Source organism: Hippocampus guttulatus, chromosome 8, assembly GCF_054856545.1.
Source record: "Hippocampus guttulatus isolate MCC_2025c chromosome 8, RoL_Hgut_1.0, whole genome shotgun sequence".
Taxonomy (NCBI): domain Eukaryota; kingdom Metazoa; phylum Chordata; class Actinopteri; order Syngnathiformes; family Syngnathidae; genus Hippocampus; species Hippocampus guttulatus.
This window is the reverse complement of record NC_141268.1, coordinates 14655815-14921037: the sequence shown is the minus strand read 5'-3', so window position 1 is coordinate 14921037 and position 265223 is coordinate 14655815. Positions and strand designations below refer to the sequence as shown.

The window sequence follows — 265223 nt, the reverse complement described above, 5'->3', positions numbered from 1 at the left end:
AGGTCAGTGAGCTCACCCTGGTCGTGACCCCTCACACACAGGCAGTGTCCCCACTCTATTATACCTCTGATAGTAAATTTCAGGCTAGAATATTCCATGGTAGACTTCAAACTCCTGCGGAGGGCCAGAGCTGTCTTAGATAGGGCAGTCTAAAGGTACAGTCGCGGTAAACCTTTATTGACTCTTACATGTTTTTTCCCCCTTTGGGTTCTGCTGTAGCCTATTAGCAATGTCACACAGCTCCGCTAAGACTTACAGAAAAGCAGTTCTTGCTTTAGATAAAGTAATGTAGTTAGCTCCACCTTGCATTTCTGTTGAATACATGAAGTCACTTTGTGTTGAATCTTGAGATTCCATTTCGAGGAAACAGCAAGGTGCTGTCACATTCCATCTATGGAACACTGATGCAATCGCAGGAGTTTTACAAGTTCGGGTATAACTTAGAGTATTGATATTTTTTTCCCCTTAAGCTGAGTCATCAAAATGTTTCCTCCCTTGACACTGGTGCAAAATTCAATTTGCAAGTGAGTGGTAGTTTTGATCTCTTCCAAATCTGATTGCAATCAGAAACTTGCCATCGCAAGATGGTTCTGTGACAGAGCTTATATGATCACGTCGACACCCCCAAATTCTTCATCCGAGTCAGGCAGGAGCTCCAACTGGCTGCAACAGATGCCATACTGAGCCTGTATTTTCTCGAGAGACCATCACACCCACAGCAGACACAAATCTGCCTGCAAGAAAAGCTCACCAGGCCTTAAAATAACTCCAAATGGCCTATGCATTCTGGGCTCTGACAGCTAAATTACATACTGTATGCACTATACAGTATGCTTTATGATGTCATTGTTCTCAAATACCTGGGAGTGGTGTTGGGATGATATACATCCGATTTTAAATGATTGCCCTCTTAGAAATTTTTGGCAAAGGTGCTGATGGTAGTTTAGAGCATTTCCAGTGCATTCCTGCAAAAGAATTCAAGCACATTGATTTTATTTGTGTATGTGTGGCCTGTGATTGGCTGGCAACCAGTTCAGTGTGTACCCCACCTAGTAGCTGAAAACGGCCTCCAGCATGCTTGCAACCCTTATGAGGATAAGCGGATTAGATAATGGATGCGTGGATGGATGGATATATAAATATTAAGCATCGCAGATGCTATCCAGGAGGAAAAATAAGGCCCCCAAGAATACATCAAGTAGATGGTCCCCAGGGATGACCTACGAATTGAATGCCTCAGGCAATACAAGCCTAGTAAGGAGAAGGAGCCAGATGGGCTGTCATGGAAAGACAAATCCCTGCATGGCATGTCCAGTGTATCAAGTTAAAATGTGAAAGGTGTCACATTAAAAAAAGAAGCTTATTATGTAATAACGTGACACGTTTCATACATAACTGTTATACAAATGTAAGAAAAAGTACATTAAAGTAGACGATTACTATTGCCAAACACGTATACACTCCCTTTTTTACAAATTGTCTCAAAAATGATCTCAAATTCCATATTGATTGACAGGTGAACTGTTGGACTTCAGATGTTTCAATGTATTTTATTGTCAACTGTGAATTTCCTTTGGGGTGCATTCAATCATACACAAAAGCGAAATGGAGATGTTTTTCGACCAGAGGCCTTACATCACTCACCATATCTCGGTTTCTAAAGTACAGTGTCCTGTGTGATGATAGGCTTGTTCAAATTCAAAGCAGGCAGCTCATAGGTGCAGCGCTTCATGAACCAGCTCATCAGTCTGTCATGACTTTTATATGCGTGGCTGCCACTCTGCACTTCGTTAGGTGAAACATCTGGTTTGGGGTGATACTCTTTGGTCTTTAATAGTCTCAGTGAGAGGCCACATCAAGGGCAGGGATGATAAATCTGAACAAGGAGAGAACCAGTAAAGCAGCCAGGAGGGTTTCCGAGAGCCGGGGGACAGGAAGTGTGGCTCCTCTTGACCCCTTAGGCACCTGGGTGAATTGCGCCTTATGCCCACATGGTGTGAGCATATACTGTAATTATTAAAATTATGTAAACCCACATTAATTAGATGTACCCCCCAACCCCACCTCCACCCCGATGAACAATGTCATTAATGTGTGGATTTAATATGCAGTTTGTTGTCGTCGTTTGGAGTGGAGAGCTGTTTCCCATCATTTGGTTGCCTTATTTTTCTTGTGAGAAGGAAAATATAAAACAGTCTTCAGTACGATGCAGTGCAGTTTCACATCACGGCAAATGGTAACCACCATTGAGCACTACTTTAATTAAGTGAGCCAATCAATGCAATGCAGCTCTCACGTTTGCTAAATATCTAATGTTGTGGTACATTCACACTCTGTCCTGTTTATGGTAACCAGTGCTCATCTAAAGCCTGCCACTAAACAAAGCGGCCTTGTTAACACCAGTGAAAGAATTAGTTTTACAACAGCCTAGCACAATGAGAGCGACATTTGTACATGAAACTTCTCAATTAGTGCTGAGCAGATGTCACGGTAGTTGGGGTTAAGATCAATAAGGGTCAGCCGTGACAGAACACTCCTCTGTGGTTCTGTACAATGTGACCGTCGGGGCCTTGAGTTGCTAATAATTTCAGAGAGGAGTGTGACAATATTAAGAGTCCAAAAACAAAGGGGCTGTTATCAAGACAAAGGGGGGGATCCATGACTGCTAAAAGGTCCCTGCAGCCAGTGACCTCGTGCGCCTCCAGAGATGTCCTCTCTGATGAGTTCACCCACTGTCCACCCCCCCTGCAGGAAATGTGATGCTGCAGCCAAACAAAACGCACAATTTAAGGCTATATAAGGAGAAAGGCAGAGAGGCAATGGGAGCTGTTGACTTTAAACAGCACAGTTAATTTTGACTAGTCCTCCCTATGGGCAGACGTTTACAGCAACTTGTCCAAACAACTGCAAGGGAGACGCGGAAAGGCTTCACTTTCACGACAAGAGCCATATATGGTGCATGGCGACTTATCAGCTCTGGCTTATCAGGACATGTTGGACATAGGACATTTGAGTATCATTCAGCGGAGTACACGTACTAGTTTTTGAAATGTGAAAGCCCCCACACGTGAGGGGGAAAAAAAATCTCAGTGGGTGCTGACTGCTCTTAATGTGCGGCATACTCAAGATAAACAACACAACACAGCACACCACACGCATTTGTCTTCCTGACCTTTGAGAGGCAGCAGGGCATCCAGACTGCTGGAAAATACAAAGACAAAAAGAATAGTAGTAGAGCAAGAAAAACAAGAAACTCCCCTAACTGTAACCTGGCATAAGGACAATCAGACAAAATGTGTGCATTTTCTGTCCCTTATGATCAAAATGAGCAGAGTCTCTCTGAAATCTTGTTTTAACACACCCCACAACAAAAAATAATCACAAAGTGTACCGTAATCTTTAAGGCTGCGCAGGCCACATTGTAGTTTTGGTTTCCCTTGGAGGGCTGTTATGAATTTTGGGAAACCATATAAATGTTTAATCACCTCCACATACTACATGCACAGCACAGAATAAATTGATGGATAACTAGTTTTAAAATCTAAAGTGAAGAATAACGACTGTTATGGTGGATTACGTATGACAATTTTGGGTGAGACTTTAACAAGCATCATGAAAATCTCAAGTTTTTTTTTTTTTTTTTTTGCTTTCGTGGGCCATATAAAATGATGTGGCGGGCCAGATCTGGTCCCCGGGCCTTGACTTTGACACCTGTGTTTTAGACGTCTCAAAAATCAGGAATGCTTATCCTGTTTAAGAGACATTGAAAAGTTCATGCACACAGGCGGGAGGAAATGATTCTGCTCAGACTTAAATTAAATCTGGCCTGAATTTAATTAGAAGTGTGCTTGCTGCCTCCCCTCCACAAATTAGGCTCTTGATGAACAAGTACCGGTACATTCAGCATTCTTTGTAAAAACCCACTTTGGCACAATCATCTCGGAAGCACGCCTTTTTGAAGGATTCTACAAGAAAGCCTCGCTTCTAATTTTGTTGAGTGAATCACAGATGGACAACAACCCCTCTAAACAGTGTCCCGTTTCAGCATTTCCATGTGTTCTCACACCTAATGGTGTGAGCCTTTGGTGCCGGGAGGTAATCACCTTCACACTGCTGGCCCTGTCCAATCTAGATAATTGGCAGCAGACCGCTTGCTGCAGAGGAAGGGCTGAGCCTGTTTCCCCTCTCGCAGCTTCATTAGAGGATAGTCCGGGCCAAGACGGTGTAATGGCGTTTACTAAATCAACGTACAATGCTGCAGCTTTAGTGTCACTCAGAGAGTGAGGACATCTGCTGAAGCTGTAACATTTGTCAGAAATTGGCTCCTGACAGCCAAAAAGAGTGTACGGCTTCATTCAAGGGAACGTCATGTACGTAATGCCATCTTACATAAATGCTGCACATTACAAGCCCATCTGATCTGACTGATATACTGAGTCTGGATGACTCTCAGTTCGGCATTGCGGATTTCTGACAGGCATGTACATCCAGACTGTACACATTTCAGCGGAATCAGATTTGACGAAGAGAGACTGCTGTAAAATGGCAAAGAATCCGTGAAGTGAAATGGAGCGACTCGTGCTGTCAAGAGATTAAAAAAAGGTGACACATTAGAGAAATGCTGCTGCCTGTCGGCACGTTTGGCCTGTCTTTCCCCCTTGCCCTTTTAAATTCACGCTAGGCTCAAACTGCTAACCTTGTTGTCCTATTGTGGCCATACATCCACCTCTTGAGGGCCTAGAAATCAAAAAAGGCAATCACCCAATATCTCCCGGACATGACCCCAGGTGTAGGTGAACAACACTTCATTACAGGTGTTAACTAAAGGTGCTATAACGCACTGTGCAGCAGCCTCACCTCCCATGAAGTCCAGGTGCATCGAGAGATGCTTTTCAGCAGAAACCTATTGCATCATTCTATCAACTCGACGTACCGTCAGGTTTGCACAAGGCTGATGAGATTTGCGTCACGGAAAGATGGCTTGGTGGGATAAAGAGGGGGAATGAAAATAGGAAGTGAGTCGTGGTAGAGTTCTGCACTTCAGCTAAGGAGCATGTCTGTTTTTTCTGCTGATGTGCAATTTAGAGAAGAGAGAACATTCCGTGGCATGCGTCATCTATCTATGCCAAGGATGTATAGTGACAGACAGAACAATTCATTTCACTACAACACAATATTTCAGATGAGACATTTTGTGACATTTTTGTTTGTTGTGTCGTGAATTTTTTTTATGGAAAACATTGGTCTTAATAAGGTTGGAAAACACTGAGTCATTCTGGGCGGCTGGTCCTTGGATCATAGCAGCTAGTTAGATCATTTGGCAAATTAGATTCACACACCATTTTTGATTTATGTTGTTAACAAACAATCTTGCAGTGAAACTATTCAAGTTGGATGCCTTCAAAATGTCAGACTTCTAATCTCCATAGGGGGGACATAGCATGTCGACCTCACAGTGCGGAGGTACCGGGATCGATTCCAGCTCCGGCCTTCCTGTGTGGAGTTTTGCAGGTTCTCCCCGTGGGTTTTCTCCGGGTACTCCGATTTCCCCCCACATTCCAAAAACAGGCATGGCAGGCTGGTTGAACACTCTAAATTGTCCCTAGGTGTGAGTGTGTGCACGGATTGGTTGTTCGTCTCTGTGTGCCCTGCGATTGGCTGGCAAATCGGTTCCCTCGCCTACTGCCCGAAGACAGCTGGGATAGGCTCCAGAACGCCCAGCGACCCTTGTGAGGATAAAGCGGTTCAGAAAATGGATGGATGAATGGATAATCTCCATAGGCAAGGTCACGCAGTAACTGTCAAAATGTTCTCTCGAGAAGACAGCCATATCTCCTGTGTTAGCTGATCGCACGAATTTGCCACTCGTTCAGTATTTCACAAGGCACAGGTGTGACCAAGATTTGTTAAAATCAGTGCAAACAAACAATGAATCCATTAAAAAACAATCAATGAAAACAAAGCTCTTGGCGGAGGTAATGATGAATGCGCCACTGCACTGGACAATGAAACGTTGGACTACTGAGCTAATTCGAGAATCCATTGTGTTGTGTTCCTCTCGCCTGGTTACAAGTTTTTAATCAGCATGCTTTTGCCAAGACAAACTAAAGCGCCAGCGGAGCTAGGTTTTGATGCTCATATATAGACTTGGTGAGGCTCCAGGGACGCAAGGGAGGACATTCTCTCCCTGCATCGGGCCACAGCACATCCAGTGAAACTGACCAGAAATGTTCTTTGGCAGCGTCCTTCTCCGTGGAGTAAAACAACACGGGACATACATGGAAAACTTTTCTTTCCCCCTTTCGTAGCCTTCGGCGCATTTGCTCTGTCTGCGGTGGTTCCTTCCGTCCTCGGTGGCTTGTTGCACGTGCGGCGGCATGGGGATATCGTGCGAAGTGGGTTGAAAGAAAACATAGCGCAGTGAGAAAATCGGATGTTTATATTCATTTAAATGCAAATAAAGGCGGATGTTATGCGTACCCGCATCTGACAGCAGAAGCAGCTCATGCCAGGTTGCTAGGATACCACCACCTGGTAGGTAAGATGAGGGCTGGCCCAACAACACAGGAGGACAAAGGCACAGAGATTCAGGACCGAGAAGGATTAGTGATTTCGAAACCGAATACTTTGAGGCAAAGATGCGGACTACTCAATTAGCAAGCAATCCATCTCTCCATTTTCCAGGGCATTTGTCCTCATTAGGGTTACAGGTGAACCGGAGCCTATCCCAGCGGACTTTGGGTGAGGTGGCTGTCAATCAACCGCACGGCACTCACAGACAAACAACCATCCACGTTCTCATTCACACTGATGGACAGTTTCGAGCAGGGGTCAGCAAACTTTTGGAAGCTGAGAGCTACTGTACTTCTTATTACTTATTGCAAAGGGCTACCGGCTTGATAAACAATTCGGAGCAATAATTTAATCATGTAATTATTATTATTATTATATGCTTTTATTTGGGCTGGGGGTCAGGGGGTGGAGTGTATATCATTTTGCCCAATTTTAAAACAATTATCGGGAACCAAAAAAGCCTTCTTTTTCAAAAAAAGATGATCACGGATTATATTTGGGTACTTGGGGAGTGTTGGATACAGTCAATTCGGTCAACGATCACAGAAAATATGTCAAAATACATCAGAAAGTACAATGCATTTAAAATTCAAAGTACTGTATATTGCTCAGCCCCCCCAAAAAAGGAAAAATAATGGATCAGATTAAATCCAATATAATCCATTATAATATCACACGCAGCTCAGCAGTCGAGTGGTTAGCGCGTCGACTTCAGCGCAGAGGTCGTGGGTTCGATTCCGGCTCTTATCTTCTTCCCTAGGTGTGAGTGTGAGCGCAAATGGTTGTTCGTTTCTGTGTGCCCTGCGATTGGCTAGCAACAGGTTCAGTGTGTACCCCGCCTACTGCTCGAAGACAGCTGGGATAGGCTCCAGCAACCCCCGCCCCGCGACCCTTGTGAGGATAAAGTGGATCGGAAAATGGATGGATGGATGGATAATATCAGGCAAGGATGTTGAAAAAAACCTGAAATGGGTTGAGACGGTGAACTTTCAAATCTTTCATTGACTGCCAATTCCTATTTAGCCCAGAATACATTCAAAACACTTCAACACACACATCGCGCATGAACTCGATCCACACGGATGTCTAACATCACAACATATCGCAGCTCGCTTCATTTCCATGTGTTGCTTGCAGTGTGGGGGGTCCCGGCCCTGGCACACTTCCTTTGACCCGAGGGTTATCGCCATGGTAATCCCGGCTTTACAGCCCCTGTGAGGGATGATTGAGGCTACGGCCCTGATGTACCTGCTTCTCTCCGAAAACAGCCGCTCTGCTGTGCATGATGGTCAACGAGAGCTGTTTTAGTCTGAGTGACCCGCAAATGAGTGTTTCTTTCCGGCACGGCGATTAAAAATGCAGTGAGAACGCAAAGATGAGGTTTAGGAATGCACGCTCTCCTTGCGGTGAGTGAACCCCATCGGTCTGAACGATGCAAACAAAGAATGCATCCTTGTTCTTGCATGTGCAGATGCCCGACGTGTGTCTTTCCGCAAGCTGTGCTGGGCGCAAAAACCTGTTTGGGTTGAGTCCGGGGTCACCGGGCTTTCTCCTGACACTTTTATACACTCAACAGATGAGCGTCTGCTCGTCCTGCGACACGTAGACGATAACTTCCTCCCCTTGAGTGTTTAAAAGCGAGTGCGAGTGCGCGTGTCACACGCTGTATTTACGTTTGGGCCCCAGTTAGTCCGTCTCACCGGGACTCTGCTCGGGCCTTCGCCGTATACCAGCGTGGCTGGTGTAGACCTCCTCCGCACAGACATGGCTCCTGTGTGTTGACATTTGTAAAGCCAAACAGTGAAACGTGAACCCTAAGTTGAGAAGGAGGAGAAGGAGCAGGGGAGAAAATATGTACTTGTAAAACTGCACAAATAATGAAGGAAACAGCGTTTAAATCCAGAGGGGGACGAGTGTGCAGGCTGCTATCTCCCTCAAGGCCTTCCTCTGTTTGTGTGCGCAGGCTGCGCTCACTCGGACTTGGGCTTAAATCATGTGTTGGAGGAAATCTGTTTCCAATATGAGAGTTTCCTGCGAAAAGCAGGAAACGCTCCTCCGCTCAAAACAAGCATGCGAGGTATCGCTGTGCAGCTACTGCACCTCCCTTTCCCTGCAGAACCACTCGAAACCCACCACGAAGCATTACTCATCAACATGGTCTGCAGATTGAATTCGAGGTTGCCAACGTGGGGGGTGGGAGGGGGGGGGTTGCGGAATGTCTTATTTGTTTTTGTTTGTTCAATGGCACCACGGTTAGCAGCAGTTTCTGCAATCGGCAACATGTGCTCTGAACAAGGCAGTAGAATGTGAAAGACGAGAGTTATCCCCGCCCTCCCAACATCGAATAAATGTCGAAATTAGATGAGATGTTTTGGAGGACGAGTAATGTGAAAAGGGTGCGATGGCGCCTTTGAGACTGTGAAAAGTAAATGAAATTGCTTTATTGCATCCAACAGGTTTGAGCGGCACATGTTGCAGCCCCTCATAAACTGTCATGGGAGTCGGTAGTGCACTTGTGTCATTCTGACATCACAACTGAGCACCGATTTTGCAAAATGTCAAATATCAAAATGTAAATGATCATTTTAAATCTTTTGATAAACACGACGACGACTGTGAAGAACAAAGTTGGTGCAACTGAGATATGCGCTGTAAATTTCATGTCCAGGCAGGAAAGAGAGGACGGGAAATATCATCCAAATGTGACCTCAGTACTCGCCCTGCAAGCGGCTGGCTAATCCGCTGCTGATCCAAACCAACATTGCACCGCCGTATCCCCGAATCCCAGTTGTGATCTAAAAAGCAGCAGCTGTAACACAATATTTCCCAGGGGAGGCACTTTGCTCGTACCCACCGCATACCACAACATACTCAGCCGGAGGATGTGACGGGCTGCACTTTAAATCAGCCCCTCCAAATACTTCCACTCTCTAATTTGCCTCACTTGCCAGGATTTGACTTCAGATGTCGAGGTTGGATAATTTGACCAGTTTATCTTTGAAACTAGCCAGGACAATATACGACACTTTTATGGCAGTCCTGTTGATATGCGTTGTATTTTGACGCTTACTGAAGCGAACTCACTGAAGGAGTCATAACGCAAGATTTATAAATGCTGGTAATACTTCCTAATTGAACAGGCCACAAGTGGAAGATGGTAAGCTTCAAATATTAGCCGATCTAGCAGGGAGGAGGTGGAGGAATGGCGGTGGGGGGGGGGGGACTCCGTCTGCGCTTAGCGAGCATCATGGCAGTCCTTTCCAAACCATGCGCACATTTTCCCAACAATGGTCACTTTTATGTCACCTTTATGACATACAGCACTTTGCAAGGCTGTTAACCTTTTGAGTCAGGGCCCCCGAAGGGCCCGAATGACCTGCCTTCATCTGGGCCCCCCGCTTTCACATACATTCACTGCGTCACTAATGCGAGGGCTTCACATGTGACATCCTCTCTTCCTTTAGCATGAATGAGTAAATATGACCCAGTTTGGACAAAGGCGCTCACAGGCCACTTCATTAAGAACACCTAGTGGAGCTCGGCTGCTTTTACGTGGATAAGGATGCTTGATTTTTGAACAGATGGCAACACATACAGCCTAGAATTTGATTGGACAAAAAAAAAAACACATACTGGAAGCAGTTAAACCAAGAGAAATGACATGAAATTAAGATAACGGTTTATCGGGAGTAAATTACAATTACACCTCTCTCGACGATACACAGTTCCTACTTGCTCCAGAGGACTACGTGCAACACTAATGCTTCTAACGTCTGCTGTGTTTTTATTTTTACAGTGAATACCTTGAACCCACCATCATCCTTCATTCATTCGTTTGCGGCCGGTTGTCCTTGGTGGCTGCACTGTGTCTATCAGACGTAATTATATGCCACGCTGCAAGGTTCCACTTCCATGTTGACTTGTTTAAAACCGAGAGATCAAGGTTACACCGGGCAAAAGATTTTCAAGGCATGTTATATTGCCGGGGTGTAAACTTCGAGTCTTGTTTGAGTGTAATGGCCCTATTAAGACTGCTTCTGTCCTCCTTGGATCATTAGGCTTGTGGAGATCAGCCAGGCGTGCAAACTCTGGGAGCGGGAGCGCCCACTATTGCGGGGTGCTGCGTGGAATAACTTTACGCGGAGTGGAGGGTTAGAGTGGACATGCTTGATCACTCGCTATGAGGACTGATTTACATTTGGCTACTGTCATTGCCATAAAACGTGCTGCGAGCGCAGCGATTTCAACATTCAACATATGGGAAAATGAGCACTCGGGGAGGCTTCCAACCGCAGGCTTTTTCCATCAGAGCTGAGATGCTCTGTGCAGATTTGTGAATGTGTGTGTGTGTGTGTGTGTGTGTGTGTGTGTGTGTGTGTGTGTGTGTGTGTGTGTGTGTGTGTGTAACAGCAATCCTCATGATCATTCCTATTCATACAGGTCATGCGCCCATCTGGATGCTGCTCTGAACACATGTTAGGTAAGGCAACGTGGAGTAACAAAATACAGCAACAGATGAGGAGCTTTTAGAAAGACTGATCATTTGTCAGATTCAGGTAGAAGGGAGAGAAACCTAACGCACAAAATGTGCCGAGAGAATGAATCCAATCCAATCCAATCCATCCAAGAATTGTCTTTCTCAGAGCGCTGTGCAGTGTGTATGTGAATAAAGTCTCTTTTGCATGTTTTGGTACAAGCGGTGATGAAAACTAATATTGTCAAATATTTATTGAGTAGTAGTCTAAATGTGACCCCCCCTGCTGCTGACGCCAACTTCGGAGCCAGGCAGGGGAGTTTCATTCAATGCTGCCGGGTCAACAAATGCGCTTGAAAGCTGCCCAGTGTTCACGTTTCATTTGTAGAAAGACTTGACAGAATGTGAGAACCATAAGGGACTCCGTCAAAACAAGGCCGGGAGGGAACGTACTAGCATCCGTGGTAAACCGCAGGCTGAAACACAGTGCGCCTTTGAGCCTCCAGGAGTCAGCAGCCCCGTTCCCCCAGGGCCCGTTACAGATATAGTAATTGAAAACTTCACAAGCCTTCGACAGGGAGCAAAATTTGGCCAAATTCCCACAGCCCAAAATTGTGCAGAAGTTGACATTTACAAACTGCTAGCACTACTGGTAAAGCACCGGATGTAAACTAGTAGAATTCACTGTCCGTCGCAGTGCTAGCAGTATACAAATTGTCAACAAGTGTGCTATTTTGCTTCAATTGTAACATGTAGTGCAACTAGTATGTCTCACACACATTTGAGTAAGTGTGGTTTGTTAAAAAATGATCAGTAGTAAGTGCAACTGGGTGTCGATTCATTTTTATTTATCGCGCTGTCCTTGAAAAGTAGTCCGCTGACTAGTGGGGGCCTATCGGACACTCCTCGCAGATCCACTGAGTGGTTACACTCCTGAGTCGAGTGCCCTGGAAAAATGGTCAAGGCAGCTAGCTATTAGCCGCTAACGTCGGTAGTTGGTGATTGAGCCTACGAGACAATCGGTGGCACACCGGCAACCGAATGGTCATGCTCTCCTGTCAGGCGCCCTGGGCAAATGGACAACATCGCCACCTGTTAGCCACAATAAGCTAATACCGGTGACTGATGACTGATGTGAACGTATGTCCGACATTAGCTTGCAAGTTACGCGGAACTGACTGTGTAGCTTGTGTCGTGGTTGGATCTTCACCAGGTCCGTCTGGTTTTGTTGGCAAATAAGGTGGGCTGGAAGGACTGATAGAGTTAGACATGGACACATTGTCACAAAGTCAAACACATAATTTTGTAAAAATGGCCACCTACGTAGACGAGTAGATGCAGTGTTAAAATGTTTCTTTTTTAAAAAACAAACAACATCAGATTCAGAAGTTATGTACATATACAATATGACAGGAAGTGTTGACATCTTTGGTTGAATTTCCCTCGATATCAAATAATATTCTTCGACGGCTTATCCTATTGGAAGGATGTTACTGGTGAGTGACACATGGACTTCAACTTAGATGTCAAGGACAACTAAAAATGCTCAAATGACTTTCCGTACAGTCTTGCCTGACGCCGATGTGTGGAACGTGTTGATTGACAGCTAATGAAAACCAGGTGAATATCAATCAAGCGAGCCAGTCCCGACACAAGGGTCATCAGGGCTTGGCCAAAGAGGTCGCCCCCACCTCAGGGGGGGCCGATGGGGGCAGACAGGGCTGAAACTCCAGGAGTCGGTTTTCAATTAAGTCGCAGCTCCACGTGTCAGGGGGGATATATGAACAATCGGCTGCTCTTCCCTCACATGAAACTCCTCATCCATCTTTTCTTACAGAGCGCAGAAGAATCAAAGAAGCCTCGTGGCTCAATCAAACAAGACTGACTGACTGTCTCTCCCAAAACGTTTTTTTCCCCATCTATCCTTCTTTTATCAGCCGGGTGGACCCTGTCTTCTGTGTGTTGCTTTGTCTGTGAACCAAACTCCGCAGTCATATTTTTGTTTTGTAGGCAATTTAAAGGAAAGGTGATTTAAATACGAATAGCTTCATATTATTGGTGGCTTATCGGGGGCAGTGGCCAAGTGTACGTGGGCTAAAAAAGTAGAAATGATCCATCCATCCGTGTGTGTGTGTGTGTGTGAGAGAGAGAGAGAGAGAGAGATATGAAGCAGTTTATCATCTGTGCCGTGTGGCAAACAGCCACGCAGACCTCTTTTAGGATGCGACTGCGAGGAGGCGTGCAGGATGAAGGAGTGAGCGAGATGTGCACGAGGAGTTGAGGCACGGTTTCCTGTGTGCGCTGCACTTCCTGTGTGTTAAGCGCCAGGGCCTGTTTCCTGTGTGTGATGGGTGCCAGGCCCCAGCGACTCGACACATAGACAACACACACCAATGTGAGGAACAGACCAGGCAGATGGTTCAAACATCAGGACATTTTCACTGGCTTCTATATACACACTTGTATCCTATGTTACACTTCACAGGCACAACTATTTCTCCTCGTCTTTCTTCTTTTGCAAAGTCCCCTGCCAGGAGCGCTATAGACAGTTCAGAATGATCCGGTGTGCTGACGCTAAATGGACAAAAGGCTGCAGACACCTTTTTAACTCAATCAGGGGATGACTGCGCCCCAGCGCACAAGGCAACACATTCTTGAGTGCAGGCCACCAAACACTTTTGGGATCAATTAGAACCGAGATTGTGAAGCATCACTTACTTCTGATGTCACAAATGTGCATGTGTGAATGCCATTCATCAGGTGAGGGATCGTCGCAGGCCCAAAAATGATTGCCTACAAATAACGTATCTTCGTTTAGCTACAATGTCTATGCCAGCAACATAAAATAACACCCAGAACAGTGAAATGCTCTTCTACGATAGCAGAAGATACAATTAACCTGTGTATCCACAAAATAACTGCGTGGTGTTCACCTAACGGGCCCACATTTCAGACAGAGTCTGTAAATTTGTGATTATTCAGCGATTTACCCCGTGTCTCTCTCAATGTTGCAATATGGCGCTCGTGTATTTTTGGAGGAAAAAGTCAGTTTGGGCACATGTGTTGGACAAGCGTTTGGTTGCGCGTGTGAGGGTCAGGGCAGAAGTGTGACAGGGTGACGAAAAAAAAACGTCACTTAAGAAAACAGAGCTTGTTTGCCAAGTAAGCAGAGCGGATTTTGACACACAAGCTAGGCAAACAAGAGCAGATGGAAAGCCACGCATAGAGAAAAAGTTAGGAAGAAATACGCTGAACAAGATTGAGGTTGTTTATTCACCGCAGACAAGTACGGACAGACACTCTGAGACTGTGATGCATGAAATGGCTCCTCCTGGAATTCCCAAGCTGTGATCAGCGCATGCACAAAACGGGCTGTGCTTTGTAATCAGATGATCCTTAGCGATACAGCCCAAGGGCTTCACTCCAAAATTGCTTGTATGTGATTGTTGAAACACTGTCGCACTTGCCTTTCACCTCTACATGAATTTCAAAAGGGCATTCTGTACTCTGCAAGCACAGAAATATCATTATGTCGACTAAATGCACAATTATTAAGAAAAGTAAAGAGGCAAAGATAGACTTTGCAATACAAAATATGCACGTGAGGTGCAAGTTGGCTGATTGGTCGCCAGCCTCCCATTTGTATTTATGAGTTTAAATGTGTCTTTAAAGGGCAAACTGGGCCGGTGAGTGATGTGGGTGTCGGCGAATGAGAGCGTACATCTGGCTGTTGTGAGCGCAGATTAGCGGCTGCCTATTAACTGGCTAGACATTAGTTGAGTCACTTGCGGCCGGGCAACTCGTGTATGAGCGTGCTTATTACCTACCGTGTTTATTTTGTCACATGTTTGTTTACGTTTGACCATTTTCCGATTGCATTACGGTACGGTGTAACTCGGAGTGGGCGGCTATATTCAACTAGCTGCTGATGTTACCTTCACGCTAATTTCTTTATGTCTGCAGTAACAGCAGTCGTTGTGGAAATATGCTCACTGCCAAGCCTTGAGGCAGAGATTTTGTAACTGAATGAGCTTTTTAAATAATCATCGCGGCGTCTGAAGAAATTGCTCGATTCCCACATCACTTCATTTTGATCCACAAAAGCATTTTGATGCAATCCAGCAAGATAATGCAGCTTCATGGCACATGCGGTGAAATGAATCTGCATTCCCACTCACATTCGGCCCCGGTCATCCATCAATGTATATCTTCTGTCCAGTTCACCGGACGGAGAAGAGCAGATTCCATTGAAGCAAATGTCCATCATGTCCAATCCCTGCATGCATCGCATACAGCCCATCCAACAGAAGTGAAAGGCCTGCATGCAGGGCTTCTGTGTAATTATGTACTGAAAAGAGCAGGCTGGAGTCCATTCAGGGCATCCTTGAAGACAGAATAGCGCTCTCATCCCTGATGAGGAAAGCCCTTTAGTATTTGTTGCACTTCTTTCAGTGGAGCTTCTTTATCAGCACGTTGAAAGAAACGCATCTCAATGGCTGTGTATTTTGTCTATTCATCTGCTCTTCCCTTTCACTGATAAAAGCACAGCGGCTGCTCGGTTATCAGTTGTGTGTTTAAGCACTGTAAACATGCGGCATAACGATGCGTTAATAACCCGGACTGGGAGCTAGCAAGGGCGACCCATTAAGCCCCATTTATTTGTCGCGTCGCCAAACTGACAGGCCTGAACAAGGAGGTGAACACGAAGGGTGGAGGTTGAAAACACAGCAAAAGTATGCGGTAGTGGTTCAGCAGTGTAAAAACTGAGTGAATGACAGTGACCGAAAAACTCCATCAGATATCGATCACCTGATTCATCAATTGAATACATTTTTCGTTACGTTGCTCAACAGCAAATTTGAATCTGAGATGGCTTTTAGGTCATTTTTGACGCTTATTTTATAAATGCCTTTACTTTTTTCTAGCACATGGGGTTTTGGAGATATTTCTATTTTTGTTTATGTTGGGTTTTTTTTTTTTACACCCCTGACCCCCTCCCAAATAAAATACAGTATATACATACATAGATTTGTTGACCAGCATTATGTGTGAGTTGGATGCAAAACACTAAATACAGTATTTGTCTAATGACATTAGTTTTTTTTTTTCTCTAAAAGGTCATGAGACTGTGCTTTACCAATGAGTTACCAAAACTGTCCTTCCCTTTAAGTAGCTAATTCCTCTCTGACTAAACTGACCATTGACATTTACATCGTGACCCCTTCTGTTCAGTAATGATTTCTGTTCTTTGTGAGAATCTTCAAATAGTTTGAACGCTGATGAACATGAGGATACAATTGCAAAAGTTTGAGCCCACTCCCTTATTTAATTGTCGCTTCCTTTTGCTGCCTCAACAACGCCCCCAGATTCAAACTCATAAAGTAGTACTAGATCGTTGTCGTGTGGCTCCCTCTGCTGGTTAAACTGTAGAGCTCACGAGGAGCGAAACGCCATCGATGCATCCATCCATCTATTATCTAAACAGCATTATCCTCATCTGTTTGAGTTAAAAAAAAAATAATAATTGTATCTGTTGATTTTAATATAACTTGGAAAGATGTGGTTAACCAATAACGAGTGCAGTGGATACCAAGTATTGTTTACACGCTCTTGTGTTAAAATCAAGTGTCAGGTTTTTATATAGAGAAATGGGACGAAAAAAAAAGAAATCATTTAAAAAAAACGTTTCTACTATTAATGTGACTATAACATGTACAATACAAAGCAGGTGTACCATAAAGCCAAACGTAAGTGGAAAAAAGACAAGCTGCAGGTCGCTTATCAAAGGTGTAAAGAGGTGAAAGAAGCCAAAAGAGAACATTTATCAAGCCTAATGCAGGCTAACTGTCAAAACCCACGTGTACTGTTTAAAACTATTGATTCTGTACTCAAACCCCCGCAGCCTATTTGCTCAGACTCTTCACTCGAAATGTGCAACAGATTCCTTCAAGTTTTCATTGATAAGGTTTCTATAGCTCGGACTCTTGTTTCAAATCGCACATTTGACCCCCTCTGTCCATGTTCTGTGTTCAGCTGTGTTCAATTATTTTGAAGCTCTGTAGTTGGCGTTTTTAGAGGATGTGGTTTGCCAGACTAAGCCATCTGGCTCCCCTTTTGACTCTGTTCTTCCGCATTTGAACCAAGGAGGTTCTCCTGAGTTTTGGCACATTAGTTTTGGCCATTATCAACAGCTGTCTTGTTTGTTTGTTTTGTTTGTTTGTTTGTTTGTTTATTGAACATAAAACATATATACAGTAATAATTTGACAGAAAATAAGGTAGATAAAAAAAGTAAAAAGAAAGAAATCAATCTTCATTCAACACAGTTATGTTCAAGGGAGTAGGAAGAAGTAAAAAACGTATCTAGTCCTACCCCGTTATGTGATTGTATCTAATAAATCATTTTTATATCAATCAGAAAAGAAAAAAGTAAGAAGAAAGAAGTCTCCATTAAGGCTCATACTTTACCCTTAACCGTGATATTTTTACAACTTTTGGTTTGTATCGGGATTATATACTTCCACACCCTGACACTCTTGTGTCAATTTTCTCTTAAATTCATAACGGATATTTATATACCTTTCTCTATTTATCAACTTAGTTCTGATTTATCATTATATTTAATGTTTTGAATTTATCATTTTAACTCTGATTGATGTAGGTTGTTTGTACTATTTTTTTGAATTTGTTTTTTAACTCAGCAAGCGATTTACTCATTTTCAGGTCTGTTTCGAGATTATTCCACAGATTAACACCTTTGATAGATACACTTCTTTGCTTGATGTTTGTTCTTGTTTTGAGTTTTTTGAATAAGTTGGTACCTCTTAAATCATAGCTGCTTTCTCGAATTTCGAAAAACTTCTGAATGTTTTGGCAGAGCAGGTTGTCTTCTGGTATACTTCCTCAATCGTTTTAACATGCTGTGGTGCAACCCTTACTCAAGAAACCTGGCCTTGATCAAGTTGTACTGTCAAATTTCCAATTTCCAAGCTGCCTTTCATTGAAAAAATTCTGGAAAAAGTGCACATGCAGATAAAATTGTTCTTAGATGCCCCAACGCACCTGCCTCAGGTCAGCGGACCAGACACAATTAAAATTACCAAGAACTAAGTGGAGGCTCAGAGGTGATTGAGCCTTTTCCGTTGGTTGCCCCTCTCTTTGGAATGACGTCCCACTGAACAGTTCCCGATGAGTCATAAAAAGTGTTATAGATGATTAAAAAAAACATATGTTTTCAACTGAAAAAAAAAGAAGACATTTATGGACAGTGAGTGCTTTGAAGCACACTTAAGTGAGCTGTTGTGAAGTATACTGAGGTTTTATGTGAAATGCTCACATCCCTCATGACTGTATCATCCTTGGGAATGTATTGTGTCTGACTTTCAAAAATGCCCTCATGTAATGAAAAAAAGGTGTACTTCTACGGTACAACGCTAGAGGGCGTCTAGCAGTTTTGTTTATTTGCTGTCTCAGTCAAGTTAATAGGAGACAGATTAGAAAAGATGAAAGGATTAGTTCGATGACTAAAGTCTCAGTCATTTGTCTGAGACTTCACAAGATGATGAATCCGTCTCCGCTACACCACACTCTCCATCCATTCACAAATTCTTGCTACCAGGCATGTTTTAGGACTGCTTTTCAAGGTGGAACTGTCTTCCGAAATTGTGACTGTTAAAGACGAAGGAATAGCACGTCCAGCCAACTCTGGTGTGTGTCGTCCAACAGCTTTTTATTTGAACACGTTTATTCGTGAGCTGTTACTAAAAAAGGAAATATAAAGTTCATACATCCGGCGAGATAATTTAACTATTACAACATCGAATTGAAGAAAGTAGTACTTACTGCCCGGCTTTCTCTTTGTTTCTCCTTACTTGGCTTGCGAGTCACCCGGCGATGAATCGATGTCGGGCGCTCCGTCGCAATGCTTTGTGGGAACATTTATCCTCATCCCGCTATTAGTAGTACATGCTTGTCATGATTATTTTATTTATGGCTTTTATGTTTTCCTCCCATTTGATTTTATATTCTATTTTTGGATTTATTTATTTTTTTGTGCCCTCTAAACAAAGTCATTTGAGTGTGTCAAAATATGCCGCGCAAGTATGTGTGGACTCTGGTCGCTTCACTGACACTTGAAAAACTGGAGCTAATAATAAGATAATACGTATGGTAACTGAACTCATTTCAGCAGATTGTGAACATATTTTAAAGAGTTTGGTGATGTCCTTATGTGACTTGCGACCGGAAGGTAGCACACCTCTGTAACCCACGTGTGGAAATAGTGTGTGCCGATACAGTACTGTAGTGCATTATAATTGGCAATTTGTTTTTGCGCAGGCCTCTATGTCTACTGGGTGACATAGGTGACGATGAGTAAAACGGTATTTTGTGCCCACAAATTAGCATTTTGTGTGAACCTTTGAGATGTATCCTTGGCACAATTCTTTCAGCTGTACCTTATTTTTCCCCCAAAGCTTTGTGAATGTCCGAAAAACGCATATGTAACATCTGTAAAAAGAGCACCCCTGAATCTCAGTCATTGGGCTATTTGCAAGTCACCCGGCACGTGAAAGCCTTCAGAGGCAGTTGTCAGCGAGTTATGGGAGGACCGTAAAGGTAACTTGGTATTAGCCCGGATGGCCAAGATTCCAGTGCAAGCGTCGCCACACCAATGTGTGATATTCTTGGACATCTGTAAGCAATGTTGGCCATACTATACACACACATCTTGTCATTCTTAAATATTTTAGTCCTATTTATTTTGTCTTTGATCACTGTTGACACTTTACCAGCAGTGCTATTAGTGAGGAAAAGAACGGCCCTCCCCCAAGTGGTGAATCATCACCGACGCAGAGAGCCATACAACATCAGTGTGTTCAGACACGCTAGCTCTAGCACACTGTTTTTAGAAGCTCTCTATTAATGTCAGATGCTCCTTTCTCATTGTTTCCGCTGCAGGCCGATGCGGGCACAGTGCAGACACACACTTTAAACAAGTTCAAGTGCGGCAATAAATCATCATTTATGTACTTATCATCTTATCCGAAGTTATCCTTGGTGTGGAATGCCATTGCTGTCGAGGTATATATTTGTATTATCAAGCTGGCATGTTCAGACAGCAATTTGGGTCGAATGAATGAGAGCATGAATTCTGACAAGATAGAATAGCTTGTTAACATAATGCAAGAGTGTCTACATCGGAAAGCTACCAGGTGTGGGTATACCTTATCATGGGAACACACCCGATCCCTTTCCAAAGTCAAAGGTGCACCAAATGTGATTTAGACTGTTAAACGCAGTAACACAGAAACACAGAAAAACGTATGCTAATGAGGGAAACAATGGTAATATATTGCACATTTATTCAAATGACACACAAACGGATGGGTCGGATATAGAAATATGATTCAAATGGAATTGTATTCACAACAATACTGTTGAGCTGATAACTTAAAAAAAAATCCATCCATCCATCCATGTCCTTGGGTGTCTTGAAAGGCGCTTATAAATAAAATGTATTATTATTATTATTATCCATCCATTTTGTAATCTGTCTATCCCGGGGGTCGGCAACACGTGGCTCCAGAGCCGCATGCGGCTCTTCAGCGACATCTAGTGGCTTCCTGGAGCTTTATAAAAAATGTTTGAAAATGGAAAAAGATTTTGATAGTAGGCAAATATAGCTCAAATAGATATAGATACATGTTGCAGCTCCGAAAAAGTTTTTTTAAAGCGTCCACTTTATTTATGCTTTTTAACAGTCTCGACAAACGCAGACACATCTACGTCCGACTCCGTGCCTTCTCTCTTCTCGTTCGACTCGAGAGGCGTTCGAAGACAGCCTCCGAAAAACGGAAATTAATGATCACTTCACTGACACTAAGAAAAGCGCAAATAATGCACCAAAACAAAAAATCAAACGAGGAAATCACAAAATAAATTCTATGGGGGGCGTTTGTGAACACACAACAAAGGAATGAATAACACAAACAATTCTGAGACAGTCCAGTCTCCTACATACATACAGCATGTGTTTCCTTCATTGTAAGTTTTATAGAAGGCTTTTATTTTTTTGCAGCTCCAGACATATTTGTTTCTTGTTTTTTTTTTTTGTCCTGTATGGCTCTTTCAACATTTTGGGTTGCCGACCCCTGGTCTATCCTCATGAGGGTCACAGGCGTGCTGGAACCTATCGGAGCTGTCTTTGGGCAGTAGGCGAGATACAGACTTTACAAAAAAAACTTTAAATCATGTTTGTGGCAGACAGCTATTTCCGCAATCACTAGTGTGTGCTCTAATAAGAACGAAGCAGTAAATGGCAATGAATTAATTTGAAAAATGTCTCATATTGGACGTGCAAGTGCATCACTGGGTGCTGTCTTAGCGACACCCCAAAAATCTGGAAAAAATTAAATGCTGAATAAGTTAAACACTTACAGTATAGTTGTCAGTCTTCTCACGTTTTCAGCAACTATCAAACATTTATACAGCGTATTGCCAAACAGATATGATTTCACTCGAAAGCAATGCAGTATGTTGTGAGATATGACATTTTGTTATGCATACGTGCTGTTTGGTTCTGGTGTGACTTTCGAGGTCTATCCCCCCAAAACGTTGGTCTCTTTCGCAATAGCCACCTTTTACTTTGTCCAAATGTCAACATTAACTTAACTATTAAAGGCTTCCCTTGTTTGTTGTCCACTCTCTTTCTACCCAGCTTCTGTCACAGAGGAAGTCACCTGTGCGCCTGCTGTTCTTCTTCAAGACAGACGGTATTTAGAGAACACAATAGAAAGCCTGGATGCACAACTGTCCAGCTGCACAAGAGAGAACCTGATGGGAAAACATCATCGCGGGGGCAGGAACATCAAAGGTCACTGCCCATTGTTTTTCTTTTTTTAGTATAACATGATTAACAACATTAGAAGCTGTGCGTCAAAAGAACATGAAGTCGCCGGTCTGTTTTTAATGACAAGAAAATCCACTCCCACAATAATGTGCTATCAAGTGGAAAAGAAAATGAGCCATTGACTGAAAATGCACCACATGGTGATGTGTAGCTTCACCGTAATGAGTACATGGTTTTCCTTACAGACTAATAGAATGCTCTCAAGATGCTCAACTGTGGTTTGAAGATGGAATGTTGTGTGCAAAGTGAAGATGGAAGCAGACCCTCCCATGTGCTTGACTATCCCGATACAAGCTCATAAAGACTCGTCTGGTGAACATGAGGGCTGCAACATGGCTTTTATAAGAGCGCCATCCACATCTGCCGCGCACTGATTTCTTCAGGCCCTTCTCAGTCTGCCTGTGTAGCTGTTTACTCCCTTGGAGGATTATAACCGCACAGTTTTATTGAATCCGTTTGAAAGGTGCTGATTTATGTTGACGATCGCTTTGTAGGCTGTCATTTGTGGTGCCAATTTTGAATTATAGCCCGTGAGAAGGTGAGCACGAGCGATGCCTGGTTCTTGCCAATTTTGAGTAATTGGACAAAGTTCTGATCAAAACGTTGTCACATAGGTCCACAAAAATACATTGTTCTAAATGACCTTAGTCTATTGATTGAAATGTAAGTGACGTAAATGTTCCAGGTTCAGCTCCCCTGTGGGACAGTGATACACTGTCCACCCTGTCATTATTTGTGTCTGCATAGCCCTCAATGTACAATGCACATAAATTGATCTCATATGGTTATTGTTTGCACCAAGGGTTAAAAGTGTACAACCAGCACATCTTGGTTTTCCACCCAATTGGGAATACCCCAAAAAGCTATTTATTTACCACAGTGTATCTACATTGCATGGCAGTAAGCGCCTTGAACCGATTCGAATGGAGATAGGCATTTTGTTCCAGTTTCATCTATTCCAGATCTCCTGCACATGGGGCAGGGAGGGACAAGAGGCAAAACGAAAGAGGCTGACTCGAGATATAGGAGGAAAATCAGTCGTCCCCTTTAGGCATCTGAACAAGTCTGAACTGTTCTTCTACCGCCCCTGATGTTGCTGCTTGTGTTGAGGCCACACCAGGCAAAGCTGTCCCAGTAACCAAAAAACCCCTTTGCAGTTTTGACACTCTCCTGTAGGGATGCAGGACGCCAACTGCTGAGCTCCAAACGTGTCGTAAGATACGTTGTGACGCACAGCAGCCCAAAGCCGTGGAGCGCTACAGAAACTGAGTTGGGAGCGTTGGTTGGATATGCTACAGGTGGAGAGGCACAGAGCAGCAGGCTGTAGCCCGGTACACGGAGCAAAGAACCTCAGGTGAGACTTTATCATGTTATTTCCGACCATATTGATCTGAGGAGGAGGTATACCACATGATTAATGAACTGTTTAGGATGTCATTTAAAACTCCCTGTTTAATTCTTCTCAGGCATTGCTCTGCATGCACATGCTTGCGCACTCTTGATCTTCATATAGAACAATTTGAAATGTAGCCAAAGAAGCACCACTCCTTAACGTATTGCACTCCTGCAGTAAGCGGGATTGTGGACGTCTACATTTTCTTCTGAAAAAAAATAAAACAGAAATAATTGTGGCCTCTTAATGCGTCTCACATGCTTAACGTTTAACATCGTCGGGTTGGAGGTGTTTAAAAAGCTTGATAAAATCTGTAAGTTCTCGTGAGCAACCTCCGTTTCATTGTTAAGAGTTGCGCTGGAAAATGAGGAATGTTCAAATGTAACACAGCTGAAGTCATTTAGTGCAAGAGAAGAGCACTTTGGTCCTTTGCACACTATGGTGCAGACCGGGGAAAATGAATATCATCCCTTCGCTTCCTTCGTCGCTTTTGTTTTGTGTGTTCGCCATCTGACAGCATTCACGTCTTTCTTGTGGCCTGGCACATACTAGACAGAGAAATCCCCCCCTCCGCACATGTCTGGGGTGTCTAAACAATGTCTCTCAAAGATTTTAAGTGCAGTGATGACACTTAATCCTCATCTTCCCTGTCTCACCTTCACTCATCTTTCTTCATCACTCCTCTTTTTTTTTTTGTTCTCTACATTGCCGTGGACGTATTCGGTGTACGTTTTGGTCTGTGGAACCCTCTGGACTCATCCCAAATGTGTTATTGATGAAGGCATTTGATATAGTTAAGAGCTGCTGGGACTATTTAGCACTTTGGTGGACATACTTGAAAGCATTTGAATGGATGCGTGGGTGAGTACATTCATTCCTTTTCGGGCTTGAGAAGGAAACACATTTAAGGTTGTATCAGTCCATCTGGCTTTTTAAATCGTGTTGTGCAACAGTTCTGGTAATAGGAGACTACAGGCAAGCAGATTTGGGGTTGCAAGAGGATGTTTAGTTTGGATTAGGAACTGACTAATTTATGCAGGATGTGATCCTTTCATTAGGGGGCTCTGTTTTTGCTGCATATGTTCATCTTAGAATTTTTACAGGGGAATTTATTGTGTACATGCACAGAAAGTTCAGCGTACATTCTGCAAAAAATATTTAAATGTGTTGATGTTTCTTGAAATAGTTGACTTTTTACACCAGAGTGAAGAACAAGATGTTGGGCTTGTTTGGGATAGTTATGACACTAAATGTTTCCAAAATATGTGGATATACAGTATTTTAATACAATGTAAAAAAAAAAAGTATTTTGGGGCCTGAAATAGTCATTTACGTTATTTTGCAACACATCAAGCAAACTGTTTTAACGTCGAGCTCCAAATCGGGGCTCCATAAAAATGGCAACTTCTTTCTTTGTTGTGAAATGCAGGAAAGCTGAAAACATTTCGTTGAACTGCTCAACTGAAAATGTTATTGAAGCTTGCGGCCTTGAAATTTTCAGTTCACCCAACATTTTTTTGCAGTCTACCATCAAAGCAAAACTCATAGACATGAGTGATGTAGAAATGATTTCATGGAACCAGCAGGGGATTATAGCACTTAACACAAAATCAAATGTTTATGCCGCTCAACGCCCACAGGAAGGCATTTCACGCTGCTAAGGGATTGTTATGATATGCTGCGATGTATCAACCACAGTTCTATTCTTTCCATGGCATGTTGGCTGAGTGACAGCATCTCCCACCATTTGCACGCTATATCTGAGGGGAATTGCCATTTCTGGTTTCTGTGATGGTTCCGACTTGCCCCTAAATCACCACTTTGTGATGTTGTCGGCGTTAAGCTTCTGGAACTCGCTTGCGGGTTGGGCTTCCGCCATAAACTTTGCAATGAGACTTCATCTCTTTCTCTGTCATCTTGAATTGAGGTGGAATTTATATTCAAGGCTTTTATACTCATTTGCAATGTTCCATTCTCAGGTGGTCTCGTGTGGGTTTGGTCAACTTTTGAAAGAATCCAGGTGTGGACTATAATGAGATTTGCGGCACTTTTAAATATGCTGTCATTATATATATATATATATATATATATAAAAAGTTGGCTTCTGAGATGGGACATTGGGGAGTGACAGGAGCAGGAACAAAGGCAGAGGAAATTGTTCCGGTGTATCCTTTCAACATCTCCCGCTCATTTGTTTTGTATAATTACAACTGGTCCGCCCTTCCTGTTCTCCACTGTTGGAAAGTCATAGAAGAGGCACGACCACATAGCGGTATTTTACATTCAATTCAATTTTAAACAAAGATCGCTAACTCGATCATGGACTGACATTGTCTTTGAATGGAAATGGACTTTCATGATTAAGTCTGCGACTTCCACCCTCCGGTGCTTTGCAGATGACTGCGGGGAAAAATTCTGTCTTGATGCCAAAACAATGTAGAGTGAAATTACTGGTAAGCTGTTGTGCTCGGGTTCTCCCTGTGATGAGAGAGGACAACGTGGGAAACCTTTTTTAAAGCATTCTTTGTGTCATTAAAGCTGTCAGGATGAATGAAGTACAGTTTTCTTTCATGAGTACCGGTTCTGACGGACGCACTCTGACACTCTGATGTGGGTCATGCAGGCCCCGCAATGAAAATGACCAAGTTCCAAATGCTGAATAGTTGTTTTGTTTTGTTTTTGCATTCCTTTGTGATGTTAAAAAAAATCACTCTGCTGTTTTTCTCTGCATAGTTGCAGTATTTATGGCGTTTTGATTATTATTACAGTAGCTGCCAGATACTGTATAGGCGAGTGAAGATTCTGGAATTAGACCGACATCTGTGAGCCGTTTGTCAAAAACAATTTTTCTTTTTCTTGATTTTGCTGAGCTTGTGCATATGTAAAGGCAAGACGCGATCCATAATGTTTGTCGTAAAGTTGGCGGTATTTATATTGAAAATGGTGTAGTCAGTGGCTCACTTGCCTGACTACCAACCAGCCAACGTGGGTTCAATTCACACTCAGTGAAAATGTTCATGTCAAAGGTTGTCTGTCCAAATGTGCCTTGAGATTGATGGATGACCAAGTCAGGGTGTTGTCTTTGTGCATAGGCTCTAGCTCCCTGCAACCGAGAACAAGTTCGGCGATACATATACATGGGGAGTTTGTTTTGATTGTGCCTTAGAATATGGTGAAATCAATTCACTGACAAATCTGTATGTGGCTATACTCAACTCATTCAGTACCAGCCAATTCTGGACCAAGTCTGAAAAGACGTTTAAAAACGTCTTTGGGAGTCAATGAGTTAAGCAACGAACTGTTGCTAGAGTTACGATACCATGTTATCAACATTTCAACACACAATTTGTAACATAATGCTTCCTCTGTGCCCCCCAGGTTGTAAAGATGAGCCGCTGGATTTTCACCGTATCGTTGCTGCTGCTGCTGTCATTCATGACACACGCTGAAGCTCAGGGTGACAATTTGCTCTTTGAATGAACTATAAAAGCCTCCATCTCTCATATTGGGCATCTGAATATTTTCATCCCTGTGTCTCTTTATGCATTCTCCATTTTACAGGCAGATGTGATCATGTGCAAGCGGCAGACATTGTTTTTCTGGTGGACGGATCTTCCAGTATTGGCAAAGCTAACTTCCTGCAGGTGAAGGGCTTTATAGCCGGAATCATCAAACCCTTTGCAGGCTCTGTCAGCGAGACAGGAATTCGCTTTGGGGCTGTACAGTACAGTGACACTGCCAGGTAACTGATGATGACACTGAAGTTGACTTCTTTACCGCAAATCAGTCAGGTTTGAATGGATTCCTCTGTAAATCCAGGGTCGAGTTCCCCTTGACAACATACCTGAATGGAACGGAGCTAATCAAGGCTGTGCAGAATATGAACTACAAGGGCGGAAATACGCGCAGCGGTGCTGGTCTCAAGTTTGTCGCTGATAATTTCTTCAACCCCACATACAGCCGAAACGTCCCGAAGGTGTGGGAGGCAGCCAGGTCACTGAAATTTTACTGCTATTATTCAGCCCTCTAATGCTCCTTTGAATTGTCAGATCACCATCTTGATCACGGACGGGAAGTCCCAGGACAGCGTGCAGGAACCAGCGCAGAAGCTGCGTAGTCAAGGGGTACACATCTTTGCAGTTGGTAGGCATCGCAGGTGCAGTTTGCTCGCTGTCAAAAACCAGCTCTGATTCCTTCCGCATCTTTTTGCCAGGCGTCAAGAGCGCAGATAGTGAGGAACTGTCTGAGATTTCCTCCAAGCCAAGCAGTGATTTCATCTCCTTTGTCGGCGACTTCAAACTGCTCGGCACTCTTCTTCCGCTTGTGAGCCCCCGGGTGTGCTCCGAAGTAGGCGGAGTCTATGCGAGCGATGGTACATAACGGAACAAAAACAAATTTATGGGTGGAACAAAAGTGTTGGGACACGGCATACTATACAAGGAAAGCAAAAGCAAACAGATGAAGCTATGGAATGGGTCGTTTCAAGCAACTTCCACTCTTCACGGAAGACTTTCCACGACATTTTTGGGCCCAAAAGTGCCTAATGGAGTTAAGTGTCGGAACTTCAGTTTTCCTCACCAAACTCATCCAAAGGATGCCTGCATCCTCGTTATGTACGAGTCTTGTCTCAAAGGCCTTAGTTCTTAAGTGTGTCTCAATACTTTCATCCACACAGCGCATGACGGCCAAGTGTGTTGGTTGTCCAGGTCTGCTCCGTGTAAAACAGCTTCTCTTCTCTTCTTAGAAGCGTATTCCAGTCCAGCCAACATTCAGTTCACAGGCGTGACGTCTGATTCACTAAGGTTCCGCTGGAATTCAGCAGGTGGGCCCTTGAGGGGCTATGTGGTCCAGTATGTGCCCCTCTCTGGCCAGGGTCAACCTATCACAGCGGAACTGCGGCAGGTGAGTGCAGGTCATTTGAGATAGATGGAGTATTTATTATGGGCAGGTGGCTGGCTATTGCTTTGGTATGACTGAGATTGAAGAAGCTAATTATAGCTTAAGTCAATTGTGCTCTATGGGGAACTCAGGCTAAGTATCAACATGCCTTGTGCTTATTATACAGATACTGTTGATGTTTTCATTTTAAAATCCCCTTTGCTCCTTGTGTCTGAACACACTTCTTCCTGCAGGAGACACTGGCTGCTAGTCAGAGAAGCTTTACTGCACGAGCTCTAAGGTCGGGAACAGACTACCTTGTGACTGTCATTGCTCAATACCCCAACAGTGTTGGAGAATCGGTTTCCGCTAATCAACAAACCAGTAAGTAACACTCAGGTACCGCAGATGATCCAAATGTCTACAGTGAGACCTCTACTTATAAAATTAATTGGTTATGGAAGAAATTTCTTAACTAGAAAACTTTGTAAGTTGAGACGTGTTTTCCATGTAAATGCCCTAATGCGTTCTAAGCACCCCAAAATTCAGACATAAATGTTTTCTCAAGCATAAAAATGCATCAAAATATGTAACAAATGCATGTTACAATTAGATCATTGCACAATAAATTGTGCATTGTGCATAATGTAAAAAACAAAGAATAGAGTAAAGAATAAAAATGATGGTCATTTAACTTTTAACTGCATCCTCATCGTTTTTTGCCCTTTCATCCAAGTTCGCTCTCAGGCGAGATTTTTGCCTGGCGTTTTGTAAAGAACTTTGCTTTTGTCGGCTTTTAACAATCTTTCGAAAATATCAAAACACGGAGGACAAGCAGTATGTGTGTTGGGCGGAGACGCGATGAGTATTTCAGCAGCACAACAGCAATATTGTTGTTGATGTTGCTGACACTCAAAAACACACACACAGTCAAGTGTACATTTAGTGCTCTGCTAATATGACCAAAAACATTGTGTTACTTATCAATTTTAAGCCTGCATAATCACTCTGATATACGCATATTATAGATATGCTTTTCAAAATACCATTTTGGATCAAACCTGTGTGTTGTGTTTCTTTAAAAAACAACATTGCCAATGACTGACATGTTCGTCATTTTACAATAAATTCATGGAGGCTGAAAACAGATTTTTACTTCTCTACACATATAAACATGTCCTAATATGCAAAACGAATGTCTCCTCCATGTAGGGTCATTTCCTGGGATCTCAGGTCTTCGTTTAATCCAAGCAGGGTTCTTCAGTCTGTCACTTGGCTGGGATCAGCCTTCATCTCCTGTCCAGGGCTACCAACTTACCTACGGACCACGAGGTCGGGCACACACACCTCTGCCTTCCTCTTTATCTTTCTATTTTCTTAATAGAGAATATTCAAAGTTCTAAACTGCAGCATCTCCGCTTTATTGAATTGCCCTTTACGTGGTGCTACTTAGGATATTGATTATATTGATTTTCTCCAAGGCCTGCCAAAGGAGAATGAAATAGTGAAGTCGAAACGAACAGGAAAAGACGCAACAGTATTGAATAACTTGCTGGCGGCAGCGTTTGAAACAACTTGAAAATGTACTGTAGTCAAAGCCGAGCAAGAACATCAGTTCACTTAACAACTTGCTGCCTTGAGGCATTAGCTGTCAGGTACACCTTTACTGCTGAAACATGACCCAAAATATCAGACAGATTTGTATCACTCTTTAGCCTGAATATACAGTGTAAATGAAGTCATACTCTCGCGGATTGTCAGTTCTTTTTCATGAAATTCCTGGGCGTGTCATAGTTCGTAACGGTGTCAATATCTGGCTGTGTGTATCATGATTGAAGCGAGCGAGGCGTGGCCCCCGAGGGCTAATATAAAGTGTTTCTTAACCTGAACGTGTGGCAGGAGTGCCAGTCTCACGTGGAGCGCCGCTACTCGAATAGCTCAGCTGCTGTTTGTGTGAGTCAGTTGTCAGTGATGCTGTTTACTTTTACAGATGAGGATTTGGCATTACTTAAGAGACTGATTGTAATCTGCACACCGCCATCACATTAGGAACATTTGACAAATTCAGTATGAGCATATAACTTCTTTCATCATGTGTTCATGATGAGATTTACACGTTCCGATGCAGTCATCTGTATCAAAAATGTCTGACTCGTGACTTTATACAGTGTATACAAACAACACACGGTATGTGTGGATGTAATTAGCTCCAACTTGTTTATTCTGTTTCTTTGCCTTGCTTCTCTTCCGTAAGAGTAGGTCTGCCATCTGGTCAGCAATTGGTGGAGTCTTTGTCTGCGGACTCCACATCTGTCAAGCTGGAATCACTTCAACCCGACACGGAGTACGTCTTTAGCCTCTACCCGCTATTCCCCCGGAACTCTGCATCTCCAGCTACGCTCACTGCCCGCACTTGTGAGTAGCCTCCATGACCACGTACTGACAAGCGATGACCATGTACACCCACGCAAGAGATTCATCAAAACATTGTCAGACATGCTGAATTTACTCAGATGGTAATAGTAGATTTCGTTGGGTTGACTGTGCAGTAGAACTGAGGTTGTTTCCCATATTTACTTTTCAGTTTCATACAACAGCCGATACATACTTATTGGTCCCGGTAGTTACATATTTTACTGTTTGACACATTTAATGTTTAGCCTTGTATTAGACTTTATTTATTGTGCTGCTTGGGCTAATGTTAGTTGCATGTTTTGTGTTCGTCAAAAGTAAATATATCTATATCTTGTGTGGCACTCTAAATCTGTACTCGGTTTGTGTGCTGATACCAGAACAATGATATAATTTTTCCAGCCGGACATAATTCTTTTCGGGTAGAGCAGGAGCTATAAAAGCCTTGTGGAGAGATTGAAGGTAAAATGAATGTCTACATTTTGTTAGCCGACTTTGCAAAAATGGACGAATCCCTCCACTCGGGTGGCCATCTGGCAAGCGCAGATATTCTCATGCTCACTTACCAAGTCCGTTCCACTTGCCAAACAAACAAGCCAGCCGCACTTTCGTCACGAAACCATGACAGATCATATGCTGTAGAGTGACACTTCTACTCTGCCTGAAAAAAAAAAAAAAGGTGGTATCGGACCATCACAAATGTATAGTAAATTAACTATACAGTCTAGGATGTGGCCATTCTTGTTTTGTTGCTGTATTGTAACATATAATACACTATAAATATATCTATATATATTTGTGTGTGTGCGTGTGTGTGTTTTCGTTCGTCTGTACATGTCAGTGCGCCTGGAGGCAGTGCGGCAGTTATCAGTGGAGACAGAGTCAGAGAGCAGCGTTCGTGTGCTGTGGAGAGGCGTCAGCGGTGCGGTTGCCTACCGTCTGGCGTGGGGAGCAGTCACAGGTCAGGACAGCAACCGGGGCATCGCCATTGAAATGCTCCAACTTTGACTTGGACTTTTTTTCCTCGCACCAGGTCTAGATATTGAAACTGCCGAGGTTGCAGGAGACAGCGAGACATACAGTATATCTCCACTTCAGCCAGACACAGAGTACATCCTCACTGTGATTCCACTCTATCAGGGCAATGTTGAGGGACTCAGGGAAACAGCCAGATTCACCATCGGTAAGTTGAAGTACTTTTAACCTCAACACCAAATGGGAAAGGCTTCCTGTGTTATGCAAAGCTCAAATATACCGTAGAGCGTCATGCTGCATTAAGAAGGAAACCGAAGGGCACAGACACCATTGATGGGAAACCTCCTCAATGTTTGTTGGCTTGCTTCAGAAAAGCTACATGTTACGCATTCATTCCGTTTCGCAAAAAGTTCTACACCTGCGGTCGTTACGCACGCACACCATCTGCTTCTGGTGACCAATGTCCATGTGGTATCCTTTTAATTTTGTCTGAAGGCTGAGTCATTGACTGTCCTTGTTCCTGCTTTCAGAGATGGGAATTGTGAACAATACGCTACGGGCATGATCTCCATCTCTATCCCAGTTTGTGCATTGGTTGGAAAAGTGGGAAGCCACTATGCTAAATAAAGCAATAACTGGAAATATTTTGGGCATTGATCTTTTAGAGCTCCACAGATGAGTGGACAGTCCTTTAGGATTGATATTTTGACAAAAAGTAATCCAGTGTCATGATTTAATTATTGCTTTAATGTGCTTCACACTTGATTTTTAAAGAATTTTGGATGAGCTGCTGCGGCCCAATTGTAATCTTTCACTTGAGCCACAGAAGGGCGCTGCCTTTCACTTCATTCATCATTGTCCATTACGTTTGATAATAATGTCTGCAATGTGATGTGGTAACCTGCACATAATCACTTCAATAACTGCTGTTTTCCTCAGAGCGCCAGTTGCAGCAGGTCCTCAATGCAGCGATCACCAGTCCCTCCTCCATCCGACTCACATGGAGAATCATTCCGTCTTCTCAAGGCTACCGCCTGGAGTGGCGGGCGGGAGAAGGTGATTTGTCAAATGCGACCACACGCATCAATTGGTTATAAGTAAATCCTTTCTGATCAACTCAAGGGACATTTTATTTGGTACATGTTCATATTCTAATCCAGATGTATGTGTGTGTGTGTGTGTGTGTGTGCGTGCGTGCATCAACTTCAGATTTATATATACAGTGTGTGTATATATATATATATATATATATATATATATATATATATATATATATATATATATATATATATATCTGAGGTTTCAGAATAATAATGTTATTAAAGGTAGAGTGCACAACTTAGTGCCACCTTGTGGTAAACTAATAGAATGCAATGACATACGCTCGAAGCGCACGTAATTAACAGTGCCTCACAGAGCCCAGGCTTGGCAAGCTGACCACCATAATATGCAGCAGAGATGCAAGCAAAATGTTATTCCAAAAACTTAAACTTCTCGTATCCGTGTTAAGTGACGCAGTAAGTGCATGGCGTTTGTTACACACGCTGTGAACATCACGCTGAGGAACTACGTTCGCTAAATTGATCTCATTCAAGTATCTGTAGCAGAAATATGGCGGTGAAACACGACAGCCTTCTGTCGGGTAGGCGCGCCTTATGCAGTATAATGAGCGATGACTTCACCGACAATTACATAAAACGAATAAATGTTGATGTAACAGAAAATAGTTTGGGCATATTATTGAAATGATTTGCCAACAGGTGGCGGTCCCCAGACATTGTCTTTACCCAGGAGCACCAGCAAATATGAGCTGACTGGGCTTCGGCCCAACACAGAATACCTCATCACTCTGTACACACTGTTTGAGGGTCGTGAGGAGGCCACGCCCGTCTCTACCACATATAGAGGTTGGTGAAGATCATGTTGTCACTTGTTTAGCTCTGAGATAACTTGGTATTTGTGGGCTAAATTCCACAAACTACTTAATGGGGTTTTATTAATGTTGATATAAATCTGCAATTACAGAAGTACAGCCAGTCGGGAGGGTGTCCAACCTGCGAGTGTTGGAGTCTTTGGGCACTAGGGTCCGGCTTGGCTGGACTGGTGTAGCTCGGGCCACACAGTACCGCATCATTATCCAAAGTCCTGAGGGTACACTGATTTATCTTGTGAATTAAAAAAAACAAACTGTTGTTTCGTGTATGAATGATCCGTTTTAAAGATCTACTGTTTCATGCCAGTGGGAGTACAAAATGTTCAGATTGTCCCTGGGAACCAGACGACTTTTGACCTCCGAGACCTGATTGTGGGTGTGTCCTATGATGTCAGTGTAATACCGCTGGTCGGAGACAATGAAGGCGAGCCGGCCAGTGTCTTTGTCAGACCAGGTGTGTCATGTTGTCACACATTTTTTTGTTTAGCTCTTTCGTATGAATCTTACCCTTTCTTCCAGGGAACAAAAAATTAACTTAGTGGTTCCTGAACCTTTTCTTTTCGCCTGGTGGGCATTTCATTCTAGAGCAAGACATTGGCAGAGTGTCGAATCTCAGAGTGGCGCAAGCAAACAGCCGGAGAATTCGAATAGCTTGGACAGGTGTCAATGGAGCAACAGGTTACAGGATTACATGGAGACAAGGCAATAGTAAGTCAATGTACACTGCCTCGCGATTGCCGAATGTGGCTTGCCTTCATTCATGGCTTGGATTGTAGATGGGAGAATTATTTTGAGTGTACTGGGTATTTGACGTGATGGTGTATTCTCATCATTCCGTCTGACCTTTTTTCATTTCTCTAGAGTCCAGTTGTTTTGTGAGCAAGAAAATGCAAGCCTTTTGACTAAAATGTACCTCATCTGAAAACAGTGTGACAAACTCGTTACATTTCTCGTACATTATTTTTTAAGGCACATTTTCAACATATCAGTAATAAAAATACAGTAATCCCTCGTTTATCGCGGTTAATGGGTACCAAAACCACAACACGATAAACGAAAATCCGCGAAGTAGCGACCAATTAACATATACAGGTATATATATATATACAGTATATATATATACAGTATATATTTTTTTTAATTGCCCCACGTTGGCCTTTGCGCTTGAGCAGAGCGCACTAACACACACACACACACACACACACACACACACACACACACACACACACACACACACAGGCCAGCAGGTGTGCAGCAAGAGTGTTTATGATTAATAAATTAAGATTGTTTAGACAATTAAGGATGGAGAGACCTGGTTTTGTTCTGATAAGTGTCTCTCTCTCTCTCTCTCTCTCTCTCTCTCTCTTTTTCTCAGCGACACACGTACACTCACCTGCACGCCCATGCGTGCACGCCCACACACGTGCCCCACGTGGACCTTCCGCGCTTGAGCAGAGTGCGCACACCACTTAGACACAGATTTTTGTGGACTTCAAAAAAAAGAAAAAAGTTATGAATGTTTGAAAAAATCCGAGATGCACCGAAGCCGCGATAAACGAACCGCGATATAGCGAGGGATCACTGTAATGCAACGCCTGCCACCTGGAAATTATTTACACTGCGAAAAACAGGGGTCCACTGTATCACAATGTCATAAGTGTTACTTACGCTTTAAATACTTGGAAGTTGTATTTTCCTTCATAACAGGTGCTTTGCTTTTTATGTGTTTGACTTCTATTTTCTCATTTTACTTTTCAGGTGGAGAGCAGTCTCGTGACGTGGGGGCAGAAAGCTCAGGCTTTACCATCGAAGGCCTGCAACCCGATGAGGCCTTGGTGTTTGGCGTGGCGGCCATCATCAACGACCGCGTCGGGGAGGCGTTGACGCTGGCCTCTCGGACCAACCCGCACAGTGGGACGGTTTATGGCCTTCGCATCGTTGACGTCACACCTCAAAGGATACGAATAGAATGGTTACCGACCTTAAGGGCAACTGGCTACAAGATCAGATGGCGCAATGATGTTGATGGTTAGCGACAGCTTGAATGAAACGTGCAGCGCTCCAAATAAATGCATCATGTGTTTGTTGGTTGTGATTTGATGCAGGAGTGGAAACAACCCGAAACGTGGCAGCCGATGTCTCTTCCTTCACCATCGACGGACTCCAGTCAGATACTATTTATAGCGTGTTTGTTTCTGCGCTGAGTGGCTCTCGAGAGGGAAGTCCCGGCTCCCTCAATATCAGAACAGGTACTGAACTGAGTTGAAATACAATGTACAGCATGTTGCTCTGAAAACGACAGGAGCGTTGCGCATATGAATACGTTTTTGACAAATAATTGAAATACGTTTACTGTGTGGCACCCCAGAACCATATCAGTCCTCTGTCGGCACGGTGACATCGCTCCAAGTCCAGGAGAACCCAGGAGAGGTTGTTCGATTATCTTGGGTTGGCGTCCAAGGAGCAACAGCTTATCGGGTGTCGTGGAAAAGAACAGATGGTTGGTCTTGCACGGAGCTCACCGTCCTTTTTTTTTTTTTTTTTAATACATCAAAGCTCTGTGACTATTATTTAGGTGTCCAATATCTAACTTGTTGACTGTTTGGCCATAGGTGGCGAGGAGACAAGTCAGTTGGTGGGTGGAGACGTGACCGCCGTGGAACTAGACCGACTGGATCCCGGAGCCCAGTATGTGGTGAAGGTCATGGCTTTATTTCAGAACCGCGAAGGAACGCCGGTGTCTGTCCGAATCACCACACGTAAGTTCGGTTTCCAGTTTATCCGTCATATACGAGTTTCATGTTGATCCTTACCTTTCCTAATGTGCTGAATTTCTGCATGAAGCTGGTGGTACTTCCCTCCCGGCCACACTTTTAAGAGTAGCAGAGGTAACGCAGGATTCTGTACGGCTGAGCTGGCAGCCATTACCAGGTGTCCAAGGTTATGTTCTGCGCTGGAGAAAGGAAAATGGTAAAGCATGTTGTTTGGCATCGCTGATTCAGTCTATTTACAGATACACTCACTTTTGCAGTCCACTGATTGTCGTCCAACATTTCTTAGACCGAGGTCCAGGCTTATCCGTCACACTGCCCAATTCATCAAGTTCTTACCAGGTGACTGGGCTTCGGCTGGGTCATCGGTACCGCTTCAGCATACAACCCACTTTTGAAAGTGGACTGGGAAGAGAGAGCTTTGCCAACGAACGTACCGGTAAGGCTTAAACATGAATTTTTTTTTTTGTTCCATGTGGACAATGCATTGAGATAGAATGAAAGAGCAGTACACAAACATATATCTATTTATATCTCTCTCTCTCTATATATATATATATATTTATTTTTCCCCGATATTTTTGGTATTATTGAAAATGTTCCCACTCCAGCTACCAAAATCCTGTCGCCATTTTCCCATCCCTCTGTCAGTGATACAGTTGCTAAAGGGCGCAGTTTGACACAATTCTGTCTGTTTACTGGTGAACAGAGAACTGACATTTCTGTCAGGCAATTGCACATCACACCAAAATGTGTCTTCTTGCCCTAAAACTAATCCCCACCACCCCTTCGGAATCAAGAGAATTGATATGAAAACGTCTTTACCCCCAGTGTGTCTCGGTGGACGTCTGGATGTGGTCTTCCTCGTGCCAGCATCTACTGATCGGATTAACCTTGTCGCACCTCTGCGCGCTCTTCTCACAAGTGCAGTGGGTTCATTCAAAACGATTGGAGTGCGTGACTCACAGGTAAAAAAAACAACAATTAAAAACACTTGCATTAAACAGGTTGAGTGTTTCTTTTGGTGTCTTTATTTTCTGATGTTGACCTGCTCATATTTTGTTTTCTGCTCGTGCCAGGTGGGGGCTGTCATCTATGGTTATAGACCCAAAATCTGGTTCCAACTCAATCGTCACAGCAGTTCAAACACGTTGCTCCAAGAAATTCAGTCGACACCGTTTGGTGAAAGTCCTGGAAACAACATCGGTCAGTGTTGAAAAACAAAATCCACAAGAAGATTTTCAAAGTGTTGTTGGTCACTTGGATGTGGTCTATTTGGCTTCGCAGGCCAGGCAGTGAGTTTCGCCACACAATATCTTCTCACCACCTCCGCTGGAAGAAGGCCAGGGATCCCTGGGGTTGTTGTCATCATTGCTGACAAAAAATCCGCCGACAGCCTCACGCTCGCAGCCTCCAACCTCCGAGGGACAGGTGAGAAATACTACATAGTTGAGGCAGGCTGAGCAAATCCATTTCTAAGGTGGTCTGACGTATTGTTTGACTGCGTTGGAAACATGAACATGTGGCGTAGATGCAACTTTCCTTTGAGATTGGTTTCCACTCATTAAAATCTTATACTATGGGCGGGTGTTCTCCAGGTGTGAACGTGTTGGCAGTCGGAGTAGATCAGGCAGATACCGAGGAACTGCGGCGGGCAGTGACGCAAGGCCGCACTCAGAACGTTCTGTATGTGCGCGATGCCTCCCAGTTGGACGCGATACACACTGATCTGGCGGACTTGCTCTGTGGTGTTGCCAGAATATCAACGGTGGGAATTGCTCTTCATTCCGCTTAGTTGTGTGTATTTCATCTCACCTTTTCTTCCTCGTGGCGCTTGTGTGTTTAGGAAGCGCCAGGTCCAGAACCGTGTGCTGTTCAGTGTCCGCGGGTGAGTCATATTAAGTTTGACGTTTTATGACAGCATTTGTCATTACAATCATAAGCTCGGATTACTTTGATTAAGCACTGAGCAAACAGGGCATCGTAGGACTTTCAGACACACCCTACGGGATTTTGTTCCTTCTCTTTGCTCCTCATGACGAAATTCCTCTTTTTTTTTTTTTCATTAAACAGGGAGACAAGGGAGATCGTGGAGAGAGGGTGCAGTGCAAGTTTTTCTTTCTTCTGCATCTTGTTGTACTTTTGGTTTTCTCCTCTTGATGCATCATTGTTATATTTTTCAGGGTGAGAGAGGCAGAGACGGCGTCGATGGCCGCAAAGGAGAACCTGTAAGTCCTTCGTGTTACATTGATATGGCACCACATGAAGTTGTGTTGCTCCCCAAAATGCCGTGTAAACCAAAATGCTTTGCATTAGAAACACCTCGAAGTATGATGATGCAAAAGCATGAACGGAAGTCATATTTTTGACCTTTTAAATCACCCTATACAGTGATCCCTCGCTATTTCGCGGTTCGTTTATCGCGGCTTCAATGCATCGTGGATTTTTTCAAACATATTCATTAAAAAAAAAAACATCCATATCCATGAAGTACAGTGCTGTATATGTTGCTCTATGTGACTCGCTGTTGTTTTGCAGCTTCTCACAGACCATTTGCGGAATCTTCGCGGACTTTAAAAAAAAAAAATTATATATATATATATATATAATTTTTTTTTTTTACCTGTATATGTTTATTGGTCGCTACTTCGCGGATTTTCGTTTATTGCGGGTGGTTTTGGTCCCCATTAACCGCGATCAACGAGGGAGTACTGTATTAATATCAAAGTGAACCACAACGGTGGGTACACCACAACAACAAATTTCAACATCTCAATCGCTCATTAAATAAATACACAGTACAAAAATGTCGTTTTTTGGGGGGGATTGCTGGAATGGATTCATGGCATTTCCTTTTATTTCAATGAGGAAAGATGATCTTATTGAGATATATTTTTTGTAGTGCATGGTCACAGAACTTGACGCACCACATGGCCTGTTTATTATTATTGTTTTTTTGTAATTTTTTTTCCCAACAACAAATTGCCCTTGTGTGTTTTGCATGCATGTACGTAATATAGGGTCGCGACGGGTTTCCCGGAAGAGATGGTCCAAGGGGTCCTGAAGGGCGTCAAGGTCCACCTGGGCCTTCTGTTCCTATTGATCCCTCAGCGGGGTCAAAAGGGGAGAAGGGGGAGAGAGTGAGTAAAACTCAAACCTCACCAATATCATGCCTGTCTGGGCGTATCTAACCAGTGAATGTTCGTAGGGGTTCCCTGGTATTGATGGAAATCCAGGTTTACCAGGGCGGCCAGGTTCCCCGGGAAACACGGGACTTCCTGTAAGCAGCGAAAACCTGAATCAAAAATGTATTAATTGAGCACATGATGTTCTAGCAAAGCGATAATGAGTTGACATGTTGTGTAGGGTTCACAGGGTCTACCTGGTGTCAGAGGAAGCCAAGTAAGTCATCCTCAACTCAAAGATGCCTTCTAATATCACAAAGCATTGTTCCAATATTGTATTTTCTGTCACTTCAGGGTGAACCCGGTGTGACAGGCGCACAAGGACCAAAGGGAGAGAGAGGTGAAAGGGTGAGCTGAGCTATGATCTCTCCTCATGATCTACAAGAGATGGTACACGCGAGAGCTCTGTGTGAGAATGGGTTCCTGGTAACCTTACGAATGCTTCAGGGGGAGCCAGGATCCACATCGGGAGGTGGCTTTCCAGGGAGGAAGGGAGAACCAGGCATCCCTGGAATACCCGTAAGAAGAACTCACACAAATTGAGGATGGTTTACTAGCTTACAAAACTAGCTGAATTGATATTAATCGCAATTTTGCCCCACTTAACCTTATAATGCCATTTGTATCATATTTGATACATGCATTTTCATTATGTAACTCATTCTTTATATTACATGAAATCATCTGTATCAAATTTGGTACTGCAGGTTTAAAATGTGATTTCCCCCAAATGTTCGTTTTTCGATGTAATCTACATGATGCTTATAAATGTGATACGACTAAAACAACATGATAGGGCAAAAATATTTTTGTGGATTTTGTTATAAGGGTTAATGAACATCTCAGTTCCCAAAAATCTGATTTTTCTGGCTATTCCTTGATGGGTCAGGCATTACAGGGTTAAATTATCCTGCGGGTGGCAGAATTTGTAAATCTGAATTATGAATTCATTTTTGGTTCAGCAATGGTCGAATATCAAGCTAAGGAACATTAATTATGTCATTTCAGGGGACCCCTGGTCGGGCAGGCAGCGACGGTGCAAAAGGTAGCTTGGGAATACCTGGTATACCGGGGCAGGATGGTCGCCCGGGGGTACCAGGAACGCCAGGACTCTCCATTAAGGTGGCGACCCTAGCCTTCTTTCTATTCTGTTCACCGCTCACAAGTTATAAAATGTTTTTGTGAATTTTGTATCAACTTTTAAAAACACACGAGCCACAACGACAAAATCTAGAAATGAGACCAAGAACAAGAGCTGTATGAAAAACTGCATCATACCACAGAGTTAGTATTTCCTTCATTGTATTTAGATACATTACAGTAAAAAAAAAAAAATTGAAAATCCCCTTTCACTACAATTATTTTTTAGACTGTTGGAATCCAGAGTAGCCACAGAGAACCTAGAAAAGACGGAAACCAATGCTTACTCTTGCCATAAATGAACAGTGATGCATCATTTGTTTTGTTATTCATTACACGGTGGCTTGGGGATTTTTAAAAAATCTAAATACATTGTCATGTATTGCTGCGGATGGAAAAACAACACTTTTTTTCCTCTTAACCTGATGAGATTTATCATTTGTCATACTTAAGATTATTAATTGAGAGTATTAAAGAAACAGACAGACTTGAATCTACAACAACCAACACGTGACATCTGAGCATCAACCTCCAAATAAATTGGACGTTGTTATTTTACAATAGCACACATGGTGGTAGCATTGAGCCATAATATGGTTTAGTGGCGCCGCTGATAATTGAGGTTATCTCAGCCCCAGAAAGTCATTACATCTATTGAGAGCTCTCTTTTTTTCCATTTACTGTATTTACGTTATCTAAGCATTAAATAATCATCAATACTTCACGAGGCATTCAACCGAGTTCTCATTCATTTAACTCCAGCCAGCCAACATTAAAGCTTCACCTTTTATATTTTGATATGGAGAACTATGTTGATGGTTTTGTGTTGGACTTGTCAAAGTCTTATCTGGATTTATCGCTTCTGTTTGGACTAGATGGTTAGGGTATGCAAATGAACCATAACCTTTCTGAGAGCAAGTTCATTCTGGAAACAATGTTCGAGCTTTCTTCTCTCTCTCTCTCTCTCTCTCTCTCCCTCTGCAGGGAGACAAGGGCAGCCCCGGAGAGAGGGTGAGTCACCCCATTGCCATCTTGTCTTCCGTTTGCAGAAATATCCTGAGGAACCTGCATGCATAATGACTCTCAACTCTTATCTATGTGCTACTAGGGACCTCCAGGATTCGGCAGCGGGGTACCCATAGCTGGCGAGAAAGGCTCCCCAGTAAGCACATCCCAATCAACATGCTGACACACTTCGTTGGCAAATGAATTCTGTGTGCACGTGGCGGTTCGTACTTTACTAATGAGCTTTTTATAATCAGGGTTCTCCAGGGCCTCCAGGAGTGCAAGGTCCTAGAGGGCTGACCGGCTCACAGGGGGCCAAAGGAGACAAGGCAGGTTGATTTGCTGTTTTAGTCACCGACGTGCAGGTGGAAAAAATAAATAAAATTAAACACATTTGAATATGAAGTTGTTATCATCTTGCATTGGCCCGGTGCTGCTATAGAAGCTCTCTGTTTTGGGGTACTCTGTGAAATACTGCACTTGGAAAAAGTAAACTGCTGTAAGTTAAAGTAAGCTGCTTGAAAATGTGGTAACCACTGAATCTTTTCCTCGATCATGTTTTGATTGTACCCTTTATGTCCGAATGGCATTCATTTTGATGTCCAGTACGTTAAAAAAACAAAAACAAAAAAAACTAGCGTAGCAATTGCACTGTTGATAATACTGCACTTCAATGTGAAAATTCCCTTTGACAGCCTTGAAGCTGATATGAGTGTCTGTTGATGTGAAATGATTGGAGCAATCAGTGACTAGAGCAGGAACAGAGAGCAAGGCCAATTATTTGACTCTGCACTCATAATAATAATAATAATAATAATAATAATAATAATGTTAAAAAATAGAATATTGAAGTGTTTCATTTTTTTGTCATGTGAATTGGCTCAATGAAACAGATATTATTTTCATGTTTGTATTGTATATTGTATGCATTTTACGAAAGGACATTCGGTTCTCTCTCTCGATGTGTCCATGCACCTCTCTGTGAAGCCTTCCTTTTTAAAAGTTAATATTTCCTTCGTTCTTCTTCAGCGACTACCCTCCACAAATTAGTCATTAAAAAAGTGTTCCCTTGTTCTCGTTTTACAGGGTGACAGTGCAGTTAGCCAGCCCGGACTACCAGGCAGGCAGGGCGATCCTGGTGACAGGGTGGGTCAGCCGAGCAAACAACGAGCTCGGTATTGGTGTCATGTGGCTACGTCTACATTTGAACAATTTACAGAGGAAGAAGACATGGGGGAGCGCTCAAGCTCTTTGTAGTTGAACTTAGTTCATCTTTGGATACATGAGGGTGAACACCCTTTGTCGGCGCTTGCCTGTACACATTAAGACTCTTGTTATGTTCTTCAGGGTCCTCGTGGGCCCCCAGGAGAAATTGGCAGTAAGGTACGATAAAGGTATGAAAAATGAGATGCGCTGTAACATCTTATTAGAAGACTTGACCTCTATCGTGCTCTGTTTCAAAAGGGTGATCGAGGTCAGCCGGGTGAGCCGGGATCGCAAGGAGACCGGGTAAGAGGAGAGATAAGCAGGAATAAATCCAGTGTGTACTGGCTTATATCATGCATGCAGTGCATGCTGTTTTTTTTTAAAATAATCAACAGACAACTACATGTCAAAACCCACTTTTGGTACTCCAAAGACCTGAGAAAAGAAGTGGAATTTATCCACGCAGTGTATTGTGTTTGTTTGCATGAGCGCAGTTTGGAGACATTGGCCACAAAAAAGAAGTAGAAGCTAATTATGAACATAATACCGACTCCCTCTGGCCAGACTATGGACCACATAAATTAAATCTCTTTTTGTCACCGCGTGAAGGTCTATCTCAGTGAAATGATATTCAAAGCTGTCCGAAAAAACTGAAGAGGAGCGCTTTTGTGTGACGGGAAATGTAAGCCTCTTTTGCGCTCCAGAAAAATGCGGTTGCATTAAATTGAAATGATGAGATTTTTATGCAACATAGAGGCATTGGGTGACACTATTTCAGAACATTGTCCTGACTGCGCATTTGTTTCTTTGCAGGGGGAAAGGGGACTTGTCGGTGAAACAGGACAGAGAGTAAGCATAATGTCGTTTTACTGGATGGTAGATGAGTGTTCAGATCCTTTAATTTTTCTCATGTCTTCATAGGGGGATCCAGGAAAGCCAGGCACCCCAGGACCACCAGGGTTGAGGGTGAATATAAAGCCTTCGCCTGGCCCTTTTTGTTTCATAACCCGACTTTTACCGGGAGTCTCACGTCTAAGTTTTTCCAATTGTTCTCAGGGTTCCCCAGGGCCCATCGGAGCGGCGGGAGAAAAGGTGAGACGGATTCAATTAGGAGTAATCGTACGAGATGGGTCAGGTCAGCTGCAGCGTGATTCGACTGCAGAACCTTTCATAATGGCATGTAATGAGTATCCCAGCAAAGGATTAAATAAGTCGTGTCTTCTCAGGGAAGTGAAGGTGCACGAGGGGAACCAGGACGCAGTGTGAGTTGTCTGTCAAATAATGGGTAGAAAAATGAACCGTTTTGTACATCCTTGACTTTACTGTGTCTTCAAATCCTCCAGATTCAAGGTCCCATAGGGAAGAAAGGGGAGCAGGTAAGTCATATCATCTCATACAATCCATGAATTTTACCATAATAGCCTGACATGTCTTCTTTGGTCGTCTGCCCCAGGGGGAACCGGGTCTGCCGGGTTTTGAAGGCTCCAAAGGAACAAAGGGAGACACAGGACAGAGAGGAGAGAAAGTCAGTAATCATGCAGTACTAATACCCGGAGTGAAGAAAATAAGCACTCCGAAGGGAGGGAAGTGTCCAAATGACACCTCTTTTTGTTCTAACCTTGAAAGGGATCTCCAGGGTCAGGCTTCGGCTCGATTGGATCTAAAGGAGAGCGAGGGGAAGCAGTGAGTGATGTGGAGATTTCGGTTTTATCTACTCGCGTTTCTGCCTGCATCGCCATTATAGTGCCTGTGAAATATTTCTGACAATATCTTCTATTATTCATCCCGATTTTCCTTGCGCCCCGTTTCGGTTTGCCCCAAACTCCAAATGCATAAAACATGTACGCTCTCCCTCTCCACAGGGAACTCCAGGTATCAGTGGTAGGCCGGGCGCTAAGGTAAGGAGCTTATTGTGCTTCATTTGGCTTTTCTGCGTTGTTTGTATTTATCCGTCCATCCAGCCATCCGTTTTCTACCGCTGGATGGATGTTTGTATTTATCTCCTTGCCAAATTGCTCTTGGAACTGCCCCACAGGGAGACCCGGGTGAGGCGGGAGAGCGGGGAGAGGACGGGCGGCCGGGAATCCCAGGGAAGCTCGGTCCTCCCGGGAAACAGGTGACTTTTCAAGTCATAGGCCTGCCCGCATACCCAAGCGAAACGGCCGAACGCAACCGAATGGGAAAATCACGACCTAATTACAGTCGGTTGCTCACTCCCGCAAACCTGCAGAGTGAGCCGACTACAAAACGGAAAAAGCGTGACATCGGGCGCATCGCTGTTCACCTGGCGGTCGACGGCTGGCCGGTGACAACGCTTGCACAACCTCACATACCGCGTGACCATTTGGTTGTGTTTGTGATTCGAACGTTGCTACGGGCTTCTCTCAACATTTGCATCCCGAAGCAGAGCCAGACAATTGCGATGTAAATCCAAATTAGTTTGGGGAAAAGAGAGATCTGTCTTGACAAATAGGTAATTCCTGTTTACCTCCTGAATGTGAGATGTTGTTCTCTTCCTTCCCCCATGCATCTTTCTCATAAGGATACTATTGTAGGTAATACATCATCCCCGAAGGTTTTGTGAGAGAAATACGCCAGTGTGTGTGTATATGCGTCTTGCACTCCCTTAAGGGATTTTTGTTTTCTTCAATATTTTACATTATTCGTACTTGTTTTCCAGGGAGAACGAGGGGACAAAGGGGATGAAGGCACCCCTGTAAGTCTGATCTCTGATTCTCTCTTTATACCTTTTGTCGTCCTATTTTTTTTCTTCTCGAATGTAAAGGATTTCTAGTTTGAACTGAGGCAGACTTTTTGTGTCCCCGAACACATCCGTAGCATAACCTGCAACGGCACTTCATTTGATTATAATTTGGACCAATGAATGCTGATTACTTAAGTGACCTCCATTCTCATCATTCTCAGCATGGCTGAGTTATTTCAGTGTTGTTTGTTGTTGTATCTTCCTTCAGGGGGAGTCAGGACTTCCTGGCAAGCCCGGAGAACGAGGAGTGAGGGTATGATCAGTTTCTTGGACTCAAGGTTATGAATTTAGGCTGAAAATATTCCGAATTTCGCATTGCTGCATGGGTACATTTTGTTTTTGGATGGTTTCGCCCTTAGGGACTCTCCGGTCAGCCGGGGCGGCCTGGGGAGAAGGGAGATGTCGGAGACCCGGGAGAGCAGGGACGAAATGTGAGGGCTACGTTTGTGGATCTTCAGACAGACAGCTTTTCAATAAGTTGGCACGCCTTTCCACAGGCGCAAGGTCACTTGCTTAACATCTTTATTGATCTGTATTTATTCACAGGGCAGCCCTGGACTCGCAGGCCCCAGAGGAGAAAAGGGAGTGCAGGTTTGTCTTCATAAAGCTTCATGTCATATGCTTACACTGACATATGCAGTTGAATAAAAAAATATATTTTTTTCCTCCATTATCTTTCATTAGGGAAATCAAGGACCTCCAGGTCCACCGGGAAAATTGGTATGTCACATTCCAGAATCTGTGTTGATCAATCAAAAAAAAAAATCTGTCATCTTATGTGAAATCAATTGCAATTGCATATTTGCATATTTGAATGATTTTTATCGATGACCCCACATTCCGCAAATTGTCATAATAGGCGCTTCTATAACTTCACGTTAAGGTCTTTGTTCCTCCTCAAACAGACTGACATCCAAGGCCAGTTGAAAGGAGACCACGGGGAGAAGGTGTGTAAAACTATCATACTGCATTTCAATTGCAATTACAGTTGCATTGCACATTTACCAGTAATAGTTCAACAAAAAAGATGGTAAATAAATAAAAAAAACACATATAAAGTCACTGTGTTGTGAGTATTGAAGATTTGGTTCAAACCAGTGGCGTGCGGTGAGGTTCATGGTTGGTGAGGCACTGACTCCTTTAGTGTCACATTTACAAATACATAAAGCAAAAAGGGTAGCTTATTCAATTGGCTAAACATTATATTTGCGACATGCAGTTATACAGCAAGCAGCACGAGCCAGTTGCATGTATCAACCCAGTTTGTGATGATTGTGCAATGCAATGCGCATTCAGAGGTGAGGCTCTGCCTCACCTGCCTCCCCTGACCGCACGTCCCTGGTTCAAACCGATTTAGAACTTTTAGAAGCAATAAGGAGGCCAAGGAATCCAGCAGGGCAGAGTCGCCATGGTAACACTGTAAAGACCTACCGTATAATGGTATCCATCTATGTCGCAAGTTATGTGTTGTTGTCTGGAAGACCATTAACTCAGCTGGATGTTGGTTTTTAAGAGTCTCAATTTGACCCTGACCTGATTCAAACAGGACCCATGTGGCTTGCTCGCATGTCTACCCCACGGTCACGTTTTGCCTTGAAAAATGTTATCTTGCTCACGTGACCAAAGACATCGTTCAGGTCAGGATTATACTTTATAATGCCATAATTTATCGTTGTGCAACATCACCACCACAACACAATCCCAAATCATTTACCTTTGACAAAGCCATAGTACCCGTTCCTACAGAAGCGTTTCAGCTCTCCGTTTTTTACAATTTCGGGCTTACTCAAATGTATTCCAAGCAAATCTCTTCTGGCACTTCTTCATCGTCACCTATGGTCTGCAGCTGATGCAATATGAATCAGACTACCATGTTTTGACTAGTGCTGCCACATACAATGTATTTTTGCTTTAATTTTTCTTTTTTGGGGGGCGGGCGGGTACTATTCTCCTTTTAGCTATAGACCCCAAGGTGGCTTTTGCTGTGAATGTTAGAGTGTGTGGTTGTTTGTCGACATAGGCCCTATAATTGACTTGCGATCAGTCCAGGACGTACCCCGCCTCTCGCCCACAGACAGCTGGCTCCAGCTCACTCGGAACAAAATAAGTGGTAGAAAATGCAAGGATGGATGGATGGATGGATGGATGATTTAAACAAGCTGCCTTCTGGTTTGGACTCAGACCACCGCAGGGTCTTCACTGTGAAGAAAATACAGCCAAGTTGACAGTTGCTGTGATTCACATTCAATTGGTCAATGTGTCAGGCAAAAGCACCATTTTGAAGGATTCTTAATATACACTATGCGGCTAAGTGGGTGAAACTGACAGCATCATTTTCAACTTGACCATATGGAATTGTTCACCTGCTGCCAGCTGCTCATGCAGATCCGAAAAGTAATTCTAATCCATCTGACTAGTACCGCATGCTTTCATCAGAAATGCTTTTCAAGCAACCCACCTGCACCACCACGTCCGGGGTGGGGGGGGAGAATGAATCGAATGCTAATAAAACTTTGCTGCGTAGCCCAACGAAATGCTTTTGTTGTCTTTGTCAGGGAGACAGAGGAAACCCTGGAGCGAATGGAAGCAATGGTCAGAAAGGTGAAGCCGGAACTCCTGGAGCTATTGGCCCAAGAGTGAGTCTTCCTCCCACTTGGTAGTTTTTTTGATGCTTCCATGAGCTCCTGATAAGCGTTGGCGTATGCATCAGTATGCACAAGTGACCCCTTTCCCTGTTGATTTGTTATGCATGGATGGTAAACCTGTGTGACTTGTTGTTCTTTCCCTGCTCTCTCCAAAGGGTCCTGAGGGACAACGCGGGCTCGCCGGCTCCAGAGTGAGTTTGCTTTCTGTCACTGCCCCTCTACTTATAAGTGTATTTGTACGGAAATATCGTTCTTGTTGTGTTTGACTGATGTTTACCACCCATAATGTACTTTTTCAGGGTGACATTGGAGAAAGAGGAACGCCTGGAGAGAAGGTTTGAAATACCGCAATCTAACAGAACCGCATTCTCTCTCCACGAACCCTCAATTTTGTTCAATGAGATAATGTATGAAAAATAGGAATGCACCAATGCAGTGTGCATGTATGTAGTTTCCCATATACTGTATCTTAGCTCTATTTTTTTTGTAAACTTTATCAAATTAAATTCCCTCAGTTCAGTTCGTAAGGTTAGATGCAACTATTAACTGCATTAAACTAATATGCCATAACGGATTAAAAAAAAAAGTTATGCAGTTTGAACATAATTCAGTGGCTTTTTGCATAACACTAGTGGTATTCATATCATTTAGAAAGCTCCAACGGGTTAAACGCATCACAGAGGAATAGCAGCCAGTTGTTAGGTCAATATTGAAATGCATCGTCAAGCAGATGGACCGGTTTTGTCTTCTGCTATTTTGCTTTAAATCAATGCCTCCCCAATTTAAAAAAAAAAAAAGAATCCTAAATGAGGCTTTAACATCCAGTTTTATGAATTATATTGTTTGGAGCGATATTGTGAGTGTTGGCAGCAGGTTGGTTTATACAATGGACCCAGCCTGGTCCCATTTCAATCTCATCGGTGTAAATCCAGTGAATTAGCTTTTCTAGGTTGGCAGCCAAAAAATGCCACAGAAACTTGGGTAATCCAAACCAACCAGCATCTCTTGGTATATTTTTCACCCTAGAATTAGAATAAATAAATTCAAATAAATGAGGAGATTAAATTGAATGTAACTCTTTGAATATTTTCACAGGGGATTATTTGAGACGCAAAGAACTGTCAAATCATGTACAGTGTATGAATGTGATCTGCTCATGAAATCCGTCATTTTAATCCCTAAACACCCTTTGCAAAAATAATCCTAAATATCTAAACATATTATATTTGCTTTCTATTTTGAAATGAAAGTTGTCATCATATTTTTTGTGTGGTAAAATGGAAGAGGCAGGCTTCATAAATACAATGCAGCAAACAGGTCCTGCCATGTCCTGTCACAAGATGCGCAGTATCAGTGCTCCCCTATTAGCAAATTCCTCAGATATGTCTTTATTGACAACCTGTGAGGTCTTGCCGCCCCGCATCGATTTAATTGCCTACATCACTTCTTTCCTGTAATCTCTTTATATATCCGTCCTCTGGGGTGATTGTTGGAATGGTTAGCCTGTCCAAGAACGCGATAATATGCGACAGGTCGTCTGGCGGCTCCGAGCTTCAACGAGTTATATACTTGGCTCTCATTTTAACTCGTCTGTGTAATCAGGGAGAAAGGGGAGCCTCCGGGTTGGATGGACGTCCTGGTCTGGATGGTAAACCAGGTGTTGCCGGACCACCTGGTCAGAGGGTACTGGAGCTCCAAACCCAACAAACATGCTGTATGTTGAACATTTTCCAATGTAGAACATGTCTAGCGCTAATACTTTTTTTGTGTGCTTCTTGTCTATAAATTGCAGGGTGATCCTGGGAAATCAGGCGATCCTGGAAGAGATGTGAGTTCACCTTCATTTAAAGCCCATGTTGTTGTCTACACAAACAGAAGGAAACGGTTCTGATCTCTTGAACATTCAGATCTTTAGTTCAATTCTTTCCCCGCTGTGTTTTGGAGGAAAGCTGCATGGCATGTACTTCACAGTGCATCCTACAGAGGGCACTGTGGAAATGTTAGCAACTGTTCCTTCACTTTCTGTTCTGCTGTCAAGGACGAAATCTCCAACCCACTTTTCTTTGATGAGAGACTGTCACATTAAAATGGCCATTTTCATAATTACTCTTCGAGTACACAGTGACTCATCTTATAGTTATGAGATTTATTTGATTCTACAAATAGATGCTTTCAATCGTGAAGTTCAGCTGCAGGTTTTTTTTTTCCTTACACACAAACATTTAAGTTCTTTTAACGTTTAGATTATGAGCCTGACATTTGAAAAAGTAAATAATTCAATTTGTCTTGCTATATACTGTTACAGCAGTGGTCATACCATCCATGAGTTAGACCTGAATTCATTAGCCTGATGCAATCCAATTCAAGAGCTGTCCTGTAGTCATTCATTCCGATTGTAGTGTATTGCTACTCATGTTGATATTTGGTTCTATGACACACACTTACACACACACACACACACCTTGTAATTTGTATTAAAACTCGCCTTTTGATTAAAAGGGCATTGGATTGATGAAATGTGCCCTAAAATGGCAAAACTGTTCCCAGGGTTTAGCAGGACTTCGTGGTGAACAGGGTCCCCAAGGGCCTGCGGGTGCGCCAGGTACTCCAGGGACACCTGTGAGTGCACACCCACACTTACAGGCACTACAGACACAGATATATGCTCCACGTTTGTTGACTGGTAAATTCCTGCGCTTTTGTGTGTTGTTTCAGGGCAAAGCAGGAGACGATGGTAAACCTGGGCTTCCTGGCAAAATGGTAATACATAGGATTCCAACTCGCAAACGTGTGCGGTTTCCATCATTTTCAAAGTCAACAGTCAGAAAAACTGTATTAAATAAGCAGAAATTCACTTATCTCAGTATTGTTGAGTTGGTAATAGCCTTGAACTGCTCCCCCCTGGAAAGAATGCCTGCTGGTCAGAAACAGTGCAGACGTTTATTTCAGGCTCGACTGCATAATGGCTGTCCTGAATGAGTCTGTAAAGTGGTGCCACTGAATTATCTGAGTGCTCCTACTGCAAGACTGGCCATCATTCCATTTTCTTCCTGTGGAGTCGTTAATGCAGTTTGTTTTGATTACACAGGGCGAGGACGGTGTGCCGGGAGAGGATGGCCGAAAGGTACGCGTTCCAGTCAATGATCATTTCACACAGATTGTATTTCTTTTATTATTGTTGAGTTTTATTTTTTAACCTGGTTAGTATTATAGTTTTTAAAAAAAGTATTTGAGGAATGGCCAGTTTAAGCATACAATCTTTGACAAAAAGCACAGTGCACTTGTTGCTTTAAAATATTAGAAACAAAACCTTTGCAACACTCCGGTTTCCCCTTTTTAGTTTGCTTTCCAGTTTCATACTCCGCACATTTGTTGAAGGTGTTAAAGTTAGGCAAGATGGTGTTTACGTGAGATTCTTTCGGTTGCTGACACGTCTTTCTTCAATCGACAGGGTGATAGAGGAGACGCTGGAGCTGCTGGTCGAGATGTCAGTTTTGCCAAATCTCAATTCCATCATCATTCTTCTCAACTGTTTGGGCTGTCACTTTGATTTACATTGTGTCCCCTGTGCCTCTCAACCCCCCCCCCCCCCACCCTCCCCCACTTCTTTCATTGATTTCGCTTCACTTGACTTCATTGTGTACCACCTCAACTTTGGCTGAGTGCTGTATCACCTGCTGTCACAGCATCAGCTACCACTGGTCTCATCCTATCTTCTTATGATCAAACTTGTAAAACCTCTAAGAGGAAGACACTTCTGAGAGGAATCCAAAGCAGAGCCAAATGGCAGACTTTAGTTTTCATGTGCAAATTCAGGTTAATAATCTATAGAACATCAGAGTAGGGGTGGCAGTGGCCACCTGCTTTGACGGTATAGTTCATTTCTTCACTATAGACTGGGAGGAAGGAAGCCTGTGGGGAGAGGCTTAGTCGTGTCATGATTTCTTTTTCAGGGCCGTGACGGGCAAAAAGGAGAGCGGGGTCCGACTGGACCTTCAGGCCCAGCTGGCCCCGCGGGACCTCCTGGACTACCTGGCAGCATTGGCCCTCCTGGACAGGTGCGACTGAGAAACATATTTTTACTCAATATTTAGAGTGAACACAATCATGCTTGGCATCATCATGTTAATGCTCAGAGTCAAACAATTCCACTAACGGTATTCTGAAATGAACAAGATCCTAATTATACTGGGCTGGAATAGCATTGCTTTGTCCAAGAATAATATGTGCATCTCATGCAAGACAGATGGAGTGTTATTTCTCGCTCCAAACACTATTTACTTCCTTTCAGCGGTGCTTTGAGATAAAAGCGGCACGATCGAAGAGTTTTTTTGGGAGGTACAAGGCGTTATTTGACTGATTTATTGTTGTTGTTTGTGTGTTTGTTTTTTCTTTGACTTGAAAGCAAAAATCTCAGTTGCTGCTTGGTGACAGTGAACTGAACTCACTTAACAGCAAGCACCAGTTAGGACATAGTGAACACATCTTTAAAAAAACAAAACAAAAAAAATAAAGAAAGAGAGAGACCCCAAGCTGTTCAATGCTACTCAGAGTTAAAAAAAAAAAATGCCAGCATGTTTTTGGAATGTGGGAGAAAACCGGACTACCTGTGGAAAAGCCACGCAGGCTTGACATGCAAACACGACACAGGGTGGCCAGAGCTGGAATTGAACCCTGCACCTTTGCACTGTGAAGCGGATATGCTAACCAGTCGACCACCATGCTGCCCGAAAATAATTCTGATGCAAATTACAGAGTCACCAGGAGTAGTTGAACGAAACATCATTTATTTGCTTGACTGCATTATACTCCTGCCCGGGGAAAATGTCGAGCACATTCGAAGGAGCCGTAAATTAATTCATAATGATGCACAAATTATGTAATTCTTTATGTTCGATTTATTTGATGAATATGTTTTAATACTAATTTCCTTATTAAAAGCATTACAATATTTTTATTGTGTTTTTTGGGGGGGAGGCTGGAATGGAATAGTGGCATTTCCATTCATTTTGAATAGGGTAAGGTGATTTGACTGTTTTGCGTTACACCTGTGACCACGGCATAGACTGAATTTAAATGTCGAGGTATCACACGATTGGACTTTTTCAGAAAGAAGATGAAAGGCAAGATTATTGGTTAAAAAGGCAATGATTTCATCATGGCATTGTTGGAAGGTCTTAGCACTTGGTGTTGACTAAATGTGATATCAACCCCTCTATTCAGTGACTAACATTCTGTGAGACTCACCAAACAGAGTCCTGAATTCATTACTTTCTTTGGCATTTCAATTTGGCAACATCAACTGTCATTATTTGCATACAATATGTAAGTCAATTTTTAGTTTGCGATATCATGACTAATCTGGACACTGCACATCTATCTCACTCAGGTCATGTACGTCAAAGGAGCTGAGGCAGCGCCGATCCAAGGCCCCCAAGGGCCCCCAGGAACACCTGTGAGTTGGAACAAATTTGCATTTTGCCATCAACACTCTTAAAATGTATACGGCAGATGAACACACACCGCTGCTCCTACTGCAGTGTGGTGTGCTAGGAATAATGTGGACCTCTAAGGGCTACTTGGGCAGACTGTGATTATGTGCTAAACAATTGTTCTCTTTCACCTTAATCTTTTGTTGAACACATACAGTACATGCAGGGTGCAGGTTTGCACGAGCGTTTCTCTCTTCTATATTCAGCTCTTGTGTGGCCGCGTTATCCCCAGCCGCATCGCCCTCCCACATGTAGCTGCAGTGATGTGTATTTTATCTAATCTCTCTCTGTATGAGCCTGCTTCCTTCCCACAGTCTTATCTGCTCGTGTTCTTTTGCCTCCCCGCTGGAGACAGCCGTGGCCGGGGGAGTTCGATTATTCTGTCCTATTCTCAGGGAACACCTCCAGGGAACTTTGTAACAAATAAATAAATAAAAGCATCAGTGTTCAAATTTTTTTTTTCTCAAGGGCGAACCGTTTAGATTTGGTGACCAAAAGTCACTGCGACCTCACATCCCATCTTTATTGTATTTTTTTTTTCTGGAATGTAATACCTCAGGAATACCTAAGAGGCATTTCATGAAATATGGCACAAATATCCACTTGAGTGACTTTGGTCGTCAAAGATCATTTTGAACTCACAAAGTTCCTTTTGGATTTATTTCTGGAATTCACCCGCTGATTAGAAGAGAATTTCACCGAAGCAGTAAAGCGTGAGCATTATGAAATGATGAAGCAATATCATGAGTTGAAGTCGAAGTGATATTGTGACTTTTTTTTTTTTTTTTTGCATAACCCTCTTCTAGCCAGTATCAAAGTAATATCCTCTGTAGGAGTACAAGGGCCACAATCATTCGACTTTATTAAATTTCCTCAGAGTCCCAAAATGCATTCCAGAGCCCACACCGACTTCGACGTCAAGTGCAGTAATCACAAACCAACAATTGTCATTTTTCTCCTGTCCTTTAGGGTATACCGGGAATTCCCGGAGCTGCTGGTGCTCGTGTAAGTTGTCCTTATTTGCCTCGAATCAGTGAACACCTCAGTCTTCTTTTGACATGAACTTTGTTGTTCCAGGGTGAAAGAGGTCCTCCTGGTTTTAAAGGCGAAACTGTAAGCTCGGATTATTTGTTTGATGAACTCAACATGTGATGTTGGTGATCTTGTGTTGACGCCCGGATGCTTCTCTTTCAAGGGGGACCCAGGAGAGGACGGAGCGCCTGGAAAACCAGGAACTGCAGTGGTAACACATTTGCATTTGTATTTCAATTAGTCTGCAGTGTGCCTGCTTTTTTGGGGGGGGGTAAATATTTCTTTCTTTCAATTACCAGGATGTACAGAAGGCACTGGCCAACCTTGGAATTCAGGTATGTCAGCTAATTGTTATCGAGGGCTATTTTGAATCTGGTTTTCTTCTCCAATCCAAAATCATGTATGACTGCTCAAAGCAATCTTGTGTACCGACCTCCAAGTCAGCAAAGTTAGCACTTAGATTCTATTGATTGAATTGTATTGTACTGCGTTATAAAGGAGATAAAAGGCAAGGCAGTAAGTCAGCCAGCAACATTCAATTGAATCTTTCCCATTTCTATCCATCCATCCGCTACCGGTAATCCTGTTGCGCGTGGGCTTGAGTCCAGCTGACTTTTGTCATGAGGCGAGGTTACACGGTGGGGTGGTCGACGGTCAATCCCAGGGAACATTGATACAAACAACCATTCACTCTCACATTCACAGCTACGGACAATTTAGAGTCTTATCGTAATTAACCCAGTGTGTGTTTTTGGAACGTTGGGTGGAAATCAGAGAGGCTGAAGAAAATCCATGCCAGCACCAGGCAATCTCTGTACCAGGAGAAGTTTACTTTTTTTTTTTTTTTTTTTAATCTCCAGTCATGCTGCAGAATAGATTTTGAAAATTCTGCTACTGGTCTCCAAATCACTGAATGTTTTAGGTGCTCAATATACCAATGGAGCCCAGAGTTCAAAGCAAATGTGGTGCATCAGCATTTTGCTGTTATGCTGCATGCAAATAAGCTGCCGACAGAATTGAAGTGGAAATGCTTTTAAATTAAGGTTTAAAACAATGTTGTCCTCATACCTACAATAAAGGGTTTTTTTTAGAGCGTTTCTACATTTGATCTTTGCAAAATCATGTTCTTGCGCTGTATGTTGTTCCAATATTTTTTATCGACTGCTTTATATTTCTCTACTTGTAAATGTCTTAATTCTTTTGTTTTTTTTAAATGTCTTAAATTCGTTTCGCTTTAAAGGTTGTTTTGTAACTATGTGAAGCATATGAAGTCATCATGTGCTTGAAATGTGCTACACTGTAAAAAAAAAAAAATAAAAATAAAAAAAAGATGCCTTGCCTTAGTTTAAAACTGAGACAAGATTCCAACCCAGAAACTTTTACTGAGACGGACATAGTAATCAAAAACACCATCAAACTGTCAATTTACAAAATAATTAAGAGGCTTCACTTGCAGCAACTTTAAAATATTGCAATTTAATCAATTTATCGGTAAAAATCAATTAGATTTCTAGGGTGACGTTTGTTGAGCAGTGCTTTGTCTTGTCGAAACAAATTATGTGCATAAAAAGCTCTTCAAACCCATTAAATTGGGTTGGCTGATCTTAAAGGGTCAAAAGAGAAAATGAAGAATGTGATGCACGGGTTGTGCGGTGATTGGATTAAGCTTGGTGACTTGGACCAAAATTGGTCATTGATGAGCATCATAACTCTGTACTGTACCGTTCCGATGATGAACCATAACGTCGGCTGCTCTGACTCTTAACATCACATAACATCAGTTTCTGTGAGCAAAATTGTATTATTCTGAGCTTCTGCCCCAATTCTCTCCTCAAAATTTGCTTTTAACTTACTCCGCCGCCTTAAATTGTTTCTCAACTCAACAGCAGACAAGTCGCACAAAGGAGACTGATTACAAGCAATTTTCAAGCTGCCGGAATTGAATGCAGTGGCTGAAATCACAATTTCGGCACAATTTGCAGACGATCTCATCGCCTTTTGTGATACTGTCGATACAGGTGTCTGACCTGAAGGCAGTTGTGGACAGCAAGGACACCGCTGTGACCGCTCCAATAGTGAAGGCAGAGAGAGGTGAAAAAGGAAACAAGGGTGAGGCCGGTCTGAGAGGAGCATCTGGCTCAGATGTAAGTACAACTTGGATAATGATCAAGAACCAAGGGGGATTGTCGCAAATGCATATTTTTTTTATTCACCTGACACCAGGGGTCACGTGGCTTTCCGGGAGACAGGGGAGCAAAGGGGGATCAAGGAGAGAGAGGTCCGGTGGGAATACCTGGGCCCCCCGGAAGAGCCATTGGAGAGCTTGGGCCGATAGGACCCCCAGGGCCAGCCGGAGAGCCAGGAAAGCCGGGAATTCCTGGCGTTCCGGGGCGAGCTGGCGAGCTCGGAGAGGTTGGGAGACCAGGGGACAAGGTAAGGCAGAACATTATGGAAAAGGGCGTTTGCATTGGACGCAAGATGTTTTTGCTAATAATGTGCACATCTGTGTGTCAGGGTGAGAGAGGAGAGAAGGGAGATAGAGGCGATACCGTAAGTGAAATCAATTGATGGGTTTAACTTGTATATACATTACACTCCAGTGGTGGAAAGTGGTGTGTTTGCAATACAATAACCCCCCTCCCTCACAAAAAAAAATCGCTTTTTCATATTTTTGAAAAACAGACATTGTGACTTGGTAGGAGTACAAGGGTTTCTTATAGATCAAATAAGAAGCCCATCACAATTTATATTTTTATAGGTCATATTTATCATGTATTAATATCAAGTCATAGTGACTGTTTAAATAAATATGATAAAAAAGTGGATTTCTTTTTTTTTTTTTTAATTGCAAACGACCCCATTAAGATCGAACTCTAAAAATATGTTTCCTTCATCAGGGTAAACTGGGGCTTACAGGCCTGCCTGGTCCACCTGGTCAAAAGGTGAATTCATTGTTGTTGCACTTTAACCCCGGAGATTCAACATTGATTATGCATGAAAAACATACGCTACACAGCCACCATTTTTTTTTTTTTTAACAACAGGGTGCATCTGCGGACTCGGTACTAATTGGGACACCTGGCACCCGAGGCCCTCCTGGACTTGCAGGACCGAAAGGAGACCCTGGTGAGCCTGGGCCACCGGGAGCTAAAGGCGACCGGGTAAGATTTACGTGCAATAGAATTAAATGCCTTGTCCGGCTGTGCCACATTTCATCTTGGCACGTCTCTAAATGCTGTGTCATCGGGATTCACAGGGATTTGAAGGACCTCGTGGTGATAAAGGAGGACGAGGCGAGTCTGGAGAGAAAGGAAATAATGGCTCACAGGTGAGCTGCCATTTCTAATTCGCGTTTGAGAAGTATTTTGGTCAAACATTCAATCTAATGTCTGTTGTGCCCTTTTGTGAATGAAAATATCTTGGTGGGGTTTTCGGAGTAATATGTGTGTTTTCATTTCAGGGACTTGCAGGAGAACCTGGGAAACCTGGTCAGGATGGGAAACCGGTAAGTACTGGAAAGTTGGAGGAGTACTGATTGAAATAACTTAACGTTTTGGGTTTTTTTTTTCTTTAAACAAGAGAGCATAAATGTATTTTTGACCGCTTCTCCTTAATAAAGCACATCGATTATCATGATAACATGGAAAATGCTCACTGCCATATTGTTGTATTTTCTTCTTTTTTAACGTAAACACACAGAAAAAGACATTGTACAAGTAACGGTACTTTTCTTGCTGCCATTCTAAAATCAATGGACACTTTAATGTCTCGAGCGATGACTGCAAGTCCATCTTTGTTTGCCAAGCCGTGAAAATCACTCCTTGACAATCTTTTATTATTTTTCCATCTATGTGGGAGCAGGGTCTAACGGGGCTGGCTGGACCTCGAGGAGTACCGGTGAGTAAACCAAGGAAAGGGACTGAGGCGAAGACTGCCCCTTGACACCGGAAATAAACACTAAACGCAAGAATGTACTCAAATGTTTTGTCGATTTCCTATATTAAATTTCAATAATTAATTGAATTGTAAAAATTGTCTGTGGTACATATTAACATTTCTAGAACAAGATTAATAGGGTTAACAAAAATTAAAGAAATAACTAAAACTAGAAAAAACATTTTCCAAGAATAAATAAAAATGAAAATGATTTAAAAAAAAAACAATAACTGAGTGAAATGACATTTTATATTCATAAAACGAACGATAATTAGAATGAAAATGTCCTTCTTTTTCATCTCTATTAATAGTTTAATATCACACATGAGCTTTGACGGTCCGACTTTTTTCTTTATCTTGCACTCGACAAGTACTCCATATATATAAAAGTAAAACACACACACACAAAAACCCCAATGTTACATCCGATAAGATTTATTTTTGACCTTGCTGTCTATATTTTATTCCATACAGATGTGATGTAGACATGATGCCAATATTCAAGCTTCCAAGGATTTTTAGTCAGTCAGGATTTGCATTCAGTTTTCAGCGGCCACTCGAGTTGAGCTCTCTTTTTTTTCTCTTTTCTTTAATTCCTTACTGTCAATTCCGCAGTTTTAGCACTTGCACGATTGGGTGCAAATGAGTTGCAAGATTTTCCATCCAAGAAATGTGACTTTGTAGCCTCCCTGGGCAATCTAGACATGGTTATTATTGAGCCGCGCACATCATGTTCCTCGCAGACAGATTTCACCTCTTTAATCTTTCCATTTGTATTGGAAGGAGCTCCGAAAGTGACAGGTTCTTCTTGAAATATTAATGTCGACCGCACTTGTCCCCAAGGCATTGGTGTCCAACTCACTTATTTTGAAGTTTGACTGATTTTGTGTGTGCGTTTTTAAATATGTAAAGCATCACAGACTTAACGAGATGACAATCATAGTCGGCTCACATTCAGACTTTGCTAAGCTTATCTCCATGATGTAGTATTTCTTTCTGTGTTTGGGGGATGTTGCTTCCATTTGGGCGCAGTCCAAATATGTCTTGTTGTTGTTGCTTAGCTCTGCTAATTGGGCATGCTGAGCTTGCTCTTGGCTTTTCCCCTCTTGCAATACTGCAAAGCTTATCTCAAAGTGTTTGTTTGTTTGTTGACATTCTTCCTCCTCTATGCTGACCTGCCTGTTGTAAGTCAGATATTTGTATGACTTTAAGTTATGAGATTATTTTCTTCCAGTCATGGAAGTGTATTACCGTATTTTTCGGATTATACGTCGCTCTGGATTGTAAATCGCACCAGCCAAAACTGCATAATTAAGAAGGAAAAAACATATATAAGTCGCACTGGAGTATAAGTCGCATTTTTGGGGGAAATTTATTTGATAAAATCCAACACCAAAAACATACAGTACATGTCATCTTGAAAGACAATTTAAAATAAAAATAAAATAGAGAACAACAGGGTGAATAAGTGTACGGTATACAGTACTAACGTTACATGACTGACATGCCTGGTAATGTCAGTAACATATTAAGAGTAACGTAACATATTAAGAGTTATTCAGATAGGTCGACGATACGCCGCTTCCTCTTCTACGTCGCTCACGTCGGACTCATCGTCGATTTATCAACACAGGCCTAGAGCGCCCTCTTGTGGTTTAATGTGAAAATAGCATGTGAAATGACATAATCACGTGTTTATAATTTCGCACATAAATCGTTCCAGAGTATTAGTCGCACCCCCGGCCAAACTATGAAAAAAACTGCGACTTATAGTCCGGAAAATACGGTACTTGTTTTACCAAGTCATCTTCCAGATTCTTTTAACATATATAGATAGCTCTGTTCTAATTTGATTACCCATTTTAGTGAGTCAGTTATTGTTCATCTTTTTTTTTCTTTTTTTTTTTTAGTATTTTGTAATAGTCATACAATAATGTGCTCTTTATTTGTATTTCATTCTTAGGGAAATCCAGGAGAGCCTGGCATCAGGGGGTTAACTGTAAGTCCACCACACACATTCGCGCGCACACACGGGTATTCAAATAAGCAACAACCAACGTCAAAATACAGGACTCTGTTTTCGTAGACAGCGTTAAAACTGACACATCTTAATTTTTGTACCGGTACAAGCTTTGTGTCTTTAGGGAATTTGGCAAACTGTGCTACGCCATGCTGTGCATTGCAGCGGACCAAGGGCCTTTTCATTTACCGGTCCCTGGTGCACCTGCATCGTGGTGGCTGAAAGTACACATCGAAACATCTGAAAGCTGGTCTGAGGTGGTTTTAACGCAATTTTGGTGAATTTGTATCTGTAAAAATACCAAAAGAGAGAAAACTCCACCCATACGCACAATTTAGAAAAATAATTATAGTTGATTCTGATTCTGATTCTGGAGCAGCTTTTCGGAGGAATGGTGCAAGTTGTTCAACAATCCGGAAGAACACACTTGCCCTGGTTCCACCTTTGCAAACCAACTTTTCATGTGTTTACAATTGATCTTCCTTTCAGGGCTCCTTAGGTCCAAATGGACTTCCCGGTCCACCGGGTGTGAAGGTGAGATCCCTCAGTTTTCAAATACTCGGCTGCATGGCAAAGAATATTTGTGCTCTAAAATGATATCGCCATTATTTACCACTGAGTGAAGTCATAAAATGATGTGAAATGTGTTCCACAGGGTAGTCAAGGCGAACCAGGCGTAGGGGTTCAGGTAGGACATCTGGTGTTTTTCTTATTGGCGGATTTTATTTCCGTATTCCTGGAGCATCCACATAACAATTGAGAGTTCAAGTGAGTTTATCAGCTTCTTTGCAGGGTCCTCCCGGTGCCCAAGGCAGCACTGGCCTGCCAGGAAACCCGGGTCCTCCAGGAGCTGTGGTAAGTGTTTCCTAACAGCGACCTTGTCACTCTAAGCAAAATGCTCAATGTTTCCTCATGAAATTCTCCGAAAGTCTCATGTGTTGGTGTATTTTGTCATACTGCTGTATTTATTTCCTCCCGCAGGGTCCACAGGGGCCTCCAGGCTTATCGGGGCAGGTGGTAAGTACGCAGCGTTGAGCATGCTGCGACTGCATTGTGGTATTTAGTGATGAACTCATGTACGGTTTTTAACTCTGTAATTAATTACACATAACAGCCAGGAATAGTGTTGCAGCTTGTTTGGTTTAATTTCCCAGTTAATCTCGCAGCGAGAATTATGTTTGCTAATAGAGTCCTCACTGACATTTGCAATAATAATACTTATTTACAATGTCGGACTGCTATGATGTACTTTTGAATTAGTGGGTTGCACAGCGAAACAAAATAAATAAGTTGGTTCATAAAATAAATGCACTTTGTTCTGCAAACCAAAATCAAAGCACATTTGACTTCATGAATATTCTCTCTCTCTCAAACCAAGGAACAAACAAAGCACTCTCTGTGCCATGGTAGCACATGTTGATTTTCGTATCGGTGCAAAGGTCGCTGCCCGTGTTGGCCAATTTAGCAGACCGGTCACCACCAAACTGGGTGGACTGTCATCTTGGAGATAACAATTTGGTGACGGTAAATCGATCGAAATCTCACACCTGCTCAGACGATGCCTTAAAATGGCCCATGGTGGACAGCTCCTCCAAGGCAGCGTATTTCATTCATAAACAGCAGGTATCAAACCCTCTGAGTTATTGGATTTTGAATCATCTTATTGGACAGCACAGCTAGTGGGTGTTTTGGGCGGTAGCGCACATGAACAATTTGGGTGGGATCTGCAAGGGGCCCCTTCACAGTGCGGCTGTGCTTTCGCTGTGTTGGGACTCTAAGGCACAACCAGCTGCTTTGATTGGCCATGACTAAAGTCAGCTCTGACTACTCCCACTGTGGCGCAGCCCTCCCTTTCATAGATCTGCTAGCTCACGCTCATCTGCGAAAGGACCACGACACGAGATTAGAGCCTAAGTGCGTATCAATTTTTAGTTTTTTTTTTTCCGTCGGTTCCTGTAATGAGATCAGAATTATTATTCTTATTTTTTTTTACTTCCAAAATGACTGAATCAGAATCATCTTTATTGGATATGTAAAAAAACAAAGAAAGAATTTGTCTCACAGTCGTATTGCAATGACAAACATTTTCGGACATGACACATAAATACAGAGAGCCTTTACATAATGTAAGGGTACCATTAGTGCTGTCGGACCAAACAATGACAGCTGTACAAATGATACAGAGAGTTATCGAGCAAAAAATAAAATAAACATTTGGCACTTCATAGGGTGAAGCAGGGAAGCCTGGTATACCCGGAAGAGATGGAGTGCCTGGGAAAGATGGATTGCCTGGATTGCCAGGGAAGCAGGTTTGTGTGTGTGCATGTGTGTGTGTTCATGTGTGGCACTGTGCCTGTGTGCTTGTGTCATTTCTGTAACTTTTACTCACTTAACTATTTCTAATCCTCACAGGGCATCGTTGGCCCTCCAGGTCAGCCAGGCTTCAAGGGGGAGCAGGGAGACAGCGGTCCTCCGGGGAAGGTGAGAATATGTTGCAGGAGTTTTTGCGGCTAGGTTATATTGGGCAAGATCCAAGCGGCATGATGATTTACCGCCCGAAGTCACAAAATGGCACCTCTGCGGTGCTATTATTAGGATCCTGCGGAGATCGTTTTGATTTGATGCACAGCACTTCATGGCCTTCCTTCAGGGGGCCATTGGCCTGGCTGCTGCTGCTGTTTGTCCAATTGATGTTGATGATGATGATGATGAGTCAACCTTCTATGTTTTGTTGAAGTTCTTAAGTTGGCCCGGAGCCCAACAGTTCGCTGTGCTGTGCTGGGCTGTGCACAAAGTACCGGTACTGGCCTTGACATTAGGTTTTCAAATGATCAGAGCACAGGGCCTCATTGGGTGTATTAATGTATTGCATATTGATGCGCATGAAAGTTTGACTTCAGTCAGACAGACACATCATTATTTTAATACGTGCGGGACTTGACTTTGTCTTTTTTCTTATTGTATTACTTATTCTCCACTGAAATCTGTAAGTCTACTTCTCAGATTTTTTTTGACTCAAAAGACCATCTGTTTGCCAAAAGTGTACAAAGCTTACATAAAAATAAAAAAACACATTTTTTTTTGGTTAGGTTGTAATATGTTTCAAATGATTAGTTTCAGCTTTTATGTGTTCCAACCAGTATTTAATTTAAGTTTTCAAGTAAATAGTTTAATTGTAGTTAGAATTTGGTTGTAATAGAGGTCCTGTATATAGTTATCATTACTTTGTAGCACCAATGGCCAGTTTATTACTTCACACTGCTTAGTGAGCCAAAGTCACATGCTGCCAAAATGAAATTACACCCGAGCACTGTGACCACAATCAAATTACTGTCCCAGTGATGTGTTGTTACCTCTATAAACGGCCGTGTTTTTCTCCCACCCAGAGCCGAGCACGATGTGGTCCATACTTGTCCGAGCTCCTGCTGCCCTCCAACAGGGCACTGGTTACGAATGAGAAATAAACCTTTTGAACGGACACACAGCAGAATATCCGCTTACATCTCAGCAGGCTGTAGTGTTTGCATATGACAAATTAAACTGTTTAATTATTCCGTAGCTTCAGAGCCCAAACAATTCCCACCAGTGTACTGTATTGTGCATTCAGCTGCTTTGTTTGTGCTTCATTTACTTGCTGCATCCAAATATAAACAGATGAGCCATGAATGTGCAGTTCAGCTTCAGCCATGCATCACTCCCTGGACAATTTGCCCTGCCACTAATGAGAATTTCTAGATGGCCTATGGAAAGTTGGCCAGTGTCACAAGCTGCCTTGCATTGTGTTGCCAAAACACAATTCCGAGCTTGGATGACACACAAACAACACATCTGGTGGCTCGGAATGTCTTTGTCCTGACAAATAACATGTAAATCTCTGTCTCCCACCTGGCCTGCTGTTGTCGTATGTTCGACGCTTCGGTATTCATTTAACCTGCAAAGCACATTACACACCACCTTCACTCGGCCACAATTCTTCACACTGTTACGCCTCTGAAATTGAAAGCTGACTCTGGAGAATGGTGGCCTTGCTCAGTTTTTGACATCCTGCATTTAAATGGCTGCTGACATCTTTTTTATTTGGGGGGGGGGTAGGCCTGGACTTGTTCTAATTCTGTCATTGGACCTCAAAATTCAACTCGAGCAGAGTAAGAATGACAGTCGAGGTCAGAAACATTGATAGACGGAATTGTCATGTTTCGGTTTGTGACCAACAGGTGGCACTGTGGGGCTTTTCCCTGCAGCTGCACACCTGTTGGTCGTTAACCGAAACATGACAGTCCTCACAACGTGACAGGAATATTGGACAGGAATATACTTATGCATTCTTGTATTTATAAAATGAATCAACCTGAAATCAGAACCACGCCCCTGGCATTTTTCCACCAGGAAGTGTGTTAGCTGCATACGTCTGGTTGTAAAATGACTCATACCAAAGTACTACATAGTCATCATTTTCTCTAAGGCTGGAGCAATTGATTCCCCTCTGCCTGAGCCACAAGCCATCAAAAACATCAGAGCCTGCCTGCAGCATTGCCGTGCGCACACACACACACACACACACACACACGAGCCATTTTGAGAGCACACTCTGGCCAACTTTGCGATGCATGCAGAGGCATACAATTGATGTTGATTGACAACTGCGAGCCTTCAGTATGAAATTGGTTGGTTGGTTGCTAAAACGTTTGTCGCGCATCCATTTCTACCCCTGATTACGATGCAAATCAGTAGGCGATGGAATTGTTTTGCGTTTCCATTGTCACAAGTTGTAAAGGCAACCGTGTTTTCCTTATCACATTTCGACACCCCTTTCTTTTGAGTACCACTCTGTGGTACTCTGTGGTGGTTGCTATTTTTTAACACAGGCGAGTGAGACTGGTGTTGGTAATTTTGTGAGATGAGCATGCAATAGGCACTCTTTATTGTCTTTAGTGGTCCACATAAAATGATGCCCCGGGTTAGATCTGTCCCCGGGGTCCTTGAGTTTGACACCTGTGCCCTAGCTTCAATGCTAGACACTCACCAGCCACAGGATTAGAAACACAGGCTCACCATTATACCGAGAGGTGTCAAATTTTGGGTAATTATCTATTCCCAAATGCTCGAAACACATCAAACCCCAATCACAAAAATGAATATTGTAAAACGAATCCGTACAGTGTCAATAAATCCCTTCCATTAGATGTCATTCGCCGCACAAGTACCTTATTAAGTTGCCGGCGAGTGAATGTGAATTGTCAGGCGGTAATTTCTATTCCAGTTGAATGTGGTATCAGTCTTTCCTCTTGTTTGTGCTGCCGACGTGACCCGTGACGAGTGTGTTGAGTGGCCTCCTCACAGATGAGCACCTCAGGCTCAGCACCTTGGACAGAGCCACCGAAACGCTGTCAGGCAGTTCAACAGTTTGATAAATTACCTGCGACACCCATTTCACTGCCGTGGACCTCCACTTCATTCCCCCAAACACACCGCAGATAATATTCCGAGAGCATACAGCTGGGAGGATCCTGGTCCACCCTTGGGTTTTGCAACTTTTTTTTTTCATGTGAAAAAGCTCTACCATGATATTAGCCAAACTTGAAATTCCCATAATCATAAAATAGCAATGGCAGGTTGATTCTTGGAAGTGAGGCATCAAAGCCTTCCAACGATGAACATGTAAAACTGAATAATTGTATTCACACATGCACGCACGCACACACACACACGCACACACACACACACACACAAACTGGAGTGGCTGCAACAATTATCACCTCCGGAGTAGAATAAGAAGAAAAGAATGCTCAAATAATCTCCCACAGCTATATTGAAAAAGCTTTTATTCATTAAAAAAAAGTACCGCACTGTGCTTCTCAGGTAATTATTACCATATTATTTCACTTTTTTTCTCTCTCTCTACCAGGCTACAGCAGGACCCCCTGGTGTCAAAGGAGAGAAGGTGAGCAACGTCTGCTTAACTGTTATTGAAACTTAAAATTGTCGCTTGATTTGGTCCACATTGAGATTCTTGCCTCAATGTAACTCTTCCTTGCAATTCAGGGTCTCCCGGGGCAAACGCTGCCAGGAATGCCAGGAGAGCGAGGTCTACCTGGTGAAAAGGTGAGTGTGAGCACCTCATCCTTGCCAGAGACTGTAGACACTCTGAACAAATATCCTTTTCTAAACTGGTCACTTGTGTCACTCAGGGTGGCCGGGGAGACCGAGGTGTCGCTGGCATCAGAGGCGAACGGGTGAGTGACATCACATGCAGGGTATGTTATAATTGACATTGTTCACTGCCATATTTTATAATTATTATTAGGGTGAGGTTGGTGAAGCAGGTCAGCCGGGAGAAAATGTGAGTATCCTTTTTCCTTCTAGTTGCTCACACGTGTTTGTTTTTTTGTTTCTCATACGAGTAACCCGGCTTATGAGTTTTTCAAGAAATGAATGTCACTTGATGTGTGGTGGCGGTGAACTCACCTCACTTCCCAATGAGCAACACTTTGGCAAAATGTGAACTTTTCTTCAGTAAGTTGAAGTTTGCTGTCAAACTAAACATAAAACAAACAGATTTACATATTGTGTATTTAAAACGACCACGTCGTTACTTACTTTACCTTAAAGTCTGCTAGCTTCATGCTAATACATAAATGGGAAACACCAGTGATGGGCTAACAAATAGCATCGGCGTTTGTGGTGTCATATTCTTTCAAGCAACATATATTTGAACACAATGTAACACATGTAGACCAATAGTATGACAGCGATCATAAGCATACATTATTTATCCTCTGTGAAGAATGACTACTATTGCTGCAGTTTACTGACATGTCGTTGTATATCCATGTCTATATTATACTGCCCCCATGTGGCCAAGGCATAGATGCCAGAAGAAGCATCACATTGTCTATACATTTCTTTGCATTCAATTTAATTATGTCATTACTCTTTGTTTTTATTAAGTATAAAAAGTTTTTCCCTCCCTTGGAACAATTTAAACTTGAATTTCAAGTCATTACATTACACTACAAAAGGGTACCCCTGTCTTGCCACTACAGCTGGATTTGTTATGCTAAATATTATTCCAAGATAAAGAAAATCTATTGATATTTTATTTATAGTATTTGCAGCTTTTTTCTAATTTATTTTCCTAAAGACTTGATGTTGGTATTCACGTTCACATATTCTACTTTGCTTGTCCCTCAGGGGAAACAAGGTCCTCCTGGGCCAAAAGGAGATAAGGTGTGTTGTTTATTTATTTATTTTTCCTTCAAATTGTCATATCATCTGAGTGGAAGTAGTGACACATTTGTGCTGCAGGGAGAAAGGGGCATAGGAATGTTAGGTCCTGCAGGTAACGCTGGACCGCAAGGTTTAAAGGTGAGTAAATGCATCTAATATTATTAGCGCTATAAACACCAATCTTTCGGTTTAAGTAGCAACTCGCAACACTGGCACTGTCTGTTAACTACAAGGGAGATTCAGGTCTTCCTGGTCCAGTGGGTCCTCCAGGGCTGCAGGGGAAGTCCGGCGATCGAGGGCTTCCTGGGCTGAGAGGAGAAAACGGTGATCCCGGACCACCTGGGCAATCCGGAGAGAGGGTGAGTGGAGTTTTATTTTAATTATTTTTTTTTCTTTTTTACTTTATCAATATCTTTGGTATTGCTGTGAAATAGCAAGTTGTCATTTCAAGGGTCTCCAAGGATTTCCGGGACGGGTGGGAAATGCTGGACCTCCTGGTCCTGTTGGGCCTCCTGGGCAAGCTGTGAGTTCAGATCCCATTTAAAGTTAACTCGGTTTAACTTAAAAAAAGAAAAAAAGAAAAGAAAAGAAAAGCTCAGCCTAAAAAATGTTTTCCAGGGTTCAGCTGGTATAAACGGGCTCAAAGGAGACAAGGTAAAAATGATCCAACACACTGTTGTAACTCTATAATATACCAGTGAGATTTTTTTTTTTTAGAACTTGCATGTCATTTATTTGATCAGGGTGAAACTGGACTCGGTTTGACGGGTCCAAGAGGCGAGAGGGGAGACGCAGGAACCAGAGTAAGACCTCAGCTATCCAAGTAGAATAACGTAGAACTACCTCACACTCATACGCACTGATGTGCCTGTGTATTTTTATTTTTATTTTTTGGCCATGTTTTAGGGGGAAGAGGGACGCCCGGGTTTGGATGGCGAGAGGGGGCTTGCTGTGAGTACATCAATTGTTTCTCTTCTTGACAACAATGAGAATTGCTGCCATGACTTTAGTGGTAGCTCTAATACAGGATGAAAGTACAAGGAAACCTGCGGGGTTGAAAGGGCGCTGGTCCGATTGCAATGGAAATGTGAGTTAGTGCTCAAGAAAAAAAATAAGGTTTGAGTTTACTTGCGAACAAGCATCGGGGAAAACATCACGCATGATGAAATAGTGCAACGTTGCAAATCCAGACAGAGCAGCCCCTCCAGTGCTTCCTATCACTTTACAAGTAGGCGTGAATGTCACTACGTCTGCATGAGTTCTGTGCGCACCTTGAGTTATTATTCTTATTCTCATTATATTTCCAGATGCTTTTATTTATTTGGTTGCATCCAGTCTCCGGTGTTTCTTTACTGCAAATTGCAGACAGCAAAACAGCACTTCAGTTGCATTCCTTTGAGTGAGCATACAGTACATATGTTGTGTGAGCGAAGGGGTATGTGTGTGTCTGTGTGAGTGTGTGTGTGCGCGCATGTGTTTTTGTCGGTAGGTCGTAATGTGTTTTGGGTTGGTTAATAATAATAATAATATTATGGTATGATATAAGTAATAAAGACGTGTTTCAACAAATACTGTTGCTGCATGAGTCTATCTTCTGACATAGTGAACAAAAGCCATTAAGTGATTTTACTTTTTCAAATGTTGGCATTGACAAATCATCGTAGCATGCGTTTGTTCATTTCAATATTCGCAATTGGAGTCATTCAGTATTAGAGAACAGCAAGTGTCTCTCTGCCACCTTGTTATACTTCCTAGTTTAAAATAAACAAATTAGTCTGATGTCACGAATTCGCTGTCAAGTTATGATTCATTTGCAAACTCCTTTTTACCAGTCACGTGAGTGGAAAAAGTACTGCTATCAGTTCATGTATCGCCGATATCAGCTTGAATTTTACACTGGATTGGATCGGGAAGCAAATTGGTGTTATTGAGCATCAGTACCGCAAACAAGGCAGACTTGTTGCTATGAAAAAGCTTTGATGTATTTTGCTTTCAAAAAATGCCGTATATCACAATCATTTCAAATCAGTAATCTTTTATAAGCGGCAGAAGAATCGAAATGATGCTTTTTATTGTGAAGCTCTGAATAATTGTTTGTGTGTGCGTGTGCGTCTGCATCCCCATCCATCAGGGTCCACCAGGGGTGCGCGGTGTTCGGGGAGAGAAGGTGAATACTAATGACAGTCGACCCCTTTTTCCCATTTGTTCATGTCACCATGCGAGCATCACCCCATAAGCATTCTGCTCATGTGAATTAAATCCCCCTCGACGTGACAGGATGAAATGTTTTGCTCTTTTTTGTTGTTATTGTTGTTTGCTTTCAGGGAGACGCTGGCCTGCAAGGGGACAAAGGAGAGAAGGTGCGTGCACGTTAATGTCTAATAAGCGGCCAATGCGGCGGTTTGCCCGTCGCTCTCCTGCAGTGTTTCATATGCATAAATCCAATCAAACACTCTGGAAAAAAAAATTGAATGTTAGGACGTAAGACATATAGACTGCTTCAGGAGATTAAAAAAAAAATCCTTGAAGTGCATAAAGAGTTTATGAATACTTAATGCTAATGTAGCGGGGGGGGGGTTCACTTGTGAAAGATTGCAAATATTTAGCAACATCTTGATGATTTGGGTGCGCATCTGATGTTTACTGCATTATCGTACGTCATAGGGGGACACCATGCTGGTTGGGGGACCTCCTGGATTAAAGGGCAGCGGAGGAGAACAAGTCAGTGAATCACACTCTGTCACATTACTGACCAAAATAATTTCCTATTGTTCAGTTCAACTCTATAAAATGATTTCCCCGTCTTTCTATTTTAGGGTGACAGAGGGCCCAAAGGTCTGCAAGGAGAAAAAGGAGCCAAAGGTCAAGAGGGACCGCCAGGGGAACAGGTGAGCTTGTCAACGACGTGCAATAAAACCGCCAGATATTTTTGACTTTTATCAGATCATCCATTCGGAACTAAACTTGAAGTGTGGACATCAGTCAAAATATTCCCCACTCTAATATTCAAGGGTGGTGTGGGAAAAAAAATCCGGCGTGTACGTTATTGTGAGGCATGAAACGCTGGCGCATCGGTTAATCTTGACAGATAAGAATTCTCAATTCATTTGAATATTTTGAAAGGCGTTAGGTGGGGTGAGGATAATTAGGTTCAATGATTATTCCCAAATGGATGTAATGGTTACGGACAAAGTAATAAAATGTAGATGGGTGTCAAAGGTAACTCTCAGTGAAAGACGTCAGGAGATTTTAGTTTGGGGCAAATATAAAAAAGATTTGTCTTCTTCTCATGGCTCTTTTCCAGTGTTGATTCCAAAGTTATTCTCTTTCTGTGATTCATTTTTCTATTGTGCGCTCTACTTGCATGCAAGCAACACAACATTATAATTGGAATTTTTGATCAACTCGATGAACACCCCTCACCCCCTCGTCAATAAAAGCTGAATCAAAGTGGCCCACATTGCATTTAATCTTTGTCATCTGACTCTCCATCAATGCGCTGCTGATCAGGGACTGAGGGGAGAGCCTGGGGAAAGAGGATCCACTGGATTCCCTGGTGCTCGCGGTCCTGGTGGACAGAAGGCAAGTACCGGCGCTCTGCACGGATGATCGTTATAATGGAACTGCGGTGGAATTAATAGCGGAGCCTGATAGTTCTTGGTACAGATCATCATCTCCTTGCTCTAATTGCTGTAATTTTCCTCTGCAGGGAGAAGCAGGACCGCCCGGCGTGCCCGGTGAAGCGGTAGGTTTCCTTACGTGCAAGTAGATTTCCAATTCTGCCTTGTCACTGTTGTGTCGTGGGCTCTGCAAAGCGAGCAGAACAATGGAAGAGCGTGCCCGTTGTTACTTCTTGCAGGGGTTGGCCGGCAAAGACGGGCTACTCGGGCGCAAGGGCGACAAAGGAGAGATCGGTATCGTTGGAATGAGAGGAATCAAGGTACTTTCACTGAGTTTGTGGCATGCGGTTCCAAGCGTAAAATATCTGTCAGGGGTGGATGATGCCATTAATAACGGCATAACAGCATGAAATTGATCAGACTGAAAAAGTTCCCCACAAAGTGTTTGGGCCCAGAATAGGCTAAGAAGGAATTCATTAAATGTTGTTTGTAATCAGTGCGGCTCCAGGGAATCCTTTTTCTTATTTTCCTCTTGAATAATACAAAATATGTCAAGTCTCTCAGCTGTAAACCAGAAGGTCCCATGGTGAGCACAAAAAGTGAATTACTGTCCACGTCCAAGTTGGCAAGGCAGCAAAGCACCTCCCTTCCCCTTTGACAAAACACCAGCTATCTGTGCCCCCCAGCAGTTTACATGCTCTGGATACGGTGTATCATGGGGCTCTGAGCTTCCTCGCCAACGTTAAATCTCTCACCCATCACTCTTCCTTGTATGAGCTTGTTGGATGGTCCTCCAGTTTTCAGACTGCTCTCCGCCAAGCTGAGTAGACCAGCACAACAGGAGTAGTGTCTTGGAGGTGCGCCCAACGGAGTGACAAATTGGTCCCGGAAAGTTGATCTAAACCTTATGCCTGTTCAGACCACGTTCAAATGGTTGGCGCAGGGCAGACGGAACGCCTATCACAATGTATTTCATTCATAAATATGTGAACAGCGGTCGTCAAACCCTCTCAATCAATCTATCGGGTTGGAGGCGGGGAGCTCACCAATGATCAGTGATGATGGCGGTGCAGTCTCCAAATGCCCACTTCACGGAGCAGATGTGCTTCAGCAATGCCAAGACTTTGGTGCGCTAACAGTGCGCCTCATTCACTCATTGAAAGGAACTGAAAGGAGCCGCTTTGATTGGCCCTGACTGAAGTCGGCTGCGACCAGCCCCTCAACAGCGCAGCCCTCCCTCTTGCTAGTCCACTGGCCTGTGCTTATCTGACAAATGAACAACATTGGCTCCAACCTGCCCACTCTGCAGAGATATGCCATTCACTGCACAGAATTTACCCCCAAATTAGAGCCTCGCAAGTTACTTCTGAACAACAGAACGATGAATTACGATGAAGTACAAGAAACTTCCCCAAATCAATGGTCGCTTGCTAGAATTATTTTCAGGAAAGTACAGGAAGCTCAAAAAATGCACTGAGGTCTTGCTTTCGTGATGTTATTTTTAAACCATCCATCGTGTGAAATGCAGTGTATCATCTGTACATTAAAGTATAATCTTATATAATAACTGGATGCCATTGTCAGGGGATTCGCTGCAAATTGTCTCTATCTCTCGGTCTGCTGCTGCTCTTTTGCGACTGTTTTGCCACTTTTATCTGTCCCCTCAATATCCATTATCATCTACAATTGTCATGTCCATTTGCTTTGTGGGACTTGCTACAGAGGCTCGTGTATATGTGTGTGCGCGTGTGTGTGAATACGGTCTAGTTGGCCGTTGAAAGGACTGATGGCCTGCGGCTGGACGGCCGAGGTGCATTTTTATCTCCTTTGTTGCTTAAAAGCCTCTCCACGTGTCTCTCACTATGATGAACTTTGGTGTTTCCAGGGCGACCGAGGATCCAAGGGGCTTTGCGGAAACGATGGGCCCAAAGGAGAGAAGGTGAAGGATGAGCAGCATCATAATAATAAAAAAGAAAAACAGAGCGATATTCCCTGTTCTCTCTTTATACATTAAATAGGTACAACTGATGAGAACTGAATTACTCACTGAACTATAAGTGATAAATTATGAGATGGGGGGGAAAAAACCCTTACAAATTTGCTCGATGTGAATAGACCGCCATTCAATCTGAAGAAGACACATTTTTATGTGCTTAAAAGGAGAGTGAAAAATGATGTATCACCGAAAAACAGATGGAATGAACATTCAAAGGGTAAAAGGAACCAAAACTTAGGAATCATGATTGATGAAGCTCTTAACTGGAAGTCACAGAAATTATACAAAAGTGCAAAAAGGTCACTATGGTGTTACTTATAGGAAAACTTGCACAAAATAAATGCGCAATGTTAACATTATACAATGTTATGATTGTTATGAAGTTAACTTACTGTATGGATCAATAAACACTAGCTATTGAAATTCATGAGTGATAGTTGCCGTAGACCTCTACCCCTCTGAGTCGCCCATTATTTTGAAACTATCAGGTGTTGAGACTATAATTTAGTTGATTATGAGTACATGGTTTGAAGTTAAGACGCAAACTTGTTAAAGTGACAAAAGCGTCAAGGTCATTTAAAAAAAAATCTAATTCAGTCAAAGGTATTTTAAAAAACTTACAACTTTATGGTAAATTTATGTAAATAGAGATGCCAAAAGGGACATTTCAATGTGAAATTTAAACATTTCCTGTCATAAAAAGGGGCAGCAAATAGAAGTTTATCCTTTCTGCCTCTTTTTTTTTCCCCCAGAATGTGTCTTTTCGTGTAAACACACATTATGTCCACTTTCTCTTTTATGAAATAATCTACATTGCACCAATAGAAGTGTGTGCGTGTGCTTGTAATCAGGGGGATAATGGCTTCCATGGGCGACCGGGCCTGCCAGGAAGAAAAGGTGATCAGGTATGGCGACTCGCAAAGCAGCTCTCACAGGTTTTATTGTCACTGATTGCGGCATCCTAAATGTGTTTTTGTTTTCAGGGTGATGTGGGCCCCTCCGGAGCCCCGGGGATCCCAGGAAAAGAGGGACTCGTCGGGCCCAAGGCGCGTTCACGGATCTGATACAAGTATGGAAGGGTTTTAAGAAATGTTCAATAACTCCACAATTGTCTTTGTAGGGGGACCGCGGCTTTGACGGGGTCGAAGGTCCCAAAGGGACTCAGGGCGACAAAGGCGAAAGGGTGAGGGAGAGCGTCCACCTCAAAGTTTTGTTCATCTAATGACAAGAAATACATGATGAAGTGGACCTGTAAAACCGTTGCAGGGCCCGCCTGGTGTCCCTGGCCCTCCCGGGCCCAGAGGAGCGGACGGGGCACCTGGACTGACAGGCCCCCAGGGAACGGCTGGTGCTAAAGGCCCCGAAGGGCTCCAAGGACAGAAGGTGATGAGTCACCATTTGATTATACTGAGATGCGTGTTAGATGTAGAGTGAGACCTGGAAGCATATGAGCGGATGAAAAAAAAAATAGCTGCCTGTATAGGAGTGTGCTAGTTTCAAAACAAAGTAATCATAACAAAGTCGTGTGTTTTGCTTGTGCTTTTGTTGTGGCACACATCCACCGCCTGGAGTGAGTTGCGCGTGTTGTCGCTCGTGCCGTGATTGACGGTTTGATGAGCACTGACTTTGACCCGCTTGTCTCCTTCATCGTCAAGCTCATAAATAAATAAAAAAAGCTCTTGACAGGAGAGCAATATCTCTCTTATCATTGCACTTACTTTCACAGTGAGATGCGAGGTGTTTTTTAAAATTTTTATTTTAGGTGACCCTGAAAGTTGAGCATGTAGAAAATTGATTGAGCTCACTAAACCTCGAGAGCACTTTTAAGTGTAATCGTTTATTATACGGGTACAATACATGGGTAATTGTGTCATGTACAGACCAATATGAGGATGATTGAGCATATTATGTAAATTTAATGTATTTATGGATGGCACAGCTCCTGCTTCTGGATAATGAGTCATCTGCTTGGAGGCTTGACTTGAAGAACTATCTGCTCCGTCGTGTCAATCGTTTTTTTCTATTTTTATTTTGTGTTAGGGAGAAAGAGGGCCTGCCGGTCCCGCCGTGGTGGGTCCACGTGGGGTTCCCGGCATCCATGGGGAACGCGGAGAGTCGGTTTGTGCTTTCTCCTTTTTGTCTCTTTACGGTTTTCCTCAATTATAACTTTGTAATCTAAAATCTAAATCCAAGAGGCTGGGTCAACCAATCTCTGCTGTCGGATTCATGTGCGCCTGCTGCATTTGTGTGCCTCTAAGCCGGTTTATAGTCAATGACATATTATTATATCAGCACTGTTTCAAATTCTGAAGAGGGTTTATGCTGAATTAACCTTTCAGTCTGACTTTGCATCGAGTTGAGCATCTAATGAATTATTGCGCTGCAGGCCACTCTGCGGGTTGTGCACGTCCTAATACCTGTCCATGTTGTAGGGGGAGATGGGCCCAGATGGAGCCAAGGGAGAGAGAGGAGAGCCAGGCATGACGGTCAGTATTTGAGCCCGCGGCTCATTCCGAAGAGACTGGCACGGCGAACGCCATCGCGCCAAATGGTTGTGACGCCTTGTTTTTCACTGTTTAATTGTTTCCCCTTCCAATTTGTGATTCAGGAGGCCGAGGTCAGAGAGTACGTACGCACGGAAATGAGTCAGCACTGTGGTAAGTCCCGGATGCGGTTTGCATTGCTAATTCATAGGTGCGCCGTCCCCAAATTGAACTTCAGCTAAGATGACTCAACGGTCACAACTCAGCTCTGTGAAAAAGTCTCAGTGAACGGCGGCAATGTCACAAATCTTTTTGAGCTGACCTTATTTTTTGTTTTGCCGTCTTTTGGTTGTCTGTCCTGTCCATCTGTCTGCTGCGCAGCATGTGGAGGTGAGTGAGCCGTCTGACCGCAGCACAAGAGGAAGGGGGAGATGCGCGTGCTGTGATTCAGCATGTGTCACGGTGCACATACTGGATGTATGCTGCGGCAGGCTCCGCATTAACAGCCGCGCAGTGTAGTGTAATGTGCGTGCATCTGAACTGCTCCAAAAAGTGGTTAATAAGGATACTGCTTTAGTTCAGTATTTAAGCTTTCTTGAAATAACAGTTTGGGCCCATTCCGGGATATCAAATACTCCTAATGACTGTCAATGTGAGACTAAATCAATTTAAGTACAACACCCATCCATCCATTTTCTACTGGTTGACCTTATTAGGGTCACATGTGAAGGGTAAGAACAGCGATGGGCAACTGAGCGGCCAGAATTTTTCATCAGTGCTACTTGAAGGGGCCACATCGAGCCACGGACTTCCTAACCAGACGTATGACAAAAGTAAAATTTGGACAAAATATGCGAGCAAATGACCTCCTCTTAATATATTTCATATCCTAAACCACCAACAAAAGGTTTGAAGCAACAACAAAATAACCACATAGTGCTAACTTTTTTTTCCCCAGTGCGAAGGGCTCTCTTCCATAAAAATTACCATTCAAGGACGCCACAAAACTATTGAACAAGAAACCAACATGAGGTGCAAAATCAATTTTTTCCCCACACAAATAAACATACTCAAAATGATAATATAACTAAAGTATTATGTTTGTCCTGTATATAATTCCAAATCGACAAAACTATTTTAGGCCAACTCGCGTTGTAATATAGGGCCTAATTAGACCCATTGTAAGGGCAACTAAGACATCTAGTGGTGATTAGTAATATTACAACTTAAAACTACAGTCGACAGCAGCATATTCGCAGTTCGGCACCTGCACTTTTTTTTTTCCTCTTACCTTTTCATATTTTGGATTTTTCACTTTTTTTCTAGTTTTTTTTTGTTTTTCCACACCTATTTCCCTTCGAAGATTTTTGAGGGATTTATGTTAAAAGAAAAAAAGAAATGATTTAATCATTTAATCAATGTGTGGTTGTGGACCGCCAATTGCCAATCCCTAGGTTAAAACGTATTACAAATAAATTACACAAAAATCAGACTGAGGTCAGTAAAGGGTGTTAAATCCCGATGTGTTGCAGGCCCAATCTCATCTACTGTAATTAGATCATCCAATTTTCATCAACCATCATCGACGTTATGTGGCCATTTTATTTTACAAAAAGCAATTCCATTCAACAGGGTGCCTGAAATGCATAAATCTAAAAACTTCAAAAACTACTCACGACGTTGACGAAATGTAATCAATATATTGCATGAATTGCTTTTGAAATGAGGCGATGTGGACATCTTTCTGAAAGAGTTTCTGAAAGAGTTCATATCGAATCAGTCCCAGTAAACGGACATAAGCAAATTTTTTTCATGATGTTTTTGATTGACGAGCATAGAGAACTATTAATTTAAGAGTAACTTCATTGTTGATTCGTGTCTAACTGTCTGGCATAATGCCGTCCACAAAATGAATGAAACCCTTTTGTGGTTAAAAATAACTTGCATTCATAATTAATTCAGACAATATGTATAATTAGCCAACTCCTTCGCAGGGAAAGAGATGCATGCTTCAAAATGGCTAATCAATATGCATTATGACTTGAGAATGAGACCAAATCAATCATTTCAGCCCTGATTTAGTTATTGCCACGCACAGACTGACAGCGTGCCCCGTTATTAACAACGAGCGTTTTACACAGCTTGCACAATGCACGGCAAAGCGCTTGCATGTCATGGTCACATGGACGCCTCACAATGTTGCATGACCCCTTGTGTCTGTTTCACGTGTCGGAACGGCCGAATGACTTTTGTGGTGACTTTGGGTTCTTTTTTTTTGGGCGGGGGGGCTTCTGTCCTTTTCTTTGTGCCCTCCTGGGTGGAAATGCTTCCCGGCTCACTCTCTCCACTCTGTCTGCACTCCTTTCGGTGACCCCCCCCCCCCTTTTCGTCCTCCGCGTCCTGTGTATCTCTCTCGGCGTCAGGTCCCGTCACTCGCTCCCAGCCCGTAGCAGCGGAGCAACTCGCGGCTCACAGGGCTGCGCAGGGTGAGTGCGTCCGTCCGTCAACACGGTCTGTTGGCTTCTGTGTCTGTTTGTCCCGTGCGTGTGCCTGCCCCTCACTGTTGGACCGACTCATTGGTGTGTTTTGAAGAAAACTCAGGATTCCCTTTGTGGACTTGTGCTTTGTGAATATTAGCGTCTATTTATTTCCAGGCGTGCACAGACAGTCTCTTTGCGACATTTGGATGTGTAGCATGTTGCCGCTGGTCTTTCAGGGCGTGAGCTGCACGTGGTGATGAACACCAACGACCCCGACTACGAGCACATCTACTCCATCGAGAACTACGACGACCCCTTAGATGAGCTGCTGTATTTCCCTCCTGCTGTCAATCTCACTGACGGTATTGGACTTGGCCTGGAGAACTTCCATGTCAGAAGTAGTGGGGGCGGGGGCCGGTGGAATCAACTTTTACAAGCAAATTATCATCTTCTCATATTCAACTGTCAACGTCTGGTTGAGTGACATGCAACGATAGTAAAGTACAGTATAAGTCGGCAGGTTGTTACATGTCCAAAGGCAACACTGAATTTAAAAAAAAATGTCATTCGTGCCAGGAAGCTAACGCCATGCCTAATGAAAAAGATGTAACAAGTTTTGGAGTCATTTTTGTTTTGATTTTAAAAAGTGTAACTTCTCTTCTTTCACCCTTTCAAAATGGGAGTTTGTTTTGTTTTGAGAAAAGACATTCATGGATATCCAAACAACTTTGTCCATCCAATATCTACAGGGCTTGTCCTCATTAAAATAAAAAATCAAATTAGACATTATAGTCACTCAGTGGCAGTGTGACTGAACTGACATCGCTCGTTTAGAAAAAAGATTAGCATGTTTTCACCAGTATAAGTTTCATATGCTGTCGGAAACCATCCATGTCTGCCAGGGCCCCTCGGAAAAACACGTAACGGCTTGTTTGAATGGAATTGAAATGTTTAAATGGCTGTAAAATTGTGGCAGTTTCTCCCGTCGACCAGCAACCGCTCCTTGATCCCCGCTGCAACCTGTGTTTCCACAGATAAGCCTGACCAACTGAAAACGGTCAAAGTTGAAGCCAAAAAGGCACCCAACGTCGTGAAAGTTGGTGGAGAAAGACGCGGCAAAGTTCCACCTCTCAAACAAGCCAAGCCCAGAACAATCAGGTCCACCAAAAGAGCCCACGGCAAAGGTAGGGAAGGTCGCAACCTGTTTTGGGGTATCATAACGCTGCGGTTAGAGCTTTTCAGTCATATCTCAGCTTGTTTTCGATCCAGCAAAACTCAAGGTACGAACAAAGTCTTGACACATCCGTCAGTTAATATACCAAAAATTAGCAGGAGGCGGCCGCCACGCAAATTTGAACGCAGGAAAAATACTGTATAAATGCATATTTGGAGTGAGCCAAAGGAAGAACATGGACTCGACCCTGCCAAACATCTTTTTAGATTCATGGAAATGAGGGGCCAAGCCCACTTCTAAGTCCATATATTTTAAAATTCCTACAAAGTCAACATCTTGCTGAAAGTCTTTCCCAAAGAATGCAAGTTGTTCCACTGTAGCTGCAAAAGGATGCCAATCTTCATATTTCCGTCTTTTTTATGAATGGCATTCTTTACCTTGACTTCTTTGGAAGTGTTAGTTAGAAATTGTCACTTTGTTGAAAAAAAAAACCTAAACGAATTGTAAACTTTGATAGAAATAAAAACTGCAACGTGAATAGAAAAGACAGTTTTATGAAGTCATTGCCGTGCGTACAGTCGTATTTGTGTGTTGGAAGTGTGCCTTGAACAGGGTTCCCACTCTTCCACTTGCTTTTTATTTATGGACCTTTTAAGGACTTTTGAGGGCTAATTTAGCCATTTTTAAGGACCTTTTCTCCCTTCAGCGGGGGATTCACGGTGGAGTTAATGCCCGCTCAGCAATATGCGGGCTGAATAGAAAGCCACATATCACTGAGCTGGTGTTCATTGCTGCCAAAGGAAGGGCACATCTTTATTTTTAGGGGCAATCAGCTAACCCTTCATTTGACATACTGTATGTCAGATTTTCATTTTCCTACCTGTTACAGGTAGGAAAATGAGAAAAACTTGAGTTCATTCTCAAATAAAGTACACCAAGAAAAAAATTTAGTTTGGAAAATATAAAACTTCAATTTATTTTTGAATAAAAATGAAATTTTATGGATTCTTATTGATTTTAGAAGCTTTCCCTGAAAATTAAGATCATCATTTTACAACTTTTTTAATGGGTTTTTATTACCTTTCGTGGTGCTTGTTTTATGTTCGTCTCCATCTTTTACAACACCCTCTCCCCTTCTTTCTTCATGTCCACGCTGCACTGCAGCTCCGGCGGAAGCATGCCTCGTGCCGATGGAGGAGGGCACCTGCGCACGCTTCACTTTGCGCTGGTACTTTAACAGCCATGTCCAGGCATGCAGGCCCTTCATCTACAGCGGCTGCGGAGGAAACGACAACCGATTCGTCCACTTGGAGGAGTGTGAGGAGGTGTGCCTTGGCAAGGCTCAAGGTAGACACGCACACACGCTCACTCGCGCACAGAAACACACACCCACACACACGCACGTGCATGTGCATTGTTGCTGCGCAAAGGGTATTGAACGTTTCAACTGTTCTTCAGGGTCTCCCTTGCTGCAAACAACCCGGTGATGTTGACCAAGTCCTACTCTACACAGGAACATCGGCCTCTCTATCGATTTTAAATCATTCTCTTTGTCACATATCAACGATAAATATTTGTTTTTCTTTATTTATTATTTTTTTCCACCCCCCCCCCCCCCCACCCCCACCCCCGACACCAAAACACAGTTTTTCTTTGTCCTTCTGAACACATGCACAAAACCAAAAACAATTGGCAAAAGCGTTTATGAAGAGAATATTCATTACCGAAGATAAGCTTAGCTTTTTTTTTTTTTTTTGGTGAGTATAACTTTGCAATAACTGTTTCGCAAGTACTGTATGGCAGTAATTCGCAGCCACTGTGCTGCACCACATTGGACATACATTTGACTGGATTGGTCCTATAATTATTTGAGTCCGACCAATAAAATGTATCTTTTGCTCTTTGGTCTTGAGCGGTGACATATAGTGACAGGCAGAATGCTCTTCCCCGAGATGGAAGAAAGTGTATCCAGCTGTTGCCATTCATATAACAGAAGAACAGCTTTGTGGCCAAGATTTCCCACCGAGTAAGAACAGTTGTCAATAAATGGAGATGATTTTCAGTATGTATATTTTTGTGATTTTTTTTTTTTAATTGTTTGGTGGCGTGCCATATTCCCAATGTAAAATCTAAGCGCATTGGCTCAATGGTTAGGGAACACTGAAATCAGGTACTATCACTCAGGAATTTGTATCTTCAATTACAATTCAAGTTGCCGTCAGGAAATAACACAATTCTGAGTATTTGCCACTTTTATGATTTCTGAACTCCATAAAATGGTTTGTTGAGGGGAACAGAAACTCACCAAAGGAGTCTCAGCTTCAATATCCCTCAGTAAGATACCACTAAAAAAGCCCACCACTATATGATCACAGCAAAGACTTATAATTGTAGCCTCGGGCATCTTACTTTGTATGTTTCTCTTTTTGGGGGAAAATGTGTTTCTGCACGTGGATGCATGTTTACTCAACAGAAAATAGTTATCCAAAATCTGCAAATACTGTATTGTTTTTTATTATTATTATTATTATGATTATTATTGCATTTTGAATAAACTAAACGTAAACTGCTAATGTGTGAGCATGTCAACATTAATTCTATGATCATATCTTAATGTCATCTGTTGCCACACAAGACAAATCATTTTAGACAAATCAATTTATACGTTTGTGTACGCGCGTGTGTGTGTGTGTGTGTGTCTGTGTGTGTGTGTCTGTGTGTGTGTGTCTGTGTGTGTGTGTCTGTGTGTGTGTGTCTGTGTGTGTGCGCGCGTGCGAGACCAATCAGGATGTTCCATTTCCATCAGCATATTTCATTAATGAAAGAATTTGCCGCTTGTTGGTCCCGGCCGCTTGTGCCTTTGCATGCCGTCTGCCCTCAGTTGATTTCCCCTGATGGGAGCATTCAGTGACTCGGCATCCACTTGAGCACACTTCTTCACCTGGCATCATTTCTAAAAGTCAGCACACTATCAAAAGTCAGCAGTGTGACAGCTGGGGAAAAAAGGCTAACAGAGTGGAAAATACCTGCTGCCAGTTGTTCATTGTCAGAAGTTAATGTTGTCGTTGAGCTGAGAAATGAGAAGTGGCGAGGATCCAAATGGCCCGCTTACAAATAAAATGCAACATTAAGTGTTTTATAACTTTAAGATGTGGTGGAGTATTGCTGTGAAACCTGAAAAAAAAGTTCAGTATATCTTATAACAAAGTATTATTTTGTTTTGACGTGACAATTTTTAATGTGAGAAAAATGTCATCAGGGGCATCAATTTGGTTAATTTCTTTGACTCAACCTTACTAAAATAATCACGTATCGCCATTACCTTGACAAATACAGTATACAAGCTAATAATAAAATTGCGCAATTGACTACAATATATTGTTCAGTCCTAACCCTACATTTTGCTCAATTCAAACAGATTTTCAGGCAATCAATAATTTGGACAATTTGGCATCTCCAATTCCAGCACGACCTGGACAGGCAGGACACTTCTCATTGTTGTTTCAGCAGTAGCGTTACTGCTAACGAAGACACGATGACCATCACCTTTATTTCAGTGGCTTGAATGTAAAGTACACCAAAAAAATAAAAATACCTTTGCACCATTGTGTCTTCATGCACACTAATACAATTTGGATTTATAACATTACAAATGCTGTTTGTTTGTTTTTTTGTCATAACACCCCCTCCCCCCCCCCCCATTTTGCTGCTGTAGACTGCAAATTTCCCCAGTGTGGGACAAACAAAGCTTATCTTTTATCTTATAAAACTCAATTCACAGAGTGTGGAGCTCAGTGACTTCAAAATAGCAGCAATCGTGGATGTCAGGAGAGCTTAAGCAAGTTGAAAATCACAAGTGGCTTGTGTGAATGGAGCAACTTTGACTCGTGCGGCTGGAATAACATCAATTGCAAAACCTGGCTCTCTTTCATTTCGAGTTTTTAGGTGAGTCAAGGTTATCCCCAAGCACAGTGAAATTGTGCAAATGTTGGCGACTGAATTCTAATGTCATTCAGACGATTGAAGTGACCGCCCCCGCTTCATTTTCGAAACCCATTGATGCTATTGTCCTGGTAATTCTCAATGAAAGTCAAAGACAGACCTTAATATGGAGATGCTGGACCTCTGCATAGAAAATAGAAATCACGTTCAGCCCTGCGCCTATTTACACTTTTCAGCAGAAGTGGCAAAAGTCCACACACGGCATACTCTAGAAGTGAATTTTTCAGGTTACAATCTGTTCTTTGACAGGTCCCAAATTTAATTTTTTTTCTTGGAATTGCAACTGCGGACTTGAGATCAGAACCCTTTATGGTGGCTGTGAACTCAACACATGATACATAACAGCAATTTGGCAGATAGTGAGTAATTCATCAAAAAAGAAAAAAAAGATGCTTTAATCCAGGCGTGTCAAACTAATTTTTATCGCAGGCCACATTTTTCCCTTGGAGGGCTGTGATGACTGAAACTATATAAAAAAGTCAAGAGTAACATTTTTTTCAACTATTGTTCCAGTAACTGTCATGAGGTGTTTGGTAACAATGAAATGCTTACAATATGTCACTGATTCATTAACGTATTTTCACGACCATTCGGCGCACCGTATTGTTGGGCGCAGTCTCATTAACGGGTGCTATTTCTGTATTTGACACATAGACAAAACGCACTGTATTATTGGGCGCAGTTTTACAGTGGTAAAACATACGTCAGCTTAAACACACGGCATGCCTGCGCGCACGCTAAAAACACGTTAGCTTGAAGCATACGGTAGCATGCCAAGACATACGGATACACGCTAAAAACACGTTTTTAAAAAGGCAACGGAAGCAAAACTGAGTTCGGTTGTATTTTATTTAGCCATCGTACAATGTACTCACGTTTTTCGATCAATCATCACCCAGAAATCCATCAAAGTCCTCATCTTCTGTATCAGAATTGAACAATTGTGCAAGTACCGGTAATCCATCAAAAACGCCAGGTTCCCTCTCGTTGTCAGAGTCACTCTCATTGCCATGTGGCTCCACAGAAATGATGCCGGCTTTGCCAAAAGCTCGAACAACAGTGCAAGCAGACACGTTTGTCCAAGCAGCCACAATCCATTCGCAAATTGTGGCGTAACTCGCCCGGCGCTGCCTCTCACTCTTTGTAAAGTTGTTTGCCATCGATCATCCATTGTTCCCATGCCGCTCGCAACTTTACCTTGAACGCCCGGTCGCAACTTTACTTTGAACGCCCGGTTGATGCCGATGTCCAGCGGTTGGAGTTCTTTAGTCAAGCCTCCGGGAACCACAGCAAGCTCAGAGTTCATTTGCTTGACTTGGTTTTTCACCGCTGCTGTGAGATGGGCACGCATGCCAAAAGCATAACCGATGGCTTGAAGTTTGAACTGAGCTTCGTAGGCGTGTCTCTTTGTAGAATTTATTTTCGGGGGTTCTTAGAAACCAAAACCGAAGTTGTTTTGCAATAATGCACATAGCCAGACTTTATACAGGTGTTGGTACCTGCTAGGGGCGTCCCTTTAGCGTCCACTTACACGCCCACCCTTCACTCATTGGCGGACTTCTTCACCGCATGCCTGTCCTCACTCACGTCCGCCTTTTCTCTCTCTCTCCATATATGTATATATACACGCCCACCCTTCACTGATTGGCCGACTTCTTTGCCGCATGCCTGTCCACACTCACTTCCGCCTTTTCTCTATATAAACAGCGTGTCGGCTGTCAGTCAGGTTTTGGAACTCAGCGCATACACAAGAGGCTCCGCATTATAAGGCGTCCTGTCCATTTTGGAGAAAATTTAAGACTTTTAATGGTGCCTTATAGTCGTGAAAATACGGTACATATGAAATTTTGGTCCACATTTTAGCAAGTATCATGGAAGTTGTCATCATTGATTTGCTTTTGCGGGCCACTTAAATTAGTGATGGGAATTCCGGCTCCTTTTAGAGAGCCGGTTCTTTTGGCTCGGCTCCCTAAAAAGAACCGGCTCTTTCGGCTCCCAAATGGCTCCTCAGTTTCTTTGTTGCTTAAATAAATTTAATACCAAAAATAACGTAATATTATGTGTAAAATGAATTAGTAATGCAAAAAAATAGACACATTATATCAAATATTTATTATTTATATGGCTTTATTTATATTCTTCTAAACATACTCAACATGGAGTACAACATGGAGTGCTACAAAAATAAAAACAAAGTACAAAGACCCATCTCAAAACAAGGTCATCAAAAAGTTCCAATCTCTGAATGTGTATATTTATAAGCTTTTAACGATTTACAGTAAAACAACATAAGTAAGCGTTGAATACCACACAACACATTATAAATTAAAATTTGTAAAACAGCGAAGATTGGCATGAAGAAAAACCAAGTACCTCAGCTTTGAGGGGTTGATCCTGTTTCTCCTCTCTGTTAATATTTGCCCTGTTTTGGAGAAGATTCTCTCTTGAGGGGACAGATGTTGCGACAACACACAGCCAACACAAAATGGCTGAAAATCCCTTGCAATCATTTTACCCAGTTCCTCGTCAATTGTGTTCTGTTTTGCTGGTTTTATAGCTTTTTGCATAAAGTGGCTCATAGAGCTCTGGGTTGTACATCTAGGCAGTTGTGACATTGCAGCAGCAGCAACAGTTGCAGACACACTAGCACCTTCATTAATAGCTGGTTCCCTTGCTTGTCTTTTCTCTTCAAATTGTACTAATGGGTGGACTTTTCTGATGTGCCTGTGCAGGTTATTTGTGGAGCCTGATCTATGGGATATTTTAACCTTGCACAGTCTACACGCTGCCTTTGAACTATCAATTAAATTGAAATGAGTCCATATTTCACTGCGTTTCCTATCCATTTTCTCACCTTCCCGCTTTCCACCGTGTTGTTTTTTTTCACTAACTAGCTCTCTCGTCTCCTCGTCTGTCTTGTTCGCGTGCTGCTCAGTGTGCTGCTGTGTGTGTCTCTTCTCTAACCCCTCCCCCTTCTCTAAACTGCAGCGTGTGTGTGTGTGTGTGTGTGTGTGTGTAACCCTCCCCTTCCTCTTCTACCACGGATCTTGACCAATCACGTGCGGCTTTAACCGAAGGGGGGGGGGGGACAGGAGGAAAAAAAAAGTCGGCTCCTATTCGGACCGGCTCCCAATGAGGAGCCGGCTCCCATCGTTCACTTCAAAGAGCCGGCTCGTTCGCGAACGACACATCACTAACTTAAATGATATGGCGGGCCACATCTGGCCCCCGGGCCTTGAGTGAGATTGACACCTGCTTTAAGCTGTTTAATGCCACTCAGTTGTGGTTTCCTGTCAAATTAATCAAACAAAGAGAATTGCACTTTTTAAAGCAGGGGTGAAACACAAATGCTTCAGCAACAACATAGCAACTATAAACAATTGATTTTAGTGCTGTACTGATGACCTCGGAGAGGAGTTAAGACATTATTATGAATCGTATTTGAGTTGGCAAAAATGATAACAAGACCCTTTTATGCAACCTGACCCACTTGTTACGAAATGCACTTTTGCAGGTCTCAAAGGTTAGTGGATCTTGTCTACGAGGAACATGCGTGGCAGAAGCTGGTGGCATCCTTTGGATGTGTAAAGAGAGACCTTGTATTGTTGCATGTGCGCTTGTGCAGGAGTTGCTCAATTTTCCTCCTCGCTGACCTTGACAGTCGAACGCCTCAAGGTGATTGGTTGGCAGAAGCTACATGACGAGAAAGCTCACCAAGAGGCCAGCCAAAGTCTCTCTCTCTCTCTCTCTCTCTCTCTCTCCGCTCTCTTCCCTCCCCAGATTTTTTTTCCTCCCACACGCTACCCACTTGCCTTCCACAAGTATAAAGGCTGTTGCTATAGCGATGAAATGTGCTCTGTTTCACTTTTAGCCTCTCACTTCTATTAGCATACGATCCGCCTCAATTCCATTTTTCTTGCCACCCCGCTCTTCAAGTCACTTGGGCGTCTTGTCGACGCTCGTATGCGCTCATGGCTACATCTTGCATGCGGGTGTATCTCGGGAGAGATGGGATTATAAAGCTCATCTGTGCTGGCAGCACATTGTCCGAAGAGGCCCCCCATGTTATGTTTGATCTCCCATATAGCATTTGCGTATGAGTGTGTGAATCCTTCACTCGTGCGCCAAGCTCAGCATTTATACATCCTATTGATCCCAGCAGCTGCGCTAACCTCTGTCGCTCCTGGAGGAACTTTTAACAGCTTCCCCACGCTGTTATTTGCTATGTAACGCAAGCAGAGCGAGTGCACGTCCGAGTTGTACTATAGAAGTGTTTATGAGGCACTCGAGAGGGATCAGACTTCCGCAAAGGCTAAACAAACCTAATTTGCATGAGTAGAACAAGAGCACTTTGGGTAGATAATGATACTCTTACGTACTTATATTTACTATTCACTCTCAGAAAAGACTTTCCCGACATGCTTCTATCATGTAATACAAAATCCGTACTCGAGAGAGACCATTTGGCGGAGAGTGAACAATTCTTCAAAACAAAAGGCTTCAAACGGTTTAATGTGTCTCCCCGTCCCACTTTATTGTCAGTGAACAAAGCAAAAACAACTACACAATGTGTATTTAAAACAACCGCATAGCTTTACTTTTGATCAGTCCAAGTTGGCTAACGCTAACAAACAATACAAAAAGGCAAAAACGGGCTGATAGCATTTGTGTAGGGGTGTTGTTACCTTTCAAATAATATTTCAACACAAACAGAAGGAGCATGTCGGCAGACTAAAAACAACACTCTTGGGCATATATTCTTTATCCTCAGTAAAAACTCACCAATATCACTTTGGCTTGCTGAGGAGTTTTGACCGTCTCCATGTCTGTATTATAATTTGCCCACATTAACATTGATGTTATGGTAATCGTAAACATCGGCTACATAAAACACGCAAGGAGCAGCAAAACAAAGCACACAACTTCTCAAAGTACATTTTCTCTGGTCTGTGGGAATAAGGAGTTTAGTTTGGGACCATCTCTGCCTCTCCATATCTATTAATACACTGAATGTTTTCCAATAGACCTCAGTGTTGCCCGGCATGTTGCAACAGAACATTGTACTACCGAAGGTGTGCAACTATAAATTATTTCCTTTAGACTGTAAAGACATTTTTTGGAAAAAAAACAAACAAACTAGTGCTTCAAAATATACATTGCAGCGGAAGTTAAAAAACTTACCAAGAGACCAATGGAATTTCATGTTAGAATAGGAAAGCAGCATATGTCATATTAGGCTATTAGTACTTCACATTTATCTAAGGTGGGCAGGTGTGCTGTTTCAGAAAGTAGCAAAAAAGAAAACGTCTTATCCAGACACTCAATTTGTAAGATGCAGAAGTGGAAAGAAAAAAACCTCCCCAAATATTCATGCCTATTCTCCAGTGATTTCATCTTTTGTGTTCGGCAGGATACGGGATTTAAATACTGCACATGTGCAATTGAAATGAAAGGTCTCATGAGATTTTTTTTTTCTTTGATAAATCTATGGCATGCTTTGAGGTAAAAACATGTACCTGCTACTTAAAATGCATACGGGTTGGCAGCTCTGGGTTAACATCTCCCTAGCAATCAGTGCCGATTTGTATGCTTAGTTTGCACCGATCCTTCCTGTAATGTTAACAAAATCTTGCTGTGTTATCACGAAATTAAAGCCTACATGCAGTATCTTTATTGCTACTTTTGCACGATGGTGATTGCTTTGCCAAGCCCAGTTTTAAACATGAATCTTTCTCCGAATGTAAACAGGATCTTCCTTCATATTCTTCTGACTTTTCCTATTTTTGCTCATCCAGAATGTTGTTGAGTGAACCATTTTATTTATTTTTTTCAGCTTTTTTTTTTCACTGCAAGTCAGTAATTGCCTCCCAGGGAATCCAATGCATTGAGCGAAAAAAACTTTGCATTTGTTCTGCATTGAAAAGAAGTCTTTATTTATATGTAGACGAACGTTGCCCCCCACACCCCTTCCTCCCTCCCTTTTCCCACCCAGCCAACTTCCCCATCCGTGTTCTCATTCAACCTCATCTGTTGTCCATCTCCCCTTCAAGATAGGCAAGTAGCCGATGTGTTGTTTGGTTTGTGTGTGTGTTTTTTTTCTCCCCTGCCCGGAATGAGTCAGCTATTAGCATATTATCTTCATTATGGCGGTGATGAGATGGCTGTCACAATGCTTCAGTATTATTAAAAAGCTCTCATGGGATATTTTAAGTGCGTCAAGCAAAATTAGCATATGTCATTTCTCATCTGCCCTCTTAAACTGTATTTCCATTCTGAGATGTTTTTCTTATTTTGGCCCAACGCATTCCTCTCCGGTCTGCGCTCCTTCCATCTTCCCCCCCTCTCTGCCGCCTATAAGAAAATCTGTAATCTGTAATTTAGCAGCTGGCTAGGAAGCAGAGATTGCTGGAAATAAATCGTTTTTGGAAGGAGCGGAAGCTGGAACGTCACGCTTGTCGGGAGCAGATGCAAGACCTTGATGTCGGCTCCAGTTTGACCCTTCTGATAACTTTTCATATCAACCACTTGAAGCATCAAATGGGAAAGGAACAGCCATTCACACACAAATACCTCAATAATGATTGCCATTTGGCAATGAAAGAAACTTGAGTGAAGTACATCGGGAAATCAAAAGTGCATCTGTTATCTTTAGAACAGCTATTTTAACTGTACCTTTGATTTTTTTAAAATCCTTATTACCTTACCTTATTAACTTTCACACAACTTCCATTTACCATTTGATAGTTTGTTAAACATATCTACAAAATTGATTAAGTCAACCTGCACATAAAACTACAGGGAATCAATTTTTGAGCCTCCATAGATATTGAAGCCATTTTAAAAAAGTGAGTTAAAGTAATCTGAAATTAAGCATTTTCAAAAAGTGGGTCAATACTTACAAGATTGAGAATTTCCCATTTCACCTCCTTGTTTGGGCCTGGGAGTTTTTTTTAATTCCTGCCCATCAATCAGAGTAGGGCAGGGGTCTGCAGAGGGCGGGGCCAATGGGCATCCTCCTCGGGGGCATCCACACTGCCCCCGCTCCATGCATACTGTCACGGCAGGGTATACACTATTGCTCAAGTAGACATAAAAAAAAAAAAAAAAACGCTTTCATCCGCAAACACCCCACCCAAATATACAATGGATGTGCTGTGGATGCCCTCGCCTCAGGTGGGTGCCTGGGGCCCCCGCCCCATTGGCCCCAATCCTCTGCACGCCCCTGCTCCTGTGACCATCACGCACTGTAAGTTCGCCATAAGTGATTGGCTATTCAAATTGGAGTCCCGCAATGTTTCCCAGGTGAAAATATATAGCGACACATAGTCCAAAGTCTTTTAGTGCAGAAAGGAGGCAAGGCTGATTTAAGTAGCACATATCGCACCCAGAGGCAACCTCAAGTGTTTTGGCAGAACCCAGCAGAACATAAAAGCAAAGCGAGTGCAATAGAAGTACAGCACGCAAACAAATCTCTCAAAAGCACACGTTTTATGAAGATTACAAAAAAAAAAACTTAGTTCAGTGCAGTGTCACTATGTGATTATGCTAGGGCAAAAGTACTGGGGCACCTGGTCAGAAAACCCATAGCATGTGCAGATGAATGGAAATAAGCAGCTTCCTTTCACCCTTCTGGGTAGACAGCTCCACAAGAGGTTGGTGTGCCACTATTGGGAAATCGTTGTTCATTCATCCGCAACATTTGTGTGCAGTCACACATGCCCACGATTGCTGCTGTAGTTCATCCCAAAGGGATTTTGTGTCAACCCCCATAGATTTGTCTCAAGTTCTTCCACATCAAACTTGCCAAGCTTGCCCTCCTGGAAAAAGAGACTTTCCCTAAACACTCTGCACAGAATTGTCCAAATATGTATATATATATTAATTCTAATGATGTCATCCTCCTACACCGCTACATTAGTAGAAAGCAAGATTTAAATATTTTCCGTTTTAAACCTTGAGGGTGATGTCCAGTTGGAATTCAGAACTTTAACACCAATTTATGTAACTACACTTGCTATGGTGGATCGGAAAAGTAAATTGTTAAGAAAAAACAATATTAATAATAATAAAGCAAAAGGGAATGGTTTTCAGTCATTTAATTGTCGCAAACCTTCTGTTGTGTTACATGGATTGTTGTAAGAGTTTTATAACAGCTGAGTGTCTTTGAGACCCTGAAAGTATCTATGAGTCGGGGCTACGTGTCTTAGTGCTAATGCTAGTTAGCAGACGGCTAGAGAAACGCCAATTGACTGGTTCTTTTACACACATTTACTGTTTATTTTTAAAATAAAAACATTATTGATCCAGCATGGCTTGTCTGTGTTTCACTGTGTAAGCAGACGCTTTAAAAGTAACATTTCTACCTGTAGACTTTTATACAATTTGCTGACGTGGTTGCTAGTCATGTAGCATTAGCTATCACAGAGTACGTGGGTTGGGTGAACTCAGTGTTGACCACACATACGGATTCACAATCCTAAATATTGATTGGGTTTATCTTTTATGATTGTCGGCTGCAAACAATAAACTGCCTGGTTAAAACTAGTTTTTTTTTTAACTCATTGGGTTCTTTTTACAAATTCGTCATAAAAGGAGAAAGGGAAAATGCCCAAAATTAGCCCAGTTGTGGGTAAGTATGTCACTCACATTTGTTTTCGTAATGAGTCATTTGTTTTGTTGTCATTGTCGATGACACTTGTAATCATCAACACAAAATGTCCATTAGTCTTTGTCTTTCCACAGTTGTGTCGTGCATGTTTGCGGCTGTCTCTGTGATCCAGGCTGTGACAGATGCAAACAACCTTGTCTTCTCACACTTGATCCCTTCATCTCGCCTCTTCCTCACTCATGACCTTGACATGAACTCGTTGGAGGTTGGTCACGTCTTTTTCTTCTTTCTCTTTCAAAATCCTCCTTTGCCAGTCTTGCTGCAGGTATTCCGTCAATGGGGGGGTGGGGTGGGGGGGTTAAAATCCTACATACCCATATTATTAGGGAGAGAGATTTGCCAAAAATCACATCTTTTGAGGTAATGTGACACGAGAAGTGCTCTCGGAGTGACAGTTAATGAGTTGTGAGCAGGGTTATCTCTTTTGGATGGATCGCTTGGCGTCACGCCACCTCGGGGCATCATCTCAATTATTCAGCATATCATCCCCAACAGGCCTCACCCAGATATGCGTCCCCAGCATGAAATGACACCCTGGTACTGGTCTCGCAAAAGAAAATGCGAACACCCTTCTACAGATGTTTGGGGAGCTGATGACCACATACTGTTGGAAAGCTTCCATGCAGGTTGGAGAACATGTAGGCAGCAGAAGCTGCTGCGCCAGTTGCGTATGGTTGAGTGGACAAGGCAAAGTGACGACAGGTTGAGTGGTTGGAGGAGGGAGTGGACCCAGAGAGAAAGCCGAGAGCCCAAGACAAGGGTCAGGAAGAACTTGCCGGAAATGGAAACGGGCAGCATTGAAGTGACAGGTCAGTGAAGGTCTCATCTTTGATCCATCACACAGTTCCTTCGAGTTTGGTGAACGGAGTCGCAAATATCTGTCCGTCAATTCACTCGGATACGATGTCCACGCGTCTGTCCAGTCACATGTACATAATAGAAACATTACTACGAGAAGAAATAATTTCTTTTTTTTTCAACCATTAGTGTGACCTTAAACTTGAACAACTCAAAAATAACCAACTTAGATAATGTGGTTGTACAAGTGTGCACACCATCTTATAACGCAGCTCTAAGGAGATCAGATGTTCTAGTCGGCTTTTCCTGACAGCCCCCCCTCCCCTCTTTTAAAGTAGTAGAGGCCTGAATGTTTTGTACCGACATTGACTGCTATTTGGAACTGTTGATAATTCCATAAAACAAAATTTTGTTTCAAAAAACAAATCCGACTCTTGAGCACATGAGCAATTTGCCTAAGCCTGCAATACAGGGACACTACTTTCTCCTCAGTTGGTCAAGTTGCCGCGTAGTTTTTAAAGGATGCATCTAATTCCACGTGACATATATTTGTAAATCAGGAGCCAATAAACTTGCAGATGTTGCGTGCACATCTGCAGGACAATTATGGCTTCCGGTTGCACCTGAACAGACGCTAATAGTGCATAGGTGGGCCTCAGCGGGTCGTGCGATCATATGGATAAAGTCCACATTGAAGTGCCTGTGAAGGAGGAAGGTTTCCTGGGTGCACTAATGAGAGGGTGAAGGCAGCTGCCAACCTTTTTAGAAACCCTTTCAGAGAGGCGCTTTAGTCAAATGTCTCCCGGTGCCCTTCATTGCCGTCTTGAAGCTGGCAAAAGGTAAATGCGAGCTCATTTATGTTGCCGCATTTTAATTGGCTTGGAACCATTTTAATCATCCACTGCGGATGTTCTTGTCTTTTGTGTCTCCCGCTTATACCGCCACCCTCTTAATCTATTTGGCTCCAGATTTTGCTGGCCATCAAACTTAGCCGCAATGCTGTCCGCCTGCACTCTGTCCCTGGCTGAGCGTCTTTCAAACATCTGCCCAAGGTCATTTTGTGAGGCCACAAATGGCCACCTTTCTCGCCGCCATCACCTTGGTAAAACGATGTTCTCTGTGCGCAGACACGATTGTGTATTATTTATTGGCGGTCTAAAACTCTCCTCTCATCGGACTTGCTCTCGGGTCTATGTGATCAATCTCTCCTCATATAGTCAAGTGCTTCCCAGTTGGAGCAGAGAGTGGCGCTGAGTCAGTGGCTGACACGGGAAGCATCGTGACATTTTCATTTGCGCTCCAGCCGGCGGTCTTTCGTTGCCGTGACTGTAATGAGGTCAGCTGTGAGGCTGCGTCTACAGGACGCTGCTCTCAAGGGCATTCATAAATGATGGTGGCTATACATCAGTCCCAAAACGTATCCCAAGTACAGAAGTGCCTTGAGATCCGAGTTTTTTTCGAGACACGAGTAGGCATTGCGAGCAAAAACAGATAGGACACACCGTATGCTGACAGTCACTTCAAGTCACTTCTTAACAAGAAGCAGTTTGGCAAAATAGACTTCAAGCTATTTATTTGCACTCCCATATGAAGTCTACTCTCAAACTAAACACAAAACAAAGAGCTGCATGTGTCAAACAACCAAATATCATTACTCGCTGAGGAAAGTCTGGTTAGCTTAATGCTAATAAACAATGCAAAAATGCCGTAGATGGACGAACGAAGAGCATCAGTGGTTGTCGTTTTGCAACCCTTCAAGCAATGGCTATTTGCACACAAACGGTGGAGCAACATATATAGACTGACAAAATGCTCACAGGCATAGACTCTTTGATATAAACTGATATTTTCTGAGGCTTACCGAAGAGTTGTAGCTCTCTCCTCTGTTTCCATGAATATTTGTATGTCTGTATTTTACTGCCTCCAGGTGACCGAGGCACGCACGCCAGCAGGAGTTACGCAGTCACTCATGAATTCGTCATGCTGCACAAGCTCATTATTTACCATATAATAACAATGAGCAATACCAAAACAAACAAGAATAAACATCAGAGTTTTATATTACACTGGGGAACAATTTTTTAAAAAACTGTTGATGTCATATTTTTATGCTGATTAAAACTAGAATTGGCATATTGATTCCAAAATTGCAGTCAGTTTTTTTTTCTTTTTGGCCAGCATGCACAGCATGCTTTGTGCTCACACAAAAATGCGCGCTGTTTACGAAAAATATCGATCCCCGAATTCTTTAATCGTTTGGAGGATCTGTTTTGAAAAGCCGGTATGACGGGGCCTGTTCATCGCTGCTTTCATCTTTTCATTAAGCACATTAAAACGTTAGATTGTCTGGACACTTTAAATAAGATTTTATGACGGTGGATTTTTTTTTTCTACTCCCAGTATTTCCCTTGGGGGAACTTCATAGAGGTCGCTCAGCATCCTAAATTAGATTGCGTATGACCTTTCAGGCTCTATTTTACCATGCAGCTATGCCCCCTAGAAGTATCATGATGACATCCAAACAATCTAATTGCACACTTAGTTCGCGCAATACCAGGGTTTCGTTGCCACATGATTGCTTTTCAGACTTCTTTGATCTGCAATATTTAGGAAGGTCGAAGGACAATGGTTAAAAAACGAAATTATAATGATCAGGCGTATTTAATTAAAAAAAAAAAGAGAGGAACGATAATAACGTACATCAAAGGTTAGATTCTGAGTATCAACATGCATGTCACTGCCAATCAACCAAAAAATAAACATTATTATACTGTACAGTCAACATGGAGATGTTGACTGTGCCATATTGGCTTCAGTGATGCTGAGAAAAGCCAAAATGTTTGCTGCAGATCTACATCATTTTCGACTGTACGTGCTGTGTAAGGTGTCGCATGCATTTGAGCAATAATGTGTGCATGCTGTGGTGTGATCTAATCTCAGTTTTGGGCGTGCTGCGAGGTTGAAGGCGGGCTGAGCCGCAGGGCTTGACTGTGGTCCAGGTTGACCAGAGGCTCCGCGGGGCTCTCTGATGCTGCCACAGACACACGAGCGTATGATCCATACCAAAGCGGGATGGGAAAAATCCGCAATCCCGCATGCATTATCACTTCAGTGAACGCTTCATCTCGACATCGATTTGAAAATGTGACCACGGACACTCTTGTGTAACCCGCAGGGAGCCAAATGTCATCATGCTTCAATGCTTGCTATTTACTTTTGAATGCGAAACTTCACACAGTAAATCTTCAAATATCAGGAGAAAAACAAAACAGACCTTTGTGTATTCCTGGATCGAAGAGCAAGGGTATTTTTTTATTATCTTTCTGGACTTTTAAGAACGATAAAGACAGATGTTTTTGTTTTTTTGTTCCTTTGGAAAAAAATAGACATTGAAGATTCTACAAAGGCATGACAGTCTTGATAAAATCAAATGTTAAGCTGCTCCTTGCTCTGAAGCTCCGAGAATGTCGTGTCATGTTGTTTCCTGATGCAGGAAATATAAAATGTGAAAAAAACCATGAATGCATCTAAATACATGTCATCTTTTCCCATTGAATTGAATAGAAATGCCATGTATCCATTTCAGCCTCCCGAAAAAAAACCCAACAAAAATGTCTCCAATGTCTTTTTGACCCCCCAAAAAAACACGTTTATAATATTGAACTTTATAAAACCATGCAGTAATAACATTATTAAATAGAATGTAAAACTAATTATAATTGATTGTGACTGTGCAACTCCTTCGGATATGCGTGCATGCCGTGGCCACCTGGAGGCAGTAAAATAATCACAACTGAATAAGTTGCAGTAATTTTCACAGAGGATCAAGAATATATGCTAATTGTCTGTCTACATGTGTTTCTCCACTGTTTGTGTTCAATTAACTGTCGATTAAGGAAGGGTTTGTGGGTTGTAACAAGGAGTGATGATATTCATTTGTTCGTCAATATAGTTTTTGCATTGTTTGTTGGGATCAAGCTAAGCGCACTTTCCAAAGGCAAAGCCATGTAACTGTCTTAAATGCACAAAATGTAATTCTCCTTTGTTTGATGTTTAGTTTGACAGTAAACCTCAATTAGGAGTGGCTTTAAACAGCTTGAAGCCTTTTTAGTAAATTATTCACTATCTACTCTATGCAGTGATGTCATGTCGGTAACATCCAATCAGAAAGGTGGAGAAACTTCAAAATGTAGATTCGTATAGGTTCATATATATGTTTGTGTGTGTGTGTGTGTGTGCGTGCCGCTGAGAGGCACAAGCATACGGCATGTGGGTGTTTGGCACATGCTCCTAATTGCTGGCCAGCGTTGTGACTGTTTTCACAAGAGATTCCGAATGGCAGCAAGCGCACATCTGTTTCTGCCCCCCCCCTCCCCACACACACATACAAAAAAGAAAAATGAATAAATAACCTTGTCTTTGCAGGCTCATAGGGGGTGTCTTGTTTGGTAAATGTGGTGTGAAAGAGGAAAGGTGGTCACTCGAGAAAACCTGGTGAGGTGCGACTGTGCGGTCCTAACACCTTTCAGCTGAGAGCATGAGAGATTTATGTCATGCTGTGTAATCATACTTGGGTCAAACATGGAAATTAAGACCATCATTTGACCTTATCAAACAGCAAGGAACCATATTTACACACATAAGCGATTAGGTCTTTGAATTCGACCCTGTATGGCTCCTTTCCTCAAACCCAATAATTAAATATGATTGAAAAGGGTGGCACAGTGAATCGGTAGTTAGCAAATCCGCCTCCCGGTTCCGAAGGTGGGATTTTGAACCCTGGTCCTAAGCGTTCACGCAAAATTCTCCTGAAGTCGAGAATATCATTGTGAATGGAAATTCGTCCGTGTCCATTATGATTTTGTGCTTTTGAACTTCATGCACTTGTGTGATGATTACGAATGATCCAAAAAAGGATGTGTGGGGTGGATTTACTGCATTAAGCCCTGCTATTTGTCATTCTTATTTGCAATTTTGCACACGCGCATGCATATTTAATCACCGTAAAATAATCAAATTGTATTTATTCTTCCCCGGTGACAGAAAAGATCAGTTCCAGCATGAGGCTTTTCTCTTTCAGACGTGTGAAGGGTGAACTGCTGACATCAGCTTTCCTCGTGCATCCCGCCCTAAGCAGGTGTTCTCACCTTACATTTAACCCCATCCCAGTCCTCATCCTTTTTCTCACACCGCTTCATGCCTGCTGTCGGTCCGCTAACAATTATGTGCACATCACCAGCAGGGGACGCGGACCTCGTATCTATGGCGTGACCAAGGTCACTGTGTAAACAGAGTGTGACCTTGCTCATTGCTCATTGTGACAAAGTGGCAGCTCACAGTTGAGGGGGATGCTCCCATCACCACAGCCCTCTCCGAAATATGGCTTCCCTGCACTTTGAGGTGCTCGGCATCCTCCTCCTTTCCCATCTTGTCCGTCTACCCATTTTGTGTGTGTGTGTGTAGGTGTGTGTGTGTGTGTGTGTGTGTGTGTGTGTGTGTGTGTGTGTGTGTGTGTGTGTGTGTGTGTGAGAAGGGGAATGCGGGGGTGCACGTAATTGGGGAAATCTGCTTGAATTGAGAGTGTTCACCCTTGAGGAATCTCATGTCGTCCTTGTGAAAAGCATCTCTGCCTCTCTCCCCGTCTTGTGCGCACACTCCTGTCCCTCATCCCCGTGCGCCCGCATCCCTGACTCCTCCCCCTTTCCAACAAACATGCTCCATCCTCCCTCCCTCCTTCCCTCTCCTCCCTCCATCCTCCTGCAGATCAACGTATCCGAGAGGCTGCTTGTGAGCAGATGTGTTCAACGGGTCCGTGTGTGGGATGCTGTGGAAAGTGTGCTGCGGTGCAGTGGAGAAGTGGAGTACGGAGCGTGGAAATTAAACCCGGAGACGGTGGGGTGATACCTGCGTGCTGCAGTGGTGGAAGTTCCCCCCCTCCGCCCCACCGCCACCACCAACAAGCCTCCTCAGAAGCGCACCTCCTGCCCATGTAATATTGATGAAAAAAGAGAGGCGAAATATTCTGGTCACGTTTTGGGGCTGTCAGCCGGCTGTCCTGAAGAGCACCGGAGTGGAACCTGGTCCAGTATCGGAGACGGACGCCCGCAGTAGGATGTAAACGGAGTTGCCGCTCTTCACACGGGTGAGTTGACTTGTTAGTATAAAACCATTCAAATTAAAAAAATATATAGAGCGAAAGATAACACATGAAGCATTTTTTTTCTTCATCACAATTGCAACTGAAAAATGTTGTCAAATGACACAATGGTGACATTTGGCCAAAGGCAAAAAAAATAGGGACTGTGAAATAATCGTCCTAATTCCAATTGAGTTCGTGTGTTCTATTCTGTAGTAGAAGAATCGTCTTAAAAGCAAACATGCACTTTGTAACCTGAAGTGTGTGAGTGTATTATTTTGCAGGGGTATACAGTGGTGGTGGTGGTGGCGGCGGCGGTGGTTGTTGTTGATGATGGGCTCCAGTCACATGGACGGGCCACGCTTAATGTGGTGCTCATTTTGAGGGCCACGCGCGTTACTTCCCCAACGGACGTCTGCAACTGCATTGTCTTCCGCAAATCGCTCTTAAATGGCGTTAACTCTTCCGGGACAGTCGGGTATCTTTGCACGTGACGTCGGATTCCTAATTGGCATATTTGAATTTGAAATGGGATCTCGCTGTGACATGATTTCAAAAGCATGCCACCAGTGTGTCACCTATGTGTTGATGAGATTGGTGAAATTGGCCCATGTGTGCACGGTGACACCAGCGCGGTGGGGTTTTGAGTCCAACGAAGGCTGGTGCAAAGTAGCATCTCATCTCATTAGGATGACACGTATGCTCGAGGTCCCAATTAGCCGCATACATAGCAAGTGTCACGCAATCGCTGATCACCACACCGCCAGCCCGGGACGGCAGGTTTCGCTTTTCTCAGCTGTCAACTGCACAAATGTTGACCTCACAGAGCCTCTGTTCAACTTTACATTCATTTCTTATGAAGACTTTTTGCTCTCATTATTTTCGCATGCACTCACAGGACACCGGCACAGTCAATGACGTTCTATACATAATGATCCTAAACCCATTTTTATGGTGGTTTGTTGAGTAGAATGGCTGTAGTTTGCCGTGGAAGAGCATGGTGAGCTAGTGTTTGGCATGTCTGCATCACAGTCAGAAGATCTGGGCTCAAATCTCCATTTTGACATCTTTGTGTGGACTTAGCATGTTCTCTCTGTGCTTGTGTGGGTTGTTTCTTAGTACTCTACTACGTTTTCAAATTTTTAAAAAAAAGCGTGGATGTTAGGTTCGGCGAAAACTCGAAAGGCTCAATCAGTGTTCATTTATCGATATGTGCACTGCAATTGATTGGCGGGCCAATCCAGGACACACTCCACCTCATACTCAGTCAGCCGCGATCCGTTCCAATTACCTGCGACTCTAATCAGGATAATTGGGATCGAAAATGAATGGATGGAGTTTGCAGTGGTGTAAAAATGCAATGCATCCCTCTGACAGCGAAGAGCTTACTAATTTAAAACTATATTACAAATCAAATTTTGTTATCATTATGACCACTTCATGATGAGACAAGAAGAAACCACCGCGCCGGATGAAAAACAACCTTTGGAGGTGTGCCTGCGATGCCCGCAAAGTGCACAAGAAATGACTGACACCTCATCAATCATGCCTTCTGTGTCTGTTTTGTTTTTCCTCGGGCTCGGTGGTTTCTTGGGGCCAGAGAGGGATAATTTTTTCTCTCTCTCTCTCTCTCTCTCTCTCTCTCTGTTCTTTTTACTCAAGTACTATTAGGTCACACAGACAGATTTAAAAAAATATTACAAAATATTTGTCAAAAATTGCAAACTTCTCTTTCATGTAGTTGGCATTTAATAAATGTGCCTTAATGTGTCTGTTTTATCAAATTATATTGTTAATTCAGTCATTATATCTATATTAGTAATACTTCATAATAAATAGTAAGTCGTTAATAAATGAAAAAAATGATGGTGTGGCTCATGCTAATGTGATCTGAAACAATGCAAGAATTAAAATTTACCACAATCTTCCTTTTGTTGCTTTTTTAAAAAATTGCCCCACCTTAATTTTCTGTTTCGGGTTCATTAACAACCGACCTCATCTCTTAAGACCAGTCACCACTAATTGAACTTTTTAGTAAATCAGAGTGATTCAAATATCCAGTGATTTCAAACGTCAACTAAAGCCCATTTCTCCTGCGCTGTTTACTTCTGCGGCATGCTTTGTGTATTTTTTTTAAACTCCAAAATGATTAGAAAGTATTTCCCATTAGCTCTCAGCTGATGTGTTTGCATTGCATGTGGGTCATTGGGAGTTTGTCTTGCGTGCGTGTATTTATAGAGCTGCTTTGATGCTGCTTATGAGGGAAATATTCCACCACCAGTCAGTCACTCGGCAGCCAGACGGTGCATTGCCGTTAAAGGCCGGCTGTCATCTTTACTTTCTCAGCACTGAGCAAAGTGATATGATTTGTCCACTTGTGCGCCTTTTCTACCTTTCACGCATGACATTGCTGAGTGGATGGCCAGACTCTTTCTGAGCCGATTAAAGGGTCGTCCCTAGTGTGCAGGATTTATGTAAGAGCTGCTCCGCTGTTGTACAAAGAAGTCCTCATAAAGCCACTTGACTGCATTGGATTCAATTTGGGTTTTACTTTAATCGTGGAGCATTTCATCTAATTGGCTGGACTTTTAATTATTCCGATTAAGGGCAATTTTGGGAAAGGAACAATGTTGTTTGATTGCGTGCGGAAAATACAAATATCTGAAAACAATCATCAAAGTGGAGCATTTTGTAAATGGTGGCGAATTTAAGGAATCTCCAAACGCAATGCAATGAATGTGTATAAAATCATTCAGATTTCCTGGAGGGGGGAAAAAGTCCGACTTGGTCATCTGTTCAGTCAGTGGGGGTGGCGCAAGGTAATTTGTTTTGTTTGTAGCTTCCACAAAACCAGTTAAACACGATATATTGCTTAAATCAATCCTTCTTGCAGTCTGCTATGAATAAATAAACATAGTTAACGCAGCCCTTTGTGTTTGTAAGAAATTGTTGAATGTCATGTCAAATTGGAGCACTTGGTAGCTGGCCACCAGGCACAGAGTGCTCAAAAATATATATACAGTATATTGTTTTTACCCTTGAATGGCTTCATTACCTTCATACTAAAATATTCAGTGAAAAACTGACATAAATGACGAATAGAAAGTTAACCCTGGATGGTGAACGATGGCCGTCGTGTTACACAGTTACTTTTGGAGTCCTGGTTGACACCAACAACTGGTCAGCGTGTGCTTTCCAAAATACGTCCTGCCTGCAGTTGAACCGTACACCTTTCAAATCTGACTCGCGCGCAAGAATACCCCAAGGAAATAGTGCCTTGAAACAACGCAAAACAATTCATCAATCTGTTTTATCGTACGTGCGTTACCAAGAAGAGTGGGCCCCACACTTGACAAATTGATCGTTGCAGGGGTAAAAAAAAAAACACAAACAAAACTTTTTTAGCATTTAAAAAATGTTAACATGGTATTTCGCAGGTAAAGAATGAAATAATTTCTGGTGGAAGAATACAGTACGTCGTCGATCGTCGGTGGCACCTTGTGGACACGAAGGAAACACACCTAATGTTTTGGGGGGTTTTTTCTGGTAACATATTATCATATCAGGGACAGCATGGGACGCGATTAAACCGCATTCTGTTGCATTTGAATTCTGCCAGTTTATTAATAACAACAGTTTTGGAAACTGTTGCAATTTGAGGGTGAAAAGAGCTCTTAATTCCTTCATTCCATCAGTTGTCGCGATAGCTATTTTTCACCACTCCAAATACATGCGCACTGCACAAATCGCAGTCATGTTTTAATTATCGTAGGTCTGCAGCCTTGTAAATCGTGAAATCTGGTGATTGATTGGGAAGGGAAGAAAATATTGACTCTCGAAGTGGGTCAGCATTTCAACATCCGGCTGGAACATAAATTCTGAAAACCGCCCATATACTTTATCCAGTATATCACCTGTGGCCCAAACAATGGCAATAAAACTGCATTGATGGGTGGAAATTTAACTGTAATTCCTGATGCGTGTTTGGACTACACGCAGTAGCATAGGGGATTTATACTGTACTGCTGTCATTGCTAAAATGTCCACTTTGATACTGTTTGCGTTTTTGCGTTTCAAAATGCCATTAAAAAAAAAAAGATTACTTAGCCCTTCACATTTCCGCAACTGAACAAAATAGTTTCCTCGCAAACACAATCAAGCTTCTTGTTGCAAAACAAACAAAAGCCAAAAAGTCCACCTATCCTCTTGTGTTTGCGATGTCCAATTAACAGCACTTTTATCACCTGTTTAGTAAACAGCAGGGCTCTCTGAAGAGTGCCTATGTGTGCAAATGAGAAGGTGAAAGAGATCTTAGCGCAGTGGGACAGAAACAGGTGGATTGTTGTGGAAGAAAAAACACCCGAAGAGGCAATCTATAGAGGAGGCAGAGCGATAAATCAGACGAGCACCGCGTGGTAAGCTGACTGAAACTGACTATCAAGAGCACGGAAAGTGTGCTCGTATGGACTACAGGGCACCCGTATGAACACTATATGGACTGAGCATGACCCATTTGCTGCATGTCTTCTTCAGGGATGGCAATTTTCCGCGGACACGCGGAAATCCGCCGTTTTATTTCTTAAATTGATCATTTTTGTGAATCGTCTAAATCCGTTGAGAAAATTTTAGGAGGGGTCAGGTACCTTATTGTCGAGTTTTCACGAGCTCTCCCGATCAGTCTTTCAATCTTCCGATTGTAAACAGCCCTGCGATTGGACGTGTATGATGTCTTACTTGTTGTGATTGGTCGCCGCGTCCAGGCCACGCCCCTTTCCGCTTTTTTCATCACTAGCCATTGCCATCCCTGCTTCTTGACAAATTGCATTTCAGAATACCAATGTGTGTTATTTTTACTTTGGACCGTTTCTTGAGATGGAAACTGACCGTGAGTTGGAACAATGTTTCATCAAGGTGCCACATTTACTTACACATAAAAAAACAAAAAACAAATGTCATCCTATTTTCCTGTTACTCTGAGTCAGCATGGAAATGTTGTCTGAAGACAATCATCCTAGATTTTACCGGAATTACTGTTACTTGTTTTTTTTTTCTTGAAGGCCGAAAGTAATGGGCTTATTTTCCAAAATCAGGAGTGATTTTCACCCAAAATGTGCATCTAAAAACACCGGGCACTCTCTGAGTACACAATGACTGACTTGATCGTCATTCATGTTCCTTGCTTCAAAAGATTTTATTTATTTTTATTTTTTTGTCGCGGATGAGATTAGATTTTCAAACACTGATGGAAAAATGGGTGAGGGGCTCTGGGTTCGATTCTTGGCTCCTTGCACGGATGATTCTGGCTATCTCCAACATCCAACAGGCATTCAGTTCACTCTTTCATTCACCCTGTAACCTCATAACATGATAAGTTGTGCGCTGTAGGTTGTCCCTGAAAGTGTTAGTTTTGCCATCAATTGGCTGATGACAGGATCTTGTCCTGAGTCAGCTGGCCTATAGGCTGTCATGATTCTCATGATAACAAGTGCGATATAAACCGGTGGGTGGACAATCAGCGACTTATTACACTCATGTATGTATTGTCAGTAATCGGCTCAAACCATCGCATTCGTCGTATAAGGTTGTTGAAACTTGATTCATGAACACAACATGGCTGCAACTGGCTTCCTCCTGTGAATGGCGGAACTCTGGTTTAAAGAGAATCTCCATCAGGATGGGCGACTTTAATGCTAAAGGGGGCTACAATAAAAATACCATTGAAGGACGGCACAAGACTACCGAACAGCAAACCAACTAATTTTGTGCATGTTTTCACAAAAACTCGAAATTTTAAAGCGAGGTACTGTGTTTGTCCTTCATGTCATTCCAAATCTGCAAAAAAATCGTTGGTCTTACTCAAGTCGTAGTTAGGAACAAAATAAGACCAAATAAGGCATTACAGTGATCCCTCGCTATTTCGCGGTTCGTTTATCGCGGCTTCAGTGCATCTTGGATTTTTTCAAACATATTCATATATATCAAGTCCGCAAAAGGTCTGCGAGAAGCAGCGAAAGTCAGCAAAACAACAGCAAGTCACATAGAGCAACATATACAGTACTACATGTATATGTTTGCTGTATTTTGTTATTCATAAACTAAACTAACTTATACTTGTTTAAATCTAGTAGTATATAGCATTAAGTGATAATAATAATAATAATACATTTTATTTATAAGCGCCTTTCAAGACACCCAAGGACACTTTACAATAACCAAAAACACAAAACAATACGGGTTGAGCAGCGGCAGCCAAAACGCGCCAGCGTTCACTCAACCCGGAAGTCAAAAAGAAACCACAAGGGAGGGAGAGGGGGAGAAAAAAACACGCTCGAACTATTGAAATATATACATACAATTATAAACAAATGTTGCAAAAATTTAAATAATTCATGAGCGGGCCTGAGGATTTCGGCTCTTTGAAGTGATGTTAATTACTTCAAAATTTACTTCTACATGCATGTATACCATTAAATTTGGCCTGATAAATATATTGTACAGTATATGTACATGTACCTGTATGGAGTGGGGGGTTAGGGGGTCGTTTATTACGGGTGGTTTTGGTCCCCATTAACCGCGATAAACGAGGGATTACTGAAACTCCTGTCACACACTGTCTGTGTGCCATCTAGTGGCAAATGGTAATATTACAATTTAAAATTACAATCGACCCCTGCATACTCACGGTTTGGCACCCACAGATTTGAAAATTCACAATTTTTTTTCTTTCTAGTTTTACACTCCCCCCCTTCGTCCCCCATTTCCTTCCTTTTTTCAACGGGGAACTCGTTCTTAATGCTTGTCAACGTTTTGGAAGAATTTGACGGAGCATCCCACTCTATTCAAAAGTCAAATTTGTCAGCAAGTGGAGACATGAGATTTTCATCAGAAAGCTCTCTCATGCTCACTCTGATAGAATCACCGCCATGACGACGTTTTTGTAGCATTTATGGATAATAATCTTGTCTTTTCATATATGGAACGAAGCAGCGTTATGCCGCGTTAAACCTCCATCTGTCATGAAGGGGCAATGGTAGGAAAGGAACACCTGCAGCATGCGATCACCCCTCGCACAATGTCCTGTCTGCAGCAGATAAATGTCAGTAATTGAGTGCTAATTGCCTCGACCAGTGAAACAAATGAATCGTTTTAACCTGCCTCATCAATTCCACGCACTCCTTTGTTGTCACATCTTTTCTCGTCGTGAGGTTTTCTGACCTCTTTTTCTTCTCCTCCTCCCTTCATATTCTTACTTAGCAGCGTTGCATAACATCGTGCCTAAATATAACGGCTCCAAAAATCAATTTTAGATGCAGAAATAGGGAGCGCTTCTGGTACTGGATGTTGGTGTGCAGTGCACTCTGCTACGGATCGAAACTTAAAGCTCAAGAACTCGATGTTGAAACGAGCGTGAAAAAGAAAGCGGAGGCAGTTGCACTTATACACAAACGATCCCTCAGTGGTGCACATAAAAAAAAAAGGTTTGCACGAAATTGCAACGCCAACTAGAACAGCTGAAATTTATTGAGGGTTATTTCGAGGCTCTGTAACTGATGGTGTGTGCTGGCTTTCATGAACATAAGTTTGAAAGTAATTCTGAACTCGGCACATTTGGGCAACCTCAATATTTCAGTTGTTTGACTTCCCCTCTCAAAAAGATTTTTTAAAAAAATCATATTTTTTCAAAGTTTAAAATGGATTTATCTTGGTCTCATTCATTTTTAATGTCCTAAAACCTGGCATTTGAACAGGAGCGTGTAGACTTTTTATATCCACCCCAGTAAATAATAGAAACAACATCCAAAATAGAAACATTCACACATGGCCACCTGCGACTTTTACACCGCAGCCATCCTGTGCACACAAGCTTATTGACGAGGCCTTAGAAAAGAGCAGCGTCGAGGCTCGTTATCACACCGATAGCTCGAGAGCAGCACCTATAGTGACAGATGACCTCGCGTGAAAAATTCTCATTTTATTCACAACAGCGCAGCTCAACAGAGTTGCATTGAACATTCCCGCCGCGTCCGCGTCCACGTCTAAAATGTTGCCGTAATGGAGCAGTAAATGGCCCTTCTGCAATCTATTCCCTAAGTGAGCAGAAGGAATGTAGGCGTCGTCGCCAGCATGAGAGATGTATAACGCACGCTTCCTCTTGATCATGGTCTTATTGTCTAAGTAAGTGTCATCATCATCACGGCCGTCGTTGGCTCGGGGGGGATGCTCGGGCTGACTCTGATTTCAGCATCTTTGCCCCTTTCTCTTGATTTCCTCCAGTTTTAAAGACGCGTGATTGCACGGCGGCTTTGATTAGAGCTTATTGATGGGCGGCAAGTGTAATGTCAAAATTATAGGCTCGGGGCGTCATCGCCCGCATAGAGCGTTGCGGAGCGCCGCTGCTAATGAATGGCGCAACTAAATGAAATCCATCGAACAAGCTGTCAAGTGGTAATGATGCCTCACACCCTGTGGACCGGCTGTCTTGAGACCAAGGTCTTTTCTTTACACACATCTCACTTTATGGATTACTGGTTGTGATAATTAACCGGACTTCTATTGCTTCTTTATCGATGTTATGGTAGATGCTGTCAGAGTTTTAGGATTTAATGAGGCAGGATCCCCCCCCCCCCCCAACCCCCGGTCCTTTCTTTGGCCTAAATGCAGTGAGTAAGGATCGCTCTCCTAATTGACACATTTGCTCATTTTCCACTGGGATATCTCAGGCAATTGTAATCCTCGTGACTACCCGTGGCGCCATTAGGCCTATTTTAGTTGGGCTCAAGCCTCCCTAGAATATTCCTAAACCCTAAATGATTTGTATTGCATCAGCTCAAAAAAAATAAATATAAAGTATCCAGAAAATGAAATTTAATAAATATTACCACAACTTGTGGTCGGTCCCACTGCGGCGAAGACCTCCCTCAGATCGTGTGAGTCCAAAAAAAAATAATTGACAAGGGACCATGTTTAACCGTCGCAATTTTTCGTGAAATATTTCCACACACTGTGTAAGCAGCACTGTGTCATGTGACAGTGTCGTAAAGCGACACAAATGTCGTGAAGTTGGTGAGCGCGAGATGAATCGTTATTGCATAGTACTCGTTATCACACAGTTGTTGTCCACCTATTATTGGACCAAATATTTCGACAACGATTGAGCTTCATGTCGCGACGCTTCTCCCATTCCTTGCCACAGGCCAGCACTACTGCCTGTAAGTATCTTCCAAGAATAGTAACGATCGGATAGCGATTAGTCGACTTCAAGCTTTAACCCTTTCAGGTACAGCGGTGACTACAGCGGACAGCTTATCATGTTATCAGGTTACAGGGTGCATGAAAGGGTTAAAGTAGTCAAGTCAATATCTCGACTAATCAGTTTAAACCCAAGCGGGTCATGTTTTGTTTTTCCCTTGTTCCAAAAAGCAAGTGGAGGACATCATAATTATTGTGTAATTGCTTTACCCCTTGGGGAGGCTGTTGAAATTCCTCCCGCCTGCACGCTCACGCTGATTGTAGCAGTTAGAGGTCAGGGTAGACGCCATCACTTTCAACAACTTCCACTTTGACATCCCCTTCTAAATATTCGGGCTCCATCTTCGATTGTGTCACTGATATGGGCAAAACAATACATTTGTAACAGCATCTGAATCCGGCCCCTTAACTGAATCAATGCCAAGGCCATTTTTTTTTGTTTTGTTTGTTTTGTTTTTTAAAGAATCCAGGCATTCAGTCTTTGTGCGCCTTTCTGTATTTTTTATTTTTTTTTCCAATGCTAGAGGAAAGAAGCGGCTGAAAATGGCTGGCAATGTTAATCATAATAACACGTGAGCAGGGTCACTGGCAACTTCCCCGGCTGAAACGTGAGGAAACACGGTGGCGTGCAACAAGCAGAAAAGCAGGCATGTGTAAAGTGTAAGACGGATGGTGTCAAGTAGGAACGGGGGGGCGGCAAGGTGGCCCGACTGGGAGATGGATGGAGGTTGCAAGCAGGGAGCAAACATTCCCTTCCAGCGATCACGCAAGTCCGCATCCATCTGCGGACCCTCCATCCATCATCCATTCTACGCACCTCACCTCCAGTTTTTATCTCTAGTCCAGTTCCCTCCCCCCTTCCCAACTTCTCTCACGTGCGGTTGAGATTCAGCATTTTTCTTGAAGCACACAGCGTGTCGTGCGCCTCGTATCGCGATCCGTCTTGTGCCACATCCGCAGCGAGCGTGCTGGCGGGGAGCATGTGCAGGGAGCCGTGTGGGCGCCTGTGGGCGTGCGGTGTAGGTGGCGGTGAGAAACCGCTTTGCACGATTACACTCGGAGTATGCTGCTGCCGAAGCTCACGTGGAGACACATCATTGTTTTTTGTAGGGGAAAAACGTGGCACATGAAACAACCTCGGAAAGCTACATGGCAGGAAAACTACTCTTCTCTCTCTTTGTTTTTTTTTCTCTTCTAATATGACAGCACCGATGTAAGTCACCAGAAGCAACTCTATTTTGGGGACACGAGGTGCGGTGCCCCACAATGTCCAGCAGGTGGTGCTGTTCTTTCCTATTAACATGTACTGAGAGATCCTCGGTCATGACGTACAAGGTTTCGAGGTTATGAACTAGGTTGCGCAGTAGGGTAAGAATATGTCACGGCGCGCACAGGCCTACCATTTTTGATTTTGATTTTCCTAACTGAGAAGTTTTTCATAAAACTGTTCACGATTATTGACTTGACTTCTGCCACCATGGGGAAAAGAAACAAGGACTACCTGTATTTTGCATCGAATACAGTGCAGTACGCAATTCAGTTGTGGAATGTGTTACAACTCGTCTCATTAGCCCTATTCAATGTTGTTTTTCTTGAAATGCCCATGTGAGTCAACATGACACTTTTTGTTCCCGTCAGCTCCCTATGCAGGGGCACAATGTAATCAGCCCCGAGTTTGCCATGCTAATAGCAAGCAGAGTGCGTCCTTCTGGCATATGAAAATATTTTGTATCCATTTATGGAACATTGAGCCTACATTCACCGAAGCAATCACTTTCTTCAATGCCTCGTTCTTTTTCCTTCTCTTTTTTTGATTCTGCCTAGCTACAAGTGACTACACAAACAATTGAAATGTATTGGTTGTTTTGATTTTTAAATTGCTGATAATTTAATTGTCTGTCATTCGGTACGGTATATGTAGCCTACCCACAGTAAGTTTGTTTCTTTATTTATCTATTTATTTCGCTTTATTTATACCATTAAGGCATTTGAGAACAGATTCTCGCTTGAATTTCTGACCTAGCTAAGTGTTATGTGCACCAACATTTTAAAAAATTCTAAATATGCACCAGTGTAAACAACATGGCAGACAATACATTTTCCCAGGTGTATTAATCAAAGATAAAATGTATATATTTACATTTAATAACTTGCTAAAACTACCCCATTGGCAAGTGAGCCTATTCTCATGCCGCCCCCTATACTGCTGGGTCAAGGGCAAGTAAATTAGTAAATTAGCATGATGAGGTAAGGGATGCCCACACTCGGAACGCCGAATCTTAGGTTAGGCTTAACCCTTGACTTGGTTATTTAAATTCACTCTTCATAGGGGTGGGCAGGCTTGTCTTTTGTTCAAAGAATGTAAGTTTATTTGTCGGCTACATGACATTGAAATGTTGAATCTCTATTGGTGCCGAAGGTTTCATCGCAACCACAGTGGAGCAGTAGCAATCACCGCGTTAGGGGTCCTGTCAGGGATGCTGCTGCCCACCTGCTGGGTGCGTGCCGTTTGCGCTCCGAGAAGAATTGAGTGAGATAATGAAGGCCCTGATCGATTGTCTCACTGCAGACATCGGGAATGCCTAAGACAGCCGTGAGTCAGCGTACCGCATGCGCTATCATCCTGTTGGCTTCTTTTCCTTCCTTTGTTAATGCCTCCCTTTTTCCCCATCTTGCCAAAATGTCAACTTCTGGTGTCGCGCGGAATCAAAGCTTTCTCCTCGCCTCCCCGTTTGTGGTGACATTTCACAGTTTAACAATGAAAAAATCCATAATAGAAGGAACAGATGACATGTTTCTCGAGCCTCAGTAAACCGTATTACACACGACAATGCCTTCCATCTTTTTGAGGGTGTAGTCGGTTGGCACGCTGACGATGTGACAATTATCCCCATCACTGGTTGCAACCAGGATTTCATATTGAATACTGAGTATTTCTTTCAAGAGTTGAATATGCACTTCAGCAGTAAAAAAAAAAAAAAGAAAGAAAAAAAAGGAAAATAGTAACAGGACCCCCTTTACCACAAAGTGCAAATGACATATTCAAATGTAACCTCAGGGAAATAAGATGCATACATGGCGATGGAGTGCGATACACTCTTATCGGTTCTTACACTGACAACTGACGGGAGGTTCAAAATAAGAGCTGAGGAACAGCGGATTGAGACCCCGACATGCAAGCAACATGATGAACAGCCTTCAAAACTTTCTCAAGTATGTGCACCAGATTGGACGTGTACTTTTTTTTTTTTAAATCTCAGATGGATCAAGTCTAGTCTAGTGTGTCTGGGACCGTGTTGCGCCTCTCTGGGCCTTTCGACACACGGAGTTGCATCTGCGCCAACTCATCCGACAATTTGGTCACAAAAAGGCGTCTGCACTTGTCATAAAAATACATACAGACGTACGATTGGGGGTGCAAGGCAGTTTCCAATTGCCCATTTCACATGCACGGCCGATTTCATCATTTGCCAGGGGAGAGCTTGCCGTTTACCCGTCAATGTCATGTAGCGACCCCATCGAGTCTATTTCTGTTACCGCACTGTCAAGAACAGCGCACTCGGGCGTAATGCACCCGGACCGCCCCTTATTGTGATACAAATGAGAAATGCCAGTCGGAATGGCCGCGGAAAGACGACTTCCATCCCACAACGGCACACAAAGGCACTAAAGCCCCGTTAGGCCCAATTTTACCAGCGCAAAGTCAAGCAAAAATACTTGAACTCATTTGCCAAATAACTTACAATGTATATTCATTTAGGTTTGTCCTCTAATGTGTCCAAGATCAATGGAAAAAGCTATTAGAGCACCTCAGAAAACCTGATTTCAACCACCGTGAAAGAATTAAGTTTGATTACATGTCTCTGCATGACACTTTTTCTGAAAGTAAAAAATAAATAAAAATAACCCTCCTGTGCCCACATACTTTTGTCCAGCTTTAGCGAGTGTTTCAGTGTTAAGATAATTGGAGATAATGGCAAGTTGCCATGCAGAAGAAGTGAGCAGAAGTGTAGCTTGTGTCAAGCCACATTTAGGACTGTTACTGGCGTTATTTTTGGTGCGTTGAGTTGACTTTAAATTTGGATCTTTTCAATTGGTGTGGTGCCTTTGAGTACCATTATCCCGTCTTCGACCCATGTTGGCATCACAACTTCTGGAATACGGTAAACAACAATGAAAACCCTGCATCCATTTGTTTTCTAGATTGCTTTTCCTGTTTGTGGTTGTGGGAGATGCGAGCCTCTCCCAGTTGATCTTGGGGCAAGAAGTGGGGTTCACCCTAGACTGGTCGTCAGCCAATTACAGGGCACATTCACATCTTCAATGACCATCACACGCATGTTTTTGGAATGCAGGAGGAGTTGGAGTGCAATTCATTAAGCAATGTGCAGTTTATTGCACACCCCATTATGTTAAAAAGGCAAAGACAATTTCCTTTGAGAAATACGATGCAAACACTGATATAAAGTCAAGTGAACACAAGAGAAGACCAAAATTGCGGATGTGTTGATAACAATCTTATTATCAACCACTCGATGATTGCTTTGATGAATCTGTTTTAATTTTGACCTTTCATCACACTTTCTACTCCTCTGCTCCTGAGTGAATAATTAGGTCCTCATCAGGCATCAGCAGAGCTTGCTGAGGACCCTTTAATTTCAGTCTAAACAGAAACATACGCATGCAGGCTCTAGTCCCCCGGGACCAAGATTGAGATGCACTTTGAAGACTCCTCTTTCAGTTGTATTCATGTGTCCAAGTGCACACATTCAATTTAGCTAACTGCAATCCACCTTGAAGAAGCAGTTCAAAAGAAGAAAGTCCTTTTCTCATTTTTTTTTTGACTCATGCCCAAATATCTATATGTGCCCTGTGATTGCCTCGACTTCACATGTCTGATATCACGTTGGTCTTCTTTATTTTGACAGCAAAATGGTTGAGACTGAATCCGTAGTGTCGATCGGTTGCACCCGCGCACACCATTTTGTTTGGCTTCACAACACAAATGATTGCTCAATGTCCATCCACTGTTGTCAACATACATGGTTCCTTACTTTATTCTCTGTGCCAAGAACAGAAACTGCAACATTTTGTCTTTATCTGTGCAGAAGCAATTGTATCTCTGGCACCAAACAGCACGCAACGCCGTGGATCGTGTGCACATGCCGCACATGCTGCATGGAGGTTTGCATGAGGACAGCATGAGGTAGGCCTTGACAGCCCTTAACAAGCTGACACCAATAACGAACCTGTCAGTAGGTCCCAGGAAGCTGCACATAATATTCAGTGTCCACACGCTAGGTCGGCAGAGTGGATATAACAAGGTGAGCAAACAGACAACCTTTCCTTTTTGAGGATCTTTATAATCATTAGTTGCCAGGTAGTGGCTTGCAAAGCGCCATGGAAGAATACCAGCGTGAATGTGAATGTGAAAGATTGTCCATCACTTTGTGCCTTGCGACTGACTGGCGATCAGTTCAGGGCGTAGTCGCCCTAAGTTACCGTGTTGGCCCGAATATAAGACGGTGTTTTTTTTTGCATTGAAATAAGACTGAAAAAGTGGGGGTCGTTTTATATTCGGGGTCTAGACATTATACCCATTCATGACACCTAAATGGCGCCAGATACCATTGACACGAATGCTGAACTTGACTCCCTCTCAGCAGTTTAAATAAAATGAGTTGATCCCTCTGAAAATCCATCCATCTACCCATCCATCCATTTTCTAATGGATGGATGGATGAGCGGGGTGTGCTGGAGCCTATCCCGGCCGTCTTCAGGCAGTAGGCGGGGTACACTCTAAACCAGTCGCCAGCCAATCGCAGGGCACACAGACGAACAACCATCCACGCTCATACTCACAGCTAGGGACAATTTAGAGTGTTCCATTAACCTGCCATGCATGTTTTTGGAATGTGGGAGGAAACCGGTGTCCCCGGAGAAAACCCACGTAGGCACGGGGAGAACATGCAAACTCCACACAGGGAGGCCGGAGCTAGAATTGAACCCGGTACCTCTGCACTGTGAGGTCTGCGCACCAACCACTGGCCCAACGGGCCGCCCTGAAAATTTCATTCTAATTTAAAAATATATATATGTTTATCAGAGTAAATGGTGCAGAAAAGACTTTCGCTGCCCTTGCAGCCTCTATGAGAACGTTGTACTGTATTTTCCCATCTGCAGGTTAGATCTTCATCTATTGCAGTGAAGGCTTTGACATTTTCTTTTGTCCGTGTCCCTTTGAGTCTCTTCCCAGCTCATCACACACTATCCAGCGTCCATTACCACAAAACCGGCGTCGTCATTGTTGCACTTAGTCCGGGAATGGCATCAATTACACTTGTTGAAAGCGTCCTTGCCTGCTCATTTAAACACTTCTCAATTAACCCCTTGTACTTACAAACTGCATCTAATGAGAACCCGATGACGGCCAGATGCGCGATACGACTGCGGAATGCCAGGCCTAACCTTCTTCTTGAGAACATTGTGTTGCTTTTACAAACAGGTAGTCCATTTGTGAACATAAACAGTTCAAACAAGTCAGTTACAAGTGGGAGCGGCGTGATTTGAGAGCTTGTTAGCAGCTTACAGGTGAAGTCGGATAAATGACAGTTTTGTCCGATGTCATTAACTTCGCTGCCTCCTTAGAGATTGATTGTGTTTGTGTTTATCTTGGTGTCAAGACGTATGACCTTTCAAAGCTATTTTTTTGCAGGTTTGGTCATCGATTTTTTTTTCTTTTCTTTTTATGACGGTTAAACTGAAACAGAGCGGTAAACTTCACAGCCGCAAACACTGTTTCAAAGTTAAACATTCTTGAGTTGGAATCATTGATGGTGTAGTGGTTAGGCTCCATTTCCCCGTGACCCTAAACAAGAAATAGATACAAAGTACAGTACAGACGGAAAATGGCTGAATATCTTTCTTAATTCTCATTTGCGGAGTGTTTTCCTGTCAGCAAGAATGATCTGAATCTACAGTTGTGTGTGTCATCCTTGTTGTTGACAAGTGGTCAGTCCAAGGTGTAAGCCAGTCTCTCGGCCAAAATTGCCTCCAACACACATGACCATGAAAAATATTCGCGAATATTAGCAGAAAATGGATGGATGAAGTACGTCTTGCGTAGGACTTACATGATTCTGGAATGACTACAAATAGAGAGGTTTGGGACTTTTCTGAATTTCCCGCAACGCATTGCTGTTAGCCATTTTGGTGGGCTAGTCTCGCTAACAAAGTGTCATTTGCCATTGGTCATGCCTTGTTTGTGGGTTATTGTTGGCTGTAATAGTCATGGGGGGAAAGGGCAGAAAAAGGTTCTTTAGACTGCCGAAAATCATTACCAACCGGGGGTTTGACGCTCACCAAAAAGAAAAACAAATGATAAAGAGACTTTGGCTGTCCACCCCTCCTTTTCACTGTAAGCTAAGATGTTGCTATGGCTGCAAGCCACAAACGTCGCCGTCAGTTAACATTCTGGAGAGAGCTCCACATAAAAGACATGCTGTTGTTTCCCGTGTCCTCGTTACAAGAAGGTAAATGTACAACACCCTGGGCTGCTGCTTGTACATTTTTTGAAAGTTTATAATTTACCGTAACATTGATGCTAATTTTGATTAGCATGTTTGCCTTTTACTGTATGATCTCATTTAGCTTTAATCAAATGTTGCAGAAGAAGCTTTACGGGCTGATAGAAGGTTGGTGCTTATTTGAAACCTCAATTGTATGCACAACACCCCTGTTGGAAGATGAGTCGAAAGTCCGCAGAATGTGTATGCATACACGTACTGATAAAAAAATAAATTTAAAAAAATCCGAGCCATCCAGATGAAAAAAAAAAACTGGCATCTTTTCCTCTTCCAATAAATGATATTGTGACCCACGTCACACTAAATTAACACTTACAAGTGTTGGTAGGCAACACTCCAAATGAGATCACAGGTTGCTGTGAGAGGGCGATAGGGAGTGTGCTTGTACGTACTCTTGCCCAAGCTCGTCAAATCGATGACGCTTTAAATCAATGTTCCAGCAACACTGCAAACCCCGTGGAACCCATTAGCGGATTAAGATGGACTACAGTTCCACTCGGAATTCCCCCCTTATGCCTGTAGGTCCCTCCCTCTTGACAAATGGGAGGGAACGTTGCGAAATAAAAGAGAAAAGGGCACACACGAGGGTGAGAACGGCAATTGTGCCAGAGAAAAGGTCAACAGCGGGGCGAGGCTCAACAACGCACCTGCAACTCTTCATTTACAGAGCAGAGGCAGGTCAGGTGTGGCCAAAAGGCTCTCTTAACCCAAATCAACACCTTACACAAACTCTATGTATTTGTCGGGTTTATGACAATTCTAAGAGCAGGTAACATAGTACGGTATTTTAATTTTACAGCATTCCCCCCCAGCCCATCAAGCCCTGAATCCTTAGTAATGAACAGTTATCATAACAGGCCCTTATGATTGAAACTATATATAGAAGTCAAGAATAATGTTTTATTGAACTATTGTTTTAGTAACTGTCTTGAGGGGTTTGGCAAAAAGAAAATGCTTACAATATGTCACTGATTTATTACCAATGAAAATTTGAAATTTGACACATTTTAGCAAGTATCATAGAAGTTGTCATCTTTGATTTGCCTTCGTGGGCCACTTAAAATAATGTGGCGGGCCACATCTGGCCCCCAGGCCTTGAGTTTGACACCTGTGGTATAGACTGTAGAAGAAGTCCAACTACCCCAACTACATTTTAATGCTATAAACTATTAGTGCTAAAATCATAAAATAAAATATAACGCCAAAATCAAAATTACAAAAAGTTACATGAAAAAAAATAAATTCCAATTATTATTGTTATCCATGGATTTTAAAAATTGAGCATTTTACAAAAAAAAGGGGGGGGCAATCACTTTGAAATGTATTCATCACCGTTGTCACGTTGCACTAAAGTTTTAAGAGTCTGCCTTAAAGGATTTTATAACGCGAGATGGTTTCTTCATGACAGGTGGTCTTAAGCCAGCATAAATGCCATATTCTTGACACAAAACAGACTGGCTCTTCTAGTCAACCAAAATGGGAGCAGAGCGAGATGGGCTTTGAGGGACGCAGGAAAGTGAAGGAGGGGGGCAAGAAGGTGCGTGTGAAGGGCTGCTTTTCTTTTTCTGATAGGCTTGTTTATGTGCCACTGTCTGTGGATCATTGATCCATTCGTCTTCATTACGACCCCCAGTGAGAACTATTAACTGCTGGCACCCTCAGTCGGGTGTCTGCGATGTTGACATTCAACGCACAGTCTCACAGCGACCCTGCAACCTCTTCGAAGGAAGGTTGAAGCTGACAGTTTTCTTCTGCTGGTGGTGTTGGACAGGATTTAAAATGGTAGTTTTATATTTGGCATATTCGTGGTTCCAATCAGCTTTCATCCTCATCACAGGCTGAGTTGTGTGTGGTATCCGAACCGAAGGTTGCCAAGCTAGTGATCCTGTGGGTCTTTGTACAATCTGCGGACCACACACACGCTTTCTGACCCATATCATGTACATTGCATAATCAAGCATCCGCCTACTCAGGTTCAGCAGAATGTTACATCATATTCAGCAAGCGATTGGAAGTATTTTCAGAAGAGAATTTCAAACTTGTGTGTCATTTGTAAATGCTCAATAACCCCCCCCCCCTTCCCCACACTAAAATCAAGATTCTCTGAGCAGTGTTTCCTAACCTTTAGTGAGCCAAGGTATATATATATAGATATTTATATCTATATATATATATATACATTATTGTTTTTGCATGAGGAAAATATAACGGCACATCACCAAACAAAAATGTCACATCAAGTCGTTATAATTCTGCAGTCTGCTTTCTAATGGAAGAGTGTTCGATTTTTTTTGACCTTTCAACATACATTGCTGCACAAAAATACACAGAATTTAAGAAATATACATTTCATGCCAAATCAACGAAATCTGATCATTCCTCATCGTGCACCTCTCACCCCACCCAATGATTGGGAATCATTGCTCTCGAGAGAGACTTCCTTCGCTGCCCCTATTTGTGCATCTGCAGCCTCTGGTCAGGTTTCACAGCTCCTCAAAAACAGCTTGAGTGCACCCCGTGACTCCAATCAACCGATGCGATCACTTTGACCGCACTACATCACCTCAGAGACTCTCTCCACTTGACAAGTTTGACTTGAACTGGAAATACGACACAAATGTAACGCCACTTATCGTTCTCCTCTTTGTTCGCAGAAGACCGTCCTGACCCCTCATGCCCCGCCGGCCCACTCTTCATCGACGACGATGAATTGGCGTGGTAGCAGCTGTTGCTATGTGTAAAGGAGTACCGTGGCACCAATGGAGACCGAAGGCTATCGTGACCTCCCGGAGACCAGCGATGGTCACGGGGTAGGCCTCCTGGATGGACGGGGTGGGGGTGGGGCAGAGGAGGACTGGAGCACCCCATATCCTCTTGGCTTCCAGGTGTCTTTGACCACAGTGCTGATCCTGGAGCTGGTACTGGGCTTCAGCAGCAACTTGACTGTACTTGTGCTATACTGCGCCCAGTCCAACCTGGTGGACTCGGTCAGTAACCTGGTCACCGTCAACCTCCACGTTCTGGACATACTGGTGTGTGTGCTGTGTCTGCCGCTGACGGTCGCCGTCATCTTGCTGCCAGCCAATGGAAGCGGCGTCGGGAGCTTGGCCACGTTGTGCTGTTTTCACGAAGCCTGCGTCACGTTCACGAGTGTGGCCACAGCTGTGAATGTCCTGGTGATCAGTTTAGACCGCTACGACATCTCTGTGCGTCCAGCGAGTCGCCTCTTGAACCCTCGCCGTGCTGGACTGCTCCTGGCAGCAGTGTGGGTCGTCTCTCTGGCCGTCTTCTTCCTGCCTTTCCTCGAAGGTGACTTCTTCTCCTCAACAACCGAGGACGGTGAGGATGCGGAGCCAGGGGGCCTGAACAATGACTTTGAGTCCATTACAGGAACCACAACCATTTTTTCTTCTCTCGCACCTTCGGTTTTACCCTCAACGCACCCTTCCTCCCCCTCGCACCACCTTTCTCCAAAATGGCAGAACAGAACACTGCTGTGCATTGGGGGGCAAGGCTACTACACAGGAATGGCGATGTATTACCACTTACTACTACAAGTGCCCTGCTTCTTCATCGCGGTGGTTGTCATGCTGTTCACCTACTCCCGCATCCTCCAGGCGCTCAACATTCGGATCGGTTCCCACATGATGAGGAGTAACCGTACCAAGGACTCGACCTGCAGGATACGCTGCAGGAGGACGAAGAAGAAGGACCTCACCTTGCCAACAGAGGTCGTGTCCTCCAATCAGAACCAGAATCGCTCTCATCCTCCCCTCATCCCGTCTCCCATCCCGACACCGACATCCCCGCCCCCGCTCTCCTCCATGCCCCAGGGGATATCCGACAGCGGCGCGACGGTCACGACCGTCAGTACGGCCGCCACCACCCCCATCGCCACCACACCCGCCACCCCTGCTTCTCCGACTCCCGCTTCAGGATCCGTGCAGACCCACGCCACCACCCCGCTACCGGCTTGCTCCATGGGTGTCCAGGCCTCGGTTTCTGCGATCATTGCCTTGAGACGGGCCGTTCGTAGACATAGGGACCGTCGGGAGCGCCAACGTCGTGTCCTTAAAATGTCTCTCATCATTATATCCACCTTCTTGGGCTGCTGGGCTCCATTGTCCGCAGTCAACATTCTGATCCTGTGTATGGGCCCCAGCGACGGTTTGGTGCGGATCCGTCTTTGCTTCCTGGCGATGGCTTACGGAACAACAATCTTTCACCCTCTGCTCTATGCTTTCACAAGGCAGAAACTGCGCCGGGCCCTGAAAACACGAGTCAAGAAAAGGGTCGTGTCTCTTCTGCAGGTGGACCCGGCTCCCATTGGAGGGACAGTCATTCATAACTCCTGGGTGGAGGGGGGTGGCCAGAGGAAGAGTCGCAAGCCCCGAGTGGAGGCCAGCGACGTCACTGATCGATGCCTCACCGAGGCAGTGAGGGAATGAGGCTGGTTTTCGGTGTGCGCCCGTCGCGCGTGTCAAGCGTGCGTTTGCGATTTGAGGGATCGTATGCCAGTGTCTGTTGAGGAATGCTGCGTATATCCTTGCATGTGTGTGAGAAGCTGTTAGTTTACAAAGGACAGATCCCAGGACCTCTGGAAGATAAGGAGCCCGGAGTCAGAGGGTCGAAACATGAGCCGCTGCACTCCCAACGTAAGCTAGACGATCACATTTCACTCTCTCCGTGGCAGCATATGAACTCCAGTGAACACATGATGGTGACACCACACCTGAAAATATCCCACAATCCAGCATAAGGCTTGGATGATCAGTTGAAAATTGCTCTTCCAAGCATGTGCACAGACAGACCCCACAACACTTCCCCATATAAACTTACACTGCACACTGCTCTGCGCTTAGTCATTAAAAAGCACACAAACATTTATAATAGCTACCTGCACACATATTCTCAATGAGAACAAATCTTGAGGTCTATCTTTCCCCTTAAATCCACCCTCGTCTTTTCATGCCTTAATTGAGTTCATGAAATATGCGTGTGGTGCTGAATGTCCTGTTGTACGTTTACAGAGTAGTGGTCATGGTGAGACTTCACGTTGGCGCAACATTCTGGTGAGTAAATGCAAAGGTTCAGAAGTTTACATTGTGAAATTACCAGCAAACTGGTCAAATAAAAGAAAGTACAATTAGAAATCATTTCAAAGGCATTACTGTAAAAAAATTAAATAAAATAAAATAATAATCTCAAGTAGTTTTGAAAGCAGTATTAGAGATCTGGTCCAGGTTGCGTGATACTGTTGTGACTGCGAGCGTGTGCTGAAATGAGCAAAGTATTGACCCGCTAAGATGTGAACAAAAGGAATGTGAACACACAATTGTTGCCTCTCGATTGACCGTCGAGATAACGCAGTTCAGCAAAGGGGCTTGACAGCAGGGGGTGCTGGGGTTGACTTTAATTATGTGGCTCATTAATTGCGTTTGTAGTATGTGTAAATGACGGGCCACTGTACAACCACTGCATCACATCAGATTTTCAGTGGAAATCAAAAGGGCAATATTTTTGTGAAATCCGTCTCTAGTACTTGTAAAACAGAGAACTGCTGAAATAGGAGAAAACCACATCCTGTTCAATTTTGAAACTCGATTTGGAATGAACTTTGAGACGGATGGGCCTTTGCCATCGACAGCACTGAGTCCTTGACGTATTTACACTGTACCTGTGTTTCTCTATTTCCTCAGGGCTCACATTTACGAACGTGCTGGACATGAAATGCCAAAACCAGCCCTCAATCAGCTATTCTATTGTGTGTGTTACCGTAAGTAAAGATTTATGTCACTCCTTAAGGTAGAGAAGACATCAAACTTTGTACAAACTCCTGAAGGCTTGGAAACCACCTCAGGTTTTGGGCTATCGTCATACTCTCACACCTTTTACATAAATGGTGAGCCAAACCGAAGTCAATAATACTTGTGTGCTCGTGTACATTTTTTCAGGGATGTAAATATTTGAAGTGTCAGATCTGGGTTTTAGTCAAAGAGATTTTTTTTTTCTTCCCCTCTTCTTTTTGGTCCAAAAAAATCATCTGCCGGACAGAAAGAGAGCCATGCATTGTGATGAAGTGAGTTACTGTAAAGAGAGAGGCTACATGTACTCAATCGTATTTGTGTTCATACTCTATGTGTGTAAACAGTATTGTACATTCATGACCCTGTGTATAGAGAAATATTAGTATTGTATAAAAATTTATATGACTGTGTTATTGTATAGAACAGAATCTGTATTAAAATGTAATCTATGAGTTGATCTATCTCGACTTTGTCACATTGATTTGTGAACATTTTCATCATTTTATTCATTATGATACAACCTGCAAGGTTGAACAAAATATATTCCAGGACTCTGGCTAAGCCCTTTCAATTGTTTAAAATAAATACATTGAACATTCGTCACTATCACACAGTAAAAATAAGCAACCCACTGCTAGTAGGAAAACATAAAAATAATAAAATACTAAACTTGAAGATGAACAACAAAGGTGTACTGTAATGCAAAAGTGATTCACGCTGCAGATGTGCCTCACAAATCTAAATGATATTTTTCTACTTAAAAGCAGAAAACTCCTTTCGACATTTGTAATTATTGGTCCCAATTTAAAAATACAAATACAACAATCTCAAATGAATGAGTATAATTAATGCACATTTCTGGTGTAACCCAAGTGAAACTCTTGCGTTTACGTGTTTTGTTTTCAAGAAGAGCTTTTGTGACTGTACAATTTCTTGGGAAAACAACAGTGGGTCACTTGGATTCATCCTAGTGGGGGGTGAGTCCCTCGACCTTAGCTGTCCCACCCTGTCAGTGTCTTCTCTTTGCTCTCCAGATGTATTTGATCCCTAAATTTAGAATCTCCGTCCCAGATACTTGTGGTATTTAACGATGACTGTCACGAACCCTCACTAGTAGCTGAGCTTGTAAAGTTCAGATGCACTTCTTTATGTTGACTTTTTTTTTCCTTCCACCGTACCAAACGAAACAAATCTCTCTGTGAGCTTTTGTCTGTTCGTTGATTTGCCGGGATCACACCATCCATGCCCTTCTTCTCATCCCCACTTTCCCCTCGTGCGTCTCCTCCTGCTTCCCCGGCGCACCGTTCTGCGTCTCTCTCATCTCTTATCCAAATTCGGGCCTTTCAAAACAAAGTAGGGAACAGCTGCAGTGTCTTGGAAGGAAGGAAAGTCACCTTGAGCGATGAAAGAGGAACAGAAAAAAAACACGAACGAGCGAGGTTGAGAGAGAGAGAGGGGGGGGGGCTCCTGTGCAAGATGACATCAGAACATTATATGACAAATATAGGGACAAGCGCTGCATTGCTGCAGATTAGTCATTGCACTCAGTCCACTGTACTATAGTGTCACATACTCTAGCCACCTTATAACAACGTTGTTTGTTGAACACTTGAGAATCGGCCAGACCAATTAGTCATGTTCTGAGTCCCCCGGTTACCACTGAAGTGAGAATTACCTCATAATAAAAATAGATAGCACATGTTTTTGACATGAAAACAGGCTGCTCCAAAAAGGGAACTAGAGTCCATGGTGGCCATATTGTGATTTCTCTGTGGTGTCACTGTATCGCGTATTTTTAAACTGTGAATAACTAATTTCATATTGTGGATTTCATTTTTCATTTCATTTTTTCTACTACATTTTTTCAGTACTTCAGTCTAACAGGAATAAGCTCGACTAAAAATCAGAGAATGTCAGAAGTTTGGGATCATTTGACACTTGAACAAAGGAGCACGTCTGCTGTTAGCTGATTTAGTATGGCCTAAGAATGCTACAGTTACAACAAATTGTAATACTTCCACAAGTGGTCACTCAAGGGGGAGCACAGCCAGTAACAAATTACACATAATAAGCATACCTACACTAGCTGCAGGACACAATTGACTCTCAGAGACACTCAAACATGTGGAATGACGAACGATTAAGCCACTAGACAGCTTGCCAATAACAGTCAATTCTGAATTTTCATTCACTGACTTCACCGTCATTCAATAAGCAAAGTCACACATTAAAGATCAGAATGTTTGGATGGTGACCCTGAGCGGACAAAAATAATACCTGCAGCTCACATCTGTATTTTGTATTGGTATTATGCATAAAGCTTTATAATGTGTGTAAATGGTCAAATAATGGTCACTAATTCACAGATATTTTCACTTGTGGGGATTCTGGAACATAACCCTGTGATAAGCAAGGGATTGTTGTCCTCCAAATGAAAGCAACAATGAGCAGGCCCTCAACCGCCCTTTTTCATTAACAATTTCACATTGTTTCGGATCGTTTTTGTAGTTTGGTTACAACAGACTGAAGCTGTTTCTAATAAGATCTTATTTAGCTACACAAGAGGGTCGATAGATTAGAACATCTCTCTCTGTCTCTCTTTTGCTGCACTGCAGACAACGTTCGATGCGATTACATTACACATTGCACAGCAGTACCTTCACGCCGTTATGGCTGAATGTGCTGCTCTAGCGTCTCCCTGTGTTCAAACATTAGAACGTCACCTGACCCAGTGGCAGAAACCCACGACGCAACAAACCTGAAGTGGTGGAGAAACGCAAAGAATGACGACCTACGTCCAAGGTAAGGCAATTAGTCTTCCTTTATGCTACGTTTTCTCTAAATTGGGGCTATGTTTCGGAAGTAACGTACAGCTCAACGTTTAAAATAGTTTAAATTATGTATTGTAAATGTTGAACGCATGCCGAAATAGCTCAGTTGGGAGAGCGTTAGACTGAAGATCTAAAGGTCCCTGGTTCGATCCCGGGTTTCGGCATAGGGAATTGTAAAGTAATTTTTATTGGGTGTTCTACCTGAAACAGACATCGACGGCACCATTTGTAAAATTGGTAAGGATGTTAATTCCAGGACTAATTAATATATTTACGTAGGAATATCACACGCACAACAAATTTCTTTCCTGAAATTAATGCATGGATAACTGTATTCTTTTAGTTTTATGCTATTAAGTTGTTTCTTGTATACATAAATATACATAAAGTAGTTTCTTCTAACATAAATATTCCGTCGTTTTCAATAGACGTGTGCAAAAGAAAAATACCATTGGTGCCCAAATCGTCAATAGTCATCTCCAGGGGGCGACCTTGTCCAATAAACCAGTGAAGAGTCTCCTCCTGAGTTTGTAAACAGGAAGTTCAAGTTGGGGGCAGCATGTTTACGTTCATGTAAGTTTAATATAAAGATCAGAAATCCAAAACACAAATATAAGTTAATTTTCTCGAGTAGTGCACGCAGCAATTGACACACGTTACTACCAGTCAAGGATTTTGTGTTAACCAATGGCGTCATGGAAGTATTCTTGTCATGCAATGTTTCCCAACCTCTGTTCAACCAATGCACCCATTTCACATGAGAAAAATCGCGCTTCCAAACTACATATTCAAAAAAGTGTCCTTGATTAAGATACCGAATCCCCAGTTGCTCCTGATGCTTGGTCAACATTAGTTAAAAAGAGGAGACAGTGTTAAAGCCGCTGCGACCTTGCTTATGAACAAAATGTACAGCGCGAATGTACAGCGCGGGAATTGCCTCCATTGCTGAGCAACACTACTGATCGACTTGTACATTGTTGTACTTCCGGAGGCACCGCACGGTTCTGAGCACATGGTCTGAAAACATACCAGGTAAACAGAAGCAAATCTCGCTGTCTGTGAATTGTCTCGCACTTTCTAAAGGGAGTCTCCCAGATGACGCTCAGCCTACGAATTGGCAAAGTTGACGATTTTGACAATCATTCGTAATGGCAACAAAATCATGGGTTCGAGGACAACAGATTGAAAGATGATCGTAATTGACATGTTTATACTGTATTACATGTTCATCTATATTACATCTATGTTACATCTATAAATGTTCACACTGCATTATACTGTACATCATAGTCGGCGGCCATTTTACTGGAAATGGTAACAACGAACTACCGTTATAACGTACAGATCCGTTATGTCCCTTGAGGTACGTTGTAACGATGTTGGACTGTATGTCAGTGACCAATTGTGACAGGTAGAACAATTAAATGCACTTCCACCAGATGGCAGTAAGTACAATTAACTAGTGGACCCTCCACCTGTTGCCATTCATACAACCGAAGTCATGGATTCTTGCATTTACATCAGGTTTGTGTTCCACTAAACAGGCCAGTTGTTGCACTTGCTAATCAAAATATGAGTAAATTGAGACAAGATCATCAGTATTTCAATATGTATTTATATACCGGTCTTTTTGTGACCTTTATGTTTGGTGCTGTCAACTCTTTCGAATGCAAAATATGTGCCTTGGAAAGGTATGCTTATAATTTGATATCCATAAGCCCTATCTTGTGGTTATATAACAGCTTTGCATCACATGCCAACAATGCACATCATGAACCTCAAGTATCCCCTTTCAGACACTGCGCTGAGATTTTACACCTGTGTCGCTCTCTATATGTTGATACTTGCCAGGCATAACATAAGTAAAGGGCGTTTGCCTCCAGCAGGCGCACCTGTGCCGCGTTTCCCCATCAAGCTTTGCTGTGTATTTAAGGACTGTCCTGCTGCCTGGTCATTGTCGGACTATTGACCGTGCTTGATGTTGTGCTTCAAGTGTTGCATTCTAGACCTTTCGATACTTTTCATAGTCACGCTCATTTTGTCATAGACCTTTTGTAAGTATTTTCATTATTCCTTCATTTGATCTTGGTCCTTGGTCTAGCATTATTGGACTTTTTGATATTTCATTTGTGTATTGTTGGTGTTGTATTTTACCTTGCCTTTGCAAGCGCTTTTTGTCTATGCATTGCTTTTTCCTGGCTCCTTGTGAACAGCGATTTCAGTTTGTACAAGGGTGACCCAAAAAGATGCGTACCCATATTTTATTCGATAAAAAATGTATATACCAGGGAAATCCACAAACAATTGAGGAACTGAAAACTGCCATCATGGCAAAAATAAGAGCCATCCCGAAAGAGGAGTGTGTAAAAGTGATTGACAACTTTGTCAGACGAGTACAGGTTTGCTTGCAACGGAACGGTGGACATTTGGAACACATCTTGGGAAAGCCATAAATTGACTAAAAATTGACAGAAATAGCTGAAACTCTGGTGAATGGTCTTCCATAAACTGAATAATGTGTGGTTGTAATTTGAAATAAATAGCTTTTTAATCAAACTCACAATTGAAATTTTCATGGGTACGCATCTGTTTGGGTCACCCTGTCGGTCCGATTTTTCTGTAATAAATATTTTTGTTATCACACTTAGTCTGAGCCTGCATTTTATTTTGTTTTTTATTTTTTGGAATCCAAAACATTATTCGGTTTGGTCCTGAACCTGACAATATCTCCACAATTCAGTTGTGCTCAGTTTCTGCATGGTTTCAGCAATCATCTTCAAACATGTAGAATATATTTAGACACAAACCTAACTGATTTCACTTGACAGGGGCTGTTAAGAGTAAAGTGAAACGGTCATTCGTGACTTTTTCATTCTTACTTGAAAAATCATAAAAGTGTGAAAGTACATTTACCAGTGTCAATAGTAAAACTGGAAACCTTTCCACCTTGTGAATCAACTTTACTAATTTCACTTTCAATGTACCTCCTTTTTCCTAGTGACTGGTTACAAAAAGCCAAGGAAAAAAAACAAGTTATAATCCCACGATGCTGGTTGAGCTTGGTCCCGTGAGGTAAGCAGTGATCTTGTGTGGGTCTTTTCTTGCGCTCTCTGCACACCCAGAATTCGGATTCAGAAAACTTTATTTATCCCTGTGGGGCAATTAGTCCTTCCCTGAGTCATGCAATGTACAACCTCAGAGGAAGTATTGCTGGTACTGCATATACAGTACTGTAGGTAATCTCAGGGGTGTTCAACATTAGTGGATAGTTTCTATCAAAACTGATATTATTGTTCGGTACTAGTGTAAATGTTTTACATCGGGAAGCACAGTGGTAAAACTTCAAACTTCTTGAATTCTGCGTGAGTGGCCTTGTCTTTACTCTTATCGCCACCTGTGGCACGTAAAGCTATACGATGTTCTATAAAGTATCTTTTATGTCTTCACCTTTGCCTCCGGCTGCTCTCACTTCTTTTTTTTTTTCTTCATGAATTTCTGCCAAGTCGCCACTCCTTAGTTTATTTATACACACCTTTCTCAGACAGATTGAACCCACTGCACCTTGAACATGACACGTGAGGAGTTTATTTTATGTTTCTGTTTGTCAAGTTGCCCCAACAAGGTGTTGATTAAAACATGTATCAAGAGTACAGTTACTTTGTATGAGTACTTGATGGGAAAGGATGGGACTCGGTCAAATACAAGATGAAAATGTTATAGCTTGGGCCTGTGTTGTTAATAGCTTATTTCAACAGTGACTGGGGATCTGTTCACACATTCAATACAGATATTCTGTGGAATCGTCAGGGTTACAAAAAAGTGGGCGTGGCAATTGAAAAAAAAAAGATTCGGTTTTGAGAAGTTTCTTATCACTTTGAGTTTATATACAGGAGATAAGACGATGACTGTGGTTTGTTATTGCAAGCCAGTCATCACAGAATGTCTGGCATCATGACTTCTTTCTCTTTTCGGCTGTGGTACCCCACCCCCGGTCCGTGGGTCATTTGGCCGCACAGAAAGAATAAATAACTTGCATTACTTCTGTTTTATTTCAGAATCTGAAAGATGTTTTATTTTCTGTTACAGCCGTCTACAGTGTGTCACTCTTCATGCAAGTTAAGGCGCGCTTCTTGGTCACATGATAGGTTACCGCTAAAATGAAACCCGGGAGATAGCAAAAAGGTGCAGGGGGAAAGGCCCAGCTAGGAGACAGAAGAGGAGCCAACGACTTTCAAGAAAAAGGTGACATTTAATCGACAATACCCGGAGTCCTACTTAAAATACGGATTTATCTCGACGGGAGATTCCCGAGAACCAAGCCCACCCTGTGTAATATGCAGCGGTGGTGAGTCGTATTTTTCGTGCACTTTGTATTTGCGGTGTATCTTATTTTGAAGGCACGTTTAAACATTACCATAGTGACCAGAGAGTGTTGCGGCCAGATAGGACGTTCCTCATGTCATGATTTGTGTGTATTATTGTTTAGAAAATACCACAGTTTTCATGCAGGTCATATCATATTATTTTATTGTATTTATCCGTCACACTTGAAAGGCCGGTCCTTGAAAATACTGCCTGATATTAAACCGGTCCGTGGGGCAAAAAAAGGTTGGGGACCGCTGCTTTTAGTAATTGTTTCTGACTCTCAAGCCCAATTCATTTTGAATGATAATGCATTGTAAGCAACTAGGTCATATTAATAGGTGCTCCTTTACATTTGAGGATGACAGCCAAAAATATAACATACTTGCTTAGTTGTTAGGTGACACTGTCAGAGATTATTTTCGGTATCCTTTTATTAATGTTTATGAATGTGATTGTAGTGTGCCATGACACTGAACTGCAAGCAGAGTGATCTTTGTGCTTTGTAGAATTTATGAGACAGGTATTGTATATATCTCATTGGATTGTGCGGGTTTACCTCGTGTTGTGGCCAACGCACCATGTGAAGCCAGGGGCTTCATCTCAACGGGGACACCCTGGACACAGATTAGACATTGGAGCAATTTATAGAATGTGACGCCACACCATGTACACAATGTAACAGTATATGTCATTTGTTCATGTGTGACAGATAAATAATCACGCTACACTGCCAATTGGCTATCATTTCTCACTGCCACAATTTTCCATTGCGGCATCTTTGGTTGTCAGCCAAATAGCAGCCTACATTTGATGTCATTCATAGCACCTGTTCTTTTCTCTCGTTGAAGCTTTGCTATGCAAAAGACACATTGTCTTTGTCTTTCTGTCAGCTGTTTCCACCCCCCCCCCTCTCTGCAGCTAAGTTTGTATGTCAGCAAGCGACAGAGCAGAGGGTAAGCTGTTTGTTTTGCAGTGCGCACACGTACGATATTCGCACTTCCTGTATTTAGCCAGACCCTCCCGAATCGACTTCCTCTATTCAGAAGCAAGTGTGACCGAATGTAAACTTGAGATTATGATGCTTGTGGCACGTGCTGCTTTTGAGGCCTGCTCTCTCACTTATTTCCTCTCACCGGCCCACTTCCTCACTGGCCCCAACATGTCACGTGAATCTTAGAATGAAGGCAGAAAAGAGGAGGAAGAGGAATAAGGCTAACTCTTCAGTTTTACTCAGAGAGATCACTGTTATGATGAGACAATCTCGGTTTTCTGTCTCAAACAGGATCTCTGTTTTGGTACCAAGACTGACCTTTGAAGCTTCTTTTCAATTATACCGGCTGCGACCCCAAACAGTTTTGTTCCGCCCTGTGCAGTCGCTTTTCTATTCTACCTTTTTGGGGCCAGGTGGTTACAATCGAAACAGTCGTCAGAATCTATTCCAACCTGGTTCTAGAACGCAGGCCGAAGAGGGCCGTGACGTCACTGTCATTTGATCGCTATACAGATGAAAAAGTTATTTTAAGTGATGTGGCAAGAAGCTAAATTGCACATGCCCAGACTGGCCCCCAAAATGCCTCTCCCCTAATTGTCAACCGTCAAAAGAAACTGAAGCATAAATAGAAGTAGTAGTTGTCAAGGAAACTAATGTGTGACATATTGCAATTTAAGAATACAACTGCTTTATGCGCGGCCCGGTAGTCCAGTGGTTAGCACGTCGGCTTCACAGTGCAGAGGTACCGGGTTTGATTCCAGCTCCGGCCTCCCTGTGTGGAGTTTGCATGTTCTCCCTGGGCCTGCGTGGGTTTTCTCCGGGTGCTCCGGTTTCCTCCCACATTCCAAAAACGTGCATGGCAGGCTGATTGGATGCTCTAAATTGTCCCTAGGTGTGAGTGTGGGCGTGGATGGTTGTTCGTCTCTGTGTGCCCTGCGATTGGCTGGCAACTGATTCAGGGTGTCCCCCGCCTACTGCCCGGAGACGGCTGGGATAGGCTCCAGCACCCCCCGCGACCCTAGTGAGGATCAAGCGGTTCGGAAAATGGATGGATGGATGGAACTGCTTTATGCCACAAAAGAATTTACAGCACCAAGAGGAGTATTAATTGGCCAGTATTGTACCACTGACGCCACTGCGATGTGGGATTCTCGTTAAGGTAATCGATTTTAAACTAAAAAGAAAAACAGTTTGGGAATTAGAAGTGGGTGTTACTCCAGCATGTACTCCTAATACATTTGTGAATGCAACCACTATTAGTGAACGGAGATTTCAGGTGTCCAAGCGCTACTGTTCTTGGTATTGGATTTTTATAAAACAAATTTTAAAAATGTAAATATTAAATAAATTCAATATTCCCCCCAACATACTCTTCTTCATGATGCATTCTTTTTGACTGGTGTGACTTATAGTCAGAAAAATATGGTGTAATTCGTTTTACAAAAATACCGAACCATATTTACAATTTCAAATGTACATGTGGATGACACGTGAAGCTCGTGGTGAAAAATTTAACGAGACATGCGTATGTTGCTGGGTTTATTACAATGAATGGACTGAATGTGAACAAGCCCCATCTTTCAAAATATCCGCTTTCCTCTTTTGGGTAGCTGCACACTGCATGGTGGCAGCCAAGGACCACACGGGTTGCTACAGATAGAGGATGTGGTCTACAATGAAGACAAAAGTGGGGATCTATTGAAAGACAGGACTTGCTCTCTCTGTGATCTCCAGGCCTCTAGCTACATTCCATTATGTAACAGACCATGAAATGGGGGGAAAGAAGTCAATATCAACCCTCAGAGCAGTAATAAAGGATGTGTTGGTGTGTAATTTTCTTGCTTAAGAGCATATTTTTGAACTTGGGATAATTGTATTTTTTTTTCCCAGCAGATCGCCCCAAAAGATCCACTAAACAAGCAAACGTGGAGGTTTAATCTTTGACGATGTTTGTCTAGAGCGATTACAGTATCTAGTAAATCAATAGCTTCTCTTCCAGGTTTGTAATTGGAACTCTACAAGGTTGTCTCATTGCCCCTCGTATGACCATGCGTCATGTCTCGCCTCAGTCCAGTTGCTGATAGACCCCAGCGTAATGTGATCCAGAGCAGGACTCAAAGTACTAGGCCTTCTTTATTAGGCTGAGAATGTCATTGACCAGTGCATCTTTTGGTTCTTATTATAGCCTGGGAATTAACCCTGACTGAGCGCTGACTTCCAAGGAGATTGGAGTGCTCCTTTTGTACCTGCTGTTCCACAACGGAAAACACAAGTATTCCGGTCCAGTCAGCTGTGCCCCATGCACATCATCTAAGGAGGGTGACGTCGGGTGTGTTTACATGCCAGTACGGCCGGTGTGATGGCATGAGAACACTGGCCTCTGTGTGGTCACGTTTACAAGATGAGGGCTCATACACCCACGAGCGATGGCGCGACCGCTGTTTGCTCCTTCACATTGTTTTGCTATAACACTTGGGATCCCGCTCTGGAATCAATCAAGTCTTGTCTTATCTAGCACACTCTTAACTGACAAATTGATTCAGAAGTTTGTATCAATAACATGAATTGAATCATTATAATTGTTTCTCAGCATATTTTTGCAAATGGGTCAGATGTGTCATCATAAAATAAGTAACTGGGTAAATAAAAAGATAAGAGTGCCCAACGTTTTCCATCCAACCATCCGATCCGCTTTATCTTCACAAGGGTTGTGGGGGGTGCTGGAGCCTATCCCAGCCGTCCTCGGGCAGTCGGCGGGGGACACCCTGAACCGGTTGTCGGAGACGAACAACCAGCCGCGCTCACACTCACACCTCGGGACTATTTACCAATAAATAAATTTATCATATATTTCATGCAGCATTGAGAACTGAATGGATTCCTCCTGTAGATACTGTATATGTACCAGTACTTGCACAATACACAGTAAAGTGCGGCACAGTGGCTAATTTCACGTTGTTGTGTTGCTATAGTAAGCAGCTAACTTATCTTCATATGTTTATAGTGTACTATCAACTTTATTTCTAGAATACTTCAAAAACAACAGCTGCATACAAAGTGCTAGAACAATGTAAAAGTTAGTCAGAGAAAAACAAAGAGTTCAAAAAATGAATTGATAAAATAAAAACAGGAAACCATAAAAGCACCTAAACAAGCAACTGTGATATAAAACATTTGAAGGGGCTTCGTTTGACTTAATCACCAAAACATCAGGTGGAACATTTCCAAGCGATCATTTCCGTCTTCCTTTATAGAAACACCATCATGTCTCATTCGTGGATCCAAGGAAACACCAGCCGAGTTGACTTGGTTCTGCGCAGCTGAAAATGTGCCGGCATTAGATCGGTTTCGCTAAAGCTTATGTAAGCCGAATGTTCCCGTTCGGGACGTCAACAGTGTCGATGACCCTTTGCCTTGGCTTCCTTTCACCCTTTGAGGTGGTGCTCGCAGGGGTTCCCGGTCGACTAAATATCTTGCTGACTCTGCGCTTGCCGCAAGAGATAAATGTCTGAGAAAGCCCTACTCGCGCATGCCACACATAACCACACACACATTTTCCGAGCAGGGATGAGTTTAGTCTTCCCTTTGTCGGGTAGTGATAGGCTATCTGACGAACGACGGAGTAAGGGTAGTTTTCTGTGGGCGATGGGGCTACAAGTAGTGGACATTCTGAAATTGCTGGGCTCACATCTGCCGTGTGCACACATTTTGACCTCTCAATTCCCACATGTGAAGTAAAACGCTTGCTGTATTTGGCAGGTGGCACCCAACTTATGACTGCCATCTATGGGACTGGAGTGGAACATTATCAGCTTGTACGGCAGTTTGAGTGAGACAGATTTGTTTTTCGACCTTTCCTTGTTGCTCTTATGGTGGTGTCCTCCTGTAAGGGAGCGGCAATGCCCTTCCGGAGCCAAATCGTTCTAATCGGATCACTGCGATATTGTATCAGACTGCTCTATGAACTGAGAACAATGGAGCAAATCTCTGCTCTATTAGATTTGGAATCTGTGGCTGTGGCCTGTGTTTTCCAATATCTGTGCCTCTCTGGATGAGGATGAGGGACTCTTGTTCACAATAAACCCCGCAGTGCGAGAAGAAAAAAAAAATCTGGAAAACAAAAACAATCATTGAGCAGAAACGCTCTGCGTCAGCATGAATTCAGATTGCAAATGAGCATGCGTCTTCATATTCTAGGGTGGCAGTGGATTATGGGAGGACCTTGAACATGTCTCAGGTCACCCTTGCAGTGTCCTCACTGCGGCTTTCACACCAATACATACGGCACATTTCGTATAGGTGACTCAGAGGTGTGAACGGAGGAGTGTTGAGGGCATGAAGGGCATGGCGGCTGCCAACCTTAATCCTTCAGATATGGGATCAATATAGCCTTTACTGTTATAGTCGATGCAACGGGACTTTATTTATACTCGGGGAAACCCTTTGTCTCATGAGCAACAGGTCTGTTGTTGTGATCCACTGGTGCATATTTGCTCACAAAGGGCATTTTAAGATGTTTTTGTCAGCAGTTGTTGGGGAAATACAGCCGGTTGTTTGTGGTGAGAAGTGATTGCCAACTCTGCACTCCCTCCCCCCCATCTTGCTATATTTAAACTTGTTCTTATTAAGAACAAACGTATCCTCTTAAGGTTTGGCTCGGGCTCTAATTCATTTTTTTCATTCCCAAGTCCTTCGAAAAGTCTCTGTAGGTTGCTTCTTCAATTTGTCTCAAATGACCCAGGGGGAATGTTATGGTTTGCTCTGTTAAAACTATTCCACCCCCCCCCCCTGTCTTTATTAAATGGTTCACCTCACGCTAACAGGGATGCGATGTCCCAGTTCCAAGACCTTGATGACTTTTTGGGGGCAAGACTTTCTTTCTAAAATTGAGGCTACGGCGGAATAGAGATTTGAACGCTTCCATTGTTTCATCTGCCACTTTGTATTATCTCATATCACAGCTTTTCTCTTCACACGCTTCCTTCCTCTTCCCGACAGCACAAACCAACTGGACATGTGCTGAAATGACTTTTCACAGTGTAAAGCTCACTCTATTACTGGCAAGGCCTGCGTCTGCCGCCTCAGCGTTCTCAGCGAGCCCGTGTTCTCAGAAACAAGGTCCCGATGTCCTCTTCCGCCAGCCAGCCCAGCGGCGTCCCACCCACAACCTGTTCTATTTTATCCCATCTTTGCATTGTTCTTACTGCCCTCCTTTATGTCTGATCCCTTTCTTGATCTCTGGGATTTTCCGCCGCTTGTCGTCGTGTTGGGCAGGAGGGTCAAGGTTACGCAACTCCAGGATTATTTCACTGGACAAATTGAGTCAGACAGGCTGAAACCAAAGAACATAGGCGCGGTTCAAACGCATTCCCACACAGTTGGTTAGAAGAGATCACACGCTTCGTCGTTGCGGCAGCAGCTGAAAGACGCAGGATGCGTCCAGTAGCTTTTGGACGCTAACATGATCATCTCCAGATTTGTGAATTTTAACCTTTTCATGCACCCTGTTACCTGATAACATGATAAGCTGTCGGCTGGAATAACCACTGTCCCTGAAAGGGTTAAAAAAGATTCTCGCGTCTCAAGTCACCGTCCACATCTTTTAACAGTTTTTTTTTTAATCTGCCAACTCTCACAGTTACAATGCCATATTTGGTATGTATAGCTTTCAATGGCAGAGAATGAGCTAAATTTTTAAAGATTTTATAATACACCCAAACTTCTTTCCTCCTTTTAGGTTGTGGGAACTATCACAATTTTACACCAAAATAAAATGTGCTCCATGTTTTGAAGTGCCTTGTTGCAGGATTTTGCACTTCTTGTGTACTGTAGTGTACTGGCACAGTGCCGCTCAAGTTTTGACCATGTATGACCATATCATGGTGCTTAGCCATTGGTAGCGTAGTGGTCCAAATACCGTAGCTGAGTTTTATACAGCTGGCGTGGGATCAATTCTCACTCATGCGTTCTTTATCATCACTCAGTGATTGACTGGCACAGATCATGGTGTTGCCCAGCTTTCGTCCTGAGTTAAGCAGGAAAAAGGTTCAGACCCCGGCCATGACCTTGAACAGAAAAAGCAATAGAGAAACTGCTTTTCGAGAAAACTCTTGTAAGAAACGTGTACACTCAATTGCTTGGGAGCTGATTTGCAAACGAGCATATTCTTACGCAGTTTCACCCTGCTTTAACACTGCTCATAGTCGAGGCACAGATGAATGGCACCGGCCCGCACCCCCTCTGGCCCAGATCCCAAGCCCCTCAGGATTCCCAATAAAGCCCCTCTGTCACGAAGGACTGCCGGGTCTAGTTTCTCTTGGCAGCATAATGTGACCGAATGAGAGCAACAAATGACGGGAGGGGATTGGCTAGTGATGAGTGACTAAGTTTTCTCGCATTTGCACACACGCATTCATTGCACAAGAAATGCATCCACTAAGTTAATGTCATATTGTTTCCTACAAAATCTTGTCAAAATCACGCCATCTTATGAACGCTTGGTTTATGCCCATCTGTTTGTGATGTAGCGTTTTGCTTCCTTTTATCATTGTCGGCATGAAATCATATTAAACAAAGTTGAGATGATAGGATGTCATGTGTCTTTGTGTTGCCAAGAGACACCAAAGAGTCACACACAAACAGACTGCAGAAAACATTTAAGATGGTGCCACAAACATGGTGCTAGAGGTGTGTAATATGGACCAAAATATACAGTATATCCCGCTGTAGTATTTTCCTTAAAATTGCATCCAATCAATGGCAACTTTCCGGGATCTTTTCCCTTTTTACTTACAAAAGCATATTTTATATTGATCACGGTGGGCAGCGGATTAAAATGAAATAAAACTCAAATATCCAGTAGCTAAATAAATACCATTGAAAATACCTGATCTTTTTATTCATAAACTTCGCTTGTAGGGCCAAACATATTCAATATTTTTATGTTGGCTAATTGCAGTGAAGGGTAGCATGGTCTTGAGCATGTCAACCCGCTTTTTTCCCAGCTTCTGTCCACATTTCAAAAACATGGATGGTAGCTTCAGTGGAAATTGTCTCATGGTGCAAAATGTGAGTATGAATGGTTGTTTGTTCAAAGGGTTGCCGACGAATGGCTGGCAACCGGTCCAGGGTGTACCCCACTTTTCACCCAATGTCCCTTCCAGCTCACTTGCAACCCTAATGAGGAGAAAAGTGGAGGAACTAGATGGATAGATGAATGGGTTATCAAACACTCTCAGTTCTCTGTTGGTGTGAAGGTCAGTTTGAATGGTTGTTTAGCTATTTGTACCCTGCAAATGACTGGCGATCAGTCTGGTGCTAAGCAGGGCTAAGGAAAGTCTTGATACTGTTTATAATAACTGCACTGCTCTGTCATTAGTTAAATGCACATCACATGATGAATTGATGTCATGTTTAGAATGTAGGCCCGTGGGAGCCTTGATCAGTTTAGGCCTATTTAAAGTGGATTTTTGGCCAAATTTTTGTTGTGCGGCTGAAGGCTTCAGATTTTTTTTTTTTTTGAAAAGGAGATGTGATGGCACCCAACAACTACAAACATTGGAGCAATGCTCGTAGTGAGTGGCTGCCTTTCCAGCAGCTCCTATATTTTGTTGTTTTACTTCTTCCTTTCATAATGTTGCTGCTGTGAATTGGGAATTTCTCCATTGCGAGACTAATAAAGGTTTTCTTATCTTAAACATGTAATGTAACAATGCTCACGGGCACACACACACACACATATATATATATACACACACTATTATCCTCCTTGATATTACTGCAGTTTATTGAGGGTATGAGACTGCATGTACAGTATACACATATACTGCCCCAAATGGTCAACTCACCAAAAGAAGTAGCACACAGTCTATTGAACTGAAGCAAGAATGTTACATTTTTTAACATTCTATTTGATTATGTAATTATTGTATGTTTGCACAAAGTACAATATTAAAGAGTGCAATTTGTTGTATTAAAACACATTACTATCATTTGGGGGGGTTTTCTTGGTAAACTGGAACGGATTAATAGCATTTCCATTTATCCGAATGGGGAAAGATGATCTGAGATGTTTTTTGCTGTGTCACTGAATGAATTGAACTCGTACCTGAAGGTGCCTCTGTATCGTGAGGTTCCTGTGGAAAGTATCACTGCCATTTTGGAAATAGTCAGTCGGGTCGTTGCATTGCATAGTGAGTGGAGTGAACTGCAGCAAAAGTCCTAGTCACATCCTCACCTAAATGACCTCTACTGCAGCCGCAACCACGCAGCAACAGAAGGCCATTGGAGCACAGTTGTCACACTCACAGATTGTCATTAACACTTTTCCTTTCACCTCCTCCACTTTCCCACCACAAATGTTGCAGTGCTTTTTTTTTTCTGTGAAGACATTGCAGCCACTAGACAACCAATAAACAGTACTTCTCAACCTTCTACTTGTAATGAACAAGCATCCTCTTAAAACATTATAAAGGAGGATGATAGAGGAGGTTTTAGGGTAGATTTGCTCCATATTTTTATTTTGGACATCAGATACAGCCTAGTTTTGCATCCACGCCTGTATCATTGCTCCTGTAAGTCAATGGCGACATTTAAACTAGATCTTTGTCAAGACCAACAAATTGTATACCTTCAAAGTGCACCTTTTTGTCATTAGGATTCATGCATTATTTACTGTGAAAGCAGAACAAAAGTAAAATATCAAAGCAATTTGCTCCTGGCAGGATGTTAATTTATCCTGCCTGGACATGCTGAAAAGCAATGTTAAATGAGCTGGGGGGGGCAGTCAAGATTGAACACATAAATGTGCAGCTGGGCCTTTCGACATCCACACCGTACATATGTGCTAGTATTTTTCGTCTAGATGTAAGGAGAAAGATGAGAGGCCATTCATAACTCTATTTGTTTTTCTTTTCTTTTTTTCAGCCTTCATCTTACTAGCTTCTCCCATCCTCGTCACCTTTCTTCATCACCATGAGCCCTAATACCGCAGCTTGGAAAATTCCACACTGCAGCAAAGAGACGGGTGGCAGAGGAGAGAGAGAGAGAGAGAGAGAGAGAAAGAGAGCGCAAGAGCAAAAAGAGAGACCGAGAGATGCAGGTAGGATGGGGGTGGGAGGGACAAGATGAGAATTTTTGAAAACGGTAAGCGATGATGTGAATGTATCGGCATGATGTAAAGAGAGAACTAGTGCGGTGCTGAATACGACCATATAAAGAGGATGAGGACAAAGTAAAACTTAAGCCAAATATGACCCTTGATTATATTTCAACATAAAATTCATTTAAATAGCCCACAGCCATGTGCTAAAACAGGCACAAAAAGTAGGATGGCAAATTGCTGCAGGAAATAACGTGCCCAGAACACAATGGACAGAGGGTGAGCTGCATTTTGAATTTGCACAAAATGGGATGGAGGGGGAGACCGAGAGTGAGGGAGGGTGGAGTGATGTGGCTCTCTGGACGCACTTAAGCTCTGCAGAAACGTGCATCAATCATCACGTGCGTTGAGATTAAACAGAAAAGCACTGCAGTGCCCCAATACTGCTGCACCCCCACAAACGCAACCTGTGACACTACAGCCTCATCCACACTGTGAATCATGCCACAGTGACCACAGCATCACGTAGTGTGCACCTGCACAGTTCAATACAACATGCTCACTTGTGCCGCTCAAAATATTGGAAACACCTCAGTGCATCTGTCGTGTTCTATATCGATGCAATGTAAATGTAACAGATTGTGACCATATAAGGGTGACAGTGGATATTATAAGTTTTCACCCCACTGTTCAACTGCCATGTTATTTGTAATATAAACAAATGAGACCAAGATCATTTCAAAAATTTTCCCACCACACTGTGACATGTCAAATAAGCTGAATAACATGGCTTTTAATCTTTCAAGAGTGGAAAAATAAACAACTGAAATGATCTAACTTGGATGTGGCTGTGTTCAGAATCAACCAACCACATTAAGACTCAAGTTAAATGGGAGTCAACACCTGTCACTATTTAAGAGGCTTCTGATTAACCCCAAATAAATGTCAGATGTTCGAGCACGCTTTTCGTTATTTGTTACGAGGGCCACAGTTTCAGCTGAAGAAAAACAATTCCAAAGCATGATGCTGCCACCACTATTCTTCATTTTAGGTCTGGTGGGCTTTTGGTTGTATTTGCGCAAAAAATACCTTTTGCAATTACGGCCAAAAAGTTCGACCTTGGTTACCTCGATCCATACCTAACACATTTTCATTTTTCACCTGAAATGTATTTGGGGTTAATCAGAGGCAATGGAAATGTCTTTTAACATGAGTTTAATTGTGATTGGTTAATGCTAAAAAAAATAATAAAAAATAAATACATTTTTAAAAAAGCCGCATCCCATTTATAAGAGAGTGTGCACACTTGTGCAACCACATTTTTTTCAGCTGTTTTCTTTTAGCCTCTCCTCTACAAAAAAATATATATATATTTGTTTGATTCTGTTATAAAAGTGAGAGATTACATTAATGGTGGAAAATATTTTCAAATGATCTAAAATTTGGCATTGGAGCAAGGGATGTGTAGACTTTTTATTATCCACTGTATGTATATGACCTATTTACACCAAGCATGGATAACATCGGACGTCACAACTAAAATCAATCAGCCTGCCTGCAAGTCATTTTCCACACACATTGATTCAAATGACAGGCTGTACTAATATGTTATTGAGTGTCAGCGTGTGCTGTCCTTTGCAAGTCCTTTGCATCTCCATTATATTCATGTTTACTTACTAAGACCTGTTCTTTTCATGATAATGTTAAGGTTAATGTAGATAATAGTGGTGCTTTTTTTCGAATTTGGAGATGATCAAACAAAATTGATGACTCAGGTCTTGAATGAAAAAGCAGCCCCAGAACATCAATCACACTACTTTATTCCGCACCTGTATTTGAATATTTTTGGATTGTGGCATTTTGTTGCAGATTTTTTTCGATCTTTTGGCAGACTTCAGTTTCTCAGACAGGTTATAGTTATATGACTTCTTGAGTGAACAGGACTGGAGGTAATCGGGTATGGCTCTGGTCAGTGGAAATGAATGAAGCCTTCCTAAAAATGTTATTAGCCGTGGTGAATGAATGATTTAGCAGGTGGCGCAAGTACTTTTTCAAATACAACAAGGTAGGTCTGAAAAGTTTTTTTTCACCCCCTTAAGAAATAAATCCAATCCATCCATCCATCCATTTTCCGATCCACTTTATCCTCACAAGGGTCGCGGGGGGTGCTGGAGCCTATCCCAGCTGTCTTCAGGCAGTAGGCGGGGGACACCCTGAACCGGCTGCCAGCCAATCGCAGGGCACCCAGAGACGAACGACCATCCGCGATCACACTCACACCTAGGATCAAGCTAGAGTGTTCAATCAGCCTGCCATGCATGTTTTTGGAATGTGGGAGGAAACCGGAGTACCTAAAGAAAACCCACGCAGGCCCAGGGAGAACATGCAAACTCCACTCCAGGATCGAACCCACGACCTCTGCACTGGACCACCGGGCCGCCTAAAATCCATCCATCCATTTTCAATACCACTTATCCTGAAGGTTAGGGGGATGGTTGCTGGAGCCTATCCCAGCTGACTTTGGGCAGAAGGCAGACTACACCCTAAACTGGTCGCCAGTCAGTCGCAGGGAAAATAGAGGGACAAACTCTGTCAATAAAAGGGAATCGAGCCCACACCAATGGATGGATGGATGGATGGAAGGAAAAGGGGCTGCTGACATCTGACAGGAAATGGTGCTGACAACAATCGGCGTTTTTTTTAAAAAACAATCAGCAACGTCAGTCAGTTTCCTCATTCTCCAACATTGTGCACATTATATCATTGCTTGTTGCATTGCATTTTATGGCCCTTCCATTTGCCTTCGTCTACCTTTGTGCTATTATCTTATTGGAAATGCTGCTGAACTGGCTAGTGAATTATTTACTCTTGGGTCATGGTTTGAAATGTCAACAGCCAAGCTCTTCTTACAATGCAACTTTACACGTGTCATTCTCTATACCATGCTAAACCTCGAAAGGAAACCATCATGCTTGCTACACAATTAGCGGCATTGTGTGTTCCTATTACCAGCAGTGTAACGTGTAGGGTTTCTCACGTTCCCTTCTATTTCGAATACAAAGAGAGAAGCACACTGATCCAGCAACGTGGATTAGTGTTTACACTCAGCTACTTCAACAAAAGTTCTGATCCCTCACAAACTCTGTGACTTGAAATGTGTAACTAATAAACATGCAGTTCGGAATTCTTTGTAAAGTACTTCCAGGAACTCCACCTCAGTTTTTGGATCAGAAATAGACATTTGGGGAACAGTTTATCACTCCCAGCCCTTCATCATAACTCTTTAACTGTCAGCAACACCAGTGAAGCAATTTCTATTTTCTCCAACACAACAACATCCACCCTTTCATTTTCTGTACCGTCTATCCTAACTCGGGGTGAGAAGCCCTGAACTCTTCTGCAGCAAATCTCGGTGCACGTATAGATAAATCATCATTCACAGTCGCATTAACACCTGTCGTGTGACGCCACAGACGTCTCCCCCTGTTCTGTAATCCAGCCCACCAAGCATTTACGTTCGGAACATATGACATGTTTACTGGATTAACTAAAATGTATTTATTTATTCATCCCATTAAATAATTGCGTTTATTAAAATAAATATACATGTATAGATATATGAATACATATTACCTTTGGCCCAACAACAATACAATTTGAATGAAATATGCGTTATTTTGCTGGCTACTTTTAAAACCCGGAAGTACGGCGGCGCCTGTTTCGCCAAAACTCCGCCTCTCACCGCGTGGTCGCCGCACCCCTTTCATGACGTCGTCCTAAAACCGGCAGCTGCGCGAACCGCTCACAAACCGTAAATAGTAATAAAGTTATATTGAGGAGCCGTATGTCCTCGACCCAGAGTCAAGTGGCAATCTTTATACAGCATTGATGTACTGTACTATTCATCCATGCGCACGGTAATGTGCGTCACAAATAAGTTTGTTTTTTAAACAACAAAATACATTTTTCATATCGTGCTTGATAACGGGGCTAACGTTCGTGCATTTATGTGAATATTATGTCACTATCTAGCTCGCGGTTTGGTTTACTTGCGGCTCTGGCCTCTTCTTGGATTGGGCGGGGCTGATGAGAGAGCAGGAATGCTCTGAGATGGTTGAGTGCAGAACACTCAACACACTCCAAAAACACCAAATTTGGGGGTGTTTTTGGTCAGGAATTAGCATTTTAACATACCTAAAAGCTCAAAACGGTTGATTTTGCATGATGCGGACACTCTTGCGACTTGACCAGAAAACGCAGCCATTTTTAAAATGTTCTTGTTCTTTTCTTAAAGCCTTAAAACTCAACAAAACAATATGGTAATTACCAGGAATATAATTTAGCGGTTGTTTTATTTTTAACAATAGTTATGATAATCCATCCATCCATCCATCTTCTACCGCTTATCCGGGGCCGGGTCGCGGGGGCAACAGCTTTAGCAGGGAAGCCCAGACTTCCCTCTCCCTAGCTACTTCTTCCAGCTCTCCCCGGGGGATCCCGAGGCGTTCCCAGGCCAGCTGGGTGACATAGTCACTCCAGCGTGTCCTGGGTCTTCCTCGGGGTCTCCTCCCGGTGGGACATGCCCGGAACACCTCACCAGGGAGGCGTTCAGGAGGCATCCGAATCAGATGCCCAAGCCACCTCATCTGGCTCCTCTCGATGTGGAGGAGAAGCGGCTCGACTCTGAGCCCCTCCCGGATGACCGAGCTTCTCACCTTATCTCTAAGGGAGAGCCCGGACACCCTGCGGAGAAAACTCATTTCGGCCGCTTGTATCCGGGATCTCGTTCTTTCGGTCACGACCCATAGCTCGTGACCATAGATCAGGGTTGGAACGTAGATCGACCGGTAAATTGAGAGCTTCGCCCTTTGGCTCAGCTCCTTCTTCACCACGACAGACCGATACAACGTCCGCATCACAGCAGACGCTGCACCGATCCGTCTGTCGATCTCTCGCTCCCTCCTGCCCTCACTCGTGAACAAGACCCCAAGATACTTAAACTCCTCCACTTGGGGCAAGATCTCTCCCCCGACCCGGAGGGGGCACTCCACCCTTTTCCGACTGAGGACCATGGTTTCAGATTTGGAGGTGCTGATTTTCATCCCAACCGCTTCACACTCAGCTGCGAAACGCTCCAGTGAGAGTTGGAGAGCCCCGTTTGAAGGAGCCAACACCACGACATCATCTGCAAAAAGCAGGGATGCAATACTGAGGCCACCAAAACGGACGCCCTCAACGCTTCGGCTGCGCCTAGAAATTCTGTCCATAAAGATTATGAACAGAATCGGCGACAAAGGGCAGCCTTGGCGGAGTCCTACCCTCACTGGAAACGATTCCGACTTACTGCCGGCAATGCGAACCAAACTCTGACATCGGTGGTATAGTGACCGAATAGCCCGTTAGTTATGATAATTGTAGCTAAAATCCATTCACACAAGTGCCGTGCCCTCTGATCTATCAGGCTTTTGTAAGTTTTCATGTAAGTTTGTTACCAGTCAAAAGACCTTTTCTTCATAGATGGTAATATTTAGAAAACTTGGAGTGATCGTCTATGTTTTTGCCAGTGTAATTGAATCTTTCATTTGAGAACAGTCTGTACTCTGTGTCAGCATACATCTGTTATGTGCATGCTCTTGTTACGTAAGTGCGTGAACGTATACTGCTCTCTTATTCGCACACACAAAAAGTATGCAAGCACAAGACCACACAGTCACACACTGAAAGCCACACACTTGGGAAATTCTGAAAAGCTGGACACAACAACACGAAGCCATGTGGAGGGAGGAGTCTGCACTTTAACAGCAGGCCTTGTTTACCCTCTTTTTTTCTTTTTTTCTCCCCTGATAAGACAAAAAATGAATTTGACAGTCAGCCAGCGGCGGTTACGGCATTCATGGCCATGACCTTTGTACATAAATAAAGATAATGTTTGCATTTTTTAGCTTGCCTGAGTCAGCATATTCTTTGTAATGAATATTTAATAGTTGTGTGAAGAATTGCAAAAAAAAAAAAAAAAACTTGTGAGGTGGACTGACAAGTTCCTGCAGCTTTGTAGAAGCTGAGTGTTTCCATATGACCTGTTAACTTCTTGGATGCCTTTCAATTTTAAATACCTACCTGTTTGTTTTGGAATCCTTAGCATGCATGTGTCCCAGCATGTGTGTATGTATGTGTGTTTGGGTGTGCATGAGAATCACAATATTATGGTTCTAGCTGCTGGCAATCCGAGGCGCCACGTGATGTCCTGTGCAGCACGTGGAGGCCGAGAGAAGACGATTGGCTTGTTTTGTTTTTTCCTTTTTTTTTGTGTCTAGTCCGTCTGCTTGTCATATGCAAGTACCGTATATCATAGACTAGCCTCAGGATGGAAATGCAGTGCTTACAGACGATCAGGATTGCTTTACATTGTTAAATGTGGCTTGACTTGACTGTTCTTTTGCAAACGCATCTTAAATCATGGCTTTAAGTTCATGGCAGGACTACATTCATGAGAACAACATGAAATCGACTGGGGCCAGCAAGAAGTCCTTTTAACACTTTATCCCTTTGAAAGAAAATTAAGTAGGTCATAAAGTTTGTTTTTCTTTTCCTATTCTCATCTCCACCCACCAAACTTTCCAGACATGCAGGATTCTTGTGTATATCGTGCCAGAATTGGACAAGGTCCAACTTCAGCCTTAAAGTGGCACACTATGCAAACAACTCCAGTCAAGTGGGATGGGTTGAATGCTGGAGGATGTTTTTTTTTTTTTTCTTTTCAGTTGTGCAGCGTGGAGGCTCACAATGACGGCCCGTCATTGGATGATTATCCAGAGTACTGAATGTCCTTGCATATTTTTGACGTGCAAAATGAGATGGTGATTCAGTCCGTTTCCGGAATATCCAGTCATTGCAGGACTAATATTTTGGATTGTGCTATGTTTGTGCAGTAAGATGGGGTCTTTAGTATTTACAGCTTTTTTGCACATGTGCTATTTGCAGGAAAAAAAAGAGTGATTCTAACATACTGACTGACTGGTTCTAACATACTGACATTTGTTTACATTTAGTGGAACTGAGGTTACGAGGCCGCTTGTGTGATTGATGAGAAGTTGACATACAGCCCATATTTTGCCCATGTTTCCGCTTGTCTTTCCAAGTTTGTGTTTTTCTGCAATGTTGTCATGAGCAGTTGGAGGTTCATGTAAGTGTGACCTTTTTGCATACGTCTCAGCTGAGAAAATAAACTGCAGTCTATCCTGTCTAACTTGGCCGTGCACACTCTGGGTTGCTTGCCACTTAACTGCAAGGCATACACTTTAAAATATCCACACTCACATTCACACCTATGGACACGCCTAGTCTTGATTTTAAACCAGCCTGCATTTTTACGGAATGCTGAAGATGATGTTGAATGTTTTCATCGTGAAAGCACATGAGCGGAAAACTGCCCTGTTAAAACAATGTTTCAAGATAATCACGCTTCCCGTTGGCAAAATTGTGATGAATAAGGATTTGAGAGCCTTAAACAGATTCAGGCATTTAGTGAATGAATGGAACATGTGTAACTGTGCACTTGTATTCAGTATGTTTGGTTGTCATGTGACAACAACAGTTCCTTCTGCCACACACTCCGGCCTTTGATTGTGACAGGATGTGTAGATGGGATGGTGAGCCAGACAGGATGTGGGGCAGATGCAGGGGACGCTGTCCAAGTTAAATATGACTTGGGCCAAAAGGTGCTAACAGAATGTAACCACCAAGAGTTTGAAGAAGCGGAATCTGGCCACACATCATACTGTAACAATCAGCAGATAGTGAGCTGTTGGAACTCATTTTTTGTGCCTCTTTTCAATTCTCCTCACTCGTATCAGTTTGGGGGAGTCGGTTTTGCACTTCATACCGCAACGTCAACCTTAGCCGATGTGTGATTATTTATTTATCTGTTTGTTGTCAAATCGTAATATCATCAAATGTTACAGTGGTGAATCTGCTTGACCAGTGAGTGACCGGTAGTAGTTATTCCAGATGGTATGTTATAGTGCTTTGTAGAATACAATATTAATTAAACGCAACTAGGTATTTAATGTCCAAAATGTTCAACATTTTGAAAATGTTCAAAATTTCTTGACCGTTAAAAACTCTTTGAGAATGTCTAGCGAATATCTTTGCGACCGTTTGCGATCTTGTGAACGAACCCCGGTGAAAAATCAACATTGGCTAGCTTAGAGAACCTTCGCCGCGCAGTGGAATATGGCCTTTTTGTGTGAACGCTTGACTCCCTCCGGTCAGATGAAATTAAGTGTTTCGACCTTTTTACTCCCGTTCAGACTTAACTTTTGCTTTCATTTCACGACACAAAGTACCAATTCATGCACATGAAGGCAAAGGAGAGACGGCGCTTAATTTCCCCAACCGGCCCGCATCTTGTCCTTACTTTACACAGCCGTTCAAATATTGACTAAATCGTACCACGCTGCTCTCATAGCTACATGCTGTCCTCTCGAGACAGTTCCCATGGTGACGTGCCCGTGAAGATCCTGCATTGATCCACTATGTGAGGAAAGTGGGCCATCACACTAAGGGAGTCACTGTTTACAAGTCGTTACACGTCTTTTTTACTTTAATACCAGCACGTGAGCGATGTTTCACATAAAAGCAAACTGTTCCACTCCCTGTGTGACTTTTTGGATTTTTTTTTCTTGTATGCAGCTATTCCTGTTGAAAATTATTACATGCAGGGAGTGTGACATGTCTTTACAAACACAACTCATAGGAGGGGTCCTCCTTGAACTGAGCTAAAATGGGTCAGGGTCTTGTTGGTAGTTCCTGATAGCGTAGCATTATCTCTCAACATCGCAATCATTTGTTGACAAGACATCAGTACAGTCATCTGTGGCTCTCGGAAGGGCCTTTTTTTTGTCATGGGGGGGCTAGTTTATGTTGGCGCTATGCCAAGGGCTGTTGCATGCTCTCGGCTTTCATCTCGAGTGATCTGCTGCACTTGTATTAAGTCGCCTATGTTGTTTCTTTCTGCGCTGTTACTGATTACAAAAAGGATGTTGCACGTCACTCATACAATATTTTCAGCTCACAGAAATGAACACATGTACAATGTGTCAATATCTGACCACATCGGGCAGCAGTTTCTGTTTCCGTGCATCATCACTGTGCAGAGACATGACTTAGTGGGTAATGGGCTAACGCCAAGCTTCCGGAATGCATGTGTGGAATGTGTCAGTGGACTTCAAGAATGTAATCTCAACGTGTGAGGCTGGTCAGGTGCTTTCCACCTCACCCACCAATGATGGCACGTGTAGGCTGAGTGCGACCTTGGAATGTGACTTGTGTGTACTAAATTTAAAAGTACTGTGACGTTTCTTGCAAAGTATTTACCGTACATTTACTAGATTGTCTAATGCTGTGATTGCATTGTGAGGATAAGGGCGGGTTACTTACTTTCCGTGACAACTACGGATGGGCATTTGACTAAATTTCATTGATCACATATGGAGAAAATGAGCAATCATCTATTAATTTGTTACTCTGTAGGACCTAGTGTGAAATAATCTGTTTCAAATGCCCCAAAACATCCATCCATCTAGCCCACAAATGCACATGGAATAAAACACAATTTGAATTTTTGTTTTGTTTTGTGTTGTTTTCGACCAATGAGCATGTTGACATGAACATTGTCATGTGACACTAAGTCCAGCAATTCTGTAGAAATACTGGAATGCTAGCTTGGCTAGCCTATGGGCTAACTGGCTAGCTTGGGCATTGAATGATAAAGATGTCGCGGTGTGTGTCTTATCGTTACTTAGGCACGGCAAAGGGGACGGATCATCATATTCATTGATTTATAGTTATTGGCAAGGCAGCTTTATTTATATAACGTTTCAAACACAAGGTGACACAATGTGCCTCACTTAATTAAACGTACCGGGTACAACAATTAAAAGCATTTACAAACAGACATTTAAAAGCAAAGTAAAGAGATAGAAAGTAGTTTACTAAAATTATTCAAAGAACATACGGTGCAAGAACGAGATTTTGGAAAATTGTAAAAAGGCTTTAACAGACCTTAATCATAGGTATTGGGAGGAAAAGCGGATTTAAAAGAATTTGCACTTGGGGCCGATCTGTCTCATTTTTACAGCTTATTCAATTTGAGTGCGGCATAACAGCTCAATGCTGCTTCACCGTGCTTGCTGCATTTTCAGGCATGTTTTATGTTTCTCGGGAATACCCATTGCCTTGTTGTGGCGTAACTGTATATGACCTTACTCACGTTTTATGATTCGCAATATTTACTCTTCAAACATCCTCATTCTTATCTGTCAAATGACAGCTCACTATGTTGTTGGACAGGGTGCACACATCTATTGTCAAAACACTGAATTGACTACTAACTGACCCATTTTGATACAAGAGCACCAGTCCAATTCTTGGGGTATTGCTTGAAAGTATATTTGATTAACAAAAGGCTCATGTGGGTAGTTTGGTGAGAGCAAAATAAAAGCATTCTTGAGTAAAAACGCAAATTCAAAGTTGTAAGGAAGTCTGCAGCGTGTGAATAGGGTGTTGATGATGCTGGCAGAGATACAGTATACACAGACAAGCTGGCGCTTTGATTGTACTGTTACCGCTCATACTCAATATCTTCGATGAATCAAATGAGTCTTATTTCCGTCATAGACTAAAGGAATGATAAGAGTGTGGGTGTTGGAGAACGTGGGAGTCAACAAGGCCGTCCTTGGCATGGCATTTTGTGTCACCACTCCTTTGACATTCACTTTTAACACGACGAGCGTGCTACAGTGGCACCTGGCCTCATTGGAATAGCGTATGGAACAATCCCTTTTCTCGAGCAAGCTATCATCACTCCGGGCCATGTTTCGCTTGCTCACGTGTTAGGGAGTGAGCATAGATCACAGAAAAATGGGATGTCCACTAAATGCAACAAAGCTGTGACTCCCCCACCCTTGAAATTCAATCCGTTGTTTGCGTAACTTGCACAGTTTCGCCTCTAAACTCTGTCCAATAAGTGTACTGTTTCTTTGGAGGAACAGAGGACAGCAACGAAAGCTTCAAGATGAAGTTGTAAAAAATGAAAATCGGTCCATTATGACCCATTTCAATAACTGAAGATTTAAGTCACAGCAAACATCAAATTTCATTGTATCTTTAAAAAGCAAAACTTTCTAAACAAATACTTTGGGGAACTGCAAAATTGTTGTAAGATGTCAGTGTTAGTCACCATAGTGTAAAAAGAAAGTGAAAGGAAAAAGTCCAAATTCAAAGGCCTCGGTTGTCATTACATTTAGAATTCAACCAACTTTATTTATTGATATATTTTTTAGAAAAGTATGCCCGAAATATCGCACATAAACATTGATGTCATCGGACATGATTGAACACATACTGTATTACTGGTTCAACCTATTATCACTTGGTTAAATTACATTTACACTTGCATGACGGATCTCTTTCAGCATTGAACATTGGTCAAAACCGACAGATTGTGCCTACAAAGTTCCATTTTGCTTCACCGTGATTTCATTCTGATAAATATTGATGATCATATTCACATGTCTGTTAATAGATAGCATTGGAATGCTCGCGTTGTTCTTCTTGTACTTTATGGAGTTATGTGACGATGAAGATGAAAATCCTGAAATCTTCTTCCAAGACCTACCGTGCTTGGAATTCCAAAATGTACAATGTGTGGGAAAAAGACTGTCTGAGATTGCATCACTGCCCTGAGTCACTGCTAGACTGAGGACTCTGTTGTATCGCTCGCGCTTATTGTCCATGTGCAGGGACCCATGAGGCCAAAAAGACATCAGTGGACATTTCTATGCAGCTAATTTTGTAGTTAGAGTTTGGGGAAGACCATTTTCTCTGGCCCACAAGCTCCAGAGATGCACGCTTGTGTTTGGAGTGGAAGAACATGATAGCCTCAACGGCATCAAACTCAGACTGCCGGAAAGCCCTTCCCAGGCAAAGCAAGAGAGTAAAGACTTGGCGTCCTGTTTAAGGGGCTGATCATTTAATCCCTTCTCTGTCTGGCTCTGGGATTCTTTCTTTCCATTCTTAATCCCAGTCCTGAACTGAAACATCAGAGATTAGTGTGATTAGACTGTAACCAGTGACGCACTATTCTGACCTATTTGGTTGCCTATCGCTCAAAAACAGCAGTTCAATTTGGTTCGTATTCCTGAAGCGCGGTGGGAGTGAATGCCATTTTACTTTCGACGAGTGAAGCAGTATATATCCTAATGTTACTATACCAGGAATGAGGGTACAAGCACTGTCTTCATTATTAATGTATTTTATTTTATCGTTTTTTTTTGTTGTATGATTTATTTTTGCTCCATGTACAGCACTTCGTATACAGCTGTGGCTGTTTTAAAACGCTCTATAAATAAAGTTGAGTGATCTTTAACAGGAATCCTTGTTATGTGGCAAATTGATGTGAAATTTGTCACATGTGTGATACTAACAGGATGACAAGTGCCGGCGGAATTCTTGGGAAGACCCAGCCCATGGTGTCGACGCGTTCAGAAGCGCTTCCAGGAAATGTCCCGGTTACATCACATCGGCTCCCCACATCTTAGCATCATGATGCTAAGTGGCTACATATTAGCATGTCGAACACCACATATTTGAAAATAAAATGTTCCCTACATCTTAGCATCATCATGCTAAGTGGCTAAATATTAGCATGTCGAACACCACATATTTGAAAATAAAATGTTCCCTACATATTAGCATCATCGTGCTAAGTGGCTACATATTAGCATGACAAACACCACTATTATTGTAAAATAAAATGTCATGTTATTTCAATTTTTACATTTTTTTTAGAACTGGTCCACAGTCCAAAAATTTTGGGGGTAAGCATCAGGTGGAGGCGACCCACAGTTGTCTGTGGAGGTTTTTTCGCCTCATGGTGTGTGGGGTCTCTCACATTTGAAAATTTGATGTGTTTAGCCACCTTTACATCTATGACAGTGAACTCAAATGTATAACATGGATTTCCACAGAGGCATTTGTCCTCAGCAACCATCATTTGCTGGTGGCTTGTGGCTAGTATAGTCAAGGTGCACTGAAGATGTTCAATACCTGACAAATCAATTCATGTTGTTTAACACATTCACATTTGAATTGTCTTATTCTGTATCTAGTAGACTGAAGTGACCTTCAGTGACTGACTACCTCAACCATGCAAGCCATGTTATGACTAAAGACAAAAAAACATTTAAAACACAGCCACTGTTACACGCACCACCACCTGACAGCCACTGACACCTGACTCGATATGCTGACAATAATGTCATCCACCAATGCATCGGTCAACAATTCCCACGCCCAGATGCAGAAATTCCCTTGCTTGGGAAGGTGTTGGGCAATGTGATGTTATTCGAAAGCCCCTATGTACAGGAGTGTCAAACTTGTTTTCAACGTGGACATCGTCATTAAGGTTGCCCTTGGGTACAATAGAAGTTTGCCTTTTGTCAAAAAGGCAAACGCAAACAAAACTGCTTATATTTTCTGTAAACAGGGATGGAAAAAGACAGGTGAATCTTTTTTAGGAAGGTCCATAATCAACCTTTTCTCATGCTGTATGTTGTGTGTTTAGGGGTAGCCCTAAATACTACTCCATAAAAATACATAATTGTCCCTGCATTACATTTTTATTATTTGATGGCTAGTTTTGAACAGAAGTCAAGTAGGCTTGTGGCAAGGTTTCGGTAGATCTGGCCCAGGGGCCATGAGTTTGACACTTCCTCATAGGGCCTATGAGGAAGTTTACATACTGAACAGCAGTCCACCAGCTTGTGACCACACAAGAGCGTTTGATCAGCATGTCTAGGGTGAAACGGTCAAACCAGCTGACGTGGTGAGCCGGTACGGTGGCACTCTAACGGGGTCGTCAATTTGGACATACAATTCCCATGAGATGTTGGAGTGTTACAATGTGTACATGCTCTACTCTTGTTAGTCCACCACAAGTGAGGGAGGGGGCTCTGTGGGAGGTAGCGGGTCATGTTTCCTGCTGGTGAGCTCAAGTGCAATGCACTGGGCAACATGCAAGCAAGCTAACATAATTACTGAAAATATGTCAAGTGGTCTGGATGTTTTGTTTTTTTACAAGCCGCTCCATTTGCCATTAAAATATGTATTTTTAGATCCAATATCCCTACTGCACTGGTGGGCAATCATGGTTATTATTATCAGAAGCACTGACCTACTTACAGCCTAAATTCTTAGATTTGAAATTGTATTACCGGTAATTTATCCCCAACAGTCTATTCTCTTCAATTTGTAGCATTTCCGGTAGCGTATGTAATGGAAGATTTTTTTGTCCTATCAGATTTCAGCTTCTTTCTATGCCAACTGGTGAAAGGACACTTTGATTTGATTCTCTCCTCTTTCATCTATAACTATTTTAAACAACAAAGCATGTGAAGGAAAAGTGGTTAGATTTGTACGACTGTCTGTGTTATATGTTATGTTCTTGGTTTTACTCTTTGGTGCTTTCTACCGCCTTTATTACCGATTTGTCTTACTGTTTATTGTGCATGTTAAATTGCTCCATGTACAGCACTTTGTATGCAGCGATGGCTGTTTGAAAGTGCTCTATAAATACAGGTGACTTGACTGGACTTATGTGTTGTGTTTATTATTTTGCTTATGTTAACTGATTTGTTAAGCGCTTTGTTACAACTGCAGCTGTTGTGAAAGCGCAATATAAATCAGGATGTATTGTATTGTATGTCATTTTAAATTCCTCCTTATCGGAGTTGGGTCCTAATGTGCTTCATTGACTGTTACCTTTACCTTAGTCGCAGTATGTGTAAATTGTGCTCGTCAGAGTAGTTTTAATGTAAACGGAGAAATCCTACTTTGATTGTGACATTTAGCCACATTCGGCTCACCACTTTTATTTTTGTCTAGAGTTTATTGTTCGCCCGATCCATTTGTTTTTGCTAGCCCGAAAAAATTCTGCCTTGGTGCTGTCACACAACTGTTTCACCAATCCACCATAACCAATAGTGATGTTTCACATCAATTTCACTGAGCAAATGGAGCCAGACAGTCATATGACCACACAAATTCTCCACAGCCCCACAGAAGCTAAGTTTTCAAAGTGACAAATTTTCGTTCAGAGTGGCACAAAGGAGACAATGGCATGAAACTTGTAGTCAGAAGAGGCAGAACGTTCCGGTCCTTACCTTCATGTTTACTTCACAGACTTGTAAAACAAGCAGCTATAGTATGTCATGCTGTCATCAGCTTCTGCCGAAAAATGGGAAAACAATGACGCTGAAATTAACTTGAAATTATTGATTTCACTGAAGTGACATTGTTAGACAAAATATGATTTTGCACATTTCTATCTTGTATTTCGTATCAATAAGAAGTTACCCACCGGTTACTTAAGTACAGTAGTTTCTGTTACTGAATATTTACATAGTTTTACTCAAGTAATTATTTGGAGGAAGGACTACTTGTAAATTTACCCAGTGGGGGAAAGATAAAGGATATCTTAATTTACTTGAAAATTATTCTAAAGTACCACTACTCCTACTTGAGCACAATTTATGGCTACTCTACCCACCTCTAGTCCTCCAAGGGCCAGCGAGCATTTTACCATCCTCTGATTGTTTGGTCAGAGCAAAACTTGTTACATAGACAACTCCAAGGCGAAAACACATCTGTAGCGATCTGCACATTAATAACATTATATCCTTTTTTTAGTTGGTTTTTGAATGGTTTCTTTTCATGTTTTTATGTTGATGAAAACTAGTTCTGAACAGCTCAAGATGATACATGTGCCACATTGGTGTTTTGCTCTAAATTGCATTTTTGTCTACAGTAATATATTATTGATGATATCTATAATTGTCAAGCACTAGTGCAAGTATTAAGTGGCTCAAGTCTGGTAAATCCCCAGTGAAGGCGTTGGTACCAAATGCACAGCTGGCCACTGATATTGTGATTGTGAAAATATCTGTACTGTATTAAATTAATGCAAACCTCGAAAATTACTGGGCATTTTACATGTTTATCCTGGGTTTGTTTTACTACTCATTGACATTTGAAGACTAAATGCAAACCTTATACGCAAGCTGCAGGTTATCACTGGGGCAATACGAGCGGAGAACCTGCAACCTAAGTAAACAGCAAGAAAAAAAAGACCTACAGTGTTGTGTTTTTGTCTTGTGTTTTTCTTGTTCTCCCCTCCCCCTGTTATTTTTCTCTTTCTCTCTCCCCTCCTTTGTTTGCGTGATCCTCTCCGAGACGCCTTGTCTCCTCCCAGCGACAACAACGCCTTTCTGATTGGCTGATCCTCGCTGGTGAGGCGGGGCTTGGGGGCGGGGATTCCTGATCTTAACCAGGCAGGGACTTGAACTAGTGCGTCAGTTGAGCCACAGTACCGCGACAGTAAACGTCCACGTCAAGCCAATACGTTTTTATCAGCCTTTAATGACGCACACGTAGCGTTTTGTGACACGAAATTAATCTCGGAGACTATATAGTTCTACAGAAGAGGGCTATACACTGTCCCAGGACAGGTGACTCGAAGGGTAGAAAGGATTTTCTTGCCTCCGTCCTTTCCGCTCAGCCTTTGTTTTTTTTTCCCTCCAACCCCAGCTCGGTTGAGCAGGGCACCGGCAGCGCCCCCTGTGGGCTATATAGCAAACAAGTCCAGGATAGGGAGCCAGGCGAGCGGCCGAGCCTCTCGTCTCGCGTGCAACGTGGGTCCACCACGGTCAGATGTCCGATGCGCAGTGAGGATGAGTCCCGCTCTGGAAGCCCTCATGCAGGCGGATGGGACTCCCTACTCGGGGAAGGGGGTGATGCTTGAACCCTTCGTGCACCAGGTTGGGGGACACTCCTGCGTGCTACGATTCGGCGAGCAGACCATCTGCAAGCCTCTCATTCCCCGCGAGCATCAGTTTTACAAGAGCCTCCCTGCCGAAATGAGGAAATTCACCCCTCAGTTTAAAGGTAAGACCGTTTCCGGGAACTGGGTGTTCAAAACGGAAGACGTCTGACATGGCGGTGACAAACTAGCTTCCATGTTTTTTATCTGGATGCTAAGTGTTACATAACGTGGTGTATGCGGGCTGCAATTGCACACGGACGTTCGCTTGAATAGTTTGCGGTAGGATTCGTCGGAAGAGGCCCAAAATAGAATGTGGCAACCAGCAAATATTCCAAAAATGTTCTCTCTAGATGATAAGACCTCCGTGGTGTTCGAGTTAGGGTGAGGGTAGGCCTTGTATTTGGCAGCTGGGGCTTCGGCGTGGTCTTATTACAAACCTCACCACTATCAAGTCACAAATATAGAAACCATTAATACAGGTGGAAAAAAAATCTAATGAAAAAAAAAACAGTGCCACATACAGTACATCATCTGGAGCAGTTCAGAATCCATATCCAATGCATCCCCGAGCACAATTTCTGAAGGCCCAGAGCAGATTATCCTTCCAGGCAGCACACAGGCTTTTAAATCTTGTGCAATTAATACAGTATCATGTAGCGATGTAAAATACATAAAGGCACACAGTTCCCAGGGTCAAAAGCATCACATAAACTTGACTGAAAATTTAAATGAATTGTTCCCAAACATACACGAATGTTTAGTTAGAGATGCATAAAGGCCTAGCTATAGATATAGTTAAATAGAGAGCTGCAAAGAGCATGTTGCTGACCCCTGGTCCACAGGATGATGTGGCTCTGTCAGGGCAAGGTAGCTTTATTTATATCGAGCAATACATACACAAGGTAAATCAATATGATTCTCACCATTAATACGCATGTCCAAGGGAATCTGTTAAGGAGGTAAAACATCCATGTTATTTGACTCCACCAAAATGCCGCATGGTCCTATAAAAAGATTGTGTGTGTGAGTGATGTCTGAACAGTTACGCAGCAGACCACCAGGATGAGCTGACACTAGACTCAAGAATGGTGGAACACTTTTGTAAAGCTTTTGAAACATTTGGGTGTACTTCAACACGTATAACTCAATTGTTTTCAAATGTATACTTGGCAACATAAAGGTCCCAAGGACAAACCGACAGTCATCAAGTTCCCACCTCTGCTGCCTTTATATTCATTTCATAAGAATACCGAGCAGTTGTGTCACAAGTTCCCACACTGGCCAGTGCTGGTGCGATGAGTGTGCAAGTCTCCATCAGGCCACGGTGGAGAGGAGGCGAAAGGGCCTCGGGATGCTGATGTCAGCATACATGACGTCAGACATGACTCAAGCTCGGGAAACGGTGTGGCTGCTGGGTCCTCAGGCCCGCGGTTTTAACACGCAGAGGCTCTCAGAAGCAGCGCACTCGCTGACAAAAGAGCTGCCTTGTCTTGTGAAAGTGTTTTGCCCTTTAAGATCAGAGACTACGTCAGTATTTCTGCCAGTGTACTGACCACATCCTGTCTGCTCCTTCTACATCAACAGCCATGATGTGTATGATGTGCGAGGTACCGCCAGCTACCGCAAAGCCCTTTATGCGTATGCGACTTAACATTCATGAATGTTAGGAAACACTTCTGTTTGGGTCACCTTCACCCCAGATCAAATGTTTGCACACACCTTCAACTCTTTTCAAGTATCAAGGCTATTCTGCTCGTTTGGGGTTGTGTAAAAGTTTGAGAATGCCTTGTCTAATAAATACATGAGTTGTGTTCACTCTTAGTCAGCAAATCTAGTCTGATTTGGAGTGTTTTCATAAATGTGCTTGAAATGACAAACTTCAGCCATGTCTGTCATCAGCCGAATATCAATTGTTTTCCTTTTGTGTATTCAAATAGAAATTTTGCATCAAGGGTGTGTGATCATTGCCGTGACTGTTCTTCCTGTTGTTGTTGTTTTTTAATGTGTTCATGTTTTTTTTCCTTGTTGAAGGAGGCCGTTTTATTTTAAAACAATCCTGTCTTCCTTTTTCACAGGTGTCGTGTCGGTCAGTTTCGAAGAGGACGAAGGAGGGAACCTGTGCCTCATTGCTTACCCCCTTCATAGCGAATCGGGCGACCTAGAAAACAAGGACCCCTCGACCGACTGCGAGCCCAAGAGCAAGATGTTAAAGTGGAGCAACAAAAAGCAAGCCCCTTTGCACTTAGAGAATGACAACTACAGCAAAGAAAGAGCTCGGCAGAGCCGTAAAGACGACAAGATCATGAGGTAAAGTTGCCGCTCTGCACATTTAAAGGGGAACACTTAGTGATACAAAACGCTGACCTTCTTGTCTGCGTGTCTTTTGCTAGCTACCGTGACGATGTCCAGGTGCAGCAGCAGGCCGAGGTCCTCTACTTAAGCCTAGAGAAGGGCAACATGGTGCCGCAGATCAAACACAATCCCTGGAGTCTCAAATGTCACCAGCAGCACTTACAGAGGATGAAGGACAATGCAAAGCACCGCAACCAATACAGTATCCTTCCATGTTGCTGTCATCACAGAACACGTGACACGTGTCTTTGTTCGTAGTAAGCACGTGTCGTTTTGGTCTCGTGTCGCTGTGCATTCCTTGACCCGCTTCCCCAGAGTTCATCCTTTTGGAGAACCTAACATGGCGTTACACAGTCCCGTGTGTCCTGGACTTGAAGATGGGGACCCGCCAACATGGCGATGACGCATCAGAAGAGAAGAAAGCCAATCAGATCCGCAAGTGTCAACAAAGCACATCGGCCTCCATCGGAGTGCGGCTCTGTGGCATGCAGGTGAAAACCAGTTTGTCCAGTTTGGGGCAAACATTTTGTGGAGGCCTATTTTGTCGTACGACTTAGTCCCTAATGTTTGATCTGACCAAATTGATTCTCGAACATGATCACGTAATGAATTCAACGCACGAGTCAAGGACCGTGTATTTGATGCTGGTATGCTCATTTTTCGATTTGATGTTCGCAGGTGTACCAGTCAGACTCTGGCCAGCTCATGTTCATGAATAAGTACCACGGCCGAAAGCTGACCTTCGCAGGCTTCGAGGAGGCCCTCTACCAGTTTTTCCACGATGGGCGTCGCCTGCGGCGCGAGCTGCTATCCCCGGTGCTGCAACGCCTCCGCGAGATGCAAGCTGCCCTGGAGTCCTGCGAGTCGTACCGATTCTACTCAAGCTCCTTGCTCATCATCTATGACGGGGACCCTCCCAGAACGCCCTCTCGACCTCGACACCGCGGTGGAGAGGAAGGGGATGAGGATGACTTGTCTGACGAGGAGGAGGAAGAAGGGGCTTTCGGGTTCCCTCGTTCGTCCTCGGCAGGCTGCAGCGCCGGCGGGGCCGCGGGGAGCGGCAACAGTGGCGGCGGTCGCTCCTCCCACAGCCCAACGGACTCCAGCAGCCCCGCCGTGGACGTGCGCATGATCGACTTTGCGCACACGACTTGCCGTCACTACGGCGAGGACAGCGTCGTGCACGAAGGACAGGATAGCGGGTTCATCTTTGGGCTACAGAACCTGATCTCCATCATCTCCCAGCTGGAGGATCACAGCACCGACTGAGGCTCGCGATGGGAGACCGCATGTTCTGAATTTCAAACCTGGGGTAATGAGCCCGACGAGCCGACACCCCGCTACTCCGAGGTCCACCGTCCTGGAGGTGCGACCCTCCCCGCCTGCTTGGAGGGAACCTCGGGGTCAAGAGGGTGAGCGCGCGGCGTGTCCTGCCGCTCGCCCTCACCTGCCAGAGGACGGCGCAGCCTGAGCCCTTAGTCGCACTTTCTCCCTCTTTGAGACTGCTCCTTTTCTTTTGCGCACAGTCGGAGGACCGAGATTGCGGTCTGGCAACAGACACAAAAGACTTGTAGCATCCGAGGACACTCCCCAGGTTCCTTTTATTGTGCATTCTCTCCGAGAGAGCAATGGTGATCTAGATGGTTGAAATTCAAGTGTACTGTAGTTCAATGAGTCTGACCTGGTGCTTTACCTGTGGCGTGAGTTTATTTGGTGTTTTCGGGGGAGTGCAGTTACCACTGCCAGTTCCGAAGAGAAAAGCACATTAATAGTGGGGGAGGGACTTAAAGGGCTGACCTTGGCTGGCTAGGTCAGCAGCCTTGTAGCAACCAGTAGTGAAAGCTCCTAATAAGGACTTTTTGTGTTTATGTTGGTGTTTGTCAGAAATGTGCTCTGTGTGTCCAATCAGGCACTTTGATGGACTCTTAATACAGGATGGACGAGATGGAGACAGAAGAAGGTGTTTGCCTTTTTCCATCAGTTGCCCTCTGTATTTTATTTCTTGCAAACAAAAGACATTGTAAGAAAAAGTTTTTGTTTTTTTAAAATTTTGTTACCAATGTGGTTTTTCTTGGACTTTCTCCTATTCATTCCTTAAATGTGGACTTCAAGAGCATTTACTGATTTGAAATCACTAGCTACCAAGAGACTATTTATTTGAAGGGGTTATTGAAAATGGGGGGGCGGGGGGGCAATCACATTCCAAATAACCACTCTTCTATGTTCTAATACTGAATTTATTTTGTTATTGAGAGAGCCGAAAAAGCTCGCTTGTATACCTGTGTGCTAGCGATGTCTTGAAAATAAAGACATTCTTTTGTGGTAAGAATTCTTTTGTGGTACTTTGAGGAAAAATGTCCCACAGTGTCGAAGCCGTGCACGACACCAGCCCGAACTGCACCCACAGTAATTAACTTCCATCCTGCAGCGATGTCGCAGACCAGATTGTGCAAGGTTACACGTTATATAATGTGGAAAACCTGAATGGCTGCATGCAGCTCAAGCAGGAAGCATTAGAAAGTGTTCGGCAGCCCACACACACGCTTTTAACCTAGAGGAACAACATGCTCAGCAAATAAATGACAGGTGTCTTCACTTTCTGAACTATGTCTTTCAGCACTGGAAGACGTACAAATGACGTGAAGGACGGGAATGCATTGTCCCTGGTGTCATATGTTCTTTCAATTGTTTCAGGTACAAACCTATTCTCATCAAACCCTATTCCATTCCACTGCATGACAAGTGAAATGACCTTTCAACCGAAAATAATCACAACTTGGCTTTTCACGGGTGTTTTATACAGCAACTGATAGGCAAATGCACTGCAAAAAAAAAAACAGGAATTTCACAAACCCAAAAGTGTACAATCCAACTGAAAAATGTGGCAACCATAGAAACCAAGTGGAAGCAAAAACTTGCAAAGCTGAAAGAAAATGAATGTGCAAACCAGAAGCACAAACACCAAAACAACTGCAAAAGGGAATCACAAAGCAAGTTGCCACAGGCCGCTGAGGGATGGACAAATCCAGTGAGACCGGACACTTTTGAGCAAACAGGAAGTAGACATTTTTGCTGCAGGGAATACCTCTCTGCATCATGGGCCTAAAAGGAGAGAAGCTCATCGTGTGCCCCGCCTCCCCCCTCCATTCTCCTCTTGACTCCAACCCTGTTGAGAACCTTTGTAGGCAGGCTACTCTGCAAGTTGAATGGATTCAAGATTTGAAAAGCTGCTAAGAAGGAGCTCAGTGTTCTAATGTAACTTGACACACACCTGCGACACTCGTGAGGATCAGCGGTTCAGATATTTGATGGATGGATAAAATGCTGGAGAGGCTTGACTGAGGTTCCACCTATTTTTTGATGAGGCTCGAGCCCCGGTGCAGCGCCATCCTTGGTTCAAATATGTTCAAATTAATCATTTAAAATTCATGACTTGAAATTTATGCTGTCATTTGCATCGGCTATTCAGAAAAAAAATCTATGAAAAACGTCATTTGCATAATGGACAGTTTATCTCTGCATGCTCCCCTCCACATCTGTCAACTGTCATCACTCGCGACTGATGTCCTGATGTTTATTAAGCTTTTATATGCTGTAATTAACTTTTTGATTTTTTTCTTTTTTTTTTTTAAACAAAGTTGCCCATTTTTACTTAAACCATTGCCTGTCCAGTCGCCATTTTCTGCACACTTGTCGTCCAAGTGGAGCCTGCCGTGAGTCATTTGGTGTTCCCTCTTATTTTGAAATCGTGGAAGTTCTGTTTCCTGTGATGGTCTTCATGTTTGGGCATAGTCCGGTATGCCTAGCCCCTCGCACACCTGTTCCCCATCACTCATCACACCCAGTATTTCGCTTCCGGCCAGACTTTCACTCCTAGCCAGAATCTCTTGTCAGTTCCTAGAAATTTCAGAGTATGGACTAGCAATTTTCTGTTAATAGCTTTGTGTATTTGACAGCGTTTTGAGAGCTCGGTTCTCCCAGCGCTTTACGTTGGGACTCATTTTTTCCTTGTTCTTTTACAACCTTGGCTGCTGTTGAGGGCTCTGCCACACCCGGTCCTCGGTTACTTTGTTAGTTTGTTTCTTTATTTCATAAAGTTTATTTGTTACTTTGATGTCAGTGTCCGCTTCTGGGTCTTAAGACCACCAGCCTCACCCGTCATAGGAGGGGCTCTGTGTTTTCATGTAATGTCTATTCAAGATGATTTTGAGCAAAGGGCTCAGAGCTGTACCGACTGGACTGGTCACCAGCCAGTCATCTGAAGTGCATGTTTGTTTATGAGAATGAGGCAACAGCTATCAAGACGTTCAGCCTCATAAACCCAAGTGGCATCTTGCTGTTGTAGTTTAGGAAATTTACTTAAATCAAAAACTACAGTACATGAATTCTATAATCTGACAGATTTCCTGGGATGTGATCAGATTTTGAGCCTCTGGATCTTGACTGTTATGCAACACACTGGAAGAACGAATAAACCCAGGCTGACCTCAATAGCACTGGATGGTGTGGAACATGGCGTAAGTGACTTTGTGATTACAGTAATATCGCTGAGTTTATGACGCATGAATCTAAACGTGGTAGTTTGCACACACGTATGCACAGTGGCTTCTTCATAAGGGGCACCGCTGGTTGTAGTTTGTAGGCCTCATTGGATGGCGCGACAACACGGGCACTATTTCTTTATTCACTGCAAAATGTCACAGATATGTCTGCTGTTTACTGAGTCACAAGTCCTGTTTGTTTCTTCAGGACTGTATTCTACAGTATTGCCCTACAGTGAAGTACCCCAGAAGGAGTCGCAATTAATTCATCATGATGCACAAATTGGTTAATACATTCTATTTGATTGGAAGTAAATGTTATGTCAAATCAAGTTTGTAGAGTGCAATTTTCCGAATTAAAAACACGAACATTTGGGTGAAGGCTGGAACGAATTAGTGGCATATCCATTCATTTCTATGCAAATGATAAATTGACATACAAATGTTTTGAGTTCCAAGCATTGTCACGGAATGAATTTGACTCATATCGCAAGGCACCATGCTGCATTACTGCTGTCACATTGACTGATGAAATTGTACAAGTGAGGGTCAAGTTTCATATCAGTGTATCTATTTTGTTTATCAGGGTGTCGTAGCAAACCTATTTTTAGGCAGAAAGATGATTGCATTGACCTGCCTGAACAAAAATATATCTTACTCGCTCTATTGAGGAGCCAATTTCAATACATATTGATTTCTACCTCTAAGAGTTGACCACTGACCTTTGCATTGATTCAACACAAATGCGAAAGGCTTTTTTCTCCGTGAAGGTTAAGTCTACTCTACAAATTATGTCAACGTTTTCACAAGGATCAAAGGTACCCGCATACCTGTCAATGTAAATGTGTACCGTGGGCGGGCCGGCAGTGCACACATAGTATTGTGTGCGTAAATGGCATGGCAGTCGTGACTGTTCAAAGGTTGTGGAAATACTTATCTAATTGTTGCTTAGCTATTGGAGGCTCGTAACCACGTTGATCTGGTGGACATCTAATCAGGTGCTCTCAGAAATTGTCAGAGCCTGACCCAACTCCAAAGTGACATACTCCAAAGGGAGTGATGTCATGGCCTGTCTAGAAACATTCCAATTGATGATGAAGCCGCCTCAACAAATGAATGCGTTCCAATCCCCACACAACAAAGTGATCAAAATGGTGAAAGACGCAATTTAGCATTTCCAGAATGTGACTTCTTTTTTTTTTTTATATCGGACACATGCATACACACTGTTGGTGTTTATCATCGTCAGTTTAAGACCGGCATGTCTTTTGATCGAGATCTGCCAAAGTATTTGTCAGTCAACACAATTAAATAATTGCTTATGATTAAAATATACGAAAAGCTGTCTGGTAATTGAAAAACGCAGAAAAGTTAAGCGATTCCGAAGACTCACAAATGGCAGCGTCCTCAACATTCCCCATTTTAGCATGTGTACATTGTGTTATTGCAACTTTATTCTCACAATAATATGCTATAATTCTTAAAATGACCTTTTCACTACATTACTGCTCAATGAACATAAACTTAATTTTCATAAATTCAATATTCATTTAAATAAAATAAATTAACATTTATTTTTATATTTGTTTTGCAAAATTAAGACTTTAGTCTCATATTTCCCTTTTTTTTTTGCAAATTTACAACTTCCCATTGTTGTGTACAAAAGAACATGTGACAGATTTCATAGCCAAATAAAAGAAGAATGAACATGATTTCACTCTTCAACCATATCTGGAATATCTGCACGGTCTTGACAGAACAAAAATAAGGCAATATAATACACTGAAATGTGTCATCATTTCCCACCAGTTGCTGGCCTACATTATCAGGTGCCACAGTATAAATGTGCACTAAACAAAGGTGTGTGTGGGTGTGTATGCATGTGAGATGATGATGATGATGAATGTGTGTTATAAAACAGAAACCACAGAAAAGGCTGTAGGGGAAATCCATGCAAGCACGTTCAATTGTCCCGCAGAATCCATCTGTGAGGAGGCGTTAAAAATAACCCAGGCCAAGACAGGGTGGGTGTGAATGAGAGAGCATCTGTAGTAATCTGGATTAAAGTCTGTGGCTAAATTCCATTTAAGGGTAGTTGACATGGGGGGGGGGGGGGGGTATATTTAGCTTTTTGCTCACAGAAATGTGATGTTTTTTTTGGGGGGGGGGGGTTGGTTCTGTGGTTGGTAAAAAAAACGGCTGCATGAAGTCCTCACACACTTTTTCTACTTAATGCATGCCGTGAGACCACGCTCCCTCCTGTGAAGTGCAACGTGAGTTTTGTTGGCAAGATGACTCGGTAAAAACCAAGCCTTTTTAATTACTGGAAGACTGGATAGGTGCCAGTACATCTCATGCAGCGTTATAGTGCTGTGTTTTTGTGAACGGTGTAAATCCTTCATGGCTCTGGTTGGCACATTAGTCTCACAATGCAGAGGTCGTGGGTTTAATTCCAGCTCCAGTCTTCTTGTGTGAAGTTGGCATGTTCTCACCGTGGCTGTGTGGGTTTTCTCCGGGTACTCTGGTTTCCTCCCACACTCCAAAAACAGGCCTGGCAGGCTGATTGAACACTCCAAATTGTCCCGAGGCGTGAGTGTGAGCGTGGATGGTTGTTTGGCTCTGTGTGCCCTGCGATTAGTTGGCAACCAGTTCAGGGTGGCCCCCGCCTACTGCACAAAGACAGAAACAGGAATTGTATTGGAACAAAATGCTACTTATTTGTGAACTTTAAAAAATAATAATGATACATTAAACCTGTATAAATGTATAAATCAATCAATTGCTGTGGGACTGAGGTTTCTAGACAGATTTCTATAGCTCCCCCTAGCCCCAGTGTATAGCCGTGCATGGAAGAAAGACAGGAGAGCCAGACAGGGAGTGACTCACAGAGCTCGAAATCATGGTCTTGTGACTTGCTCCCACTCAGTTTCTTTTTCATTTCATTACCACCACCATCCTCCCTGAAACTGCCTCCCATGGAAGTGTATCCATCGAATGTAACCACTCTCACACGCTCACGCCTGTCCTCATCTGCTTATTTGCGATGAAATACAGCACTATAACTTCAAATTCAGGCAGAAACACAAAACCTCGATATAAGGAGCATCAAGAAAGTAGGCAAACATTTGGAGCACTGTTTCCTGTTTATTAGATAAAACCTTTTCATCTTTAACTTTTAGTTTGTCCTCCACACTCTGATACCAGTATGTTCTCCAAAGATCAGGCCTTTGCCATCGTATTCCTGAATAATGAGAATCACACTTACTTTTTGGGGGGTGGGGGGGGGGGGGGGGGTTCAGTTGCTTACAGGTTTTCATGGTTAACAAATGTTCAAAATCTTAAATGTATCAATTTCAATGGGTGTGAGAGGAGTTCAAGTGAGATGATGTCATTGTAAATGAACACATTCATGTATTGACTGGTGTAGGAGAAACTGTGATAATGATCGCTTTAATAAGAAAATGTTGTATGAACTTGCCTTTGTGTGCAGTCTTGCATTTTTGCTGTTGGAAGTTGATAGATGGCAAAAAAAGGGGAGGTGTAATAGTTGATACAGTGCACCGCCAATTTTGTACTTGTCCTACTCCAGTGTGCCGTGAAAGATCATCAGGGGTGCACATTACTCTTAATTTGTCCAAAGATTAGTATTTATTAATGACATATAAATCTTCTAACTATGCCAGTGAAGTATAGTGACATGCAGAACAATTAAATCCTTGTTCTTTGGATTTCAGGGCTTGCAGTAAACTTGTATAGCCATACAACAGAGTAAGTCGGGGCTCCCTGCGATTTTCAGCTTTGTGTTCAATTAAACAGGCCTAGATTTCACATTGAGAAAGTAAATTTGACAATTAATTGGGATGACATCATCATATTTCAGTAATCATGCGTTTTGTAAGATTTTTGCCTCGTAGTGTAAAGTGACATTTGCCTCACGTAAAATGGATGCATTGGCTCAATAAAGGTTAGGGAAACGGTCGTTGTGACTGGAACCTGTGCAAGAATCATCGCTGAACATCTCTCGTACAGTTCTCTGCTGCCGTCTCCTGGCTCAGAGGAGACAACACACACTTTCCCGAGAAGTAGTAGCGTGTCTGTTGGGCTTCTCTTTCACAATAGTGATGGGAATTCCGGCTCCTTTTAGAGAGCCGGCTCTTTTGGCTCGGCTCCCTAAAAAGAGCCGGCTCTTTCGGCTCCCAAATGGCTCCTCAGATTTTTTGTTGCTTAAATTAATTTACTACCAAAAATAACGTAATATTATGCGTAAAATGAATTACTAATGCAAAAAATAGACAGTATATCAAATGTTTATTATTTATATGGCTTTATGTATATTCTTCTGAACATACTCAACATGGAGTACAACATGGAGTGCTACAAAAATAAAAACAAAGTACAAAGACCCATATCAAAACAAGGTCAACAAAAAGTTCCAATCTCTGAATGTGTATATTTATAAGCTTTTAACTATTTACAGTAAAACAACATAAGTAAGCTTTGAATACCACACAACAAATTATAAGTTAAAATTTGTAAAACAAAAAGAAGAAAGCAGCACCCAGGTAAAAGTTTTAACTTGTCTTTCGCGAAGATTGGCATGAAGAAAAACCAAGTGCCTCAGCTTTGAGGGGTTGATCCTGTTTCTCCTCTCTGTTAATATTTGCCCTGTTTTGGAGAAGATTCTCTCTGAGGGGACAGATGTTGCGACAACACACAGCCAACCAAAATGGCTGAAAATCACTTGCAATCATTTTACCCAGTTCCTCGTCAATTGTGTTCTGTTTTGCTGGTTTATAGCTTTTTGCATAAAGTGGCTCATAGAGCTCTGGGTTGTACATCTAGGCAGTTGTGACATTGCAGCAGCAGCAACAGTTGCAGACACACTAGCACGGTTCATTAATAGCTGGTTCCCTTGCTTGTCTTTTCTCTTCAAATTGTACTGATGGGTGGACTTTTCTGATGTGCCTGTGCAGGTTATTTGTGGAGCCTGATCGATGGGATATTTTAACCTTGCACAGTCTCCACGCTGCCTTTGAACAATCAATTAAATTGAAATGAGTCCAAATTTCACTGCGTTTCCTATCCATTTTCTCACCTTTCCGCTTTCCACCGTGTTGTTTTTTTCGCTAACTAACTCTCTCGTCTCCTCGTTTGTCTTGTTTGCGTGCTTCTCAGTGTGCTGCTGTTTGTCTCTTCTCTAACCCCTCCCCCTTCTCTAAACTGCAGCGTGTGTGCGTGTGTGCGTGTGTGCGTGTGTGCGTGTGTGTGTGTGTGTGCGTGTGTGTGTGTGTGTGTGTGTGTGTGTGTGTGTGTGTGTGTGTGTGTGTGTGTGTGTAAAACCCTCCCCTTCCTCTTCTACCACGGATCTTGACCAATCACGTGCGGCTTTAACCGAAGGGGGGAAAAAAACAGGAGAAAAAAAAGTCGGCTCCTATTCGGACCGGCTCCCAATGAGGAGCCGGCTCCCATCGTTCACTTCAAAGAGCCGGCTCTAAGAGCCGGCCCGTTCGCGAACGACACATCACTATTTCACAACACGCAAGCACAAGTACGAACGCACGCTCCCGGCGTTTCCCCAGATTGAGCACTGTGGTTGGCTGTCTGGTTGTCGTAACACAGGAGACATCAACTGGACGATCGGGACACCATGGGTAGTGAGTGTCCCTTTTGTTGCTTGATTTTTAACACCTTTTTTTTTTTGGTCCGTGATTTGTTAGTGAATGGTTGATTTCGTCAAATATCAGATAGTAGCGCTGCAAGTTAGCATGTTAGCTGGCGTTGCCATCTAGCTTCATAGAAGTGTTGCTCATTTCCACATATAGCGAGTGAATTTGTATAGTGAGTAAGCTTAACTGTTTGGGAAAACAACACATTTATTGTTTATGACGGATATTTACACTCGGGTGCTGTCCTTTGGGAGACTGCAATCGTTTTTGCTAACTTGTTAGCCACTCATTCAAATCCTTTAACATGGAAGTTAGGGATGACGACGCATAACACCGCCGACTTTCCATTGTCAATTTCTGATGTTAATCACCCGCTAGCTGCGGTAAACAAACATTTGTAATGTGTGTAACTATAAAAGCGATCTTATTAAGACATTATTGTTTTAATTTTCACGTTTATCGGCGTCGACTCTTCTCGCTGTGTAAAAGTCCGTCCCTCATTCATTGCCACGTCTCACGGATGAGCAGCTGAAATCATCTGAGAAGTGTTCTCTTTTTCTTCATTCCAGTCAAATTCTTGGAAGTGATCAAGCCATTCTGCGCAGTTTTGCCAGAAATCCAAAAACCTGAAAGAAAGGTGAGTGTTCAATTCACGACTGAAGGACAATAAACTGTAAATTCCCCTTGACACCGTGTATTGTAAAAGATGTTACGATGGTCTCGGTTCAGATCCAGTTCAGAGAGAAAGTTCTATGGACAGCCATCACTCTCTTCATCTTCCTCGTCTGCTGCCAAGTGAGTTTACTTTTTTTTGTAATTTAACCATTTGTGCCTTTTCGACACTTGTCACATGTTGCAAAAAGCCCACGACACGAGAAATATTTTTAGGCCACTGTAGAGCCATGGCAGTTGTTTCACATTCAAATGATATGTATGATACCTCCTGCCATCTAATTGAAGAACATAGTTTTGCCTGTCACTACATGTTACTGTTGTAATGACTAAATAATAATTTTCAGACAAATTGCAATTGAAAAAGTGACACCTGGGTCCCTCATCTAAGAATCACTTTGGTTAAGCAGCATAAGCAAGTTCTCAAGTGCAACTAACACTAACATCCTATTTAGATAGACAACAGTTTTACCGCCACTAAGATTGTAATGTTGTTAGCCCGAGAAGTGGTGTGCAGTTTTACCTTGCACTGCTATAACTGTTATCCCCTCTCTGGATTACTTTTTGTCACTAATAAGTTGCAAAAGTACAATTGTGCAGCAAATAAAACACACACGTTAGATTAGCGGCACGCTAATTTAGATATCATTTTGTGAACCTACAATTGAATTGTCTTTAACGATTGTTTGTTTGTATGTAGTAGCAGGCAAGTATAACAGAAATGTATACAACTTATCTTCTAGATCCCTCTCTTTGGCATCATGTCCTCAGACTCAGCAGATCCATTCTACTGGATGAGAGTTATTCTGGCCTCCAATCGAGGTGTGTGTCTTCAATGCGCATTTCATAAAATACGTGCTATTGTAGCATGGCACATGGCTGCTTCACTGTTTAACATGGGAATGTCCTCTCAGGCACACTGATGGAGCTGGGAATCTCCCCTATTGTCACTTCGGGCCTGATTATGCAACTTCTTGCTGGGGCTAAAATCATTGAAGTTGGAGACACGCCCAAAGACAGAGCCCTCTTCAATGGAGCGCAGAAATGTAAAAAAAAAAAAACGACTCTACTCTTCTTTTCACAGGGTGACTGAATTCAAGACGGGTGGCTGATGCGTTTCAATGTCTTTCAGTGTTTGGAATGATCATCACCATTGGGCAAGCTATTGTTTACGTGATGACTGGCATGTATGGTGACCCCTCAGAGATGGGAGCGGGAATTTGCCTGCTCATCATCATTCAGGTACGGCCAACTCGTAGATGAGGACAAAAGGACTGGAGAGACTTTTTGCAATTCAAATCCACGTTAATGCAATCCATTTTTCTTTTTTGCGTTTGTCATCCACTTGCATTTGCTCACAGGGCCCCCTTTTCCTTTTACTTTATTCAAGCTGATGTTTCAAATGTAATTCAGAGGAATATGCTGTGCTTTCATCATAATTAGACACATTTTGGTCAGTTTTTTTTTTTTTTTGCAGTAAACGAAACAATTTAGTACTTTATTTCCTCTGACAAAAGTTTCTCATCATTCCTCTATTGTTAAATTGGCCCTAGTTTCAGAAGGTGGATCTTTGCCTTTATGCTAGATTTAGAAAATGTGATGTAAATGCCTAAATAATGCTGCCCCTGCATGGATTTAAAAAAAATAGAGAAAAGTCACAACACTTACTCACTTTGCTTTTGACATGTTGTCATCTTCCGATTGAGCTCATCTGCCCACTCGTTAGCGATACTTCCTCTTACTGCCATCTTAACATCGAGTCAGACCGCAAGTCCTGATTGTGCCGTAATGCAATGTTTGTGAGCTGTCTTTTGTTTTCGCTCTCTCGTCTTTCTAAATAAGCTACCAAATATTAAAACCACATCTCGACAGAAATGAAAGCCACAACTTCAATGCCCAACATTGTTCAAGTCCCACTTTTTGACATATTCACAATACAGTCTCACACTTGTTTTTGGACCTCTGAACAAACAAGGTATGTTTTGATTTGCTGAGGGGGGAATGGACTGCTAACACCGCACATCTTTCCTCCATAGCTGTTTGTGGCCGGCCTCATTGTGCTGTTGCTGGATGAGTTGCTCCAAAAAGGCTACGGTCTTGGCTCGGGCATCTCATTGTTCATCGCGACCAACATCTGCGAGACAATCGTCTGGAAGGCTTTCAGCCCGACTACTGTGAATACAGGCAGAGGTAAAAACAAACCGCACAAAAAATAAATAAATACATAAAATGCAGATTACATGTGTTTTTCTTTGATTGTATCTCTAAAGTTCCTTGCTGTGGCAATGTCATCCGCAGGCACCGAATTTGAGGGCGCAATCATCGCTCTTTTCCATCTGCTGGCAACCAGGACGGACAAAGTGCGCGCCCTGAGAGAGGCCTTCTACAGACAGAACCTGCCTAACCTCATGAACCTCATTGCCACAGTCTTTGTTTTTGCTGTCGTCATATATTTTCAAGTGAGTTCATTTCCACGTGGGCACGTATTCCAAAGCCCCTTCGTAGTGTGGTCTGTCAAAAGATGTCTTGACCTCTCGCCTCCTGTCTCAGGGATTCCGAGTGGATCTGCCAATCAAGTCCGCTCGCTACCGTGGCCAGTACAACACCTACCCCATCAAGCTCTTCTACACCTCCAACATTCCCATCATCCTGCAGTCTGCGCTGGTCTCTAATTTGTACGTCATATCCCAGATGCTTTCCACGCGCTTCAGTGGGAACTTCTTGGTCAATCTGCTCGGAACCTGGTCTGTAAGTACGCTTCCAAATCTCTGGCTTTTGCATTCTGCACGAAACGGTCCAGTACTTCAGTCGCGTTTGACTTTTATGAATGCACAAATAATATGGACACCTCCGAAGTCAGAAAATGCCAAATAAGGGGACGTTTGTTAACAGCGATGTTTGTTGTGTTTGTAGGACGCTTCGAGTGGTGGTCCAGCTCGGGCGTATCCTGTCGGCGGTCTTTGTTACTACTTCTCCCCACCTGAGTCATTTGGATCAGTTCTAGAAGATCCAGTCCACGCACTTATCTATATTGCTTTCATGCTTGGATCATGTGCCTTCTTCTCCAAAACCTGGATCGATGTCTCAGGCTCCTCTGCAAAAGATGTAAGACCAAACTTCTCTGTCCATTTCAAGTTAATTCCACCGGCATGTTGTCGTTGTCTCACCCTGACTCACATCAATAATGACTTTTCTTTGTCGTGCAGGTGGCCAAACAGCTGAAAGAGCAGCAGATGGTGATGAGGGGACACAGAGAGACTTCTATGGTCCATGAACTAAACAGGTGAAATTTTCAGCTAGTGTGTAATATTTTTTTTCCTCCCTAAACAGATACAAGATAATAATAAAACTTTTAATGTTTAATGCACTTTACAAAAGAAAATAGAGGGTTAAATGACAAGATGTTTTTTTTTCCTCTCTCTCTTGCTGTCCTCCGCTTGTGCTTTTAGGTACATACCGACTGCAGCTGCATTCGGCGGACTGTGTATTGGCGGCTTATCCGTAATGGCTGACTTCCTCGGCGCGATTGGCTCAGGCACGGGAATCCTGCTGGCTGTCACCATCATTTATCAGTACTTTGAAATTTTTGTCAAAGAGCAAAGTGAAGTAGGCAGCCTGGGGGGATATTTCTTTTAGGAACTGCCAGCATCCTATGTATTTTTGACACCTTTTGTGAAGCACTCCCATCATCAGCTTCCCGTCTTCAGGATATTTTAGCGTCCAGGATTCTCATATCAAATGAGGTGTCATGAGATGAGATAACTTGTGCTACCGCCACGCATCTACAAACGCAATAGACTTGACAGTTGGATTTTTTTTTTAATCAATTTTGAAGCTCCCCAGTATTCACTTAAAGGCTGCCATTGTCTGAGCATTCAGCCTTTTTATTCCACCCCTGACTGACATGATAGAACTTCAGGATGTGGGCATACTCGGCTGGGATGATGATGGCCCAATTGCCCGCTGTGTGCAATGAAAGCACACAACTGTGTCACATTTCTTAGACATTCTTGTTCCACTTCACTTTTTTTCCCTAATGTGCTGCGAACATGAAGGAAGGTGCAGACTAGGAGCGGAACTGCGTCAAACGTGATGGAGTCAAGTACTGTCCTTTCTCAAATGGTGCTCCTGTGGCCATTTCTAATAGAACATCATATAAGTGAAGAACAAAAGGATGGGAGTCTTACTTTTTAATGAAAGGCAATCATGGGGAGCTGCAGTTTTAACTTTGTGGTCATATTAATGTTCATTTTTCTTTTGTTTTTATTGTCTGCTTTGAGAAACATTTCATCACCTGCCCCTCGACAGATAATTTGTTTTGTGTACATAGACCATGTGTTGGAATTTGTTTTAAGTGTAAGATAAAGTCTTTGGAATACTTTATAAAACATGAAAGCATTTCAGAATAACCTTATAGAACACGTTTTCAATAAAAGCAAATTTTGGAAGAACTCCCAGTTTTCAATTTGTATCTGCATTGCTGCACACGATGATCATTTATAATTTATGAAACTGAAGGCTTTAACTCGAAAAAGACGTGACATCAAACCCAGGTGACAATAGGGAACACTCAGTTTTATAGCAGTTGTATTATGTCTGTTTTTATTGAATCAATGCGGAATTAGGAAAAAGGAAAGATTCATCTTTTGAAAAAAGTTATATTCTTGTTCTAAATAGTTTAGAAATGTCGAGACTGTTCAGAAAAGAAGAAATATAAGATTATTGCAACATGGGAGCGAAGTAGATAGTAGGATATGAATGTTTTTTCTCTTCCTTTCTCCTCTTAGTACGAGTGAAAACATGTTCTCCACACTCCATACCCCATGGTGGCGGTAGTGCACCAGGAGGTGTTTGCTCAAGTTGTCCAAGAACCAACCAAAAACGAAGAAGACTTGTGCTAAAGCTAGTTATTAGCTCCTCTTCTTTCAATGGAAAATCTGTTAGCTCCCTGGACTCCACCAGTCGGGTCATCGCTCGTAGTTGTGAAACACTTGAGGATGCTCGACACGTTGTGACCTTGTCGTGTGACTGTGACATGTTTCTATGACACCCATTGGAACCGGCGATCTGCAGCTGCACAAAAGCGGGTTTCACATCTTCATTTTGTGAAGAAATGACGACTGTCAAACAAGAGGGTAAGTTGTACGGAGTGCTAGCTCGGCTACCTCATTCATACAGTTTATATATGGAAGTTATTTAATTATGACGCAAGTTTGAGTCAGTAAATAAAGGTGTCATTTTCTTGTCTTATAGCATGGAGACTTATGAAAATACGCTACATTAAATGAGAATTTTAGTATTTGTTTTCAATTGTTTACTTAACCTTGACTCGGTAGCATGTTAATGTTAAGTGATTTGTTCCTTCCTTTTCAACTACCATGAAATGAACCACGTGGTTTGTAATCGTTTCCACACAGGTAAAGACAAAATTATCTTTGTCACCAAAGAGGATCATGCAACACCCAGCAACGCCGAGCTTGTTGAGGAAGACCCCGATGATCCCTATGAGGAGCGAGGTGAGGAACCACACAAGTTTTGAAAGCAGTCGCCAATGCCACAAGATGGCGCCCAGCCCGGATAAATAGGAAACTAGTACTGTAATTAGTGTCAAGGAAGTATATTGAAATGAAGTAATCTTGGCTATTTTTTAATGTTTGAAATTATACTAAAACAAATCGTAAAGTGTGGTATATTTACAGTTGAAGCTGCTAAAATGTGTGATTCATTCTGAGCATCTCTGTTTATTAGGCTTGATTCTTCCCAATGGGGAGATTAACTGGAACTGCCCCTGCCTGGGCGGGATGGCCAGTGGTCCCTGTGGGACTGAATTTAAGGAGGCCTTCTCCTGTTTCCACTACAGTAAAGAGGAGGTGAAAGGCTCAGAGTGTCTGGATCAGTTCCGAGCAATGCAAGAGTGCATGCAACTCTATCCAGAACTCTATCCGCAAGAAGAGGACAAGGTATCGGAAGAAAATGCATCTCACACAGAGCAGACCTCAGAAGAAGCCACAGCTGTTGATTCCAAGTCCACATCGGACCCTGTGCAGGACTCAAATGGCACATAGGCCAGTGTGCTGGAAAGCTAATAAATGCCTTCTGTTTTGGGAAGACTTAAGGTGAACCTTGATGTACTAGTTATTCAGTCACATTTTGGTTTTGTGTACAAGTGTTTGATTCTAAGATACTAAACTGAGCACACAAACTGTTGATCACAGAACAAATGTCCATTCTTTGTAGCATATTATTCTCACTGCTGTGTCATTTGCATTTCATGTGTATAATGTATGTTACACGCATTTGTCTGTGCTGTGCTGCATAGAGTGGACTGATGAAGGCACTTAAGAATTGAGCGCAAGGGTGTTGTTACCTGAGGGGCCAAGTCTTCTGCAAAGCAGACGCAAAATATTTACCTCAACTCTTCCGATGGCGTGCAAATCACTCAAATTGTTAAAATAAATGCCGATGAACATTTTTTAATATGATTCGTCTTTGACTACATTTTTCCGAGTGTTTTGTGGTGTTGCTTGCCTGATTCAACAATTCAGCTTCAGTAGTTTTGTTTGTTTGGATGGCACATACTGACAAAGCGACCATTCGCACCGAAGGAAAATTTAAAGTTTTCAAGTAGGCTAACATGCGTGCTTTTGAAACGCGAGAGGAAGCCAGTGTACCTTGAGGAATCACGCAAGTATGGGAAAAATAGGCAAACTCCACACAGGAAGACAGGTGCGGTCTGAAACCCTAAACTTCCGAATTTGGCCATCAGAGGGTAGTATTATACCGTCGTGCAGTCAAATGACAGAGTCATTTTGTTATGAGTCATTTTTCATATCGGATAAAGGCTATCTGAGTATTGTTATGTCTGTCTGTCTATATGTGTTAGTGCACCATTGCTGTTTAAATAGCTGTTGCTGAAAGCGTCGTTGTACTGCTACAGATGCAAATCCTTAGCCTATCTCTCATGCCCGTTAGTTTTAGTGCTAAAATGGATTAATGCGCCTGTTAAATAATGTTTTATTCTCTTTGTTCCCAATTTAAATTTGGATTGGGAAAGATACTGGAGGTGAGTTTAATTATTATTTTGGGCTTGACTTCATGCTGAATAAACGCTTAATTTTCCTTGTTTGAATTATTATTGTTGTTTTACATTGTGTTCAGGGGCGAATTGGGACAACACAAAGCGCTGTTACTAATTCAAACTACTATGCAGCTTTTGAACTACATGTCAACAATTCTATGACGTAGCCTAAAATTAACTATTGCTCCTCATCCAACAGTTCTAATTTTATCAGAATAAGTTGCCGTGGCTGCCAGGTTTTGGAAAGTATGCCATGTTATTTGGTCACATAATCATTTATCAATTGCTATTGCTGAAAAACTCAAGAACTTCACTTCAGTCACTTTTTCTTTTTTGGTCGTTTTATATTCAACGTTACTTCCTGTTTGCTGGCTGTTACACTTTGTCCCCTAACCTGTTTCAAAAGCCTGCTTTTCAGGCAGCTCGTCTACCTCTTTGCTGCTGTAGGCTGGTGTCTTGCAAAACTAAAAAAGAGCCAGGGGGTTGGGGGACAACTGTAGTGTCGCGGCGTGCGTGTGCGTGTGTGTTGTACTGGTTCACCGAGTTTCAAGCCAGAAGCGCAAATCATGCTGTCACATCGACCGACATTGGAGTGGACCCCCGAGTATTCGCGACCAGTCCTCACATAGCGAAAATCCGTGTGTGTGTGCGTGTGCGTGTGCGTGTGTGTGTGTGTGTGTGTGTGTGTGTGTGTGTGTGTGTGTGTGTGTGTGTGTGTGTGTGTGTGTGTGTGTGTGTGTGTGTGTGTGTGTCACATCGACGTCCATCGAAATGCACTGGGGGGGGAAATTTGACCCAAAAAATGCTGATTAACATTCACTGTACATTTTCTAGAACGCGCGGGGCGCCGTGGCTCAGTGATAGAGTAGTTGTGATTATTTCGAAGCATCCTTGAGCAACATCTTAACTCTAATTCAGGGGTGTCAAACTCCGGTCCTGGAGGGCAGCTGTCCTGCATGTTTTCCAAGTCTCCCTGTTGCAACACACCTGATTCAAATGATCAGATCATCAGCAAGCTCTGCGGAAGCCTGACATTGAACCGGGATTTTTTTTTTTGAGTGTGTTTGTTTGTTTTTTAACCTAATTACCCCTTTCTCCAAAAAGCAGGGATGGGGGCGGGGGGCGTCCGAAAATACAAATCGGCAGGTGCAGAATTGCAAGTATGCGGCGGGACGACTATAATAGTTCCCTTGTTCAAATGTTTTGGCATTCACTTTTGTGTAAGCAAGTCGCACAGGGGTCAGAGTTAAGTTTGACCACTGAAACACGTGCCGCTTCAATCTCCCTTTGCGATCAATAATTGCCAAACATCCTATTCTGTCATTGGTGGATGTTCAGGGGGCAAAGATGATCAGAAAGCCAAATCGGACCACTCGGTCGCGAGTACTCTCCTTCAACTATTCAGCAGCAGTCGTTCCTCACTGTTTTTAAGTTGAGGACTTGACAGAATGGCCACCGTCAAGGAGATATGCAGCGGCTTACCTTTGGACCCTTTGCCCCCGAACCGAGGAAGAGACCCCAATGTGCCCCATGCACCAGTTCGGACCCCAAATCTCACAGTCCAAGAGGAGCGGGTAAGTTGATTCAGTCAGAAATACTGTACATCGCAAATTGAGAGTGCAAAATCTTGCTTTTCTGTGGTGCTTGTCCTTACTTGGGTCATGCTGCCTGACTTCAGGCATTTTTTTTGTTTGTTTTTAAGTTGGACAAAAAAAAGCTTCTGCAATACGAATTTTAACATGCGTTGTAAATTATAGCGAGCTATGACGTCCCCCCCCACACAAAAAAAATCCATCCTAATACTACAAAATACATTGATAGATGACATATTGTATTTTTATGAAAACTGAAAAAAGTTATGACAAAACAATGGCAGATTTGGAATCAACGCAAAAAAAAATTAATCAAGAAAAATTGACCTGCAAAAACATTGAGTAAAAATATGTTGTCCAGTGTAATGAAAGATACAGTATCCAACAATGTGAAGACACTGATCATGAATATGATCGCTCACCTTCATCCTGATCAACAACAATTGAACAAGGTAGGAAACAGGGAAACGGAAATCTGCAGCACTGTATATCGAGAAATTTCGGACATTCTCAAATTATTTTGAGGAAATCACAATGTCCCATCACAGGTGAGGTATTCTTAGACCAGGCCTGCGGGATGCTCGTGTGATCCTTGCGTGCTACGTGGTTACGCCGCTCTTCATCAGAGCATTTGTTTTTTTTCATGAATGTCATCTTGGTTCAATATTAAAATTTCATTCAAATGTTTTTATTTCATTTGATTGTGCGTGGCATCTCAAAACATTACCATTTTTAACACTGAACAAATTTTACAGTGTCATTTTTGAAACTATTTTTAACATTTACCAATTATATAAAAATAGCAAGTTTTCTTTTTTTAAATTCATTGCCGTGCTTTCTTGGAATATTACATTTTTGGAATTCATTAAAAATATGTGTTGACCCGAAGTATGTGTGTTTTTCCAGAAGTATGTGTAAATTTATCGCCCTTTGGATTGGTGGTGTACTTATTGCAACATCGCTGTTGATGGCTGCGCTGCGCGACAATATTGATTATTCTCCAAGGTCCTTCACTGATTGGCCAAAAGTGAAGCAAAAGCTCCAGTCAATAATTAAGAGAAGCTAGTGACCTCTATCTTTTGACCTACGTAGCATACTGTACTTCCCTGTGTGTTTATGATACAAAGGCTTTGATTCTCGCACCCCCCCCCTTTTCACCCCCCCCCCCCCCCCCCATTCAGCTGGCACTGAGAAACGCTCTGCGCTATTTCCCCCCGGCCCATCATGCAACCCTCGCCCCAGAATTTGCGCAAGAGCTGCGCCAGTATGGACACATTTACATGTATCGCTTCTGTCCCGTGTTACGTCTGAGGTACGACACTAACGTGATTGGCGGAGACTTCAATGACATTTTAGTTGCGCATATTGACAGCTTTGGGGCTTGCTCACTTTCTCAGAGCGTACCCCATACACGAGTACCCGTGCCGTACGCGCCAAGCGGCCTCCATCATGCTGATGATCATGAACAACTTAGATCCGGCAGTGGCCCAGGTAAGCTTCTTCCACGACTTTGTTTATTTTGATTTCTTACCACCCGAACAATCTAACTGGCCTTCACGTTTTAGTTTCCCCAGGAGCTCGTCACCTATGGAGGAAATGGGCAGGTTTTCAATAACTGGGCTCAGGTACAGTAATGTCTTCTTTTATTTTGAACAAATCTTTGTCGTTGATGCACGCTACCTTGGGTACATTTGCCTTCTGCACAAAATCATTCTCTCATGATTAAGGATCAGTTTTGACTGGCAATAACAGAAAGGTATTCGTGGGCGGGTGGGGGGGGTCTTTCCATTGAGCGATACTGGTTGACCTCCAATTTTTAACCCTGGCGAACCCACAGGGTCTAATTTGGCCCCTGTAAATTCTGCTACTTAAATACTACCCTTAAATCCTAAAGGGTCAAATTTGGGCCCTAATCCTAAATTAGGATTAAAGCATTAAATATTTGAATAAACATATATTTTGGTGTTGAGTGAACATATAGCAGTCATTTAATGTATAATTCATCATTTTCCAAAGAAGAAAAGGATTCTTGGGTTTTCCAGGGTTAAATTCCATTTATTTATTTTTTTTGTTGTCGTTGCAAATTTGCGAAATGGAGCATCCTTTATCTATGCAGGCAATTGTAACATTCTTCATGGGCCTACAAGTGTCCCAAAAGTTAATGAATATTAACAACTAAAAACTTTGAAAAATTCCGGTGTCTCAGCTTCTTCTTTCAATACCACTCAAAGAAAACAGAAAACATTTACGGAGTGAATCCCTTGATTAATGACAGTGATACATACAGTACAAAATTTTGGGGTCCTTCGAGAGAGTTTTAAAAGAAATATTATTTTCAAATGTTACCACGTTAGGTATCCATTTGCTTTTAAATGTTTTTGGGCCATGTCCAAATCTGCTTTACTATTTAGTGTAAAATGTGAACTGTGTTCTGGCATCCCCCCACACCCCCGCAAAAGCTCTCTCATCCGAGCAAGAAAAAGCAAAACATTAAACTACCATGAAACTTCAACTCAAGTTTAGCATTCTTCTTTCTCGTTCAAATTTGACCTCATTTGAGAAATCTTATTGGCCTACAAAGTGATACCACGCATTTGCATATGCTCTACTTTTCAAATAGTTAACGTATTTACGTATGTGTTTTTGCATTTGTGCAGTTCCGTCTCGTGATGAATTACCTGAGTGAGATGACGGAGGAGCAGACTTTGGTCATGTACAGTGGTCACCCCATGGGACTGTTCCCCAGCTTGCCCTCCTCGCCTCGTGCCATCATTACCAACGGCATGGTGAAAGCCGGCAGCGCGACACTTTTCTCACCGAATTGTAATGGGATGACTGTCTTTTTGGTTTCATTTAGGTTATAGCAAATTATTCCTCCAGGGAGCAATATGAAAAGATGTTTGCTCTCGGCGTGTCAATGTAAGTCTTGAAGATGTCCGTTGTGTTCCGTGTTATGAGCTACAATGATGGTAATTGAGTGAGATGGTTTTGTATGGAAGCTAACTTTTGCATGTTATTATTATTATTTTTTTTTTTAGGTATGGTCAAATGACAGCTGGCAGCTACTGCTACATTGGACCTCAAGGGATTGTACATGGCACTATGGTACAGAATATGGATTTTGATCAAACTCATTATGTGTCATAAAAGGTTAGAACACGATTTTTAAAAATACGTTCAATGCAATGGGATACAGGATATACACATGCACAGTCAGACTTGAATCCCAAGTATTGGTCACAATATTATTGTCGGTACACCAGCAAAAATGTAATGAATGAAAAACAAACACTTTTACAGTGCCCCATTTTCAGAGATGAAAAGACAATATAAGGGAAGGAGAGGTCATTAAAACAAAACAAAACAAAACAAACAAACAAAAAAACACCACCACCCCAAACAGAGCTCCTCCCTGGGGAGGATTTTGGGAAAAAAAAAAACTCAACAAACAGGCATACAGCACATTAATACACGATACATAGACAAGCTGATATGGAGTGGGGAGTGTCGAGGGGAACATGAAAGTCCAACCTATAGAGCTCAGGCTTCACAGCCAACAGGGTGCCACCACATCCCATTCTGCAGATGCGCCATAATAGGAAGGGAGAAGAGTTCTGGGGGAGGGGGGGGGGCAACGAAGACGTTTATTAATATAACTGGTTCACAGTTTTCAGGTTTGTGCTTTGAATCCATTATATTTGACTGTTCACGCGTACCTAACGGTGTGTCACGTTGGAAGTACTCCTTACGGTTTTATTTACTGCGCAGCTGACTGTGCTGAACGCTGGTAGGAGGTACCTGGGCTCTGGTGACCTGAGGGGACGCGTCTTCGTGACCTCCGGCCTCGGGGGCATGAGTGGTGCTCAGGCTAAAGCTGCCGTCATTGCCGGTTGCATTGGCATCATTGCGGAGGTGATGCAACAATGGCTTTCGGTGTGAGGTGTGTGTGTGTGTGTGACAGAGTGACGCGTTTGACTCTGTGCTAGGTGGATGAGATTCCTCTCAAAAAGAGGCACGAGCAAGGCTGGTTGATGGAGGTCACCGGGGATTTGGAGCACTGCGTTAAACGCATCAGGTAACAGATTCACGTTTCCAGGATTACAAAGTCAAGTCAAGTCAAGTCACCTGTATTTATAGAGCACTTTCAAACAGCCATCGCTGCATACAAAGTGCTGTACATGGAGCAATTTAACATGCACAATAAACAGTAAGACAAATCGGCAATAAAGGCGGTAAAAAGCACGCACCAAACAGTAAAACCAAGAACAAATCTAAGTCACACAAAGTGTTAAAAACACGCTTGTTACGATTACATAGTAAACGTAACTTAGTTCCCTTATGGATGACTTGATTCTAAACATAATCAGATTACAAGTTACTTTATTAGGCACATTAAACAGATGCCGCCAAGCCCACTTAACATAAAATTGACAAAATTGTGACGTCTCAGCATTCTTCACTACAAGCTATAAACACTGCAGTTCCCTTTTCTTCTGTGTTCCATAATGCACAGTTTGCTTTGTGTCTTTATTTAGGAATGGCGTCTCCGCCTTCATTTTATTTGTTAATTAATCCTTTTGTTACAAGTCCACGCGTGAGGGAAAACCGTGATTGAAGACTACTTACAAGGGTATTAATGCATTGGTCTGACAAAATGTACGTGACGATCATCATTGTGGAAGAGAATACAACAAACCGAGTTTAGCCAATCAACATTTGCGTTTTCAGGAATTACAAATGTCCATTTTGGTGACTTACAGAGAAACCAGATGTGCAAAGACTCCCCTCAGTCTGGGTTACCATGGCAACATTGTCGACTTATGGTGAGCGCGTGGCGAAAGGTTTACAGTGAAAGTGACGTCTTTTACACAAAGGTGAAACTTGATTAGGGAGAGGCTGCTGTTGGAGTACCAGAGGACAGGTGAGCTCCTTGTGGATTTGGGCTCGGACCAAACCTCCCTCCACAATCCCTTCAACGGAGGCTACTACCCGGTACAACTCGGCTTCCGCCAGGCCAACCAGCTCATGTCTACTGATCCGAGTCGATTCCGCTGCCTGGTCAAAGAAAGGTGCAGTCGCTCAAACTCAAAACCATTGCATCCTTGAGTGAACCTAACGCGTGATTCCCTTTTCCGCAGCCTCCGGAGGCACGTGAATGCTATCAACAAGCTGTCAGATGCCGGCATGTTCTTTTGGGACTATGGCAACGCATTTCTACTGGAGGCGCAACGAGCCGGTACACCAACTTGAATGAGACCATGTCATTTGGATTGCGTTCGCCGTAACATCCACGACTCACAAAAGCCAATTTTCCCTCACATCTTGTGAGGAGTCAATGTGCAAAGTAACGCCAGGAACTCCAATTTGTTCTTTTCATAGGAGCCGAGGTGGAAAAGGTTGGCGGAGGAGCGGCAGAATTCCGCTACCCGTCCTACGTCCAACACATCATGGGGTAAGTCGGCAATATTTTACACTTCCCCAAGTTATCCGAGGCACTTGTATAAATGGAGCAGGTTTTAGAACTAAGCTCCTCACACATTAAGAAAACAAGGGAACCTTGCCTGAGTCCAGAGGGGTAAGTCAAGGGTCAAAATAATCATGGTCTGACAAGACAACCCACGAAATCCAATTCTTAGCTGGGCTGCTTCCACACTTGGCAAGTCAACTCGACATGAGCACCATTTTCTCTCTTGCGAGCAATCATTTGATGTCTCCGCCTCTCAGAGACATCTTTTCCTTGGGCTTCGGTCCATTTCGCTGGGTGTGCACATCCTGCGACCCCCAGGATCTCGCCGTAACCGACAATATCGCCGCCTCGGTCCTGGAGGATTTGAGCGCCAATGTGACCGACGGAGTCAGACAGCAGTACGACGACAACATCGTCTGGATCAGGGAGGCTGGAAAACACAATATGGTTTGGAATTACACGACTGTTTATGGCTCACAAATCAGCACTCATATGAGATGATTTTCTTTTGTGTGGGTTTGCGGGGGTGGGGGGGGGGGTGCGTTTGAATCCACTTTCTGCAGGTTGTGGGATCCCAAGCCAGAATTCTCTACTCAGACCAAAAAGGAAGAGTTTCCATTGCTTTGGCCATCAACAGAGCTGTTGCTGAAGGAAGTGTTTCAGTAAGACTGCCAAGTTTCTCTTTTTACTCGATATAGAGATGGGCATAATAATACATGACATGTTTTTGGTCAATTGGGGGGAATTGAGTGAGAGAGAAAAAATTGAGTGCACAACCAGCAGATATTTAATTAAGTCTCAACAAGTTTGCTGCTTCAAGAAGTACAACATGATGTCTGCTTGGAAGCTCATTCTGGTAAGCGGTATGCTCAACGCAACACTGACCGTTAAAAATAATGCAGTTTTGAAAAGTACCCATTCATTGTTAAATTTCCACATTTAACCTTTTTGATTTGTATGCATAGCTGGACTGACCCTCATATTCTTCTCCATTTCCTAATTCCACTCACCTATCTATAATTCTGTTGTAGAGAGTTAGAAGTTTCTTTCCTAAAATGGGTTATTTAAAAAAATATACTGTATATTATTATATTTTATATTATAACATTTTTATATTATTTTACAGAATTTTTATTTGCTTTATTGTGAATACATGGAATAAAATACAATATTTGGATGAATAATAAAAGAGAAGATATTTTATTTATAAACTATACAATTTTGTATTCATATTTTAAAGTTCTCGCCACTGTAAAAAAAATAAATAAATAAATAAAATTGCCCACCCCTCTTTTATAAACGGTACTCTCTGTGGATCTTTGCCAAGTAAGTGGGCTTCTTTGTGTCAGGCTCCGGTAGTGATTAGCAGAGACCACCATGATGTGAGTGGCACCGACAGTCCCTTCAGAGAGACCTCCAATGTGTACGATGGCTCTGCTTTCTGTGCAGGTATGTCCTTTCGCGCTTTGTTTCGTCAAACTCCCACTGCAATCACTTACTACGAATGCTTATGATTTATTCCGTAAAACCCTACCATGTTCATTCAAATGACACCTTGCTTCTTTCTTATAGATATGGCAGTCCAGAACTTTGTCGGTGATGCCTTCAGGGGTGCCACCTGGGTAGCTCTGCACAACGGCGGCGGTGTTGGCTGGTAAGGCTTGGTCGGTTATCTTTTATCAAGGTGGATTTGTGCAAATGTTTGCCATACGTCTACAACACCGGGGATGTCCAAACATTTTCATCCGAGGGCCATATACAGAATCACAGAAGGAATATTGTGTGGGAACACTCTACCGTAGTGTAGGCTAATTATCTAAGTGACGATTTTGATCCCGAGATTATTTCTCACAATTCTCACAGGGGTGAAGTGATGAACGGAGGATTTGGTTTGCTTTTGGACGGCTCTGAGGAAGCAGCGAAGCGAGCCTCTCTGATGCTCAACTGGGACGTGTCCAATGGGGTGAGATGATACAGACACGTGGATTTGACAAATGACCTCCATCTAACGCAAATGACTTTTTCTGTTTGTGAAGGTGACTCGGCGCAGCTGGTGTGGAAATTCCAACGCCTACGAGACAATCCAGCGCACCATGGAGGAGGATCGGAAGCTGCGGGTCACTCTGCCATTTCCTGTACACGATGAGCACGTACTGGATCGGGCCCTGCAGGGCTAACTTTGAAACGCTGGAGTGTCTGAATGAGAACACCAAGCGTATGGTTTTGTACACCTGCAATATCTAATAAGAGACGATACAATACAATACAGGTGTGTCAAAATAGCTTATTAATTCATTCAAAAATAAATCACATCTCGCTATCCATTATGCAGAGCACTTGTCCTCATTAGGGTTTGCAGGTGAGCAAATTTCCAATTTCTCCTCTACAAATTCAAAGTTTGAGGTGCCATGTACTGTAAGCCAAACAGAGCTAGATTATACTTTCATTTACCTCTTACACACACATTTAAAAAAACTCGCACACAAGACTCTCACACACTCAGACACACGTAGACGCACCAAAAGCCCCCACACCCATCCCCCCCAAAAATCACCCTCACCGAAATCAGTTAAACACTCACAAAAAAAAACCTCACACAAACTAAATAAGCTCTCACACCCGCCAAAAAACTCATGCTCACAAATATAGTCCCCCACACAAAATTCTCACACCCACGAAAAAAAAATCTTACTCACCAAAATAACTCATAAAAACCTATGCCACACAACAAACAATTTACAAACACCAAAAAAGATACACCCCACCCAAAAAACTCAATCACAAAATTGAGAGCGAGAGGCAGACAGACAGACAGACAGACAGCACTTCATTCATAAGTGCATATTGCTATCTTAATATTTTTCTTTGTTTAAAAACCATTCATAAAATGAGACCTTGTATCCCACCGTGCGTGTTTGTGCGTTGTTGGTCCTTTAAGAAGCTGGCTGCATTCGAATCAAAGTGACGTCATTGAATTGGAGATGTCGAAGTCCTGCAGGGGGAAGCACATTCTGTCGTTAGGAGCATCTTTATTGACCGCTTTTCAGTCTTGTATTGGGTTATTATGATTACATTCGGCTTTAGTGTCTGTTTAACATACTTTTTGGGGGGATTTTGCACGCCTGCGTCCCTTTTTTCTGCAATAAGGCTTTTTTGGTGTGCTGGTATGTTGCATTTCGTGTTGATAGTTGCCGAGGGCGTGCTGAAGTGAAGCTGTAATGACAAATGTGATGCAGCGGAGCAAGCGCACACAACAACATCAAGTAAGAGATCGCACGGAGGATGAATGCGCAGCCTGGGGCGGGGGCCAACCTCCCCGGATGTGACTCCGGCGGCGCGGGCAGCAGCAGCAGCAGCCTCGCCGCCCTCTCCGACCTGCAGCCTGCTGCTCACGTGACGCAAATCAAGTTGAGGAAAAACGCGGTGACCGACGACTACAAGATCACAGCGCACGTTCTCGGCCTGGGAATCAACGGCAAAGTGCTGGAATGCTTCTGCAAGAAGACTGGACACAAATGCGCCCTCAAGGTTTTCTAGCACTCGTTTTCTCACTGGAGGCACACGAATCAGAGGAGGGATGAGCAACATTAATGAGGAGGGGGCCAGAATTTTCCATCCGTGGTGTTGGGGTGGGGATGGTTGGATTGGGTGCTTGGGCTGTCAAATCAGGTCACGCACTTGCTAACCAGCTGAATGACTAAAATGCCACATGGGGGTTAAAGATGGACCAAATACATTCAAAATACATGCTCTTCGTGTATCATATACTGTATTTCATAATACATGTCTGCATTTATGAAATATCCAGCCTTTAACAGCAAAGGGTTTGAATAATCAGAAAGTAAACACAAACTGTAACAATAATTTAGAAATTATTTTGGGAATATCAAATAAAATGCAGGAGGGGTTTAACAGGGAGGGGATACACTGATTTCTGAGGGGGCTATAGCGCTCCCCCCCCCCCTTGCCTGGTGAAGCGCCATCCCTGTTCTCATGCATAAAATTTAACATTCAGGGATGGCACAAAACTGCTGAGCTGCAAACCAAAATTAAGTGCAAGAACTCATTTAGTGCATTTTCTCCACCCCCCCCCCCAAATAAACTCCAAAACAATTGCCCAAAATTACCCAAACACTCATTTTTTTTTTATGATTGAAGCACTATGTTTGTCTTGCAAGTCTTTGTTGTAGCTTAAATTGTAGCACAGACCATCTAGTGGCGATTGGTGATATTGCAACTTAAAACTCTACAGGCATAGACAATGACCATCATTTGAGTTCACAAGCTCGGCCCGTAGGCACTGTGATGTCATTTTCAGCTGACAGCCAGTGGCAGAACAATGCAAAATGGCAACCTTCAAGACAGATAAAATTGGGCGGATTTTTCTGCTTATTTTATATTCCACAAACACAATATCGATCAGAATGCCGCGTTCAGGCTAGCATGGGCGCGTTGAACATATTGTTGTAAAGAACCTTTTTAACGTCTCCTCCTGTATCATGTCTGTGGGTTTGTTTGTTTTTTTCAGATTTTGTACGACACACCAAAAGCCCGCCGTGAGGTGGAGTTGCATGCCAGGGTTTCGGGTGGTCCGCACGTGGTCCGCATCCTCGGCCTGTATGAGAACATGCACAAGGGGAAGAAGTGTCTCCTCATCGTCATGGAGTGGTCAGTATTTCCTGCACTGTGGCACACTCATGCTCCATCTTGAATCATTTATGAAGGGTGTTCATGATTTGAATTGCAGCTTGCGATGGAGTATAACTGCAAGTGCGTCCTATTGAGATTGCTTTGAATTGAAGGTGTCAGATTCAGATATTTTAACAACCCAAATAATTTTTAAAAAGATAAGATAAGAAAACCTTTATTTGTCTCACATGGAGAAATTCCCAATTTACTGCAGCAAAATTATGAAAGGGAGAAAGTAGAACACAATAAGTATAGAAATAAATATAAAAATATTAAAAATAAAGTAATTTGTTTTTGGTCCCTGAAAATTTACAACAACAAAGATGTGAATTTCAGACAGAACATTTGACTGTTTTACAGCACAATGTCCTTGAGTGTTTGTTTTACTTTACAACAGAGAGGAAAATTGGCAAAAATCAGCCAATTATTAATTTTTTAACCCATTTTAGGAATAGGAATGTTTGATTGTCATTATCTTTGCCTTATGTAGTAGTGTGTTAATGTGTTTAAAAAAAAGCCAATTTTTCCAGATTTTTATTGATTTCAAAACAACTAATATTGTTTGATGTAATCATTTGGACCCTCGTATAAACAGAACAGATTTGCATGTGAAGAGTAGACTACATTTAACATTACTTGGTGGAGTAACCAACACAAACATCAGAGAAAAATAAGCAATTGTGAATCTTTTGAAGAAAAAACAAACAAACCGATTAGGTTGTTCTCCACAACCAACACCTTAATCAAGACTCTGGAGTTTACAGGAAGTGAAAGTTGACCAAGTTTATCCAGAGCTGGAAAAATATCAAAATCACACAAGAAGGGGAGGATCGTACAACAAAAAAAATTGGTTCCCCAAGGCAGAACAAATCCTGATGGTTTCATTGCTAAATTGCATCCAAATTGGTAACTCAGAGCTCCGTTCTAAACCGAGTACCCCCTTGCACAAAACGGCACCATTGTTTTGTCATCATGGTGAATTGGGAGCGGGCTTCTGCTGCCTCAATGCTCATCTTTTTGTGTTTCAGCATGGAGGGAGGCGAGTTGTTCTGTCGCATTCAGGCGAGAGGGGACCAGGCCTTCACTGAGAGAGGTGGGTCACGCTTCATAAAAGCCTCACGCGGCCCCTACGTGACATGACATCTGCATTACGGCTGTCCAATTAGAGGCATCCGAAATTATGCGGGACATAGGCTTGGCCATCGACTACCTCCACCGCATGGACATTGCTCACAGGGATGTAAAGGTAAGCCCCCAGATGATCAAAACACAATTATTTACGATTGGGCCGACATTTTTGTCACCGTGGCTTCAGCCTGAGAACCTGCTGTACAGCACCAAGGAGACCAACGCATCACTCAAACTGACTGACTTTGGCTTCGCAAAGGAGACCACGCAGCACAATTCCCTGCAAACTCCCTGTTACACTCCTTATTATGTTGGTGAGTTCATCGCTTCGCAGAAATACCAGCGCAGGAGTATTAGTTGTGAGTATCGGTTCACTGCGGCGTAATGTGCATCCCGTTCGTCTTCTTCTATGGGCTGAATAATTATCTTCTTCTTTGTACAGAACTTGGTATGAATTGAATTTTCATCACGTCTAATTCTGAATCGAAATAAAGGTGCGTCTTGACCAAAAAACGACATACAGTCGAGCAGAGCACCCGCGAAGAGTGAAAATTCGCATACAGTTGGAAAAAAAATGATATGCGTGTTTCCTAAGGCAAAGCTGTGTGGTTGTTTGTCATTTTTAATCATAATTTGTAAAATTCAGATGGAAACTGTAATTTTAACAGAATACACTTTTACTTTTCAAAATATTGAATTTGTCCATTAAAGTGTTTTTATTTCATTGGAAATGTGCATTTATTGTTGGTGACGCTTTTTAACCCTGGAGAACCCACGGGGTCAAATTTGGCCCCTATAAATTCTGCTACTCAAATGCTACCCTTAAATCCCAAAGGGTCAAATTTGGCCCTAATCCTCAATTAGGATTAAAGCATTAAATATTTGTAAAAAACATATATTTTGGTGTTCAGTGAACATATAGCAGTCATTTAATGTAAAATTCATCATTTTCCAAAGAAGAAAATGGTCCTTGGGTTCTCCAGGGTTAAAAACGTTTTATTCACTTTGACTTTCTTTCTATTTTTCATCAATATGTTGATCAGCCGCCAGGGGGCGTATTTGTATTGTAGTACAGTACTGTATCTGCGTTGCTACGTGCCGCTCTAACCCACCGTTAATTTCCTCGCAAATTGAGCTCATTGACAGCATTGCATACATTTTGTCGTATGTGCGATGTGTTTCATCCGTCCCGTCAGCCCCTGAAGTGCTCGGCCCAGAAAAATACGACAAGTCATGTGACATGTGGTCTCTGGGTGTCATCATGTACATTCTGTGAGTGTCACGTCTCTCGTGTGTGTATAAAATGCGAAGCTGAGAGGAAATCACTGATGCTACCATGTCTTCTCAGGCTGTGTGGATTCCCCCCGTTCTACTCCAACACAGGCCAGGCCATCTCTCCTGGGATGAAGCAGCGCATTCGACTGGGACAATACAAATTCCCCCTCCCTGAGTGGGCGGACGTTTCAGAGGAGGGTCAGAATTTTAAACTAGCAAAAACATGCATGTTAGATTCATTGAAAACTCTAAATTGTCCATAATTGGATGATTTTTGTACAGACAGGAAAGCTACCGCATTACTTCATTGCTTTTGCCGTGAATGCGTTTTTTGATAGTGCTAGAAAAGTTGTCTGTTTTGTCCAGATGATGTTTTTGATAGAGTCTATTTCATAAGCCCTTCTCTCTCCGTATTGTCCTCTCGCAGCCAAGCAACTCATCATCCAGCTGCTGAAGACCGACCCCAGTGAAAGGATGACCATCGGTCAGTTCATGAGCCACCCTTGGATCAGCGTAAGTTGACAATCCACACACACCGCCCTTTTTTTTTTTTTTTTTTTTTGCGTGTCTCCATGTTATTCTCAGACACATGTGTATCGATAATACAGCAGTCCAAGGCGGTCCCGCTCACTCCTCTCCACACCCCTCGTGTTTTGACGGAGGACAAGGAGCTGTGGGATGACGTCAAGGTGAGAGTGATGCTTCGCAAATTGCGTCCGCGAGGAGGGAGAAAATTGCAGGTGGTTTATTTTGTGTCCATCAGGAGGGAATGACCAGTGCCTTGGCCACGATGCGTGTTGATTACGAACAGGTGAGGATTAAAGACTTGGACACATCCAACAACCCTTTGCTCAATAAAAGACGCAAGAGGCCGCTGCCCGCAGAGGATGAAACTCATTTTAATTGTAACACAAATATTCCTTTTTCTGACCAGGGGAAATTATTATAATGATGAAAGTGTATCATTACAATCAAATGTGTTGAAGTTTAATAACCAGGGGCAGCTGGTCAATAGTTTGACGTGCACAGTCGCTTCTCTTCAATAGATAGAACCAAGGTGGGGCGCAATATACCAGCGCTTTCAGTATTTTATTTTTCAGCGTGAAGACATTTGCTGTTAAAATCTATGTTAGAAATTTAATTCATAAATCTTTTCAGTGTCAGATGTTCATATTTCAAATGATGTCACTTTTTGGGGAACGCACTATACATTCGTCTTGACAGCATAGCACAACTATGACAGAGAGGTTGTTACTGTACCGTGCTCAGCATATACTTTATATGAATATTAAGAGAAGCATTTTATTGTCACGAATGCAAAGGTACTGTGCAGTATTCCAAATAAAATTGCACTTTTAATGCTTTATGTGATCAGATTTCTCTTGAATATGAAACTTCATGGAACACCGTGTAAATGTAACATGTGATTCATCCCTCTGCTCGTAGTGGTTATGGTTAAAAATAAATTATATGGTTGTTTGCCTCGCCCAAAGTCAACTGAGGTAGGCAACCCTAATTTAAAAAACTATGGAAAATTGATGTTTATAATATTGAATGAAAAATATGCTAATATAGTTATTTAAAAATATTTGGATGTAATTGAAATTAATAGTTTCAAATTGTGCAGGTGTACCCATTGTGTCGTTTATGATCACGGCATCCAATGAACTGCAATCTTCAGTGGATTTGAAACTCTTAAAATGTATGTGATGACGCTTGCGTTTCCAAGAGCGGTTGGGAGTCTTGGCATGGAGTAACAGTGGCAGATGAGACATCGAGGATTAACTTAAATTCAGGTTCTGCAATGCAGCCTGGAGGAGATTGACCATGTGGCTCAAAGCATCACTAATGGATTTCAGAAGTCGTTTTCAGCTGTCATGACACATTTTCATTCACGTTTGGGGCACCTACGTCTCAAGTCCAGAATTGGAGTTGAATTCAAATCTAGTCCCGGGGCTTTCAATCAAAGTCATGTAAAGCCTGATTACTGGATGTCTCTAAAAAAAAATTATCCTCCGCGATCCCGTGGTATGCGGTGGGGTAAGTGTTAGTTTTTCTCCCCATTATGCTCATTTTACTGACAATAATAAATGTTCAATATGTGCCTGCATGGTCAACACAGAGTTTGTCCAATTAGTTGGACAACTGAAACGTGCACAGTTGCCGGATGCAAATAGAGGAGCAGGGGATCGTGTTGAGTGTTTGTGTAGTGTCCAAGGGTTACGCTAGTTTGGGATTTTTCATTCCAGTTAGTTTTGTTTTTGTTTTGATTTTTTTAAATTTAGTTAGTTTTAATTCATTTTTATCGCAGGTTTGTTAGTTTTTTTTAATGCTTTGTTTTAGTTTAGTTTGAATTAGTTTTAGTATTAGTTTTAGGTTGTTTTTTTTTAAGATATGGAATTTTTGTCGAATGCAAGATTTAAAAAAAAAGGCCTCATGTAAAATGTAAAACATTTTCAACCACGGGGCTGCCATGTTGACGTTGTACCGCATGACGCTGTCGACTGAAATTGACGTCAAGGTGCCCTCGGGCTCGCATTGCAAAGGTCACGGCTCACCTGTTCTCCGATGCAGGGAAGTTTGACGCCGCTGTAAACGACAAGCAGCCTTGTCATCTGATACCTTTTGACCCACTTTTATAAAGCACACATCACTATGTCTACGTCACTTTAATAAAACTCCCATTTTGCACCAATCATTCGTCTCACACAAGCATGCATATAAGCTGCACAATAGCAATTGCATGCACTGTTCCTTTGATTTGGCAGTTCACCTTTTTGGAAACAATAGTCTCTCATGTCATTGGGTGTGTCTGTACTTTCCATTCGAGCATTAGCTGTGTACGACTTTCAAAACATCCTTCATGTTACTGTGGGACCGGTTCATATTTCTGGCAACTTGCAAATTCTCCCAGTCCTTTCCTGCAAGATGTCAAACAAAAGAGACTTTTGCATACCTCGCTGTTAGGCAGCCACCGCGTGTTTCTTCAGTTGTGAGCTGACTTAGGGTTTAACTGTTCTGGCCGAGGCAAAGGTATTTTAGCTTGTTTGTTTGCAAAAGAGGCTCAAGTTTAAATCCACACCATGGAATAGACATCCAGTGATAAGTTCATGAAGAATACAAGGCAGTCGCTACAATGCTATTTAGGTGGATTATTTTCGCTCTTTAGCTTTCAATTTATCATGAAACCCAGCCCTTGTTTTACACTTTAGAGCATCTTTTTTTTTCCTTTACCATTAAGGTTTTATCTCTGTGGTATTTTTTTCTCCTGTTTTATTTTTATTGTTTATCCATGCATATCACTTTGTTTCAGATACAGTTGTTTTTCATTACTGGCAATGCCCAGTGTCTTACTGTACCGATTGAAAAGACGCATGTTTGGAATGCAGGCAGGCCAGTCAAACACCTGCACCTTCCTACGTAGCAATAGCGCAGTTACGAACTAAAATAACTAGAAAGGATGTTGTTGTGAGAGCTGCATCAAGTGTCTGTTTACTTGAATGGAGGTGTCACAGAGTTCCAAGTTACTGTTTCAAAATAGTTGTTGGTCACAAAAACTGAATGCGGTGGTGTGCATTTATTTCATTTTTCTCAAAAAAAAAAACCCAAAACCAAACCAAACACCCCAAGAATGCCTCTATAAACACGCTATTTGGTTGACTTCCTCAACTTCTTGTACATAATAGTAAATCGCTCATCTGACTAAAGGTGCTTGTTCCAAAAGATTCATAATAATGTAATTATTATTAAAACCAATCTTAAATCTCCACCTTGAAACTTATAATGACCTCTTTCTTGCAATCAATTTGACATTTAAACATTTTTATGTATTTAATTAAATAATTGGTAAATCATCATAATTATATTCATTATATATGAAAAGCTATAATTAAAATGTTATTTTAAGAAGCTATCTTAGATATTCTTTTGATATTCATTTTGTATTTTATTTATCAATCAGTATCATCTTGAATTAATTATGAATCGTTTTTGGAATGGGGATAAATGATATTAATGTGTTAAAATATGTAATTCTTTTTTTAAATGTTAAATTAATTATAATTAAATAAATAATGGCATTCAAAGTAATCGTTTTTATGATAAATACGTTATTGTTAAATTGAATATTGTGACATTTAAATCTACGTATACTGTTTCTTTTATCTTTTATTGAATAATTGATAATTGCATTTAAAATGTTTACTATTATTGTTATTTTTATTATTATTATTAAACTTTTACGATTCGGTCGCTTTAACATGGAGGTGTCGGTCATAAGACGCGAGGACATGTGCGCAAGCAGCAAAACAAAAACAAGTGTACGTGCGCGTTCGCTGATTTACGTGAGGAGGCGTGCTGCGCAGGGTGCGCGCGCGCTCTTCATTCATTGCTGGCCGAACCAGCCGCTCGGCTCTCTGGTGTGGACGTCCCCTCGTCTCCTCTGACTGTCGGACTGTCCATCTCCACGCGCAGAAGTAGAACGCTAAACCCGGACCATGAGGGGCTCCTGCCGCCCGAGAAACACGCGGGACAGGGCAGGTAAGACGGAGCTTTTTTTTTTTTTTTGTAGCCGTTCGAAGAGTTTTTATTTTGGTATTATTATTGAAAGTGTTGCTTTAGGAGCGGCAGCTGTGCTACTTTGGCTAGCAGCGGACTGAAGTAAACAAGCGAGTGTCACGTAGGCTCGCTTCCGGATGTCGAGGAGATGACAGCTGCGGAAAACACCCACTTACACTATATTAATGTTAATCCTGTTGCCCTTTGCTCAAGACATACTTTTTTAAATTTTTTTACTTTGTGGTGAAATGTCGCCCATTTTTACGTTTTCAACCGAGTTGCAAGCTGGTGTTGTGGAGACGCTGCCTCGAAGCTTTTAAATGTTACTGCACATGTTTTTGGTTGTCGTTTTAAAGCATCGCGGAGAAATCAAGTCGACCTATGATGGGACAGCCGCTCAGATTTGCATTCATCAGACACTAAAATGCAGAGGGGTAAAGTGCTGTGTTCTTTTGAATCGCAACTTGCATATAAGATGGGTCAGAACAGTTCTGAGGCTGGTGTCAAAAGAAGATATCTCAAACCCAAACTGCATTTTTTTAACCCCCCTTCACTGTGGGCCACTGTGGGCAAAGCGATCCCGTGGCCTTTGCTTCATTCAGTGCTCAGAATAGGCGAAGAGTTGTGGCAGCACATCTCGTGGCCGCTTCACCCCGAGGATCTGACAGTTCCTGGCTGAGAGGAGACTAACCCCCCGCCCCCCCCCCATAAACTCAAGGGAATCATCAATGAGACCCATTTTGAAGTTGACATCAATATGGCCGTGGCAACGTTTGCTGTGAAGGATCCCACGAAGAATCCTTCCAAAAAAGCATGCAGGTGAAGCATAGGAAAGTGCGTTAGGATTGGATGACTTTGAAGAGGGAAAACTTGGATTTGAACGATAACTTTTTTGACACGAGTCTCAAAACTTTGCTGACATATCTTGTGTGTTTTGATTGCAGTAAATGTGCTGTTGTACTGGTTGCAGGAAAAAAAGCACCTAATTTTACACTACTGTATACTGTACTCACTATACCTCCCATCCGTGACCTCAGTGAGCTGGAGTCTATCCGAGTTGTGGAGTGGAGTGATTAGTTTCAATAGTTTGGGATTTTAGTTTTTATTTCGTTTTGACTTTTTCATTTTTAATTTGGTGAGGGGGGGGGGTTGAGCGGGTTAGTTAGTTTTCATTTATTTGTATTTATTTTATTTTTAAATGCTCCGTTTGAATTAATTTTTCATGAGTTTTAGTATTAGCTTTATTTTTCAGATATGTGCAGTATTTTTGTAGTGCAAAAGAAACTGAAATTGTAACTTGTAGTTTCACTGAGTTTACTTTTTCCCCCCGAAGCATTTTTTCCCTTTCTGATTTGATTTTTTTAATTATTTAAATTATTATGTTATTTTCATTCTCTGAAGAGAACGAAAATAACCGGTTTTTGTGTGCACAATGCGGCCTGAATGATTTTGAAAAGTCATCTAATTGCGATTCCCCTCCCACTCAATATTGCGATTGCGATTTAATATGCGATCTTTTTTTTTTCAAGGTCCTCTCCCCTGGTACAACTTAAAAGAAACGTGTATTATTACGGACTGTTATTATTACTGTTGCATGGTATTCCAGTGTGATCAATTTTGTTATTGGAGAGTAGAGTACTTAACACACTACTCCGACTGGGGGTTAAAATGAATGTTAAGGGTCAGGTATTTAGAGGTTTAGTGTTTCAATTTAAGGTTAGAAGTCAGCGTGAAGGTTTCGGACAGGTTGGGAGTTGGGTTTCAAGTGAGGATTCCCAGTTAGGGTGTCAAGTTGTCCACGGTGGTCAAGAGGTCATGAGTTGGAATCTGGGCTTCGGCCTTCCTGTGTGGAGTTTGCATGTTCTTCTCAGGCTCGTGACTTATCGGGGTTTTCTTTTCGCTTCTCTGGCTTGCTTGCACACTCCAACCATGCACGTCAGCTTCGTTCAGTAACAATTTTGATGAGGGTTCCCCAAAGGTTTCATTTGTTTTTCGACTTGCCCGACATGCAGATGAATTCCTCTCAGAGGCAGTTTATGGCCCTGGAGGCCTACCCCTTTTTACCTTTATTGTCAGCTGATGAGTGTTTCAAAAAGTGTTTGTTACAAGTAGATTGATTCTGCTGTGCTCTTTGGACTATGGCCTAGTTTAACTCCTCATGCCAGTGCATGTAGAAGTCGAAAAGGAAAACATGTCTTGTTCCTCTTTGTTTCATTGTTGAAGCTGCGTGTGTTAAATTAAGCAGCGAGTGTGAAGAGTGGTGTGCACCAGCCCTTGTACCGTGTCCCATATAATCCACTGACTCAGTTCTGATACAAACAGGCTGTTACTCTATTATGTAATTCATATTGCCTAGAAGGGAGCGCTGGAAAGTCACTGCTGCACCCTGTGGTCATGTGAGTATACAAGGAGGGATCCGAGCTTTGTGTTCAATCCTCCTAAAGGCGCCATGACGTTGATTCCAAGTATGTGTTGGACAGATGTACTGTCAAGCTGACAACATGCAAGCTGGCACCCTGGCACTGCGCTCTGTTCACCGTAATCTACTTCGAATGGCTTCCTGCCCATGCTAACATGATCGCACGAGGTGGCGGTAACGGCGTCCAGCCAGTTGTGTCACATACGTGCTGCGGAGGGAGGGCAATTTTCAGGAAGGTGATATTCCACCCGGATGTGTGCGCGTCAAGCGTCTTTCACACCCCTCGTCTTTCCATCTTATCTTCATACTCAAATATGGCGTTGTTGTGTGTACAGTGTTTGTGTGTTTTGTGTCCCTTATGGCTTCTATGAATAAGGGCAATAATTCATCGCTCCCGCTCACTCCCCCCCTCCCTGGCGGAGTCTGAGCAGAATCTGGGGGAAAGTTCACCCATGCGCTGAATCTCATTATAGGCTTGAGGCCGAGCTGGGGCTGCGTCTGCGCACGCGCGCACTGTGTTGTCATCGGGGGAGTTTTTACATCTGGAGACTTGAGCCCGTTGTCATATTGGGCACATGTGACAGTGTTTAATGCCATGCTGGTGATTCCTCCGCATCTTGTTGATGTAGTCATGAGATATAAACCGAGCCCGTCGTTAGCTTTGCCTCGAGGTCAAGAAGCTGATCTGGATTCCGTTCTGTTCACACCACACCCCCTTCCCCCATTCCATTCTCATCGCTGCTATTATGTGATGATATTTTTGTCCCTGCGGTGAGTCGTCATGCTTCCTGCATCGCCATTTTGTAACTGGAAAGAACCAAACGGGCCAGATCGAAATGTTTGTGTGTGCTTGAGGGCTCGAGTGCCGATAGCAGCAGAAGATTTTAGAAGTAATATCATACCCAATTTGCCTGATTAAGACTGAAAACACACTGCGTCCATAATTTTGTTCATGCATTCAGAGATAAAGCACTAATATTAGCAATGAAGCGTTGTATGTCAGTGAGCTAAAATGTACATTTTGGTCATATACGGATCCGAGCACACTGAGCTTATCAATGCATGCCTTGGGTGCATTGTCTACATGAATAAATCAACTCGGAAGTCTTCATTCACCTTTTCCTTGAAGGTGATTGTTACAGTGGAGTAGCCGCCGGAAGGTTTCACATTCTGACAATATGATAAAAATAAGTATTGCGGTTTCACAGTATCACGGGATTGCAATCATAGCTGTAAAGTGTATTATTTTGAAATGTTTGGGTAAATATTGTCCACCCCCATCCCCACACTGAGAAAATAATAACTTGAATCTTTCGAAATAAAATCAAAATATAGGACAGGAGTAAAAGAGTTTATTCTGAAAAAATTGTTGCTACTAAGCTGCTTTTCTCCACTTTGGAGTAATGTCAGAGAGGAAACGACCTGAGGCCATGCTAGTTAGCTGGTTAATACGCCCACTTGACTTTACCGTAGCGCGCGCGCGCGCGCGCACACACACACACACACACACGCGCGCACACACGCTTCCTGATCAAAAACAGCCCCCCCCCCCCAACGTTTTTAACAAAATCACTGATTCAATATTGTGGCAAAATAAAAACAACATAATATTCACCTGCTGTAAATCTTGTGGTGCTCTATTCACTTTTAAATTAGCCTGTTGTTTTTATATATATTTTTTATAAGTGTCGGTCCATGGCAATTCAATTTGGGTCATTTAATTTTCTGCACATTGCCTTGCTGACAAATGCAGAGTGCACTGAACTACATATGAAAATGGTCAAACAGTGCAATCTAGTGGCGTTTTCCTGTCACTACATGTACGTGTGACATGAAATTAATCAAAATTGTATTTATAATAATAATAATAATAATACATTTCATTTATAAGCGCCTTTCAAAACACTCAAGGACACTTTACAATCAAAACAAGAAGAATAAAACTACAGATACAATTGTGTATGCATTTCATGTGACGGAAAACTGGTTAGGACTGTCCGTGTTTTATGTTGTTGTGTTTATTTATTTTACTTTGTGTTAACTGTTTTGTTGAGCGCTTTGTTACAGCTGCCGCTGTTGTGAAAGCGCTATGTAAATCAGCATGTATTGTATTGTCAGTCAGTAATAATTTAGTAAATTGAGCCATACAGTCACCAAGTCTTTTCTTTTTTTAATCCCTCGTTAAAATTATCAAATGGATTTTAACCGTAAAAAAAAGTAAGTATTTTAATGTGCAATATCCTTTTCGTGTGTGACTTATTCCTGAAGTTAATGAGTAATCTTGAGTAAAAATGTGAACGTTGTTTTTGTTTTGAATCTGAGGGCTGCCAGCCGCCAGGCACGCGCTGGTTGTTATTGTGCTCCGCTGAGTTCATTGGCTGCCAGACTTCCGGTCTGTTCTCTGATTGGCCAAGATCGCTGCCTGCACTCGCTGTCCACGTGCTCTCCACGCGAAGGCTGTTTTCAATGAAATGTCTGTTTTTTTCTGGTTGCGTCTCTCGCTCGCAACTTGTTGCTTTACGGTAACAACCGTCGTCCACTCAAAACTGTTCGAATACATTCAGAATTCTCTACCTTTGAGTTAATAGTTCGTTAAAGAGTTACCCCGCAGATGCTTGTTTGACACGCCGCAGATGTTTCTTTGACACATTTAAGGGTGGGAAACGTTTTTTTTCTGCCCCTCGATTGTCGTTGCGCGCACTCTTCTACTCATTACGGTAGCGACAACCTGCTGTTCCTCAGCTGATATGAGACATCCTCCCTCGGTGCGCGCAGAACCGAGTCCGAGCTTTTCGTTAGTTACTTCAAGTTGGCAGCAACAGCAGCAGCATCTTCGTAGATGATGTTAGATAACGAGGAGTATCTGGTAGACGCATGCCAGCGGGAGCTCACTCAGAACCCGCTGAGGAAGATCTGGTTGCCGGGCAAGAGTGGCCACATTGCACAGAGACGCGGTAAGAAGATGCCAAAGGAGGACCGTTTCCCCAAGTAGTCTACAGTTGTATGCGTTTGAGATCAATATTTTCCCCTTGCCCTTTGACACTATTTTCTCTGCAAACAGCCACGTGGTTCGGCCTCAAGCAACAGGACTTCATTGAATTTATCCACAACGTCAGTGGTTGTTTTCAAACGCAGTGTGCCGACTCGTCTCCCCCCTCTGGATGGCTCTGTTGCAGGACCCCCTTTTGTTTTTTGCTGAGTCAAGCCCCCTGCGTGTTGTGCTGCCGTTTCAGCCCGCAGCTTTCCTACCGCACTGCTGCATCAGTCATTGGGCCGAGTCCACTCTCAACTCTCTGTGGTCTTTTCCTCGTCGAAGCTCGGCGGAAACACGAGCGATTGAATTAGGCTAACGATTTGCAATTCGCCTCTCACTGTCCTGCATTTATTATCAGGATGGTGAAATAGATGCTTAATGACTGAAAACTGTATACCAATCCACGGAGTTTACAAGAGGCTTAAATAAAACTATGTACCGAGGGGAAAATGTGACAAAATAGTGCACGACATCGCGTAAAAAATAGGGGAGACAGTCTAAAACGTTTAACGTAAGTGTAAAAAAAAATCTTTTCGTCGTTTAACGTCTGAAAACTGCGATCAATCGTCACCAAAATTAAGGTGTACTTATGCCCACGCTGACCTCTGAAATTACTCGAAAAATCTCCTCTGTAGCTTAAATGTTATGGACAGTAAGTGTTTTACATAAAGCTATAGTGAGCACCTATGCAGAATGATGTTAATATCCATAAAATCCAAAATATTGCACCAATCGTTCTAATATTTGCAGTGGTAGAAGTTTCCATAAGTAGGGATGCCCATATAAATTTTGGTCATGATTGACTAGTTTTATGACATCAAGTGTCATTAAGCTTTCTCTTTTGAGAGGAAATGTTATTCTTTTAGATGTTAAAATGGGCATGAGTAGAGTACATTTTGGTTGTCATTTTCCAATGGTAAGTAATGTGAAGCTTTTTTTTTTCACATTAGCGAGTGCCTTTGAGAAGGAAAAGGCCCAATGTCCATAAAATCCCAAATGTTTTCCAAGGTCGAAGTGGGCACGAGTACAAATGTGCACATTCATATTGGCGAGATGATCACAATTTTCAGACACAAAGCAACGCTACACTTTTTAACATTTAAAACATTTAAGAGTGTCCCCAAAAAGGCAAAAAAAAAAAAGCCTCCGCGGTCAATTTTAATTGCTAATGAATGAAAATGTGCAAAAAAAAAAAATTCTAGTGCACAAATGTCAGTGCAGACTCTTCACATGCTTGTTGATAGTTGTTAGCAACCAATCAGATTGAGCGAAACGTTCTTGCTTTCTCTCTTTTGTGGTCATCCACGTCATGTCTTCCTAATTCTCATAGCATCTGGAGCCTCTTGCCCTCCAGTGTTGCTTTCGCACACGTTGAGCCGAATTGCCAATGTTTGTGTCTTTTGACAGTTTGTATGACCAACTGCCCCACCCTCATCGTGACGGTGGGCCTGCCAGCTCGTGGGAAGACCTACATCTCCAAGAAGCTAACACGCTACTTAAATTGGATCGGCGTGCCCACCAAAGGTACCCGCCGCTTCATTCCAGTCACGAGGTGGTGGACCCCAAAAAGGAGGCAGGAGAGAGGAGCAGGGTGTATTTGAAGAAGTGTATTGATAAAACGCAGAAAAATAAATCCTAAACAAAGTCATGAAAACAAAACGAATCCAAAGTAACAAACAAACACCTTGGCAGAAACTAAAAACTTTCATTAACAAAAACATGACCGAAGCTAAAACATAATGAACTAAACATGACAGAAACCAAGAGCAAACAATGACCCGACACAGAGTGTTCGGGCAGGAATCCTTTTATACACTAATTACCTAATGACCAACAGGTGTGCAGCTGCAGCGGGAGCCCTACAGTGCCACCTGTTGGTCCCAAACCGAATCATGACACCGGAGAGTAAACCCCAGTATCTGTCATCATAAATATTGTTGTTGTTGTTGTTTTTTAATGTGTAACAGAGTTCAATGTGGGCCAGTACCGGAGGGAGTGTGTGAAGATCTACAAATCCTTTGAGTTTTTTAGTCCGGACAATGAAGAGGGCTTAAAAATCAGACGGTGAGTCAGTTCATGATTCATATATCCTTTCTCTCATCCTTTTATGATTTGAATGTCTTTCTTTTCTTCATTTTAATACACGTGACCAGTGCCTAATATGGACCCAAAACAAACCATAAATCTAGTTTAAAAAAAAGACAATGTGGTTGCACAGTGGCTATATCCATGCAAATGGTTTTATTTAAACTATTTTTAATATCTACAGCAGGGGTCTCAAACACCGGTCTTGGAGGGTCGCTGTCCTGCATATTTTCCAAGTCTCCCTGTTGCAAAACACCTGATTCAATTGATAAGATCATCAGCAAGCTCGGCGGAAGCCAGACATTGAACCTGTTCATTTGAAGGCGTTTTTAACAAAAAAAAAAAAAAATGACCATGTATAGTATGGCGTTTTTAGCCGAAAAAACCGACCATGTATAGTAAGGCGTTTTAAACAAACAAAAAAAACGACCATGTATAGTTAGCCGTTTTTAGCCGGAAAAAAAAACGACCATGTATAGTAAGGTGTTTTTAGCCGAAAAAATGGCCATGTAAAGTAAGGCATTTTCAGCCAAAAAAAACCGACCATGTATAGTAAGCCGTTTTTAGCCGAAAAAAACGACCATTTATAGGAAGGCGTTTGGAACAAAAAAAAACAGACCATGTTTAGTTAGCCGTTTTTAGCCGAAAAAAAACGACCATGTATAGTAAGGCGTTTTTACTCGAAAAAAACGACCATGTATAGTAAGGCGTTTTTAGCCAAAAAAACGACCTTGTATAGTAAGGCGTTTTTACTCCAAAAAAACGACCATGTATAGTAAGGCGTTTTTAGCCCAAAAAAACGACCATGTATAGTAAGGCGTTTTTAGCCGAAAAAAACGACCATGTATAGTAAGGCGTTTTTACTCGAAAAAAACCACCATGTACAGTAAGGCGTTTTTAGCCCAAAAAACGACCATGTATAGTAAGGCGTTTTTACTCCAAAAAAACGACCATGTATAGTAAGGCATTTTTACTCAAAAAAACGACCATGTATAGTAAGGCGTTTTTACTCGAAAAAAACGACCATTTATAGTAAGGCGTTTTTAGCCCAAAAAAACGACCATGTATAGTAAGGCGTTTTTAGCCCAAAAAAACTACCATGTATAGTAAGGCGTTTTTAGCCCCAAAAAACGACCATGTATAGTAAGGCGTTTTTAGCCGAAAAAAACGACCATGTATAGTAAGGCGTTTTTACTCCAAAAAAACGACCATGTATAGTAAGGCGTTTTTACTCCAAAAAAATGACCATGTATAGTAAGGCGTTTTTAGCCCAAAAAAATGACCATGTATAGTAAGGCGTTTTTAGCTCAAAAAAACAACCATGTATAGTAAGGCGTTTTTAGCCCCAAAAAAACGACCATGTATGGTAAGGCGTTTTTAGCCCAAAAAAACGACCATGTATAGTAAGGCGTTTTTAGCCGAAAAAAACGACCATGTATAGTAAGGCATTTTTACTCAAAAAAACAACGACCAAGTATAGTAAGGCGTTTTTACTCGAAAAAAACGACCATGTATAGTAAGGCGTTTTTAGCCCAAAAAAACGACCATGTATTGTAAGGCGTTTTTAGCCGAAAAAAACGACCATGTATAGTAAGGCGTTTTTACTCCAAAAAAACGACCATGTATAGTAAGGCGTTTTTATCCGAAAAAAACAACCATGTATAGTAAGGCGTTTTTATCCGAGTTTTATTTTTTTCAGCTAAAAACGCCTTCCTATACATGGTCGTTTTTTTCGGCTAAAAACGCCTTACTTTACATGGTCGTATTTTTGGGCTAAAAACGCCTTACTATACATGGTCGTATTTTTTGGCTAAAAACGCCTTACTATACATGGTCGTTTTTTTGGGCTAAAAACGCCTTACTATACATGGTCGTTTTTTTTGGCTAAAAGCGCCTTACTATACATGGTCGTTTTTTTCGAGTAAAAACGCCTTACTATACATGGTCGTTTTTTTTCCGAGTAAAAACGGCTAACTATACATGGTTGGTTTTTTGGGCTAAAAACGCCTTACTATACATGGTCGTTTTTTTTGGGCTAAAAACGGCTTACTATACATGGTCGTTTTTTTCGAGTAAAAACGCCTTACTATACATGGTCGTTTTTTTCGGCTAAAAACGCCTTACGATACATGGTCGTTTTTTTGGGCTAAAAACGCCTTACTATACATGGTCGTTTTTTTTTGGGCTAAAAACGCCTTACTATACATGGTCGTTTTTTTTTTCGAGTAAAAAGGCCTTACTATACCTGTAAATGGTCGTTTTTGTTGTTTTTTTTTGCTAAAAAAGCCTTACTATATACATGGTCGTTTTTTTCGGCTAAAAAAGCCTTACTCTACATGGTCGTTTTTTTGGGCTAAAAATGCCTTGCTATATACATGGTCGTTTTTTTCGAGTAAAAACGCCTTACTATACATGGTCGTTTTTGTTCCGAGTAAAAAAGGCTAACTATTATACATGGTCGTTTTTTTGGGCTAAAAACGCCTTGCTATACATGGTCGTTTTTTCCGAGTAAAAACGCCTTACTATACATGGTCGATTTTTTTTTGAGTAAAAACGCCTTACTATACATGGTCGTTTTTTTCGGCTAAAAACGCCTTACTATACATGGTCGTTTTTTTCGAATAAAAACGCCTTACTATATATACATGGTCGGTTTTTTTTGGGCTAAAAACGCCTTACTATACATGGTTGTTTTTTCGAGTAAAAACGCCTTACTATACATGGTCGTTTTTTTCGGCTAAAAACGCCTTACTATGCATAGTCATTTTTTTGGCTAAAAACGCCTTACTACACATGGTCGCTTTTTTGGGCTAAAAACGCCTTACTATACATGGTCGTTTTTTTCGAGTAAAAAAGGCTAACCATACATGGTCGTTTTTTTGGGATAAAAACGCCTTATTATACATGGTCGTTTTTTTCGAGTAAAAACGCCTTACTATACATGGTCGTTTTTTTTGGGCTAAAAACACCTTACTATACCTGTACATGGTAGTTTTTTTCGGCTAAAAACGCCTTACTTTACATGGTCGTTTTTTTTTTGGGCTAAAAACGCCTTACTTTACATGGTCGTTTTTTTGGGCTAAAAACGCCTTACTATACATGGTCGTTTTTTTGAGTAAAAACGCCTTACTATACCTGTACATGGTCGTGTTTTTCGAGTAAAAACGCCTTACTATACATGGTCGTTTTTTTTGGCTAAAAACGCCTTGCTATACATGGTCGTTTTTTTCGAGTAAAAACGCCTTACTATATATACATAGTCGTTTTTTTCGGGTAAAAACGCCTCACTATACATGGTCGTTTTTTTTCGAGTAAAAACGCCTTACTATACCTGTACATGGTCGTTTTTTTGGCTAAAAACGCCTTACTATACATGGTCATTTTTTTCGAGTAAAAACGCCTTACTATACATGGTCGTTTTTTTGGGCTAAAAACGCCTTACTATACATGGTCGTTTTTTTCAAGTAAAAACGCCTTACTATACATGGTCGTTTTTTTCGGCTAAAAACGCCTTACTATACATGGTCGTTTTTTGGGCTAAAAACGTCTTACTATACATGGTCGTTTTTTTCGAGTAAAAACGCCTTACTATACATGGTCGTTTTTTTCGGCTAAAAACGCCTTGCTATACATGGTATTGCATGCCAGAGCAACAGGTGGCGCTAAGTCTAAAACCGTTTGTGGCTTTTTGCCAGCTATAAGCCATAGAGCTGACCATAAAAATCACAGCACGTAAAATATTTTACTCGGCGTGTCTCGAATTTTGATTTTTTTTTTTCCACTTTTTGACATGAACTTCGTGGAGCTACTAAATATTTTCCACAATGTTGTAATTGCCACATCTGTAAAGTGTGTTGACATGTATTTGTTCCTGCAGCCACTGTGCAATGGCAGCTCTCAATGACGTCCGGCAGTACCTCAGTGTTGAGGGAGGACAAGTGGCCGTGAGTTTTTTCCTCCATTCTAAAATGACAAAGAATCTCTCTCGCGGATGCCCGCTCATGTATATACTCCTCTGCTACGGTTTCAGGTATTCGACGCCACCAATACGACAAGAGAACGACGAGGGGCCATTGTCAAGTTTGCCGAGCAAAACGGTTTCAAGGTAAGCGCGGCAGAGCACGCCGCCGCGGTGTGCCGGATCCCACCGATGGACTGACCACTGGCGCTGTTGTCGTGCGCGCAGGTGTTCTTTGTGGAGTCTGTGTGTGAAGACCCAGACGTCATCGCGCAGAACATCGTGGTGAGTTGTCGCGGCGACGTCTCTGTTGACATTCAAACCAACCCGACATCTTCGGAATGTGTGTGTGCGTGTGTGTGTTTGCCGCGGCGTTAGCAAGTGAAGCTCGGCAGCCCCGACTACATCCACTGTGACACTCAAGAAGCCATCGAAGACTTTATGAAAAGGATCAAGTGTTACGAGTCGTCATACCAGCCTCTGGACGAGGTTTTGGACAGGTGAGTTGACACAACATGAGGTACATGTGAATAGTCTAAACAGCTGGTGTGCATAAGGAACAAGGTTATTTTATTTTCGTGAGAAAAAATTCAAACTAAAATTGAAAAAAGATTTTTATTCACAGAGTCAAGTAATAATGAAAATACTTTCCGCATTTATTTCGGTATTGCTGTATGTCTGGACAGAAGAGCAAAGGTCGAACAGTCTTATACTTTACTTAATTCTTTTCCAGAGTTCCCACTCTTCCACTTGCTTTTTATTTATGGACCTTTTAAGGACTTTTGAGGGCTAATATAGCCATTTTTAAAGGACTTTTCCATTCTGCAGGGGGATTCACGGTGGATTTAATGAACAGAAAGCCTCATATCACTGAGCCGGTGTTCAAATCATTGCTGCCAAAGGAAGGACGCATCTTTATTTTTAGGGCCAATCAGCTAACCCGTTATTTGACATACTGTTTGTCAAATTGGTCCGAAATGACCCGAAGTGATCACGTGATCATCATCGGAACTAATCGGAGACGGCGGGAAAAGCAGAGCGTTAACCAGGAAGGCATGTAGCCCGACAGCGGGGTTTGGAGGGGAAGGGTGCCAGGCGCATTTTGCAACAAAACTATTCATTTGGAAGGGTGGGGAAAATGACATACACAAATGAAATGAACTCCACAGGTTAATTTTTAAGGATTTTTATTGATTTTAGAAGCTTTCCCTGAAAATTAAGGACAGTTAAAAACATAATTTTACAACTTTTTTATGGATTCTTGTGAACTTTAAGGACCCGTAGGAACCCTTAGGGACAGTGGTTACTACAGTGGACAGCTACAGGGTTTATTACAATCCAAACTTTTTTTTTTAATCTTGCAATTAACATGCGCACCTTATAAAAAAAAATCTAATACTAAAACTAATATAAACTGAAATGAATCCTTTTTGAAAAAACTAACAGCTAATAAAAAGGAGCAAACCAGCTCTAATCGCTAATTAAAACTAATTAAATACCTGAATTGTTTAAAAAAAAATCTGCATCTAATTGCTGGCCATTCGAAATGCGTAGAATTTTAATTATTTTTTTTTAATCTAAAAATTCCTAAATAGGAAAGGATATAACCCAATATGCATTTTCCATGAAAAAAAGAGACTAAATAAAGCCTTAAAGCCAAATAGACACCCAAACATCACAAGTGAGGATTGTTACTCGGTCAGCGCTTGTGTGGGACGTCACGAGTCGCCGATAAATGGAACAAATCGTGCTGTGGTCATTCAGGGACATGCCCTACATCAAGATCATGGACGTGGGCCGCCGTTATCTCGTGAATCGCGTGCAGGACCACATCCAGAGCCGGATCGTGTACTATCTGATGAATATCCACATCACGCCGCGCTCCATTTACCTGAGTCGGCACGGCGAGAGCGACCTCAACATCAAGGGACGCATCGGAGGCGACTCGGCCTTGTCGGCGCGGGGGAAAGAGGTGCTCCACCTTGTGCATAGTCACATGTCTTCTTCCCCTGGAGTGAGTGGTTCTTACAATTTGGTGTTTGGCGTTTTTTTTTTCTAAGTATGGCAAATGTCTGAGGAAGTACATCCAGGAGCAGAACATCAAGGATCTGAAAGTGTGGACCAGCCAGATGAAGAGAACCATCCAGACGGCCGAGTGTCTGGGAGTGCCGTACGAACAGTGGAAATCGCTCAACGAGATCGATGCCGTGAGTGGGATATTGTGCCCTCACCAAAACATTTTCCAGGCGTTTTAACTCGTTGCCTCTCGTCTCGTCTCGTAGGGCGTGTGCGAGGAAATGATGTACGAAGAGATCCAAGAGCATTATCCTCTGGAGTTCGCGCTGAGAGACCAAGACAAATATCGTTATCGCTATCCCAAAGGCGAGGTCAGCAAGTGCACCTGCTCAAAATAAATAAAAAAATAAATAAAAATTAAATCAGTACTGAAGGCCGTATTCTTTCTCTCAGTCGTATGAAGACCTGGTGCAGCGTCTGGAGCCCGTCATCATGGAGCTGGAGAGGCAGGAGAACGTTCTGGTTATTTGTCACCAGGCCGTCATGCGCTGCCTTCTCGCCTACTTTCTCGACAAGACCGCAGGTAGCGCACATTTAAATGCACAGGAGGCGCGCGTGCGTGGAAAGGTACACCACAACAATCTGCCTTGACCAACATAATAATGCTCACACTATCATGATATTTTAGGTAGCTTATTTTGTTCAATGTTAAAGTTTTTAAGTCTTACTTTTGCTGCCATTTGAAACACAGTTGAACGCAATCGCTAAAACGTCGCCGATATCACGACCGATCCAAAAATAATGATGTTTGTGTTTTGTTTTTTCCACAGTTGAGTTGCCTTATCTGAAGTGCCCCTTGCACACGGTGTTGAAACTCACCCCACTGGCTTACGGTCAGTTTTCTTCTCCGTCATCGTTTACAAACGTGAGCATCGAAAACGGGACGGTAACGACGAGCGTTTTTGTTTTCACAGGATGCAAAGTGGAGTCGATCTATTTAGGCGTGGATGCCGTGAACACACACCGAGAGCGACCGGAGGTACGTAAGCGGACCAACGCGGAGTGACTCCGCCCCCTCCACCTCACGGCCATTTTTTTACCCAGACTCATCTCAGCCAGGAGGATGCCTCGCAGTCCGCACGCGCACCTCCGTCCTTTCCAGTCGCGCCTTGATAAATGCTTTTAGTCATCTACCTCCAGTCTGACGTACATTTAAACTTGTACTACCATGAAGCCAACACACATGTAACCTCTTCAATGCATATGAGCTATAATTGTGTTCAATTTGTTCTCATTGTGAACCTGAAAATGTTTCTCCACGATGATCAGTGTTAATATCCATTCATGTTTCTTGTCTCGACTAGATGCACCGTAATAAATGAATCCTTTCTCACCTGTTTTATGTCCCCGTTGATGTCCAAAACTGCGGCTCTTCCAGAATGTGAGTGTGCAGCGTAGCACAGAAGCCGCTCTGAAAACCGTGCCGACGCACTTCTGACGCCCTCGCTCGCGCTTCCTGCGTGACTGCTCAGCTGCCTCGCGAGGACGCTCGCCGTCGACAACTTGGGAGACGAATTGACACGGGCGTCACGTCACGTTTTTGTACTCCCAGCTTTCTCGAACGGACAGCTTTGTGGTGTTTTCGTCACGCTGTAGTATAACAACACGTCCTCCTGCACTGTCAAAAGCGTTCACGTAATGTGTTACTGTTTTATAAAGCCGTGTGTGTGCGAACAAGAACTCTGCAGTTACTCTTTGCTTGTCACTGGTGTGAAGACCACAAGAAAACAATCTCCTTCAATCTCCTTCCATGTCTTTGTGGGTGATCACCATATTTCTCCAACTAGTGGACAGGAGGTTGCTTGATTCAAATTTCTGTCAACTGCGCACCCACACCCCTAAAAAAAAAGACAATTGCTGAAAAATATAGCAAAGATGCAGATGACATTGTCAGAGAAGAACAGCAATACAGTACAAATGTACTAAAAGGTTTCATACTAGTGATCACTTCGGCAGTGATTCTTCTGTGTACCACTAGAGGGAGTGTGCGCACCACTCATGTGTCATCAGAATCACTACATTGGAGGGACTGGAACTTTTGGAAGAAAATAACTTATATAAATCATAAGCTGTGTAAATCATCCCATGCATGTTGAGTATGCTCACAGAAGGAGTAGGGATGGCGTCACCGGTGCTTTTTCCAATCTCCCGATCTTTTTTCAAGAGCCTTTTGAACATGTCGGTCTTTGTGAAGTGTTTTTGATGTGTTTATGAATGTCAGTGATGCACCTGGAAACAAAAATCACTTTTGGGGTAGCATTCAGTGGCTTTTTTTGGGGTGTTTTTTTTTTTATGGGCCGACTACGATGGACATAAAAAAGAACTGCGGTATGTTCATGAAGGCTGGGCGTTTGATGAGAAATTTCTTTCGGGAAAAAGATTTGGGGGAGCCAAGTGCACTCAATTTTGTTTCAAATCATCGTTCATACATCAGTTCCACACAATTGCTATCACGAGTGTCCATCCCCAATGTGCATCCTCCAAATAATTGTTTTCATTTTGTCACATCTGTCAAATGATTATTATAGTAATCTATGTACGTTTTACGTCGTATTTTATTCGATTCTATATTGGTTTATGTACACAACTGTTGTGAAACGTGTACTTTGCCTTGCTGCTCCTTTTCAATTGTACAAATGTCAATAAAGTTTCTCTGCTTGGTTGCCACTGTCTTTCTCGCCTTCCATTTTTGTTCACGAGTCATAGGTGAGCTGGAACGGATACCAGCTGACTTGACGCACAGATTGGGCACCACCCTCATGGACAATTTTTAGAGTCTTAAACTCAAACTGAGATTTGAACCCTGACCCTCAGAAGAGTGAGGCATGTGCTGTTCCCTTTCCCCTTGAACTCACAAACAACATTTCTAATCTTCCCTACCGGTGAGTATATTTATTATTTTGGATGATTTCAATCTACAATAGGTTGGACTCTGTAATAAAACATATCATGCACCAATTGATTGCCTCGTGGTCATAACAAAAAGCATAGCACAATAAAATATATATTAAAAAACAAACACTTTCAATCATCGGGGGGGGGGGGGGGGGGAACAAAGCCAGTCTGTGCTCGTCTATATGGATTGGAAATGTACGAAGCACAGTACGTACATTTGTACATTATTTATATTTGTCATCTCTTAGCTGATGTCTTTCTTCTCTCAGACCAACACTCGTGGGAATGTTTTCTTTTTGTCTCAGAACTGCAAAACAAGCAAACAAAAAAAGTCAGAATTGTTGTTTGTTTGTCCTAACCTCCCCCACCATCATTTTTAGTTAATAAAGCTCCAAATTATGAAATCTCACATTTTTGAGAAACTCCTCAGCGACGATGCGAGCTCTGGCGTTGACGGACAGTTTCATCTCGCTGATCTCCTTGTCGATCTCCTCCATGAAGTGAATGACGAAGTCCACCAGCTTGTGCTTGTACATCTGCTCCGTGTGGAAGTTGGTGATCAGGAAGCTGATGTCGTAACCCTGAACACAAACGTCTGAGTCATGTATAACTGGCGTAACCAAACCAATTTAACATCATTTCTTTGTAAAATACTCCCAAGATACGTTTTACCATGAAAAATGGGGGACAATACAAAAAACGTAAATATTTGAAATTATTTTCGCTTGAGCTGCTCACTGCTCACCTCCACCGGTTTCCTCCTGAGGATGAAGAAGTTCTCCGCCCTCATCATCATGAAGCGCATGAATTTGTGACACAGGATCTTCTCAATCTCGTCGGCCTGGTAGGAACCGCAATCGTGTCATCGCGCGGGAAGTGAGACGGTTGGGAACGGCGACAACGGCGCCGGCCGGACTGACCTGCTTGACGGCGATGCTGACTCTGACCGAGTTGATGGAGCCCTCGATGAAGACTTTCTCCTTGTCGTTGCGGCTGATGACGACGGGCTGGAGGAGAAGTTCTTTGCTACTCCTGAACGTGGACATGAGACGACAGTTATTCGCAGCCCTTCTCCAGAAGGAAGCAAGAGCCAAACGCACGCACCGTACTTCCACCTCGGGCTTGTTGTGTCTCTCCACCACCTGGGAGGAGAAGTTCTCTAGGCACAAGGCGGCCTGCAGGGTGGCTCGCACCGCGTTCAAGTAGGGCCGCAAGGTGGCCGTCTGAGGAGCATTAAAATCATTACACTGAATGAAATGTAGCGATGCGACCAAATCTGTGTGATTTTTCAAGACCCACAAAATATTATGTACTGATTATTTTTGGAATGAATCTACCACAGCATCGCTGGCCTGTGAAAAACACATATGTCCATTTTTTCATTTAAATTTATTTAATTGGGTGTCCTAAACATGATACAATTACATATTCTTTCAGGAATACATTCTCTGCCTCATTATTCATGAACACCAATGCTTACTATACTTTGAAGTTGGTTTGGGGTATTTTTTTTTCTGGTGAAACTTGACATAAAAAGCCTGAGAACCACTTGATTAAAAGTTTATAATTACCATGACATCAATGCTACTTTCGTTAGCCCGTCTATGGCGTTTCATATTTACCGTGTCCATCTATCTTTTGTATTTCACTTTTTTCCTGCACATATATTGATTGCTAGCTTATTTACCCATAAGGACATGCAAAATAGTATTTGTTTGTATGAGTACAAAATGTGTTTCGAATTGCTAAAAATGTTTTCATGAACAGAAGTCAGTGCACTGTATGGAGGTTGCCCAACTGACAGCTGGCTGCTTCAGCAGCTGTTAGCTTTAGCTTGCTAGCATTCGACTTTACGGCCACGGTCGCATTCCTTTGTTGCTATCCCAAAAGACGTCGCTAAGCATAATCGTCGACTCTATTTGGATTAAATACTCAATACACACACATACTCCACGTTCGAGTCGACTAGTTACAATTAGCCTGTTAGCTAACTAGTTGCCGAGCATGTTTGAATGAAAGCAGAAGCTACATTTTGTCGAGCGCGTTGAAGCTAATGAATCATAGGTCGAAGGCACACGCCACATTTACAGTACGGAGAGAAGCAAAAAGTAATCGAGGAGCAAACGTGTCGTGTGTAGCTCACCATTTTGATGTGTCAGGAAACGCAGCTACAAGGCGGAAGTAGCCGCTCTTTGATCAAGCTATTTCCGCAAAGGCGCCGGAAGTCGACGAGGCGAGGCGAGGAGCAGGAAATAGACTGAGGGATGTGGCAACACACATTTCGACAAACGACGAACTACTTTCATAGCTGCGGAAGAATACTTCGTCACGCCGTACAAGAAGAAGTCGGTCGACTGGTTAGCGCGTCCGCCTCACAGTACAGCGGTGCAACGTTCGATTCCGGCTCCGACCTGCCTGTGTGGAGTTGGCATGTACAACCCCGTCCCACGGGTTTTCTCCGAATACTCCGGTTTCCTCCCACATTCCAAAAACATGCACGGCAGGATAATGGAAAACTCTAAATTTCCCCTAGTTGTGATTGTGAGTGCGATCGGCTGGCAACCAATTAAGAGTGTACAGTATCCCGAAGACAGCTGGGATAGGCTCCAAGCATGCCCGTGACCCTCGTGAAGATAACTCGATTAAAAAAATGAATGGAAAGTATCCAGAAGGTGCTACATGTACAGTATATATTTAATGTAATTATGAATTTACTGTTGCATTTTGAGTAGTTTAGACAGGCACGCCCGTCATTCAGCACTTTGTGCACTTCAGAGCTTTCTCAAATCCTGTTGCCGTCTTCAGTCGTTTTAAAGCAGACAACTTGTCTTGCTGCTTGGCTAATGAGGGTGATGATGTAAGTAGGACTTAACAATAACGATGCAATGAAATACTGTACTATTTACGAGGGTCCCTGGCTCTCTATACATCAAGCCCAGTACATCTATATTTTGGATACAGCTTTGAAAAAAAAATACTTTTTGGTCCAGTACTTCAACCATTTCTCATTTTCTGTAACTAAATGTTATAAAAATATTTCAGACCCTCCATTGAGTGGCGTATATAGTGTTACAGTGTAAGTTGTGGAGAAATCCTTAAACCAGGTGAGAATCTGTGAAGCCAGACGAAGAATCGATATATTCAAGAGTTTTATTTGATGTTCAAATTCCCATTGACAACATTATTGGCATTGCAGTGATTTTGTTTCTACAAGAAGGAATAATACCATGGCAGAAAGATGGATATTTTGTTGTCACGTAGGTTTCCATCCATCAGCCATTTGACTTGTCTACACACCGTAACACACAATCCATTAAAAATATTTAGTACTTGGCCGACCTGAGCTACAAGCAGATAAGTGAGAAGAGCAAAAGTGTGGGTGGCGCATATTTAGGAATTTGGTAGCATTGAAAGATGAACACAAAGAGCGGTGAAAGGAGCGGTCCAATCAATGTCTTACTTGCAGAAGTGACAAGCAGTTAAAAGTCGATACTGAAGGAGGCCATACAATCAACGTGTTCAACGGGGGAATTTTAACAAGGAAAAGTGAAAAGAAATATATTTATATATTACCCTCACAGGAAAGGCATGTATTCATTTAGTGGCAGATGTTGCCCAAAATCAGTCATCCCTCTACATTTAGAACATATAAAGGCAAGAAAGTGCAAAAAAAAAATGTGTTCTTGATTGGCTTGAGATGTAATATCCACCAATTCTAATATATATGTAATTTATATATACAGGTAGATAAGTAGACATATAGTTCAAGACGATTACTTTTGACAGGCAATGGAAAGAGGACAGAAAAAAAGCTAAAAGGCTTCTTGGGATGCTGAGCTTAGCCAACATCACACATTACTAAGCATCAACCGGTCCAGTTTACGCTCCCAATTGGTTTCAACATGGTGCCGTCATCCCGTTCAACAAGTTGATGGCTCACCGCGGAGTGCTGGGGATGGGGGGGGGCTGTTCTCCTCCTGTGTGCTCTTCGGACACCAAGTTTATCAGAATACGTTTGATTTCACGTGAGAGAGGGGAGGCGGTACGTCCGTGAGTGGCTTCTTATTGCATGAGGAGGATGAAATGAAGGAGGAAGACTTGCAGGGAACGGAAGTTCCCTGGGCGCGAGGTGCAGGTGTGACTCATCCGCCGAAAGCCAAGAGGAGATGTTCCGGGTCGTCCCTCAGCAGCAGCCACCGGCGCCGGGCGACTTCGGTCTGTCGTTACGGTCCAGTTTTATGGGCTCGGGGAAGTCGTTATACGGCTCCACCTCGCTCTCCTACCAGAGAGAAACGAGATAAGTCACCAGTCGTGGAAGTCACGCCCATTTTTAACTGAAAATGACATCACGGTGCGGAAGAGTTCAGCCTGCAATTGTCACATGTCCGGACGCAGAAGACAGGTGAAGCGTGATTGGCCGTTACCCGATGAGAGTAGAATGCCGTATTCAGAATAGTGGAGACACATCGAACACAGAATGTTGGACTTTGCTTCTGCTTTAAGGGGTGTGGCCTAGTGAGCGACACCAGTTGGGTTGGTTGTTTTGTGTTCCGTATGAATGTCCGTACTCCTTGGGAGGATTTTTAATTATATGGACTGTCAGTACTGTTCAATAAATGTTTTTTTTCCTCATCTTGAGCACCCTGAAACTCGCTTGCAAATCAAATTTTGGCCAGCAACACAAGGCCCTTTTCCCCACCCCTAACAACAACAAAAAACAAGTGACGGCTTATAACTGAAATAATAATAAAAAATTCAGGTGCCTGTACTTGATTTCATAATTTATTGAGATGACTCCCTTTACTTGTAAACAGATTAACAATACTTTCTACATCTTTGTGAAAATAGGTTCATTATTTGGGATGCACTGTGACAGTACATTCTTGTAAAAACACTAACAGCACAGTGCTTGTCCGAGAAAAATAGTCCGACACTAACACACCAATACCACAAAACCAGCATGACATACGCTACCTTGCAGCCAAGAAGTTAGAATAGGACTCATGCCAGCCATTTAAGTTAAACATGGATGACAACTTTGTCGGCCGCCGGTAAATTATACCCTGTAAAACGGATGACGAAATTTCAAGGCCCATAGCTTGCTCTGCTCATGCATGAAGTTGCTACAGTGCGACATGTCGATGGAAAAAAAAATACGTGAAATAAAAAGCCCATTCGACGGTGCTACAAATAATACGCCGTGCAGCAACGTCTCGCTGCTGCCACCCACCTGTTTGAGGGCGTTGCGTGCGATAGTCTGGAAAGCCTGCTCTACGTTGATGGCTTCTTTGGCGCTGGTCTCAAAGTAGGGAATGTTGTTCTTACTCTGGCACCAAGCCTGAGCCCTTTTGGTGGTTACCTGCGAGTCGACGAGAACAAGACAGACATTCAAGCGAGGGTAATAATTGCGGAGAAAAAAAGGGGGCAAAAGCAGCTCACAGCACGGCAAAACCTGTTCCACTGTTAATCCTTAAGCCCCTTTCACACTGTGGTCACACATCCTTCCATTTTCTAAACCGTTTATCCCGTCGAGGGCTGCCGATCCCAGTCGACATGACTATACACCCCCGGATTGGTCGGCAGTCTATCACAATCACTCACCACCTTTGCGTGGGAACTGAAAAATGTCAGAATCCGCTGAAATCAGGCGTGTGAACTACTACACAGCTGAACTGGCCGTTTTGCCAGTTTGGACAGCGTGTTTACAACCTTGTGGTGGCTCCCAAGTCCAATATTTACTCTTAAGCTTGATTTCAAGGATGTCAACTCATCAAGTGATGTTTCAACAGCTAACCTTAACAGCAGGAAGCGTTTTACATTCAGCAGGTCTTCAAGGGCCGAGTGTCTCTTTGTAAATGCCGGCGCACTTGCACAACTTTCTCATACTTGGGTGTGATGCAGCAGTCGGGTTGCAAAAGGGAGTGGAACAGTGACACACCAAATGTGGGCCGATTTCCATAGTAAGTTAAGATGGTTGATTTTGTCAATGATAAGCACACATGGAAACATGTTTTGCCGCAACAAATATGCATGCAAAACAATACAGTTGAAAAAAAATATCTAGTTTATTCCCATTGATTAAAACAAAACATTCATACATACAGTCATACCTCGGTTTTCGACCATAATCTGTTCCAGAAGGCTGTTCGAAAACCGATTTGTTCGAAAACCGAAACCACGCTCTTTTAAAAAAAATCTTTATTGAAAACGTCTGCTCACAATGGAACGCTACACGAGGAAGCGTCACTTCCTCGTGTAGCGTTTCATCCTCGTGTAAGGAAGACGAGAGGAGTCAAGTGGCGCATTCAAGTGCGCTCAGTTTGGTCGAGAACAGATTTTCGTTCGTAATCCGCGGAATAAAAAACGCAAAATGTTTGGTCGAAAACTGATTTGGTGGAGAACAGAGACGTTCGAAAACCGAGGTTTGACTGTACAGTCATACCTCGGTTTTCGACCATAATCCGTTCCAGAAGGCTGTTCGAAAACCAAAACCACGCTCTTTAAAAAAAAAAATCTTTATTGAACATGCCTGCTCATAATGAAACGCTACAGACACTTCCTCGTGTAAGGAAGGCGAGAGGAGTCAAGTGGTGCATTCAAGTGCGCTCAGTTTGGTCGAGAACCGATTTTCGGTCGTAATCCAAGGCATAAAAAAACTCAAAACTTTTGGTCGAAAACCGATTTGGTGGAGAACAGACACATTCGAAAACCGAGGTTTGACTGTACTATATTTTTGACCAACAATGAGGGAGTTGCCATCATCCCTTATGCCCGCCTACCTGTCTGTTCTCCAAGTCGATCTTATTGCCGAGCACCACAAATGGGAAGTTCTCGGGGTCTCGAGGGCTGGCTTGGATCAGGAACTCATCTCTCCAGCTGTCCAGAGTTTTGAAGGTGTTGGGTGCGGTCACGTCAAACACCAACACGCAGCAGTCTGCTCCGCGGTAGAATGCCACGCCCAACGACTGGAACCTCTCCTGGCCTGCCGTGTCCCAGATCTAAAGAGTCAAATGGATTCAATAAATAAATAAATAAAGCGTTACTTCTACTGCTAACTGCGGGGATGAGATGACAAGGTTGACAGGAATGAAACGTGTAGCTGTGACAAACCTGCATGGTAACGAGCCGGTCATCCACCATCACCTCCTTGGTCAGAAAGTCGGCGCCTATTGTAGCTTTGTACTGGTTACTGAACTTTTTGTTCACATACTGGTTCATGAGTGACGTCTTTCCAACGCTGGTGGGACACAACAGACAAGCGCGATAGCACACGCTGCTCAATTGGGGTCCAATCAAAATGTGCCACGCTGACAGACTTTGTCCTCAAAAAAAACACCCAATGACGTCATGAAAGCTAAAGGTGCTTCGACAAAGCTATCAAAACAACATGACATTCCGATTTTTGTGCCATTCACAAACATGTAATTTGTCGATACTTTGCCCGTACGAGCTTTAAACTCGCTGCAGGTAAGGAAGGGCGTGTCTTATCAACTAGGTTTGAGCGAAGTTGACAAAATTTCTGATTTCTGTCACATTTATGTTGCCCTAGGTTTCATTTAGGGTTTTTTTTTGGGGGGGGGGGCACAGCTCAGTGGTCGTTTCCCCAACCCAGAGGTTGGTGGTTCAATCCCTGGCCATTGCGACATCCGTGTCAAAGTGTCCTTGAGCAGGATCCTGAAGCCCAAGTTGCTCCTAACGCTGCGTCATCAGTAGGTGAATGAGTGTAACGCGCTTTGAGTACCCGAGGTAGAAAAACGCTGTTTAAGTGACGGCCCATTTACCATTTGAAACTAACCGTGACTTCATATTGTGTGGAAACTTTGTCAGTTGCTCCGCGCAAATAGCAACGCTCACCAAAGCACTGCTTGTAAAAATGAAGATGCATTACTTATAGATAGGAAGACCTATTGAATGACCGTATTGAACGGATACACATATAACGTATCTCCCAAATTGCTAATGATTTTTGCCAACGTTAGAAGCGCTAGAATCAGCCGCTTTGACCGGAACTACCAGAGGTCATCTTTTGTCATTATTAAACGCATCCATAAAAGGATGCGATGAGCAAACTGAGACAATAAAATAAAAAGAAGTACCACAGCGTTTTGGCTGCCGCTGCTCAACCCGTATTGTTTTGTGTTTTTTGTTATTGTAAAGTGTCCTTGGGTGTCTTGAAAGGCGCTTATAAATAAAATCTATTATTATTATTATTATTACTAACCCAGAATCTCCAAGGATGATGACTTTCAAGAGAACTTTCTTCCTGGAGGTCATTCTTCAAAGAGCTATATCAAACAAAGGAAAAGAAGGTTTACCATGATCTCTCGGGGGGGGGGGGGGGGGGGGGATCATGTTAACAGAAAAGATGTTTAAATGTGTGAGAGAGAGAGAGAGAGAGAGAGAGCTGGACCAATCAGCTGTGAAAAGCAGTCATGCGCTTATAAGTCGTGGGACAAATCACGAGGAACACATCACTCCTCTTCTCCACAAGTCACACTTGACTACAACTACCGTACATGTCATAATTCTGTCTACCGATTGAAACTACAACAATGCAGAAAGATTTGTGTGAGGAGTATTTGGGCATTCAAGTATGCATGCTGCCAAACCACTGGTAAAACCAACAGAAATCGTCTCGGTAGTCCTGCAATACTTGTGTAAGAAATGGCAGTTGCGCATTAGGCAAGCTGCACTTCACTTCTTTTTTTTCTTTCTTTCTTTTTTAAATACCTACAGAACAGAGTAAAATTGAGTCTGATAAGCACTGAAATGAAAACACTTTCATCTATCATTGAGATTACAGCATTCACCTCACATTCCTCGCCGGCAGTTAATCTTCAGTCCCAACACAAGAATATTTACTTTGTCGGAAAAGCAATCAGTTCAAATCTCTGTTTTTGTCAGATGGCGTTTGTTGTCCCTCGTGTGGACCCGTTGTGGACTGTTCGGAGTGCTTTGGCCGTGACATTTGTCAAAGGAGAAAAATTCTGTGCACCTTCTCAGCAGGTTGCGTGCGCCAGGGCTGATTTTGATTGGGGGTGGTGGGGGGGGGGGGGCTATTTGGCAGTCGCCGCTCGTGCTTTTTGTCCCTGTAATGGGCAGCATTTTTTTTTCAGAGCTCTGTTTTGTTCAATGGAGATGTCGGTCATGCTGGACAGCCTGCGTTGGAGCGGCTGGATGGATGCTTGGTGACGCTGACGATGAGTCAACAGAGTGTCTGCACTTGGAATTGTCACAGGAGAATGGAACCGATTTCTGTGTTCGTCAACGGACGCTACAGCTTGTTTACTTTCATAATTAGCTCATAGCGGACGTGTGTGACGCTGTGATCAAGACATCTCTGAACCACGCTTGAAAGGAGACTTTGATTCTCTCCTTTTTCATCTGCAACCGCTTCTAACAACGGGAACAGTTGTTCCGATTGTTTTGTAGTCAAAGTTTTATGTTGCGTGTTCAGTTGTATTATTATGTTAAACATCCTAAAGCGCTTTGTTAGGGCTGCAGCTGTTGTGAAAGCGCTATACAGATAAAGATGTATTGTATTGGAAATTCCTATTCTTATCTTGAAATTGATCTCGGCGATAATATGCGGCGCCTTCAGGCAGAGGTTGACTGATTTCTTTTTATTCCTTTCACTTCAGTGTTAAAATCATTCATAAAGATGAATGGAAAACGAAATACTTGTACCTTCTTTATTGACTTTTTTCTTCTACTACAAGACGCCGATGCGTATGTGGAACTGGGAGTCGCGGCTTGGAATTGAAGCGGATTTAAACGGGACAGGAGATGTGAGCCAATCTCTTTGTCGTTAATGGACGCTACAGCTTCTTGTTGCTTTCAAACTTAGCTTGTAGCAGACGTGTGCACATTTTGAGCATGACGTCTTTGATCCACTGGTGAAAAGGACACTTGGATTTGCTCCTCTTTCATCTATAACTGCTTCAAACAACAAAGTGTATGCAGGAAAAGTGGTTAAGATTGCACAACTGTCTGTGTCTTAAGTACTGTGTTGTATTATTTTGTCATTTTATGGAAACGGTTCTTTTGATGGCGGCGCGGGCACCTGCAGTGGCTCCTTTTGTGGTCTGTTTGAGAGGGAAGTAATTTCATCTGTGCTGTATGTTGCACATACTGCACATTTGACAATAAAATTGTACTTGATTTGACAGCTCTAAGTCACTCAGTAAGTGGCTGTAGTTATTTTTTGCAAGGGATAAAGAATATATGCCCACGAGCACTATTCGGGCCTGACCGATAAATCAGCCAACCGATTTAAGTGGCTGATATTAGCTCTGTGAAAATCAGCAGAACCCAGATTTTTTTCTTTTACACTTTAATACAACACAACACAAAGTGGTGGTTGTTTTAAAGTGCTCTATAAATACAGATGAGGTGAGATTAATACTTAAGGACAAAGTATGAGAGAGGAAAGTAATTTGTGCTGTATGTTAGACATAGAGCATATTTGGCAATAAAAGCTGACTTGACTTGAAAAAGAAAAAGTAGAGTCAAATGGTCTGCCTGTAATTCATATCTTTACTGTTGTAATCATTCAGGGACCATAAAATAAGTGTTTTTCCCTCTACTTTTTAAAAATTGTTGGATAATATTGATTATCAGTATTTCATTCTCCCAAATGTTGGCATTGACCTGAAAAAATCTGTCAGTATCTGTATAGATGTGATGCTCTAACCTATTGTGTTCAAATATCCGTTTATTCTATCCAAAAAAAACAATTTTTTTTTAAAAATCCTAAAATCATAACGATTTTGAAAAACTGGTCAGTCACGTAACTCGCATCTCAAGGCACCACCGTAACTTCTTTTAACATTTGTATCCCACTTAAGAAATTTAAATTTTATGATTGATACTCTTTTCATGTCCTAAGGGAAATTGGATTTGCATCAAGCATTAATGTAGATTCTTCTTCAGTAATCTTCCCCCCATGTGACACCGTTGTTAAAAGCTTGAGTGCTTTACTTTGTTTTGTTATCTACGGTAGCTTAGAGAGCGGGGGGGGGGCAACTGTTAGACAACCACGCCGGTAAACTGGGAGAAATATTTCAATCTGCTTTGTAGCAAGAGCTCAAGCGTTGACTGTGTAATTTCTACCAGCATGTGACCTTCAAGCCCACGAAATCTCTATGCTACTGCATCGTATAAAAATCGATCACGGCAAATGAAAAGCATTTCCTGATCCAAACGGCTAAATCTGCAGTCACATCCAAGTAACGAGCCAACATACCACGTGAGATTCTAGTGCTGTCAATTGAGTCGAAGCGCTGAAATGACAGGAACATGCCTCTATGCATCAAAACATGATCGTTGCCAGGTGTTGCCCTTCAGATTGGTAAATTATTATGCAACTCACGTCATCGAGTACAGAGTGAGCGGCGTGTATCGACGTGAACCCCGTGAGTCATGCCTGAGTATAAATCTGACATGCACAAAAAAAAGTCTTCCTGGCAACAGTATCAAGCCCGTTTCTAATACTTGGATTTAAAATGAGTTAAATCACATCCGAAGAAATGTGTTAGCACGCATACACGCACTGATTTTTTTTTCTTGTACGAATCCCTCACATTCTATGTAATATCTCGAAAAATGCTCGATTTAATCCTGCCGTCTTTCTTGATGAAGTGGGGCCCACAGAGGCGGCCTTGTTTTTCACAAACAGGTCCCTATTGGGGTTAGTCCCAACAGAGTAATCACAATTCTTTTGACTCCACATTACACAATCGTAAAATGACCACACTTACTTTTTGTTTGTTACGCGGAATTTGTCCTCTTACCGGCTGGGATGTGCTGGCTAACGAGCTAGCTATTGTTGATCACTGACAGCTAACTAGGCGCTACGTCAGCGAGCTCACCGGCACCGAAATCTTTGCCAAAGTCGATGTCGTTGTTGGGACAGAACTAACTCTTTTTGGCAACAAAAAAACAAAATGTATCAGAAACGAAAAAGGTAACTAATCCTCACTTAGCGAATTTGGCACTTTTGTCGGAGGGCTAGCCGACCAGCAAGCTAAATATATGCTCCCCTCTTGAATCTTCTCTTCCCCTTTCACTTCCTCCTCCAAAACCCCGCCCACAGTGACGTCACTGCCAGTGACGCGAACACGCTTTTTGACAGACAGACAGACCGATAGATAGACCGATAGATAGATAGATAGATAGATAGATAGATAGATAGATAGATAGATAGATAGATAGCAAGGGAAACATGAAAAATATTAAACATAGCATTTTAAGTACCTATTCAAAAATCATTAAAAAATATAAATTAAAAAATGAATGCGTTTAGAATTCCAGCGCGGTCGAGAATACGGTGCATGACGATACATGTGCAATGATTCCGTCTTGTCTTTTCAACAATGCTTTTTTGATCCTTCATTTCAAACAATATCCCGATTTAGTTAAATCATGCAGGCATTTGTTTATTAAAACGTCTGAAAATCACAACGTAGTATGTTTGCAATAGTTTGGGATTATGAATTTCACACCCAGTGTCGCATTTAGACCCCCCCCCCCCTCAGATCAGTGCCGCATGACTGCACTTTGTATTGCCTCCTCCCAATTTGTTGACCCCCTCCACTTATTGTAAGACTCCGTGTGTATTAGACTGAGGGCTGTTGCAGTTTTTAAAGGTAGAATTATAACATGTGATACAAATCATCGGGGCCCCGCGACTGGCTGGCCGTCAATTCAGGGTGTATCACGCACGATCATCTACTACCACTTGGCGGCAGTGTCCACTTGCTTAGCTTACCTATATTTTCATTGTTGCCTCTTCAATCCATAGGTTTGTGTACTTTCCTACATTACCGAATACATAATTTTCATGATAAAACAAAACATTTGGAGCGCTCTGGCGGTCTTCTGTGACAATAAGAAATGTGTATTTGTAAATGTTTCAAAGAAAAGGCTACTGCAAAGTGATCAGCATTACATGACGGGTTAAAAAAAACTGGCTTGCTTGTTTCTGCAATGAAACTGGTGAAAAAAATTACTGGTTAAATCTAGAACATGAAGCAAAAACAATCAGAGCAGAGACTTCAAATCAGAGACCTATTCACGTGCCTTAATCAAATATAAAAAGACTGATTTGATATAAATTCGTGCCATTAACCCACATTACAAATGATGTCACAAACCCAACTCCTTGTTCAATGACTTGATTTAAAAGTGCGCATGGATACGATGGTCTCGATATTGCTCATGTGTTAAGGACTATTTTTTGTATCACAGGACTGATACTTTTTCTTCAGCTGAATGTCAGTTTGTCACGACTGTTTGTGCACTTCATTTGCGGGTGTGCAGAGCTCTTTGTAACTCTCTCTACTTGGTGTTTTGGGGGAAATTCCTGCCTACCCTCCCACCTATTCAAGGCCGTCTTTATGACCACCTGGAACTCCGTTTATAAACAAAACACTGCACAAAAGAAGGTGAGTGTGAAGATGCCACAAAAGACAAGGCTAATAAAGCCACATTCTTGAAGCATCTGCTGCATTTCTTCATCTCCAGTACAGATGGGCATCACTAAGACATGGTTCAAGTATAGGAGCAGTGAAAATAAATAACTTCCAACTACAGCCTGACCAATCTGGATTTTTTTTTTTCAGGCCGAAGCTAATTTTGATATGTGGCGAGATAAAATTCTGGTAACCACTAAATCAAAAAACATAAAATGACTAAAACAACACAAAAAGCTCCCTTAATGCTTACAAGAATAACGATATGAATTACAGGCAGAACATTTGACTGCTTTAAAATACTTTATCCCGTAGTAGTTGTTAAACTTGACTACAGAGTGAAAAATCATCAAAAGTCAGCGTATTGGTGGGGGGATGTTTAAAAGGCATTATCTGCCCCTTTTGGATCTTTAAGTAAATGTGTGTAGTCTACTTAAAAACATATCTGGATCACATAGATGATTTTATTAAGTGCAACCACTTAACGCAATAAAAATGAGTAAATTCAACGGATCCTTTTTTCAACAAGTAGGTGTATAATCTACTTAGAAATGTATCTGGATCTAGAGGTTTTATTTTATTTATTTTTTGCAAGTTCTTAACAAAATAAAATTGCGTAAATTACCGGTACAATTTTTTTCAGTGTATTTAAAAGTTCATAAACGATCAACTCTTTGGGATACTCGTGCATGTGTATGTGTGTGTGTGTGTGTGTGTGTGTGTGTGTGTGCGTGCGAATGTTTATCAGGGGGTGGGTGCATGAATGTGTCAGGCAGCAAAGAGTGCTGTGGAACGATCCCGGAATCTGAGCCAAAGCAGGGTGAGAGCGGGAGAAAGCGGATGACCAAGACTGAGATGCACTGAGCAGTAAAAGAACCAAAGAGAGATGACAAAAATCATTTGTACCAAACGGGGCGCAGGAAGACAACAATAGAACGATTTGAAATCAAAGGATCATCCAACAAACACTATATCAAGAGCCACTTCCTGAAATGTGACAAGAGTGCTTCAGATCAAGATCAAGAGCAACAGGACAGACACCTCCAAGTTGGACAATCACAGTGAACCTCCAGAAGCAACATCGCCATTTGTTCATGATTCCTCTTGGTTCACTGGGCATGCTTGCTCTCTTGTCAATATGTGCGGGAGCGTTGCTCTCCTGTGAGGCATCTTCAGACTGCACACAACCTCCCTGCAGGGACAATCTGGTGGCGGCACCCGTCCCATCTGATACTGGAATGGGGACCGACGCATGTGAGGGTCAGCGGGTCTGCGGGAAGGGAGTCTTGCTTCGGGCCATCTCCGATGCCCCTTGGAAGTTGGAGAACAGGCCAGACTTCCCTCAGGTTCAGCCGCAGGTGAGTGACAGCTTCTCTTTGACCTGGAGTTCTTGGATATGGAGTCCTAGACCAGACGAGTCTTTTCTCACAGGACAGAAGGCCCACGAAATGTAATGGCACCTAAGAGCGGTGCGAAAGGATAAAATTACCGTATTGGCCTGAATATAAGACGGTGTTTTTTGCATTGAAATAAGACTGAAAAAGTGGGGGTTGTCTTATATTCGGGGTCTAGACATTATACCCATTCACGACGCTAGATGGCGCCAGATATCATTGAAGCGAATGCTGAACTTGACTCCCCAGGCCAAAGTGAACCCCTGTCACGAAGAATAAAAATAAAAATAGCGGTAGCATGAAGAAGAAACATAAAAAGTAGCGGTAAGAAAGAAAAGAGAAGAAAATAATAGAAGAGAGCAGCTGAGGAGAAGTTATGATATAATTTACATTTACGAATGTGATTGCACTTTCGTTTACATATTTAAATGTTCAGATATTAAGATTTGAATGAGGCAAAATAACGTGCTTTTTCTCTCAAATATACTGTTAGAATCATTTGTTTCAGATGTACTGTAATTATTTTCTGTATAAAAATTAATTTGGTGTTTTTTTTTCAAACTTGAGTCTTGAAAAAGAGGGGGTCGTCTTATAATCAGGGCCGTCTTATATTCGGGCCAATATACAGTACATGTTGTGCTTCAGAAATGTCCTCATTGTCTGCTTTGTACCGAGCTCAGGCGACAACAGGTGGATAAGGGACGACGCAGTTGATGTAAGTGTAAGAGATGAGTCTGAGAGTGACACAAAACACTCGCCGGCGGGTTTTGAATGCCAGTTCGCGCTCGCACATTCACCTTGGCAACATAATGACTGACATATATATTTATATATACTTTGTCTTTGCAGGACAAAGGTGTGAAGGAACGACTGGTTCAGCTGCAGCGCTGCATGCTATCTGTCCAGGAAACAGGGGGAGCTTGGATTGGCCAGGACAGTAACTCTCTGGGGGCCATCCTGGCGCTAATGGCAGCCGTGCTGACAGAGTGTGACCTCCACTGTCACAGCCGAGCCCTGGGGGCCATGGCTAAACGACTGGGTTAGCGCCGTGCGTTTATATGCGCCTTCCTCCCTCCTCTACAACACGCACAAATGGGTGAACAAACACACACATGTTGGTGCACCCCCCCCCCCCCCCCCCCACACAGAATAAACAGAACCCCAGTGAGGCCTGCTAAGTGTCGGTCGTAGGTGAGTGCATCATAATTTAACCGTGTGGAGAAGAATGGAAACAAATGCCCACATGTGCACGGACACAGATTTTATGGCTCATGACATGATGGAACATTTAAAAAGGAGCTAGCACAGAACGAGGAGCCGCAAAGGTTGTTTTCCACACGGGACACGAGTGAAGCAGCGTTCTGATAACCGAATGTGTCTCTGCCTTGACAGAAGCCGCAGCCGTGGGAAGGGAGAAGGAGAAGGACTTGCTTCTTTTTCTGAAGAGCATTACACATCATCCTCCGACAGGTGACACCTTAAAAGCACAAGTGACAGTTGAGACTCAAATGCAAATACTGTGGTGGTGAAAATGATGGTGGTGCAATGATGTTTCTTATGGTTTATCGACTATTCCATTGATACCAGGATCAGACAGCGAAAATAATTACGTGCAAACTCAACTGCATCCAAAAAAGATTAGGCTCATCCTTGGCCCATGCAGCACCACTTTACAAAGTTGTTTGCAGTTTTACGCAACCTTGCTAACTATATGTTTGCTACTATTTCAATCCAAAGTTGGGCAGCTCTCAGCATTCACTTCACAAACATCTGATAGGAAAAGAAAAACTCATTTGACCAAAAGGTCTGCTCGTACATTTACAGTATAGACAAAAGCCTCGCGTTACGCGAGTATTGTCGTTGACTGCGGTGATAGTTTGACAAATTCACAGAATCCATCCATCCATCCATTTTCCGAACCGCTTGATCCTCACTAGGGTCGCGGGGGGTGCTGGAGCCTATCCCAGCCATCTCCGGGCAGTAGGCGGGGGACACCCTGAATCAGTTGCCAGCCAATCGCAGGGCACACAGAGACGAACAACCATCCACGCCCACACTCACACCTAGGGACAATTTAGAGCGTCCAATCAGCCTGACATGCATGTATTTGGAATGTGGGAGGAAACCGGAGCACCCGGAGAAAACCCACGCAGGCCCGGGGAGAACATGCAAACTCCACACAGGGAGGCCGGAGCTGGAATCGAACCCGGTACCTCTGCACTGTGAAGCCGACGTGCTAACCACTGGACTACCGGGCCGCCACAAATTCACAGAATGAAATTGAACTCTGCTTTTCAGTCGCCCCTTTGGAAAGGTTGCATCCTCAGGACTGCGCAGAGATTTCCAGACTGGGGATCAAAGAGAACGGTATCTACACCATTCAGCCTGACCCGCGCAGACCAGTACTGGAGGTATTTCACATCTACCGCCCCCACTAAACACGCACGCGGACCCCCCGCTGTACCATGCTTCTTTTAGACCCGGTGCTTTGCAATATCAAAGTCTTTGTTTTGGCTCAGGCTAAATGTGACATGGTGACGACGGGAGGCGGGTGGACAGTGATCCAGAATCGTCAGGACGGCTCAGTGGACTTCAACAGGACATGGCAGGAATACCGGGAAGGCTTTGGCAATCCGCAAGGGGAATACTGGCTGGGCAACGCGGCACTGCACACGCTCACGTCTAACGGCCAACACCAGCTTCGTATAGAGCTGGAGGACTGGCACCAGCAGAGGCGCCACGCCACCTACAACAACTTCAAAGTAGCCGCAGAGGCGCAGAGGTGAAGCACAACAGATTTTGGAGGAGCTTCCGAGTTAAGACTCACAAGGACGTTATTATTCCGATCCCATCTTTGTTTCTTCATTACCACGAAGCAGAATGACATAATCCTAAACCCAATTTACGATATTTCCTCCATGAATTTATAGTATTCTAACGTTTTTATTCTGCTTGGCTGCACTGCACCTGGATGTTAGATTTATTTTATAGCTTAAACTATATGGCATATCCAGCGGGCACGTGACATCAATTTAATGTTGAAGATTAGATTTTGATATCATATTCATGTTGAATTGATGTCAGATGCCCCCGAGGTATGGAATTAAGAGAACTATGGCATAAGAAGTTTTCCATATAAATGGATGAAATGTTACTTAGATAACAGATAGCAGTATGTGCAATTCAACAACATACAATCAAAACGATTAAAGATCACACATGGGGGTTCCCCAGGGGCATGTGCTAGGCCCGAAACTATTCTTATTGTATTTAAATAATATGTGCTGCGTCTCAAAATGACTTAAATGTATCCTATTTGCTGACGACACAAGAGGTGTTAAATTGTGGAACTGATTTGAATAGTTGTGAATCACTTGGGAATCACTTCCGAAAAGATGTTCAATAGCATATATAAATAATCTGCACACATTATTACATTATGTAGAATAATCAGCATTTTTGATGAGCAGGAAGAACTTCACTTGCAATGTTTATGTTTTTGTCACGTTATTAGATCGATATTGACCCTGAGTTGTCACAAATGATGTATGTGGCAGAGTTCCATGCTCTTAGATTGCATTTTAGAATTCTATTGATGGTTTCCTAGAATTGTGTGTGATAGCGGTGACACTGAGAGGTGGATCAAGTCCCTTGAGTCCCTGCCGGAGGCACCAAACGCACAGCCCGTGACTGACACAACCACAATAAGAAACTTAAAATTGTTGAAAGAATACCTCGGACATCTGACACAGCTCTACAATCGCCTTAAAATGTCCATGTTCTCCGCTTCCTCCAGGTACCGCCTGACATCCCGTGAATATTCTGGCGATGCAGGCAACGCATTGAGCTACAGCAAACGTTACAACCACGACGGCAGATTTTTCAGCACCACTGACAGAGATCACGACCGCTATGCTGCCGGACACTGTGGTCACTACTATGATGCGGGCTGGTGGTTTGATGCCTGCCTGGCCGCCAACCTGAACGGGCACTACTACCGGGGCCGCTACAGCGGTGTGACAAACGGTATCTACTGGGGGACGTGGTACATCCTGACTGATGGACGAACTGGCGAACGGTACTCCTTCAAGAAAGTAGAGATGAAGATGAGACCACGGAACTTTGCGGGTTCATCGTAAAGTTGGGGGGATATGGTCACGCTCAAAATTAGCTGCACAGTGGAAACAAAAATTGCATTGACAATTGTTTGCTAGTTCCATTTTAACCCTTTCAGGGACAGCGGTTACTACAATGGACGGCTTATCATGTTATCGGGTTACAGGTTATCATTATTGGCGAATGGAAGGGTTAAAGTTTTGGGTTAAGAAAAACAAATATATATTATATGTACTTTTCTGTTTGGAAAGAAAACACTGTTATGATATGCAGAAATTTATGAATGATGCTTGGACAGTGGAAATAAATTCCTGAATGTAACTTCAAAATAGCCCTCTGTGGTACTTGAATTAGCATCCACCTCTCACAGCATATCATTTATGCAGCACAGAGACGACAAACATTCCGCAACCTTGCTCGTAGACCTTTGTGGTCTGCCTGCAACTCAGTTAACACACATCTCAGCAGTGACACCAACGCCAGACACATTTTCTTTTGGCACAAGACAATGAAATGTTATATCATAAAAACCTGGCATTTACACAAGGGTGTGTAGACTTTTTATCTATCCACTGCTGGTGCAGGCCATACTAAACTACACCTGCTGTGGCATCAAGTGAGTGTCTCCCTCGCTGGCTGGTCTTCACACAAACCTTTGAGGTGTGTGTGCGTGTGCGTGCATCTGTATACGGTCAGTGAGAGTGTGAACGGCCGTGCCAATTTTAGCAAGGTTCCCGATGAACTCTCAGTCCCTTCATCCGGACGGGAGTCTATTGTTAACAACCGAGGGGGCTCAGCGGGCTTTGATTGAAGCGCAAAGACACACACTCTGGAGAGCAACTTCTAACCTGGATCGGTACTTCACTATACAAGCACGCACGTATGCGCGTGCGCACACACAAAAACATACCTGTCCTCTCAACAGATACGCTGTCAGAAATAGTGATACAGCAGGAGTCCATTTCTGTCCATGCTGGTCAATTATTGGACTCAAATTTGAATTTCAGAATTTTTTTTTTTTTTCTGGAACCATTAGTTTTTGTGATACAAGCATGTTACAAAGCACAGTATAGCATCGTCTCTATGCGTATAGTCAGTTTATACCTAATGGTGATGACGTTTTTCTGATGAAAGTAGCACAGAATGCAATGTAGGGCAGTTCCTTTTCCTCGTCATTTATCCTATTGAAAGTCACAGGTGAAATTAAGCTGGTTGTAGCTGATTTTAGGAGAAAGGGGGCGACTGGTTGCCATTCGATCAACAGGCACATCTAGACAAACAGCCATTCATACTCACACCTACGAGTGTTCATTTAACTGGCCGTGCATGCACCAGCAGAAAGGATTTTGACGTTATAATCTCAACTTGTTTTCACCCAATCGGAAAATAGAAACACGAACAGAAATCAAGGTAAAAAAACCCCCCCTTAAACACCATTACATACTGTATCTTCTTTGAGTCTGCTCTTGGTTGCTACGGGACCAAACAGTACCAGTGGGGGGAAAAATAAATAAAATCTGCCCCCTTGTGGCTCAAGAGCATACTGGAGAATTGTTCTGATGTGAAACTGCAATGGATCAGTCCTGCTCTGACAAACCTATCCTCTTATAGATCTACATCCAGTTTAATTTAGGGTGCTTTAGACCTTTAGACTCTGCTGAGTATAGAAACTACTGATAATGGCACAACTCGCAAGGAGCAGCAAATCACAAAACGCTGCATCTTCTCCATGTCGTCAATGATGTGCCGATAAACGGTGTCGATCGTATCTGATTTGGGTTGTCGGGAGTTTTCCCTCTCTAATTGCCTGCTGAAGGTTTTTTTTTTGGTCTTTTTTTATCTCCCCCGCACCTTTTTATTGAGTACCCGTTATTCTGTGGTGTCGTTAGATATCAATCAGTCCTCCTATCATCTCCTCTTATCCTTTCTGTATCCATCAGTCTTGTTGACAAGGGAGGAACAGCAGCCCCGAGTTGTGTCACCACAGTATCCTGGCACAGTGTCTGGAGTGGGGTGATAGTAGTGCTGTTGTGAGCTGTGAGGGGTACCGCCGTGCTAAGTTTGCCCCAGGGCCGGAAGCCCGAGCTGGGCAGCGGTTAGCTTGCACATCCCTCTGAGAAGCTCTGAGCTCCCTGAAGGGAAGTCCCCCCCGTGGCTTGTGTCATTCTTTAATGCCTCCATTAACTGAAACAGATATCAGAGAGAAAACAGAGACCTTCCGCATCTTCATACCACTTTTGGCCTACTGATAAAATAACTGACAGTGACCTCTGTGCCCCCCTGGGGCAAATATTTGTGAGAATTATCTTCTCAAAGTGTCATTCAAAGCTATCGCCTCTTCTAATTGGTGGTCTGCAAAAAAAGTGCATTTGTCATCCATAATAATTTTTTTTAAAAACCAAACACACCTCTGTGGTGACCATAACAAATCACTTCAAAATGATTTTTAGTGCCCGAGCAATATTATCTTCTTGGATGTAAATACAGCCTTCCACAGATTTAATTTACAAATTTTTGACTCATCAAATGTTCTCGGTGCAATTTGCGGGGATTTATTGACAACAAATGCAACTAAAAATCCTGCGGAAGCCTTTGCAAGTCAGACCTCACAACACATTTGTGGCCTTTTTATGTATTCAACTAGAAGAAGTTTCAAAGAGCAGGGTGACCGAGGGATCAATATTAAGAAGGATTATGGCATATGAAGACAGACATCCTACAGCTTCACGTATCGGTTCTTGGAGGCCCTCACTCATCAGGACTGCCCGGATCCCACCGAAGGACAACATCCAATTGAACAGCAGATGGCAGTGTTGTACAACAAAAGTCGAATCGAAATACTGCTGTATTTTTACGGTCAAATCTTGCCAACCATTCGTCACTGATTTGAAGTTCCCCGTGCGAAACACAAAAGGTCGGAACACGGCATGAAACAACAACTAACAATAGAAAAGGGAAGGGCATCATGATGCCCACAAATGGGATAAATATGATCAAACAGGTAAAAGGTGTGAGTGAGTGAGTGAGTGAGAGGCAGCGGGTCACAATTGGGTTGGCTCCCAATACTGTGAAATGTAATTGACCTCTCTGGCTTTGATTTTACTCTTTAAACAGCGGTTTACATCATTTCCAGAATGCCGACAGGATTTGGGAGCACAAACTTGTAGTGTCTATTTTGAACACAGGGGGCACCATACTTAAAGGTCAGAGGTCAAAAGGTCACCGTTTCTAAAATGAGAACTGTGGACGGCATTTCAAGGCAAATGTCACAATATTGTTTTGTTGGTGCTACTTGCAATATTATCCGTTGGAAAAAGAAGTGCATTTGCAGTACGAGCACACTGACCCGACCGCTTGTCATCAGGATTCGAAACGGTGATGAACTTAGTGGCCCCGGAGTAGAAGAGAGAACATCGAACGGTTTCATGTGCTCTGAGCGTGATAAGGGTGCTCGTGTATTCTGTTGGAGGCGAGCGGGGGGGGGGGGGGGGGGTCTGTGTGTGAGGGGGTGAGGCCAAGGGGCAGGAAGAGGGAGCAGGCGAAGTTTCAAAAAGGTGTGCGAGTGGAAGAGGCCGTTAGAGGCCTCCCTCCCCTGACCACAGGGCCAAGAGGGAGGCAGCCATGTACCTGCTTGCATGAGACCTGCAAGGCAACATAGCAAGCAAGGCAGCGTTCCGTTTGAAACCGGAATTCAACAGAACAAGTGTATCCTGATGTGGTGAAGGGTTGGGGTGAGTGTGGGAGGGGGGGGCAAGGCAGAGAGGGAGCGCACAGATGGCACCGCATTGCAGACCTCACTCCGCCTCATGTCAAATCTATCTTTGCACACGAAGATGTTGCAGAGAGGGGGAACAGACACTTCATGTTGAAATGTGTGACTTCTGAAAGCATTAAATGTACAGTATCTGGATTTTTTTTTAAAATTCTACATTCTTATGGATTTTATTGACATTTGTTGTAGTCGGGGAATGGCGAGACCCTCGATACTTCAATCAGCACCGAGCAGACAATTCATTAGGTACACCTGAGCAATCTACAAGAGCTTTATCAAAAACGATGTCGTTACAATGATCATATGTGATTGATACATTCACAGAAGTATTCGTTTCATAATATGTTGATTGTTTTTGTTTTTTTTCCAATGGTGTGCAATCGCAACGCAATCACACTGACAGCTATTTTAAATCTGGTGCCCGCCGTGTTGCCATGTATCTCAATAAAAGCTCACGAGAATGCAGCCCAAAGTCAAACAAGTTCATGTGGAAACCGATTTCACATTTTTAAAATGTCAATGTTTTGGTGGGTATCGAAACGGGGGGGGGGGGGGGGGGACTGTAGAATCCCACTGAGAGATTCTAAGCAAAGGAACAACTCCCGGTGGGCACAATAGAGGAAAGGTCAGAGAGGCAGCTCACTATAATCCACGTAGCCTATGTCACGAATGATGAAGCACATATGTAAATGTGTGTTTATCAGTGTGTTGTACCTTGTGGGGACTCACCTCCCTTTCGGTGACACATCGCAAGTGTTCCCATGGTAAGTTTCTGGGTGAAGATTACTGGTCTTTTTTTTTTTCTTTTTGCATGGGGAGAAGTAAGAGTCCTCTAAAATAGAAAAAAAAAGAAAGCAAATACACACATTGTAAATTATGGCACATGAACCCCTCGTCTTTGAAGATATATAGCAACATTTATCATGGTGAATTTTGGGGGTGAGTCGGTTTACAATCGCAGTCGTGTGTGAGCTGCAGAACAGAGGAAGGGAGAGAGAGAGAGAGAGAGAGAGAGAGAGAGAGAGAGAGAGAGAGAAAGAGAACAAATGTAGAGGCAGATCAGAGAATGCTGAAAGTGTCGCTGCATGCGCGTGTCACAGAGCGAGAGACCGGCAAGGGCGGATTGCCTCTGAGAATGAGCTTAAGCGAAGCAGCAGACATTGCAGCGCAAGAGGAGGAAAATCAGGGTTTCGAGACCGGGGATCAGTGTCAGCTTTGACACACAGAAGCTTGCGGAAAAATGAAACAATGGTTGCATATACTGTATACTTTGTATATTGCGCACACACACACTTACACACACACACACACAAACACACATCAATCTATAGACAGGTTTTCGAGAGAAACGTTTGTGTTTCAGTGATGGCAACGTACAGTGGAACTTGTTGAAATCAAATATACAGTTCACATTTTGGCACCTGTGTGACACTTTAAAATGATCTCGCTTCCAAATTGTTGACACGTTTTAGTCTTTCTTTCTCGATTTAATATTCACCCTTATTTCTACAGTTGTACGACAGTTCAAAATGTTGAAATGGTCTTCAAACTGCCTGTAAAGCGAATGATACCAACATGGTTTTGTTCAGAAATGTACACATTTGAATTACAATCTCATGCAATTGTTTACGAATAGACTCCAAAGTCAAAATCGGAACTTCCATTGCTGTGCATATTTCATATTGCCAATGTTTTCTTCAAAACTAAGAAAATGTAACACTGCACATGTAATGAATGAAGATTTTTTTTTCTTTATGTCTGTGTAGATCGTCAGTCATCTAAATCATGGTAATCTGCAAAGGCTGAATCAACATGTTTGTTCATGTTTTGCTTTTATTTCCTCAAAACATTAAAAAATGAATGGTGCAATCATACTATTTAGCTCAAATAATGCAGTTTAGGGTGAACAGCATTTTTTTTTAAAGTCAAGCAATGAAACACTCACTGGGGCTTTGCTGACATTGTCAGAGAGAGGCACAGTCACAAAACACACACACGCTCGCACACACACTCACCCACACCCACACATAGTATCCCCACAGGAAATGAATTAGACAAAATAAAGGTGCAAAGTCTGAATTTGGTGAAGAGACTTTGAGGTTAAAGGGTGGCGGCGAGAGAGCTGTTTTGAATTCTTTAACTCCCCGGACAGCATTGACTGACAGGTTGTTCGTGACAAGGTGTTGTAAACGCTCAGTTCCTGCTAGTCTGTTGCGGGAAGTGAAGAATTAAACCTTTTGACCTCTAATTAGTCATTAGAGATCATTTTCCAGACATCTCACATTGATGGAGAACGCTTAGGGATGTCTGTGGAACCTCCAGTGGGAAATGTGCAAAGAAATTGCAATGCAATACTCATTTTAAACACCAAAACAGAGTACACTTTAATCACAGTTCTCTGTGTATACCGTTGACATAAAAACTGGGGGGAAATGTACATCATCGTACATTAAGGTGTAGAATGGATTGCTCCTGGGGTGTTACAAAGCATTTTAGCCCTTGAAAATTTACAATATGCCAGGAGTCAAATAATTACTACATTAGGTAATCATATTCGCATCCCAAATGTTTATCAGCAAACTTCTTTCAAACTGACACATTAAGGTAGTCATGCAAAGTCCCCATACTGAACCGTTCATGCGTTTTGTTTTGTTTTTTACATCTTTTCACAGTGCCACGTTGAAGGGACCAGCTTCTCTTCTAGGTGGCGCTGCCCACTCAATTATTCCAACCGGCAGTCGAGTAAATGGCCCGCATGGAATCAATCCACTCGCATCTAATCTGGCAATCGAGGACCTTGCTCAAAGGGGCTAAATTCTTCGCTCAACTACAATGTCGTTTCTGTTCACTTGACTCACTTACATCACAAATGACCGGATTCAAAATGTCATTAACTTAGATCAATTTAAAAAACGTCTGATTTAAGACTATTTTTTCCCGAAGGTGACTTGCAGGTGAAGATGATCAAGATGTGACACTGGAAATCTTAATTCATATCGTGTCCGGAAGGTTTCGCGCGTGACGTATCTACATAGGCTGCATGACCGAATCTGTCCTCTGTGTTTTAAATCAAGACGCAGCATGAAGGCATGAATTTGCACCTATATGCACGCATGCAGTACACGATTCCATTTTAGGACGAGGAAAACATTGAAAAGGAGATCAAACTCAGTCACGGCATGCGTGAAGAATAAATCCAGAGAAATGTTGTTGTGTTATTGTTGTGTGGGATTTCCGTGTCAGCAAAGGTCATTTTGCAACGTTTAAATATGGAAATGTAAAAAAAAAAGTGAAACGCTCTGTCACTGGAAGGAGGAGGAGGAGGAGGAGGAGGAGGAACACTCCTGACTGGCTTGACTTTACGTTTGACCTTAGAGGGAAGGAGAACTAATCCTTGAATATAATAAGAGTGTAAGATATGGAAAATGAGTGCACCGTTATCTGCGTTACCCTGGAGACCAGCAGCAGTAGCAGCACCAGCACCCTGGGCTGCTATAGTTGCCAACTTATTAAAGCATCCGCCTTGTATTTATGGCTTGGGAAAATATTTCAACCCCCCCCCCCAACCCCCAGCCCCCTCTTTCGTCAATCCCCCCGCCAACAGACACAAGCAGTCGCTTTTCCACTCAATTGCCGCAAATCTTTAAGTCAAAATTGAGGGGACTTCGATACTTTGATATTAAAATCGTTTCAAATGATTTCAAACTATTTTTCTCACGATTCAAATCGAGATAAAACAAAACTGTGAAATAAAACGGGTTGCGCAATCTTCAGTATTAAGTGGCGAAGATCGAACGCGGCCCGTTTTGCAACAGAAGCGATTAAGCTTAATACTTCACGCGGTTCAGATTTTCTATCTGCGCAGATTTCAACTCGGTAATATTCAAATATATTTTCCCAAGCAGCGTCGTAGCCGGCTTTGTCTCTTTAACCCTTATCCAGTAAAATCCGACATGAAAGAAATAAAAATTCGTGATGCCACAACAAAGAAGCGGAACCTCAGATGGCTGCCACAGATAACCTAAAAATAAAAGAAAGGAGGAAAAAGAAGCCCACTGCACACAATAAAAAAAGAGTTTGCACACGCAGAGCGTTAAATGTGCAAATAAAGAGCTGACACGCTTCTCCCTCCTTGCATCTATCTGTGTGTCTATCTATCAATCATCCGCGCAGATCTGGACCAGCAAATGATGCATTCCCTGCATTAGATGTATTTGTTGTGCCAATTTGAAAAGGCGGCGATAATCTGGGAGCCAGAGATAAGAAATACCATTTATTCTGCGCCACTTGGGAGCCTATTTCCCGGGCCGATCAACCCCCCCACCCCCCTCCTCATTCTCCGCGACACCTCCAGCAGCCCGCTGATAACGATTAGGCTATTTATTATCTTCACAAAGAACAAAGATTAGCCTGCACCGATGAAAAATTACCCCGGGATGGGTTAGAATCAGAAGGACCTCGAAGGATCCGAATGGCATTTCATTTATTTTTTGGGCTCTCCACTTTAAATTGCACAGGCAACACATATTAGTAATACTACTAATAATAAGATTTGTTTAAAATATATATAGTACACAATAATAATAACAATAATAATAATAATAATGACGACGACGTTGCTTTGCTTTTCTTACTGGCCAAAGCCACTTCCGTTTCTTTGCATAATAAGATTGTCGGTGTTGAGACCTCTCTTTCTCCTTGGATCGTAAGGGGGGGAGGGGGTGCGTGGAAGAGAGGAGGGATTGAATTAATGTCAAATCCTAAAATGGAAGTGGATGTTTGTCGCCGATAAGGTTTTATCACCAGGCCGGATCAAAAGGGCTCACACGAGAAGCATGTGTCTGCTCATATTATCATGCTGATGAGCTCTAATATACCGCAAGCCACTCAGCTCCCTTTCCTCTGTTTACGTCAGTCTATTTGGCTTTTTTTCCCCCGGATCAGTAAATAGTAAATAATCCCCCTATTGGAGATGATAAAGAAAAAATAATAATATGCCAACCGTTTAACTGTAAACCAATTAGGGCTGTGTGTATTTTATTTATTTAGTTATTTTTGCTGTTGGCCATTAAATCTATACGCGAACTCCCTTGTTGTGTCACTTGAAACTAGTTCAAGTTTATACATATCAGTTGGAAAAAAGTGACGGTGAATGGCAGTCGGTTAAATGTAATGTACGTTTATATACTTACGTTTAATGCTGAAAACACAAATATGATCATATTTGGAATGAGCGACCAGGTGGCCTCCAGATCTACAACAAATAAATGAACGAGCCCTGTTGTCACAGTCACAATCGCAGAGCAACTCAGCAATCGTTTTTTGGAAATTTGGAAATTTTGCTCCTATCATTTATAATGGGGGATAAATATGTTGACAACAACTTGCACAGTGAGTTAAAAAAAATCGAACGAAATTAACTATGTTTAAATATAAAATCTGTTTGACAAATTGAAGAAATATTTAGTTGGGAGATAATTTTCACAGTTATCATTGATTGGTTTTGGAGTGTATTTATTGTGTCCCATCATTACTAGTAGCGACAGTTGATGAGTGAATGGAACACGATGACTTTCACAGTGCAAGTGAACTAATCAAGACAAAGTGTTCCTTTGATGGGCGTGTTTCAATGGGGATGGTGTCACTGGTGAATAACCTAATCTCGTCTAATCTGATCTAATCGATGAAGTGAAGTTGAGTTGGCCCACTGGAGTTTCCTCGAAATTAAATAAAAGAAAGTGGATTTGACGTCTAATAAAAGATGCCACAGAGTAAATTTAACTCCCTGAAGTTCATCTGCTGTCGATGTCCCCTCTTCTTCTCTCTTGCTTTCTTGCAGTTAAGAATTAAAAGAAGAAAAATAAATAAATAAAAACCACGTCCTGAATTCGTTTGTTTTCCCTTCCCTCCAATGCAATGACGTCAGCCAACGGCGTCAAGCAGGCGGCAGTGTGGATTTCCAGGGCTGCACGCGCTCCCTCTTCAATTTTTGTCTGTCAATCACGCGCGAGGAGGGAGGACCAGCACACGCGCTAGTACACTCGCGCACGTACACGCACACGCAACAACACTTTGCGACGCGAGACAGAGCGCGGTGATGAGTGAAGCATTCTGAAATGTATCTTTTTCCTTTATGCGAAATATCCGAATTTAGCTGCATGTTTTTATGTGATTTCCAGAATTCGAAAAGTAGTTGACCATAAGAATAACAATAAAATAATTTATGGGCCTGGGCTGTCTTTTTAACAGTAAAAAAAAACACGGAAATTACCACCAGAAAAAAGCTTCCCCACCACTATGAATGACTGCCCACGAATAATTTCAAATCAAACCAGAGCTCTTAAAACCAAGCATACAATTGGAGATAATCTAAAATACCTTGAAGAGTGTTCTGTCCGGAAGCCCGCCTCCTATCTTCTGCCCTGGCCTCTCATTGGCCAAGAAGAAGCCTTTCCTTGGTGACTCCGCCCACAGCTTGACAATGGTGGCTGCTGACTGTGAGGCAGGCAGACGCAGTTACGTGTTGCTTCAAATCCCAGTGGACTGACGGAGTCTCGTCTTGACATACACTCGAACGCAAGCAGCATAACCGCACACGGACAGCACCTGAAGGACGCCGAGGATAAAAGTACAGTTCGTCCACGTGAGTTCACTTATCAGTCAAATGGTGCTCATGCAGTGTTTTTTTTAATGTTCATACTGTATTTGCATTTGCTTACTCCAGGTTTGAACTTCGTCTGCAAGAGAGGAGTTGAACTGAATTCAGATGACAGCAAACAAAATTTGTGCTTCACTGCAAATGGCCATTGTGAAGATCTTTTGAAGGAGAACGGTGCCAAAGAGCATATTTTCTCCACAATTGTGTGTTTCCTCCCCATTGGATATATCTGTCTATCTTATAAAATAATAATAATAATAATAATCGAACGTCAGCGAAGCAAGCAGAAGATGGATGTGGCGGCTGATCAGCCCCGTTGGATGCACCCCCACGCCGTGCTGAACGGCCAGCACCCGGACTCGCACCATCCCAGCCTGGGCCACAACTACATGGAGCCTTCGACCCAGCTGCTGCCCCCGGACGAAGTGGATGTCTTCTTTAACCACCTGGACTCTCAGGGAAACCCGTACTACCACAATCCTGCCAGGGCCAGAGTGTACAGCCCGGCGCACGGTAGGTTGCAGATGCAAAATTGAGTCTGTGACGTTCGAGCCAGAAATTCGCCAGAAAATATGTATCGCATATTAACAGTTAAATGAGGGAAATTCAAAGAGTAGCAAATTCAAACAGTGCTGGAAGTTTGGTTCGACGTAACGTTTTATCGCCATTCTTCTCAGTGGGCCCGTTGTCACCTCCACTTTGCCTCCCCTGACAGCTCGCCTGACGGGGACACAGGTGTGCCGGCCTCATCTCATCCACAGCCCGGGGATCTCATGGCTGGACGGGAGCAAAGCGGCTCTGTCGGCCCACCACCACAACGCGTGGGCCGTGAGCCCCTTCAGCAAGCCGAGCCTGCACCACCCGGGCTCGGCGTCCCCCGGAGGCCTGTCGGCGGTCTACCCGTGCAGCAGCACGTCGACCGCGGCCTCCGCAAACTCGCTCACACCGCCGTCCCACTCCAGCCCGCACCTGTACACTTTCCCCCCGACGCCGCCGAAGGACGTCTCGCCGGACCCGGGGGCCGCCTCGCCGAGAATGGACGAGAAGGAATGTATTAAATACCACGTTTCGTTTTCGGAAGGGATGAAGATGGAGGGTTCCAGCCCGATGAGAAGCGGTCTGGCCCCCATGGGTGCTCAGAGCGCCTCCACCCATCACCCCATAGCGACGTATCCCACCTATTCGCTGCCTGCCGCTCACGAGTACGGCGGCAGCCTGTTTCACCCGGGCAGCCTCCTCGGGGCTTCGCCCGGCTTCTGCAGCAAGAGCAAAGGCAAGACTCGGTCCTGCACCGGTGAGTTCCCCTGGAACTATAGCGGACGCATGAAATCATTACTAATATATTACACATTTAAAAGCGACTACTTGGTATATGTGTTAATATCAACATGAAATCACATGGAGGTGGGAAATGCGACGTTGTAGTTCATATTTATGAATAGCTTTCAATTGCCATCATTTGAATTTAGAAGAAACGCAAATATGCCTAAAGCATCATTATTTGACATTTTGTTTCATTTTCGATTTACGAGCGTCTTGTAAAGAATATAGTGTTAAGACAGTAAAAAAAAAAAAAAAGCTTCTTCAATTTTATGGTTCAAAAATAACAAAAAGCTTAATAAATGACAGATTTGTTGATGAGCACAATTATTGCCAAAAGCCAGACAGGATTGTTGTGTTGTTTAAGCCCTATTATTTACCATTACTAACAGTCCATTAAATCAATTTCCGACAGTTGAATAGAGCCTTATTTCTTAATTTTAGTGACTCTTGATTTTAAATGCTACCAGTCTTTGGCAGTAAAATTAATGTCATTTCTTAAATTAGAAAAACAACAATAAGAGTCTTTCTTGAAGAATAAATGATTATCAAGCAAGGCTGCACTCATCGCTGAACACAGTGACAATAATCCTCTTTTGTTAACCGTGACTCTGTAATTACTTCTGAGCTGGCTTCAACTCAACTGCATCCAAGATCTGGTAGACACAACGTCGCCAAAAACCTAAAATATTTCGCTTTAAATGAGCCTGCATTCCATAATACCATGACATATTGTTCTGCGTTATTACTTGGGAGCGTTTAAACAGTTACTTTCATGAAGCTATAATATATGTCACGCACTTGTTCTTTACGACTGCTTAACTACAACATCACAATAATAATAATAATAATAATAGATTTTATTTATAAGCGCCTTTCAAGACACCCAAGGACACTTTACAATAACAAAAAACACAAAACAATTCATGTGATTTCTGCAATCATTTGTATTTACAATTCCTACATTTTGAAAACATGATGACAAAAAAGCTACAGTACATCAGTTATGTATTTATTATTCAACCCACAGGTCCATAATCAGCACAAATAGTCTTTGATGTGTGACTAAATGTGCAGTTTGAGCTTTAGTTTTGCATTAAGGGGGGAGGGGGGATGCACAAAAATCCCCTTTACACGTGTTGTATTTTGATCCTCATAATAAATGTCGGTGTGTGTGTGTGTGTGTGCGTGTTTCCTTCAGAAGGCCGAGAGTGTGTGAACTGCGGCGCCACATCCACGCCTTTGTGGAGACGGGACAGCACCGGACACTACCTGTGCAATGCCTGCGGGTTGTACCACAAGATGAACGGCCAGAACCGACCACTCATCAAGCCCAAACGCAGACTGGTGAGTCCTTGCCGTGTTTGCGTTGTGGGAGTAGTAAATACGAGCGTTGACTTGAGAAGGGGGGCGTGGGGGAGAACACAATTCCAGGAAAGTTATATTTTCCCAAAGAGTTTCCAGGAATTGTGTCTAGAGTTCACCTCTTGCTCCTCCAGCTCAAGATGTCAGGCGAGCGGGACCTTGCTGCTTGTTTCTGCTATCATTATTACTGCTACTTCTGATAGTGTTGCTGATAGCGCACCTCAAAAACGGCCAAACGGGAGCTTGCTTTTAATATGACAGCATGAGCTCATCTTGCTGCGGTTTCATGAGAAGGCTCGCATCGAGAGTCTGTGCAGTTTTGGCCGAGGTCGCATAGTTTGTTTGGAAAACAAAGAAAACATGTTAAGACAATGTCAAAAACAACAAGGCATGGTTCAGGAATTCAACTAATACGGAAGTTTAGAAGAAAACATTCAATGGTGGAGCCAAATGTGCTGTAAAAAAACATGGAATTGAATCAAAATGTCAATACAGTATTGGTAAAGTGGTTTGACATTTAGATTTTTTTCTCAATCTAGTACAATTCAGTTGTATTTAACTTTAAAACATAGAATGTGAATTGCATAATTTAGAACAGTTATTTTTTGACATTTATTTATTTATTTAAATTTAACCCGCGCTCTATGTTTTGATTTAATCATCATTTTTTTAAGTGCACTAAAAAAAAGCCTTCAAGTGCAGTGTTCAAATCTGCCTTATTTTTGATGAACACTTGGGCCTTCATGTACAGTATTTTATGTTGGTCGTATTTTTTTTAGGTGCAGTTTGATTATGATAAACGATCACCTTGAGGGAAAAAGCAGCAACTCGTTTACCAATAATTCGAACAATTTGAAAATCTACAGCACGGGGAAAAAAAATTAGCCGGGTGAGAATTGTCAATCGGTGGGAATTAGGCGTGACACCCATTTGTTTATTGACTTGCATCGATCAAAATTATGCGGCTGCGCACATGTAGACCACATATCGTAAAATCTTTGGATGAAAACAGCTTTGTGATTGATGCAAAATAGATGACTTCAACATGTTTTATCAATAATAGCGTATAGGACCCATATATCAGGCTCGCTTTCCATATGGCTCAGCAGTGACTCTTGTGTTGGGTGGCAGCAGCCTTTCAGTTTGTTTCCTATCCGGATATCTGACCAGTCCAGATAAAGCGGCAGGCCCAACGTCTGTTTCCTCCCTCCACCTCCTAAATAGAGTCGGACCTCATTTTTTCTTTCTTTTTTTTTTTTTTTTTGGAGTGGTCAAGCACTTCAGTGTTTTCCGCGGCGCAAAAAGCACTGTTTCAAACGAATGGGGGGAAGATTAGGAAAGTTGCAAAACACAATGAGTGCTGCTGTACCCTTTTTCAAAATATTGACTTCCTTTATACATGCTGGATATTGAACTCAACTTGTATATTTATAATTAATGGGTATAGTTTTGGCAATAAAAAAAGAAGGCAGAGGAGGTCTATGCATATGAATAAATGGAGTATTTTAAAAAGAAAATGCTGGATCATACACTGTAAAAAAACACAACTTGTATTTTTGGGGACTAAACTAGTCATTTGATTGGAACTTTGTTAAATGATTGAATTGATGACAACAAATTAGCATAACAAACCAGTCAAAGGTTGTTTGCTTCAAAAATAATTTGCTGAATTGTTTGTAATTCTATCTTTGAGTTGTGGGAACAATACAAACGACAAATAGCTCTGTACAGTCTTATACGGGCATGCCAATTTTCACATTCGCAAAACTTAAAATATTTTGTTGAGCTCCCCCAACTTCAAACCTTATCGACGCTTGTTGCCTTGAAATGTTGGGTTCACCCAACAACAACAAAAAGAAAAATTAGGTGTGTTTTTGATCATATGCAAAAATAGATTGGCACCAATTAGTAAATAATGATTTGACCATTTTAGTTTCAGCATCCGTGTCGTCAAAATGCTTGCGGGAATGTAACCACAGCCAAGGCAAAGCAATTATAATTTGGATGCATACGTTTACACCACCGTCTCCGTATCCCTTGTCACTAAGATTTCGTGTGATTCCCTACAAAAGTAAGAAGCTTTTAATCAACACCATTATCTCGATCCGTACCAAAATGCAGCCGGGAGGGGGGTTCTTGCTTGGCTCACGGCTCACTTTCACAAGTTTCACGGGCATCCGCAATGTCATTTAATCCTGCAAACTAACACAAATGATGGATGAAATAGTAACATGGAACATTACATTTGCATCCTCACAAAAAAAAACCGAGATTAAAAGATGCCACGTACTGTTGAATTGCATGTGTGAGCATTTAACAGCGGCGTTAACTCATGTCTCGTTGCAGTCGGCAGCCAGACGAGCAGGCACCTGTTGCGCTAACTGCCAGACGACCACCACCACGCTGTGGCGGCGCAACGCTAATGGAGATCCTGTGTGCAATGCCTGCGGCCTCTATTACAAGCTGCATAATGTAAGTCTCAGAGTGCTGATCGCCAGGTTGGGCCCGCACAAAGCTGACAGGGTCTAGTGGTCGGGAAGTGAGCCGGGCAGGTTTCACTGATTGTCGAGGCAAAAGAGGGCAGCGAGCGGAGAGTGAGAGTCGTTTGACCCGCGCACACACTGCGTGGATTTGAGGCCGCTCCGTCCGCCTTTTGTGCTTTATTGTTTCCATGGTTATTCCCCCGAGAGTCACAATGGTGCGACTGCTATTGAGTGAAACCACAAGGCCGAGATCTGTATGAATAGCATTAAGACGGGCGACGTCTAAATTCACCACAGCGACTCGGGCTGCATATCATCAAGAGATGCGCAAAGTGATGTTTGTTTCAAAAGTAACACTCGGGGCCCCCTCCATACAGAGTGATACAGCCAAATACGACCGCAGGGGCCACTCATGGGGGGGGGGGTGCAACACCCACCCACACACCAGTTGATCGATCCCCACAAATGAACAAACTTTAGTTTTGAAGCGCCAGATATATTTTTTTATTGTTCAGAATTTGATTTCCCTGGACGCAGTTGCGATAATACAAAGAGGAGGAAAGACATCTGTTAGTCAGTGAGGTAATTAAATCCTTCCAAAAAAACATATAAATCAGGGATGAAATTAGGGCTGCAACTAATGAATATTTTAATAATCGATAAATTCTATTGATTATTTTTTTGAATAAATGATGAATCCGATTTTTTTTAAATTTAATTTCCATTCCTTTATTAAAAAAAGGGACAGTTTCAAAATTGGCTGTGCAGAAAATGCAAAAACAAAAATGTATTCAGTTCAGTCACTGGTTTGATTCGTAAAATGTTGGAAAATTTGCAAAAAATGTTGATTGTTGTTTTCCAAAGTAAAAGCAAATGTTTTATTTTGACTCACCACAAAGATAATTATTCTACTTTCATGAGATAATTTACTTTAAAGAGGCTGAAATTCCCAAGATTTGGACAATTAAAAAGAAAAAAAAAGGTATCTAAATGATCAATACCAAATAATTATCAATTAATTTGATAATCGATTAGTTTCAATCCTTGCAACTGTATATTAAGATAATAAGTACGGGAACTATCTGAATGACTTGTTTGTAAAAGTTATTGTGTATTTTGATGACAGAACACTCGACGCTTCGCTTTTTAGCCAAATGAAATTTGAAATATGGTTCGGTATTACTGTAAAGCACATTATACATTTACACTGCATTGGTTGGGGTTGTTGGCGGAGTGCTGGATCATGTATAAACTAAAATAACAAATAAAAATGAACGTTTGTTTCTGCTGTGAAAGCGAACGTAATCCGACATGGCATTTTTGATTGGTTAAATCTGCCACAAACATGACAGATTGTCTGGCTCAGGGGTTGGCATGGCTGTGACAGATGTTCACGCTTTGATCAAACTGAAATGCTAGTTGCTTTGGCACTGCTGTTTTGGTTAGCAACAGAGTACAAATGGGCTCTGCTGTTCACTACTTAATATTGGTGTGTGAAAAATATTGCCTGTAAAATAGTCTTTTTATTTGATGGGAAAAGAGCGGTATTTCATTTTGTTGATAACATAGCCATCATCGAATTGGGGCACGTCTCCATTTAGTTTTTGAAGCGAGTCTTGTTGGCGTGGATAATTTAACTCCACCACTAACAAAACCTCCCTTTCACCCTCACAGGTGAACCGACCCCTGACCATGAAAAAAGAAGGGATACAGACACGAAACAGGAAAATGTCCAGCAAGTCCAAAAAGATCAAGCGGGGCAGCGACAGTTACGAGGAGTTTACCAAGAGTCTTCATGACAAGAACTCGACCTTCAGCTCCCTGGCAGGACACATGTCCATGGGCCACTTGCCACCATTCAGCCACGCCGGACACATGCTGCCCACTCCCACCCCGATACACCCGTCCTTTGGCCACCCGCACCACTCCAACATGGTGACGGCCATGGGCTGAGGAGGGTCAAGCTACACGACACAATGTCAAGACATTTGAGGGTCTTCTGATTGTTTATGCAAACGGTATGTTGGGCAAAATGAGACCAATCTCTAGGTACCTAACGCTTCATAGAGGCAGACAGACGTACTTCCTGTCAACCCAATACACACACACACACACACACACACACACACACACAAAATAATACAGCTTTGTCATTGCTCCTAACTTCCAACGGATTGACAGGACTGCATTGTGGTTGAGTTTGTGCGGGTATGTTTATAGGAACTGTGAATATTGTACAGAAGAGGGCGGTGAACCAATCTCCTCCAATACATTAAATAAAAATATGCTGGATTTTTTTTTGCCATCACAGAAAATTACACGCCAAAAAAAAGCAAGCAAACAAACAAAAAAAAAGCTTTTTGATTTATAATTTGAAGCTGTTAATTGTAATTATTGTTATTATAATTATTGCTATGCAGATAATTTATTTTCACTGCTTTGTTCCTTGATGATACTGTCTTATGAACACCGTTGTCCCAGTTACGACTATATTTTTAGCTAAAGCGCTTTCTGCTTTCTTCTGACTTGGTCATCATTTATACTCATATGAAATAAAGATATCAACTTGGAACGTATCGTCTCCTTCTATTTGCCACTTAAGACTTCATAGCTACATCCATGTTCTTCAGATGGAAATGTGTGATATTTCGGGGAAATACATTTACAATACAATACAATACAATACAATACATGCTGATTTATATAGCGCTTTCACAACAGCGGCAGCTGTAACAAAGCACTTAACAAAACAGTTAACATAAAGTAAAATAATAAACACAACACATAACATAAAACACGGACAGTCATGCAGTTCTAACCACTTTTCCATCACACGCTTTGTTGTTTGAAGCAGTTTGAGATGAAAGAGGAGAGAATCAAAGTGTCCTTTAACCAGTGGATCAGAGACGTCATGCTCAAAATGTGCACACATCGGCTACAAGCTAAGTTTCAAAGTCAACAAGAAGCCGTAGCATCCATTGACGAAAAAAAGAGATTGGTTCACTTCTCCTGTCCCATGGAAATCCATTTCAATTCCAAGCGGCGACTCACGGTTCCAAATACGCATCAGCGCTCTGCGCCAACGCTCCTCTCTCCTCATCCTCAACTTCAGCAGCCATCCATCCAGCCGCACCAACGCCAACTGTCCAACAGCGCCGACATAGCCACTGAACAAAACAGGGTTGTGAAAAATGCTGCCCATTACAGGCGCAAAAAACACAAGTGCCCCAGGTCTGTCCAGCACCGACAGTCAATGGCGCCGACATTCCTCCCAATCAAAATCTGTGCTGGTACAGGTGCGCTGCCGAGAAGGCGCAACCACCAAGCACAGATACTTCTCCTTTGACGAATGTCGTGGCCAAAGAACGCTGAAAACAGTCCATATCAGGTCCACACGATGAAACAACAAACAACATGTGACAAAACAAAAGACAAAAACAGCAAAAAAGAACAAAAAAGCAATGCTCTTGAGGAGCACTTGCCGAAGGCTGCCTACTCGGGCGCCATCTTGGAAAAAAAATCTCATTTGTTTAAGATAAGAAGACTGTATCGAGCCAAGCTGTGCCACTCGTCATTGAAAAAAAAAATAACAAGGGAAACTAGAGGTCGTCTATAATAATGTTACTGGATCCACGTATCATAATCCTGCATCATCAACGACACCACAAAAACCCCAAATGCCCGGTCAACGACCACATTGTATCCCACTGAACATCCTGCAACTGTGAATTATTGAGCATAAGTCCCAAAAACCCTTGAACCAAATTATAAGGTCAGCAAAAATGAACAGTCAACTGTCACCACAAAAAGTCGTAACTTCAGCATAAATGGATGGATATAATTTGGAGCCAGACGTTATGTTACAAGCACACAATTTGAACACGATACAAATAAAGCTACGATCTGTATTCTGGGTGTGTGTGTGTGTGTGTGTGTGTGCGCGTGTGCTTGTTTTAACCCTTTCAGGGACAACGGTTACTCCAGTGGACAGTTTATCATGCTATCAGGTTACAGTTTATCATGAATGGTGCATGAAAGGGTTAATACTTCCATTTAATTCTGGCAATGGTAATAATCGCACAATAAAAAAAAATCTGGCAAAAAGCTATAAAACCCCCTTAAATACAAGCACAAACAAATGAGACAAATGGACCAAACATGCAAGTCCTGTTGGGATGCTTGTATGATGACACGGGTCAACCCGAGTGCAGCGCACGGCCGCCCTTTATGATTTCCCCGACCCTTGACCCTGGAAGCACTTATTCCGTCTTTCTTCTGGGCCCTCCCACAAGGCTCTCGGAATTATTCAGAGACACATTTAAAATGTCACGTCCTCCCTGAAAACACGACAAAGCAAAACAAGGAGGCACTTCCCATAAAGATTGAGAAAGAATGGAAAGAGTAAATTTGGGACTGGGTGGCCATTGTAAATCAGCTCATAAGCAAACCACGTCTTTCCAACTTCCAACTTTGTACACACATCCTCCCTGTTCGTTCCGTTTGCTTTTTTAGCTAACTTAATTACGGAACTCCAAGACAAAGCCAGAGGTGAGTTTAGAGGAGTGAACTAGCAGAAAAGTGATGAAATGATAACAGATGAAAGAAGGGGGTGGGGGTGTTTTATTTCCCCCCCCCCCCCCAATTTGAAAGACTAAATGTGAAAAACCTTCCACATAACATAGCGATTATAATCTTTGAAGGCAATGCCACATCGTATTGAGCTGAGAAACTTTCAGAATCTCCGGAAGGATTCAGAAGACAAAAACCAGAGAAACACAAGTCCCAAATTTCAAAACGACAATGCTCAGGATTGGCCAAAGCTCCAGAAAGAAACAGAATTGAAGTCTTGAATCTTACTTGAGCTGCCTTGGCAAACGTCAAAGATTATTTTCTTTGTTGCGATAAAAAGACTTGACGGTATTTTGTTCAGATCTTGGAAGTGATGTTCTATTCATTTGTACCTTCACTTGTTTGATGACTGCATGCAGTCTGTGATGATACGAATTTACAAATGATTGCCTGTTCACTGAGCAGTGGTACAGTTACATCCAGTTGGGAGCCTTTTGGTTATTTTCTCAGTTTCCAGTGTCAGGAATGTGTATTACAATTGCCCCCCCCCCCCTCCAAACATTTTTTTAAAAAGACGCTAGGGGTAGCGCAAGTCAGACTGAGGGGAGCGGCCAAGAGTAGGAACTAACTGGCTGAGCAGTTGGGCGAGTTTAAAATGCAGAAGATTTGCCTGCTGACCAATTTGTTAATCCAAATTAGTTCACACAGTGTTCAAACATTTCCTCTGGTTAGCACCAAAATCCAACAACAATTGTTCATAATGCCGATCCTTTTTGTTTTTGTGTGTGTGTGTGTTTTTTTTAAAAAATGTGGTGACAGAAAAAGTGTACATCCTGTTTTCAGGACCTCAGGGCTGCTTATTCCTATTTGAATCAAGTTCATCTGAGGCGAACAGACTTTAAGCTAAGGAGAGAAAAGTGACTCTTGTTAGAAAGCTGGTCTTCAAGTCACGCGTCCCCAGCATGTCAGCTGGTGTGTTTTCTTGCTACAGTACGTCTCTCTCTTCTCTTCTCTCTCTCATCACTATTGTTGAATCGCTCTGTTGTGAGACTTGGGCTGATAGGGTTATTTTTTTTGTCACGCACTTTACCATGGTTGTTTAACAGAAAGCAATATTTGTCACTGGGACTTGGGAAACTTTTGCACTGCTCACAAATGCTAAAATAGTATGATTCAAACACAGCAGCTTGTTATCGTGGTGAATTAGAAGTGAGAATGTACTCCGGAAGAGGAAAAGGGAGTGGTCAGGAACAATTACTATACCGAGATGACCAAATGACCCTTGATTTCTCAAATATCCGTATCGCTTCCCCTGGGTAATTATGGTACAATTCCAACCATGAAGTAACCATTTCATGTCCGACGGCAGACTCTAAAACGCCGGCGAAGGTAACCGCACAAACTGGGCCGAGTTTCAGTGACATTTGGGCACCATACACAAAGGTTAAGTCATTGCTGGGATCTGAATACAGTAATACCAAAACCCTCACAACAACAACAACAACAACAACAAAGGGCAACCAAAAGAAAGCTTTACGAAGAGAGTCCCACAGGAAGGATGAATACTCAGAACTTTAATCTCGACAGAGACCCAGTGACATACTCGATTCTCTCAGGTGGCACACACAAGAGTGAATTAAGAAATCCCACAGTCTTCATGACAAACTTGAAGCCATCCAGTCAATGCCATCGCCATAAAGGTTCTGCTCAGGTCTTCGGACAGTACCGGACCTGCTTTATGCCTCCTCTGAAAAGTGCGCACTGGACATGAGAGTACAGTCACAGAAGAAGTTGACATTGCGGCATTCCCGCTGGAAAGTGGGACACTCCCCTACCACCTGAGCCACAACCACTGACAAGCCCCTTTCAGACTGCTTTTCTTCACTTGTCTGGGGCAGACAAATTCATCCCTCTTGTCTCGGAACAATCACTTCTTTTCTCCTGCCGCTTGCACCGCTGACAGGAGGAGGAGGGAGGGTCGCTCACAGAGGGAGCCGGTGCACAGGGCTGCGCGAGGCCAAAGTCCTCGTGTGTGTGTGTGTGTGTGAGAGAGAGAGAGAGAGAGAGAGAGAGCCCCTGGGACTGGGCGTCTTGGCCCACTATCTTATAACACAGTTGACAAAAAGCCCAAGGCTCAGCCCTCAGGAAATCTGAGCGGGAGGCTATCTCGGCCGCTAAAGAGATGTTTCTTCACCGATCCTGGATTCATGTCGTTCCAATGTTACAAATGGGACCAAAACACAGAACCGTAATAGCTTTCAGTTGAAAGTTAAATTGCCTCATATTAACCCTTTCAGGGACGGTGTTTACTACAGAGGACAGCTAATCATGTTATCAGGTTACAGGGTGCATGAAAGGGTTAAATCATGTTTCCCCCAAAAGTCATTCATTGAAAAACCATGAATCCATTCTAGCCCCACAAAAAAAGAAATATATATATATATAGTTGCTAATTCTAATTAGCAGCCGTGAAAATGAATTGAAATGAAGTGAAGCAAGAGAAATGACTCAATAGAACAATCAACCGATCAATTATTCTGATCCACCAAAGGACGAACTATCGGCTGTTAGAAAACTACAGTTGTTTACTTTAGAACTCAGCAGGTACCAAACTCTAAATTACAAGAAAAAAATTCTAATTGTATTATTATTATTATTTTAAGTATTATTTTTGGTATTAGATGTACAGCCCTATGTTAAAGCTGCGTTTGTTGTTAAAGTGATGTAGAAATAAAGTTGAGTGATAAAAACAGCACCCATTGTACCAGAATAAAAGAGAATCTAAAAAAAAAAAAAAAAAAAGAACTGTTTTTATAAAGTGTAATTTTTGTTGTGTTGCATTATTTTGTTATGTTATTACGACTTCAAAATGGCGCCCCGAGAGAAGCTGCCTTTACAGCAGCTCCTATACTTTTTGTTCTTCTACTTTCTTCCTTTCATTACTTTGCTGCTGTAAATTGGGAATTTCTCCATTGTGAGACGCATAAAGGTTTTCTCATTCTTCTTATTCTTATGCTTAATTTCTCGATGTACTGTGGTACAATATGTATGTGTTGAAGTGTGTCTTTAAGGGGCGTGGCCAAGTGAGTGACATCAGGACCCAGAGTTACTTTGTCATGTACATCTCAACAACAGCTCCCTGTGAGTGGTCTCATTGAGTATTTTTATATAAATTTTTTTGTTGTTGTCTCCTTGTCCACATGTGAGTGCATTTAAGTACCTTTTACTTTTCACCGATCAACACGAAACAAAACATTTACCAACGTCAGCTTGTACCTTCAAAACTTGTAAGTCAAGGCAACCGCGGAGGTGGAATTCCAAAAGGGGGGAGCTCGAAACATGCTCGATTGATTGACAGAATCTTCAACATAAATGCGATTGAAAGACCACAAAAGAACACCGCTCCTCCCACAAAAGCTCGTCTACTAGTTAACAAGCCGCATGCCGAGGAGAAAGAATTTCGAAATGCTGAATGTCCTCCATTGTTGTCCTTTGTTTAGCGTGCCGCGGTCTTTGTTGAGCTGCTTGTCAGGTTAACATTGCGTCGCTCTCGTATGATGAGACGTGATGATAATCACAATGCTAAACATTATCGTGGACAGCTGATGTGAACTGTACAACTTGGTGCAATTGTGATTCGAAACAGGCTGTTAATAAAAGGAGTCGACAACAACCACGCGCGTGGAGGTTTGTGCTCTTGTGGTTGGTTTTAATAAGTACTCGGGAAAATCCGTGACAGTGTACAGTTAACTCATTCAGTACCAGCCAATTCTGGACCAAGTCTGAAAAGACGTTTAAAAACGTCTTTGGGAGTGAATGAGTTAATCATGCTAAATATGTATCGCTACACTGAGCTGGTAAACGCATCGTCGTGGGTGTCAAAAGCACACGTTGGAACACACGCACATTTGCATACAAATCCATGATTTCTGATGGCAAGTATCGAGCTGCGGCATCCTCCTCCTTCACGTGGAGCCGACTGCCTTTGTGACAGCTGCATGACTTATCATCGTCCACCATCAAGCTGCTTTTCATTTCCTCTCCCTTTTATTGCTTTTTTTTTGTATATATACTGTATATAATTTGCAAACTGCGTGTCACCGTAACCCCTCCATATCTCTGACATAGCTCAATATATTTTATACATCAGGCATCGTGAAATCCTAATCACCGTTTTTATGACATTTGAACATCAAGGGAACGCAAAGCCATCTCCGATTGCCTCCGCGAGAGAAACAGCGCTGTGTGAAGATGAGACAACAACTTTCACACACACGCAAGGCGGCGGGGTGGGGGGCGGGGGCGCAGAGTGATGAAAACGGGGCCAAAGGAAACTGGAGACGTCGACGTGAGCGGCGAGAGGAGAAAGACTGGCGATAAAAGAAAAAGACAGACGTGGAGCCTTCTCACCTGTAGCCTCTCCTGCTGCTGTAAATAACCCACTGGAAGCTCCTCCTCCCTCTTCAGGTGTCCACACCGGATTGGTCACATCTTTCATTTCGGTGCCATTGTTGCGCTGACCAACAACACCCTGTTGTATTGTGCTCTTTACGGCGATGATATAGGGGAGGATGTTTTGTCACCTGCAATCGAGAGCCTTGGTTGAGACACAAATCATTGCAGGACTTCACCTTCTTATTCCGATACAGGAAATCCAAACAATGCAAAAACAGTAAGAAAGCCTCTCTGCCAATCCCGTTTTTTTTTTTTTTTTAATGACACATTTCACACAATCACTCAGCTTGTCATCAAGAATGAAAGGATAGCCAACGAGCTCCTCTATACTTGCTCTTTTGTGTCGCACACATGATCAAACTGATCATTTACACCCTCACGCTGTACGTTTTATTGTTATTTCAGAGAATACTTCCTTCCACGAGCTGTCGCCTTGAGCCACAGCTCGAAATGTACAAGCAGCTGCGCAATCACTGTAGATTGAGAGACACTGTTTGTGGTCCCGAAACCTCGTCCTCATTTTTTTTTTTTTATACACTACTGCACTCTAATCAGCTTTTCCATCCATTTTCTGATCCACGTTTCCGGCGTGCTGGAACCTATCCCAGCTGTCTTCGGACAGTACGCAGGGTACACCCTGAACTGGTTGCCAGCCACTCGCAGGGCACACATGGACAAACAACCATTCGTGCTCACACTCACACCTGGGACAATTTAGAGTGTTCCATTAACCTGCCACGCATGTTTCTGGAATCTGTGAGGAAACCGGAATACCCGGAGAAAACCCACGCAGGCCCAGGGAGAACATGCAAACTCATAGGAAGGCCGGAGCTGGGATTGAACCCACGACCTCTGCACTGTGAGGTCGATGCGCTAACCACTGGACCACCGGGCCGCCCGCATGTATATTAGGTACACGCAAATGTCCCCATATGAGAATAAAAAGAAATCATTTAAAACTAGCCTTTGGGAATACTCAATAAATCTAATATTTACATCGTGGATAAATGCAGTCTTTCTATGCCGCTCAGGTGTATCTGCACCATCTGAAGAGGAAAAACCGTATCGCTGCATCTGGAGTAATGCTGATCTGATCTGACGCCGCGAGCAAGCACTCGCACAAGCCGCATCGTCGATTAGATCAGAGACAAAGACACACTTACCTAGCCGCTAAGATGCGCCGCAAGAAAGAGCGGACGGGGATCCGTAAAATTCGATTCCGGGAATTTAGGGTGGAGTCGGCGCACGCGGTCCAAGGATTCACACATGCCAGCGGCCTCACTAGTGGGAGAGAGGAAAACATAGATGGAAGACTTTATGAGCACATTATTTAATTGAAGATTTTAAGCTAATATGGCAATAGCAGGATTATGTCCAAACCATCCGTTACCAAGATGTCACTAGTTAAGGAGGCATTGCACTTACCAATAACATACATAAGCAACATGGTCTTTCTTTTACCACGTTCATAAACAGCTAATCTGGGCGGCCCGGTAGTCCAGTGGTTAGCACGTCGACTTCACAGTGCAGAGGTACTGGGTTCGATTCCAGCTCCGGCCTCCCTGTGTGGAGTTTGCATGTTCTCCCCGGGCCTGCGTGGGTTTTCTCCGGGTACTCCGGTTTCCTCCCACATTCCGAAAACGTGCGTGGCAGGCTGATTGAACGCTCTGAATTGTCCCTAGGTGTGAATGTGAGCGTGGATGGTTGTTCGTCTCTGTGTGCCCTGCGATTGGCTGGCAACCGATTCAGGGTGTCCCCCGCCTACTGCCCGAAGACAGCTGGGATAGGCTCCAGCACCCCCCGCGACCCTAGTGAGGATCAAGCGGTTCGGAAAATGGATGGATGGATGGATTAACAGCTAATTATATTTCAAGGTCTGACACAGAACATTGCTACTAAGGACTAAAAAAAAAGCCAAACTGGTAGCCTCTCACATTAATCAGTACCAGAGGATCACTTTAGCCATGTTTAAAAAAAATAAATAAAAAAGGTGTGGACCCACATGAGTAAAATCACTCTAAATCTGCTCGATTTCATTTCGTGTGCATCACACTGAATGCAGTGAATAATTATGCTATTAAATCATAATTCAACTAACGAAGGCCTTGTCCCACATTGACATACTTGAACCCTGTTCGACTGGACTGAGGAATATTTTTTCCACCTTGTACGATGTCGGACTTTGCTCAAGGTCCTCTGCATGTTCTGTAATCCATCCACCTTTTGGTCAAACACCTCAGCAGGCTCTGGTGGTCTCTACCTCATTACAAGAAGTAACACAAACTCCAATCCGGGCCATCTCATCCTTCTCTTCACCCGGCTAATCCTTGGAGGAGAGAGAGCAGTCAGCGGACACAAGCAGAGTCCTTCACTGATGACATGATTGCTGCCTGAGCTCAATTTCTACCAAAGGTCACCGATTGCACAGCGCTCCAAAGAAGGATCCCGGTTGACTTTGGTTGGGAGGCGGAGCACACCCTGGACTGGTTGCCCGTCAATCCCGGAACACAAGAGAACCATTCATACTCACCTGCACACCGATGGCCTATTTAGAGCTTTCAATTAACCTAACATGCATATTTTGGGAATGAGGTCGAATTCCGTAGTTACCCCCACCCCACAAAGCAAGAGAAGAACACACAAACACCACACAGGAATACCAGAGCCACTCATCCGTCGCGCTGCCTGCACCAATGATGAGTCGCTATTATTATTATTTTATTTGATCATATTTCCTTGCGGAGAATGTGTGTGAAGCTGTGTGTGTGTGTGTGTATGTGTTGTTCGGATTAATACTCCATTGTGAATAATGGTGAGGTTGATGGGGGCGAGGGGTGGGGTGGGGTGGGGGGCATCAGGGGATCATGTGACAAGAGTCAGACTGAACCCGGCGCCTACACGCTTCTCAGGGGTCACGTCGGGGTCGTCATGTGGTTACTGTGCCCACTGCCTCACGCACGCACGCACGGACACACAAAACATATCCAGTCGATCGGCCCACGATCGGCTCATTTTCACACGACCGCAGTTTCAGAAATACACACGTAAAAGATCCCAATTATTCTACATCGACCGCACTCGTTTGGTGTCATCACTTCTCATTGCTTTCTTGAACAAATGCGCTCGAGCCACATCCCCTACGTGCGCTCTCCTTGCCGGGGTAATCCGAGAGTTCCACGTTCTGTCCCCTGCCATTCATGACATCAACACAGTTTGGACATTGCAGCCAAGCAGACGTCGGGGACGGAGATGAACCGATGGGACGGAAGCGGCATTATGAGAGGAATGATGAAAACATGAGAGGAGGAAGTCAAGGAGAGGCGCTAGCTCGGGTTTCAGTGTTTTCATGCCCCATCCCCATTACAGTAATGTGCCAGGCCCACTTAACGGGCGCATAAAAGGGCCAGCGATACGCACAATAAACAGCATTACACAATGAATTCGAGCACAAGAGGCAGACTGTTAAATGTACTGACCCAAACTACTCCCGGCGCCTCTCTTCACACACAGCCCCGCGCGCCGACTAACTTCATTACCCATTCCTCTTAGCGAGCACAGCCGATTGAAACCTAATTACCACACCGGAGTCAAATGAAAAGCTTTTGCTCGCAATGACTGCAATCCATCGCGTGGACAAATGAACGGCACCACTTCCACGGTGTTAGAGTCTGCGCCGTGCACGAGAACATCTTCATCGACGCTTCCTTTGAAACGCTCCAGCGGCTGCTTTCAGACGAAGGGCATAATGTAGCAATCACACCTTTGAGACAGACAATGGGGAAGCAATAAGTATCCATTATTGACTTCAAAAGGCGCCTTTTGGCTGAAAGGTGACCGATTTTCTCTTGATTATATAAGTCAAAGCTAACAGGTGACCTTGCTTTAAGTGCCCGTAATGGTAAACATTGACAAGTACAAACATTAGGTACACCGGAGCAATCTGATCAGCATTTGCAAAGATAATACTCACTTTTGATTGACACGGTCAGAGAACGTTTAGTATGGTGGTTGTGGTTTACAGTGGAGTACAACTCCAATAAGAGCTGTCATAACATCGCGGACAAAAAAAAGGGTGCGGGGATGGCCAACTTAAATGATGGAGGAGGGCCACACGTTTCGTCGGTGCCAGATGTATGACAAAAAATGCCATTTGAAATATGTGGCCCGGTGATACAGTGGTTAGCGTGTCGACCTCACAGTGCAGCGGTACCGGGTTCAATTCCAGCTCCGGCCTCCCTGTGTGGAGTTTGCATGTTCTCCCGGTGCCTGCGTGGGTTTTCTCCGGGTACTCCGGTTTCCTCCCACATTCCAAAATCATGCATGGCAGGCTGATTGAACACTCTAAATTATCCCTCGGTGTGAGTGTGAGCGTGGATGGTTGTTCGTCTCTGTGTGCCCTGCGATTGGCTGGCAACCGGTTCAGGGTGTCCCCCGCCTACTGCCCGAAGACGGCTGAGATAGGCTCCAGCACCCTCCACGACCCTTGTGAGGATAAGCGGATCGGAAAATGGATGAATGGATGGAAATATGTGCATACATGAAAAAGACATATTCTTAATATACAGTCATACCTCGGTTTTCGACCATAATCCATTCCAGAAGGCTGTTCGAAAACCGAAACCATGCTCTTTATAAAAAAAAAAATCTTTATTGAACACGTCTGCTCACAACAAAATGCTACACGAGGAAGTGACACTTGTGAAAGGAAGGCGAGAGGAGTCAAGTGACACATTTATGTGTGCTCAATTTGGTCGAGAATTGATTTTCGGTCGTAATTCTAAGGTATAAAAAAAACTCGAAGATTTTGGTTGAAAACCGATTTGGTCGAGAACAGAGACGTTCGAAAACCGAGGTTTGACTGCATTTCATTTTTCATCATAAAAAAAAACAACATCTGAATCGCTGTCCACTCTAATCGCCGCTGTCCCTGAAAGGGTTCATCCTGCTCACTGCCAAATAAATGTGCACAAAATTGTATATGGCTGGTAAATCAATGACCTATATTTAGTTTCAAGGGCAAAAATCAAGTGAGCCCGATGTCAATGGGAGTTAAACGGTTACGTTTAATTTGTCGCCATTACAAAGTCAGTCATAAAGTTTAGCCCAACATACGACGTGGACAGTAAGAATGCAGACACGCAAACTAGCGTTATTCCCAGAAAGGATGACGTCAAAAGAATCCGGGTCCATGACGGTAAATCTTACTCTCCGCGTTATCCCCATTTTCTCTTCCGCTGTAATTGCTCTTCATAATTAATCATGACAGGTATCCGTTACATATCAGATGTTTGGGCCAGCGCTTAATCCAATGATGTCCACTTTCAAGAGATAACGGAAGCCAGACAGCAAGGTTATCATGACGGTGGGACACGCAAGAGATTGGAAATCACTTTTTTAAATTTTTTTGTCTGTTGGAATTTCTTCCAAGAAATGGATACCGTCAAATTAGGCTGTGAACAAAACAAATCCCTTTAGCCTACATGGTCCAAGATGGTCAATGCAAAGCCGGTTTCTCATCAGATTGATGATCAATCACGCTTCACTGTGAAAAGCGACCGGTGCTCGTTACACGTTGAAGTGAACTCTCTCCTTTTTTGGATTGCCCTTTAAGAAATGGTTATCACATGGAGGGCAAAAGTGCTCTTCATTTAAAAAGTCTTTATCGCCCAGTGAGTCTTTGCCAAACAACATTTGGATCGACAATTGATCGGTGCTGCTCAGTCCGCAGGTACTAATAGCATTAATGTCCTGCCGGCTCCACCGCTGTCTATGATAATCCACTTAGACACAATGAAACAGACTCAAAGTGACAACATGGGACCTTTCCAAAACAAATTATTCCAGCTATTTCATTACACTTTGTGCAAGGTGAAACCTCTTTAGGAAGGGAATCGTATTTTATTCTATTTACTATTTCATTTCGGAAGTGCGCATTCTAATGAGCGTGTAGCTGTCAACTTTGGGCTAAATGAACGGGCGAGATGTTTTCAGAGGGGAGCTTCACGTTGCAGATTTGCTACCGTTATGCCGAGGATGAGAATCGAACAGCGGAAACTAAACGGGGATGAACACGACATCCATTCTCAGATCAACCCGAAGGTAAACCCTGCAAACGACCCTCCTTCCTTCTCAATCTGTTTGCATGCACAGAGTGTGTGACATGACGGCGTGTCTTCGTGCTCACAAACAACGCCTCACTTAGATTATTATGTGAGTGCTTACGCCGCAGCTTTGTCATGCCAACAAAGCCGCTAGTCTACGATGGGTCATTTTACACCGGGGGATGCTTGCTAGACTGAGTACGCACATGGAAACGTCTCGGAAAAGGGATTGGATCCATGGAGGTAAGAGACGGGATTAGGGCATGTCACTGCACCGTTTCCCAATGGTGTCCTCTTAAATGTTATTCACTCTATGTTGTTCATGAGATACGACATAGGAGGAATGAGTAAATATCCAGCCTTTCAAAAAATTAGGGGGTTAATTTACTTATTTGCGAAATGTCCAAGTTTCAAGGGGACACAAAATGTCAACGCAGGAAAATAAATACAGGATAGAAATAACAAAAGCAGTCATGCTCATCTTAAATTGCCCACGCAGAAGCAAACAATCCATCTTTTGCCACGCGTGCGTGCACAACTGGAGAGAAGAGTGTACGGAGGATGTGTGAAGCAGGTCTTTGTGATTGGCTTTAGACATCTGTAACCCGGATTATGGCATGAGGCAATGGGGAGTGGACTTAACCAAAATCTATATTGACTAAAAGAGTAGCGTCGTTAAAATTTGCTTAATTAAACAGAACTGAATATTGCCGTGGCCCGAACGAATCAGGGCACAGAATACTAGTGGGGTGTCAGCGAATGAGAGGTGCTGTTTTTCACCTTCGTGACGTCACGAACGTGCGGCGCAACCTATCTCGCTCTTTTTTCTGACGGGACCTGAACGCGAACGGACGTATTCTTCGACTGTTGTAAATAAGTGTTTCGGAAGAAAGAGAGAGTCATTCTACGCAACCTCGAGCACTGTGCCTGGCTAACGTAGCCGTTAGCTTTCCGTACCGCTGGGATATCGCCGACCGTATAACGTCGTCGGAGTCTCATTCGACATTCTTCTGGCCGGGTCTTTTGTGGAGTTCTAATTGAGGACAGCGCTGGGATTAGCGTGCCTTCAGTGGAGTGGATTCCATTACGGTGCCCTGACTTCTACCAAGTGCTGGAAAAGGGGGTACAGTGGTGGTGGCGAGCCAACCAAAGAACATACAGTATATTACATTTGATGCACTTTATTTTATTTTATTTGTGTTGGTGATGTTTAGAAGAATTTATTTTGTACGACAGGAGTTGACAAGAACATTTTGTGCTTAGTTATTTCATTCAGATTGAAAGAAAAAAAAAGAAACTCACACCGGTGTTGAGAAAGGTGATCACCAATTATTTTGCTTGAAGGAAAGGTCAACTAAGAGGTTGAGACTAAATTGGATTTATTTACCTTTTTGTCACTGTGTTTGTCGTGATAATAATTTTGTTGTCATGTGTTTATGTTTGATATAAAAGGTAATTGTTTTACAACTGTTGTCTTGTTTCTTTGCCCATGCCACCCCCTCAATGGTGACATCATTGGCTCCAGTGAATCGAACCTAGTGTCCCCTTACTGGTCCAAGTAGAAACCCGTTGTCTGCCCCAGAGTGTTTCATCATCTCTAGCAATTATAAAACAGACGTAGCCCGTGTTACAAATTTGGCGAGCCAGCCAGGAGCCAAGCGACTGAAGGGGTGGTAAAAGCATTGAAACAAGAAAATGGACATAATCATTGATGCTGGTGTGAACATTTCAAATTCTGTCATTATTCGTGGGCTAACCCAAACTGAATTAGATCCGGACCTCGAGAAGTTGTTGGCCAGTCATGGTCCCATTCAGCGAGTGATCTTTATCGACGATACAAATTCAGAATTCCATCAACACTTCGTGGTAGAATTTGAAAATCGTGCCGCGATGCAATCTATCAGGCCTTTACTGCCTCTTGAACATTCAAGTCCGCACCTCGAAGATGTCAACTTGCAGGTACGTGCCCTCGATGCTGTGTGCACATCCACAGTTGGGGACACAGAGCGAAGTTATCTTGAAGAATTGAGATCAATTGCGGGTCGAAGTGGAAAACCGCTCCGAGAGGTGCTGCAGGATGAGTTGAATAGGGTTGGAAGGGAAGAGGGAGTACCGTCTCCAGCTCACAGAGAGATTGGTAGTAGTCGCAACCCCCAGCCTAATAGCCAGAAAAATCCAAGTTGCTCTCGGCATGAAGAGGGCCAGCCTATTATGAGTCTGACAAAAGCCCCGCTTTCGGTGCTGGGTTCGGTCCCGACCGAACTATTCAAGAGCCTGCCAACTGTGTTCCCACCTTCCCCCTCACCTCTCCAACCACCCTTTGAACGGGGCGACAGAGGCAAGTCGCCGACGACTCACATTCCTCTCTCCGAAGAAGATGTGTATCCTCATGCTGTGCAACGAATGGTGGTTGAGCATGTTGTGCGATCCAGCGATGCCACATCATCCTCATTTCGATTTCGACCCTTCTCAGGTAGAACCCCCCGTCCCAACAATGAGCTAGACTATGAAACTTGGAGAGTGAATGTGGACTTATTGTTGACTGATCCGTCCCTATCTGATCTGCATAGAGCCCGTAAAATTTTGGACAGTTTACTGCCTCCTGCCACTGAAGTCGCTCAGCAGGTCGGCCCTCAAGCTTCCCCAGCACAGTACCTCCTGTTATTAGATTCTGTTTATGGTTCAGTGGAAGATGGAGAAGAGCTGTTGGCTAAATTCATGGGAACCCTGCAGAATAGTGATGAAACGCCCTCGCAATACCTTCACCGACTGCAGAGTGTCCTAAGTGCAGTTATTCGGCGCGGTGGATTACCTGACACCAAAAAAAAACATTACCTTTTGAAACAGTTCTGCAGGGGGTGTTGGGAGGATGGGTTAATTGCTGACCTCCAGCTGGAACGACGGAAACACTCACCCCCCACTTTTGCCGAACTTGTGGTGCTAATTCGAACAGAAGAAGAGAAAGTAAAGGCAAAAGAAATTCGCAAGAAGGTGCATTTGGGACTGCAAAAACCTTGTTCTCACTCAGCAAAGTCAAAGACTGTATTGAGTCAGATGGCTACCTGTGCCGTACCCAAAGAGGACATGTCCGACACCGCATCGCTAAGAACTCAAGTGGAGGACATGCGGGCTCAAATAGCCGCACTGCATGTTGCAAACCCCCCACTCGTCAGATCCTCACTGCCTGAAGCGGATGAACTCAAACGAGTGAAGACGCAACTCGCTGACGTTCAAGCTCATTTCACAAAAGTGAAGCCGTCGTATTTGCCGACTAAGAGTGACTACTCGGGAGCAACTGAGTTGAGGGTATTAAAAGAACAGATTGCCACATTACAGACCCAAGTTAATGCACTGCTAACGCAGTCCAAGCAGCCCTTAAGACATGGAAGAGGAAATGTAACATTGAAATCCCGGAATGAGATTGTGGACCGACCTCGACCCTGGTATTGCTTTCGCTGTGGCGAAGACGGTCATGTGGCAAGAACCTGCGAAGATGAGCCAAAGCCCTCTCTAGTTGAAGAGAAGAGACGTGCTTTAAGAAAAAGTCAGCAGGAATGGGATCAGCAGAATGGTGCACCCTGCTCAAGAAATTTAAACTAATGGGGGCCTCTGTGTCAGGGCGAACAGAGGCTGCCGAATCAACTCCGATGAGAAGCCCTAATGAATCCATGAAAGTTGACAAGAAGTGCACCTCCATACAGAGGTCTTTTTCCAGGTTACCCCCTGGATTGGTGGGTGCTAAATGCACTGCAAGAGTTATCATTCATCAAAAAGAATATCAGTGCCTTCTCGATACTGGGTCGCAAGTGACGACCATTCCCCAGTCTATTTATGAGCGTGATCTATCCCACCATCATCTGAGGTCTTTGAACGAGTTAGTAGACATCAAACTAGAAGTGG

General features: G+C 42.8%; 13 protein-coding genes, 1 long non-coding RNA gene and 1 other non-coding gene across 23 annotated transcripts; 13 read left to right on the top strand and 2 right to left on the bottom strand.

Annotated features, from left to right (window-relative positions):
- Positions 1-23146: 23146 nt before the first annotated feature.
- Positions 23147-76504, top strand: col7a1 (collagen, type VII, alpha 1). The gene is made up of 112 exons (XM_086117405.1): positions 23147-23309; positions 26727-26805; positions 26910-27090; positions 27168-27324; positions 27398-27491; positions 27562-27720; positions 28093-28250; positions 28481-28610; positions 29439-29558; positions 30486-30641; positions 31480-31599; positions 31672-31821; positions 32553-32669; positions 33374-33520; positions 33639-33764; positions 33854-34000; positions 34132-34254; positions 35305-35574; positions 35652-35795; positions 35915-36046; positions 36159-36305; positions 36391-36516; positions 36607-36756; positions 37149-37285; positions 37397-37523; positions 37605-37748; positions 37916-38085; positions 38164-38205; positions 38391-38417; positions 38501-38545; positions 39338-39457; positions 39526-39597; positions 39684-39719; positions 39797-39850; positions 39950-40021; positions 40511-40624; positions 41627-41653; positions 41751-41804; positions 41905-41976; positions 42734-42822; positions 42995-43156; positions 43667-43685; positions 43775-43819; positions 43910-43945; positions 44197-44229; positions 44307-44378; positions 44480-44536; positions 44716-44751; positions 44889-44969; positions 45534-45569; positions 45826-45870; positions 45977-46048; positions 46164-46208; positions 46302-46337; positions 46523-46564; positions 48173-48253; positions 48418-48453; positions 48562-48597; positions 49865-49945; positions 50055-50090; positions 50810-50881; positions 50978-51022; positions 51351-51386; positions 51714-51749; positions 52216-52320; positions 53652-53717; positions 54724-54759; positions 54832-54867; positions 54950-54997; positions 55086-55121; positions 56805-56930; positions 57010-57219; positions 57301-57336; positions 57684-57728; positions 57831-57947; positions 58043-58114; positions 58247-58291; positions 58648-58683; positions 60686-60721; positions 61232-61276; positions 61398-61430; positions 61535-61597; positions 61724-61759; positions 62971-63051; positions 63155-63223; positions 66648-66683; positions 66785-66844; positions 66931-66975; positions 67047-67082; positions 67934-67969; positions 68048-68107; positions 68203-68328; positions 68421-68492; positions 68588-68623; positions 68713-68772; positions 68876-68920; positions 70101-70136; positions 70294-70329; positions 70634-70690; positions 70786-70857; positions 71480-71551; positions 71679-71714; positions 71829-71909; positions 73475-73528; positions 74437-74490; positions 74569-74631; positions 74706-74768; positions 74852-74968; positions 75626-75703; positions 76018-76071; positions 76194-76242; positions 76450-76504. Exons 2-112 carry the CDS (start codon positions 26736-26738, stop codon positions 76464-76466), a joined length of 8730 nt encoding a protein of 2909 aa, XP_085973531.1. The 5' UTR covers positions 23147-23309; positions 26727-26735; the 3' UTR covers positions 76467-76504.
- A 1928-nt stretch (positions 76505-78432) lies between these two features.
- Positions 78433-82270, top strand: LOC147201360 (uncharacterized). The gene is made up of 5 exons (XM_086118136.1): positions 78433-78554; positions 78785-78910; positions 79583-79732; positions 80887-81069; positions 81181-82270. The coding sequence occupies exons 2-5, from the start codon at positions 78805-78807 to the stop codon at positions 81207-81209; spliced, it is 468 nt and encodes a 155-aa protein (XP_085974262.1). The 5' UTR covers positions 78433-78554; positions 78785-78804; the 3' UTR covers positions 81210-82270.
- A 16683-nt stretch (positions 82271-98953) lies between these two features.
- LOC147201359 (G protein-coupled receptor 22) lies at positions 98954-122425 on the top strand. Of its 4 annotated transcripts, XR_015101699.1 has the most exons (3): positions 118906-120816; positions 121192-121233; positions 121861-122425. XR_015101699.1 is itself a non-coding variant. In XM_086118810.1 (2 exons), the coding sequence occupies exon 2, from the start codon at positions 118921-118923 to the stop codon at positions 120607-120609; it is 1689 nt and encodes a 562-aa protein (XP_085974936.1). In that variant the 5' UTR covers positions 98954-99332; positions 118816-118920; the 3' UTR covers positions 120610-122425. The 4 variants fall into 4 exon arrangements, 1 of the variants encoding a protein (XP_085974936.1); XM_086118810.1 differs by adding an exon at positions 98954-99332 and having other exon boundaries at positions 118816-122425; XR_015101697.1 differs by having other exon boundaries at positions 121192-122425.
- Positions 122426-124637: 2212 nt separating this feature from the next.
- On the top strand, positions 124638-139249 carry LOC147201357 (uncharacterized). Its single transcript, XR_015101563.1, has 4 exons — positions 124638-124770; positions 127798-127871; positions 128886-129041; positions 139081-139249. It is a non-coding gene; the product is annotated as an uncharacterized LOC147201357 (long non-coding RNA).
- Positions 124891-124963, top strand: trnaf-gaa (transfer RNA phenylalanine (anticodon GAA)). Its single transcript has one exon. It is a non-coding gene; the product is annotated as a tRNA-Phe (tRNA).
- A 16401-nt stretch (positions 139250-155650) lies between the features above and the next one.
- Positions 155651-160815, top strand: LOC147201356 (inositol hexakisphosphate kinase 2-like). Its single transcript, XM_086117969.1, has 5 exons — positions 155651-156256; positions 158210-158441; positions 158525-158688; positions 158802-158977; positions 159165-160815. Exons 1-5 carry the CDS (start codon positions 156043-156045, stop codon positions 159753-159755), a joined length of 1377 nt encoding a protein of 458 aa, XP_085974095.1. The 5' UTR covers positions 155651-156042; the 3' UTR covers positions 159756-160815.
- Positions 160816-168525: 7710 nt separating this feature from the next.
- On the top strand, positions 168526-173816 carry sec61a1a (SEC61 translocon subunit alpha 1a). Its single transcript, XM_086118443.1, has 12 exons — positions 168526-168681; positions 169263-169330; positions 169423-169488; positions 170109-170187; positions 170280-170411; positions 170498-170607; positions 171402-171555; positions 171664-171824; positions 171916-172113; positions 172279-172470; positions 172572-172648; positions 172815-173816. The coding sequence occupies exons 1-12, from the start codon at positions 168675-168677 to the stop codon at positions 172999-173001; spliced, it is 1431 nt and encodes a 476-aa protein (XP_085974569.1). The 5' UTR covers positions 168526-168674; the 3' UTR covers positions 173002-173816.
- A 441-nt stretch (positions 173817-174257) lies between these two features.
- Positions 174258-176494, top strand: chchd4b (coiled-coil-helix-coiled-coil-helix domain containing 4b). Its single transcript, XM_086117521.1, has 3 exons — positions 174258-174500; positions 174783-174881; positions 175114-176494. The coding sequence occupies exons 1-3, from the start codon at positions 174479-174481 to the stop codon at positions 175428-175430; spliced, it is 438 nt and encodes a 145-aa protein (XP_085973647.1). The 5' UTR covers positions 174258-174478; the 3' UTR covers positions 175431-176494.
- An 838-nt stretch (positions 176495-177332) lies between these two features.
- Positions 177333-185826, top strand: uroc1 (urocanate hydratase 1). The gene is made up of 19 exons (XM_086117519.1): positions 177333-178017; positions 179217-179347; positions 179433-179526; positions 179601-179660; positions 180693-180821; positions 180893-180954; positions 181074-181140; positions 181804-181947; positions 182022-182110; positions 182796-182858; positions 182925-183104; positions 183174-183271; positions 183415-183487; positions 183760-183949; positions 184066-184164; positions 184852-184951; positions 185075-185156; positions 185366-185465; positions 185539-185826. Exons 1-19 carry the CDS (start codon positions 177892-177894, stop codon positions 185677-185679), a joined length of 2028 nt encoding a protein of 675 aa, XP_085973645.1. The 5' UTR covers positions 177333-177891; the 3' UTR covers positions 185680-185826.
- A 156-nt stretch (positions 185827-185982) lies between these two features.
- On the top strand, positions 185983-191958 carry LOC147201352 (MAP kinase-activated protein kinase 2-like). Its single transcript, XM_086117520.1, has 10 exons — positions 185983-187030; positions 188031-188170; positions 189220-189284; positions 189358-189437; positions 189507-189633; positions 190516-190591; positions 190668-190792; positions 191022-191107; positions 191203-191283; positions 191358-191958. The coding sequence occupies exons 1-10, from the start codon at positions 186785-186787 to the stop codon at positions 191541-191543; spliced, it is 1212 nt and encodes a 403-aa protein (XP_085973646.1). The 5' UTR covers positions 185983-186784; the 3' UTR covers positions 191544-191958.
- Positions 191959-194964: 3006 nt separating this feature from the next.
- pfkfb4b (6-phosphofructo-2-kinase/fructose-2,6-biphosphatase 4b) lies at positions 194965-211395 on the top strand. Of its 4 annotated transcripts, none has more exons than XM_086118376.1 (14): positions 194965-195133; positions 202012-202128; positions 202572-202668; positions 206567-206633; positions 206720-206794; positions 206876-206932; positions 207026-207147; positions 208412-208619; positions 208708-208854; positions 208930-209034; positions 209117-209246; positions 209494-209556; positions 209638-209702; positions 210102-211395. In XM_086118376.1, the coding sequence occupies exons 1-14, from the start codon at positions 195091-195093 to the stop codon at positions 210159-210161; spliced, it is 1356 nt and encodes a 451-aa protein (XP_085974502.1). In that variant the 5' UTR covers positions 194965-195090; the 3' UTR covers positions 210162-211395. The 4 variants fall into 4 exon arrangements, with proteins under 4 accessions (XP_085974502.1, XP_085974500.1, XP_085974498.1 ...); XM_086118374.1 differs by lacking the exon at positions 210102-211395 and adding an exon at positions 209768-210056; XM_086118372.1 differs by lacking the exons at positions 194965-195133; positions 210102-211395 and adding exons at positions 199393-200524; positions 209768-210056.
- Positions 211396-211595: 200 nt separating this feature from the next.
- Positions 211596-213926, bottom strand: arpc4 (actin related protein 2/3 complex, subunit 4). The gene is made up of 6 exons (XM_086118378.1): positions 213762-213926; positions 212723-212841; positions 212539-212650; positions 212364-212459; positions 212029-212199; positions 211596-211925 (listed from the first exon to the last, which is right to left on the bottom strand). The coding sequence occupies exons 1-6, from the start codon at positions 213762-213764 to the stop codon at positions 211920-211922; spliced, it is 507 nt and encodes a 168-aa protein (XP_085974504.1). The 5' UTR covers positions 213765-213926; the 3' UTR covers positions 211596-211919.
- An 828-nt stretch (positions 213927-214754) lies between these two features.
- Positions 214755-223695, bottom strand: LOC147201349 (ras-related protein rab7-like). Its single transcript, XM_086118377.1, has 6 exons — positions 223378-223695; positions 219840-219903; positions 218729-218855; positions 218398-218616; positions 216849-216977; positions 214755-215897 (listed from the first exon to the last, which is right to left on the bottom strand). Exons 2-6 carry the CDS (start codon positions 219890-219892, stop codon positions 215802-215804), a joined length of 624 nt encoding a protein of 207 aa, XP_085974503.1. The 5' UTR covers positions 219893-219903; positions 223378-223695; the 3' UTR covers positions 214755-215801.
- A 2386-nt stretch (positions 223696-226081) lies between these two features.
- On the top strand, positions 226082-230707 carry LOC147201348 (fibrinogen-like protein 1). Its single transcript, XM_086118187.1, has 6 exons — positions 226082-226448; positions 227334-227523; positions 227877-227954; positions 228783-228895; positions 229004-229266; positions 230281-230707. Exons 1-6 carry the CDS (start codon positions 226185-226187, stop codon positions 230621-230623), a joined length of 1251 nt encoding a protein of 416 aa, XP_085974313.1. The 5' UTR covers positions 226082-226184; the 3' UTR covers positions 230624-230707.
- A 10141-nt stretch (positions 230708-240848) lies between these two features.
- Positions 240849-248770, top strand: gata2b (GATA binding protein 2b). 3 transcript variants are annotated; one of them, XM_086117563.1, is made up of 7 exons: positions 240849-241015; positions 241097-241233; positions 241306-241543; positions 241746-242324; positions 243552-243697; positions 246062-246187; positions 247873-248770. In XM_086117563.1, exons 3-7 carry the CDS (start codon positions 241321-241323, stop codon positions 248149-248151), a joined length of 1353 nt encoding a protein of 450 aa, XP_085973689.1. In that variant the 5' UTR covers positions 240849-241015; positions 241097-241233; positions 241306-241320; the 3' UTR covers positions 248152-248770. The 3 variants fall into 3 exon arrangements, with proteins under 3 accessions (XP_085973689.1, XP_085973690.1, XP_085973687.1); XM_086117564.1 differs by having other exon boundaries at positions 241097-241543; positions 243555-243697; XM_086117561.1 differs by having other exon boundaries at positions 241097-241543.
- Positions 248771-265223: the final 16453 nt, after the last annotated feature.

Excerpts from the sequence above, each read along its gene's own strand:
- col7a1 (XM_086117405.1), top strand. The coding sequence starts at position 26,736 with ATGAGCCGCTGGATTTTCACCGTATCGTTGCTGCTGCTGCTGTCATTC. Across the intron at positions 42,823-42,994 it reads CCGAGCAAACAACGAGCTCG|GGTCCTCGTGGGCCCCCAGG; the intron begins GTATTGGTGTCA and ends TATGTTCTTCAG. Across the intron at positions 46,338-46,522 it reads CAGGTCCACCGGGAAAATTG|ACTGACATCCAAGGCCAGTT; the intron begins GTATGTCACATT and ends CTCCTCAAACAG.
- LOC147201360 (XM_086118136.1), top strand. The coding sequence starts at position 78,805 with ATGAACACCAACGACCCCGACTACGAGCACATCTACTCCATCGAGAAC. Across the intron at positions 79,733-80,886 it reads CAAAAGAGCCCACGGCAAAG|CTCCGGCGGAAGCATGCCTC; the intron begins GTAGGGAAGGTC and ends GCTGCACTGCAG. Across the intron at positions 81,070-81,180 it reads GTGCCTTGGCAAGGCTCAAG|GGTCTCCCTTGCTGCAAACA; the intron begins GTAGACACGCAC and ends ACTGTTCTTCAG.
- LOC147201359 (XM_086118810.1), top strand. The coding sequence starts at position 118,921 with ATGGAGACCGAAGGCTATCGTGACCTCCCGGAGACCAGCGATGGTCAC.
- LOC147201356 (XM_086117969.1), top strand. The coding sequence starts at position 156,043 with ATGAGTCCCGCTCTGGAAGCCCTCATGCAGGCGGATGGGACTCCCTAC. Across the intron at positions 156,257-158,209 it reads ATTCACCCCTCAGTTTAAAG|GTGTCGTGTCGGTCAGTTTC; the intron begins GTAAGACCGTTT and ends CCTTTTTCACAG. Across the intron at positions 158,442-158,524 it reads AAAGACGACAAGATCATGAG|CTACCGTGACGATGTCCAGG; the intron begins GTAAAGTTGCCG and ends GTCTTTTGCTAG.
- sec61a1a (XM_086118443.1), top strand. Across the intron at positions 169,331-169,422 it reads TCCAAAAACCTGAAAGAAAG|ATCCAGTTCAGAGAGAAAGT; the intron begins GTGAGTGTTCAA and ends GTCTCGGTTCAG. Across the intron at positions 170,608-171,401 it reads GCCTGCTCATCATCATTCAG|CTGTTTGTGGCCGGCCTCAT; the intron begins GTACGGCCAACT and ends TTTCCTCCATAG.
- chchd4b (XM_086117521.1), top strand. The coding sequence starts at position 174,479 with ATGACGACTGTCAAACAAGAGG. Across the intron at positions 174,501-174,782 it reads GACGACTGTCAAACAAGAGG|GTAAAGACAAAATTATCTTT; the intron begins GTAAGTTGTACG and ends GTTTCCACACAG. Across the intron at positions 174,882-175,113 it reads TGATCCCTATGAGGAGCGAG|GCTTGATTCTTCCCAATGGG; the intron begins GTGAGGAACCAC and ends TCTGTTTATTAG.
- uroc1 (XM_086117519.1), top strand. The coding sequence starts at position 177,892 with ATGGCCACCGTCAAGGAGATATGCAGCGGCTTACCTTTGGACCCTTTG. Across the intron at positions 178,018-179,216 it reads TCACAGTCCAAGAGGAGCGG|CTGGCACTGAGAAACGCTCT; the intron begins GTAAGTTGATTC and ends CCCCCCATTCAG. Across the intron at positions 179,348-179,432 it reads TGTCCCGTGTTACGTCTGAG|AGCGTACCCCATACACGAGT; the intron begins GTACGACACTAA and ends TCACTTTCTCAG.
- LOC147201352 (XM_086117520.1), top strand. The coding sequence starts at position 186,785 with ATGAATGCGCAGCCTGGGGCGGGGGCCAACCTCCCCGGATGTGACTCC. Across the intron at positions 189,438-189,506 it reads TTGCTCACAGGGATGTAAAG|CCTGAGAACCTGCTGTACAG; the intron begins GTAAGCCCCCAG and ends CCGTGGCTTCAG. Across the intron at positions 189,634-190,515 it reads TTACACTCCTTATTATGTTG|CCCCTGAAGTGCTCGGCCCA; the intron begins GTGAGTTCATCG and ends CCGTCCCGTCAG.
- pfkfb4b (XM_086118372.1), top strand. The coding sequence starts at position 200,410 with ATGATGTTAGATAACGAGGAGTATCTGGTAGACGCATGCCAGCGGGAG. Across the intron at positions 206,795-206,875 it reads CCGAGCAAAACGGTTTCAAG|GTGTTCTTTGTGGAGTCTGT; the intron begins GTAAGCGCGGCA and ends TCGTGCGCGCAG. Across the intron at positions 209,247-209,493 it reads CTTTCTCGACAAGACCGCAG|TTGAGTTGCCTTATCTGAAG; the intron begins GTAGCGCACATT and ends TTTTTTCCACAG.
- arpc4 (XM_086118378.1), bottom strand. Across the intron at positions 212,651-212,722 it reads AAGCCCGAGGTGGAAGTACG|GAGTAGCAAAGAACTTCTCC; the intron begins GTGCGTGCGTTT and ends GTCCACGTTCAG. Across the intron at positions 212,460-212,538 it reads TCAGCATCGCCGTCAAGCAG|GCCGACGAGATTGAGAAGAT; the intron begins GTCAGTCCGGCC and ends GGTTCCTACCAG.
- LOC147201349 (XM_086118377.1), bottom strand. The coding sequence starts at position 219,892 with ATGACCTCCAGGAAGAAAGTTCTCTTGAAAGTCATCATCCTTGGAGAT. Across the intron at positions 218,617-218,728 it reads ACCGGCTCGTTACCATGCAG|ATCTGGGACACGGCAGGCCA; the intron begins GTTTGTCACAGC and ends TTGACTCTTTAG. Across the intron at positions 215,898-216,848 it reads CACGCAACGCCCTCAAACAG|GAGAGCGAGGTGGAGCCGTA; the intron begins GTGGGTGGCAGC and ends TCTCTCTGGTAG.
- LOC147201348 (XM_086118187.1), top strand. The coding sequence starts at position 226,185 with ATGATTCCTCTTGGTTCACTGGGCATGCTTGCTCTCTTGTCAATATGT. Across the intron at positions 226,449-227,333 it reads TCCCTCAGGTTCAGCCGCAG|GACAAAGGTGTGAAGGAACG; the intron begins GTGAGTGACAGC and ends TTGTCTTTGCAG. Across the intron at positions 228,896-229,003 it reads CGCGCAGACCAGTACTGGAG|GCTAAATGTGACATGGTGAC; the intron begins GTATTTCACATC and ends GTTTTGGCTCAG.
- gata2b (XM_086117563.1), top strand. The coding sequence starts at position 241,321 with ATGGATGTGGCGGCTGATCAGCCCCGTTGGATGCACCCCCACGCCGTG. Across the intron at positions 242,325-243,551 it reads CAAGACTCGGTCCTGCACCG|AAGGCCGAGAGTGTGTGAAC; the intron begins GTGAGTTCCCCT and ends TGTTTCCTTCAG. Across the intron at positions 246,188-247,872 it reads TCTATTACAAGCTGCATAAT|GTGAACCGACCCCTGACCAT; the intron begins GTAAGTCTCAGA and ends TCACCCTCACAG.